Below are 257826 nucleotides of genomic sequence, written 5' to 3'. Positions count from 1 at the left end.
TAAAAAAAATGTAGGATGAGTATAATTTATTATTTTTAGCGAGCAATATTTAAAAATATAAATTAAAAATATGTTATTAAATTATTAAAATAAAAAAATTATATTAATAATTAAAATACTAATAAAAAATAATAAATTCTACTTGTATTTGTATTTTTTATAATTATATTATTGTAGCAACAGGAAAAGAAATAATAATGAATTGTATTGCTATTGAAATTATGTGTTGTCATACTTTTACTTCTAATAATGAGTTTGTAGTTTAAATAACTAAAATTTTAATTCAACTTTTAAAATTTTTTATATTATAATCATAAATAAGGTTAATTGATTTTAAAAATTTATATTAAATATAATAATTTTATGATTTAAATTATGTTATAATTTTATATATTTAATACATTTTTTAATTTTATGTAAAATTCTAATTTTCACAATTTAGTACCAATACTCAATTCAAGAAAAAAAAGATATAATTTTGTTAATATAATCACTAGAAGTATATACTTTCTTGTTATTAAATTTTTGAAAAAAATTCTTAAAAGAAATACTTACGAATTATTTTTTTTAAGTTAGAAATGAAATTTAAATATGAAATCTCTAGATAAAAAAAATATATCAATTGAGTTATAACTTGTTAACACTTACAAATTAAAACTTGATAACGTATAGTTAGCCTTTTTCAACAACTAATATATCTTGTGCCTGTTAAATTCGAGTAATACTAGTAATAATAAAAAACAATAGCTAAAGTTATTTTATTTAGTATTATATTTATAATTTTATGATGAGTTTGGAAAACTCTTGTTTAAATTTTGATGATGAACAAACATTATTAAATATTTAATTACAAAATTATTAATTTGATCTTAATTCATATTTGCTTAATTAATAATTTTGATTGTGCAGATTTTGTGTTGGGCCGAAAATGAAATTCTGGTTTAAGCCCAATTAGCCTTGCTACATACTTCTCATGCTATGAAGCTGAATTATTAATTGGGCCAGAATAAATATTATTGATGCAAGCCCAAGTGAATGCTTTCTTATGTGCTCAATACTTGACCCAAACTTACCAGGAAAGCAAATGCTTTTAGTGGGCCAAAATTCAATAGCCCAATATTGATGAATGTTTCCATGCCTTATTCGAATCCACGAAGCAAATGAATTGCCTAAATGCTTCCAACGGATTCCACTTCATTATTTTGAAGGATTTCAAATTTAATTAATGCATTGGAAACATAAGAAAGAGAGAGAAGATTGATTTGATGGCCATTATGATGTACACGCTACTCAATTAAAGGGAAGTAAAAGCAACCCATTTTAATTAATTTATTCAAACACACTTTATTGCTTTTCTTCATCCTCTCTCTTCTCTCTCATCTCTTTTTTCCTCTCTTCGGTTAATACACAGAAAACAATGGCTTCCTTGAAATCAAAATGGAGCTACCGAAGCAAGGGAAGGACAAGCTACAATTCCATCACAATGATGGCAAGAAAACAAAAAGTATGTAGTGGCTGAGATAATCACCAAATATGGTAAGATTTGGTGAGGTAATCTCGGATCTTTCATACACAAAAAGAAGGAAGAAGATTCGGCCAGCAAGAAAGATCCTTGGAGGCATGGCTTGTCTTTGATTCTGCTCAACCACCACAGGGAGTAGCTAGAGTGGCGAAGTGATGGTTGAAGGCAGAGATTGAAGCAGAAGAAGTCATCATCATCATGAAGCATCAAGGGCCAGAAATCCATCTTGGAGAGGAAGCCAAGGATGGAGCGCTCGGATTGGTGAAGAGTGATGACCAAGGAAGGACTAGAGGTATTTGCATGTTGGTTCTTGCATTAGTTACCTCTTCTCTCTGTGTGGCCGAACCGGTTTTTGTTGAAGGAAAAGAAGCTGAGCTCGGGTTTGTGTTTCAACTGTGAAGGCTTCACTTCTCTATAAAAGAGGTGAACAGTCATGGTTTGATGCAAGGAGTAAGATTTGAGAGTGCAAGGCACAGAGTTCTCAGAGCTACCTAAGCTAGCAGTTCTCTTCTCCTTCAATGTTTTCTGTTTAGTATTTTTCTGTTTAATTTTGTCATGTCTTGAGTCTCATGGAAAAAGGCAAACAGTGAGGTTTGTATGAAAAAGCCATAGAGCGGAAAAAGGCAGAGAGTGCAAAATTAAAAGAAAAAGCCATAGATGTCTTAGAGTTCCTTTGTACATCTGTGTTGTGTTTCATGATTCTGTGGGAATCCCCTTGTAAGTTGGGTTAGCACTTTACAAGTTGTAATCTGGATGATTATAGTGAAATTCCATCATTATTGTGATGGAGACTGGATGTAGGCTGCACTGCACTTAGCAGCTGAACCAGGATATATCTGGGTGTTATCTTCTCTCTCTTCCTACTTCAATTCTGTTTTTACTGTTCTGATGAAAAATAAAAAATGTCTCGTGTTAAGTGACGAAACAAAATGAAAATGTCTCGTGACTAGGGACGAGATAAAACAGAAAAGTCTCCTCTAAAATCCAGCAAGTGTCAGCAAGCAGAAAAGGGGGCTAAGATTCAACCCCCCTTCTCTTAGCCACTGAAACCATCAATTGGTATCAGAGCTTGGTCTCAAAGAGATCAAGCTTTGCAGCTTGGAGTAAAGATCCTCATGGAAAAAAACAGTGGCACAAACGTGGTGTCTTACAATCTGGTTGAAGGTCAATCAAGCAATAGACCTCCTCTTTTCAATGGGAAAAACTATACCTATTGGAAGGAGAGGATGAAGATATTTGTACAAGCCGTGGATTACAGACTTTGGAAGATCATCTTGGAAGGTCCTAAATTTTCAACTACCACAAATGCTCAAGGAGTAACCTCTCTTAAACCAGAAGCAAGCTGGACCGAGGAAGATAGGAAGAAGGTGGAGTTAAATGCCAAGGCAACCAATCTGCTCAATTGTGCTATCAGCTTTGAGGAGTACCGACGAGTATCACGATGCACAACGGCAAAGGAAATCTGGGACAAGTTGCAAATCACTCATGAAGGAACTACTCTTGTAAAGAAAACTCGGACGGACATGTTAAACAGGGAATATGAGATGTTTGCAATGAAGGAAGGAGAGTCCATTGATGAACTATTTGAACGGTTCAATATCATCATTGTTGGCTTAGATGCTCTTGGAATCACACATTCAGAATCTGTGCTAGTGAGAAGAGTGTTGAGATGTCTCACAAAAGAGTGGGAAACAAAAGCTTTAATTATTTCTGAGAGTAGCAACTTAGATTCCATGACACTTGATGATTTGAGAGGAAATTTACTTGCTTTTGAAAACTCTTATTTAAAAAAGGATTCAAAAAAGAAAGGAATTGCCTTTTCTTCTGTAACTAACTCTTTGGATGATGAATCCAGTGATAACTCTTCTGAAAATGAGTTTGTGTTGTTTGCAAAAAAATTCAGGAAAATGGCAAAGCTCAAAGGCAAAGGCGGCAGCTCAAGGAGGATAAAGAAAGATCTTAGCAAAGTAACCTGTTTCAATTGCAAGGAAATGGGGCATTTCAAATCTGATAGTCCCAAGTTGAAGAAGGAAGAAAAGCCGAGAAAAGGAAAGAAGAAAGGACTAATGGCTTCATGGGAAGAGTTGGAAAATGACTCAGATGATGATGATGAAAAATCAGAAACCAAGTCCCAACAGTGCCTTATGGCAGATCATGTAAATCAGGTAGTCTTTCATAACCCTGACACTGAAGATCTTCATCTTATGATAGACCACCTTTCTGAAAAAATAAGATGCTTTCTGCTGGAAAATCAAGAACTTGAACAACAAATCACCATTCTTCAAGCTGAAAACAGTTTTCTAAAAGAAAAAGTAAGAGAGGCCGAAACTGCTTGTGATCTTATTGAAGAGAATAAGCAGTTAAGAGCCCAAGTTAGAAGTTGTGAAAGTGACCATTCAATCCTTGCATATGTGAATTGTTTTAAACAAAATGAAGAGTTGCTTAATGAGGTTAAAAGACTTAAAGAAGACTTAGCCAAGTTCACCCAAAGTTCTGAAAATTTGAATCAAATCTTGGCTAGTCAAAAACCTCTTTATGATAAAGCTGGGTTGGGTTTTTATAAATCTGAAAAATCACATTTTGAAAACATTGCTTCATCTTCAAATGATACAAAGTATCAAGACCCAACTTGCTTTAACAAAACAGCAACTCCAAGATTTTGTAGACTATGCAATCGAAATGGACACTTTCCTATTCAATGTTTCTTTGGTGAAAGAATGATTGGTGACAAAGTTTGTAAAGTTGTTTTTGATTACAATGGCTTAGGACATAGAAGATGGTTTAACGTTAAAGGATCCAAAAAGATTTGGATACCTAAGGTCTCTTAAGCATTGTTTTGTAGGTGTGCCTAGCATCCAAAAGAAAAGAGAACACGTGGTACATGGATAGCGGATGCTCTAGGCATATGACCGGAAAGACAGCCTTCTTCATAAAGCTTGATGAATATGATGGAGGATTTGTCACATTCGGTGATGATGCAAAAAGAAAAATAGTAGCTGTTGGGAAAGTGGGTAAAAATCTCTCATCTTGTATAAATGATGTCCTTCTTGTACATGGATTAAAACATAACTTGCTTAGTGTTAGTCAATTGTGTGATTTAGGTTTTGATGTTATCTTTTAGAAGTTTGTTTGCTTGGTTGTTTGTGAGAAAACTGGGGATATTTTATTTGAAGCTAAAAGATGCAACAATGTGTATGGATTAACTCTTGATGATTTAAAAGAACAAAATGTAACATGCTTTACATCTTTTGAATCTGAAAAATGGCTTTGGCATAGAAAGTTGGGTCATGCTAGCATATACCAAATTTTTAAGCTAGTCAAAAAGAATTTGATTAGAGGAATTCCAAATATCAAGTTTGACAAGGATCTTACTTGTGATGCATGTCAATTGGGCAAACAAGTAAAATCCTCTTTTAAATCAAAAGATGGAATCTCAACCAAGAGGCCATTAGAAATGTTGCATATTGATCTTTTTGGTCCTACTAGAACTCAAAGTTTGGAAGGTAAACACTATGGTCTTGTGGTGGTAGATGATTACTCTAGATTTGGTTGGGTACTTTTCCTTGCTCATAAGAATGATGCATTTTATGCCTTCTCCACCCTTTGTAAGAAAATTCAAAATGAAAAGGATTTGAAAATTGCCCATTTGAGAAGTGATCACGGAAGAGAATTTGAAAATCAAGATTTTGAAAAATTCTGTGATGACTTAGGGATTTCTCATAATTTTTCATGCCCTAGAACCCCCCAACAAAATGGGGTGGTTGAAAGAAGGAATCGAAGCCTTCAAGAAATGACTAGGGCTATGTTATGTGAGAATGAAATTTCCAAATTTTTATGGGCTGAAGCTGTGAACACAGCATGTTATATTTTGAATAGAACAATCATTAGAAAAGGGTTAAAGAAAACTCCTTATGAACTATGGAAAGGAACCCCTCCAAATCTTAAGTACTTTCATATTTTTGGATGTAAATGCTTTGTACTTAACAATAAAGAAAACCTTGGAAAATTTGATCCAAAATCATATGAAGGAATGTTTGTTGGATATTCCACCACAAGCAAGGCTTATAGAATTTATCTCAAAGAGCATAGGACCATAGAGGAATCCATACACGTTACTTTTTGTGATTCTAACTTAATTCCCAGTATTGTAAAGGATAATAATTCAGATTGTGGAGAGGATGGAACAAGTAAAGAAAATTCCAAAACTGTGGAAAATGAAGAATCTGTCAGCCCTGTTTTATCTCGTCAGATTGAAGGAGAAACTTTCATTTTGTCTCCTGAGCAGACACGAGAAACTGAAACAGTGAGACCATCAGAAGTTCATCAAAGCTCAACACCTGTCCGAAAGCCTAGAGAATGGAAGTCCATGAGGGGTTATCCTCATGATTTCATCATTGGTGATCCCTCTCAAGGTGTAACCACAAGATCCTCCACCAAAAGGAAAATCGAACCTAGCAATCTTGCTCTCTTGTCACAAATGGAGCCCAACAATGTCAAACAAGCTCTTGAAGACCCATCATGGGTCAAGGCCATGCAAGAGGAGCTTGCTCAATTTGACAAGAATAAGGTTTGGACTTTAGTACCTCATCCGGATGGTAAGAAGGTAACGGGTACTAAGTGGGTATTCAAAAATAAACTTGGTGAGGATGGACAAGTTGTTCGTAACAAGGCTAGATTAGTGGCCCAAGGTTACGATCAAGAAGAGGGAATAGATTTTGATGAGTCTTTTGCTCCGGTAGCTAGAATGGAAGCAATTAGGTTGCTTCTTGCCTATGCTGCCCATAAAGGTTTCAAAATGTTTCAAATGGATGTCAAATGTGCTTTCCTTAATGGCTTTATTGATAGAGAAGTGTATGTGGCTCAACCCCCCGGTTTTGAACATAAAGATTTTTCTAATCATGTGTTTAAACTATCAAAGGCTCTTTATGGCCTTAGACAAGCTCCAAGAGCTTAGTATGAAATGCTTAGTACCTTCTTGTTAGAAAATCATTTTCAAAGGGGAACCACCGACACTACTTTGTTCATTAAAGTTTCTAATGATGATATCCTTCTTGTTCAAGTTTATGTGGATGATATTGTGTTTGGATCGGCCAATGAAACCTTGTGTGAAGAGTTTGGAAAACTCATGACTAGTGAGTTTGAAATGAGTTTAATGGGAGAGCTAACTTTCTTTCTTGGCCTCCAAATTAAACAAACTCCTAGTGGTACATTTATTCACCAAGGCAAGTATGCAAAAGAATTGATAAAGAAATTTGGCTTAGAGAATTCCAAACCAATGGGAACACCAATGCATCCTAACACTAAACTTGAAAAGGATGATGATGGCCTAGATGTGGATGAGACACGGTATAGAGAAATGATTGGTTCACTAATGTATCTTACATCTTCTAGACCGGATATTGTTCAAAGTGTGGGTGTATGTTCAAGATTTCAATCTCACCCAAAAGAATCCCATTTAACGGCTGTTAAACGCATCATTAGGTACATTAAGGGAACATGTGATTATGGTTTATGGTATCCAAAATCTGATGATTTTTGTGCAGTAGGGTTTTGTGATGCAGATTATGCGGGAGATCGAGTGGATAGAAGGAGCACTTCGGGCATGTGTTGCTTCCTTGGAAGCTCACTCAACATGTGGTCAAGCAAGAAACAAGCCACAGTGGCTCTATCCACAGCTGAAGCTGAATATATATCCGCATCTGCTTGTTGTTCGCAATTAATTTGGTTAAAAACTCAATTGGAGGATTACAAATTAAAGATCAATAGCATACCCTTATTTTGTGATAACATGAGTGCAATAAAAATTTCAAAAAATCCTGTTTTGCACTCAAGAACAAAGCACATTGAAATTAAATATTATTTTATTAGAGAACATGTGCAAAAGGGTACTATTGATATTCAATTTGTAAAATCTGAAGAACAACTTGCTGATATTTTTACAAAACCCCTCTGTGAAGATAGATTCTGTTTGTTAAGGAAAAGTTTGGGAATGATTGATTTAAATCATGTTGAAAATTTGTGAATTTCTGATTCTGTCCAATTTTATCTCGTAGGAATGGACGAGATAAAAACAAGGCATGATGGAGGAGCTATGATTAAGGGGGAGGCTGCGCAGACTTAGTTTCTAATGGGCCCCACATAATCAAGTTTGACCTCTCATTGAATTTTTAATGGTTCCTCACTTTATGATGATCAAATCTTTTGAGTGTCATTTCAAATCTCATTGGAAGCAGTTATTGTCAAATCAAATCTTTCTCTCTCCATCTAATCCCTTGAAATTAGGTAACCACTTTTTCAAAACCCCTTGGTTAATAACCGCACCATTATGGTTATTAACTTCCCCATCATCTCTCTCCAATCCTCATTAATTGCACCACTAACCTCCTCTCTCCTCACTCTCGCTCGGCACTCCCACCCTTTCATATTCAACTTCCTCACTCTCCTACCATGAAAAAGAAAACGGCACAAAAGAGAAGTAACCGAACCCCCATTCCAAAAAATCCACCATTCTCATCACCTCAAACTCATACACATATCCATCTTCATTCTACCTCCTCTTCTACACCATCACCTCCTTCCAAAAGGGCCGACACCATGCGTCGCAAAGTCATTGCTCACAAATCATCCGGGAGAGGAAAGAACAAGGAGCCTAGTGTTCAAGAAGAAGAAGAGGAATCACATACTTCTCCACCTCCATCACCGCCGAAAAGACCAACCTCAACCACCAAAAGCTCTCAAAAAGGGCCGAAAAGCTTTGTTCTGCATGACACAAGGGAACCGGCAAATTTGGAGTCTCTCGACTTCAAGAACAAATTTCACAAAACTCACTCCCATTTTGATCCCTCCAGGTTTTACTCATGTGCCTTCTATGAATTTCATAAAGAGGTTTTGCTGAAACGCCCTCTCTGTCTTTCACATCTAGTAAATCTTGAGAAACTGGCAACCAAAGGGATCAACTTCTCTACCATGTTTGATGCTCTGAAATGGACTCCACTGCTTCACATTCAGAGACTTGTGTACCCGGGGCTGGTCCGGGAATTCTATGCAAATATGCGTTTGATTGATGGCTCAATCCACTCCTATGTCAAACGTGTTTACATGACTCTCAATCCTCAAACAATAGGCGCTGCTCTTGGATATGAAGAAGAAGGGCCAAAAGTTTACATGGTTGACAAGTGGGATGATCAGGTTGGCATTGCACAACAAACGGTCTTACAACACATCTGTGCAAATCTCTCTGGTTTGGATGGCCTAATTCCAACTCATCGAGCACTCGGTCCTGAGAACTCTCTGTTGCACCGTATCATCACTCACATTCTCACTCCACAAGGCGGTTCTCACCATAGAGTAACAGTTTCTGACTCTGTTATTTTATTTGCACTTCTTACTTCTTCCCAAATTTCATTTGCTTATGTTATGATACGTCATATGTAGGAAGCAGTGAAAAGTACCAAAAAGGCTAACCTTCCATATGGCATGTTTCTCACATGTATATTTGAGTATTTTAAGGTTGATTTGACTAATGAAACTGTTGAGAACAAGATTTCAATGATTAAAGGAGGAGGAATTTCGGGCAAAAAGGGTAAGAAATCTGTTCCCTCTGAACCATCTCTCAGTGATCTGGAGAGCCATCCTGAGCCCTCAAATGTTACTGCATCAATCCGAGAGGTTCTCAATGAGATGCGCAACATGTCAAAACTGATGTTCAAATCCCACAAGACTGCCAGAAAATTGAAACATGAACAGGAAAGGGCTTGGAAGAAATGTCATGATAGAGTTGGTTTCATGATAAAGACCTTTGATGAAGAAATGGGGACAGGAGATTTTGAAGTCGATTCCTGTTCAGAATTCAACCTTTCTGATGATTGATGGCTGTTGTTTACCTTTATTTGATATTGGCTTCATTAGGCTCAATCTATTTTTTGTATGAGCATGACTTGATACTTACTGCTCTGTGATACTTTGATACACTCTTGTTATTTTTTTGTTGTTGCTTTGATATTATGGTTATTTTGTGGTATTCTTCATATTCTGTGCAGGTGCCCTTTGATGACAAAAGGGAGAGAAAAGTTGAAAATTGAAATCTGAAAAACAGGGGATGAAAATTGAAATCTGAAAAACAGGGGATGAAATTTTCTGCTAAAAATTCATGATCACCCTTGTTAAAAGATATATTTTGATATATTTTGATGCTTGATGATAGCATTGAAACTGTTCTTGCCTCATTATAATTGATGCTACTGTTTTATAATGTTTTTGGCAATGAATGAATGACTGGTTGTTAATTAACCTTGATGAATATGCATGATTGTATTGAATATTCTGTTTCATCCTGATTAACATGCTTGATATTTTTGGCAGTTCCTCTAAATTGTATAAAGTATCAAAAACTGCCTTATTTTGCTCTAATATTTTCCTTCATGTTATTTTGCTCTGATATATTGAACAGGAAAATGTTTGGATTTTTTTTTTGAAGTTTGTAATTTATTGAGCAGTAAATCAGTTTATGATATCAAATGAGTTTTGATTATCAATTAAAACTGCTCATAGATCAAGCATTTAGCATCATAAAATTTGCTAAATAACATTGTTATTTGAAGCTTGATTAAATGTCACAGGTTTCGTGCTTTCCTTTGGTAAAATAGCATACATCAAGGGGGAGCCATGTGATAATTTGAAAGGGGGAGAAATTCAATCTTCAAGGGAGTACTCGTACTCTAAACTTTAATTTCTTTCCATTTCAATTTTAATAATGTTTGTCATCAAGGGGGAGATTGATGAGTTTGGAAAACTCTTGTTTAAATTTTGATGATGAACAAACATTATTAAATATTTAATTACAAAATTATTAATTTGATCTTAATTCATATTTGCTTAATTAATAATTTTGATTGTGCAGATTTTGTGTTGGGCCGAAAATGAAATTCTGGTTTAAGCCCAATTAGCCTTGCTACATACTTCTCATGCTATGAAGCTGAATTATTAATTGGGCCAGAATAAATATTATTGATGCAAGCCCAAGTGAATGCTTTCTTATGTGCTCAATACTTGACCCAAACTTACCAGGAAAGCAAATGCTTTTAGTGGGCCAAAATTCAATAGCCCAATATTGATGAATGTTTCCATGCCTTATTCGAATCCATGAAGCAAATGAATTGCCTAAATGCTTCCAACGGATTCCACTTCATTATTTTGAAGGATTTCAAATTTAATTAATGCATTGGAAACATAAGAAAGAGAGAGAAGATTGATTTGATGGCCATTATGATGCTACACGCTACTCAATCAAAGGGAAGTAAAAGCAACCCATTTTAATTAATTTATTCAAACACACTTTATTGCTTTTCTTCATCCTCTCTCTTCTCTCTCATCTCTTTCTTCCTCTCTTCGGTTAATACACAGGAAACAATGGCTTCCTTGAAATCAAAATGGAGCTACCGAAGCAAGGGAAGGACAAGCTACAAGTCCATCACAATGATGGCAAGAAAACAAAAAGTATGTAGTGGCTGAGATAATCACCAAATATGGTAAGATTTGGTGAGGTAATCTCGGATCTTTCATACACAAAAAGAAGGAAGAAGATTCGGCCAGCAAGAAAGATCCTTGGAGGCATGGCTTGTCTTTGATTCTGCTCAACCACCACAGGGAGTAGCTAGAGTGGCGAAGTGATGGTTGAAGGCAGAGATTGAAGCAGAAGAAGTCATCATCATCATGAAGCATCAAGGGCCAGAAATCCATCTTGGAGAGGAAGCCAAGGATGGAGCGCTCGGATTGGTGAAGAGTGATGACCAAGGAAGGACTAGAGGTATTTGCATGTTGGTTCTTGCATTAGTTACCTCTTCTCTCTGTGTGGCCGAACCGGTTTTTGTTGAAGGAAAAGAAGCTGAGCTCGGGTTTGTGTTTCAACTGTGAAGGCTTCACTTCTCTATAAAAGAGGTGAACAGTCATGGTTTGATGCAAGGAGTAAGATTTGAGAGTGCAAGGCACAGAGTTCTCAGAGCTACCTAAGCTAGCAGTTCTCTTCTCCTTCAATGTTTTCTGTTTAGTATTTTTCTGTTTAATTTTGTCATGTCTTGAGTCTCATGGAAAAAGGCAAACAGTGAGGTTTGTATGAAAAAGCCATAGAGCAGAAAAAGGCAGAGAGTGCAAAATTAAAAGAAAAAGCCTTAGATGTCTTAGAGTTCCTATGTACATCTGTGTTGTGTTTCATGATTCTGTGGGAATCCCCTTGTAAGTTGGGTTAGCACTTTACAAGTTGTAATCTGGATGATTATAGTGAAATTCCATCATTGTTGTGATGGAGACTGGATGTAGGCTGCACTGCACTTAGCAGCTGAACCAGGATATATCTGGGTGTTATCTTCTCTCTCTTCCTACTTCAATTCTGTTTTTACTGTTCTGATGAAAAATAAAAAATGTCTCGTGTCAAGTGACGAAACAAAATGAAAATGTCTCGTGACTAGGGACGAGATAAAACAGAAAAGTCTCCTCTAAAATCCAGCAAGTGTCAGCAAGCAGAAAAGGGGGCTAAGATTCAACCCCCCTTCTCTTAGCCACTAAAACCATCATTTTATATATATATAATACTTATAATTTTATATTTAAAATTATATAATTATAATGATAATTAATAAAATAATTTTAGACGATTTAAATTAATTTTTTTTCTCGTAAATGTTATTCTTAAATTAATAATAGATAATTTGAACTAAACTCTGGCAATAAATGGAGAAATTTGCATGCTCCTAAAGCATGCCATAATGACAAACTTTTATATATAACTAGTGTAAGTTTTCGTACGTAATAAATATTTTTATATTTAAAATAATTATATATTTCTTATATTTTTTAATAAACTTTTATATATTTATAATTTTTTAAGTTCTAATTATTGATGTTAGCATGTTGTAATAATTTATATATATTGATTGAGAATTATAATTTTTGTGATTTTACTAGATTAATATATGTGCAATGGGGCTAATTGTATTTGTTCAATTTTTTTAATAGGTGCTTTATATATGATTTGTTTAATTTTTTTAATTTTTTAATATATATATTTTAAGATTATTTTATAGCTAGTAATATTAAAGAAGACACACAAAGCAATAGTGTTGCTCTTAATAATATTGAGATTAAAATTTAGAGTAATACTAATCCATTTCATGTTAAATTTATAATAATCAGACATTAGTTTTTTTTTTTAGTTTCATATTATTTGGCATTATATGAATTTTATGTTTGCATTTTAATTTATGTATGAATTTTATTTTATTTTTTATCTTAATTTATATATGAATATATAAATTTTAAAGTGTTATTTAATTGTTATACGGCGAGTAAGGGTGGGAAACAGTAACGGATCCAGAAAATTTAGATAGTAGGGGCAAAATATATATAATATAATAATTTTTATAATAAAAATATTATTATGCTTATATAAAAAATTAGCTATCAAATTATCTACTATGAATTTGTGTATATATATATATATTATTTAATTTATTTTTAATATATATTTTATATTTTAAAATTTATTTTGTACAAATAATTATTTTTTATGTATACATAACATAATTGTTGATATAATTATATTTTGTTATTATAAATATGATTAATTTTCAGAATATCTAATTACAAATTAAAAAACTAAAATAGTAATTTAAATAATAATATATAATTTAAAATTTTATTTTTTTATATTTCATATTTTAAAAAAATTGAATAATTTTTTATTAACAATATAATTAAAATGTCTCATATATATATATATATATATATATATATATATATGTTGTTAAACAATTATTTAAAAATATTTAAAACTCACATTTCATACAATTAGCTCTGATATTAATGCTATTCAGTGTTGAAAAAATTTATTTAATTTGTGTAATCATTATAAAAAAATTAAAACTAATTTTAAAAGAAAAAACACCAATGGATAAATTCTTTCAAATTTATTTCTAAGAAAGAACACCAACCTAATTTAAATTTGAGAATTTATTATTATAATACAATCTAATATGAAGTTTTTCAATTGACTATCAAGTATCACAAGTTAAATAAAAAATTATTGTAGAGTCAAATTTAATAATTTAATGAGACAAATAATAATAATAATAATAATAATAATAATAATAATAATAATAATAATAATAATAATAATAATAATAAAATTATTATTATTATTATTATTATTATTATTATTATTATTATTATTATTATGTACTATTCAAAAAAATTTCAAATTGTAGTGGGAGTGCTTGCTCCACTGCAATATAAGTAGATCCGTCTTTGGTGGGGAGGGTACTCGCAGGAGAGGGTTAGGATACAACATTCTAATATCCACAAACATAGGTGGGGCAGATAGTTGAAAAGTTTAAAGACGGCGGGACAGGGTCAACTAGGAAAAAAATAAGCTCCATTGCCAATTCTATACGTAGTAGATTAGTTTTTGACATGTTCAGTTAGAAAATACTGTGGAAAAAAGTAGTAGTTATCTTTAAAGTAGAATAATTTCTCATTGATAGCAATGTTTAATTATGGAGATTTGTTTTTGTTGAAATTTACATGCGATAATTTTATTTGTTAGTATCAGATTCATTATTGAAATCAAAACAATATGATCAATATTGTTATCTGTTAAAATTTCACATTTTATGACATGATTTTTAAGTTTGCAAACTTATAAACTTATGGCATTACAAAAGCTATTAAGTTGATTAATATTCCTTGATAACATTACTGAAACACAATCGTTGAGTATTAGTTTGTGGGAAGAGAATCCAACAACAATTTTTGTTATTCAATATATAATTTATTCTATTGTAAAATGAATTATTATTTGTTGGATTGGTAAATATATATTTCTTATAATTTCTTACACTATTTTATTTGGTAATGTTTTCGTGCAGTACACAGAATAATTAATAAAAATATATAAAATTTTTATTAAAAAATTAAATAAAAATATATAATAATTATTACTATAAATATTTTATAAAGTTATAATTAAAATCATAGGTTAACGATTTTTAATTCTGAAAATATTAAAAATAATTAGTATTTGTTTTAACTAATTTGAGTTGGTTGAGTGGTAATCTCACTCGTCCACTTAAGAAAGTATTATGGTTTCGAATCTCGTCTTGTGTATGTAATAACTCATTGACTAGTGACATACCCTTAATAAATGAAACTTCAATACGTGGTGGATTAGTTCTCGGTAAGAAAAATACGATGAAAAAATAGTATTTGTCTTGAAAGTAGACCATTTCTCATTGATAACAATACTTGTGAAGAGTTGTCTTTGTTTAAATTTAAATGTGACAACTTTATTTGTTGGTATCATATTCACTCATAAAGTCAAAACAATATGATCAAAGTTGTTACCGGTTAATATTTCACATTTTATGACATAATTTTTAAGTTTTCAAACTTATATAGACTTATATCACTACAAAAATTATTAGATTGATTAAATATTCCTTAGGAATATTATCAAAATACTATCGAAGAATATTATTTTATATAAAAAGAAAGCTTAATAACTTTTTTAATATATAATTTATTCTATTGAAAAATAAATTATTATCCCTATATTGATAAATGCATTTTCTCCTTTTTTTATACCAATATATTTGATAATAATTACCATTAAAGAAAAATGAATGATTATACTATTTTAAAATTAATTTTAGTCAATAAGATAAAATTAAAAATAATTTTTTTATACAAATTTAAATTTGACTTTAGAATTAACAACTCATCATTTTTAATTTTAATAACAAAAACAAAATTAGTTAGCTACAAAAATTCGGTATTTAATCATTTCAATCATTTAAATTTTAATTTGCAAAAATTGAGTTAGAAATTAATTATAACTTAATAATTAATTATACACACATATATATATTAGTGCGTAAATAATAATATCTAATGTATAATTTATTTATTTTTTAATAGGATTAATGTATAATTTATTGAGGATTGATTTATTATCCAAATTTTTTTTAGAGAAAAACTTTAAACGGCGCTGACAATTACTTCAAAAGACAACGAGACCTTCAACAAAAAAAACCCTTTCCGGCCCTTGATCTTTAATTTTATGGGACCGATTAGCCTTTCTGTCAATATTTTTTATCATTGATACAGGGGCTAATCAGCCCCATAAAAATAAAAATTAGGAGCCGGAAAGAGTATTTTTTTTGTTGAGAGTCTCGTCGTCCATTCGAAATAATTGTAAAGGGTCGGATTGGGATTCACTCTTTTTTTAACATTATATAATGTGAAAGTAGTGATTTTATTTTTTTATAATTATTTAAAAAAATTCATAATTTTTTTAGTATGTAATTAATTTAATTAGTAACCTTTATTATTATTTTTCTACCAAAAAATTATATTTATACTATTTATATATTTTTATAATACTAATAAATAAATTGGTATTTTATACTATTATACTTATTGTCCTAAATAATAGCTTAAGTTGTATGTTAAATAATGTAAATTATATTTTGTATATTAAATTCATTAAATTAATCAATACTAAGAGGAGAAAAATTGTGTAATAAATCATATGTTATAAAAATTAGTTAATTTACACATAATTTTTTTTACCAAAGATAGGGAGACTCAAATCCACAACCTCTAAACGAGTATGAAGAGACTATGTCATTTGAGCTATAACTTATTGACGTTAATTTACACATAAATTAAATTTATTAAAAATAAAAAATAATTTATCATATATATAATAATCTTTAATATATATAGTGTCATGTATATATTAGGATGATATATTTTAATTATGTGAATTATTATTATTATTCACTTTTTTATTACGATAGTAAATAATATTTAAGACTAAAAAAGAAAAAAAATATAATTAGAATATTTTTAGTTTGATTAAAAAATCTCTTCTAAGCATATCCAACTTTTATATATACTAAATGTAATAATATTTAATAGTATATTATGTGTTATAGCAATGACTAAAAATATTAACTTAAGTGAGCAAAATTAACATAGGTCCATTGCTCGAATCCTAAATCCGAATTAAGTTTATTATCTTAAGACTCAATATAGATGAAGTTCTTGTGTCCCATCTCAAATCGGCTCAAATTGAATTTCTGTTGTTAGTTAGAGATGGTAATGGATATTCGTATGGGTTTGATAGACTTTCTTTCCCATCCTTTACTCATGTTTTAAAAAACATCACCCGTCCCCTCTTTATCTTCGTCGCAAGTCCCTATTTAATTATCCTCTTAGGGAATGCAGATATCCACAGTTATCTATAGATATTCTTTGATTTTTTTTTAAATTAACAAAGAAAATTCATAATATAATAATCATAAAATAATCAATTCAATATAATTCAACATAATTTATAACATATTTATTATGAAAAATAATATTTTTAAAATAAAAAATATGAGGAGTGTTAATAGAAAATGAGAACTTAAAGTTATATATAAGTAAATTAAAATGATGTATTTAATGTGATTTGCAAGAAAAAATTCTCGTTATTCAAGTATAATATACATTTTATTATTTTGTACGAAACAATATTAGTTTTAATTTATATATTATTATTATTAGGTATTAAAAATAAACCGTGTTTGTATTATTAGTATTTTTTTTGACATTTTTAACCTCTAACTGTGATTAAATCTAAAAGCTTTCTCACCTCGTTAGAAACAAATATAATCTAATAAATTTTGATCTGATAGTGTTATACATTGAGATAATCATAGTAGAATTAACTTTAACGAGTTAATGATACGGTGTTTAGTTATCATAGGAGTTTTTTACACAAAATTATCAATCAATTATATATGATTTCTGATGAAAATAATATATTCAACATGAATGTTGTTTATTAGGTAAAAAAAAAAAACCAAATTGAAAAAGAAAAATTTATTACAATGGTTATATTCATTTTAACAAATATTCTTTTATCCAATACTATAGAAAATACATTGGTCATCCTAATTACTATAATCTAACTTCCATCGGCAATGGCAATAGTAGAATGCTTAAATTGAGTCATTTCTAGATTATGGTATTCGTCAAACAAATAATCAATTAAATATTTATCCATATATTATATTTTGAGTGCGTTTATACATAAAAAAAAGAAAAGAAAAAAAGAAAAATTAAAATAGCAAGAGCAATAAAAATAATGATTCTTAGAGCAACTCTAATAGAATCAATTTTAGGTATCAAATTTGACCCATATAGTAAATGAACTGATTTAAAAATAAAATTTGCATTAGATATTATTTTTGAAATGATACTAATATCAGTAAGGAGATACTGGTATCACTTTAAAAAAAGAAGAGTGAAATGTTGCCACTTGTTTAAATTCATCCATTAAATAAATATTAATGATGTTACTAGAACGTTATTTTACTGTAACGTTATAACAAAGACTCAATTAAAATTTACTCAAATAAATTAGATGTACTTATTTATACTCTATATTTTATTATTTTATTTTTTATTATTTTATCAATTTAACGTAATTTTTTTTAATTACGTATAAAATTCTATTTTTTTTCAATCTATATATAATTATTAATTTTATAATATTATTTTAGTTAAATTTTCACCATTTAATTAAATTTATTTAAAATAACAAAAAATAATTTAAAATTTAAATTAAAATAAAACCAAGGATTAGAGTGACAAATTTTATATTAAGTTTCAAATCAAGTATTATGATATAACTTACAAATATTTATGTGGCATCTTGGGGATCTAAAATAAAATAAAATTAATACCAAGCATTAGATATGTTTTTATAAGTTTGTTTGACCATCTATATATAAAAGACCAAAAGATCATGATTATCTAACGAAATTAATTTGTGTTTATTACATTCAATTTGAATAAGAAAAAAAATTATTTTATTTTAGTTTGGTCCTTAATTCACATGATTTGAATTTGACTCAATACTCCAATAGATATGATTTGATTTGATATGATTATTAATTGAAAATATTTCAATTGTCTATTTTATTCATAGATTTATTATTTTAATGACTAATAAATTAATCAAATCAATTAACTAATATACATAATTAGTATAATTAATTTGATTTATTAAATTAAAAAATACTACCAGAATATAAAAAATAAATTAAAAAATATTACCAAAATAAATTGATATAAATTATAATAAATTATGTGATATTTAAATATTTAATCAAATAATTAGTTGATATAATTAATTTATCATAGTAAATTATATTTAATGAGTTAAAAAAATAAATCGCGAAAACGGGTCACATTAGCTCCATCATTAAGTGCAGAAACTCAATTTTTATATAATAGAATAAATAATAGATTAATAGCTAAAAGTTAGTAATAGTTTTTTTTTCTCTAATTTTAGTTGTAGAACGCATGTCTCTTTATAGCATAGTTGTGAGAATGGGAATCGGTCAGACTGTTAATTTATTAATTTACTGGTTTAACCTGTGGATCACTAGTTAAACTGGTGATTCAATTTCACTTAAATAAAAAATATAAAAAATAAAAAATTTAATATTAAAATTTGAATTAGTTAACTATAATAATATCTTAATTTAACAATAATCAAGTCTTAATTAGTTAGTACTACTATAATAATATCTTAATTTAACACAGAAGAGTAATAATTCATAAATTATATCTAAGGAATAATTCAACAATTCACAAACTAATTCACAACCAATCCAAAACTAATTCAACAATTCAAAACTAATTCAATATTTCAATTCAGCCACTGCCATATTTATTTCTAATCAGTTCATCAACCAATAAACAATAAAAATTACAGCAATAACATAAGAAAATTTAGCAATTTAACAAATTCAAAAATTTAGCAATTCATAAACTAATTCAAAATTAATTCAAAATCAATCCAAAACCAATTCAACTAATTTACCAATTCAAAACTAATTTAGCAATTCATAAACCAATCAACAATAACATTTACAGTAATAACAAGAAATTTCACAGGAAAAAAAACTAAAAAAACAAGTAAATGTTCACGACAGAGAGGATAGTGGAGCAAAAGAGCAGTGGAGCACACCACGAAGAGAGCTCATGGCAGAAAAGCAGTGGAGCACACCAATGAAGCAGACAGAAATAGAGATGCGAGCGAGATGCAGGCAGCCTGAGGCGGAGACGCGAGACGTGAGCGGAGGAGAGCTGGTGGCGATGGAGGTGCGAAGTGAGAAAAAGAGCAGAAAAGAGCAGAGCAGAGATTGGCGAGCAGCGACGGACGATGGCGCGACGACAAAGACGTACAGAGCCATAGAGACGCGACAACGCAAGGCAGGCAACTCACAAATGGAGGCGACGACGCAATGACAAAGACGCAGAGGAGTGACGGCATGAGGCAGAGATGCTGGCGATCATGAGTGTAAGAGAGAGAGAGAGAGTTCCTTAGCTGGAGGACAAGGATGCTTCACTTCGAGCTCGAGGAACTGGGTTCGGTTAGTTAGTTTTTTTTTTTTTTTCTTAAGGCATTAGAAACAACGCCGTTTTAGGAAGAGGGTAAAAAAAATCGAATCGACCAGTTATTTAAACTGCCAGTTCATCAGTTTTTACCAAAATTATAGTTCAGTTGGATCGGTTTTATATCCGGTTCATCGATTTTTCGGTTATAAGGGAGTTGAGTTTGGTTGTTTCGGGGGCTACATGCGAAATAAATGAACTCTTGGTCCTTAGTGGCATTATTAAAATCACTTTCGACATTAAAATACTACAATTAATTGTTAACATGAACCGTTGTCATTATGCAATCATTATTGAGTAGTTTAGGCAATTATTAACTAGCTGTACTATACTAATTTTTGAGACATTCTTACATCCATTCCATCTAGTAGTTTAGGCGGCCATTCAATTCTTTTAAGGAAAAGTCTAGGAGCCCAGCAGTTTTATTGAATTTTGACCAGCATGTAACCAGCAGAAAAAGGTGAACTATTAGATGAAATCTCATATCAATCTCACACCATCAAATCATCATTGATGGCTAGTTGATGGCTAACAATCACAAAAATTGCTGGCCCCCTAACATTGCTCTTCTTTTAAAGAAAAAGAGAAAAGAGAAAAAATAGCATACAGAAAATTAAAGAAGAAAAACATTTTTTATCAATAAAAATACAAATTCTCCTAATTTTCTTCGCGAAAATACAGAAATATTTACGCTTAAAAATATATTCTCTTTATTTTTTTACACTGTTCTCCAATTTTTGTCTTGCGACCTGCATGGAGTACCATTTACATATTTGAAAATTTCTCATAACAAAACAGAAAAAAATAAAAAAGGGAAAAGTAGTATACACAAGCCCCAGACCCCCATACCTCCTTGATTGATATACTTACCTTCCTCAACTTGTACATAAATTAAAAACAAAATAAAAAAAATTGTGTCTAGATGTGAGAGTATATAGAGAGGGGTTTGTCCCAGCAGAGAAAAGCCTCCGCTACCCATGCTAAGACCAAGATAACCATGATGATGGAGAGAGATATCATAGAAGACCACAACAATGTTGTTGAAGTTCTTATTGGCCTGCACTGATGCTCCACAATTTCAGTAACTTTGTTCTTTACCAAGGTGCAATTTGACAGCCTTTGCAAGTCTGGATATATGTCCAACAAGTCCTGAATGGATCTGCTATAGGCATGAGCCATGTTGTACGACGATTCTGTTATAAATCTTCCCTCTTTTCTGCATTCCTCTCTTGTCTTCTCTTTGTGGCATGTAAACTTTGCAAGTATCTATATGCCCAAATAAACTTTGTTCTATGAAATAGCTAGCACTATGTTGGTCCAATAAGGTATTTAACATGGTGGAAACTCAGGTTAAGTCGATTTCACGTAAAGTTGATACTTGAGAGCCATTAGATGATTTGACTGATTTGACTAAATTTTCATCTAACAACCCTCAAGTTTTAGTTTCACGTGAAGTCAACTGCACCTGAGTTTTCACCATTGAGCATAAAGATATGTGAATACTTACTTTTGATGTTTCGCCAATTGGGATGGCACCTTGGGAGCAGCTTTGTGGAATGTAGGTATAGTTTGGAGCTGCAGAGAAAGGGTCACAAATCTTGATTTCTCCCATTATTTCTTCACTTTGTTCACCTACTACTCCTAGCAGCCGATAAGCCACTGACATATTGGAATTCAACTGAGACAACAAAATAATATGAAAAACAAAACCATTGTATCATCAGAACCTATATAGTACTAAATTACTAATATATTCATTACTATGTAGCTGATGCAGAAGGAATCAACCAAATTTTCTACCTCAACTATGAAACTGTGGATGGTGTATCCTATTTCAGTAATCAATTTGCCGGAGAATGATGCATTAACGCAAGGCAACATGGAGCCAAGGCTACTGTTCTGTGGATTTTGTTCAAAATCCTCAAAGGCAGAGCATGCATCATCAGCAAAACTGCATTCACAGTTACAGAACAACATTGTGAATCTAGTAAAAAAAAAAGATGGTTCAGTTCAATCCCGCACGGTAACGAAAGGTATAACAATTTGTTATACTTACGTGTGAAGGAAAAAATCAAAACCCGTCAAGAACCAGCACAGGCTTGTCAAGATCCAAAAGCAGGAAATTACGCTGAAACAAATGCAAAATCAAATTATTTGTAGCACAAAATGCAGTATATAATAAACCTACAATCTAGTTAAATTAATATTGAAAATTCTACTATGTGTCTTAGTCTTACATTATAAATCCAGGGCGCGAATGCAGCAACAGCGGCAAAACTGAACCAAAAACCACAAAGTGAGAAAGAAAACCATTAATATTGATAAGAAGAGAATTAGCTATGAATGTGAAATCGACTATGCTACGTATACACTAAAATCAGCCACCAGTATATAATACATGTTTGGAATACAAATACATATTGAAAATAAACTAAACAACACATGTATTTATACACAAATATATTAATAGCTAATTTTAGTGGCTGATTTTGATATACGAATAGTATTTTTGGCGTAAAATAGTAACGCTTTGCTCACCAAGCGCTCCAACCAGAGTGGCTAAGTTGACGATCACAATAATCAAATGTGCTACATACCTAAGATACATACATTATACGAATGAAATTAAATGTATACAAATAAATAAGTGAATTCATGAGAAATAGTATGTAGTAGTTTTACCAAGTATGAGTGGCTTTGTGAAAGGATTGGCCAGTTGTATCGATAAAACGACGGATGACACGCGAATTGCTTCGGAGATCTTGAGTAGTGGAATTCAATCTATCACAAATCTCTGGATTGTATGGAATCAAAAGGAACTGCATTTGTTTCGTTGTCTTCATCACTCTGCCTATGGTCTCTAGAGCATCTTTGCCTATGCCAACCACAGTTTCTTTCAGTTTTTCTGTCCTCCGAAGGGTCTTCTGACTCACCACGAGGACCAAACTGGAAGCAACTCTGCAATGCAAATACATGCATATGTAACGAAGCTACTTATCCCAAAAGTTTAAGCTATTAGGCAGAGGTACATGAATTATTATATATCTTACATAGCGAGAGAGGTGAAGAATAGAAGTAAGAGGAAAACGTGGAGATAATAATGGTGCAAACATGGTGGTGAGCTTAAGCCACCTCTTAGGAACTTGTTGGCTAAGATGAAAATGGTGAAGGCTAGGCCACATAACAACCACACTCCGGCAAATGTATATCCATGGACTCCTGTAAATGCCGCAGACTGAAAAGGATCAGAAGAAGCAATAGCCCGTAAGAGAAAGTGTAGGGGCCAATACTTTCAGCACTTAACTAGTAAAAGAAAAGTGAGTAATTCTACACTATTAGATATAATTTCACACTGTTAAAAACATTAATAATGACTAATTGATGACTACAAATCACAAAACCTGCTGGTTACCAAGCACTCCTCATAGGCGTAATCAATATTTCAACGTATCACTTTGTTCAAATTGATTGAAATTGATTAAAGACTCACAGCGAGGTAATGTTTGTTTCGAACATCGAAACCTCCATGGTAACGTTTGAAGTGTCTTAAAGGATCGGGTCTGTTGAAGGTTCTTCCTTGAATAGGTGACGCCGACACTGAGCATTTATTTTGGAACAAGAAGGGATCAGAAATGAATGGCAAAAACAATATTGCAAGAAGCAAGAGGCGCTGGGTTGAGTTGAGCATGTTGAGCAAAGTGGAAGAGACAACATTATTTGCTGTCTCAAAATAATGTGAACTTTTTCAGTAAGGGGGATTTACGTTTGACTTACGGGGTAAGATAGGAATAGCTTGTGCCATGGTTTTGCGGATAATAATATTTGTATTATGTTCATGGAAGGATATCATATAAGTATTGTTAGAGATGGAGGTAACGAATCAGAAGCCGATATTCTTCGTTGTTTATTAGCATGCAAGGAATGTTAACTTTTATTAAATTTTAATGCCTCTATCTTAGCATCCATGTCTTTCTTTAATCTGTAGCTGTTTTCCCCCATCTTCCTTTTTCGAGTTTTTCTTCTCTTGCATTTCAAAGTTCAAAATTCCATTTCAGGTAGCATTGGTTTTCTTTTTTCTTTTTTTGGGGTAGGCTGAAAATGACTTTATAGAATATAATATAACAGTTCAACTTTTAATCACTATAGCCAATGTTTAAATTCAATATTATATATTAAGAAACAAGAAACGTTGCAGAATCATTATTTCTGTCTAAAATTACTTTTTTGGTCTAAAAAATATTAGTTAGAGTAAGTGAGTAACATAACAAAGTTTGGTTGGTCTAGTAGTTAGTTCATTAGTCTACTTAAATAAGTGTCGAAAGTATAAATCCCGCTTTATGTATGCAACAATCTATTAGCCAGCGAAAACACTTAAATGAAGTTCAGCATTAAGACGGATTAGTATTTCTTTTTCTAACTTCCGAGACATCCGATAATAAAACTGAAACATTTCTAAAAGGTCGAAGATATTATCCATGAAGAAAATAGAGTTGAGAATTGCTTATCCACCTTTGCCTCTTTGGTCATAATCAAACTCTTTTTCTTTGTGGGTCATAAATCAAGCACTTAATCTCTACATTGTTTTTTGTTTTTGGGTCATGTATAGCATCGAGGTTGTTACGTTTTTAGTTTTTGGTCTACTTGAGGGATACCTTGTTAACCAAAAAAGAAGATAAAGCCCGTTAGATCCACAACCCTTCTGCCGCATTGTTATTTAGGCCTTGTTTCCCTTCCTACAACCCATTTTGCATGCATAGATTTAATGCAACTTAGGCACTTAGCATTTGTGAAGCCCATACAGATGCTGAGATTGAGTCATAATTCATAGTGCATTCTTCACAGGGCACCACTGAACTCAGCCATAATAATGGTACAAGCTCCAACCAACTCAGCTAGCAAAATTTATATTGGTTGCGCTGTGGTGTAAAAATCATGTAATTAATTAATTAATATTATAAGATGTGGGCTCAAATAATACCATATACCTTTATATTATTATAACTTTTTATATATGACATAAATTCCATTTTTATTATATATATAAACAAAATGATATTCAAATACTCAACACTTTTTTAAAATTTAAATAGACTAATAAACTAATCATTATATTAACTTAAATTAATTAAAATGTTAATTAATTAATTTTTTGAAAGATTTAGAATCAATTAATATTTTTAAAAAAAAAATCAAATATCATTAAAATTTATTATTTTAATCATTAACCTAATTTTTCAATTTAATAATCGAATAATATACTCTTAATTTTTATTTTTATATATTAATAATTAACAATTAATAAAAAATAATAATTTTTACCGTCTTTAGTATTTTTTTTCTTTTCAAAAAGTTAAAAGGAGTATTCGTACAAAAAAAATGTTAACCGAGTGTTTGTTTTTCCTCTTAAAAAGTGGAGTAAATGCTATTTGTCTTATTATTAAATGATATGATAATAATATAATATAGATCGATGAGCTAAGCCTGGTGTTATTCTTTTGTGTGGCATAAACCTATATAAAAGAGTGTCATTTTCCAATGACAAATCTAACGTTGCCTATCTTTGATAGTTGGCACTTGGAACTGGGAAGCTCCCCTTTGGCCCACATCAACGTAAGTCCAAACGGCTTGTGTTATTTTCTTACCTATTTTTAATATATGTTTTATATTAATAATTTATTTAATAATTTAATTTTAATATATTATTAATATAAAATATTTTTTTATAAAAATTTTATTTATATACAAAACATCAACTATTATATATATAGTTTAGTTTATTTTTAATATATATTTTATATAAATTATTAATTTTTGTATATATATAATATAATATAATTGATAATAATATTGGTATATAATTATATTTAAGTGTACTTAAATATATTTACAAAAATATTTTTTATTTTTATCAAAATACAATCAGATGCAAAAGACTAGTATATTAAATTCAACAAATGTCAATCGAATACCGCATCTATTAGATATGTTGAATAGGTGAATGTTACAAATCAATGAATTTCCGTAATTGATAAATATTTAGTAAGAATAATTTTCAAAAGATAAACGTAAAAATTTAAGTGCAGTTAAATTTAGGTAAAGTTGATAAATAAAAATCGTTAAATAAAAATTTTGTTAAATTAATAAAAAAATTGAATGTCTCTCAATTATTAATTTCACTTGAAATTGGCTACAACTGAATTTTCACCAAAGATAAATCATTATATAACAAGTACTAAAAGTTGAGAAAATATATATTTTTTTATATTTAACCATTGTATAAGTTACAGTTGGCAATTGGCATGCCATGCCTACCACTACTAGCTTTCCTTTGATTGGTGATGATAACTTAAAAGATATTCATAAATCTGCTTGTCTGCTGGCGCCATCTGTCTTCACCTCACAGCAGCCAAGTGTATAACACGCTCTCCCTCACAAGACCAAAATCTCATTCTGCAGTTTCCAACTGTTCGGTATTCTCACGCGCCAACATTAGAGAGTGGGAAAGGACTCCACCTATTCCAGTCCATCCTTAGTTTGGCATCCGTGGCAACTCACCACAGGACTAAAAATAAAGCTCAGGAGCGACCCCGATCCCCTGCTTCGCCACCATTGCGAAGTTTCGTTCCCATAATGGGACCCGCCATATTCAACGAACCGGATTAATTAGATTGTCCATAACCGTTGGATCTTAGCAAAAGTCCAAAATTATTTTTTGGTTGTGTATGGTATGGTATGGTATGGTATGATATGAATGAATGCGATAATCAGTGGAGAGCGAGGGAAGAGAGAAGGGAAGAGGTTTTCTGTGAAAGAAAGGTGAATTTGGATACGAAGCCTCTAGGTCATTTTTTCCTGTATTCTTTTCCCTCTCTCTCTCTCTCTCTCGCATATTCTCTTTCTCTCTCTCCGTGTTGGAGAGGGAAATCGTAGATCTGGTTTTTCATTTTTGTTTGTATACTTTTGTGATCAGAATTGAGAAGCAGAAATCATAGCAATGGGGCTGTGGGAAGCTTTTCTCAATTGGCTACGCAGGTTGGTTACATAACTTCTCTTTTTCTTTTTCATTAGGAGCAGTTAGGTTACATGAAATTGCTTTGAGGAATTCTATATCGGTAATGCGACCAGGAATTTCTTGATTCTTGAACAATTGGATTGCCGTGCTCTCCTTGCATTTATATTATTTATTATTTACTTCTTTTGTTTGAAAGTGTTCAATTCAACTTAGTTATCGAGATTAGTTTTAAAGAGTCAATTTATTCGCATGTTATTGTTGCAATGTCTTTTGTTTTCAATAAACCTGTTTAAGTTGATTCATATTTTAGTATGATGCATCATCTAATTTGAACTCTGATAGTGGATCACTTTATCTGAAATGCTTGAGCTTACTATGTTATTATGAATATGATTGCAGCCTATTCTTCAAGCAGGAAATGGAGCTATCTCTGATAGGACTCCAGAATGCTGGAAAGACTTCCCTTGTAAATGTTGTTGCTGTAAGTATATTAATCATGTGATGGCAGTTGGCAATTTATCGTTCAATTGCAGCAAATTGACTAACAGAAATTCTCTACATTGTTTCTAGACTGGCGGATATAGTGAGGACATGATTCCCACTGTAAGTTCTGTTCATCAAATGCTTTTAATTGTTAATTTCTCCTCTAATTACTGGCTTTTTATCAAGTTTTCTTTCTATTAAGCTGAATAATATTCCAACCATTCTGTTCTTATCTGATTCCAGGTCGGATTCAATATGAGGAAGGTAACAAAAGGCAATGTTACAATAAAGCTATGGGATCTTGGAGGGCAACCTAGGTTCCGCAGCATGTGGGAACGTTACTGTCGTGCAGTTTCTGCTATTGTGTATGGAACATACTCCTTTCCAGTTACTACCTTATGACTTTGGAATATTCTGTGTATGTCGTGCAGTTTCTGTGTGTGTTCAGTTTCTGTCCCACGCACACACTTGATTGGTGCATAATGAATTCATACACTGATGCACATTTTATAGCCCATAATATATTTTGGATGTCGTGTTAGAGCTGAGGTCAAATCAAAGGCCCAATGTTTCTGCTCAACAAAGTGCATGTTGTTTGTTTTTATTGTAGAAGTTCGGTTACACCGGATTAGTCCTGTTTAATAATAGCTGGTAAATAAGTTATTTTTTTTTTCTACAGTTAACTAAACAAGCTTATTTTTAATCGTACAAAACCATAATCCCTTTAGATACCTGTTTAAAGAGTATTTCCCTGGTGTATTTTAATTGAAAAAGATTGTTGCCTGTTTCTGAAAAAAACAGCAAAATTTGTCTCTACAAGTTGAATTTGTTAGTAGTGCAATCATTATGTCGTAGATAATGGTTTCTAGTTAATAAATATGCTGGAGTTCTTGCAAAGAGGAACTGTGTACTTGTGTAAAGGAAAGAAAACTCTGGATATTCTCTCTTGAAATCTCCTGCAAACTTGATTACCCTGCAACACATATGTTGTGCGTTTCCATGTCCTAGAAATGTTAAAACTTGGTTATAGTTCAATGTAACTTTCATTGTATATATTTAATTTTGTGATGTTGCTGAGACCTCTTAGTTACTAGTGTAATTGGATCTTGTTATTCAAATTTCTCTGAATTGAAGGTTTTTGCTACTTTACAATTACATGTTGCTCTAAAATTGCAATCATTAGTTGACTTTGTAAACTTAGCTCCAATAATCTGATTTTTCCTGTAGTTATGTTGTTGATGCTGCTGATCCAGATAACCTTAGCATATCAAGAAGCGAACTTCATGATTTGCTGAGTAAGCCATCTTTGAATGGCATCCCTCTGTTGGTGTTGGGGAATAAGATCGACAAAGCAGGGGCTCTGTCTAAGCAAGCTTTGACTGATCAGATGTAAGTTATATGTCTCTTTTACTCTGTTTATTTTGAGGGTAGTAACGGTGTAATTTGTAAACAAATCCCTGGGTGTTTACATAGTTAAATTACTTGAGTATTAGATGTTCTTCAATTTTACATTCTTTTGCCTTTATATACTAGTTTGGTGCTGAAAAGTGTTCTCTGGTATGCAGGGATCTGAAGTCAATCACTGACAGAGAAGTTTGCTGCTTCATGATCTCATGCAAAAACTCGACGAACATTGATTCTGTTATTGATTGGCTTGTGAAGCATTCCAAGTCAAAGAGCTGAGAACCTTCTGAATTCTAATGTAATTTCTCGGTGACGCTCTCCGGTTCACTGGATGCATCTCATGTCTAACTTGGTTGCTGATTAATTTATTCTCCCCTTTTTGGTCTCAGTTGCTTTGTAATGTAATATTCTTGTCCTATAGGGAATTCAACCTGGTTGATATACATTTCAAGGGTTACTTTATGAGTAAATCATGTCATTGTTGATGTAGCTGTATCACTAAGTTCACAGAACTGCTTTTGCGAGTGAAATCAATGCATTTGAATTTGTAAATTAGATCAGATTATTTCTAATGAGTAGTATTGTAGCAACGCGGAGTCCTGTTATTCCCGAGTTCGTTAAACACGCATACACTCTGCTGTCATTTTGGCTTATTCCTACGATTCTAGTTGGAACATTTACTGGAAAGTTAGTGTTTGAGTTTTTGTTTGGTGTACATAAAAAAAAAGAAGGAAAAACAAAAGGAAAGGAAATGTGATTATTTGTTATTTTTTTCTCTTTTGTTTCTTATTGAAAAATTGATTGCTCGCATATTTTCAGACGTTAGAAAAAGCTAGGCGTTTTAGATTTTAGAATGTATAGCTTCAAAGCTATGGAGAAAAATGTATATTATTTTTTGACTCCAAATCCTATTTTTTCTTCACATATATGTTTTATTTATTCTCTGTGAAATGTAAATCCTAACATTTGATTATCATCATTTTTCCCCTAAAGTTAAGAGTGAGACTCGAATTTAAGACTTTTTAGGTGAGGATGGAAAAACTATGTCATTTGAATTATAGCTCGTTGTCAGTTTCATTTAATCTTAATTTTTCCTCCAGATATATACTTACATATTCTCTTCAAAACATAATTTTTTACTGTCATCGTTCAACACTGGTACATACTTCCAATGCTCTAATGGCAACACACCTCCATTAACTATGTACATTTTTTTTCCATATTTGATGATCATATTTTACTTTAAAATGATTTATAATAAAATTTCAAAAGTCAATTCTTTTATTTTTGTCAATAACTTGTTCACCCATCATAACGTATATATATATATGATAATCTACATATAATGTAACTAAATTTATCAATATAACAGAAATTATACATCATTATTTCGTTTTATTCGATACGTTTTGCGTTATAACATTTGTCATATACTCATTTATTTCATTTTAATTATATTATCATTAAAATAATTTTCTTTTTACATGTTTTCAATAACTTTTTCTTGTTCATCAAAATTCTCTAAAGAAAAAAATTAGTAAAATAAAAAAATAATAATCTAATCTCTTGAATTAAAATAATAAAATCACACATAATAAAATTATAAATTTAATAGTGGTTATCATTTTATTTTATCTCTTTATAATTTTCGTCACTTTAGAAGATCTTTTTTCAGACTTACATATATAGCTGGCTGAAATGGTGCACCATGCCCAACGATCTAACCAGCAAGTTGCATTCGCATTATCTACTTCCAAAAAAAAAAACAAGCTCTCTCAACATCATCATTAATTGATGTATAATTTTGACTAACCTAACAAATATGTGAACATAATAATCAAATGTAGCAACAACTTACAACAAGGATCCGCGTAAGTATGTCACTGGAATTATACTAGTAAAACTGTAAAACATGTATTCTTTCATTTACCATATGAAGATGTCAATCATGGCCTTACACAAACACTCAATAACTACCATTTTATCGCATTCCTCCCTCTGTACCTACCCTCATTAATCATTATCCAGGGAAAATAATAATTATAATAAACAATAAACTTGTGTACAGGAGGAATTAGATACATGCAGGAAGCTGTAACCATGATTTCAAGCCAATATACTGCTCATTTCAACCATGTCGGTGTTATCACCATCTGCATACATTGGCAAATATAAAATCTGGTTAGCTAAAAGGACTAACACAAGCCAATTTAATGGAGGCATCAGAACAACATGACACTAATTTGATCTTGTGACAACCCTTCATTAGCATTAATCAGCAAAACTTGTGTCTTTTTACAATAGAATGAGTTTGGCATGCAGTTACACGGTGAACAGTGTTGAGTATATCAATGAGACAAGTGAGGGTGTGTCGAGTTTCATTACAGAGTTGAAAAGAATTTTATCAAAGACTTAGACCCATGTTATTCTGCGGAAAAAAAGCAGCAGACTAGAGATTTGCTTATAGTCCAACAAAGTAATCAACAAACAACACAGTTGCTGACATCAATTATTGGAAAGAGAGATACCAGATATGAAGCGCTTTGCATTTTAGTGCTTTCATTGCTGCTTTTGCAAATACCCGCGCAGCCTCTGCTTCCGCTTCTGCGGCTTCTGCCTCCCTAGCTGCTGCCTCAGCCTCAGCAATGGCAACTTCAGCTTCTGCAACTGCTTTTGCAGCTGCAGCCGCTGCCTCTTGAGCTGTCACACCTTTCATTTTTGATAGCTCTGCATCAATTTGGGATTTTGAAAGGAGGCTGACATCAGTCTTCTCTGATTTGGGGGAATCTTTTGGCCTTCCTTCCAAAAGTAACAAGGAAGAGCCTCTTCTCTTCTCAGAGATTGTTGAATTTCCTGTAATTCTGTACTTATGCTTTACCTGTGATCATACTATATTCAGGATCTGATACAACAATTCTTTTCCCACAAAGTGGGGTTGGCTACATGGATCAAAATCCCATTGCATCCTACCATCAATCATATCTATAAAGACCTTAAAATTTAAGTACAATTTAATAGTTTCATCAATGAATTTTCTTCATCTTCCATTACCCTACCTACTGAGTTACCTTCCATTAGATCTAGTATCCTAATTGGAGCTTGGACAGGTCTTCTCATCACATGACTAAACCAACAATAAGTGCAACTTCAACTTTCTACTGTATTCATTTCTAATTATATCTTATTTTGTGTGATCACTCATTTATTGTAATATTCTCATCTCAACAATATTAATCATATTGTCTGGTTAGTTTTTACTGTCCAACATTCAGTCTCATACAATGTAGGCTCTGATCTATAAAGTAAAATTTTCCTTCGAGCTTTAATAGATACTTTAACAAAGGATGTCCAAGGTAGTCTATTCCAACTGATCAAGTATTAGATTTAATTACATGCCCATTATTCATCTTACAAAATATTGGTTTATTAGACAAGAAATATGAACTGAAATAGAATTTTCACTACGTAGCTCAACTGTCACAAGAGAATATGTCTCTGCTTGCATCTGTACATATAATGAATTAATTTCTCTGTGCAAATTATTCTTAGTTATTAATTGCATTAACAAAAAAACATGTTATTAGCATAACATGGCCAAATAAATGATCCAAGAATCATCCAGATTAATACTGCTTTATTTGTTATTACAAAGGTCTGCACAAGCAGGGATGCTGCTTCTTGGCCACCTTTGTTCCAATGCCAAGCTCAATGCACCTAGCTACTACATGAACTAAGAGTGAAGTTACCTTCATTAACTTGCCACTTGCTACCATATGCTTCAGTTTTGCTGATAGTAACTTTCTGAGGTTCGGAGGACATGAGTATTGATCCTGAGATGCGAAAATTTCCAGAATTACTTTTGAATGAAATGGTACAGACAAGAAAAAACAATAGATAGTATATTATGATTAGTTAACTAAACTTTGGGAACCATAAAGGTTATAGATTACCAAATTAACAGCTCGTTAAGGCTTAGCAATCAAATGTTTTAATGGAAAAGAAAAAGGTTGGGAGAAACTCAGCAGACAGGAATTTAGGAGCTGCAGGTAATTAACAACAATATATTATGGAACTATCAGAGAAGCATCACCAAACATGGAATTTTAGAAACTCATCACCAAAGCATATTGGTATGCGCGTACATATCTATTACATATTGATCATATATCATTTTATATAAAATGAATATATTTCAAGGGATATTATTTGATTGAAGTGGAATAAACGAGAATAAAAAATGGTATACTACTAGATGTAAACCAATTCATGAGAAAATAATTTGAAAAAGAAAGGTCTACTAAATCAGCAATTAGGTTAAATTTTTGGTGTTCAAGTTCACAAGCACTAACATTTTGAAGCCACATGTTTCTTGAAAAGTTTAGATTCTACAATGATAAATGGAAGTACAATTATACCTCTATGTAAGCAGCAATGGCAGCCCGGTCAGAACCTTTTGGCTCTTTTAACTTGATAATGGACTCTAGTATGAGAGTATCCAACCTGCCACTGTCAAAACGCATATTGCTGCTGTCATTAAAAAGTATATCACATTACATTATGTTTCAGCACTTTCAACATTTTAGCAAAATCACCACAAACATAATCAGTGGTTATCATCAGAATATAAGGATTAATCAGCTATGTCAAATTGCAATTGGAACATCTGACAATTAAATCATATAATTTATCATTGCCATGCTTAAATAAGAGATGACATAAAATTCAATATAGTAATGATGAATCAAAGTATTGGATACCCAGCTACATGAAAATAGTAGCAACTGCTTGCAACTTGGTCTTCTTTTTATCCATTTAAATTCTTAGTATACCAGCACATTACTTATGAAATTCTAGAAGTAATTAATCATCTGCAAGGGACCTTATTTTACAATTATAATATGTTTATCCATATGCAATTAAATAAACAAGATCAAATCCAAAGCAACCAAGCATCATCTTCTTTTAAGTGTAAATGCCAGAGAAATTTAATAAGAAGTTCTGTAACCTTGATATGTGTTCTTTTGAATTAGCAGATTGTGATGCTCCACCAGCAATTGCCAGAGGCTTATAATCAGCAACTTCATCCCGTTGAACTACAGTACTTATGGCCATGTGGTTACAGTCAATTTTGGGAATTGGTAGGTTCTTTTTTAGGGCAAGCTTTGCTTTCTGCCTGGATCCCCATATTGCTGTCACATTTATATTCCTCCATTTGTCCTGTTCACAGTTCAAAGCATTCATAAAAATACATCTGAGCATGCCTCAGATTAGACAATTTTAGCAAAGTAAATGACACTGAAATTATTTCTTATGATTCAATAGACTTATGGTCATTGACAAGTGCCTTTGTAACCTTTCAAATCAGATATAATAATAAGACTCCCTATTTAACACTTCCCACAACATGCTTGGCCCTTGACATAAAACTACATAATACCTTGAGATCTACATTTGATCGCATGCGCAGAATTGCACTAAACTCTGGGTCTGTAAGTATTGTGCGCCATTTTCCAGCCCCATGTTTGACTACTCCAGCTTTGAGCGCTGCTTCTTCTTCTGCAGTCCATTTCTGCTTAGGTGCACCCATTACAAGAACTCAACAGCACTTTCCGAAAAGTGTAATCTTTGATTTTAACTCTGAAGGAAGAAATCAAAATTGGGTGCAGCTGTTTTCAGCATGTCCATCCTCAAACAAGAAAAATCTGATAGTTATGGACCTACAAACAACGTTATAAGACAAGTAGTAAGCACATGATCCTTCAAATAACTCAATAGATTAGGCCTTTAAAATGGTAACATAAAACTACAAATATGGACACACAAATTGTTATAACTACATGCCAATTGATAACCTTGATGATAAACAATCAATTACAACTCATATTATCAGTGTGGAATTATCAGAAGAATACTGTATCATCTCAAATTGAAACCACATGATGCTATCTTCTCATTTCTAAAATTCATTATGCAGATAAATGTTCAATTTTGGCAGTTTGAATTAAAAAAAGCACAATGACAACGATGTATCAAGAAAAGAAAAAGAAGAACCACCATAAAAAAATGCTTTTCAGCTCAAACATGCATAAACACATAAATATGTGCACATTTAGTAAAATTTCAAGAAAAACAATATAAAAGAGGAAAATAATCAGTAAATCACCGATACGTAACTAGCATAAAGTTCACTGACCTTGCAAGAAAAATAGCATTAATTTTAACAGCTTTAATTGAGAAAAATTGGGACGAAATTGAAGGAAGAATCGGCGAACTAAGGTGCAACGCACGAGAGAATCACCGGGTGCTTGTGAGATTTGGGGAAAAAATCGAATGTTTTTACGTCCAAAGAATCGAATTTGACACCAAATGTTTCAAGACGAAGTTGAGAAGAACGAGATGTACCAGAAAAAAAAGAAATACCCTTTATATTTTGTGTGTTCTTTTCAGAGAGGGAAAAGAATAAACAAAAACCAGAACAAGAAAAAGACTTGGAGCTCAATATTTTTGGAATTGCTCAAATAGTCCTTTTCACTTTGTGAAATTCCATTATGGGATTGGAGTCCAATGCGAAAGCAGAACAAAAAAATACTGACAAATATTTATCGTATTAACTATTCAGAGTGATTTGAATTTTGAAAGTGAACCAAATTATACCTTATTTATATACCTTTTTTATATGAACAAATTAGAAATTATTTTTAAATATGTTAATTATTATGTATCCATTTAAGACAGGGTGATAATTCTTGATTCTTCAATGAATCAAAGAATGTTTAAAATAAATGGTCGAGTTTAAAACTTTTTTAGTATATAAAATAACTTTATAATAGTTATTATTTTTATATATTGTACAAGAAAATAGCTTCATAAATATTAGAAAATTAATAAACAAATAAATAAATACAAAATAAATATATTAAAAAATTATTTTCTTATATTTTTAATTTATAATATTAATATATTTCATAAGACACAAAATAAATAAATTCTTAAATATATTATTTTACATCTTTTTAAAAAAATCAGACATTATATTAATTAAATATTTTTTTATAATAAAATAATTAAAATTTTATGATATAACAATTAAATTATTTTCATAATAATATAATTCAATGAAATTTAGTTATTATTTATGATGTACGAGATAGGATATATATGTGTAATATAAAATATTTTTTTAAATAAATTATAACAATATTTTAATATTAAAAATATATGCTAAGTATAAGATTAAACACATTATCTTTGATGAAAATTTATTATTTTTTTATTAAGACACAATTAAACTTAAAATATATATATTAGACGAGTATAAATTAATATTGTGTCAAAAATATTATTTTTTTATTTTCTATTAAAATAGTATTAGACAAAAAGACATAAATTTTGAATGAATACCAATAAATGTCATACAAACACACAGCAAAATATTCATATTTTATAAATTACTATATTATAATAAAAATTCACTTGTATCATTATATACTTGTATTCATATAAAATTAATAATTAAAAATTATTAAATTATAATTTAATCAAATTTATTAAATTATCTAAAAATTCTTAACTATTCATAAATATCCACCCATGAGTCTTCACCCGATATTATTTATGAATTTGATTGAATTTTTAAAGTTCGATTAAATTAATAAATCATAGTGGTACAGAACCTGGTTTCGAGAAGCTTCCATTACCCCAGGCGGTGAACCAGGAAATACCCAAAATTGGAGGGTCCATTCTTCAAATATGAAGAAGTGGGAGGGCTAGAATACGTAAATTCACGCCAAACGGTAAATCCCACACGGGTGCGAATTTTGTGTTGATTTCGCAACTCTCTTTTTCGCAGAGAATCAAACAAAAATCGAAGTAACTGAGGAGACAGCACCGAAGAATGGCATACTCTGTGCAACGTGCGGCGAGCCATGGCTGTGGCCTACGCACCGTTTTGGGAGGCGCATTGCGTCCATTCTCCTCCGACGCGTTGGTGGAGAAGCCCAAACCAGGCGAGATCGGATTGGTTTCCGGTATTCCCGACGATCACCTTCGTCGTAGGGTATTCTTCTCTATTCCATTCTTAACCTAATCTTATTGGGTGCAATTATTCATGTACCACGCATAATCGCAGCTTTGGTAATTTTAGAATGAATACCCTCTTTCTTTTCTTTCTTCCCCCGTTTTATGCTATGCAGATTTAACCTAGAGATTCTTGGTTATCTCGTCAAGGTTCATAAGTGCCTTATTTCAGCTGTCATTGGATCACCGCATTGAATTGGAAGATTTTTTTACTGTGTTCGAACCATTGTAATTGATGGTGGTTGTCTATTAAATGATCCTAGGTTGAACAAAGATTTTAATTTTAGCTTGCGATATAGCGGCGTTTTCACTTGCATAGTATTAGCATGATAGTGTATTGGCTTTTAGCTTAATTTGCTTGAGGCCATATTTGTGAGGCGAATGTCGAACTTGAAAGTTTTAAAAATATGGAAACATCAATAGATATTCCTTCTCTCTCTGTTTCTTGCAAGCAACTGAAATTCAATTAGTCACATGCCTTATAGCTGTAATGTGGTGCAGGTTGTAATTTACTCTCCTGCTAGAACTGCTACTCAACAAGGATCTGGGAAGGTTGGAAGGTGGAAGATTAACTTTTTGTCAACCCAAAAGTGCGTTTTCTTTTTATCTCATTGCTTGTTCACTATTTATTATTTTTCAAAACCTGGGTCATATATTTATTTTTCTTCTTTAACTTTCCTTCGACATAGTCTGTCAGGTAGCAAGCCTGGATTTTGATTTCTGAATACTCATCAGATATATATCCTTCAAATATTTTCACAAATTTCTGATAAAGCTTATGTTGTCATTGGCATTTCCTTCCCCATGGCAATTTGCAAAGATGTTCATATGAAACGTATTTCAGTTCACTGATGTTGTTGGACATCCTTGAATAACACTAGTTATTGATTAACTTTAAGTTTGATGGATTACTACCAATCTTGCCATATGATGCTGAATATAAACCTTTCCAACTGATCTTATCACTTGATTAATCAATGGTCCTTTCCTAATTACTAATGATGTCTCATAGACCTGTCATTATCAATAATGTGTTTATAGGTGGGAGAATCCATTGATGGGCTGGACATCAACTGGAGACCCCTATGCCCATGTTGGCGATTCTGCCCTGTATTTTGATAATGAAGAATCAGCCAAGGAATTTGCTGAGAGACATGGCTGGGAGTATGTGGTATGTGTAAATGTACAATTTTTGGGTGACTTTCATATCTTTGGCTTCTGAGTTTTGCCTTCAGGGTGTTATTTGTTATGGTTTATACATGTGATTATCAAGATACGCTATCATATTGTGTATGAAATATTAATTCATAAATTCTTACTAATGCATTTTAATTTTTAAGTCAGAAGAACTAGTATGTAGTATCTCTTGTTTTTCAGATGATTGTAATTTTGTTATTTAATAGATGGCATACATTTACATAATTCCATTAGAATAAGATCTTTTGATATTTATGTTATTTCAAGAATTGTGTTACTAATCAGGTAAATCCACCTGTTTAATATTTGATGCATCAGTTATTCCTTGAGCTGTGCTCCTTTTTCCCCTTCAAAAGTAAGTGTAATTAACAAAAGCTATGTACTTGATGCAGGTCAAGAAGCCACACACACCATTGTTGAAGGTTTGAGCTTCTTTGACCATTTGTGTTTATGACTACCAATTTTAGTTCCTTTCACTACTTTTATTTGTGCTTGGTGTTTGTCACGTTGGTGGTTCCTGCTAATTTTACTATCTGATTATCATCAACTATTCTCCTTGGTTTTCTTCAACATACCAGCACTAGTAAATGAATGTGTTGGGTTGATGTGCGAAGAACTTCAAAATAGTCCTGTTAAGCGCAGTACCTTTTAGCCTTTTAGTGTTTACCAAAAGTGAGTTATAAATGATAATTTTTAAAAAATAACATATTTCCTAAGGCAAACAAGTTGATTTTCCTTACAAAAATTCGAAGAAAAAATGTAGAAAGAGGTGCTTCTTTTTTAGGAGAGGTCTTTCATTTATAATGTGGTAAAATTTATTGGAAAATGCATGTGCACTACATAAAACAGCTCTTTTAACGATCACTGGTGCTTGCAGGTTAAAGCATATGCAGACAATTTTAAGTGGAAAGGTCTACCCACCAAACCTGATTCGGAGCAGTAATTTATTGGCTCTTGTTCGTGCCTAGTCCTGTTACTATTTACGGGTTCTCTGTTAACGAGCTCCCATGTCAAGCAAGATGTTTTCTCTCTTGCGTATTTTCTTGGAAAAGAAATTTTAAACATGAATTCCTTATAAAAATAAATGACTGGTCTTCCATTACTCTAGCTTACCTCTCTGATTTGCCTCCCTCGATGCTGTAATGAACTAATGTCGGCAATCTGGAACTGATTGTTGTGTCATTCGTAGTGATCCCCATTAACTTCCTCTTGACATCATTTGATACTGGAACTGGAATACCATCCGCCATTGCTAGGGTTCACAGTCAATGTCTCCGAAATTCAAAGTTTACAAGTACACGTTATCAATCGTGCAGAAGGAGCGTATTCATCCATGCTTCTAGTTTTTATATATTTGCTCGTGATATTCATCAGTTAATCTTGGTAATCGAATTGCACTATCCTTTCAACTTTTGCCCAATTTTGTATTTAATTGAACCATTGGTCATGACATATGCATTGATTTAATTTCTTTATCCTAAGAGAAAACGTAGGACAATATATTTGGTCGAAGAATCAAAACATCTTCCAAATTGGATTGCGACCTTAGAAACGGTTTTACCCAATAACCGCATACGTTTACGTAAGCAAATCTAAACCACGCTGGAAGGCTGATAGTAATTGCGTTTAGTTGAATTCTGGCTTCTGGGTAATACGGGATTTAAGGCTAAATTAGGGTTATTGAATATAAATAATTAAATATTAAATACTAACAGTGAATATCAATGGAAAACTAAGGGATACATGGAGAAGACCTGTTACATATACTGAATTTCCATCTACCATACGATATAGATTATTACTAATTATTATTATCTAGTAAGTGCCTAACATCTTGCAGGAAAAGAAAGTGGGCTAATTTGCAGTAATTTTTCCTACAGTTATTCCGCTTGTATTTGGTAGAAGCTTCTTCATATAATACTTGGAATTGCGAGACAGATTGATCATTTTCCTTCGCCTTTCGGGAATAGCATCGATTGAACACTCTGAAAATCCACGCCTCACAAACCTGTCAGCAAGTTGGGAATACTGTTATTTAGAAAGGCTGCCATGAAAATAGTACAGCAATAAACCAAAACAACTACTATACACAATAATCAATTTAGGAACTCTATTGGAGAAGGTACTTACCAATCTGCCGTCCGAGTAGTAAGTAGGAAAAGCTTATTCAATCCAAGCGATGATGCTTTCTTCTCGATATAATCTGCATTGTATTTCATCATATAATCAAATACATAGTTCTTTTTTTAAGGAAAGAATTCAACACAACAAAGAAAAGAACTCAAACAACACGTACTCAACTCCTACTTTGCCATCAACGACCATCAACTAAGAACAGTTGCTCAAAAGCATCTTCTTAACACAAACGTTTAAAACTTGGTTATACTTAATAAAAATATTGTATCTGAAGGAGTTAATTACCTGTACCTATCAGTCTATCACTAATATTGATAATACAATCAATATGGAGTTTCCAGCCAAACATCAAATGTGAAATAATCATGAATATATATAATATATAGTCGTATTCCTAATTTAAGTTTATTATTATTATTATAATATCAAATATGATCTTTATATAGTGAATGGTCATCTATCAAGCTTCAAGCTAAATCATCAACCATAGAAGAAATAGCATACCAAGCACTTTGTCTCCTTGTCCTTGGCCTCGACAATCAGGAGATACTGCAATAGCTGCAACCTCGCCACACTTCTCCTCAAAGTAAGGAAAAAGTGCAGCACAAGCAATTATTTGACCTTCTCTTTCAACGACAACGAAGGAATCCAGCGCTTTTAGTAGCTAGAACCAGGAAATAGTAAAAATGAGGCTTTTATATAAAATTACTACTAGACCATGTAAACTATGATCACCACAAATGGCACAAGTGCAACTATGCAAACCTCTTCATCAGTCCGCTTCACTAATATGCCAGATGCCTCCAAAGGCTGAATGATTTGTTTTATTCCAGCAAGATCCGTTATCTGTGCCATCCGAGTGCCTTCGTATAGGTCACTGCAAATTGTAAATGACGGATAGGAAAATGAAAAACGTCTTTCAAGTAAAACATCACGAATAATCTGCCGCGCTGATGCAGATAGTATATTGCAACTGCAAGGAATGTAGGAAATTCCATGAATGTCAGAATTTGGCATTCATTGAATTTTGGGTTTAGACACAAATGAAAAGAAAATATACTTCAAACATGTAATGTTTTCCTAGTGGTATGGTCTGTAACTTACGAAACACAACAAGCAAGGTGCTCTAGAATTTACACTGATGAGGTCAATTTGTTAACTTGTTTTACTTAATCATTCAGTCTTTTTTTATAGCCAATGGTTGCATAAGATTGTGGACAGATGGAGTTCAAATCCAGCCCACATATTTACAGCCTTACTGCCTTGGACAACAAGAATCTCAACAAACCCTAAAACCCTATGCTGACCATGTTATTAGAAAAAGCCTCTATCTTACCGATTTGACCCTATGCAGACAGCAGTAAGAAATCAACTGGTATGCCAACTATTCTTGAACCATGGCTATAACAGTTGAAATATAACTCAAGGATATAATTGAATTTAAAAGCACCAAAACCGAAAGTCAATTTCTGCAACCAAATATTCTACAAAGTTCACAATCATAGCAAACTGTTTTCTGGAAAGAACAGCAAAAACTGCTTACCTAGCTACCATTGTTCCCATGCCATCTCTTTTAAACAATTCCAACAACAAAACTCCACCAATAGTGCCATCCAACAAGTGAACTCTTTGAACACCACCCTGAAAAATGGCAGACACTACTATAAGCAACATACTTCTGAAACATGTATCAGATGAGATTTGAAAGCATAGCCATTATTTCAACCAGAAACTTCTCAAAGAAATCCAAATTCCAGTTATTCTATCCACTATATGATAGAAATATTTGTAGATAAAAAGCTATACGGTTCTTCATGACAGTATGGTAGAAGAAACAGATGAAGACCATCTGTATGTTGGTCTTGTCGGGATTTTGAAACTGCTTTTGTTCTCACACATGCTCACGAATAACAATTGTAAAATCAATTATCTCGTAAAGATAATGACATTTTTTAGAGAATGTTTCAGAAATATGATGTTAACACCAAATTATGTCATTCAAGAGAAATTATACTTGGAAACAGTCCATTGTTAGAAATAGTCACTTAAGCCCATATATTGAGAAATTAGTCATTTGCAAATATTCAAAGGCTATATAGAGTGTAGATTTTAGGAGAGAGAGGGAGAGATAAACATTTGTGTCAAACAATGCTTGAAATAAACTAAAACATTCAGACCTTAGGTTACTCAAGATGTAATGTAATATAGACTTAAATAAGCACAACTACTGTGCTCAATATAGAAAGACAGAGGTGCATTATGGACTCACTCTGCAAACAAAAGCTGCAGCAGCCAATTCTGACAGGTAACCATTCATTCGACTAAGTCGCTCTTGACCTCCAATAGCAAAACCTTGCTCCCCAAACCCTAGACCATTTCCATTGTCAAAACCAACACCATTATGAAAGGTTGCATTATTCAACCCAGTAAAAGGTTTGCCATTGGTTGAAGATTGGGCTGTCCCATTAATATTGCTATGCTCGAAAGAGTTGAAACCTTCAACGTCAACAGCTTTCACATAGTTAGCAGCTATTTCACTTTGCTCTGCCCGTTTACGAATTAACATGTCTGCTTCTTGAACAGGCAAGAAACGAATTAGGCGTCCACTCTCATCGAGTATTGGACCATCTATAATGCATATTAGCTTGTCTGCTCCAATAGCCAAGGCACAAGCTGTTGCAACTTCGTAGGTGCTATAGACAATAAAAGAGAGAAAAAAAAGTTAATAAATATAAGCATTTGTCAGACTCTTAATTGAATAAAAGGGAAACATAATAAGTCCAGCAGCTCTAATATTCATACAAGAAAAAGAAGCAGGTGATTTACACATGGATTCTGTTACCCACTTCTCTTTATGTTTTCTTTCTCTGTAGGATGATCGGAACAAATCCAACAAAAAGAAAGAACACATTGGCACAGGTGGAAGTCCAAAAGAAATGGCATCACTAAAATCTATGTACTGGTACATAATCAATATTTTTTTCTTTCACAAATCTCAAGTAACGAGGTACTACCAATCAAACTATTTCACCAACTAATGAACTGAATGACAATATATCTTATTCTTTCTCCTAAGAAGCAGATTATTGCAAATTCTTTTAGTTCTATACTCTGATGAGCCCGTTTGTTCAGATCTATTCCTATGCCCAATTCTTAAAAGATAACCGTAAAAAAATGTTTTGCACAATATTGATAAAAGAAGTCTGGTTGAACGTATAAAATAAAGGCATAAAACATTGAGCATCAGTCTCTGCAACAAGTAAGCATAAAATAGCATAAGATTGATACTCAAAAAAACATGAAAAACCAGAAATTACCCAGAAAAAAAACTGTTATAAAGACGGCATATATATTAGCATGCAATTGTCAAAAGCCAGTTGAAGAAAGTAATCATCAGAAACTCTAAAGCATACTTGCAATTTAGTACTTCTCCAGAGCTGGAGTAGCCCAAGTTGCTTAAAATAACAACACAACCACCATCAAGCCTCTCACGCATTCGAGATGCATCTACCTTTTTAACTTCCCCGGTTGCCCCAAAATCAATTCCATTGACAACCCCTCTTCTCTGCCAAAAGGAATAAATACAAAAATAACAAGACTCTCCAACATAGTGATAACAGAAAGAGAGGATCAATTTCAAATGATCATTGCTACTTTGAAAAGTAAGCCACAAAATTCAAACCTTGGCTGCAAGAAAGTTACCACTGGCAACACTGACACCAACTTCGTGCCAACGACTATTGTCACCATGCCTGCGGATATTGCAGATGGCGGGTCCAGGTGAAAGCTTTGCTTCTAACAGCAGCCTTATTTTCCCAGCCGCCTCCATTGCAGCAGCTAGAGATTCATCATCAGTTATTCTATACCTACCAACGTACTTAGGCTCACTCCCTACAAACACAAGAAGATCAGTATTCAGTAGCCGTGGAACCATGCTCAAAATAACAACTTTTTTTTTTTACCTATTTTGCTTATTGAGGAAAAAACAAGAGAGGGTTTTGGCAAGTAACATATATTTTCACAATATCCCATGATTATTATGCGTGCATTTAGATAACATGTGCTTTAACCAAATAACTATATTGTGACTAACCTCTCTCATACAAAAGCTGATCAATTTGAGCATGGGTCCCTGGTACAAGAACAAACCGGATTCCAAGGTGATGAAGAAAAGCTATATCCTGCAAACAGACACACAATGTTTAAATGATGCCCAGCTTCAATTCATTGACCCAAACATGATGACAGCAAAAAAACAAACATCTCATGTGCATGAGTTAACACCACCAGAACACACACAGAAAAACTCATCGTGCCTTGATAACGGGATCCAGGAAAGGACTATCAACGATTTCGCCGGAAATAATGACAACAAATGTGCCACCGCGATATGCCCACAAGTAAGGCCATGCTTCCCGGAACCACCGCACGAATTGCTTGTCCTCCTCATAGTTGTAGCTCTCCTCCTCCGCACTCCCATTCACTCCTTCGTCTTTGAGCACACTGCATTTCGGTGAGATTGTTATTCCTCTCTCTCGGTTACCGGCCACCAAGGAGAGAGGATTTGTGAGGTTTGGGTGTGGGTGGGAAATGAAAGAGAAGTGGTGATAGAAAGAGCGTGTGTGTTTGGTAGGGTTTGGAAGGGATATGCAGCAGGTGGAGTTGTACAAGGAAGCCGCCATAGAAGAGATTCAAACACCAAATTGTACTTTGCAGTTGGTGAAACAGGTTGACAGCCACCGTTGGTTTGGAACACAACGGTGAACGAAGAAAGGGTTAATCTGTAATAATCATAGAAAACCGGGGATAAAAAAGGTATTTTAACCATTATAGTACTCATTCTCTCCGAATAATTTGTGTTTGACTTTTTTTGTAGTCCTCTTTCACGACTTATTGGGTTTTTTTAGCTTAAAAAAGTAGGAAGAAACTTGGTAAGAGACCAAGAGATTTTCTCTTATAAATAAAAATATTTAAACTCTTAAGAAATCTCAGAAATTAACAGATCACAATTTATCATCTTTTTCACTGTTTATTTTTTGTAGATTGATAAAAGAACACCAAGGTTTCTTCCTGTATTAAAAAAATTTAGCCCTTTTTCACTTTTTCTTTTAATGATAAAAAAATAACAAATGCTGTTTTTTTTTTTAATTTCTTCATTTTTTCTTGTAAAATTACAAGTTAGAAACACTCAAAATAAATCCAAATAGACCCTTGTTCCCTTCTACTACGAATTCTTGCAACTCACAATGTTTTGTGCGTCCCGCATACAGACAAATATTAATGAGAGCATGAAACTACGAGCGACACATGTTTCCCTGTCTCTCTCAATTAGTCAATTCTGATTTCTTCCCTCATCTTTATCATCACCGTGGAGCAAAGTTTAACGGCGTAAGCTGAGTCAGAAACAAAAAAGGCTGGCAAAGAAATTGGTTTTAATTTATGAAGATAAAATTTTGGTGTTTGCTGTGATCTCTAAAAATTATTGCTTAATTATTAAAAAAATTAAATAATTAATTTTAAATTTAAAAATATAAAAATGAAACATTTTAAAATATTTAAAAATTACTATAAAAAATAAATTAAGCACAATTGGCCTAAAATTTTATTAGAACTATGAAATCCAGCCATACACATAACACGAATGCTATAATACAAACACAAATACGCGACAATTTCGAAAACTCACGAAGCCAAAATTAGGATATGATATACGTAACATTTATAAAACCCACAAATACTGTTATAAAATGTGTGTTTTAAACAAAGAAAGAAACGTGGTAAACCTAAACTTAAAATATTAGTATAAGCATTATAATAAAGTATAAACTACTACAATTAAAAGTATGAAATAATATGACATGTATCAAATTAAGAAGAAATCATAAGCTGCGACTGTTACTATATGAGGAATTGATGATGAGGCCCATGGCTTCATCAATCATCAATTCAATACAAATGAATAATCCGAATACAGTCATTGCCCAGGTGGCATTACCAATGGCCTCCACAAAAAACAACCTTCCCCGGTTCCCCCTCCCTTCATCAAATCATTCCTTTTTTCCCATCAGGACTCCAGTAACCACCATAATGGTAAGATCAAACCAATCTTCTTATTTATTTATTTATTTTTATTGTTTATTTTTCTTAATGGTAGTGGAAAAGCATAAGGTTTTTCCAAACAAATTGGCTCTTCATTAATTTTTTTCCCTTAAAATATGTATTTTAGGAACTCAACTACTCACCTGCACAAACCATTTGGCATCTACTATGTTCCTATCGAAATATGCTCCGCAACTCCCAAGTCCCAATAGTCCCACGATTCTGGCTTCTACTTTCATATTTTTTTTTATTTTTTAAAAAAACACACACACAAAAATGGAGCTTGAAATTTCTGGGTTAAAATTTAAATTTGCGGAAGAAAGAAGAGAGTCCAGATATTCTAGAAATCCTGGAGAAATGAAAGAACAGAAATGAAAAACAGAGAGTGTAGTGTAGTGTGTACCTTGAGAATGGGGTCCAAGTATGGACTATCAACAATTTCTGCGGAAATGACAAGAACGAAGACGCTGTCCCTATGAACAGATATGTAAGGCTGTGCTTCACGGAGAACCTTCACGAACTGTTCGTCTCCTACTTCTTCTTCTTTCTCCTCTCTTCTTCTTCCCTCTCCACAACCGCACCCTCTCACAAACCACTCTGCCTTCTTTTTCCTCTTCTCCAGCATGTACCCCAACCCCAACCTGCTGCCCGTTGTTGAACCCGGATTCCAGAAGCGGTAGCACGTGGGGACACGTGACACTGATGACGACCATGTTTCCGGTGGCTGCCATAATCGAACAGAGATGGGTGGTTTGGAACTGCTAGCCGCAGCCATAGATATATGTATGTGTTAGGTGAATGGTTTATTTAACGGTGATTTTAGGAGCGATATGCATGTATATGTAATTTTATATATAAAACTGAGATTTGTAGCTACGAGGAGGCCTTTTATAGGACCAGGGATGCCGCCGGCAATTCACCACTTACGCGGCGAAACGCTACCATTCGATGTAGATGTTAATAATTGGTATTTATTGCCCTCACATATAAATACTATTACTAACAAATGGCAAGCTTTAAAAAAAATCAACCATCTATATAAAATATAAATATTTATATACAAAATTACAAATATATCATAATTAATTTTTTATATGAACATAGCAATTTTAAATCAATAATAAGAAGAACGAAGTTGTTCAATACATATATGATATAACATAAAAAATAAATAGAGCAACATAAATAAAAAATAAGAGGAAGTATAGAGAACTAATGGAGTATTTGTGTAATGTGTAGTTGTGTACAATGATGGTTTAGGAATGTTCGATTTAATAGAATATCAGATGTTTATTATCTCTAGTACTTAAATAGTTATTCTAGATAGTATTAGTGTATTGTGTTTGAGAAATTAGTAGTATTTTATCCTAAATGTTCATTTTTTAACTCATATTGGGACAAATAAATAGTTCATTGTACACATTGTACAAATACTTCATTGCCTCCCTAGCGAGATTCAAAAAATAAATATTCTTTTGTCATATAGTATTTTACCTTTTCTTTCTACAACAAAAATTAAAATTTATTAAAAATTAATGTATTTAGTCTATTTACTTTGTCTAAATACATTAATATTTTAATAAATTTAAAAATTAAAAAATAGTTAACAAAAAATATTAAACAGTGGTATAGAAATATTTATTTTGATAATTCATAAAAATTGAATTCATAAATATAAATACTACATAAATTGATCTAGGTTCAAAATTAATTGTAAAAAATTATATGTAATTATTTATATAAAATTAATAACTAAAAAATATTAGATAATAATTTAATTAAATATATTAAATTATTTAATAATATTTAATTATTAATTTTATATGATGATAATTACATATCAATTTCTATAAAAATTAATAGGGTATTGTTGTAATATTTTTTAATAACAGTATTCCCAACTTACTGACAGGTTTGTGAGGCGTGGATTTTCAGTGTGTTGAATCGATGCTATTCCCGAAAGGCGAAGGAAAATGATCAATCTGCCTCGCAATTTTAAGTATTATATGAAGAAGCTTCTACCAAATACAAGCGGAATAACTGTAGGAAAGATTACTTCAAATTAGCCCACTTTCTTTTCCTGCACTAACTAGATAATAATAATAGTAATAGTAATAATAACAGGTCTTCTCCATGTATCCCTTAGTTTTCCATTGATATTTACTGTTAGTATTTAATATTTATATTCGATAACCCTAATTTCTGCCATCCAGTCTCAATTTGGATAACCCTATGGCAAAATTGATGTTTTTTACGGGAGCACTGGCAGTGGTGGGCGCCACCAAAGTGCACCGTTTGTCCGTTTGTTGTATATTTGCGTGATTCTGTGTTGTACTTTTATCTTGTTTTGCTGTGTTGTCTGCATCCTAGACTCCTGGTAATGTCATAGGAACCCGTTCTTGAAATCACTACTTGGTAGTTGGTGGTGGTGGTGTCTTACCGTGGTTGGTGAGAAACTACAGAAGCAGGAACACAGTAAAAAAATGTAAACAACTAGAGGAGCCATATGATATTTTTTTGTTTTGGAATTAAAAAAGAAAAAGAGAAAAGGATAAATAGGTTTTTGACTTTTTAGTTACAAACATTTAAATTCTGAAAATTTAAAAATATATTTAACTTTATGACATTTTCAAAATCTGGACAAATCGACCATTCTATTCCCTTAGGTCTATCAAACCCAACAAAAAAATTGAACGATATACACATACACATGTAGAAAAGTTTTTAAAATAAGACAAATTAGACCTAAGAATCAATATGTCCAAATTTTGAGAAGGTCAATAACTAAAATGTATCTTCAAATTCTCAGAGATTTATATGTCCATGAGTCAAAAGATCAAAATTTTATTTGTCTTTCTCTCAAAGAAGAATTAACGTTTTGTTTTCATTTAAAAAATTGAAGATCGAAAAATATACTATTTATTTATATATATATTTAAAAATGAGTGTTATTTGAATACTTCAAACAATCTACGAGTAAAAAATTTAGATAAAAAGGTTATTTTTTAAAAACGTATATCACATCAAAATCTAAGAATAATAAAATAACTTTTTTGTAAAGAGGACTCACTCTCTTTGAGAAGGATATCACTAGAAGAAGCCAAACTACAATGTTTTTAACGAAAAAATGGTGTTATCCTTCTTCCATTTCTTTGCCTATTTGAAAAAGGATTCCACAAAAAGAGTCGTAGGCTAAGTTTGAGGCATGGTTAGCCACCCGTTGAAGTTAGAGACATGCTTCAGCACCATCGTGATATTTGTAGCATTATTGGAGCATAGGATTGGAATCAAACATAGAAATTGATAGGTGGGATCGTCAATGGAATCAGACGTGAAAATTGATAGGTGGGGAACGTCCACTCAACTTTCTCAAAATTAAGAGAGGACCACAGAAAAAAAAAAAAAATAGCTCAAGCTAAAGGGCACGACTGGTATATGATTATATTGATATGAAAGGAGGAACCTAAATGCTTAGGTTGTCACGGTCCTTGCAGTAACTAAAGATTCAAATAAGCAACTACCAAACAATCAGTACCACGCTCTAGTGCAATATCTCGATACATCATCGCATTGCTCTCCAACCGTAGATCCTAAAACTTGACGGAGACATAGCCAATAAACTAAGGCAATTATTTCATGTTCTCCACTATAGTATAGTCTCACATGATCACATCTAACAACTACAGTTTCTATTCTAGAACTGATGGTCTGGACTGAACTTGAGATTACTTCAGTTTTCAGTGTACTCTCTTGTTTTCAAAATAACTATTTTTTTTTTTTAATTTCAGTGATGACATCTACATGCAAATACAAATATGTTTAGCCAACCATGTCAAATTATTTAATAGTTTATAATATCATCATCACACGAAGATGTCACAATTGAAGTAGTCATCTTTTTTTATACATTAAAAGCTTAATGTATTTAGATGTAAAATAGATCTAGATACGTTAATTTTTTAAGTGTAAATACTATAAAAAATAGTCAAAACTACAATTATTTTAAAACTAAAGAAATATCATGTTACCAATATATCAGCTGGAACCATGTTTAAGATTCAGCAGTGCAATAACTGGAAGACAATAGTGTTTTTTTTTTAAATTACGTCAATGGAGATGTGCCCAAATAATGATTAGACTCAAGGCAATATACAACAATTAGGGGCTAAAATATCCACCAATAATGCAGTTATCTTATCAGTACTTCAAACAGAAAAAGAAAACTGTACAAAAGCTTAAAATATGGTACAAAATTGCACGTAATAATCCCAATATTTATAATGTGTTTTCAGAGCAATAGGCTAAGATTTGAAGAAAGGCGAGATGCAATGGAAAAAAAAAGAGAAACAAGATCGAGACAGATGCCGTTGGTAATTGCCTAATTGGTAGTGATTTTACGTAATATTTCATCTCGCTGTTCTAGTCTTTTCAGAGTTTTTGCCAAAGCCTTAGTGGAGTTCGAGAACTTGATGTGATAAAGATAGATATTGATCGAATGAGGACCCAGTAAAGCGAACGGCCGCGAGAGAACGAGATATATAGGTAACCTCCCTAGAAGCTTGAAAAGATTGAAAATAAAATATCAAATCAAGATTGAAGATTGAAAACTACCTACCTGGCCATTGGGTTTCTAATTTTTTATTAAAAAAAAAAGAAGGAAAATTACAGAACCAACAATAGAGCTCAAGAATCGCTACATAATTTTATCAACACGAGACTCCATAGAAAATCACAAGGAAAACAAACTCATAAATTTAGCACTGCTGTTGTGGTGACGTTAGTGCAAATAGTACTTCAACAACAATTAAACTCAAATAACCATCACCATAGTTACCAGACTAAGAAACGGTATAGTAAGACAAGTGTTAACACAAAATTGTAGAGACACAAATGCTTCGTCTATTGAAAATAAATGAATAGAGTGTTTTTTTTCTTCTGTTGTTGGGGTTTGGGCCTTTGGGGAAAGAGAGGGGGGGGGGGGGGGGGGGGTTTGGTTAACTCCTAAGATAGTAACAACAGTATAATGAACTGATGGATCATACAAATGAAACTACTACTGGGCACAAATATCTACAGCCTAGAAAATTAATTGTCATACAAATTTCACACCATTTAAATTCCTCTAATATCTAATCTACAACATTGCCCTTCTGTTTTCGCTTCTGTATAGTTGAATCAACAATTACATCTGACAATCACGTACCTTAGGTTATCTCACCTACTTCAAGCTACCATGAGTTTGTGAAGAGTCCATAATGAGGGAGTTCAAGACCAAAACTGCCACGTATGCTGCTCATCATTTCTGGAGTTGGGCGTTACAGTTATCCTATCTGCATTAGTGGACAGCCATTTACTGAAATCAGGAGATGAAACAAGTTCTTCTAAGGCTTTTTCAGTGGACTCCTTAGTGAACGCATCCCATTCTGCTGCTGAATATTTTCTTCTCTCAGGTGTGTTGTGTATGATGGATGGGAATGAATCCTCTGTTAGCTTCTTGGGTGGTGTTCTAGTGAAAACTGACAAGGAACAAACTTAGTGTGTTAAGCAAAACTTATTCAGTGCTTTCCTTTCTCCCCTAATCAATCAGGAGAACTAGATAAGGGGTGACATTTCCAATGCAAAGATAAGTATATTAAGATGAGCAAACCTCGTTCAGAAGATTTACAAGGTGACAGGGTGAAACTTTTTAGTGGAGGCTGAAGAAATGTAGAATCCTCTTTGCTTTGCATATTGTACGCATGTCCATCATTTGAATTATCAAAAGGTGATGAATCAGGATCCTGGGATCTCCTCCTGTTCTTTTTAGGTGATTTGAACATACTCCTGCAAAATTATTTCACAATAAGAATATACAGGACAAATAGTTTTCAGAAAACCCCTCATGACTACAAAGTGCCCACAGTTTAATAGCTTGAGGGTCAAAACTAGGAAATTGCAAATCATAAAAAATAATCCACATAATATGATTTACATTACGGTGGTCTCCTATTTATTGATGATATTGAAAAGTAGAACCCCAGTACTGAAAAAAATTACACAGTGGGATCCAGAGTTCATGAAAGTGGACTAACCTGCGCAAGCGACGAAGGAATCTAGATCTAAGCGCCCTCTTCATCACGTTGACCAGTGATCCACATAATAAGGCCAATGCTCCCAACAGAGGATCCATTGAACTCTGCATGCAACACAATCTTATCAAAGCTGTGATCATATGTATGATATGTGAAATAATGGGAAAGTAAGGATAAATGAAAGAAAAACCTGAAGGATCATAACAGCAGCCAAAATGCGAATGGCCCATACAACAAATTGAGCAGTGCTTATGTCCACAGATCCATCTTCAGTCAGGACAAGTTTGCGGACCACCCAGAACCCCAACCAGGCTCCAAGTATCGTGACAAAGGCAAGCAAAAATATTGCCAACTGCAGTTAAAATTTCATGAGTAAAGCATTCAGAGATCCTCGAAGACGTATGTAATTTCCATAGTAGATAAACAAAGCAGTCCATAGTACATTCTGTAGTAACCAGAAATGAAATGACAAATGACAATATAATAGATGATTTGTCAAATACACACAAGCGCACGCACACACATCTTGTGGAAACAATATAATCTGAGTTCCCAACACTGATCTTAGCATTCTTACATTTCTCACCCTCCTGCTCCCTACTCCTTCAGGACCTGTGATGTTACATATAGTATTTCCAAATTCCCATTTCTGATCTTTAACATTCTTACATTTCTCACCTACCTACTCCTTTCAGACCTGTGATGTCTTGCAATTTTAAGAGCCACCACATCTCCACCTACACATAGCAGCTCTCATTTTCACTACATTCAGACCATGTAGTGCACATCCTCATATGGACCTTGAACACAACAAACCTTGTTTTCTTTGTAATGCAGAAATCCAATACGCCAATTCATAGGACACTGCTGGATTAGATTGCAACAGGTTTGAAGATGGATTTTAACCAAATGCCAACTCTCCAACCAAACCAAAGCTTGGGACCAGCTAAGAGAAGTTAAAACTTCAATTCTTTGTTTCGAATATTAACCGAGAAAGTTGCAGAAACTTAGAAAGCTCATGTGTGTCATTTTTTGACAGGCTGTTGCTTCAAAGAGATCTGTCCTTTGATGGCCAATGGTTCAAATTAAATTTACAGTGGAAAGAAGTTAACCATAAAACTTAGAAAGCTCATGTGTGTCATTTTTTGACAGGCTGTTGCTTCAAAGAGATCTGTCCTTTGATGGCCAATGGTTCAAATTAATTTTACAGTGGAAAGAAGTTAACCATCACAATCATAATTCAGAAAACAAATGAATAGAGTGAAATACTCTAGAAAATACTAAAGCTAATTTGCAGAAAGCATAGATAACTTACATACAGGATTATACATGTCTTCATCAATTCCTAACTCTGTAAGCACTGCACGAATTAAGCCTGGCACATAGCGGAGGAGGAAGGTCCCAAAACCAATCTGAAAAATGATGGTTGGAATTATATGATCCACATTCATCAAAGATAATATGTGAAATGGAAGTGAATTGTATTGAGGTTACACTTACAGCAGATGAATATATAAATATACCAAGAGAACTCTTCCGACCAGTTGGAAGCAGTTTCATTCCCTGTCAATTAGAAGAGACAAATTCCATGCTAAGATCAACAAAGTATTAATTAGAGGAAACTGGATTTTAGTGTCAACATTTAGGTACCATGTTATACGCTCTAAGTTAGATATATCAGCTTTTATAATCTATGCTCTAGCATCATATTCAACAAAAATTCATCCCAAACTACCTGGACTGATTTAAACTATAAAATAAATTACAGCCCAATGAATTATGTGATACAATTCCAGCCATGAATAGTAACTGTTTTGCATTTTTGCCTTAATGACCAAGACCATCAAAGATATTGCAAGAAAAATTTGAATCAGACAAGATAAGCCATGAACAAGAGCTCACGTTTTCTTGAGAGGAAGAATTGATGAAATCTTGGTCAATTTCTCAACAAGAAGACTCATCCTAAACATCATATGAGAGTACAGTCAAACTATCTAAAGTTCTAAACATTGAGGAACAGTAATAAGTTACCTGGTAAAGAATCATAAGTATCACAAGAATGACCCCAACTGCCATTGCGCTGCTATAATAAAATGCTAACGATTTGCTTAAGAAGGATGCCAAGCTCATTAGAGTAATACCCAATATTAACAATACAACACGATATGCAAAAAATTCTGCAAGAGAGAGAGAGAGAGATAGAGAGAACAGCATTAGAGCCGGTTGACAGTGTTCTTAAGATGGATCAATAGCACAACAAGAAGCTATAACACATCAATTTGACAAACACAACTAAGACCATTTACCTTCTTCGACAGACACCTCAAAATTTTCCAGTGTTGAGCCAGCAGTCCTTATATCTAAGAGCTTGTGGTCAAAAGGAGACATTGATCGAACCCAAGAACCCTTGGTAACTTTTTCCCACTGGCCTTGTGAACACATTCCTACAGCAAGAGATGCATTCCTGAACAAGGCGCACAAAATTGCCCTAATAAATTAGATATACCATTTTACAAATCCTAGTTCAATTTAATACACGAAAATTGTGAGTTACAAAGGGAATAACATTGCATAATCAAATTGAGACTTGAGGTATAAGCCTAGTCCTAGAGAAAATGGTGTTCACCATGTTCACTCACCAAGACAACAAATCACTAGAACCAAACTCATTGATCAAATACATATTCATACCGTGCACAAAAAGATTCGTCAAAAGCAGATAGGCTACACAAATACACACCTATGGAAACAGATCTCTATGTTTGGAATGCGAACATTTGGATCTGCAGGCAACACCTTCACTTTCATGGAGTGCGCGAATTTACTCGGGTTTCTCAACCTTGACAGTCCGTGTATCCTAACTCTTTCGACAACCACAGTAACACCAGGCTTAGAACCAGGAGATTTCCCCACAGGAAAGCCACGTGATAGCTGCAGTGTCGAATTCTGGTTAAGACCTGCAAAAAGAATAAGCCAAATTTCAACCTCCATAAAGCACCAGATTTACATATCTGCATGTGATACTGTGATAGATAATTGATAAATCACACTTATCCACTAGAGCCAAGAAACTTATGTATAACTAAGCCAAACATCCCAACAATATGATATTCACTTGAAGAAACAATTTATACAAAGGAATGTCAACATAACTAACAGCACATCCACCACTACAAATGTTATAATAAGGACATTACTAAAGAAATTGACGGTATCTCTTTCTGCATCATGTAACAAGTAAGCACATAACCATGCTTATAGGTAGATACAACAATAACAGCAAATATAGTAAAACCCTATACTTGAAAATTTAAGAACGATGAGATAGGGATAAAGAATGCGTACATAAAGAATGTTCATCAGCCAATACCAGAACCGCAGAAGCCCAAAGACATAACAGAAGAAGAAGGAAAGCAAAAGGAGCAGCATGTTGAGCACGAGTACCCGCCATCGCTATGGCTGTGCTTGGAAATCCGAAAGAGGGAGAAGAGGCGCGCGTTCAAAATCCGCTAAAAGCTGAGGGTAATTCTGCAAAAACCAAAAATTTTGGGCCTCTACCAAGTGTCTTCAGTCCAATATCCATTTTTGTTGGGGCTGAAACCGGTCTAGCGAAACGCGGGCTGTAACTAACCCAAACGAAAGATGCTGAGAGGTTGAGACTAAGACTTAAATATATAATGTCCAAAAAAAAAAACTTAAATACAGGAGTTTAATTAAGTTTTTATATTATATTTGGTATAAAATATATAATACTGATTTATGTTTTAATATTCTGTTTAATTTAAGATAAATATAAAAATTAATAAAAATATTTATTAAAATATTTTAGTTATTAAAAAAATATTATTAAAATTTCAGTTTTTATTTGTATAAATTTTATTTCCTTGTGTTTTGAGGTATTGAAAAGACTAAAATTTTATGTTTTGAGACTAAAATTTTAGAATAATGCTACATGTACACCGAAATCAGCCACCAATATAAAATACATGTTAGAATACAAACAATATCTTAGATCCTCTACAATAAATTAAAAAAAGTTGATAAAGTAATAAAGTGAAGAATTAATCACCATTATTTTTATAATTTTTATAAAGTGCATGTCCTACTATCTTAATTTAAGAATGACCAACTCTACTACTTTGTCAATTTTTTTACTTTAGAGGATAATTTTTTTCAAAAGTAATTTGTATTTTAAAATTATTAATGTATATTCATATTTAAAAACTATTATTTATTATATTTATTTTAAATTTTAGAAGCAATTTTATTAAATATGATTATTATAACTTATACTTATTGAATATAACTTTTAATTTACATCAAATATAATTGTTACATTAAAAAAAAAACTAAAAACGATATACAAGTTTTAAAGGGAACAATAATACCAAATCCACCCATAGTCTATAACTTTTATTTTAGATCTATAATAATAATATGTTATTAACATTCATAGTTGACCACTATGTTAATGGCTCACTGGTTATATATCTTTTCTAATCTTAGTAAAATAAACCAAACATGTATTAGTGATTTTGATTACTTTGACCAAAATTACAAATATGTCCCTGTAGCCAATACATATATTTATCAACTTAAGATCTTGTCCGATTGCAATATTTATTATTCACATGCTTGTTTGGTTTTCTGTTTGGTAAGGAAAAGAAGATCGAAAATCAAATCACTTTCCTTAGCTGGAGGTCATATATATACCCGTCTTTTGAATCAGCAAAAGAAAGGCATGCATGTGTACATCGAAAGAACTAACATAAAACAGAACAAACATAGGTATAGAAAATGTTTCATCAAGCTTTTGATGGGAAAGACAAGAATGTCCTAAAAGCGGGGGATAAAGTGATTGCATCATTGACCCTCGATTCAAGCAAAAACAAATTAAAGCAAAACCATAGATACGTGCAAATTGAATTTGAGAATATGGTGCACAACGGAGCAAGCACTACCAGAAAATAAGTGTCGGATTGTGAACATTAGTGGAGGATTTTTAGTTTATTCTGACTCCAAAATCTTGATTGTCTGCTCTGTTGTAGATTCCGGAGTCAATGGCGACATTATTTTTCTCTTGGTGAGTTAATAAGCTATCATTTAAGATTGGAATGCAGACCAATGCATCATTATGATAATGTAGTAATATCAGTAAAAAATACATCCTGTGATATTAGCTAATACAACAGTCAGCATGTAATTTTTGCTTGGTCAACAAACACCATAATAAATCTTTGAAAACATAATGCTTTAAAATGCTTGCTTAGTTCAAGTGACTTGCTAATTGTTCCCAAAATTAAAGTAACGATATAGTATCCTAAAAGTTTTCTTAAACATTTTTTATACTAAAGGAAAAGAGCTTGTTAGAAGAACAAATTATTAGTACTTTAGTGGTGACAGAATGAATGAGAGGGGTAGGAACTAAGAAGAGAGAATAGGAAGGTTTAAGAGAGAGACTGCTCTCTAAATCTCAGCCAAACATACACCTCTATATTATTCTTGTTTTTCTGTAGTTTTTCTTTCATAATTCAATAAAATCAAAGGAGTGATGATTCTGATTCACCCCTTTTCTTTCTATTTGGTTCTATGTGTGTGAATTCTTTTTCTAGGTACTAGATGTTACATAGACATAGGACTTAATTTAGTGAATGTGAAGTAGTATGCTGGTATCTCCAAATTGCATGAATAATAATAAGGAGACTATTTGTACAATGGCTATTGAGTTATGAAATGAACATCCCCTATACTATTTAGAATAATCATCTGAGTACAAGGGATAATAAACATCTTCTCAAAAAATTAGTTTAATTTTTGGGTTCACCAAGGATCAAACTCTTGATCTTTCGGATCTAACGCTTTAATACCATGTCATGATACCATTCATCCCAAAAGCTTCAGCTGATGAGAAAATGTAACACTAATAATTGTTAGATAATGTATTAGGACCTGATATTTATTTATTTCTGTTTTATGCTTATGTGTATGATTCAGTTAATAGGGTCAAAGTCATTAGTGGCCTCAGAGGCAAGTTAATCTTTTTTGTTCAGCTAGTTTCTATTTTTAAGGAAGTGGAGTCCTATTCTTAAGGTAGTGGAGTGAGTGGTTAGTTTTTTTTCTTTCTGTTATTGTATTTAACAGTTTATTGAATAGTGTCAGAATGTAGTTTTGCTTCTTCAGTTCTCTAGTGTTCAACTCTCTCTCTCTCTTTTTCTCTGAACATACAACAGTTCGAGTGTGAGTTCTGCAAATTCATTGCAGGACAGTGAGTGAGAGTGTGTGAGGATTGAGTGAAACAACAACAAATTGGTATCAAGGGCCTTAAGTATCTTAAGGGCTGTGGTGATGGAAGCTTCATCAACAACTATTGGGCTAGCAGGCATTGCTCCTCCAATCCTTGATGGGAGCAATTATCATGTCTGGCAAGTGAGGATGAAAGCATTCCTTGAAGGAGCTGATCTGTGGGAGGCAGTGGAGGATGACTACGTGGTGCCTCCATTGGTTGCCAATCCAACTGCAAATCAATAAAAGCTCTACAAAGAACGTGTGACTAGAAAAGCCAAAGCAAGATCTAGTCTCTATGCTGCTGTTACTCCTATTATTTTTAATAGGATTATGAGTCTAGAATCTGCAAAAGATATTTGGGATTTTTTGAAGAAAGAATATGAGGGCAATAAGAAGATTAAAGGAATGAAAGCAATGAACCTTAAAAGGGAGCTAGAAAGAGTGCAGATGAAGGAAAATGAATCAATTCAAGAATTTGCTGATAAACTCCTAGACTTAACCAATAAATTGGCACTGTTGGGTACTGATCTTGGAGAGGAAAGACTTGTCGAGAAGCTCCTGTGTTCTGTACCTGAAAGATTTGAAGCTACTATAGCATCTCTTGAGAACACAAGAGAAATCTCAGAGATGCCATTTGCTGAAGCAGTTAGTGCTCTTCAAGCACAAGAACAAAGGAGGGTACTGAGGAGAGGAGATGAGCCAGTTGAAGGTGCAATGCAGGCTAGGGTGAAGCATGGAAGTGGTGAGAAGAAGAAGCAAGGCAAGCAGTTTGGTGCTCAACAGACCAGTTTTAGTTCAAGTGATGCACAAGTGAGGAAAGGGAGTGATGAAGCCTGCAAACACTGTGGAAAGAAAGGTCATCCTTTCTTTAGGTGTTGGAGAAGACCAAATGTAGTCTGCAGGAAGTGTGGAAAGATGGGGCACATAGAGAGAATCTGCAAAGAAAAGAGCTCTCAACAAGGAGAGGCTCAAGCAGCTGCAGGTGAAGTGGAGCAATTGTTTGTTGCTTCAGGCTTTGTGTCTCAAGTCTCACGTGATGGATGGCTGGTGGACAGTGGCTGTTCCAATCACATGTCAGGAAATGAGGCAATTTTCACTAATATTGATAGATCAGTCAATACTAGAGTGAGAATTGGGAATGGTGATCATCTAGAGGTTGAAGGAAGAGGCAATGTGTTACTTGAAGGCCTTGGAGAAGTGAAGCTGATGTCTGATGTCTACTATGTTCCCAAGATAGATCAGAATCTTCTGAGTGTGGGACAGTTAGTTGAGAAGGGCATGAAGATTGTGTTTGATAAGAATGAATGTGCTATTGCAGATGAGGAGGGCAAACTCTTGTTTAGGATCCCTATGCAGAACAAAACATTTGCATTCGATTCTGCAAGCAAAGAGAGCAAAGCTATGGCATGTGTGCAGGGTCAGGAGGAGTTGTGGCATAGAAGGTTGGGTCACTTTCACTATAAGGGATTGCAGTTTATGCAGAGGCATGGTTTAGTTGAAGACTTGCCTCAGTTGGGAAGTGAAGTGTCTGATTGTGAAGTATGTCTGCAAGGGAAGCTAGTAAGGAAGCCATTCCAGAAAACAAGATGGAGGGCCAAGGAGAAGCTTCAACTGGTTCACTCAGATGTTTGTGGGCCTATGCCTGAGGAGTCACTGAACAAAAGCAAGTACTTTGTGACCTTCATTGATGACTGCACAAGATTTTGCTGGGTCTACTTTCTCAAACAAAAGTCAGAAGTTGATGAAGTATTTCTGAGGTTCAAACAAGAGGTGGAGAATGAAGCAAATTGTAAAATAAAGACAGTGAGGAGTGATAATGGTGGTGAGTATACCTCAAAAAGGTTCAAAGCCATCTATGAGGACTCTGGCATAAAGCAGCAGTTTACAGTTCCTTACACTCCCCAACAAAATGGGGTGAGTGAAAGGAAAAATAGAAGCATTGTGGAGATGGAAAGATGTATGCTACAAGGCAAACAACTACCCAAGAGCTTCTGGGCAGAAGCAGTAAATACTGTTGTCTTCTTGTTGAATAGGTTACCAACCAAAGCTCTCAACAAGCAGACATCATTCGAGGCATGGCACGGGTACAAACCAAAGGTTAGTGGACTAAGAACATTTGGTTGTCTATGCTATTACTTGACTCCTTCAGTCAGTAGAGACAAGCTTGATCATAGAGGTGAGGCTGGTATCTTTGTAGGGTATAGTTCTCAGTCTAAAGCCTATAGAGTGTATTGTCCTGATGCACAAAAGATTACTGTGAGTAGAGATGTGATTTTTTGTGAAGATAAAAATTGGGAGAGGGCAATATTTGAAAAGAAAATGGCTGACAATATTGTAGTTGAAGCTAATGTGCAGAATGAGGATGAGTTAAATGAGGAAGCAGATCTACAGAATGAGTGTGAGCTGATTGAAGATGAATTGATTGATAGTTTGCCTATGCGAGGTACAAGACCACTGGCAGAGGTCTATGCCAGATGTAATGTGGCTCTCCTAGAACCAGGAACAGTTGAGGAAGCAAAAGAAAGTGTGGAGTGAGCCTCAGCTATGAAAGAAGAACTGAGCATGATCAACAAGAACAACACATGGCAACTTGTGTCTAAGCCTGATCACAAGAAGACTATAGGTGTCAAATGGGTTTTTAAGACAAAATTGAACCCAAATGACACTGTGAACAAGTATAAAGCCAGGTTGGTTGTGAAGGGATATGCTCAAGTGAGTGGGGTGGACTACTCTGAAACTTTTGCTCCGGTTGCTCGCATGGATACCATCAGATTGCTACTAGCTGTTGCTGCACAGAAAAGGTGGACCATCTATCAGCTGGATGTGAAATCAGCTTTCCTAAATGGTGACCTATCTGAGGACATCTATGTAGACCAACCAGAAGGATTTGTTGTTAAAGGCCATGAAGACAAAGTGTATAAGCTGAGGAAAGCCTTGTATGGGCTGAAACAAGCTCCCAGGGCTTGGTATAGCAAAATTGATTGTTATCTGCATCAGCTTGGGTTCCAGAAAAGTCTAAGTGAAGTCACTCTGTACTACAAATAGAGTGAGAGAGGCCTTGTGGTGGTGTCTATCTATGTCGATGATCTGCTTGTTACAGGAGAGAAGGAGAGTGAGATAGTGAAGCTGAAGGTAGGACTGATGAAGCAGTTTGAGATGACAGATTTGGGGAGAATGTCTTACTTTCTTGGCATGGAGATTCAGCAAAAAGAAGGTGAGATATTCATCTGTTAGAGAAAGTACATCAGAGAGGTCCTAAAGAGGTTTGAAATGGGAGAATGCAAGACAGTCACTACTCCTGTTAATCAGAAAGAGAAGTTAAGCAAGAGTAATGTGCAGGATTCTGAGCATGAGAATGAGTACAGAAGTCTAGTAGGCTGTCTAATGTATTTAACAGCTACTAGGCCTGACATTCAGTATGCAGTGAGTATTCTATCGAGGTTCCTTCATTGTGCAGCAAAGGAACATCTTACTGCAGCAAAAAAGGGTGTTGAGATATCTAAAGGGGACTCAAAGTTATGGTGTGAAATTCAAAGCAGTTCCTGAGATGAAGCTGGTTGGTTTTGTAGATAGTGACTGGGGTGGTTCGGTGGAAGACATGAAAAGCACAACGGGTTTCTGTTTTTCACTTGGATCAGGTTGTTTTTCCTGGAGCTCAAAGAAGCAGGAAGTTGTAGCACAGTCTACAGCTGAAGCTGAATTTGTGGCTGCAACTGCAGCTGCAAAGCATGCAGTATGGCTCAGGAAGTTACTCTGTGATTTGGGACTGCAAGAGAAAAGATCAACTGTGTTGTATGTGGACAATCAAGCTGCAATTGCAATTGCTCAGAATCCAGTCTTTCATGGCAAGACTAAACATTTCAAGCTGAGATTCTATTATCTGCGTGAAGCACAACAGGAGGAAGAGGTGGAGCTGAAGTATTGCAAGACAGATAATCAGATAGCTGATGTCTTCACCAAGCCTCTTGCTGTTAGTCGATTTAGTCAATTGATTCATGAAGTTGAAATGTGTCCAGGTCTCTAATCCAAGGAGGAGAAATGTTAGATAATGTATTAGGACCTGATATTTATTTTTTATGCTTATGTGTATGATTCAGTTAATAGGGTCAAAGTCATTAGTGGCCTCAGAGGCAAGTTAATCTTTTTTGTTCAGCTAGTTTCTATTTTTAAGGAAGTGGAGTCCTATTCTTAAGGTAGTGGAGTGAGTGGTTAGTTTTTTTTTTCTTTTTGTTATTGTATTTAACAGTTTATTGAATAGTGTCAGAATGTAGTTTTGCTTCTTCAGTTCTCTAGTGTTCAACTCTCTCTCTCTTTTTTTCTGAACATACAACAGTTCGAGTGTGAGTTTTGCAAATTCATTGCAGGACAGTAAGTGAGAGTGTGTGAGGATTGAGTGAAACAACAACAATAATTATATCTCTAATACTCCATTGGCTCCTCATACTTTCCCTAATAATAAAGGTTATACTAAACTGAAAAATTGCATGAATAATAAAGGTAATGCTAAACTGAAAAATAAGTTTTGGTGACGAGTGAAAAATTGTTATTTTTAGAATAGAAAAAATTAAACAATAAAAATTTATTATACATGTTCATTTTAAATTTAGTAAAAATCTTCGATCTTTATAAAATTCTACTCTTAAATAAATTCTTGAATAATAACAGTGATAGAAGAGATATATTTTTTTTACAGGACGAAAAAGACAAATTTAAGCGAAAGAAAAAGAGAAAAATAAAGATGCAAGTTAAATTAAACCAATAAAAATAATTAAATTAGCCTCTAAAGTAAAGATAGAAACAAAAGCTCTTGATTAAACCAAACCAATAGAAGTAATTCTTAATTTTTCTAAGTGGCAAAAATTTAAACTTGGACAAATTAATTCTTGATTTTTTTTAAAAGATAATAGAATTAGAAATTAATTTGTCTAAATTTTTAAGAAATAAAAGGATTTTTTATTTTTTATCTTATTAAAGATTAATGTTTTCTTTCTAAAATGTGATAGATTATTTACTAATTTTTCTTAATTAAAAACTAATATATCCGAAACAAAAACTGTTAAAAGACAAAATTACGCCAACAAACAAAAGACGTAAATACAACGAATGAAGATGAGGATAAGAGGGTTATTAATTATGATGAGCTCATGATTTCATTAGTATAGTTCTTCCAACAGCACACATACTATTACTGGAGAACATGGACAAGATGGAACAATGAAAAGTGAAAACACAATATATTTAGGTTTGCTGACTTGGTGCTACACTTCTACTTGCTTTTTTGTTCAAGTTCCAAATTCTGCAATGCTCTGTAAGGCTGGCCTCCATTGTTGACCCCCACCGCCACTTCCTTTCTTCTTCTTCTTGCTGCTGCTGCTGCTTCTCATTCCATGAACCTCTCCCCCCCGTTCCACCTGACACATAGTAACAACGCGTGCTTAAAACTGTGCACTACTACTCCCAGTGTTTTAGTATATATGAAAATTAGTTAGCACAGGCACGCACCTAATCTATTCAAACATACAAATGAAATATCACCCTTGAGATTCCAACTTGAATCATTAACCATCCATAATAGGATAAAAACTCACGTATAGTTGTTAAAGGTGAAAACTCATGTGCAGTCGACTTCATGTGAAGTTGATAATTGAGATCCGTTAGATAATTTGACTGATTTGACTATATTTTTATTTAACGGCTCTCAACTATCAACTTGAAGTCGACTGGATCTAAGTTTTCACCTTGTCTAAATTGATATCGTTAAATAATCATCTCATGATTTTTATTGTCAAAACGTGAGGTTTTTGTCCTATAAACTTTTAAACTTTACCGATGCAAACAGATCTCGGGAGAAAAAGGCATCTGATAGCCTCAAAATGGAAACGGACAGAGAAAGGAAGATCCATTTCCTTCTTTCTCCTTTGTCCCTCTGTTTTCCCTCTTGCGGTATCAAAACAGAAGACAATCAAATAGTGAAATACGTAAAAACAAAAAGCCATACGGCTCCCTATACACTCCCCAATCAATAATCAAACATTGCTTCATGGCAATAAAAACCGGCTTCATTATGTTTTTGTTATGTATGCATGTATGTGCACTATTCACCTTAGCAGTAGAAGGATTGGGATTAGAGAGATCTTTGTGCTTCATTTCAACCCCTAGAGCAGCTCTGTCCTTGAGCAGCTTGCCAAGTTTAACGGATTTCTTGGCAGCAAACTCCTTTAACACATCTGTAATCAAGAAAAGATTAAGCGGAATAATAGTAGTGAGTTATAGGTATAAGGTAGGTACCTTGAAAACTGATTAAGCGGTAAAGCTGGCCAATAAGCAACGTATCAGTGGGACGAAGAAGCTTGAAGTGGTTGGAAGAGTGAATGACATGCGCAACGTAGTGACCAGGGTTGGAGTCCATCACCTGGCGAGCACTAACAGACCAGTAAATCCTCTCGATCTTGTTCCCTGGATGCTGGATCACCACGGTGGCTGCTTCTGCCGCCTGGCAGTTTCCCATCCGATCCTAAATTCTTGTTATGAAAACTACCACCACAATGCAAGGCTTATAGCTATATCTATTTAGCTTATAGCGTCACGTTGTAATAACTCATAAGGTTTTGATTTGGATCATACGGAGGATTGAGATGATGACGCAATGTGAGGAGCGTATTTTGACATTGAATTTGGAAGGTGGAGATGGTGACGCAATGTGACGATGGAGAGAAAGAGATGTGGATTTGGCTTTTTGTTGTTTTTCTCTTAAATGAAAGCTAACTATTTATGTTCTAAGTTCACTGACGCACGCCAAGTGTGCTTCTACTTCCTCATGTATGAATTCAAGATGTATATGTGTGAGTCACAAACACCACAGTTAGTGGTAACCAATGAATATATACTATTGTTTGTGACTTGTGTGAGTGAATTAATAATAACTAATTTAGTAGTGGAACTCATAATAAGTGCGGTAATTGCTAGAGGACGCGGCAAGGGTGTATGAAATAAGATGACTGAGATGTTGGTAAATGTAATTGAATGTGTATGTTATGTAATCACAAAAGAATCGAGTATTGTTTATTGTTACAGTGTAATGTTCACGTACTCTCAGAGAAAGGACATGGAATCAATGAATGAATAGAAGGGACTAGAGAGAGTGGAAAGTGGAAACCATCTACTTTCAGGATAGATCTGCATAACTACCTGCTTTGCTGGATCTACACGCCTCTCAGAAAATAAAACCCCATGTGACTTGCTTTGAATTGGAAGTTGAAACACTCTAATTTACTCTCATATATGTATACATATATAATTTTTTTTTTTGAATATGAAAAAAGAATTACTAATTACTTTCTTTGGTTGAGGATTCTTAATTAGTAATTCAGTTGAATGTATGATGTATCACTTTAGCAGTATTCATGAATCATGCTTCCAGTTTTCATCAATAATCATAACAAATTACTTGCCTCAAATTAACCTAAGCCTCCAAGTGCATTAGCCATCATTTTCTCTATGCTTCCTACTAAATACCAATGAATGTGCTCATCACGAGGTGCAGAAAGTTATAATATGGTCCATGGCAGGGGAAGAGGTTTATACAATTTCCACCGTTGAATAAGAGTAGATTGGGCCTACATTATTTCCAGGTCTCCAAGACTGGAAATGATGGAGCTCTTGGTCGACCCAGGCTTCGTCAGGCAGTGTTCAATTAACTGATTTATTTATTTAAACTGGTTTGATGTAATTTCAGTTTAATTTGGAGTAAATTAATTTTTAAAAACACTCCTAATTATTATATTATGAAGCATATATAGTATATGTTACTGTCAAAAACATGTTTAGGTAGCTAGGTATATCGGACTCCTGTTAATGATTGCTAAATGCCATTTCCAATAAAACATGATGGAAAAGTATAAGTACCAGCAATTTTATTAAATTCTGACCAGCATGTAATAGTAAAAGAAAAGTGAATAATTTTATATTGTTTGATAAAATCTTACACTATTAAAAATATTATTGATAACTATTTGATGGCTACAAAACACAAAAATTACTACTTCTTAACACTTCTCAAACATGATAATATGTTAAGAACTGAAAATTAAGCTACCTCTTCAAGAGTAGTTAATACTAGTGAAACAAGTCCTTTAAAAGTAGGTAATTTTTTAAAATCGTACCTAAAAAATTTTATCAACAAAATTCGTTTAAAAAATTATAAATTAATTGTTAATGTAAATTATTTATGGAATCACAAAAGGATAAAAATAATTAATTTATAAATTTTAAAAGATTAATTTGGGAGTTTAATTTTGATACACTAAGAGTGTAAAGCGTTTTATACTATCGTACAATCACATCCGTTCTTTTGGATGATCATTTACGGATTAATGTGAAAAATTATTATTTTTACTGGTGTAACGTTACGTAATTAGATGTATGTGTAAAACTATTTTATAATTTATACTAACAGTGCATTAAAATTAATTTTTAATTTAATTGATAAATTTTTTCAGAAATAAATTTAAAAAAGGACTCATTCTTCAAGACTAATTCTATCATTAACCCATATAATATTACAAGTGTCAATAACGTTCTATAAATATTAAAAAAAGTAATAACTTTATAAATAATAATAATATACAATATATAATTCGAAATTAACCCTTATAATATTATAACTGTCAATGATATTCTATATAAGTTAGATCATGAAAATTTCGTAAAGACAACTAATTCAATTATTAAATAAGGAGGATATAACACCCTACCACCCAGAGCTTTACACCTAAGATGTAAAATAGAAGTGACGAGATGCTACGACCTCTAAAAGAAAAAAAAATATTTATATAATATAGCAAGGATATTTTTATCTAGAAGCCTTTTGAAGAAAAGTTATTGAACGAAATAAAAGTAGAACAACGCAACACTCACGATCGGATAAAAGTAGAAAGGTAGATAAGATTGAACGGAAATGATAATATATGTATAAGATCAGAGTTCCAAAATGCAATTAACAAGCTCTGGACTCGGCTTGCGAAGCAAAGACCGACCAGAGTATACATATACATATATATACACTCCAAAGTAACCCAAAACAGAAAACCAACAACCTGTTTCTCCAAGTCAACCTCTAAGAGGGACAAACATAAGATGCAAGGTGAAGAATCTATATACATATATAAATATAAATATAAATAAATTACAACTCTGAGTCCCAAGAGTTCTTCGCTTCCTTAGAATCTCCAGAATATACAGTGTGATACTTCTCAACCTGCATATGAAAAATAACAACACGTATGGAATGAGAATCAGAGGTTTTCAACATGGTAATGGAACCCACATACATAATATATAAGGTCTGGGAAAGCCAGAGACAATCCTAAAACTCCGACACTCAAATTATAAAACTTAAAGACTTAAGACAGAAACCATAAACAGAGGGTAGTTCTCTAAGGTTCTTAAACTTAACTAAACTCTAACCAAAATCCTTAATCCTTCACCTTCTTCTAGTCCTCCCAACTCCGGTGGAACCACACAAACAAAAAAATAAACAAAGGCAAACACAATTAGAGTGCAAGTAATGCAAGTAGCAAGTATAACAATTAGACATACTAATTCACATAGCCACTCCTAATTAATGCACAAAAAGGCAAATCAAACATATGCATATGATGCATGCCTGTCCTACGGCTGATGAGTCTCATCTGTCGGTTAAAAAATCAAACCTGACATGTCTGGTAGCTAACTCTAGACAGAACACCAAACACAGAGCAAGTGGGACAACGCCACAACCCTTGTATCTTACCCGCGTACCTGGAGCAAAGGACAACCTCACCACTGCCTCTTACTCAGACGGTGTTACAGTTCTTGACCCGGAGCAAGTGGCGACAGAATACAGTCCTTGCGTCTTACCTGAAGCCTTGAACCTTCCCAGAGCAAGTGGATAACACCACTGCATCTTACTCGACTTATTGACTCTTACCCGGAGCAAGTGGATAACACTACTGTATCTTACCCGGAGTCACATACAAAAACACATTTTCATTATCATTACAATTCATTCTTTCATCCATTCATTGAGTTAATCATTCTCAATTCATACCCGAAGCTTTGAATTCTTAACCGGAACAAGTGGATAACACCACTGCATCTTACCCAACAATCTCGCCTCTTACCCGAAGCAAGTTGATAACACCACTGCGTCTTACCCGGAGGCATATCACAATCAAATTCAAGTTTATTTTCATTATTATTCCAATTTAGTCATAATCATTAATTCATTAATTCATTTTCCATACATTCTCAACATCTCCACACTTTTTTAACATATACCCGAAGTGAGTGGTCATTATCACTGCCTCTTATCCGGGCACCTCTATCTCATTCAATTCATTTAAATTCAATTACCATTATACCTTAATGTCATAATCCTCATCAACCCATTTCTATCCCATTGAAATTCATTAATTATTATTATCTTCATAATTATATCAGTTCATTTAACACTTCTCAAGCTCAAAATTACCACTTCCCAATCATAATTCATTATCCCACAACTTGCTTCACTCTCAAGTTACTACCCCTTCTTAATTTCGTCTCATTACTAAGTATCCAACTAAGGTTTAGGGGTTAAAAGAATAAAAATAGAAGTTTTAGAAGTTCAAAATTAGGTTTTGAAACATAAAATCTACTTTGCTGAAAACAGGGGTCATGCGTACGCGTGGGTGAGTTTTTCCTTGCTCGCGTACGCAAGCCACCTTTCTCGTGTACGCAAGATGCCCAACCCGAAAGAGTTGGTCACGTCGCGTGTAGTGGTCGCGTACGCAAGATATACAGAGTGGCCAAAATGCTTAATGCTGCAAAATTTCAGTTTTGTACTCCGAACTTTCGACGCGCATAACTTTTTCGTTTTAAAACATTTTTCATCTGTTTCTCGAACAGCATGAACTTCACGGACCCAATTTTCATATGAAACAAATTTGAAAGAATTTGAGGATCCGAAAGTCAAATTATGACTCGCCGAAGTTCTACCAAAAAACTAGTTTTTCACAAAATCTTCCAAACCTCTATTTTCACAAAACATAAATCACTAACCATATCCTCTCAACAATACCCAGCACCAAAATATATCAAAATCATAGCAACACAGACCCACACCCTATCATAACTAATCATACCTCAATTTTACATAACCTCATACATAAATTCCTCAATTAACCAACAAGATCATTAATAATTCATCATCTATACATATTCATTATTATTAACTTATCAATCATCATTTATCCTTCTATTTCTATCATAAACAATAATCACCAACAAATACTCAATCTAAATCAATAATTTTCATCAAAGATACTAATCAATTGACATACTCATGCACTCACACCTATCATATGGTCACCTAACCTAAATTTTTACAAGATATTATATATTGAATACAAGAAACCAAAATCATACATTGGCCGATTTTCCGTTAATCTCGAAACACCTCAAGATTCCACCGTTAACAATTATCCACAGCCCCAAAGTTCACGCTAAATCTCTCAACTTTGTCAATTTGCCTCTAATACCACCAAATTGTTTCCAAGTACACATACAATTCAATCTAAATTTCATACAACAACACTAGAATTACTTAGGGTTCACAAATTCATTAATTTGACAAGAGTTAGGGTTAATTGTACTCCTAGGCTTTCTTTAAGATGGAATTCCTTTTCTAAAAAAGAGTTTATCCTCTTATCACAGACACTTTGTCATAAGAAGAGTGATAAAAATAATCTCATTATTTTTTTAGGGTAACCAATAAATCTCATTTATCGGACCTAATATCAATTCTATTGTTGTGCAATCTCTTAACACATAATAAGACATCTCCAAACTCTAATATTCTTGAGTTTCAGCTTATGCCTTTTTCATATCTCATATGGGTAAAAAATTGATTTAGTGAGAAATTTGTTAATTTAGCAACATTTCTAAAATATAGTCCAAATATTTAACAAACAATAATACTCAACTAAATCAAATTTTATGTTTCTCTAAACATGATGGAGTACATAGAGTACTAGTATTTATGCATTGAGAAAATCTCATTCTCTATTTAATAAAATGTCAATTAGATATTAGAGATTTTACTTTAAACTCTTATAATAAAAATACTTAATATCTTTATTATTCGTCAAACTAACCCTTAAGAGCAATTTTGATTCGCATCCTCATCCTCAGTACTTATATTGAGTTTTTCCAAGAAGATCACAAATTTTAATCATATTAAAGCCAATTATAAATTATTTGTAACAAAATAAATTTCCAAAAATGCTTGCAAGAACAATTCTCGCAAAAACCATTTTCCTAATGGCATTTCAACTTTTAAAGTTGCTTAATTCAAAATATATTACCCAATACTCCCACTAGTTTAAATAAAATCTTTGATAGTCATATTATCTTACTTTGGGCACCACATCTTCTCAAGATGTTCAATAATAAATAGTTGGGAGATGCCTTTCAAATTAGAACTTATGGCTGTCCAAACAACCCATGTAAAATAATATTACAAATATTTCAAAAGTTCTGATCATTTCAAAAATAATTTTATTGGAAGATATTATTTTAATAGAATTATCATCTCCATGATAATCCTTTCATACATGAGAACAATTCTCAAATGTCAATATATTACTTTCAAGTATGCCATACGAAATATGGACATATTTAAAAATTTAAAATATGAAAGTAAATCAAGAAATCTATATTTTCTGAAAAAAAAAAAGTTATTTAAAATCGTGAATGAGTACATTGGTTGTCAAGTTGTTACTCATACATATTCCAAATAAATATGATTAAATTGTATCACATACAATTATAATCTCAAATAATTATCTGGTTGTCAAACAATTATTTAACTGAATTATATTTTATACCCCTAGGTTGTCTAGGTTCAAGTATAAAATTAATTCTCCTTATACATTATCATATGCATAAATAAATTGTATCTTTGAATACAAGTCTCCTGGTGAAGGTTGCTCCTTGTAAATAAGAGATAAATTTTTTTTGACAAACTTCTTGTTAGAGAATTTCTACCAATATTCATGGATTAAATTTTATACACCCAGATTGTCTAGGTAAAAATATAAAATTAAATCCATAATACATCAAATGTATATACTGATTATTATCTTAAAAATAAAACTCCTATTTGTCAGGTCGCTCTTTATAATCAAGAATATTAGAAAAAATTAATTTCTAAAATTATAGTGTTCAAAACACATTAAGCAAATCAAAATTTGATTTTTAATATACTAACATTTATCTTTATAAAACTGTCAAATCAAATTTGAGATTCTCAATATATACACTTATATATAAAAATAATTATTTATATTCCTTTAAAGTGATGTTTCAAAGTCATGATAAGAAAATCAAATAAAATTCGATTAAAATTGTAACCATAAAAAATAATAATTTAATCATAATTAAATAATTAACATTGAAATAAACTAACTATTAATTTATTAGAAAATCATCTCAATCAAAATAACTACATCGCATGTTTAAAAAAAATGAATTAATCCTATTAATTCACAAATCTAAAAAAAATAGGAATAAAATTTAAATATAAAAAAGCCAAAGCTCTAATACCACTAAAGAATTACCATGTGTTCATAACACGCAGTGGAAGAAAAGAAAGTAATAATAAAGATCTATTTTGTGCTTAAATTTTATTCTAGAAATAATACATAGATCAGATCTAAATACCTTTAGACGCTTTAGTAAAAATCACTTTTTCCTTCGATAGTACGAAGGCGCTATACGTATCTATACCGAGACCAACCTTTGCTGTCAACACTTTGACCAATGGATATCTGATCTAAATTGAGAACCTCTTTGCAACGTTTTGCACACCATAAATTCTTCTCAAAAAATTAGGCTCATATACATTTATGTGTGTAGAGTTAAGGAATAAAACTCTTGTTATTCTCTCCTGTTATTCCTCTACTCTTTCTCTACTCTTGGCATACATATATATAGTATGAGATTTATTACTGATTTTAAATTTGAATCTCAATTCAAATTTAAATCATATCTTATTATTTTAAACTTGAATCTTTCAAATTTATCAATCATATCATAACTTAATTTGAAACAGAATCAGTTAGGATCTCATCCAAATTTAGGATTCAAATTTAGAAATAGAATAACTAATTATTCTCAAATCTCATTTAATATTCTCAATTATCATATTATTATTATATTCTTGGTGCTAGAAAAGAATATAATAATATTCCATTTGAATTAATATAATTATTTATTTGATCAAATCAAAATAATAATTAAATAATTCTACAACAAAGATTAGAACACTCGTTAGTGTGTGACCCCATAGGTTCAATACTAAGCGGGTAGTAAATTAGTTATACTAAATTTACCAATCACGGTTGGTGTCTACCAACACTCCTCAACGACCCGATAGTGTGAAGTAATATATTTTTACTAAGAATCTCAGAAGAACAAAGTATAATTCCTTCCATCTTTCCAGCTCTTGGTTAACCCTTAGAGTATGATTTAATTGTCAAACTCTAACGTATTACTATTATTATAATAAAATGTGAATGACCTAAGAAACTCATTTTTTCATTTATTCAATCCCCTTGACCAAGGTTTTATTCATCTGAGTCATTATAATTATAGAGCTCAAATTCTTTACCGAGAGTTGACGGATTCCTTAATGACTAATCATTAATTCTACAAGTATTTAAATCATACACAATATCCATTCAACTAGCACTCTAAGATATTAGGTGTCCGGAATCAAAGTATAATAAATATATTGTTAATTATTATGACAGTCGTAGGTCAAAGAAAACTCTATTACTATGTTCATCTTGAGAATATCCTATTGACAAATATACGGTAATTATAACCATTAAAAAATTTCAAAGTGAGTCAGTTCAATGGTCATATCTCTATATGCACCATCTATATATATATATATAATTTAATAAATGAGATCTATTAATCTTCATCCAATGAAGACCATTATATATATATATTGGTCTTTTCGGATTATTAATGTCTTTTTTAATAATCCTATGACCAAGAACAATTTATATTAAATTATAAAAGATTTATCTCTCAATATTATGATCACTATCGCAATGATAAATCTCTAAATTTAATCAAGAACCTTGTTATATTAATATTTTAATATAATAACAATAACAAATTATTTGACACATAATTGATTAGATTGTGGTTATACTACTTATTCCCAACAGAACATACATTAATTAAATAAAGGGCTGAACTACCTTGTCTTTATTCAAATAATTCAAATCCTGCTCTTCCCTACTGGCCACAAATATTATTTAAAATTTAAAATTTTTATTTTATTTTTTTCCTAAAGTTATAAGTGGAATTCAAACTCACAATATTTATACGAGTATAAAAAAATTATACTATTTGAGCTATTGTTCATGAGTAAATTTATCTTTTTTACTTCGATTTTGATATATTGGACTTTTTAATAATTTCTTCCACTGCTAAAGGGGCATTATTCATTTTTCAAATGATGTTATAGTTAGGGACGGATCCAGAAATATTATCATGGGGTCAATAACACATATAATATTAAAAATTATATAAAAAAATTATATAATATAAGATATACTACAAAAATATACCCATAAAAAATATATTTTAAAGTAAAAAATATATATTTGTACTATCGTATCATAAAATTCATCGATAATTTGTGTCAAATTTTTTAGCAATTTTTTTAAATGTAATTAAAAGACAATTAGCAAAAAATTCCTCTTTCATTTTGTTTCTGAGTTATTTTTCACAATATTCATAATTAAAAAAGATCTCTTAGTTATAACAGTTGAAACATAGAGAATTAATACCAAATGAATAAAAAAAGATGGTTAAAAAATTCACTTTATAAAATTTGAATATTTTTATTTAATTAAAAAATATTAGTAATAATATTTTTTCATATTTTTTAATATTATTACTTTTTAGATATTATAAATCATTAATATTTAAATTGGATTGAACTTTTATTTATATTAGACTAAATACTAAATAATTTTTATTAAATTATACATAATAATTATTGCTATCAATTTTTTTAAAAAAAGCTGGGGGGAGGGGGAGGGGGAGGTCTCCACTCGCCCCCTTATATCCGTCCCTGGTTATTGCGAAGCAATGGAGGAAATGGTTAAATTAGTCTATAAAAGATCATTCATTTTTTAAATTAATCTCTGAATTTTTTTTAATAAGAATCGTTCTTTAAAAATTTTAAATTAATTATGTTAGTCCTTCCGCTACTTTCTTTGTTAATTGTGTCAAAATTTGCTAATATGACACGTTAAGTGATACCACAATACATTCATAGAAGTCTCATTTGATTATTAACATAATAAATTTATAAAATTAAATCACATCAAAATCTAATTGAGAAAAAAAACTTGAGGTATTAGAATTCCTCAATTTGGAGTTGATTTGATCTAATTTCATAAGAAAATTATGTTAATAATCAATTAAGACTTCTAAGTGTGTGTTGTGATGTTACTTAACGTGCCACATCAACAAATTTTAACAACGTTAGCAGGCACAGGATTCGGTGGTCCAGGAACCTTTGGACCACTTAGTGGTCCAAGTAGAAAACATGTTTTTAGAGTTTTTTATCAATTGCTACGTAGTTCTTGAACTAATTTTAATTACAAATCAACCCCATATATTTTATTTAATTATAAAAATAGTTTTTTATTTTATAAATTATTATTTTATCAATTATCTATTATATTTATTAACAATCAAATACAAAAATAACAACCAATTATATCCTCCATTCATCCTAATAATTCCAATTGATTAAAAAATTAACTTTGATCTCGTTACGTTCGTCCATGGCTTCCAAATCGTGTTTCCTTGAAATTCAATCGATTGGTTTACACTATATCACAAAACAATCGATTGAAAGTTGTAAGGTAGAATGGTAAAAAGCTTATATCAATCGATTGTTTATACTTTCCAATCGAATGAATGCCTCAAAACAATCGATTGTTGTTGTTACTCAATCGATTGAATTCACGAAAACAACATGGATTTGTCAAATACAATCGATTGGAAAGTGATGACATTGAAGTTTTAGCCAAATTCAATCGATTGGTAATGTAATCCAATCGATTGGAAGGTGATGAAGTTGAATGTTTTGCCAATTTCAATCGATTGGTAATGGTACATAAAATTTATAAAACGTCAATGATATTTTCTTTTAAATTAATTTATAAAATTTTTTAGATTTGTGTCTTATGAAAAGTAAAAAAAAAAAAATTATAGTAGAGTAAAACTTAGCTGAAACCAAATAACATAGTGTAACACACATCTTTGATCAATATTAAAAAAAAAATTAGCCTAATTATATACATAAAATCCTAAAAAATTACAGTTCTATCTTTTTTAATTAAGTTAGCTTTAAAATACCAATAATGTTTTTTCATGTGCTGCTTTTAATCTAAAATCCTAGAAAAAAATTGATTTAAAATATTATAATGTTATTATATTGGCACAACACTTTATTTTTGTATGATAAATATAAATACATTTTTATATAAAGTATTTAAAGTATATAAAAATGTACTCCTATTATAAAAAAATATTTAAAAAGTCATTAAATTTTTATATGTTATTAAAATTTAATTTAATCAATTGGAATTATTAGGATGAATGGAGGATATAATTGGTTGTTATTTTTGTATTTGATTGTTAATAAATATAATAGATAATTGATAAAATAATAATTTATAAAATAAAAAACTATTTTTATAATTAAATAAAATATATGGAGTTGATTTGTAATTAAAATTAGTTCAAGGACTACGTAGCAATTAATAAAAAAACTCTAAAAACATGTTTTTTACTTGGACTACTAAGTGGTCCAAAGGTTCCTGGACCACCGAATCCTGTGCCCCGTTAGCAATAAAAATAACAGAAGGAGTAGCATGACTAATTTAAAATCTTTAAAAGATAAATTTAATTAATTTTTTTCAAAAATTAATTTAAAAAATAAATAATTTTTTAAAAACTAATTTAACCATTTATTTAATACCAATGTATTTTAGGTCATTTTTCAATTTTTTTAGAAATCTCTAATAAGAATTCCTTCTTATAGAAAAAAATATTAGGACTGTCAAACGGGCTAGCCCAACCTATTTAGGCTTGGTCCGTTAAGTCAGTGGGTTAAATGGGTTGGACCGTTTAAGCCTGTTTTATTCGCGGGCCACAATTTTTTAACTCGGACCGTTTATAATCAGCCAAATGGGCTAAACGGACCGACCCGTTTATCCTTTTATTTTATTTTTTGAAAAATATTTTGACAAAAAATATCACTTTTAGGTTAAAAATCTTAAAAAAAAAATTTATTGGATGGGTCAAATTTTTGGGTAGGATCAGAAAAAATATCGGCTAAAAGTATTACTTTGTTTTAAAAAAATGTAACAAAAAAATAAACGGGCAACCCGTTTAACCCGCGAGTTAGCCCGTTTAACCAGTCATTTTTATGGGTTAATCGGGCTCAACCCGTTTAGTCCAAAATTTAAATAGACTTAATTTTAGAAGTAAAGTCCATCCATTTAAATGGATAAACCGGTTAGTCCAATGAATTTGATCCATCTTAACGATTCTAAAAAATGGGGTCTATACTCTATACTTACTAGCTAGCCACCATGGAGGCAAAGGACAAGTGTACGAGAAAGCTTGGGGAAAAAATGTTTGAAAGCCACCAATTTATTTTGTAATTGAGTTTTCATATGATGTATATATGATACGCATATATACTAGAAATTTGGCGAGTTAAATCCTAAATGGTTGTTGAAATTTATGATTTGTATTGATTTAGTTTCTGACTTATCAATTGCACTTTATATTTTCCATGCTTTCACATGTGCCTTCCAAAACAGAATTATAGCTATGAGATTTTGCTTCAAAATAGGTGTTCTTTTCGTCACTGGCTTCTCTGAGTGTTCCTTCTACCAGAATATCTGAATGATGGTTGCCAAGTATTTCATCTAACCACATCACAGAAGCATCACGTGAGCGCTCTGATAAGGACTCAAAGTTTGAGTCACTTTCCTCCTTTGTGAAGATAAAAGAATCAATGTTTTTTCCATGGCCGAATGAAAAAAACTGCTCCTCCTCCTTCCACTGTATATCATCCTGGGAACTAGAACCATCCAATTCAACATTATCAGTAGCTTGGAAATGACAACCATCAACTTCAATGTTATGCATGTGTTCACCATCATAGCTAACTTCACTGGTATAGCTTCCCATATATATTTCTTCACCAAACCAGATAGTTGAGTGGTTTTCATCTGCGTCTTCAGCATTTGTTTCTTGGGGAGAGCTCCTTTTGTTATCTGCTTCAATTACAGCAGCAGTAAACCAGTCTTTGAAATCATCTTCAGGATTGATGTCACACTTGGGAAGATCATGATTTATAGTTTGAATAACACACTTGATGCCATCTTCTTCAGTCAGAGACTTCATGTCATCTCAATCTTCAAGGTCTTTCGCAGAGTAAATGTTTTCTCTGTCACCAGCTCCTTCCTTTATTTTAACATATATTTTAGTAAAGAAATCCATTGCGCTTTTGTGTGCCAAGGGAGTCATTATTGGGTTACGTTTATCAGCTTCATTATGTGCATGTTTCCATCCAGGATATTCTGCTCAATATCACTAATGTCTGTCTGACACTGCATCTTCAATCTTTGAGGGCTCAGACTTTCCAGCTTCATATTCTTCTGGGTTTTCAAAATACGCCTCTTTGCTGGCACAAAGCTCTTCAATGAAGACAAAGGAGTGTGATAATGACCATTGAGAGAGCAATACTTGTAGGGGCAAACTTCTGTGACTGGAGTTCCCTCATATTCATTATTTGTCCCATGATTCAGCATGAGGTATGTAGGAAACTTAGAGTCTTTCAAAGTTGAAGAACAAGTAGCTCTCACTGGTAGATTCATATTTGCATGCAAAATCACTGCAGTGGATTTGAAAGTAGTAGTCTTTGTCAATGATCTTGCCAAATTCAAATTAGATGATCGAGTCAAAGGCTTTTCTTGTTTTTTACAAGAAATAGAGCTAGCTCTTGAACATTTTTGTGGAAAATTCTTTTCAGTTGGAGTATTTCGAAGACTCACCGGAAAACTCTCCTTTCTTGCAACAGAACCGCTTGTGGGCTTCATGTAATTGGGAGAGCCATCTATTCTCACCAAAGGCTTATTATGCTTTTGCAGTGATGATGATGCTGCAGTTGGAGCATGAAGAGGCCGTTGTGCATTCCTTGGTTGATATAAGCTCCTCCTTGGAGTTGGAGCCTCAAAATCCAAAAGTTTAATTGACCTTGAGTTTTTGCTTTTCTTATTGATGTCACTCTTTCTGCTCTTACCATCTTGGTGTTGAGGAGAAGAGAAGCTCTTCTCAGATATGACATGATCAGCTTGAATACAAGCTTACCGAGAACCCTTCTTTGAACCATATTCAAACTCAAACTAGGATTTTGGAATAAAAACCAGTTTTCCTTTCTTTTACTTTGTGGATTTCAAGCACAAGAAGAAAATAAACCTTCTTGTGCTTTTTGTTTTCCCTCTGAGGAATTTCACATTGAAAAGGAAAAAGAGGAAGAGAGATTCTGTTCTCTTTGTTTATTTGCTTTATTTGCAGTGAGCTTTGTTGTTTGTTTTACTTAGTTGTTGTTTGATGGATAATGAAATTTGAATAAGGCTGACATAACTGTTTCATGCTGACTCTTACAAAGGGACTGTTTATGGACCCTTATTGCATGATCATCATTTTTCTGATTGGGAATTATTAGTATTTGTAACATGGGAAGTTTTCATTGGCTACTGGCTTGTTTCTTATATTTAAAGCATCACATTTTTGCTGATAATTCATATATGATACCCAACTCATCTGTCCATAAAATGACTAAATCACCCCTCAAATTGAAGCCTCTTCTAGGTTATCTGACAACCCCTTATTATTGATGGCAATAAATTTGTTTTAGGGCAATCCCTTTTATTCACGAAGTAGCCTCAACTATATTAAAATTAGCTACCAAAAATTGTGATTTATTTTATGTAAAAAAAATGCCATGTGTTAATTCTGGTTAAATTTGTTAGATCTTGTTTATTAACATGATTGGAAGATGTAAACTTGTAATAGTAGCAGCTAGAGATTTGATTTAGTGGTCAAAATGTGTTAGAAGTCATTTACTGATTTTAAACTATTTAAAATGTGAATATTATAATTGATAGAATCTATAAATTTTGATGAGGGGTAATAAAATTAGCTAGAAGGGTGGTAGAGTGTTAGATTATACGAACAAAAATAGATATTGGATAAGGGATTCTGAGGATTTAATAGAAGTATGGTTAAAGTAAAAAGACAAAAAAATTCGTTTTAGATAATTTTTTTTGCAAAATTTTGGGAGTGTAAGTATTTTTTTTTATGTCATACAGCCCCACCGCTGCATCTCGTGTATGAGGAGGTATCACGGTATGCCGTTAGACGATAGATCATGCCGTATGTCCAAATGGCTGGGCTGGCCCGTCTCGCGAGACTCAATGATCACTGGTTCAAGTTGGATGAGACGTTAGTCAGTGCATTTGTGGAGAGATGGTGTTCGGAGACTCATACCTTTTATCTGCCATTCGGTGAGTGCACGGTTACGTTACAGGATGTGGCCTACCAACTAGGGCTCCCGATCGATGGTCACTATGTCAGTGGATATTTGACGGACTTCGAGACGTACGTTGAAGGAGGACGGCCGGCGTAGGTGGTCGGCGAAATTGTGAACTATACTTTTTCACAACTCTCATAATCCCTGGTAATGGCTCCAAAAACTTGGTGCGCTCAATACCATGGCATTACACAACTTCGCACAACTAACCAGCAAGTGCACTGGGTCGTCCAAGTAATAAACCTTACGTGAGTAAGGGTCGATCCCACGGAGATTGTTAGTATTGAAGCAAGCTATGGTCATCTTGTAAATCTTAGTCAGGCAAACTCAAATGTATATGATGATGATGAACGAAAATAACATAAAAGATAAAGATAGTGATACTTATGTATATCATTGGTGTAAGAGCTTCAGACAAGTGTATGAAGATGCCTTCCCTTCCGTCTCTCTGCTTTCCTACAGCCTTCATCCAATCCTTCTTACTCCTTTCCATGGCAAGCTCGTGTAGGGTCTCACTGTTGTCAGCAGCTACCTCCCGTCCGCGCAGTGAAAGCTAATGCAAAGCACTCTGTCACAGTGCCGCCAATCACCGGTTTGGTTCCCTCCCCTACCGGAATAACTCTTTTGCATTGTCACCAACGCCCAGTAGGTTACAGGTTTGAAGCACGTCACAGTCATTCAATCATTGAATCCTACTCAGAATACCACAGACAAGGTTTAGACCTTCCGGATTCTCTTGAATGCCGCCATCAGGTCTTGCCTATACCACGAAGACTCTGATCTCACGGAATGGCTGGCTCGTTTGTCAGGCGAGCACTCGGTTGTCAGGCGATCAACCATGCATCGTGCAATCAGGAATCCAAGAGATATTCACTAAAGCCTCGAATGCTTGTAGAACAAGAATGGTTGTCAGTCACCTTGTTCATAGGTTGAAGAACGAGTGATATCTTAGATAAAGAACAAGCGGAGTTGAATAGAAGAACAATAGTAATTGCATTAATACTCGAGGTACAGCAGAGCTTCACACCCTTAATCTATGGTGTGTAGAAACTCCACCGTTGAAAATACATAAGCATAAGGTCCAGGCATGGCCGAATGGCCAGCCTCCCAAAGATCTAAGATAGCATAAAAGTGAAGATAGCTACCAAAGTCTGTCTAAAAAGCTCCTTAATACAATAGTAAAAGGTCCTACTTATAGAAAACTAGTACATAGATGAGTAAATGACATAAAAATCCACTTCCGGGCCCACTTGGTGTGTGCTTGGGCTGAGCAATCAAGGAAATTCGTGTAGAGACCTTTTCTGGAGTTAAACGCCAGCTCCCATGCCAGTTTGGGCGTTTAACTCCAACTTTTATTCCTGTTCCGGCGTTTAACGCTGGAATTCCTGAGGCCGGATTGCTTCGCGGGTTTGGGCCATCAAATCTTGGACAAAGTATGGACTATTATATATTGCTGGAAAGCCCTGGATGTCTACTTTCCAACGCCGTTGAGAGCGCGCCAATTGGGCTTCTGTAGCTCCAGAAAATCCACTTCGAGTGCAGGGAGGTCAGAATCCAACAGCATCTGCAGTCCTTTTTGGTCTCTGAATCAGATTTTTGCTCAGGTCCCTCAATTTCAGCCAGAAAATACCTGAAATCACAGAAAAACACACAAACTCATAGTAAAGTCCAGAAAAGTGAATTTTAAATGAAAACTAATAAAAATGTACTAAAATCTAACTAAAAGATATCAAAAACACACTAAAAACAATGCCAAAAAGTATACAAATTATTCGCTCATCACAACACCAAACTTAAATTGTTGCTTGTCCTCAAGCAACTGAAAATCAAATAAGATCAAAAGAAGAGAATATGCAATGAATTCCAAAAACATCTGTGAAGATCAGTATTAATTAGATGAGCGGGGCTTTTAACCTTCTGTCTCTGAACAGTTTTGGCATCTCAATCTATCCCTTGAAATTCAGAATGGTTGGCTTCTTTAGGAACTCAGAGTCCAGATAGTGTTAATGATTCTCCTAGTAAAGTATGATGATTCTTGAACATAGCTATTTATTGAGTCTTGGCTGTGGCCCAAAGCACTCTGTCTTCCAGTATTACCACCGGATACATACATGCCACAGACACATAATTGGGTGAACCTTTTCAGATTGTGACTCAGCTTTGCTAAAGTCCCCAATTAGAGGTGTCCAGGGTTCTTAAGCACACTCTTATTTGCCTTGGATCACAACTTTATTTCTTTTCTTTTTCTTTTTTTTCTTTCTTTTTTTTTCGATTTTTTTTTTCGGTTTTTTTTTTCTCTTTTTTTTTTTTTTTTTTTTTTGAATAGCTTTTTCTTGCTTCAAGAATCATTTTATTGATTTTTCAGATCCTCAGTAACATGTCTCCTTTTTCATCATTCTTTCAAGAGCCAACATTCATGAACCACAAATTCAAGATACATATGCACTGTTTACACATACATTCAGAGAACAAAAATATTGCCACCACATCAAAATAATTAAACTATTATAAAATTCAAAATTCATGCAATTCTTCCTTTTTCAATTAAGCACATTTTTATTCAAGAAAGGTGATGGATTCATAGGACATTCATAACTTTAAGGCATAGACACTAAGACACTAATGATCATAAGACACAAACATGGATAACATAAAGCATAAAATTCGAAAAACAAAGGAATAAAGAACAAGGAAATCAAGGAATGGGTCCACCTTAGTGATGGCGGCTCTTCCTTGCTTTTGAAGGTCCTATGGAGTGCTTGAGCTCCTCAATGTCTCTTCCTTGTCTTTGTTGCTCCTCCCTCATGATTCTTTGATCTTCTCTAATTTCATGGAGGAGAATGGAGTGTTCTTGATGCTCCACCCTTAGTTGTCCCATGTTGGAACTTAATTCTCCTAAGGAGGTGTTTAGTTGCTCCCAATAGTTTTGTGGAGGAAAGTTCATCCCTTGAGGAATCTCAGGGATTTCTTGATGAGAGGGGTCTCTTGTGTATTCCATCCTTTTCTTGGTGATGGGCTTGTCCTCATCAATGGGGATATCTCCTTCTATGTCAACTCCAACTGAATAACAGAGGTGACAAATGAGGTGAGGAAAGGCTAATCTTGCCACAGTGGAGGTCTTGTCTGCCACTTTATAGAGTTCTTGAGCTATAACCTCATGAACCTCTATTTCCTCTCCAATCATGATACTATGGATCATGATGGCCCGGTCTATGGTAACTTCGGACCGGTTGCTAGTGGGAATGATTGAGCGTTGTATGAACTCTAACCATCCTCTAGCCACGGGCTTGAGGTCATGCCTTCTCAATTGGACCGGCTTTCCTCTTGAATCTTGCTTCCATTGTGCGCCCTCTTCACATATGACTGTGAGGACTTGGTCCAACCTTTGATCAAAGTTGACCCTTCTAGTGAAAGGATGCTCATCTCCTTGCATCATAGGCAAGTTGAACGCCACCCTCACACTCTCCGGACTAAAATCCAAGTATTTCCCCCGAACCATAGTAAGATAATTCTTTGGATTCGGGTTCACACTTTGGTCATGGTTCTTTGTGATCCATGCATTGGCATAGAACTCTTGAACCATCAAGATTCCAACTTGTTGAATGGGGTTGGTGAGAACTTCCCAACCTCTTCTTTGGATCTCATGGCGGATCTCCGGATATTCACCCTTTTTGAGTAAAAAGGGGACTTCGGGGATCACCTTCTTCAAGGCCACAACTTCATAGAAGTGGTCTTGATGCACCTTTGAGAGGAATCTATCCATCTCCCATGACTCGGAGGTGGAAGCTTTTGCTTTCCCTTTCCTCTTTTTAGAGGTTTCTCCGGCCTTTGGTGCCATAATGGTTATGGAAAAACGAAAAAGCAACGCTTTTACCACACCAAACTTAAAATGTTTGCTCGTCCTCGAGCAAAAGAAGAAAGAAAGGAGTAGAAGAAGAAGAAATGAGGAAGAGGGGGAGGGTAGTGTGTTCGGCCAAAGGGGGAAGAAGTGGTCTTTAGGTTGTGTGAAAATGAAGGGTTGAAGAAGGGTATTTATAGGAGAGAGGGGGGTAAAGGTTCGGCCATTTGAGGGTGGGTTTGGGAGGTGAAGTGGTTTGAATTTGAAGGGTGAGGTTGGTGGGGTTTTATGAAGGATGGATGTGAGTGGTGAAGAGAAAGATGGGATTTGATAGGTGAGGGGTTTTTTTGGGGAAGAGGTATTGAGGTGATTGGTGAATGGGGGAAGAAGAGAGAGAGTGATGGTAGGGTCCTGTGGGGTCCACAGATCCTGTAGTGTCAAGGAAAAGTCATCCCTGCACCAAAAGTTGCTCAAAATCACGTTTTGAGGCATTTCTGGCGTTAAACGCCGGGCTGGTGCCCATTCCTGGCGTTTAACGCCAGGTTCTTGCCCTTTACTGGCGTTTAACGCCAGTCTGGTGCCCTTTTCTGGCGTTAAACGCCCAGAAAGGTGCCAGACTGGGCGTTAAACGCCCAACTGCTAGGCTGACTGGCGTTTGAACGCCAGCAGCATCTTCCTCCAGGGTGTGCTGTTTTTCTTCCTGTTTTTCATTTTGTTTTTGCTTTTTTCATTGTTTTTGTGACTTCTTATGATCATCAACCTACAAAAAAGATAAAATAACAAAAGAAAATAATTAATTATAAAACATTGGGTTGCCTCCCAACAAGCGCTTCTTTAGTGTCATTAGCTTGACAGAGGACTCCCATGGAGCCTCAGAAACACTCAGAACCTTGTTGAAACCTCCCAACACCAAACTTAGAGTTTGAATGTGGGGTTTCAACACCAAACTTAGAGTTTGGTTGTGGCCTCCCAACACCAAACTTAGAGTTTGACTGTGGGGGCTCTGTTTGGCTCTGTTTTGAGAGAAGCTCTTCATGCTTCCTCTCCATGATGATAGAGGGATATCCTTGGGCCTTAAACACCAAGGATTCTTCATTCACTTGAATGATCAACTCTCCTCTATCAACATCAATCACAGCCTTTGCTGTGGCTAGGAAGGGTCTGCCAAGGATGATGGATTCATCCATGCACTTCCCAGTCTCTAGGACTATGAAATCAGTAGGAATGTAATGGTTTTCAACCTTAACCAGAACATCCTCTACAAGTCCATGGGCTTGTTTTCTTGAGTTGTCTGCCATCTCTAGTGAGATCTTTGCAGCTTGCACCTCAAAGATCCCTAATTTCTCCATTACAGAGAGGGGCATGAGGTTTACACTTGACCCTAAGTCAGTCACACAAGGCCTTCTTGAAGGTCATGGTGCCTATGGTACAAGGTATAGAAAACTTCCCAGGATCCTGCCTCTTTTGAGGCAGTTTCTGCCTAGACAGGTCATCCAGTTCTTTGGTGAGCAAGGGAGGTTCATCTTCCCAAGTCTCATTTCCAAATAACTTGTCATTTAGCTTCATGATTGCTCCAAGGTATTTAGCAACTTGCTCTTCAGTGACATACTCATCCTCTTCAGAGGAAGAATACTCATCAGAGCTCATGAAAGGCAGTAGTAAGTCTAAGGGAATCTCTATGGTCTCAGTCTGAGCCTCAGATTCCCAAGGTTCCTCATTGGGGAACTCATTAGAGGCCAGTGGACGTCCAGTGAGGCCTTCCTCAGTGGCGTTCACTGCCTCTTCTTCCTCCCAGAATTCGGCCATGTTTATGGCTTTGCACTCTCCTTTTGGATTTTCTTCAGTGTTACTTGGGAGAGTGCTTGGAGGAAGTTCAGTAATTTTCTTGCTCAGCTGACCCACTTGTCCTTCCAAATTCCTAATGGAAGATCTAGTTTCAGTCATGAAACTTTGAGTGGTTTTGATCAGATCAGAGACCATGGTTGCTAAGTCAGAATTATTCTGCTTAGAGCTCTCTGTCTGTTGCTGAGAAGATGATGGAAAAGGCTTGCCATTGTTAAACCTGTTTCTTCCACCATTGTTATTGAAACCTTGTTGAGGTCTCTCGTGATTCTTCCATGAAAGATTTGGGTGATTTCTCCATGAAGAATTATAGGTGTTACCATAGGGTTCTCCTAGGTAATTTACCTCTTCCATGGAAGGGTTCTCAGGATCATAAGCTTCTTCCTCAGATGAAGCTTCCTTAGTACTGTTTGGTGCATTTTGCATTCCAGACAGACTTTGAGAAATCAAATTGACTTGTTGAGTCAATATTTTATTCTGAGCCAGAATGGCATTCAGAGCATCAATCTCAAGAACTCCTTTCTTCTGGCTAGTCCCATTGTTCACAGGATTTCTTTCAGAAGTGTACATGAATTGGTTATTTGCAACCATTTCAATCAGTTCTTGAGCTTCTGCAGGCGTCTTCTTTAGATGAAGAGATCCTCCTGCAGAGCTATCCAAGGACATCTTAGATAGTTCAGAGAGACCATCATAGAAAATACCTATGATGCTCCATTCAGAAAGCATGTCAGATGGACATCTTCTGATTAATTGTTTGTATCTTTCCCAAGCTTCATAGAGGGATTCTCCATCCTTCTGTCTGAAGGTTTGGACTTCCACTCTAAGCTTACTCCATCTTTGTGGTGGAAAGAACTTTGCCAAGAAGGCATTGACTAGCTTTTCCCAAGAGTCCAGGCTTTCTTTAGGTTGAGAATCCAACCATATTCTAGCTCTGTCTCTTACAGCAAAAGGGAATAGCATCAGTCTATAGACTTCAGGGTCAACCCCATTAGTCTTGACTGTGTCACAGATTTGCAAGAATTCAGCTAAAAACTGATGAGGATCTTCCATTGGAAGTCCATGGAACTTGCAATTCTGTTGCATTAGAGAAACTAATTGAGGCTTAAGCTCAAAGTTGTTTGCTCCAATGGCAGGGATAGAGATGCTTCTCCCATAAAAATCAGGAGTAGGTGCAGTAAAGTCACCCAGCACCTTCCTTGCATTGTTTGCATTGTTGTTGTTTTCTGCTGCCATGTTTTCTTCCTTGAAGAATTCGGTCAGGTCCTCTAAAGAGAGTTGTGCTTTGGCTTCTCTTAGCTTTCTCTTCAAAGTCCTTTCAGGTTCAGGATCAGCTTCAACAAGAATGCCTTTGTCCTTGCTCCTGCTCATATGAAAGAGAAGGGAACAAGAAAATGTGGAATCCTCTATGTCACAGTATAGAGATTCCTTTAAGTGTCAGAGGAAAAGAGAAATAGAAAGAAGAAGGAGAAGATGAATTCGAACTTTAATTAGATAAGGTTCGAATTGTGCATTTAGAAGGAGTGGTACTCCATAAATAGAAGGATGTGAGAAGGAGGGAAGTTTATTTTCGAAAATCAAGTGAAAAATTTTGAAATTATTTTGAAAAACATTAATTAATTTTCGAAAATAAAAGTGGAAAAGAAATTAAGTGATTTTTGAAAAAGAATTTGAAATTAGAAATTAAGAAGATTTGATTGAAAGTTATTTTGAAAAAGATGTGGTTAAGAAGATATGTCAAAAAAATGTGATTGAGAAGATATGATTTGAAAACTATTTGAAAAGATATGATTTTAAAAACAATTTGAAAAGATATGATTTTAAAAATGAATGACTTGCCTAACAAGAAAAGATATGATTTGAAACATTCAAACCTTTCTCAACAGAAAAGGTAACAATCTTGTGATGTTCAATCAAATCATTAATTGTTAGTAAGTATCTTTTAAAAAGGAAAGAAATTGATTTTGAAAACATTTGATTGAAAAGATTTGATTTGAAAAAGATTTGATTTTGAAAAATTTGAAAAAAAATTGATTTGAAAACAAAATCTTCCCCCTAGCACCATCCTGGCGTTAAACGCCCAGAATGGTATACATTCTGGCGTTTAACGCCCAAAATGCTACCTTTTTGGGCGTTAAACGCCCAACCAGGTGCCCTGGCTGGCGTTTAAACGCCAGTCTGCCTTCTTCACTGGGCATTTTTGAATGCTCAGCTTTTTCTGTATAATTCCTCTGCAGTATGTTCTGAATCTTCAATTCTTTGTATCATTGACTTGAAAAGACACAAATTAAAAATATTTTTGGATTTTTAATAATCAAAATGCAACAAGAATCAAATAACAATGCATGCAAGACACCAAACTTAGCAGTTTGTGTACTACTGACACTAACAATATGAGAATGCATATGAGACACAAAAAAAAAAATACTTCAAGTCAATAGAATTCAAAGATTAGAACACAAAATATATGCATGGATTCGAAAAATATAACAAAGACATGCATTTGACACCAAACTTAAGATGAGACTCTAGACTCAAACAAGAAATATTTTTGGATTTTTATGGTTTTGTAATTTTTTTTGTGATTTTCGAAAATTTAAGTGAAAACATCAAAATTCTTAATGAGAATTCTAGGAATCAGTGCAATGCTAGTCTAAGACTCCGGTCCAGGAATTAGACATGGCTTCACAGCCAGCCAAGCTTTCAAAGAAAGCTTCGGTCCAAAACACTAGACATGACCAAAGGTCAGCCAAATCTTAGCAGATCACTGCTCCAACAGCAAGATTGATACGAAATCAACAAGCTCTTGTGGTGATAAGTTGAAACCTCGGTCCAATCAGATTAGACATGGCTTCTCAGCCAGCCAGATTTCAACAAATCATCATGAAACTCTAGAATTCACCTTTAAGAATTTCGAAAAAAAAAATACCTAATCTAAGCAACAAGATGAACCGTCAGTTGTCCAGCCTAAACAATCCCGGGCAATAACACCAAAAATTTGATGTTGTTGCCGGATCTTGGCTCTGATGTTACCAAAAGCTTGCTCAAAACATGAACAATCCCCGGCAACGGCGCCAAAAACTTGGTCGGCGAAATTGTGAACTATACTTTTTCACAACTCTCATAATCCCTGGTAATGGCTCCAAAAACTTGGTGCGCTCAATACCATGGCATTACACAACTTCGCACAACTAACCAGCAAGTGCACTGGGTCGTCCAAGTAATAAACCTTACGTGAGTAAGGGTCGATCCCACGGAGATTGTTAGTATTGAAGCAAGCTATGGTCATCTTGTAAATCTTAGTCAGGCAAACTCAAATGTATATGATGATGATGAACGAAAATAACATAAAAGATAAAGATAGTGATACTTATGTATATCATTGGTGTAAGAGCTTCAGACAAGTGTATGAAGATGCCTTCCCTTCCGTCTCTCTGCTTTCCTACAGCCTTCATCCAATCCTTCTTACTCCTTTCCATGGCAAGCTCGTGTAGGGTCTCACTGTTGTCAGCAGCTACCTCCCGTCCGCGCAGTGAAAGCTAATGCAAAGCACTCTGTCACAGTGCCGCCAATCACCGGTTTGGTTCCCTCCCCTACCGGAATAACTCTTTTGCATTGTCACCAACGCCCAGTAGGTTACAGGTTTGAAGCACGTCACAGTCATTCAATCATTGAATCCTACTCAGAATACCACAGACAAGGTTTAGACCTTCCGGATTCTCTTGAATGCCGCCATCAGGTCTTGCCTATACCACGAAGACTCTGATCTCACGGAATGGCTGGCTCGTTTGTCAGGCGAGCACTCGGTTGTCAGGCGATCAACCATGCATCGTGCAATCAGGAATCCAAGAGATATTCACTAAAGCCTCGAATGCTTGTAGAACAAGAATGGTTGTCAGTCACCTTGTTCATAGGTTGAAGAACGAGTGATATCTTAGATAAAGAACAAGCGGAGTTGAATAGAAGAACAATAGTAATTGCATTAATACTCGAGGTACAGCAGAGCTTCACACCCTTAATCTATGGTGTGTAGAAACTCCACCGTTGAAAATACATAAGCATAAGGTCCAGGCATGGCCGAATGGCCAGCCTCCCAAAGATCTAAGATAGCATAAAAGTGAAGATAGCTACCAAAGTCTGTCTAAAAAGCTCCTTAATACAATAGTAAAAGGTCCTACTTATAGAAAACTAGTACATAGATGAGTAAATGACATAAAAATCCACTTCCGGGCCCACTTGGTGTGTGCTTGGGCTGAGCAATCAAGGAAATTCGTGTAGAGACCTTTTCTGGAGTTAAACGCCAGCTCCCATGCCAGTTTGGGCGTTTAACTCCAACTTTTATTCCTGTTCCGGCGTTTAACGCTGGAATTCCTGAGGCCGGATTGCTTCGCGGGTTTGGGCCATCAAATCTTGGACAAAGTATGGACTATTATATATTGCTGGAAAGCCCTGGATGTCTACTTTCCAACGCCGTTGAGAGCGCGCCAATTGGGCTTCTGTAGCTCCAGAAAATCCACTTCGAGTGCAGGGAGGTCAGAATCCAACAGCATCTGCAGTCCTTTTTGGTCTCTGAATCAGATTTTTGCTCAGGTCCCTCAATTTCAGCCAGAAAATACCTGAAATCACAGAAAAACACACAAACTCATAGTAAAGTCCAGAAAAGTGAATTTTAAATGAAAACTAATAAAAATGTACTAAAATCTAACTAAAAGATATCAAAAACACACTAAAAACAATGCCAAAAAGTATACAAATTATCCGCTCATCAGTAGGCGTGGTTTCAGGAGTTGTTGGGTGTGATGCCTCCACCTGACTGCATCGACAAGTTCACTATGAAGTGCACTTGGATACAGCAGACCTTCAGTCACCTTCCAGAGGGGCATACAAGGAGACAGTCCAGAGGTACGTCAAAGCATACATTATGATGCTACTATTGACTCAGTTCTTCCGCGACAAGTCTGGTACTCGTATGCATATCAAGCGGCTTCCGTCCGTGGAGAGGTGATAAATCCATATTTCATGGTTTATCTTGTGCTCAATTGAGTGGTTTTTATCAACTCTTTACCCCACTTATTCATACTATTTGCATGGTTTTACATTTGCCTTCCTAATTATGTGCTTTGATTGAAAACATGTTTCTTTGGACTTATATTTGCTTATTATTAATCCTCTCTTATTACCATTAGATGCCTTGATATGTGTGTTAAGTGTTTTCAAGAGGTTAGAGGACATGGGTAGTTATAGTTGAGGATCTGCCGCTTTGTCTTGGTTATACAGGTGCCTATGCCGTGTAGCCAACAAGAATGTGGCTAAGTTGGCAGGACCTCTACAGCTCCTCCAATCATGGATCTTCTGAAGGTTTTCAGATTTTAGTCCCGACGGATTTGATTCCTTTCACTGGCTGTTGGCCTCGAGGTATGCAATTGATTATTAAATTTTTTTCTGTGTTGACACATTATATTTATATTTTTGTTAGTTGTTAACAACGTTTATTGGGTGGCGGGTGGTCAGGTTATCAGCCGATGTCTAGCGAGAAGGGACCTCGTGTTGGGCATTGCAGACTGCGGATAGATTTACTTCGTCCTCGTGATGTGAGTACTAAACGGTTAATTGTTTTTTTGTTGACGTATATTGTGAGTTTACTGTACATTAAGCGTTATGTTGGATGTTGTTGCCTTTTCAGTTCGTTTAGATGCCGTATAGCTCTCCGGATGTCTTGCAGGTAGTGCATCTGGAGATATTAGAGCCACGGCACACTGTGTGTTGGAGGTCCACGACGGCCTTGATATACTTTGCTGTGATCGAGTGACATCAGGTGGATCGGGTTCTACCTCAGCTTGGAGGAGTTTATCATCGGTTGCATCCTGCACTGAACATCGATGTTTTGATGTCGAAGGACGGTCGGGGGGGTGATCGGTGGTTTCTCTTTACGTTACAGAGCTAGCACATTTATTTGGGATCGTAGGGTAGACCACGTCTTACGATTTGATGTTATTCTTGATCCAGATCCTTCTCATGAGTACTTAGATTGGTGGTATCAGCATGGGTGGAGATTCCTGTTGCCTAAGTTATGCCTTGGAGACCCCAGAGGTATGTCATTTTAGTACTTAGATTGGTACCCTTAATGTATGTTATTTTAGTCTGGTTACCCCGTGTTGTATGTCATTTTAGTTTTGTTATTGTTTTGTATGTTATTTAAGTTTGGAGCTCTGTGTTGTATGGTATTTAAGAAGGGTACTCACACTATTTCTTATTTTAATCTATGACTGGTACTCATGTTGTGTGTTAATTTAGTTATCATTTTGTATGTTATATAAGTTCGAAGCTTTATATGTTATTGAGATTTAGGAATCATGTTATTTAAGGAGGCACAGCACACGACAAATAACATCAACCAATAACGCGTTAAACATTGTACCAACATACAAAATTATAAGAGAGAGAACAATAAAGACAATAAATGAAAATACCATACAATCTAAATACATAGCATCACAATAAATGGAAATAATACTAAACAAGCCCAAAACTAACTCTAAAACCATAACGTCACACTAAATGGAACATAACACTATATGAAAACAACACTAAACATTAGTGCCTGACGTAGAACCGTGAAACACCTAGAAGCTTTCAAATTCGCCTCAATATCCTTCATCAGATGCTGACTAAATCGATGCCCCATTCCCAATTGCATCTCTGCCTCTCTTCCTTTGCACACAAAAAGCTTCGCCAATCATCTGTAGGTGGACTTCACCACTAAACACACGGAAGGTTCCTTACATCCTTTAGGATCGAGTTAACACACTCGGAGATGTTCGTCGTCATATACCCGAACCTCCGTCCTTCATCACGATGCTGAGTCCACTGTGCATAGTTAATCCGATTGGCCCAGTCACACATGGCTGGATCCTCAGAGCGGAGGATGTCAAACCAGTAGTCGAACTCTACCTCGGTCTTCGCATAAGCAGCATTGACTAGAAATCTCCTAGCATCCTTGCCCTTAAAACTGAGGGCAAATTTCGCTGCAACATGCCGGATACAAAATGCCCTATATGCATTAGGCAGAAGCCAACCTCCATCAGGAGCCTCTAGTGCAGCCTTGATTCCGTTATGCCTATCTGATATAACAAGAATGCCTGGTTGAGGCGTGACATGCTGTCGAAGATGCGATAAGAAGAATAACAATGACGCTGCATTCTTACCCTCCACAAGTGCAAATGCGACAAGAATGATGTTAGAGTTCTCGTCTTGCGCAATAGCAACTAGCAGTGTTCCACTGTACTTCTCGTACAGGTGGGTCCCGTCTATGCTAACCAGGGACTTGCAAGGTCTGAATGCCTCGATACACGGTGGGAAAGTCCAAAAAAATTGGTGGAAATATGCTTGCTCCTCACTCACTTGGCCACCCAGTTGCACTGGACTCGTCCTCAACACTGCAACACTTTCCGACATCGTGATTTGCACCCCTAGAACCCATCACGGCAACTCATTATACGACTCCTCCCAGTCATCGTAAATCTGAGTCACAGCCTTCTGCTTAGTCATCCAAACCCTCTTGTAAGTCGGTCTGAAACCAAAATGGGACTCTATTGCATTCTGAAGTACGTTGATTGACATGGCAGCATCGATCCTAATCATAGGGAGTATGAATGTCGAGATCACATGGTAATCGAGCCTCGTGTGATCACTAGATATGGAAGTGGCCAGACAGGTATACGGTTCATTGCACCGTTTTACCTCCTAAATACCTCTGCGCTGTCGAAGACTAATACGAATCAACCATGTGCACCCGTTGCCGAAATACTTACACTTTTCATGGTACTTGCGGTAATCGGATTGCATCACTTTATACTCAACCCCACGTCGGATGCTGTACGTCTTCACACTCAATAGGATCTCGTCTTTATCCAGAAACTGCTGACCTACTTGAAACTCAGCTAGTCCTCAGGTATCCTGTGTGTCTCTGTCCCCGAATTCGGCAGGCACGGCCAGATCCCTCTGCTGTCTCATGGCATCCAAGTCCAAAGCTGAAAAGAGCGGGGGGTACTGCGGCGTCCCTCAACTGCCTGCTACTCCCCCACCATCTAGAGTATTTCTCTCATCCTCATCCTGAAATACATCTTCAACACCATCCGGGGCTCCACCCTGTCGGGGATCTAGGACCACATCATCAATGCCGACCACTGCAAATGCAGCATCAACTACCAGCACAGTATCAACTCGTTCTGTGTCACGAGTACGATCCAGGTCAACAGCGAAGGACAGGGAGACCACCAAACACGCATTAAGCTCAATCACGGGCAAAGATAAAGAGGCACCAATAGGCCTCGAACTCGACCCAGCGGCCATGGCTGAATGCAGAGGAATCCGGTTAGAACTTCCTGAGCTAAAGACCACATCCACAAGCTTGGCCAACAGCTCAGGGGTCCTCACCTCTAGAAATTGCTAACGACAGTGGAACAATGATGATTGGATTTTTTGACGGTTTAGAATTCACAAATGAATTCTCGTTGCAAGTATAGTTTCTAAACCAACAATAATCCTTTCATACAAAAGATTGTTTGTCACAAGTAACAAACCCCTAAAATTAATAACCGAAGTATTCAAACCTCGGGTCGTTCTCCCTAGGAATTACAATAAAATGTCTTGTTATTGGTTATGAGTTATTTTTGGGGTTTTGATAAGAGGCATGAAAGATAAATGGCAAGAAAGTAAACTAATGGCTAAAAAGGTCTTGGCAAGGGTTGGTGGTCAAGGATCTCTATCCTAATCACTAACCACAATATGAGAATTGGCAAGGATTAATCTCATTAAATCATCCTCTAACTAGTAGTAAAGAAAAGTCAAATGAGCTATATCAATCCTACTCCATAAGTCCTAACTCTCCACTAATTCAATTAGTGAGAACTAGAGTCAATGGATCCCAATCATCAATTACTTGGACATTAGTAACTCAAGAGTTCCTAAGTTACCTTTCCAAGCCAAGAACATAAAACTTTACTCTAAAATCCAACCAAGCATTTCATCAAACACTTGGAAGGCACAAAAGGAAAACATAGTAAATCAACAACAAGAACAAAATCTAACAATAATTATTGAAAGGAATTAACAACAACAATCAAAAGAAACACATTTATTATGAATTACCTTGATTGAATTGAAAAAGAGTAGAAGAAACAAAAGTAGATCTACAACAAAACACAAGAACAACATAAAGGAAATTGCAACAAAAGAATGGAAGAAAGATGAATGTGACTACAAGGAATTGAGAGATAGAAGTAGAAGAAAGCCAAGATTAAAACCTAGATCTAAGAACTAAACCTAATCCTAATCCTAATCCTAATCCTAGAGAGAAGTGAGAGCTTCTCTCTCTAGAAACTACTTCTAGAACTAAACTAAAACTAATTGGTAACTAACTTGTGTTTTCCTCTTCACTCCTTGGGTTAAATAGCATCAGAAATGAGTTGGATTGGTAACTAACTTGCGTGTGCGTACTATGCGTGTACCCGTCACCATACGTGTAGCAACTATGACAAATCTTATATCGTTTCGAAGCCCCGGGTGTTAGCTTTCCAACTCAACTAGAACCACATCATTTGGACCTCTGTAGCTCAAGTTATGGTCATTTAAGTGCGAAGAGGTCGGCTTGACAGCTTTTGCGTTTCCTTTATTTCTTCATGAGTTCTCCATTTCTACATGCTTTTCCTTCATTCCCTTGGTTCAATCCTTGCCTCATAAATCTGAAATCACTTAGCAAACATATCAAGGCATCTAATAGAATCAAGGAGAATTAAATTTAGCTATTTTAAGACCTAAAAAGCATGTTTTCACTCTTAAGCACAATTAAGGGAGAAGTTATAAAACCATGCTATTTCATTGAATAAATGTGGGTAAAAGGTGATAAAATCCCCTAAAAGCAATACAAGATAAACCCTACAAATGGGGTTTATCAAACAACACTTCCAAATCTTCATCACTGCTTATGACGAACGAATCATACTTTACATCATCCCGCAAAATCGAGATCAGAATTCTGTAGAATAACTTTTCCACCCGTTTCACGCCTTGTAGACACAGATTTCGGATTATATTATCCTTAGACTCGGAGAAACTCGTCGAAACTCTAATAAAAATAATAAGCGGATCCTTATCCGTTAACTTAATTCTGGAACGCGTTTTTTCTTGATCGACCCTCTAAGTGTACCAAAACCAAAAAACTCTCATCACTAGCCATTGTAAGGGTCACTATGATAGAGAATTTATATTTCACAACTATTTATACACATTTTCTCCCTTCTAAATTGAATTACCCTGCCTACATTTAAATATGTTGCTGAAACAATAGCAAATTTGCTTAACTAATTTGAATTATGTGTTTTGATCTCCAACAAGGTAAATCGAAATAGTCTAATTCGATTTACTTAGAATCAAACCACCCATGCATAAATCTGACTAGCCTGTTTGATTTACTTGATTCAGGTGTAAATCGAAATTGTCTAATTCGATTTACATATGGCCTAGTAATTCTACTTAGCTTAATTCAATTTACTAGTATAAATTGCAAATCAAATTACTCTAATTCGATTTATATAAATAAGGCCTTTGGGTGATCCATGTATCATTTTTTGTTTTGGGTGATATTAGTAATATTTGCCTCCCTTTGGTTTATTCAAATATTTTGCCCTAATATTGATGTCAAATTTTAGTTTGATCTCTAACGTTTTAAATATCTTATTCCATTCTCAAAACATTTTAAATAGATTTAATACTATTTTATAATTAAATTTAATATAAATAATTAATATATTTAAGAATTAATATATATATATAATATTTTTATTAATTATCAAATTTAATAAAAAAATATTTAATTTATTTAAAAAATTTTAAAACTAAAATAAAACATTTAAAACATTAATAGAAAATTAAAATTTTGCTCAAACTTTTAGATTAAAATATGAATAATTATTCAAATCAATTTCTCACAATTTTAAGAGAAGATATTTTAGTTCCAAGAAAAATTAATACACAGATCAATTCTTATGGTTTTATTCCGACAGATAAATCAGTCCCCAGTTTATTTTTTGACAGAGTAATTATTCAAATCAATCCCAAGTATTTTAAAAGCGGATATTTTAGTTCTCAAGAAAAATTAATACACAAATCAATTCCCAACATTTTTTTTTGTGAGACATAACAGTTTTCCGTCCATTTTATTTTTACTATATATCAATTTTTATTATTATTAACTTAGCTTTGTGCATGTGAACAATGACATTAGCATATTAATACACTCATTTTATTAGAAACAAGTAAGGTGAATAATGATGCTTTGAAATCCAAATTAAAACATTTTCTTTTAATAGAAACATATTTTTTAAAATAGAACATCTTTTGATTATATTAAATACAAAAATATCAAATAGTTTCAATCTTAAATTTTTTATAGAGTAATCTCTAATAATTTTATTGAACATTATTATTATTATTATTGATTGATTATATATATATATATATATATATATATATATATATATATATATATATATATGTTTTTTCGATTTTTAGCAAATTGATGGTGGTTTGATATCTAATGGTCTGGGAGCGAAACCTACTCCTTTATGCGAGTACCAGTTTTTCAAAGTGCATCAAAAACCTTTTGATCGGACATAAACTTAAGGAAATCTAAAAATAATAAATAAAGACTTTGAAAATAAATCGATTGAATTTGAAATGATTTGCATTGAATTTAAACAAAGCACTAAAATGCCTTTGATTAGATCAAAGAACTTTGAATTTGAAAAATAAAAGTACTGGGAATGTAAATTGGACGAGAATGTTAAATGTTACTTGAAAGATAAATTTGCAAGAAAAATAAAGTTTGTAGAAAAATATAAATGAAAAGTAAAACAAAAGGAAGGAACTCTATAGAAATTTGACTCGAAGAAGGCTCAGAAATTCATTGGGATGTAAGTATACGTGAGAAATTTCTGAAGTACAGTTCCAACTCTTGTGTCTTCGAGCCTTCTCCTATTTATAGCCATCTCCAGCCAATCAAGTTAAAATGTAACCTCCCACGTTGATGATAACATGTGTAATTGTTCCCGTTTCTCTTGCTTTATAATATAATGTCCAAAAAGCAATCTTTGAATCTTGAGGTCTTCAATTTATTTCATCGATCAACTTACCGACTGTTCATACCCTGCGCCAAGATGTACGATCCGGGCTGATTGAAGACAAGTCGACCGACCTGCTTAGACTAGGATTACTCGACCTCTTTATAAAAGAGGTCGGCCAAACCGCTACAGAGGCCCAAGAAGGCCCAGACAAAGGAACACGACCTAAATCTAAAGGCAGCCAAAGTCTAGAAAGATAAGGGCGGTTCCCTTTAAAGATAAGATCACTCAAATATAAGATAAGATAACTATCTTATCTCAAAGGAAGATCACTCCATACCATTATAAATACACTGGAGCACCCAGGTATAACTCATACTCTGATTCTACTAAAAACCTGCTTAATACCCTTGTAACGTAAGCATCGGAGTCCCTTGCAGGTACCCCCACCCTCCGGTGACGAAGGATCAGCAGCACCACTATGTCCAACAAGTCGGACACGGCGGCTCCAGCCACCATCATCAAGCCGGACACAACAGCTCTGACTAGCACAGAAGATCTCATCCGAAGATCGACCTATAGTTTCAGGTAGGGGTGGCAAGCGGGGAAGCCCGCCCCGCCCCGCCAAAAGCCCGCCCTTTGGCGGGCTGGCCCACCCAACCCCGCCTAGTGAGGCGGCCTCAGAATCCTAGCCCACACCGCCTAACGTCGGGCTGGTGGGCTGGCGGGCTAAGCCTGCCAAATAACCTCTTTTTTTTACTTTTAACTATTAAATAATATATATAAAGGCATAAAAATTTTTTTCCTATTTTTTACTTTTAACTATTATAATTTCTAAAAATATAAACAAATTATAATTTTTATATTCACAAACATTAAAGTCTTTGTAATTATAAATATCTAATAAATATAATTATAAACCAAGTTTTCATCTAAAACATAATTATAAATATTGTTCCCAAAGCAAAATTAACATAATCCAAAATATAATTATAAATATTGTCTCTAAAACAAAATAAATATAATCCAAAATACTCAATTTTCATCTTCATTCTCTTGTAAGTTGGGTTGGGGGAAGTTGAATTTTGGTAAAAAAATTGTAAAAATACCCCTTGCTAAAAAAATTCTAAGCCCAGCGGGGAAGCCCGCCCCGCCCCGCCAAAGCCCGCAGTTTAAGCGGTGCGGATTAGGCGGGCTTTTACTATTTGGCGGTCCCAATTTTCCAGTCCAGCCCGCCTTTTTTGGCGGGTTACGCGGGCCGGTCCGGCGGGTTTAGGCCCATTTGCCACCCCTAGTTTCAGGTAACTCTCGGAACATTGGCACCGTTGCAGGAGAACCTGGAAGTCATCCCACCATCATGGCGGACAACCTTGACAACGACCATGAATCTGATCTAGAGAACAGAACACTGCATAAGAACGCGGACACTACACCAAAGGATACTCCTCAACCAAACAAAGATAAGAGTCCACCAAATGCAAAAATCCTGGAGGCACTTCAAGTTCAACAAGATTGTCTCAAACAACTTAAAAAAGAGGCTGAGCATCAACGAGAAGCCGAAAAGGACCTTAGAAGGGAAGCTAGGCGACATAAAGAGTTAGAAGACAAACTCTTCAAGCTTGAAGCCGACCTAAAAACCAAGACTATTCGATCCAGTCATGAAGATAACTCCCGCAAAGATCAAGACCCATTCACCAAAGAGATTATGAAAGCCAAGGTACCAAAGGACTTCAAAGCGCCTGATATGACCTCGTACGACAGCACATCAGATCCAAGTCATCATCTCAGTAAGTTCAGAAGCAGAATGTATCTCACCGATGCCTCAGATGCAATTCGGTGTAAAGCCTTTTCGACTACCTTAACAAAAACGGCAATTAAATGGTTCGACAATCTGCCCCCCAAGGTCCATCACAAGCTTCGACGACTTAGCTAGAAAGTTTCTTGCCAGATTCTCCATCCAGAAGGACAAAATCAAGCATGTCCCAAGCCTATTAGGGATCAAGTAAGGAGATCGGAAAAGTCTTCGCAACTACATTGAAAGATTCAATAAAGCATGCCTGGACATACAAAGCCTGCCAACTGAAGCAGCCGTTATGGGTCTTATCAATGGCCTACGAAAAGGACCTTTTAGTCATTCTATACCAAATAAACATCCCACATCTCTGAATGAAGTGCAAGAACAAGCAGAAAAGTACATCAACATGGAGAAAAATTTTCGACTAAGAGAAACCTCAAAATTTGGATCTTCTTACTCTTCCTGAGATAAAGATAAAGATTCTAAGAAAAAAGATCAGCATGGAAAAAATATTAAAAAATACCACAATTACACCCCTCTTCTGGTATCTCTTGTGGAAGTTTACCGAGAAGTATGCCACACTGAGAAGATTCCACCACCTCGGCCAATTAAAAGCTAAAAATGAGGCAGAAATCAGACAGAATATTGTGAATACCATCGAATCTATGGACATCCCACCAACGAGTGCTTCAAATTGAAGAATGTCATAGAAAAATTGGTAAGAGAAGGGAGATTAGATCGGTACTTAGCAGGCAAGACAGATGAGCCCAGAAAAAGAAGAAGGGACGACGAGGTCGGACGAACTGAACGACCACCTCGCACTCCGGAGAGACATGTCCACATGATACATGGAGGATTTGCGGGAGGTGGAATCTCTAAATCATCCCGCAAAAGACACCTCAAAGAAGTATGTCACATCGAGAGAGGAGAAGAAACACCCGACCTCCCCACTATTGCTTTCACTAGAGAAGACGCGGCTGGCATCATCTCGGGACACGATGATCCCATGGTCATGACTATCTTATTGGCCAACGCTAACCTCCATCGTACACTGGTGGACCAAGAAAGCTCGGCTGATATCTTGTTTAAAATAGCTTTCGACAAGCTCGGTCTAGAGGAAAGAGAGCTCAGAGCATATCTGAACAGCTTATTCAAATTAGGATACACTCCAATCCAACCGCTTGGATACATCTCGCTACACACAACCTTTGGAAAAGGAAACCGGTCAAGGACACTCAACATCGACTACATCGTGGTCGACGTAAGCTCAGCCTACAATGCCTTAATAGGTCGGACAACGCTAAATCAGCTCGGGGTAGTAGTCTCGACTCCATATCTATGCATGAAGTTCCCAACTACAGAAGGGATCGCTACGATAAAAGGAGACCAGAAGACGGCGCGCCGCTGTTACAACGAAAGTCTGAACCTCACAGGTAAAAGAGAAGAAGTCCACACCATCGAACTCGGGAGAATTCAAGGTCGGGATGAACTTCGTCCACAACCAGAAGGTGAGATAGTAAAAGTCCAGATCGGAGATGTCCCAGATAAAACAACCATTATTGGCACAATTCTAAAGGGAGATGTAAAGGAGTCCCTCATACAATTCTTAAAAGATAATGTCGACCTCTTCGCATGAAAGGCCACAGACATGTCGGACATAGACCCCAAGCTAATGTGTCACAAACTGGCAGTATATCCAAGATCTTGGCCAGTACAGCAAAGGCGTAGAAAGCTCAGACCGGAAAGATCCCAAGATGTGGAAGAACAGGTACAAGCTCTACTAGAGATAGGATTCATAAGAGAAGTCAAGTACCCACTATGGCTAGCCAACGTCGTCTTGGTAAAAAAATCAAATAGGAAGTGGTGGATGTGCACTGATCACACAGACCTCAACAAAGCTTGCCTAAAAGATCCTTATCCACTCCCAAGTATCGACTCTCTAGTGGATGCCTCCTCCGGATACAAGTACCTCTCATTCATGGACGCTTATTCAGGATATAATCAAATTCTGATGTATCCACCTGATCAGAAAAAACCTCATTCCTTACCCCGAAGGCAAATTATTGCTATGTCGTTATGTCATTCGGACTTAAAAATGCAGGAGCCACTTATCAAAGATTAATGAATAAAGTCTTCGCATACCATATCGGGAAACTCATGGAGGTATATGTGGACGACATGTTAGTAAAAACACAAAGCGAGGAGTCATTACTAACCGACCTCGCCCAAGTGTTCAATACCATAAGAAAGCATGGCATGCGACTTAACCCTGCAAAATGCACCTTCGCAGTAGAAGCTGGCAAATTCTTGGGTTTCATGCTCACACAAAGGGGAATCAAAACAAACCCAGACAAGTGTCGGTCCATACTCGACATAAAAAGCCCGACCTGTGTCAAAGAAGTGCAACAGCTCAACGGGCGACTGGCAGCCTTGTCCAGATTTCTACCCGGAGCAGCCATAAGATCTCTCCCCTTCTACGCCACACTAAGGAAGGGGAAGAAGTTCGAATGGACACCAGAGTGCGAGCAAGCTCTCCAGGATTTCAAAAGATTCCTGGGACAACCACCCATTCTTACCCGACCACGGGAAGGAGAAGCACTCATATTATACCTTGCAGTAGGAAGTCGAGCAGTAGCCTCAACACTAGTCAAAGAGAACGAAAGTGGACAACAATCTATATACTTCACCAGCAAAGCACTACAAGGGTCTGAGCTGAACTATCAAAAGATAGAGAAGTTCGCATACGCTCTCGTATTAACTTCTCGACGACTTCGCCTATATTTCCGGGTTCACACCATCAAAGTTCGGACTAACCAGCCCATAAAAGGCATTTTGCATAAAACAGATTTGGCAGGAAGAATCCTACAGTGGGCAGTCGAGTTGTCCAAATTTGACCTCCAATATGAAGCTCGGACATCCATAAAATCACAGTATCTGGCCAACTTCATTGCAGAGTACACTGACACCCCGAAAATTCCTATAAATTGGAATCTCTATGTGGATGGCTCTTCAAATAAAACCGGGAGTGGAGCAGGAGTGATAATAGAAAGTAATCAAGGAATCCAAATCGAACTCTCCCTGAAATTTGAGTTCCTTGCTTCTAATAATCAGGCTGAGTATGAGGCGCTACTGGCTGGTTTAAAGCTGGCTAAAGAGGTCGAAGCCCAAAAACTTGTCATCTTCAGCGATTCACAAGTCGTCACCTTGCAAATAGCAGGGACCTACCTAGCCAAAGATCCTGCCATGAAAAAGTACCTGGACAAAATCAGGGAACAACTCGGACAATTCCGGGAACATGAGATCTGACACATACCTCGGGAACAGAATGCTCGAGCTGATGCACTCTCAAATCTAGCCAGCACCAAGGCAGAGGGCAATAATAAAAGCCTCATCCATGAAATACTGCAGAACCCGTCAATCTTAGAAGACGAAAATGTCCTAGCCATATCGAGTCAGGATCAAGGATGGATGACTCCCATAATCAGCTACCTCAAATCAGAGATACTCCCTATAGATAAGAAGGAAGCAAAGAGGTTAAAGCGGGAGGCACATTATTACACTATCATAAACAACATCCTATACAAGAGAGGGATTTCAACACCTCTACTAAAATGTGTACCAACCTCTAACACAAAAGAGGTCTTGGAAGAGATACACAGTGGCACATGTGGCAACCGTCTCGGAGCACAAGCTCTTGCCAAGAAAGTACTTCGAGCCGAATTCTTTTAGCTGACTTTGCAAAAAGAAGCCACCGAGTTCATCAAGACATGTCCACCATGTCAGAAATATGCCAACTTCCACATCACCCCACCAGAGGAACTCATCAGCGTAACATCACCTTGGCCATTTGCAAAGTGGGGACTCGACCTCCTCAGGCCCTTCCCCCAAGGATTGGGACAGATCAAGTTCCTCATGGTAGGGGTTGATTATTTCACAAAATGGATTGAAACAGAACCCCTAGCCAATGCTACTGGCCAAAGAAGTCAGAAATTCTTATATAGGAACATTGTCACAAGGTTTGGGGTCCCTTACTCCATCACCACAGACAATGGCACTCAATTCACAGACGCAGATTTTAGAAAGTTGGTAGCCGACTTGAAAATAAAGCACCAATTCACATCTGTAAAACACCTACAGGCTAATGGACAAGCAGAAGCTGCCAATAAAGTCTTACTAGCCGGGTTAAAATGGAGGCTACATGACACAAAAGGAGCTTGGGTTGAGGAGCTCCCACAAGTCCTATGGGCATATCGGACAACTCCACATTCCACCACAAAGGAATCACCTTTCCGATTGGCTTATGGAATGGAGGCAATGATACTGGTAGAAGTCGAAGAAGGGACAACTCCCAACTTCAAAGGAAAGAGCTCAACCTACTCCCAGAAGTCCAAGAAAGAGCTCGGATTAGGGAAGAAGCGTTAAAACATCGCATGACCTTAAGGTACAATCGAAAGGTAGTGCAACGAAGTTTCACCAACAATGACCTCATCCTAATCCGAAATGATATCAGAGCAAGTCTACCCGGAGAGGGAAAGCTAGCAGCTAATTGGAAAGGGCCCTACCGAGTTACAGAGGTATTGGGAAAAGGCTACTACAAAGTGTCCGAACTCGAGGGGCGAGAGCTACCGAGATCATGGCACGCCTGTAACCTAAGAAGGTATTTATAGCCATCTCCAGCCAATCAAGTTAAAATGTAACTCTCACGTTGATGATAACATGTGTAACTGTTTCTGCTTCTCTTGCTTTATAATTTAACGTCCAAAAAGTAATCTTCGAATTTTGAAGTCTTCAATTTATTTCCTCGATCAATTTACCGACCAACCATAATAATCAAATTTCGACTCAATATCAAAAATACCTTCTCGATATAAGCTTTCCTCTGAGAATACATACTCACTGGCTCTTGAATAACTCCTTTTTTCGAAATAAATTATTTTCGACTAACAATATATATATATATATATATATATATATATATATATATATATAAAAGTGATTATATTTTTATAAAAGTGATTCAATGATATCCTATTATCAATTATACTAACAAATCAGATTATATTTTTCAATTATTTTCACTTGGATGTATTCATTCTCAATTAGGTCTCACTTAGATGTGTTCGATTTTAATATTATACCCACTATTTGTGTTTAGATTCAATTATATCCCCTAGAAAAGTGAATCATGTAAATGTTGTAGAAATTAGTTTCAACTTTTGATGAGCTATTTTTTGGAGTGGATCATCAATTATATCTTAAACATTTGTATTCTAACTTGAAGAAGAGATTTTTACAACTCAAACTAAAGTGTTCATGATGTGTAATTGACGACAGGACAACATTGAATCACTTTTATAAACGTTAGGGATACAAATAGAACGATTTAAACGTTAAAGATACAAATAAGATTTACCCCAAACGTTGGGGACAAAAACGATACTTTACTATATATATATATATATTATAAATAAATACATACATAAGAATTTAATAAATAAATTTATCATTATTTTTATTCAAAAATACAAAAAATTATGGGACAATATTATTATATGATTAATAATAATAATTTATTTTTTATGCAAAATTGTTATGTTTGATAAAAAAATGTTAAAAATTGATTTGTGTATTAATTTTTTGAGAGACTAAAATGTTTATTTTTTAAATTCTTGAAAACTTATCTGAAAAATTATTCTATCAAAAAATAAACTAAAAATTCTATCAAAATAAAATCTTAAAAATACTTTTGTATATCAATTATTTTAAAACTAAAATATCTACTTTTAAAATATTAGAGACTTTAAATAATTACTTTTGAAATATTATTTTACCCGTGAAAAGTAATATAAGTTCCCCACGGCAGGGGCGTTGTTTGATGTCGATGGCAGAGGCTAGAAGCGTAGCCTCCAAAATCGTGCGTCCATAGGGACTGCTGATTGCACCACAACAATACAAACAAACCACAATTGAAATACCCGCGAAGCCAAGGCAAAAGGGAAATTGGGTAGTTGGCATCTCCGCATCTCATCCAAGAATCTTCTTTTGTTAACGTCAAAATATCCCCGGCCCCCTTTCTTCTCAATTCTTCTCATTCGTCCTCGCCTTCCCCTTCTTAATAATCTCGTCGGTCTGCCTTCCCTCTTAAGTCCTAATGATTTCATTATATAATTCGTTCTTTCATTTCACTAACGGTTGCGTGCTTGTTTTAATTGACAGGTAATTGTTTTAATTGTGAGGGCAAGGGGATCACGGGTATGGGTGGTGAAGACGAAGCGGTTGAGTCGGTTAGCGGTGGTTGTTCACGGGCAGGGAAAAGGAGGAGGCTATGGAAGAAGATGAAGTCCCAGCTGGTGGAGTACCACGCTCTACCTGGTTACTTGAGGGACAACGAGTACATCCTCCGCCATTACCGCCCCGAATGGCCTATGAAGCAGGTCCTTCTCAGCATCTTCACCATCCACAATGAAACTCTCAATGTTTGGACGTAAGCACCCTCTTATGTTCTTCTTTCAATATATATATATATATATATAATTCTGATCAAAGAATGAATGATGAGCATATCATAAAGCGTGAGTAATTTTGGCTATGTTAGGGTTTGCATTCTCACTTTTCTGAACAAAACATGCATCTGGCTCTGACTTATTTGCCCTGCTCTGTTTCTATTTAGGCATCTGATTGGGTTTTTCATATTTCTGGCATTGACCATATACACTGCCATGAAAGTTCCAAAGGTTGTAGATCTTAATACACTGCAGCATTTTCCCGACCTGCACAAATTACAATCAGAGCTTCTCACTTGCCTCCCTTCCATGCCTGATTTTCACAAGATCAGGGACGAGTTAAGGACTACGTTGCCCTCAATGGATATGCTTCCGTCAATCTCAAGTTGGCATGTAAAAGAACTTCTGTATAATTGTTTGCCGGAAAGATTTTCCAGTGCCAATCATACCGATTCTTGTGTTCTGGTGATTGCTTTACAACTTATTGCTGTTTCATTCTCCTTTATTTTATTTTCTTTTTCAGAGTACAACAACATTTTAGCTGGTTCTATCATTATATGTGGGTTATTTACTTATTGTCATCGTTCCCTTACTTGCGGATAAAAATAAAATCTTCTTTTAAGACATCGACTCGAAGATTGACCACTAATTGATGCACTGGAAATCAAAATATAGGATATGATGTGAGATGTATACCTGTAGTAATATGTTGATTACATTGTAGATCAATTTTCGATAAACGAAAATCAATGAATATATTAAATATCTTGGAGTTAGACTTTATAGATGGAAACTATGGCAGTTTGTGTATAACTTCCTGCCAAGAGCCTTAGTATTCCTTCTGCAATAAATATTTCGTATGATTCTCAATCAAAAGGTTTTGTTGTAGCTTTTAATTTTTGCTTTTGCTGCTAATAATGATTGACTAACATTTTGGATGCCAATATAACATGTTTCTTTGCTGATTATGTGCAGCATAGTGTAAAGGAGGACCTGGCAAACATCATAGCACCACTGATGATTAGACCAATTACAAGGTGGCCTTTTTTCGCATTTTTAGGAGGGGCAATGTTTTGCCTGCTAGCTAGCAGTGTCTGCCATCTACTCTCTTGCCACTCCGAGCGCATATCTTACATTATGCTCAGGCTCGACTATGCTGGCATTGCAGCCCTGATATCTACCTCATTCTATCCCCCAGTATATTACTCGTTTATGTGTTATCCATTCTTCTGCAACCTTTACTTGGGATTCATTACCATATTGGGAATCGCCACTATCTTGGTTTCTCTCCTTCCAGTCTTTCAAAGTCCAGAATTCCGCACCATCCGGGCATCCCTCTTCTTTGGGATGGGTTTGTCTGGTGCAGGACCTATACTGCACAAGCTGTATTTGTTCTGGGGGGAGCCTGAGGTATTCCATACAACAGGTTATGAGCTTCTGATGGGTGCTTTCTATGGCATTGGAGCACTAATCTATGCCACCAGGATTCCGGAACGGTGGATGCCTGGGAAATTTGACATTGCTGGACACAGTCACCAGTTGTTTCATATATTCGTCGTGGCTGGGGCGTATACTCATTATCGTGCTGGATTGGTTTATCTCAGGTGGCGTGACCTTAGGGGTTGCTGATTTTGTGAACCATAAAGGGATCAGTCATTGATTGCTCATTTTGTTGTATAATCTGCAGCTGTATGCTAATTTTACATCTCGAGCTGGTCTAAATTTGTGATTCCAGTTTGGGATGTGTATGCATCACTTAGTACACAGGACATATGTATAGATTTAGAATCCTCATGCAATTAAGCAATAAAAATTTCATGTGTATCGTACATGATTGGAAACAAATTCTTTGTCTAATAACCAAAGCACTAGCTATATGCCTTTGCTCTTAATGCAACGTAAATACTGACTACTGAGTAAGACTGTAAGAGTGTCAAAAGGTGAAAAAAATTCTTAATAGATTTTATAGACTTTCAGCCTCTAATTCTACCAAAGGAAAACTCGATTTTCTTGATTTCTTTACATGTTACCAAATTAACAAACCAAAATTGAAATATGGTCAATCAAAAGACAAAATAGATTAGACGAATTATGCTTGCATAGATTTCTTTAAAAGGGTTTTGTTTAGTTATCACTCCTGAAGTCAGAAGGAAAGAATTAAAATAGATCCAAAGTAAATAGGATTTTTTTTTTTCATTTCTTTAAACCATATATATCCTTCTATCAAAGTTTCAATATTTGAGGACATGGCTGGTATTTTTCCTGTTAGGACTCTTGTAATTGATACTTAACATATTGTTTAGATTGAAAGAATTTGAAGGAAAAGAAAATGGGAGAAAAGAAAATAGATGAAAAAGTAAATTTTTTGTTGTTTGGATGAGAAGAGAAAATAGGGAGGAAAGAAAAAAATGGTGTGGAGCCTACTAAATTATTTTCTTTCTTCAAATGAGATGAAAATAAAAAGAAATGTAGCACATATGAATAAAATTACACATTTATCTCTTATCATTAATAAATTATAATTTATATATAATATAGATAAAGGTATTAATATAATTTTCTTTCTTCTCACTAATCCGCCGCGGTACTTTGTCGCTGGCCAATGGGTTGCTGCATGCACAAGGTGGGATTCGAACCCCCGACACTTGCTTAAACGGACTAGTGAGCTAACCACTAGACCAACCCAACTTGGTTCCAATCCTAGGTTACATACACCATATTTCATATCTAGTTTGCTGAAGTATATTTGGGTCTTATGCTTGGTCCATGTTCAAAGATGAATCCCTATTGGGCTGGGCATTATTGGCCCACTATGAAGCATAGTAGACCAATAGGCATGGTGGTTGGATGGAGTGCTCATGGTCCCAATGGACTGATACAAGGTCCACTGCTAGCTTGGTATCTCCTGCTCCATTATTGCGTGGTCCAATGCGTTGTATTTGTAGTTTTGTACCTCCATCTTATGTTATTGTTACTTATTACTTATCACTTTATGACTCATGTGACTTATATCTATTATTTTCTTTTTCACGTACTTAAAATTATTAATGTGAAAAAATAAATCACTAGAATTCCCACAAAAGATGAATAAATTTGACCACATCAGGCGGGTTCTAAATTCTAATGTAATGTTAAAATATTGTGTTCAATAGTAATAAACATGCATTTAAAAAAAAAAAGAAGATATATCCAAAGTTCCGAACACACCTGAAATTTGGAGAAATTCAGAGCATAAAAACCAGGTAGATACAAAAATAAGGCAATAAACTCCGTATAAGCAATAAACATAGCATCTTAAAAATATTTTTACAAGACTAATTGAAATAAGAAACAGCCATATTAGGGTACATATATATGCATTAAAATATGTGTCGCTTCTTTTATTTTTATTTTAGGAGCGAAATCAACGTTTTCTTTATTTTAAAATTAATTTTGATGTTCTCTTAATATAACTTTTTATTCAGTTGGTTTATATTATAGTTGGATCTCTAGATTTTTTTTATATATTTTTCCTAAAAAAACATAATATAATAATATATAATTAATTCACCGTATAAATTTTCTTCTACAAAGCATAATTAGTTTGTCCCTTCTTTTTATCAGTTTATGGGGTCGTCGAAAGTGCAAAGAGAACCCTTTTGGGGTCCTTTAATTGATGCATAATTGAAGGTAATTTTGCGGCAATTGCATACAAGACAAGAACCATTTATTCATTTTGGTCAACCTAGAGAACGTTACACGTCAAAGTTATGGTCCTCGTATAACAGACCACGTAGCTTCATTTGGTTCCAAAATTAGGGAATGGGAAAGGAAAAATGAAAATGCAACGAACAGTGTCCCTCTTGTTGCGGGCAAAAGCGTCACTATCACTGATTTTGGATCTCACTAAAGTAAGCGGCAAGAATGAGACGTATTATGAAATTAAGCCTAAGGTAGTGCACGACCAACAAAAAAAAAAGAAGCCTAAGGTAGTGAATTTTACTTAGTAGTTTTTTTTTTTATTTTTAACCAAAGATAAGAGTTTTGAACTCACAACTTCTTAATTGAGTATGAAGAGATTATGCCATTTGAGTTATTACCAGGGACGGATCCAGAAATGATATTATGGGGGGCCAAAAACACATATAATATTAAAAATTATGTAAAAAAATTATATAATATAAGATAAATATACCGATAGAGAATATATTTTAAAGTAAAAAAATATGTGTATACTTTTTATTAACGAAGTGGTCGAATCTTCGTATTATAAAATTCACCAATAATAGAATTTGTGTCAAATTTTTCAGTAATTTTCTTTTCAATATAACTAAAAGACAATTGGCAAGAAATTCATCTTTTATTTTATTTCTAAGTTATTTTTCAAAATATTCATAGTTGAAAAATATCTCTTAATTGTAGCAGTTGAAACAGAGAAAATTAATACCAAATGAATAAAAAAAGACGGCCACAAAAAGAAAAAAAATTCACTTTATGAGATTTGAAAATTTTTATTTAATTAAAAAATATTAGTAATAATATCTTTTTTAGATTTCTTTAATATTGTTACTTACTTTGTAGATATTAAAAATTATTAATATTTAAATTAGACTAAACTTTTATTTATACTAGACAAAATAATAAATAATTTTTAAAAAAATTAAATTATACATAATAACTTATTACTATTAAAAAAAGTTGGGGGTCGAGGCCGAGGCCGCCTTATGTAGTATACACATATTTTTTTAATTAAATATTATGTAGTATACATAATACACTTATTACTATTTTTTACTCATCGGCAATTTTACTTAGTAGTTAGTAACACACACAATGCATGGCATACTTCACTTTAGGTAAGGATTTAATTTGTTGGTAACATCTATGTCCATTTGATACATCCAAAGATCCGGATAATGAATATTTTCACATAGTGATGATTTTTCCAAATAATTAAAATGCTCCTTTAACTTTTTAACACTTTTTGGGCACTGCCTTAATAAAAGTGATTGGTGCCTTGTAAAAAAGTTAACGCTTAAAAGCCGGAGGCATCTAACCATAATAATTGAGGCCATCCATTCACTGGTGGGATCTCATGTGTAACATTATTAATATTATTATACATTTGTGATTTCGTCGTCTCACATTACGTTCACCTCTTTGGTATTTAAGCAATCCATGACGCACTTTTCTTGGTGTGAATGACGATGAACAGCATCAAAATTCACAGTGACATATTGACATTAAAGATTAAAAAAAAAAAGAAGAAGAAATAGAGTGACCTTATCCATCACTTAATTAAATCTCTGTGGTAAATTAATAATTATTAATTCATGTTTACATCTGTATTTTATACCAAATAAACCTCTTTTATTTACCTACACCAATTATTTTTCCACGTTGGAATTAATATGGATCTGTGTGTGGCAAATATTTATTGCTGATCGATACTTCTCTTTACTGGATTTGACAGACACGTGTATAATTATACGGTGATTTCTAGTGAAATATCTATTGAATATTGATATCTGGACTAAAAAACGAAGTATTCCCATCCAGAAAGGATAAAATAAATGAATTTGTACTAGAATATATTAATTTAGAAAGGAAAAACAAGTGTAAACTGAAGTCTATAGTGGGACATAGGCAAGCTAGTTTAGATGAATCAACTTTATGAAAAGTTAGGACCGAGTCCAAAAATTATTGTTTACTCTCATTTTTTTCCCCCGATGACTAATAATGCTTTATTCCTTGTGTTACTTTACAGGCAATCATATAATAAAAATATATAGAGTGAAAATATTTTCAGATGACATATCTATATACTGACTTTCTTGCTAGATCTTACACCTCTTCATTCATGCAAGCCTGTGAAATCTTTTTTATTTCAAGTTGAAGAAATTCGCAGGAGAACGAAAGTGTTAATTTAGGTACAATAGTAAAGATTTAATAGCGAGACAAAGCTTGCAAATTCGAAAGGGACGTGAGGGATTAAAGTTTTGGCGGGGCCAACGAGTGTGGGTCGCATGCAACGTGGCCATAGTAGAATAATTAACGATATAGTCCGATCAAATATATTATGAAATTATTCGTAAAATTTTGATATTATGTCATGAAATTACTTATCCTAAAAATTTAAGTTGATAGAATAAGATAACATTAATGTTTATATCTCTAACAAAATCTAACGTGAACGGAAGTAAATGCAGGAACCAAACAACGCGCAACTCCTTTCGTAGTTTCATTTTGTATACGACAATGCGCTAATAGCCTCTTGCTTGGAGCTACCTTGAGTACCTTCCTACAATGCTCCATCAAACTAAATTACCTACTAATAGTTACTCACATATTTAGTTTATCATTCCAGAATTCCCTTCTCTCTAGTGCATATCACTCGTGCCAGTTTATGGGATAAACTTTATCATATATTATAAGGACAGAATCAATTACTTAAACTAAAAAGATAAAAGAATATTATACTTTGTTACTTTACAGATAATTGATAATAAAATATTCAAAGTAAAGAAATTAGTGGGTCATAATTAATTCATAAATAGTACTAAATGTGGTTTATCTCTTGTTGCAATACAAGTATAGTATTTCCTAATATAGACGTTATTTTTAGAGAAAAATCATGTATTAAATAATTAAATTTATTAATATTTAAATAAAAAATACAGAATAATTATGTGATATAATTTAAATATAATAACATTGATTAGAAAAGAATCAATTGTCCATAATAAGATTTAATATATTATTTTATTAAGAAAAAAATCAATCATACCATATAAATTGAAAATATAATGAATTACATATTTTATTTATAAAAAAAACCAATTATGGAAGTAACTAATAAAATATAATGGGATATTGATATTGGATATAAAGAATTTAATAAGTAGATTTGAAAAGAAAAATTAAAAGGGGAATGCTAGGGGGACAATGAGTTTGGTGAACAATATGAACAACCACCAATCAAATAAAAACACACTATACTTTTAAATTAATTCTCTAAATTTTAATATTAAAATACCATCCGTACACTAGTAAAATGAACATCCAATATATCTATTGTTTACATTGTTTAATATTTTCATTGTTCACCTATACTTTTCCAAATTAAAAACATGTGATATATTTTAGTGCAAATATTTGAATCAGTTATCTCTACTACAGATGTATTTAAAAGAAAAATCAATCACAATATATAATATATAATTGAGAAATTGAAATGTAACAAATTTCTCTTTTTTTAGAAGAAAATATGAACTAAAGGCATAAATGATATACAATAAAAATCAATATATATATATATATATATATAAACTTTGGGACATATAATATTTTGATACAAATTTTTTAATCAATTCTTTCATAATAACTAATTTAAATAAAGAATCAATTGTCTAATACAATTTAAAAATTAGAATGTAATAAATTAGAGATTTTATTTATAAAAAAAATTAATTAAAGAACATATTCTAAATATAGTTTGAATAAATCAATCATAAATATAAATATTTAAATTATAAACTTGAGTAAAAAATTTAATGACGAGTGCACTATCGCACGAGTATTTGAATTATTTTTCTCCTTTATATATATATCTATTTAAATGAAAAACCAGTCATAAAATAAAAGTAAAAATACAAGAATGTAATTAATTAAAAATTTTAATTATAAAAAAATTAATTAAGGGATACAGCCAATATATAATAAAAATCAAATTTTTGATATAAATATTTGAATAGAAAGAATAAATCTAAAATTTTGTGATATGACATATTTTGATTCATGTTTTTAAATTAGTTTTCTTTTATATATCCTATTAAAGGAAGAGTTAGTCTTCATTCTTGAGATTATAATAGAAAAAAAAATGTAATAAATTAGGTTTTAATTTACTTTTTTTATAGAAATAAATAATTAAGAGAAATAATTAAGATATAATATAATTATATGGATAAAATTATGTGTGAAACATGATGATGTGATACATTATGATGTGTATTTAATTTTTAAAATGATTAATTTTAAAATAAATATTGATGGATGAATATGGATAAAATAAAAGAAATTGAGGGTGAAACAGTGCTACGAAAATTTGAGTAAAGAAAAAGGAAAAATTTTAAATGGCAAAGAAAAAACAAAAATAAAAAAGTCAATATAAATGAGATCAATTAACAATTATTTTAGAAGTTGATAGTACTTGAGAAGAAAGGAGAAAAAAGGATATATAAAATAATTAAAAAATTAACTGTAATATTTAAAATTAATTTTTCACGTTGTTAAAATATTAATTATGTAATATATAGGTTAAGGATGTGAGTGAATAATAATATAGGTATTTATCTTATTTAATTTACAATACCCCTATTTTAATCATTTTATTTATGATTATATCGTTGCATTGTAACATGTTAAGTTTTATTTATCATGTATGAATATATAATATAAATTTGTATATTTTTAATAGTTATTGTTAGAGAATAATCTAAAAAGTGTATTATTCAGTGTGGTTAAAGGTACAATATACAAGAGGTATTTATAGGTGTTAAATAAATTAGAGTAATAAAGGCATAGAATCCTATAATTAATATACAGATATACTATATAAATATAGACAATACTAATTGATCCTAATTGATACTAATAATTTTCTAACAATTATTAAAAAATATCTATAAAAATATAATATAAAATAATAAAATATGAGTATTAGGAGGCGTAATTCATCCTCTTAATACTTAAATGAGTAAGAATTTAAATATATATATATATATATTATTTTTTTTAAATATTCAAAAATAAAAATACAAAACTTTATTTATTTATAAATAAGAAGAATGATTTAGGACTCTTAATTATTTTTATATAAATTAAATAAATTAGTAAATAATAAACTTAAAAAATACTAACAAAAATATAAATTAAATCAAACTTTCGTATATCGCAAAAATGTATACACTAGCTTAGTCCTACATTCCTAATTGTAAAACAAATTTATTAGCATATCATAACGTCGTTTTGAGTTTAATTTCCCCTTAATTTTAGAAAAAAAAAAAAAAGTAGAGGCATTATGCAGCTGTGCTGTTTATAGTACCTCCTCTTTATTTCAAAATTCTGATTCAATTTTAGTAAATATGAATTAAAGTTTGATAATAAGTTAAGAATTAGAATAAATAAATTTTTAAAAATTCTATGTATACACCAAAAATCAGCTATTAAAATTAAATTATAATATAAAATATATGTTAAAATATAAAATACACATTAAAAATAAATTAAATAATACATATATTTATATATAAATACATTGTAGTTGATTTTGGTATATTTATAATGTTTAGATTTATATTTTGCTAGTGGTTCTTGTTTGTACCGTGGAATGCATAAATAAATCAGAAATTATTTTTGTTGAGTTGAAAATTATAAAATTCAATTTGAATTTGTTTTAAGAAAAATGAAATGATTTAATTTAAAAAATATATATAAAAAAGAAAAAGTCTAGGTGCCAGTAACTTTATTAAATTATGGGTTAGTATGTAACCTGTAAAAGAAAAATGAGTAATTTTATACCATTGGATAAAATCTCATACCATTAAAAATATTGTTGATGACTACTTAATAGCTATAAATCACAAAAATTATTGCCCTAACACTCCTTTATAAAAAATTGCATTCTTCTGTTTGGACGCCAGCTTTCCAAAATTCCACCCTTACTATTAGAACAGGATTACGTTTCCAAATATCCGATAGTATGCAAACAAGGTTGCGAAAACCAGACCGGTCATCGAATTGGTCGAATGATTAGTTTAATGGTTCAATGGTTCAACCGAAATTGACTGTGGTTGAATCGGTTTAATTAAATATAAAGTAAAATTATAACAAATTTAATACATAATTTTAAAAATTTAAATTCAATCATTTCTAAACTAATAAAATTCAAAATTTAACAATTTCACAAAATAAATTATTCATAATTTATCATTAAAAGTTACTACCAGTTCACAAAATTAAAACATTCTGTCTATGAAATCACCTAAATTGCAAGAAGTTTGAGCATTCCACTCATTTAGGTGTTTTCACGACAAAAATAACATCAAGCACAAGCATGAAGAGCTACCATGAGCAATGGATAAACATGAGTTTCATAACTTAAACAAGCATCAAAAGACAACCCAAAGTGCATTATTCTTGAACAATTTGCCTAAACACAGAGTGTTTCAAACTATATGGTAACTACAACATATAATTCAAACTCAAAGCATCATAGAGGCATTTAATCGAACACCTAGCACGCGATGTACAAATTCAGCATAAACAAACAAACTTTAGCTGCAATGCTTACCCATTCAACAACTTCCACACTTGATACAGCCAAACACAAAAATAAATAGAAGTAACCAAGCTTATATAAGCAAGCAAAGCATTAGCCAATCGAGAAATTTCCAATTCTCAAAACTTGCAACAAACCTAGAATCTACAAACTGAACTACCTTATTCCAACAACCTAGAATCCACTAACGGAAATAAAAAATCCAACTAAACTAATGTAGAACAAACTATAGAATTAAAGCTAAACAAAACAGCAAGAAAAAACAGAGCAAAAACCTGAAGTACTAGTCAAAGATGGAAATGAAGAAGGGAGGAAATAGTTGTTGTCGTACTATGATGCTGCCACGACCAGAGACGGCAATGAGAGGTCGCCGCACACCAAGAAACTCAACGAAAAGTGGATGGAACAGAGGCTCAGCTTCGACTCAGAGATAGAAAGTCGCAGATTGAGAAAATTGAACCTACATCAATAGAGTAGAATTGAAAAAATTGAACCTACATCAACATAGCAGAATCGAAAAATTGAACCTACATCAAATGCTTTTAAAATAACAGAATAATTAATCATATAATTAACGATATAAAAACAACTAAAAAACAAAACAAGATGTCAAGAGAAGAACTCTACATCTGAAGAACGTCAACCAACTTCAAATCTGCCCTAAATTCTTTAATGAATAAAAAATTAAAAATTTAATTGAAGAACAGACGAACAAAAGAACAGAAACAAAAGGGCAGAGCACAGAAGAAGAACAGAAGAACAAAAACAAAAACTCAAAAAGATTGAAGAACAGAAGAACTCAGTAGTCACTAGTCAGTACTCACCGGCGGTGAGGAGGAAGGTGAGCAACGGCGACGATAGAGGAGGCGACACCGGCGAACACAGAGAAGGCGAGCTCGGCGATGACAAGGACGCGGCCTTCAAACCCGTCGTTGCAGAACGTGGTGGCTGCGGGATGCAGTGGCGGCGGGCTACGGTGGCTGGCTGCTCGATTGGTTGCTTGTTGTGGCTTCTATGGTTCCAGCGAAAGAGAGGAGAGATGAGTTTGTGAAGAGTGAAGATTGAGGAGTGAAGATGGGTTAACGGGGAAGATTTAGGACTTCGTTCGTTTAGCTTTTGTCTTTTTTAAACAAAACGAGGCCGTTTAGAGGGGGTTATTTCCGAACCGAAAACTCTTTAAAAACTGGACGGTTCTTTCGGTTTACCGGTTAATTACCAATTCGACCAATTTTTTACCGATTTTTTGTCAGATGATTTCTGACTTACCCAGGCCGACTAGGATTTAGGATTTGGTTAATCTGATTGAACCGGCTGGTCCGGTTCGATTTCCAGAACCATGTATGCAAATCAAGGGAGAAATAAGAATATAGAATAGAATATTAGTTACGGGTTGATAAACAAATTAAGTAGCGTAGGCGATTGCAAAAGTTGCTCCTTGGCAAGGCTTGTATAAAAATCTCCAAAGTGGCCTTGTGAATCTCAATAGCACGCAGTCCTCTGTTCTACTCGTCCATGGTCTCCATCACTAGATCGAAACAAAATCCCACTTCCACTTATATATAATAGCTAAGTTAGTTGTACAATATGTGTATACGAAAAACAGTTAGAATAATAAATTAATAATAATAGCGGGCCAAAAATTTAAACTGGATTATTTAAGAAGTCAATAGGAGAAAAGAAAGAAAGAATCCATCTCGCGAATAATTAAATGCAGCACAAATAAAGAAGAAATCAAAATTTTTAATAGAATAAGAAGACCCAAAGAACGGTGTTGTTCAATAGGGCCATGCCGTTGATGGCGCACCCCTGTGTCTGATATAAACAACACTGCGCATTTACGATAGCCTCTCAAGACTCCATTGAAGCGTTTCACTTACTCCTCTAGCCTAGCCATATATAAATAAAACGAAGCAGAATCTCAACCATTTTTGGAGGGGTCCTGACTCCTCTCTGATCTATGCTAATAACCAACACAAAAACACCACTTTCACCGCAAACAATGGTATCATCCGACCCCTCTTACCACACCGTTCCCACCATGGCAAAATCATCTACTCACTTTCATAGAAGTAAAACCTCCATCTTCCTCTCCGATGGTTGCCTCTTCCTCGGTGGAGCATTCTCCGCCCTCCTCATCGTCGGGGTTTTCTTCTCCTTCACAACTCCCATCCCCAGCAACATCCCCACTTTAGGCTCCGTCACCACAAAGTTCACCGCCGCACCCGCCGCCGCTTGCGAAACCTCCTCCTCTGGTCCTGACCTCCGGTTCGATCCTCCCGATAGAACCTTCTATGACGATCCAGAAATGGGGTACACCATGGAGAAGAAGGTTCATAACTGGGACAAGAAGCGCGAGGAATGGCTAAAGCATCACCCATCGTTCGCCGCGGGAGCAAAGGAGAGGATCATGATGGTGACGGGTTCTCAGCCTAAACCGTGCAAGAACCCCATCGGTGATCACCTTCTCCTCCGATTCTTCAAAAACAAAGTTGATTACTGTAGGCTCCACGGGTACGACATATACTACAACAACGCGCTGCTCCACCCTAAGATGTTCGGTTATTGGGCCAAGTACCCCGTGGTGAAGGCTGCGATGCTGGCCCACCCGGAGGCCGAGTGGATCTACTGGGTCGACTCAGACGCGTTGTTCACCGACATGGACTTCAAGCTCCCCCTGGAGCGCTACAAGGACCACAACCTCGTGGTTCACGGTTGGCCCCGCCTCATCCACGAGAAGCGCAGCTGGACGGGCCTCAATGCCGGCGTCTTCCTCATCCGCAACTGCCAGTGGTCGTTGGACTTCATGGATGTGTGGGCCAGCATGGGCCCACAGACCCCGAATTACGAGAAATGGGGGAAGACGTTACGGTCAACGTTCAAGGATAAGTTCTTTCCGGAGTCAGACGATCAGACGGGCCTGGCTTACCTGATCGCCATAGAGAAGGACAAGTGGGCGGACAAGATTTATTTGGAGAGTGAGTACTTCTTCGAAGGGTATTGGGAGGAGCTTGTGACGACGTTTGAGAACGTTAGTAAGAAATATGATGAGGTGGAGAGAGAGGTGAGGGAGTTGAGGAGGAAGCACGCGGAGAAGGTGAGTGAGAGGTACAGTGAGTTGAGAGAGAAGTTTGTTAGGGGTGGCGATGAGGTTGTTGGGCGGTTGAAGAGGCCGTTTATTACACACTTCACGGGATGTCAGCCTTGTAGTGGGGACCACAATCACATGTACTCTGCCGATGCTTGCTGGAACGGGATGCTCAGGGCGCTCAATTTCGCCGATAATCAAGTCCTCAGACCTCACGGTTACATGCACCCCGATCTAGGAGATAACGGAGTTACTCCCATTCCTTCTGATTATCCCCCACCATGAGCCTCCCCTGCCCCACTCAGGTATAATTTTAATCATTAATCATTAATTTAATATTGTTGCCCAATCTCAACACATATTCTCTATGTTGTTATTGGTTTTTCAATTAGCAACAGTTGAATAGTATGCTAGGAAAGTGTTTATTACTTATTAGGGATCTTTTCTGTCGTGTTGCGATCACCTGAGTAATTAACAACAAAAGGGATTTTGGTATAAGTATTAGTTTATTAGGCCTGCTGTCTCTAATTTTTAGTTTTGAGGCATCGAACAGGTGCGCATTAGTGGGGGATAATATGTTCTTCCCGGATCCCTAGGGGAGCGTAATGTTGGTGGCTGACTTGTCTCTTATTCCCTGCTAAATCTGTCTTTTTGACTTGTTTTCGACAAACCAAACTTAATCTATGGTCTTTACGCATGCTTTGAAAATGACTGAATTGCTTTTCAGACTTGCTAGTTGCTACCTGGGAAAATGAGGCTTCTCCGAAGAATTCTTACTACAAGACACATACTAGTTAAACCTATTTGATTTACATAATTTATTGTTTAATATATTAGCAAGGTAAAATTATTATTTTTGTTTTGAATTAAATCTTTTAGATTATGAATATTTTTTATGTAATTATTAAACTTTTATTTAAAGCGAAACAATAACTTCTTATTATTGATATGTCAAACAATAAATGACATTTGAACCACCTGATTTGTTCATAAAATAACTAAGAAATTCTCTCTCTCCCCGTGCTTTCACACCGTTCTAAAAATTAACTATTTTTTAGAAAATGAATCTTCTAATTTTTTTTTTATTATCTAGTAAAGTTTAATCTCTTATCTTATACTCTTTAAATAGAATTAAGAGAAAACATGTAAAAAAAATATTAAATAATGAGAAATTATACTTTACTAAACAATTGAAAAAAAATATGAACAGATATACTATTTACTTTTTATTATGTAAATGTCATATTTTACCCTAGAACATAAAATTTAATTTTGATATACAATAAAAATTTCATAATCATCCAGTCAAATTTATGAGTTTAGATAATTTTTTAATGTGAAAATATATGATTAGTCTTTTGTATAAAGTTACGTTATATTGAAAGTGTATAAAATTAAATTCAAAACATAAACATAAATTAGGAAATTATGTAAAACAGTTTTTCATGTAAACATAATATAAAATGGTTAAATGAATTTAATCAAACATTTTTCCCGCTATGTTGAATTAAAAACATTAAATGTTTTTATTTAGGTGTTACTAGTGTTTCTTTATCTGATAAAATGACATAATCCAAGAATTTTTTCTCTCTCTAAAAAGTAACATTTTTCAAAATGATAGGAAATTTAATTATTTCCTTATCAGAATTTCCTTACCTAGAGGTTAAAGTTTGTTATTAGGAGTATTTTAGATACATATGCGTGGGTATTCTGCAATCTGTACTATATGAATTTTAGTAGTAAGTAGTAACAATATAATATCACTCAAATGAAAGCTATTTGACTTAACAATAAATTTACTTGCTCTTATGTTACTAGCAAAAAACAATAGTGAAAAGTATAGGAGAAATGTTTGTGCACGCAGACAAGACATCCCTGTTATATATCTTCATTCAGACAATCTAGTAAAATGATATCTTATTTAATATTTATCTCAGTACAAGGGTAAGGTGCGCAGGAGTTGTATTCTATTGTCGCTCAACCACCATGATCTTTAAATGATTGGAATCAACGTGAATGTAGCTACCAAGCATTTTTATTATTTCTTGTAGTATTAGCTAACACCTCATTGAAAAATAAAGATGGCATTAACTAATTAGAAGTTCGTACGTATGGGCAGCTAACCTGTTAGAAGATATTTAAAAAAAAAGCAACATAAACGTTTCAAGGAGTCAAAATTTAATGATGAAGCATATTGTGAAAACTATTTAATAAGAAAAATGATACTAATCTAAGTATTGTCCTGTGTGCTGTCAACTCACTAGCCATGGTTGGCTTCTTGTTTGTTTGGGAAGCATTTGTTGTAGATCTCAAAATGTCTTATTATGGACATGCAGGCAAAGGACCCATCAAGTTTGGAGAAAGCTGATCGTGGCCCATCAATTAATATGGGTATATGAAGCACATGCCTACGTTCAGAGCTTTTCATGGATAGTATTTTTCACCTAAGTTGTGGGTCATAGATGATCAAATTCAAAAGTGAGACATATCGATACACCCCATAGTTACAAATCTACAATCTTACAAGTTACAACACATATATTGGCCATTCCATTTGCCCTTTGCTTGTTTTTACTTCTTTTCCTTTACTCTGCTAGCTAGCTCCTAGCTGGAAAGTTCAGATTTAATAGGATGTTAAGCTCTATGATGTTCATATCTGATGTATCCTAAGTCAACATTGCTCAATAAAAAGTGTTGATGAATAGCTAGTGCCTAGTATGACTAATAGTTAAATAGCAAAAAAAAAAAAAAACCCGGGGGGGGGGGGGGGGGGGAGGGGGAGAGGAATCACCCGTCACCACTACCAGTCTACCACATTACCAAATTAACTGGAGGGCAATCGCAATTCACAGCTAAAAGATTAACGGTATCAACGGAAGCAATACCCAAATTTTAACCGATCAAATGTCAATAATTATCAATAAGAAAGCGCAATCAGCCACGACCCACCTAAAATACTAAAAAAAAAACACTCAGATCAATGATAACACGAGTGAGTTTCTTTTTTTTTTTTTTTTGTGTGTTTAGACTTACACAGTTACACATTGGACTCCTTAACAAAAGGAGCAGAATTGGAAGTTTGAGGCATAACTTTGGGCAGCTTTTTGGCCATCCTTCTCTTCCTGGTTCTATTGGAGGTGGAGGGAGCCGCTCCATCACCTAAACCATGTTGCGCCATCACGGAAGAAACACATGAATGCAGCCACTAATATTATTAGTCTTACATCAACAAATGAATAATAAAATTACCAGGGTCGTGGAGTGGAGAAGGTTCCGTTGATGCATTTGATCGAACAGGTGGTGCATCGTGCATAGCTTGATGTGTATAAGGAGGCAAGAGGGGGCCAATTAAGTTGCCTCGACGAATTGCATCTTCCTTGAGCTTCTTCTTGCGAATCTTCTTCCGTTGAGCCCTCGTTAGCTTCACCGTCCCGGAATCGTGTTCTTCGTCGCCGCTCGTGGAAGCATTGTCGTAATCATCCGAACTCCCTAGATTTTCAGTGCCATCCCAAAATGTTAATTGATTTCAATTTCCCCGCCTTCTACTTGTTGCGAGTGTCAAAGGAGGTTACTATTCAGTAGTAATTTGTTACCAGAAATAGCATGAGAAGGCGGGCGTTGTGTGAGAGCATCAAGGGGTTTGAGATCTTGTTGAATCTGCATTGTGGCAACGACACTTGAACACTCAAATTGAGAGTAAGAAAGAAGAGAGTAGAAGAATAGAGATGTAAATACCGGTTGATGAGATGATTCGGGTTCGGGTTCGGGTTCGGGTTCCGGCGAGGAGGGATACAGAATGTTAACGATGGCTTCATTAAACCTGCGCTTTCTCTCTTCCGGCTTCATACGCTTACCCTTTTGTCCCTTTTGTCCTTTTCACTGAAACCATACCCAGCTCAGTAAGATCCTTCAATTAAAGCAAATAGGTAATGGTTTTTTTTTTTGGTAGATAATAGGTAATGGTTTTTATTTTGGTCAACTAGATTTTTTTTGGGCTGGGCCAGCATTAGGGTGCTCTATTATACTCGTTTTGTGTTATATTCAATTTACAGAATGCAAAATTTTCACTCATTTTCTCGTAAGTCCAAAAGAAAACATATTTTTCATATCCTTGTTTCTCGTTGTGCGTTTATAAAAATTAAAAAGTAGCACAATTGCATTAATAACAATTTTATGATTTCTCTTATCTATTTGGACAAGGCGTTTGCAATTTTTCATTCAAGAGGATATTAATATGATAACATGATAACAGTTCCAACCATTTATATTTAAGTAGACTTTACCATCATTTTATGATAACAATACCTAAATACAAGTTGTTAGACTAGGATACTAAATAATATTGTTATTTAGACAACTAAAAGTCTAAAACAACTAACAACTACGGGTGTGTTTGGTAACCACGTTTGAAGGAAAAAAGCACGTTAGAGCTTCATGAAAGCTTCACTTTTTTGTTTGGCTAATTTTCTTCTCTACAAACGCAGAAGTACTTTTGTTCCTAAACCCACGTTTACAAGAAGCAATAATTTTTAGCTTCTCCGTTGCACTAACGTGCTTTTAGCTAATACCTTCAATATTTATTTTTCTTTTACTAACTTTATCCTTTATACATATTATTGCATTATTTATATAATTCTTATTATTTCTCTCTATATGAATTCTTTTTTATTATTTTTTATTAATTTTTTTATTTGACATTATATATTTTTATAGTTATAATTTTTGTGTATTATATTTATTATTATCTTTTTATAATAGAATTTATTAATCCCATTAGATAATAATAATAGTTAAAAATTATAATATACTAAAAAAGAGTACTAAGAGTATTAAAAATATACTATATAAAAAATATATAAGAAAAAAATATAAAAAGAAATTAAACATGTATAAAAAAATAATATTATAATTTAATGTCATGTCTTTTTAAGTAATTATGTATCTAAAAGTGATTTTAACTAATATTATCCAAACAAAATTTATTTTATCAAAATCAATTTTGGTAAAGAGTTGCCAAACATAAATCATGTTGACACAAACTTACTTCTATCCAAAATTAATTCTATAAAATCACTTTTATTCAAACTCTAATTTGACCAACCACAATCCAAACACACACTACAACAACAATGTGATTTTTATTTTATTTTATTTTTACAATCTTGTTATATATTGTCAGTAAAATAATTGCTTTTAACTGTCTAGAATCTAAATAGTAATTCCCTAACATAAAGTCCAAGATTTTTTCCCCTTTTACTATCCAATTGCGACATGCCCATAGAGGAAAGAAATGCATAGTGGCATTGAAATTTGAGCTACAGTTAGGCTTTTATAGGCCAGCATTAAAGGCTATCATAATGCAAAGGGAAGGCCACCCTCAATATGTTTGGCAATTGAATTGTGATGGGACATTAGCGTATGGCCATCTCATTTGGCCTTGCTGCTCTTAAAAGGTCACAATAACCTCATTAGTTATTACTGAGAAATATAAGAATCTGGAGATTATCTGATCTCAGATACCTGTTTAAGATACAATAGTATTTTTAAAGAGCAATGCTATGGATCAGTAATTTTGGTATTTTGTAATCATCAATTGGTCATTAACAATTTTTTTAATGGTGAGAAATCACTCACTTTTCTTTTAATGGTTAAATGCTGACCAGAAAACATAAAAGTTACTGGTTTCCTAGACTTTTTCATTTTTAAATGCTTGCTTTATAAGTTTAATCTGCACGTAATTTTTATTAATGAATTTCAGTTTTTTCGATTAAAAAAAAACACTGTAGTTAATGGTATAATCATTATCAGCTACTGCTATGAAGAGCCATACCAACTTTTCTGCCCGAAATAACTATCCCCCATCTCTTTCCCCACGCAATTGACACCGTCGCCATACACACTCTCACACACAGACACAAAATAATATTCTTCTCGTATGATCCATGCCCGCCATTTTTTCACTTGGTTACTTTTCTTGTTTCCCTTTTTGTGTTTGTTTTTTAAAACAAAATAAACAACACATAAAAACAGAAATATAAGATTTTGTGTTCTTATATTTTTTTAGTGATAAATTATAACAAATTATAAAAATTATATTTATTTTTTTATTTAAAAAATTTGAGATAAAAAATATAATAATAAAAAAATATAATTATTAAAAATTAATAAAAATAATAAAAAATAAGTTGTATTTTTTATTAGTGTTTTCGTGTCTTTCCTATTAAAATTGATATAAAATATACTAATTTAGTATTTTTGGACATATTGTTTCTATTCATGTCTCCTCTGTCAAACACCATTTTCGGGACAAATAAAGCAAGTATTGCTCAATCACATTTGCATAACATTTCTGTATTTAGAAAATTTGAGATGTCTTTTACAAGTCCTTACTAGCCTTCATCACAGAACCCTTGGCTCAAGCTAAGTGTTGCCATAGCCCATAATGGCTAAAGAGAAAAAAGAACACGAACTTGAAGAATTTCACAAATTGAAAGAACAAGAAAAAATAAAAGTCTAAAACAACCCTTTTCTCGGTCTTGCTTGGACGGCATACGCATAGCTTCTTCTCCGAGGAGAAATAAGATGCGTGACATTGATATCGTCATCATCATCATATCCAAACTCACACGGCTTGTCCTCATCGATCCTTGCAATCGGAGGCGGTTTCCGGCTAGTATTTCCATGGCTGCTGGTCCTAGCGGGGAGAAGTTTGATGGTGGTGGTTGATGATCCAGCGGTGAAGGATGTTCTGGGGAGAGTGGGAGTTGGGAAACCCATGGTGGTGTCGATGACATAGCAGGTAGTGATGGCTTGAACGTAGAGGTCCCTGGGCTTCCTCAAGAGCCTCATGAGTGACTCCATGTACCTCCTCATCAACTTGCTTCCTTTCTTGTTTGTCATGTTAAGCTTCGATGGTTGAGCACCTTATCGCAATTCACGGACCCCTTTTTATATACATACATCTTAGCTACCCCATTCTTATATATATGTTGTTCAATGCTTATAGCTAACCAACCTAGCTAGGATATGCAAGAGGACAAACCTTACTACGTACAGGACAGTTTTATTTATTTATTATATATTGTTAGATTCATTTTCTTCTTTTATCCTTTTGATTGTACTGTTAGTAGTTAAAATATCGATTTAATTCTTAAATTTTTTTTATATTACAATTTTAAATAAATAAATCAATTTTACAAAATTTGTATTACCTATGACGATTTTATAATTTAAATTTTGTTAAAATTTTAAGTTTTACATATTTAATTTACTTTTTTTATTTTACATAAAATTTCAATTTTTTCGAATTTGCTTTTAATATTAATATCTATTTGAGCATGCAAATTAAATAACATTAACCTAATCAATTCGCTTATATTTTTACTTTAGTTAGAGAATTAATTTTTTTTGTTTAATTTCAACAAATAATATTTTTAAATTTTAAATTTTATATCACGATCCTAAATTTTAGACCCTAAAAAAATAAGATAAAAAAAGAATTCGTTACTATATATATATATATTCTTTTTTTTTTAACAAAGATAGGAAGACTCAAATCAGCAACTTTTAAATGAGTATAAAGACACTATGTTATTTGAGCTATAACGCATTGGCTAATTCCTTACTATATTAACTAATTAGAAGTTAATTATATATATATTTTCATAAATGGACAACGGTTAGTATATTTAACTTAATTTAGATAATTAGTATATTGATGCACATATATTTGTGGTTTGAAATAAGGATTTACACTTATATCAATGCTAAAATGGGGTAGGTAGACATAAATAAGTGAACAAAAGTAGTCATTTTATCACACAAGTTAGGTTGTATCCCACACTAAGTTGTGTAAATGTACAAAGTAAACTATATATACGTTCATTCTTTACATCAAATATGTTGACAAAAGCAGAGACAGGTTTAATTTGTTGGAGGGTGGACTGCGCGGAAGTGATAGCAGGCATACCTCTAAGGACTTCTCATAAATTACAATTTAAACAAGACATAAACTAAATCCACAATCTTCAAATGCGCTATAAATCGCGCAAATATAATATATAATACTAGAATATTTTAGAACAAGATTCGAAATGGCCGTGGACGGCAGCTGATCAAGGATAGAAAAACCAGTGTTATGTCTATCCATATGCCGCTTAATGTTTAATTGCTTTATTACTGAGTAAACTAGCAAGGAGCATAATCCATGTGCTAGATGCTACTTTTATTTTTTTGGTGTTTTCTTTGGGTCTTTTTTTTGGGTGTGTTTTGTGATAGACTGATGGATGATGTTTTATTGTTTGGCATTGTATTGGGCTAAATATCTCTCTTTCTCTTAGCCCAATTTGAATGAAATTTAGTAATGCTTTGAAGAGAGTCTACGATTGAATTTTTAGAGGATTGGGCCCAAATTATGTATGTGAATCATTTTCTGGGTTAAAAAAGAAACTGGCAAAAGAAATCTTCACCCCAATAACCAAAAAAAAAAAAGTTTTTAATGTTAGGCACTACATACTAAAAAATATAGTACTGTTAGGGAGTCAATGGTGTAAGTATATAATGTGTATAATAGACTATTAAGTTACAAAATGAACATCATCCATACTAATGAGAATAACCATCCGAGTAGTTACAAAATGAACATCATTCATACTATCTAGAATAACCATCCGAATACTAGGGATAATAAACAACCATCCAAGTAGTTACAAAATAAACTTCATCCATACTATCCAGAATAACAATCCGAGTACTAGGGATAATAAACATCTCAAGTCACGAAACCATTCATCCCAAAACCATCCGAGTACTATGGATAATAGACATTTCAAGTCATACCACTCATCCCAAACATTTAAACTAATTTTGGGTTCACCAAAAATCGAACTCTTGACTTTTCAAATCTAGAGTTCTAATACCATGTCATGATACTACTCATCCCAAAAGCTTCAATTGATGAAAAAATATAACACTAATGATTATATGTTTAATATTCCCTAAACTTTCATTGTACACATTGTTCACTTAAATCGTTGGTTCCTATGCTTTCTCTAAAAAATAAGAATGAGCGGTATGAGTTAGTAGGACACTATGTAATTAGTTTCTTGTCAAAATAAACAGGAATTACATGCAGTTTGGTTGTTGAAATCTCATAAGAAAAAGTTTATATTATTAAGCATTTGATTAGTTGATTAATGATTATGAATGATGTAGACGGAACACTGGACTGTCTGTGGACTGTGATAAACGCCAAATACTTGTTCAGTCAGTATGCCTAACTCATACACCTAAATTCTTCTTTCTCCCATTCTTTTTTCTATAGAATAAAATAAAAATAAAAATCTGAAAGGAAAGACGTTTTCCTATTAGCCCTCGCAGTTAATATAACAAACCAGTAAGACACCGAATGCTATTGGAATTAACCATAATATACTAATAATTAATGAATTAAAAACACTACGAATACGTGCATTATTGGGGGTGCACCATAGCAGGGTAAAAGAAATTATTCATGGTACAAAGCAATTAGCTAAGGTCTTCGTATGAGTGAGTATTGTATTGTAATGTAATTGTTAATCTCTCCAAAGTCTGAAGATTGATTATTATTATTATTATTATTTGTATAGTATAGGAGTTATGAGAGAGTGGCTAAGTGGATCATGTGACATGCTACAATTTAAAAATTATTATTGTGGTCGATCATGTGACTCCCACAGTATCTCAAAGTTGAATGAATCCCTCGATAGTAGATTTGGTCCATTTATATGACCACCCATTTTTTAAAATTAAAATTGCACTCCACACACCACCAAGGCTTTCCTCTCCTCTAGATCGAAGATGAATCAAAATTATTAATAAATTAATATTAAAAAATTGTTTGTCCTTCCAAGTCCCAACCCGTAGCTACAGTAAAGAATTGAATCCAACCTCCCTATAAAGATCCATCCAGTCTGGACACATAGCATTTCCATCGGTGCTATCCATTCAATTTCCATTAAGAAAATGGATACAATCTGTTACGTAATATCAATACTGCTAGCTGCTTTACCCATCAGACCAAACCTTATAGGGAACACCCAACCCCAACCAATTTCTAATTATCTAATTACTCTCCACCTACTTTACATATGTTTCTTGCCACTTCCCATCAAAATAAACTTCAATTACATTTTCAGAACATAAATTAGGTGAAAACAACTTCATTAAACTATCAATCTTTGTCATTTGAATATCACTCTTATGAAAAAAAAAAAGCATTAATTTTATGGCTGTATTTCTATTCTTTATATGTTAATAGTATTAATATGTTATCCCATTCCCACGTGACCTGGGTAACCGTTGTTTTCTAAATCATAAATTAATTAACTTCGCAATATTAATGTATACTAGTACTTAATTATTTGATTTCCACCTAAAAAAAATTGTCTTCAATGTTTTACACACTACTTTCTATTTATATTTTGACAGAATACTAATTTTCATTGACTCGTTTACAAATTACAATAGTTAATATTAGCATCATAATTAACAACGAATACGATACTAATAACATAATAGAGAATTAATTTTTTTTTTAAAGAAAAAAAAAGAGAAGGGAAACAGGAGGGAAAAGTTGTGGAGGTCAAAATGTGGTCTTCCTGAATCGTGCATAATATGGGTGGTAAGTATAGTGATGAAAAAAGAAAGCAGAATTAAGGAATATTTAATATGCAAAGCGTACAAGGTTAGCCATAAAAAACAGTGACATAGGGTTGAGAAGGGGACAGTGTTTTGGCAGAGTCACGTGTCAGTGTCCAATTGGGTCGGAGAGAAGGCAAAGGTGGAGAGAGAGTGGACTGAAACTGAAGACTGTGCCATTCCCATTCGCATTAGGATTAGCATTGGCAAAAGCGGTCAAAGCAAAGACCGGATAAGCAAACCGATGCGTACAGTCAAAGCAAAAAACTGTCACGGTCCAATGCTTCGCTGGCATTTTACCCAAATTGCATAAAAGGCAACCTCTTTTGGTGGGACCCACCCTCCCCCCTTTCCTTTCGTTTTTTATATTTCTCAATTCTTGTTTAGTTTTTTTTTTTTTTTTTTTGGGGAGACCGCAGCTTGTCGTTTTATTTATCAGAGTTAAGGTATTGCCATTGAACTTGAACACTAGAAATTAAGAAAACTACCCGTCCTCATTTTCTTTTTCTTTTTTCGTTCGCATGGTGGGTTCCACCTTTTAGTTTATGTAATATGGGACCCACTGTGGGACCGCACCAGTTATTCATTCGTCCCGTGGGGTTTTCCCTGAACTTTTGTGAAACTCCTCTGCCTTTCTTAATGCTTCGTGTGGGATAAACCGATAAACCATTTCTTTATTTATGCCTTCAAAGACCAATCTACCCTTTTTAAGTCTTACCAGATCATGAGGAAATAGTGAAATACTCTATAACAAAGGCATCATCTGATGGAGCTTTCTAAGATGGTAAAAGTGGAAAAAGCATATTTGGGTGCTTAAGCCTTAAAGGACCAAGTAATGGAATTAGAGATATATATAATACTATTAGTTAAGTAAATATAGTTAAATTTTTTATTATTTTTAATATATTTAAAATGAAAAAGATTACAACCTTTTTTTATTTTAAATTAATATAATAAGAATTCTACTATGAAACTAATAGAGTATTTATATAATGTGTACAATGAACTATTTATTTGAGTTAAATTTAAAATTAAAAATAAAAAATAAATATTTAATTTAATTATTATTTAATTTTAATTATAAAAATATTTTTATTATACACATTGTAGAATAAACTGTTTATTCGAGTTAAATTTAAAATTTAAAATAAATAATAATTAATTAATTAAATTATTATTTAATTTTAATTACAAAAATATCTTTATTATACAAATTGTACATCAATTATATTACTTCTCGGTACTTTTTCATATAGTAATTAAGGACAAATAATTACATATATGTTGATCACAATTTAATGTTAGTCCTTCCAAAATTAATAAAAAACTATATTAGCCACACCTGCATTTTTAATATAAAATTAGTTTCATTTTTCGTACTTTGCACAAGAATTTAAATTATAATCGTAAATAAATATTATTTAATGTATAAATATGAATTAATTTATTTTAAAATGATTGATAATATATATTTTTAGTATGTAAATAATAATATTTGATGTATAATTTACTAAACGTTGATTTATTATTTTTTTTGTGAAATTATTGCATGAAAAAATAGTAACTTATTTTTTATTAATTAAAAATTATTCATATTTTTTATTTTGTAATTAACTTAGTTGATAATTTTTATTATTGTTTTTCTACCAAAAAATATCAGCTTATATTATTTATATATTTTTTAAGACTAGTAAATAAAAGAATATTGGTATTATTATGTTTATTGATCCGTCACCTTATAACTCAGTCTTTATTATGCATTATGAGTTATAACTCGGTGTTAACTATCATTCATTCTTTTGTTTGTAACTGACACCTTCATTACCGACTTAATGACCATCATTTCTATCTTAATGACCAAACGGTCATAACATCAATTCTATTCATCAATTTTATGCCTATAAAAAGAACCTTCTATATCTAATCTCAACAATACATTCTATATTCATAGAATTATTATAAACTCAACATAACACATGATAACTTTCATTTCATGTCTTACATTCTATATTCATAGAATTATTATATACCTCTTAAACACTTACTGACTTGAGCGTCGGAGTGTCTTTTGCAGGTACCCACCCCCTTGTTCTCTCCTTGCCGACGTATAACTCATCCCGACGAGAAGCTTGAAGACATTCATCGACGGACGATCTATATCTACTTTTCCGATCATTATCTGTCATCTCTCTATCTTTCAATTCATCTCTGATTTATCTATTTGCCGATCTGTATCTGTTTTGCCGATCTATATTTGTTTTGCCGATTTATATCTGTCATCTCACTAATTTTTCAATTCATCTCTGGTTTATCTATTTGCCGATCTATATCTGTTTTGCCGATTTATATCTATTTTTCCGATGTATATCTACTTTTTCGATCATTATCTGTCATCTCTATATTTTTCAAATCATCTGATATATTTATTTGCCGATCTATATCTGCTTTTCCGATCAATATCTGTCATCTTTATTTTTCAATTAATCTATGGTATATCTATTTGCCGATCTATATCTATTTTTTCGATCTATATCTGTTTTTCCGATCAATATCTGTCATCTTTATTTTTCAATTCATCTCTAGTATATCTGTTTTACCGATCTATATCTGTTTTTTCGATCTATATCTATTTTCTGATCTATATCTGTCATCTTTATTTTTTAATTTATATCAGTCATCTCTATTTGCCGATTTATATCAGTCATCTCTATTTTTCAATTTATATATCAGTCATCTCTATTTGCCGATCTATATCTATTGTCTGATTTATATCAATCATCTTTATTTGCCAATTTATATCAAAAATCTCTATTTGCCGATCTATAACAGTCATCATTATTATACGATTTATATCAGTCATATCTATTTTTCGATTTATATCAATCATCTCTATATTCCGATTTATATCTGTTATCCCTATTTGCCAACTTATATCTGTTATATCTATTGTCCAATTTATATCAATTATCTCTAATTGCCGATTTATATTAAAAATCTCTATTTGCCGATCTATAATAGTCACTCTATTATCCGATTTATATCGGTCATCTCTATTTTCCGATTTATATCAATCATCTCTATTTTCCGATTTATATCTGTTATCCCTATTTGCTCATTTATATCTGTTATATCTATTTGTCGATCTATATATGTTTTTCTAATATATATCTGTCATCTCTGTTTTTCAACTTATATCTGTTATCTCTATTTTTTAATTCTATATCTGTCGTCTCTATTTTTCAATTTGTATCTGATATATCTATTTCCCGATCTATATCTGTTATCTCTATTTTTCTGATCTATATGTCATCTCTATTTTTCGATTTATATCCGTTATCCCTATTTGCCGATCTATATCTGTTATTTGATTTTCTGATCTATATGTCATTTCTACTTTCCGATTTATATATGTTATCTGTATTTGCCGATCTTTATCAACTATCTCTAGTGGCCAATTTATATCTGATATCTCTATTTGCCAATTTATATCTGATCTCTCTATTTGCCGATCTATATCTGATTTTCCGATCTACATCTCTTATATCTATTTGCCAATTTATATCTGATCTCTCTATTTGCCGATCTATATCTGATTTTCCGATCTACATTTGTTATATCTATTTGCCGATCTATTTATGTCATCTCTACTTTTCGATTTATAGCTGTTATCTCTATTTGCCGATCTTTATAAGTTATCTATAGTTGTCAATTTATATCTGATATCTCTATTTACCAAATTATATCTGATATCTCTATTTGCCGATCTAAATCTGATTTTTCGATCTATATCTGTTATATCTATTTGCCGATCTAAATCTGTCATCTCTATTTGTCGATTTATATCTGTTATCTCTATTTGCCAATCTATATCTGTTATATCTATTTTTCGATCCATATCTATCATCTCTATTTGCAGATCTGTTATCTCTAATTGTCGATCAACATCTGTTATCTCTATTTTACGATCTATATCTGTCATTTCTATTTGTCGACCTATATCTGTCATCTCTATTTGTCGACCTATATCTGTTATCCCTATTCGCTGACCTATATCTGTTTTTCTATTTTCAAATCTATATCTATTATCTTTATTTTCAGATTTATATCAATAATTATCTGAGCTATATCAATCATTATCATTTCTATATCAATCATTATCACTTTTTGTCAAATCTATATCAACTATCATCAGATCTATATCAACTATCTTCCGAACTATGACTATCAACGATCTTCAATCAATTATCCATTCGCGATAAATCTTCAATTCAAAGTCGCATCGTTTACACATGCGCAATCAAACACAATCTTCAATCAATTATCCATTCGCGACAATTCTTCAATTCAAAGTCGCATCGTTTACACATGCGCAATCAAACTCAGTCTTCAATTCCGAACTATGACTATAAACAGTCAACAAACTCAATCACATATCATACATGTACAAACACTTATCCATTCGCGACAACTCTTCAATTCAAAGTCGCATCGTTTACACATGTGAAATCAAACTCAATCAAATCACCAAACAACGGTGAACTAACTCAACATTCTCACCCAACCAATTCACTTTTATCAAAATCGTCTCAGCAACTATTCAAATTAACTACTCGGTTCCATGAAAAAACCTAACCGTTGCATCTATTAAATCAACGGTTCAAAATTTCATTGGAAAAATCAAAGGCACAATCAATGACAAGACTACTACACTTTTCAATACACGTTAACTTCAAATTACGTCTGAAAATTCAAATTATTCATTATTTTAATAAAGTAAGTTGATCTGGGGGCTCCATACCTATAACTCAAATCGCCGAGTTATAACTTAAAAAAAAAAAAAAGCTCAACCTGCTTTATCAAAATATAGCCAGGCTAAGCTTGGGGGCTATGATACGGCCGTTACAAATCCGATGTTATAATTCAGCATTATATACAATAACTCGGCATTATGCACCATAACTCGACACTTTACGTTATAACTCGGCGTTATACGTTACAATCAGACATTATCACTTGTTAAAACCTATTAATTGCTCTTCAATTCAGATGATCAATAGAAACGTAACCGACCTATTTTATCTCACCTATAAAGGTATGATATTTTATCTTCAAAGGATACATTGAATTCTCAATACTGACTTAATCTTCGGAGTGCCTTTGCAGGTACACTCCCCCTTGTTCCTTGCTCACGCTCTGCGCAATTGGACATCTCCTTGGAAAAAAGCTCGGACTTCCAGAAAAGCTCAAAGGTTGGCACCGAAGATAACAACTCGGCGTCGACTCCCAGGGACCGAGCTCTCCCTTCAGGTATCCATACAAGAACAATTGGCGCCGTCTGTGGGGACGAGTAAAATAATTCCCGCTCCCCTTAGGTTCATAAAACTTGATTTACATTCAAATTTTTGAACCAATCTCAACAATCTTGTTTAAGATTTTTAATACCTCTTATCAAATTTTAATCTATCGTAACTTTTTATAAAGTATTTACTTTATACATTCAAATTGCTTCATTTTTACGTATCATAATATTCCACATCTCATAATCGATTAATGAACCAATCCGAGAATAAACTCGGCTTTCAATCAATCCGAAACGAACTCGGTTTTCAATCAATCCGAGCACAAATTCACTTATCAAATTTGCTTATTTTTTTCAAAGTTTTCTATTTACACAAGTAAAATTATATATTTTATTCAACATACTTTTACATTTATATTTTGAGTAACTAATATTTATTGATTTATTAGTTATATTCAAACCTCAATATATGTTCTATACAATAATGATATATAACAACCATGTCAATTGTATATAACTGTTACACTATTCATTTTATACTATTAAATTTTATGTTACTATTTGTTTAATGTAGAAAATTAAACAGGCAATTTACTATTATTACACGAGGAATATCCCTCGTCATACTGTAACTGCTAGAAACATGATACTAAATGTATAATTCATTAATAACTGTTATCTTACTGCTTTATTATCAAATTAAAGCATGTCCTACAAAACAAAATTCAGATATTCACATTTGGCATGTATGACATTCATATATGTCGTCTTCTTTTCTATAATTATCAACTTTAAGGTATATTTTTTTTTACTTTGAACTATTTTACTTTTACAATATATATTACTCAATATATGTTACGACCTTATACCTATTCATTTTCTCAATTTATGTTATTCATGTCAGACCTTCACTGTAAATTGTAAATATTCAATAAATAATTGCTTTGAGAGAGAAATTTATCAATAAGTTGTTGTGGGTCGGAAAAATTCCCAAGACAATTAACCATTATATCCTCGGATCATACAATCGATTCCGGCAATGGATATCTATCTCTGAACTTTTCAGTTCATATACAATCAAATGCTAAAATTGTTCTTAAGCGGAAAAGTATCCCCCACACAACTATCTTGATTGAACGACTCTTATCACTCAATTATTTTTTGAATAAGTGCCAACATAATAACCCGACTAAGCTTGGGGGCTCACCATATCATTATTCACTCATCTTTTAATCGAGTTATAACTCATTTTATTTTCTAAGCTTAGCCTGGATCATATGATCGGCGGACAAAGCTTGGGGGCTGTGATCCATCACCTTATAACTCAGTCTTTATTATGCATTATGAGTTATAACTCGGTGTTAACTATCATTCATTCTTTTGTTTGTAACTGACACCTTCATTACCAACTTAATGACCATCATTTCTATCTTAATGACCAAACGGTCATAACATCAATTCTATTCATCAATTTTATGCCTATAAAAAGAACCTTCTATATCTAATCTCAACAATACATTCTATATTCATAGAATTATTATAAACTCAACATAACACATGATAAATTTCATTTCATGTCTTACATTCTATATTCATAGAATTATTATATACCTCTTAAACACTTACTGACTTGAGCGTCGGAGTGTCTTTTGCAGGTACCCACCCCCTTGTTCTCTCCTTGCCGACGTATAACTCATCCCGACGAGAAGCTTGAAGACATTCATCGGCGGACGAGCTATACACCGGCCAAACTCAGCAAGAACATTTATTATTCTAGATAATTAGGTAATTTACATAAATAAATAGTTTGGAGTTCCAAATTACACAAATATTATAAACTAATTTTGATTACACATCTCATTTTGAATAGTTTTATATAAATCGAATTAATTTGACTCGATTTAGTATACTCAGTATTAAATTGACATAGCTTGTTTCGACTTATTGTCGGAGAAGTGTGTAACACACTTAATAGAATTAAGCTAATTCAATTTACTATTTATATACAGTAAATCCAATTAGCCTGATTCAATTTACTATTTATACAAATTATTGACATTTATTATTTTTAAGTTATTTCACTCGTTTTTTGGTCAACTTTGATAGATAGTGTCGAAACGAGTTTATGTCAAAATCTCAAGTATCAAGAAACAGATACAACTCCTCTAAAAAATAGTGAATTTGATCCGAAATTTATTTGATTATAGTGTCAAAACAATTTTATATCGACATTACTAGTGAGAGAATTATGAAAAACCATAAAAAAAATAAATAATTAAATAAAGAGAAAAATAAAAGTGTGAAATATTAATCAAAGCAAAATAATAACAAAAAATTAAAGAAAGTAAAGAAAAGTGAGTCAAACAAACAAAAGCAAAGCAAACAAGAAATTTGACTTTTAACACTCATATGCACTTGCACTCCTTGTTCTTCCTGCGTCACGAAGATTAGGAATTCTATGAGTTTATGTGATGATCTAATGTTTTTGATTGAAGTCTCAAAACTCTTATAAGTTTCTACTATTTATAGGCCATGAACTTGCTCTGGAGCATGTTGTCCACTATTTTACTTCTTTTTTCTCAGCCATGATTTTGCCTTGACTATGAAAAATGTTGATCTCTAAAATTTGACACCCACATTTTTCTTGGTCTTCAAGTCCCACGTCTCTTCAACAACTTGCTCTTCAAATTTCGCTCCCATGTTCTCCTCTTCAGTTTGAAGGTCGAGTAGCAAGTATTAATGTTCAAGGACGGCTACTAACTACCTTTTGACGTCGACGTTGGTTGTCCCTCTTTTTTCGACTTCAACTTGCCTATTTTCGCTTTTTGTAGTTAAAACACCTTGTCAAAACATTTCATTTTTGTACTAACATAGGTTTTACTGCTTATATAGATTATTGACATTTGTCATTTTTAAGTTAATCTTCAATTCTTCATTAATTTTAAAATATAAATGTCAATAAAAAAATTTTCTATTTGGATTCAAATAAAACATAAAAATTTTTTTAAATAAAGATAGAAATTCAACTTTTATGTTTTAGTTTAAATTCTAAAAAATCTATATTTTTTGAAAAATTAATATTTGAATTTTACTGTAAAAACTAAAATTTTCATAAATTTTATTTTAAGAGACTAAAAATTTTTCAACATTAATTTTAAAAGGACTAAATTGACGGGATTAATTTAGATTGTATTAGAAATTATAAATTTTATATATAAAAAAAATCAAATAACCTTATACTAAAATTTTAAAATACTAAATTAACTTTTTTGAAAATTAATCTTAAATGACTAAAATACGCTTTTATATTAAAATTTGTTTAATATATACTTAAAATTGTAAATTTCAATTTTAAAAAGACTAAATAAAATACTCATATAATTAATGTTTAAGAGAATAAAACAATTTTTAAAGGTTAATTTGAAAAAAAATATTAAAATACCATCATAAAATTAATCTATAATGTTTGATTGTATTAGAATTAGAAAATTTAAATATAATTTTAAAAAGACTAAAATATTCTTGTAGTTCATATTTAAGAGTATTAAAATATCCTTTAGTATGAAAAATATTAAATTATCTTTATAGGATTAATTAAAATTGTTTGATTATATTAGAAATGAAAAAAATTAATATTTAAAAGAGTAAAATAATTTTATTAGAATTTATCTTAAATTTATTATATTTGAAGTTGTAAATTTTAATTTTTAATAAGAGTAAAATATCTCTATAATTAATTTGCATACTCATATTTTTCAATTGAATTATAAAAAAAAATATTAGTCTATAATAAGACTTTTTTTTTTAAATTGATAAAAATAGTTGAAATTCAGTAACACATACAAATAAAAATTATCATTGATTGGAGCACACAAAAAGCTCAAAAACTCGTATTTTTTAGAGATCCCCAATATTATCTCCAATTTCATTACTTACTTTGGTGTTTTAAGCACTCAAATATACTTTTATCATCTTAAAAAGCTCCATGATATAATAATATAATATACACTTAAGTTATTATTATGAAATCGATTGAAGCTTGGTTTTCTTGAAATCAACATTTTTAAAAATAAAAGATAAAAAAATTGAATGCATTGCAGGACATGCATGTAAATGTAACGCTCCCCAACTACTGTACCTTGTGTAAATTTACCCAGCAGTAAGTTTTTAATACACATATGCATACCTGTGTGTACCATAAATATAATTGGTCAATAATGAATATTTTTCACTAAAAGCATTGAAAATGTTCATTCATAGCATACACACATCTAGATACAACCACTATCCATTGAGTGCAATCAACTGACATGAATGGATGAAAGAAAGGGCTTGGAAATGTATAATAGCTACACGTACCATACCGCTGATTCTTACAACTCTCAAATTAAAATACGAAACACAAGAAAACAACAAAGGAAAATGACTTTTCCAGGGTGTGCGACTCAAAAATCAAAATAGAATAGAAGTTCATGATCCATGAACATTGAAAAGGGATATTATTGTAATTCTATAAATACTATATACTATTAATATTAAGTACTCCATAGTCCATACTGGTTAGGGTATTAGCGTAATTATGTAATTCAAAAGACCTCCTTCGTGTGAATCGTAGACTGTCATTATTATTGTAAAGTATTGGAGTAATTGATTTTAATAAACAAAGTAAAAGTGGGAGTTTACGACGACAGATTGAAGACTGCACGTGTGGTGCGCAGGCCGAAAGGCTGATTGACCGGCTACTGCCCGCACTCTTCCGGTCACCGTATTTTAACCCTTCAATTAATTAATTAATTAATTAATTTCACCCGTGAGGTGAGACTAATTGCTTTGATGGAAACGCCTCCCAGAAAAAAGAAACAAGAGAGGCGTTAGTGTATAGAGAGGAGCGTGGGGAATGGCTTTTCTGCTCTAGTTCCCAGTCCCCGATTTTGTGGCAGTGGTACGGTTCTTTGATTTATCATTTCAAGCTCTTTATTTTTTTAAACCTAAGCTCACTAATCCTTAATATTAATAATAATCGTTGTGAGCAGTGGCCTCATCTCATGATTTGGTGATCTGGGGTCTTCTCAATTATTTTTTTTTCCCTTCTCTCTCAACTGTTTGTCTGGCATCGATTTACTACTTGATAGTAGTAGTGGTTGTAGGGTAGTGGCCTGCACTCCACTGTTTCCTCTTTGATTGGTCTAAGATTAGATTCTTTTTATCTTTTTATTTTTTTTCGCTCTTTTAATTGTTGTTTTGGCAGAGTGTTTTAGGTGATTTAACCCTCCTAGTCCCTTTTTGAAGAGCTTGAGCATGAAGTGAAAGAAGATGATATTTTTTGACCACATATCAGATAAAGCCAACAAGACCACCCTAGAGAATTTCTGTAGACAATAATAAAGCAAAGTTTGAAGAGGGAAAAAAAATGCCCCTCTGGAGGAGTAGACTAGTTCGTCCTCTCTTCTTCTTTTTCACCCCCTTTTTCACATGTGTGTACTCAGATGTAGTGTCCTTTGAAGAGTGCTTGTCATTGCAGTCATTTTGAGAGCCTTCGAGGGTTTTTCTTTCTCCCTTGTCATTCTAGTTCTGTTCTTTGTTGGTTTGTTCCGGTGAAAGAAGAAGAGAGAGAGGGTTTCAAAAATGCCGATGTTTCAGCCTTCCAAGAGGGACATGGTAGGTGGGTACGAGGGTGGAGGGGACGGGCAGATTCTAGATCTGGACACTGCCGTGAAGGACGGTGTGTTGGGGGGAGGCGTTGGCGTTGGCGTTGGCGTTGTGGGAGGCATGGCATGCGAGAAATTGGATCTGGGGAAGATGATTGAGGAGCTGGACTTGTCGGAGGTACCAAGCGTGTTCATATGCCCAATCTCTCTGGAAGCAATGCAAGACCCCGTGACACTCTGCACCGGCCAAACTTACGAGCGCTCCAACATCCTCAAATGGTTCAACCTGGGTCACTTGACCTGCCCCACTACGATGCAGGAGCTTTGGGATGATTCCGTTACCCCCAACACCACCCTCTACCGCCTCATATACACTTGGTTCTCTCAGAAGTACCTTCTCATGAAGAAGAGGTCGGAGGATGTTCAGGGTAGGGCTTCCGAGCTTCTTGACACGCTCAAGAAGGTCAAGGGTCAGGCTCGCGTCATGGCTCTCAAGGAGCTTCACCAGGTTGTTGCTGCTCACGCCACTGCCCGCAAGACGCTTCTCGATGAAGGTGGTGTCTCTGTAATGTCTTCTTTGCTTGGACCTTTTACTTCCCATGCTGTTGGCTCTGAGGTTATTGGTATTCTTGTTTGCTTGACTCTTGATTCCGATTCCAAGAAGAATCTTATGCAGCCTGCCAAGGTTTCTTTGATGGTGGATATCCTCAACGAGGGCTCTATTGAGACCAAGATTAATTGTACTAGGTTGATTGAGTCATTGATTGACGACAAGGATCTTAGGTCCGAGCTTATCTCCAGCCATAGCTTGTTGGTTGGCTTGATGAGGCTTGTAAAGGATAAGAGGCACACCAATGGAATCTGCCCTGGCTTGAGCCTTTTAAGAGCAATTTGCTCCCACAAAGACATTCGGCATTTGCTTGTAAGCATCGGTGCTGTTTCGCAATTGGTTGAATTGTTGTCTGCTTTGGAGCCTGATTGTTTGGAATTGGCACTTTCTATTTTGGATTCCTTGGCATCTATACCCGAAGGCAGGCTCGCTTTGAAGAATTGTTCTAATACCATACCAATCATGGTCAAATTGTTGATGAGGATCTCGGAGAATTGCACGCAGTATGCGTTGTCCATCTTGTGGTCTGTCTGCAAGCTTGCACCGGAGGAGTGCTCGTCCGTTGCCGTGGATGCAGGGCTTGCTGCCAAACTCCTCCTTGTGATTCAGAGTGGTTGCAATCCTCTATTGAAACAACAGTCTGCTGAGCTTTTGAAGCTGTGCAGTTTGAATTATTCGGATACAATCTTCATTTCCAAGTGCAAGCTTACAAGAACCATCCTATAATTGAGGACTTGGCTGGCTTTGTAAATTCATGGGGTGGCAAAGACAAAGTGAAGAAAGATCAGCAGCTTGTGTTCAGAGAAAGCAAAGTCTCTAATAAACCCCAACACATGGACCATGGGTTTGAGGTGCGAGTCTCTCCTGTATATACCCGTTAGTATTTTGATTCCAACAATTTATTTGGTGAATGAAAGAGAATGAATCATAATGTGGACATTGGCAAAACCCTTGCTTGGGTTGGGTGAGTGATTAAGTTTGCTTGCACTGCGGGTTTGTTTTTGGCCAGTGTTTATTCCAATAAAAGCCCCAATCAAGAAGAGACTGGGAAATTCTTTATAAATACCGCTATGGGGGTAACATGGATGTAGAAGTGAAAGTGAAAGTGATGTGGTTGTTGGATAAAGATACTTGTTAGGACTTAGGAGAGTGATGATGATCACATAGAGATGAATGATGGAGCTTGCAATTTCAATTGTAATTGTTGAGGAGTTGCTTTGCTCCATGCCTTACTTTTCCTTGTATCTTCTTCCTCTTTTTTAGAGGCCTCCAATTTTCCATTAAAAAAAAAAAGGAATACTGGGAATTTTGCTTTTGATCTCAAAAACATGTGTAGAGAGCGACTGGAGAGCCTTCTATGACTGTCAAATTTTTATGTGTACAATGGGAAACAATCATTTCTTTCATTTTTCATTCATTTACTATCCTGCAGCAACTTGTTCAAAATGCAAAATTGTGGTATTTGGTTCGATCCAATTAAATTCTTTGATATCAATTGTTAGTAGTTTTCCTTTTTGCTGCTGCTGAAATGACCTATGAGGAGGGAGGGAACAGAGTGAAAGAAGGAGATAGATGGCAGGTGTGTGTGTGTGTGTGTACCTTTCAGCAGATGTGGTTGAGTTCACAGTATTTATGGATGAGTAGACGGTCCAGGTGGGTGTAATACTTTTTTCCTCTTATCCTTTTGTGGTAGAATTTGAGGACAAGACCTCTTATGTTTACTACTCACTGAAATCACTGGCTGAATTGCAAAACAAAGAAAAGCAAAGCCAATAATAGCTTTCACTGAATAGGAACGTTGAATTGCACTTTGCCCTCATCAATACATTCATTCAATTAGAGAACACCCATGCCTATGTAACTGTTCATCCCGATAGGTCTACTATAGGAGCATGTGTGAAAGTTACGTTCAGATTTTTATTTTTTTTCCCCGCTTCCATCATCAACTTTAAACCACAAAAAATAATGGGAAAAGAAAAAGAAAGCTGAATAGGAAGTTTTGTTGTAGACCTTACTCCAAGATTAGTGAAAGTGACAATTGAGTTCCTTTTGGATCAGTATGTTACTTTCTGAGATGTGTTACTATTTGTATATGCAAAACTGACATGTTTGCATGTACTCAATTCAATCAAGAGGTGGAAAATAAGAATTAGGTATTAAGAGTTGGGGTCATATTAAAATGTAAGTGGATGAAAACACATTTTTGAAAGTGTTCTAGAAGGCTACAAAAGATTAATAGTTTAGATTCTGCTTATAAGTTGGGATTGAGCAACCTCCCAATACGTTGCTTGCCTTACGGTTATGGATTAAGATACCTTCAAGTTTGATTTCAACACATTTTAATCCCTTCTACATATAAACATTTGCTGAAAAATGAAAAGAGAAGGTGACTAAAGAGTAAAGACATGAATTTTAGTAAAGGGGGTTGAAGGCATCATTTTCTGTTTTTTGTTTTTCGTTGCCTTTACGACATGCCACACATTTTTTCTTGACCGTCTGTGTCTACAATTACCAAAATCTTGATAATGTCAATGGAGTGGGGCCTGTTTGCTCAATGATTTCATCGTTGAATGAGAGCACATTCATAAGATCAAGAGCACATAGATTTCTGGATCCCCTAACGTGCGCATCATGATTATAATCAATCTCCCAAATTCTTTGAACAAAACCATCCACGAATATTGCTTTACTTTTCCATCTAATTCGAGATTTTTAGAGCATTTTTAGAGTTTGTTTGGGTGAACTTCTAAGAAAAGATTTTTTTTGAGTTATATTTTTTTAAAAGATCTTATGAAAAAATAAAAGTAATTTTATGTTTGAATATCTCGTGTAAAAAGATCTTTTTATCTATCAATTATGTTTGAGTATAATAATATAAAAGTACTTTTTTGTTTATTTATTACATAAAAAATATCTTTTTTTTTAAGGAAAAAAGATCTTTTAAAAAAAGATGTAAATTACAGCTTTTCAAAAAAGATATATTTTTAATTTTTTTAGTGCTTTTACTTTTACTATTAGAAATTTGCCAAACACGTTAAAAAATAAAAAAAGACATTTTTCATTAAAAAAAGATCTTTTTTAACAAAATAATGACACCCAAACAAACATTTGATAGAGTGTTTTTAGAATATTATTTTTGATATTTTTAAAAAGTGAATTGATTTAGAATTAAAATTTGTATTAGAATTAATTAATTAAATAGAATTGATATCATCTTATAGATACAGTACTATTTTAATGAAAAACTAATAAAAATTTATTACTCATATAATTATATTGATAAATAATTAAAAATAATATAAAATTTTAATTAAATTAAGATTAAACATTGAAAGAATAAATTTTATTTTTAATTTTAAATAATTATTTATAATTTATAATCCTACAAATATTTATGTGTCTTATTATATGATCTATAAAAAAAAAAACTAACATTGCAAATGCTCTTTAAGTTTATTTTCAATGAATATGATCGTTGATTTTTTATATTTATCCACACCATGGTTAGACATTTGACCCTTAGCATTTAAACGGAGAAATTTGGGAACATAAACAGAATAGTTTTGAAAGAATTACTTGTGACTAAATGAACTATCAAGAAATTAACATTAATAATAATAGAGCAAATGAGCCTTGTCCTATTAAGAAAGTTTGACCACACCGTAACAGTATAAATGTATATTTGTATTAATAAATACATACGAGATACGACCCAATAATAAACCTAAAAGCTGACCCAATAATATCCCCAACTCCTCATTGCAAGAAGTAGCAGGCCCAAGATCACAATTAGAAACTGAAAAACAAATTCTACTGCTGAAATGTTAGGTTCCATTCTTATTTTTTTTATTAATAAATCAGACTAAAAAAAATCTGATTTCCAAATTAAATTTTTATATTTTATAAATATGTCAAATATAAAAAGTATTTTTTTTTATAATTAATAATTTTTCTAAAAGATAAAATTATAAAAAAATAATTTATATAAAAATTATTTTAAATTAAAAAATTGAATTCTATTTTATTAATATATTATAGTCATTTTAAATAATAAAATTATATTTTAAATAAAAATATTTTTTTTTAAAAATGAATTCTTTTTTTATATTAATAATTTTTAAACAAGCTAAAAAAACAAGTTCATTCTTATTAAAATAAAAATCAACTTAGGTTAATCAAGTAATTAGTTTATTAGTCTGTTTAAGTAAGTATTGAATATTTGAATTTCGTTTTGTGCATATAATAACCTAATGATAAGGACAAACTCTTAATCGAAGCCCCATTCCATAAAGAGGTCCTTAGTCCATCGAGTTAAAAAAAACGGTAGAAAACCAAAAAAAAAAAAAAGAAAATCCAACAAAACTCCCAAAGCTGGAGGAAGGTTTGATATAAAATTATAAATATATTACAGTTAATTATAAATCAACACGAAGTATAATGCCTAGCACAAGTGATAATTGTTGAAATTGTTATGTCGTGTGTGCAGCAGAATTCATTGTCAATGTTAGACAAAACTAGAGTTTAGTAGTTAACTCCCGACAAAATATCTTCCATAATTGATGCTATATTCCATGGTGGCTTACTGAAAAAGTTTAGTCCTTTTTTTTTTGGTTCATAACACACTCTCAACCATTCACACACACAATATATAGCTCTTTAATCACCCCACTTGGGGTTGAAACCTGGTGTGACATTTTTAGAGACAAACAACTTTGTCATTAGAACATGGCCACAACCACAGTTTAGTCCTTAAATAACTATATATGATCAATCTAAAATATCATCCGAAACGAGAAATATATTGGCTTACATTTTGTTCGTCATAGAATACTTAGATTATGGACACCCCTACTCAAGATTTTGTCACGTGCGTTCAGTTCTAACTCGTGAAATTAGATTCTGTTGTCCAAAAAAAAAAAAAAAAAAAAAAAACGTGTGAGGACTTATGTTGTAATTTAATTGATTGCATTGACTAGGAAAATTTCTCCATGTGTAGGTTGAATTCCATGTTCTTTGTTATGTTGACGTTGAATGGTTTGTTATCCTGTGATTTTTTTAGTAGATTTTAGGTTTAATTATTCGGTTGGTTTCTATAATTTTAATAAATATTTAATTAAATTTTTTATATATTTTTTTAATTGAATTCTTATACTGCTTTTAATTTTATAATTACTTTTTTTTTATATTAAAAATATTAAAATTAACATAATATTTTTACTAAAATATATGCGGTCAAAGATTTAATTAAGTTTTTAATTATAAATACTTTTTATTTGTAAAAAAAATATTCAGTTAATTCTAATATTTTTTACACTAGGAAGGACTTAATTACAAAATTAAAACAGTGTAAAAACCCAATTAAAAAAAAGTACAGGAACCTAATTAAAAATTTGGTAAAATTATAGGGATTAACAAAATAATTAAACATAAATTTTAATATTCCTATATTTATAGTAACTATTGTGGTTATGCAATATTATTAATTTTTTTTACATTTTAATAATAATTTTTAGTAATATTTTTAAATAATAAAAAGTATTATTTTAATTTTAGTAATATTTTTAAAAATAAGAAAAGTATAGGTAGACAATAAAAATATTAAACAATGTGAATAATAAATGTATCGGATGTTCATTTTACTAGATGTGTGGATGGTTATTCTAATATTAAGATTTAGGTGGGTAATTTGAATGTGTAGTGTGTTTTTATTTGATTGGTGATTGTTTATGTTATTCAAGAAAGTCATTGGTTACCTAACATTGGAAAAGTATAGGTAGATAATGAAAATACTAAACAATATGAACAATGAATACATCGGTTGTTCAATTCACTAGGTATGCGCATGGTTATCCTAATATTAAAATTTAGGTGGGTAATTTAGGATGTAGTTTGTTTTAACTTTATTGGACCAATTTTAGAGTCTATTATTCATATTGTTTACAAAAGTCATTGTCTACTTACCAAAGTTCTTTAAGATTTTATTGGAGATTTGTTAGAATTTATAACATTTAAATTTAAAACTTTGAATTTTAATTCTAGTTAATTTGTTTTTGTAGATTTATATTTAAATTAAAAAAAACAGTAAATCTATTTCCATGTGTTTGTTTTATTACCTAATCGTATTAACAAATTAAAATAAAGGGAAAAGGTTTTGATCAAAATGACCCGATATCATTTGAATTATGCAACTTTGTATTAAAACTTGTAAAAGTATCATCAATTATTATGAAGGACATAATGGTGGTAGAATACAAAATGATTAACGGGTGTATGTAATTCAATTCATAATTATTAAGCTTAATACAATGTGCTAGCATGCACAATCATGATATAAGTTGTGCATTGAGCAAGAACAATTTGCAGTGCCAACTTGTTTTGCTATGCATAGAGGCTGAAAAGAGCCATAATCCTGAAACCGTGAAAAGGATCGTTTATGAAGAAACTCAATAACAAAAGAATCCAGCATTTGAATGGTAACGTGCTGCATGACCACCACGTGTGCAATGTTCCCTTGGCACGCCAAGTTCCACCTACGGCTAAATTCATGATCAAGAGGCCTCTCAAACACAACAATGTTGCTATGCTCATTTAACATTGCACCAATTCCAGCATCACTTAGTCGATTGTGCAAGTAACGTGCATTGGCTATGCAATTTTCCACTTCGTTTTGAATCCCTATTGAGCCTTTCTTTTTGATTGCATACCAAAGGAAGATTGGAGCATGTCCACATCGACTACCTGTGATTGTTGCATCCCTTGAACCAATGATTTCAATATCCCTTGATGACGCATTCATGTATTCTGAACGCGTTATTACAACCCCACAGGGAATTGGACATCCCAAGAATTTATGCCCCGAAACACTCACACTTCCAATGGGTTTCTTGAAACTTATTATCTTTGGTGCCTGTGGAATAACAACTTAATTTTTATAAAAGAGTTTTAAATCATAATTAACTGGGGGTAAATGAATTACACCAAATTTAGTGAGTAGCATATGAATTGTATGATTTATGTACAATTCATATGGTTTAACCATGTAACAAGCATGGAAAACGAAAATACAAATATCCACACATGTGTGGATATTACATGTACATGTAACATGTAAGCTTAAGATTTTTACTTAATTAATGAAGTTGATGTAAATAAGTGTGACTCACTGCTTTGAGAAAAGGGAGCATGATTCCAAATAGAGCTGCATCACAATGAATGTAGAATCTATCACGACGGAAACCACTTTCTTCAAGTGTTTTTATTACAAGATCGATGTCATCAACAGCTCCTTTCATCGTTGTACCTATATACATATAACAAAAACTCTTTACAGAAATAGGTGTATAAATTTATTGATTTCATAATATATCAAAGATGAGAGCAAATAATCAAGTTGGGTTGATCTAGTTGTTAGCTCACTAGCCTGTTTAAGCAAATGTTGAGAGTAGATTTGTGATAAAGTCTTTAGCCTGTTAGGTTAGGAAATACCTTATGAAAAAAAAAAGGGGATGAGAGCAAGCAAAACCTATGTTAAGATTGATGATGGCTGGCCTGTCCTTGTGATGAAGTAATGTAGCTTTTAGATCAGCACAGTCAATCTCACCGGAGATAAGAGTTTTAATTACAACACATTGCATTCGATATATTCTTGCAATTTTAAATATTGAATAATGTGAATCTTCTGAAGTATATAGAACCCCATCAGGAAATTGTTCTCTCCTAGATAGATCAATGTGCTGTTAGGATACGCCTTTTTATTTTAATAATAATAATAATAATAATAAGAAACTGACCCTACTAAAATGGCGTGAAGATTGGCCTCAGTTCCACCAGTAGTGACGTATCCCCAATACTTATTCTTTTGTATGTCCCACAAATTAGCGAACCAATCAAGAACACTAACTTCAAATGATGTTGAATTTAGACGGAAGCTGCTCCCAACAAATGGATCACCTGCATTGTTTAGGTGAAATTGTAGCAATGGTGTCAATGCATCGTAGTCGAAATTCTGATTCGTGGGGTACCCTGCACAAGTATACAAACCAAAGACATTATTAATAAGAGAAAGTATAAACTCCTTGCCAAAAGTAGCAGTTACAATAGTAACTATTTTTTCTTTATTGATATGTAATTAAGAATTAAAATCAAAATTAAAGGTTACCCAAGTTGCGAAAGTTGAAGTGATTTAGAGTGTGGACATAGTGATTAATGACAGCACTCAAATTTGTTTGTGGCTCCCCGGTGCAGTAATGGGAGATAGCGAGGTTCATGTGGCACCCATTATTGTTATTGTGTTGTTTTTCCTCTTCTGGTGTAGTCAATGCCATTGGCACCTTCTTTCCCTTGATTCTTCAAGTCTCTGTGTTTGGTAGAGGCGAAGAATAGTGGCCAGACTAACATACACTATTTATAATAAAATGCTATGTTATGTGTTTACGTAAATATGATTAAATTTGTTTATATTATTAGCGTATAATAAAATATCAAATTGAAGATGGAAAGAAATTAAAGATGTTGAACAAAGTATATTTACTCTTTAAGTTATAACTGATATATATATATATTAGGCTCTGCCTAACAAGAACAAAGTCAAAGTCAGCTGCCGGAGGCTAAAGCCAATTAGTTAGAGCATTACTAACATACGTGCGGTATGGGTTTGATTTGGAACTTCAACTGCTCTGATTTCTGATTGGGTAGTGTATATGTTCATTCAATTCTAAATATTTTAGGAGGTTTTTTCATTTTGTTATTTTAGAGGAGACAAATTGAAGAGCTTATTATATATAAGGTGTAAATTGGAATAATATTTGTAGTGCATATATAAAGAAAGTGAAATCAAATATTCAAATTTGCATGATTAAACATTAGGTGAATGGTCAATTCATGGTCAATTCATTAAGTGTGTAGATGATTATCTTAATGTTATGATTTAGGAGATAATTTGAGAGTGAAATATTTTTTTATTTTATTGGATCAATTTTAAAATTTATTATTCACATTATTCATAAAAATTATTATTTACTTAACAAAACTCAATTGATATTTAACCACACCATGGTTAGACATTTGACCCTTAATATTTAAACGGAGAAATTTGGGAACATAAACAGAATAGTACTATCAGGAAATTAACATCAATAATAATAGAGCAAATGAGCCTTGTCCTAGTAAGAAAGTTTGACCACCGTAATAGTATAATTGTATTAATAAATACATACGACTCAATAATAAACCTAAAAGCTGACCCAATAATATCCCCAACTCCTCATTGCAAGAAGTAGCAGGCCCAAGATTACAATTAGAAACTGGAAAAAAATTCTACTGCTGAAATGTTATGTTTTATTCTTATTTTTTTTATTAGTAAATCAGACTAAAAAAAAAATCTGACTTCCAAATTGTTCCGTGCGTATGATACTGAGGTATGGTAACTCTTTCTGCTGATGATTGTGTTCGAGCAGAAGAGTTATACGTCGGCCTGGTTGGAACATCGCGGCAGGAGCACCTGCAAAAAGTACTCCAACGCTCAAGTTAGAATATGATTTAAGAGAAGTAATGATAATAAAATTGTTTTACTTCGGAGTTACTTGTTTGTTTATATAGACGTTTTAGATTGTTTATTTGGAGTTTGTTTTGGGATTCTCCGTGTCTGCCGAGGTTAGTTTCAGTGATAGCGTTTGACTTGGTGAGTGCAGATCTGAGCTTTGCATAGCTCGTTCGGATTCTGTGGGTTGTTATTATTTGATTCCGTTTGTGCCAAGGTATAGGTTACGTATCATAGCCCCAAGCTTGCCTTGTGTTTGTAAGAAAACAAAGGCGAGCTGTTAGTTTTCTCATATACCTCGGCTATGGATATGTTGTAGGAGACGCACTTTCTCCCCGAGCTTGCCTTGGTTTTCCTGGGAGAGAGAAAGTCACGCATTTAATTGATGCTTTATTTCCCGTGCCCGGTGAATTGATTGATGTGAAGCGTGGCTCAAATTTTGGTAACATCTTAGCCATTAGATATTTGTGTATTGATTGAACGGTTAGGATTGGAACAGTTATTAAAAAGTGAAACCGTTCCATTTTCCCAGGTTTTATTACGTTGCTTTGTCTTAGGTGAGCCCCATGTTTGCATGTTGAATAGAACTTTCACTTTACTTCATCTGTCTTCAGAGAAAATGAGTAGCAAAGGTTGGTTGTGAAGAATTCTGGTCCCCCCCTCTCCTCTGTTTGCTTTTTTTTTGTTTATTTTTCAAAAACATGGAAAAGGCTAAGGTTGTTGTTACAGAGGATGATCCTTGTAGCTGGGTGAGTGAGCAGGAGAAATGTTGTGTGTCTCGGTTTAGTGACGTCGAGTCAGTGAAGGTTTTGGGGTCCAATGTGTAGGTCAGGGATGGTCGTGATATAAGGATAGAAATTTTACCTTGTGGGGAGAATGACCGTGTGTGTGAGAGGGTTGATGGTTGGTCTTACTTTTACCTTTATTCTTGCTTATTGACTGAATTGGGTGTCCGGCTCCCATTTACTGATTTTGAGTGTGGGATTTTGTTTTGGTCGAATTGTGCTCCATCTCAGTTACACCCCAACTCGTGGGGTTTTGACCCGAACCTTCGAAATTTTGATGGATATCTTGGAGCATCCTCCATCCCTTAGGGTTTTCTTTTCCTTTTTTCAAACCAAGCGGGGTTAGGCGTGGTTTGTGGATGACTTTAGTAGCCATCCTCGTCGTTCTATTTTTTCTCTGTATGTCTTCTTATAAAGATTTTAAGACCATGTTCGTGAAAATTATAAGTGTTGAGGAGGAGTTTCCGTTTTACTTGAATGAGTTTTTAGAAGAAAGGTTTTCTGTTTCTTGGTCCCCTGAGCCTACCCAGGTGCTTGATGTTGATGATAGGGTATCCGATGATAATATTGTCTTGGAGTTTTTGTTAGAGATGTTGGAATCTTAGGGACTGTTTTCTGTTGCGGAGTTGTTAAAGTGGGATTCGGATAAAGAAGCCGTTTTGGATTACATAGGTAATTCGTTTTGGTAATGATTTTTGATATGGTGGTATAGTCGTTCCTGACATTTGTTTTTTTTGTGCATCTTTTCAACTGAAAAGGCTCCCACCATTACTACTGCTGGGCTGAAATCATTTTTTAGTCAAAGAAAAAAGAATGAGAAAGAGTGGTCGACTACTAATGTAGATAAGGAGGATGGTACTGCTGCCGTACAGTCCGAGGTGAATCCTTGCCCAAAAAGAAAGAGGGGAAAGACTTGTGGGACAGCTGCTGAGGTTGTTGAAGTTAAGGGGGAAGATTCTCATAATCTGGCGATCGTGGAATCCGCCTATGAGTCTCAAAAGAGGCTTCATGGGTATTGTGATGACGATCGCATAAAATGTCTGTTGTCGAGGCTTTTCCCTTTCACAACTCTTGCCGATGAGTTGTGTCGTTTTCCTGAGGACATGAAGATGATTGATGAAGTTGGGCGAGCCGGGACTAGTCGTTTCCTCCAGGTATTTTTGTTTATACATTTGTTTTCTCACTTATTTTTTTGGGTGTGTACTGATTAGTTTCTTTTTCAGGTGATCGGTGCTCGGATTGTTGCCATAGGTAGGGCTCAGGAGCTTGTTATTGAAACTGAGAAGAAAGAGTCACTTAATGTTGCTGAGCTGTCCTCTGCTGTTTAGGAGAAGAAGAAAGTGATTATTGAGCTTTCATACTCTCTTAAACAGAAGGAGACCGAGCTTATCGAGGAGAAATGGCTTTAGTCGTCAGTTGCCGAGAAGTCTAAAACCTTGAAGTCTAAGAACAGCCAGCTAGCAGCTCAGGTGAAGGAGCTGGAAAATGAAGTTTACGAGGCTTTCGCTAAAGGTTTTGATCGGGCTGCCTCTCAGGTTCGAGTTTTGTTTCCTGAGGTTGATGTCGTTAAGCTTGATTCTACAAAGATTATTGTTGATGGGGAGTTGATTGATAATGAGGCTGAGAAACAGAGTGACAGCTCAAGCATTAGAGACAAGATAGAATAAAATTGTTAGTTTATTATTTTGTTTGAAATTTGACGTCGATGCATTTTGTTGAACATTGCCGAGGTTTATGGTGTTTGTTTGTTTTGACTTTGCCGAGTATGAAGCTCGGTTTACTTTTGGATTATATATTGTGGTTTGATCTAGTTTGCATAAATGACATAGAAGTTATTATAGTACAATGTTTAGTGAGTTGATACTAGAATTGATTGAATTAATTATGTCATTTACACAATAGAATGTGGCGTCCAGCCTCGTTAAAACCCTTTGAGTAAAATCCTATTATTCTGGGATAAAATCTCAAATGGGAAAAAGAGTACCTTCATCTGCTCTGATACATATTATGATTGTATTTCCTCAGGGAGGATACATTCCAGTTTCCTGGGATTAGGTCCCCTACAAGTGTTTTCAGTTGGTATGCTCCTTTGGCGAACTTTGCAAATTCGGAATGGGCCTTCCCAATTTGCTGCTAACTTCCCACGAGCTTGAGGTTCCCTGGCTTCCTCTGCCTTTTGAAGAACGAGTTCTCCATGTTCAAATGTTCGGGAGACTACCTTTTTATCATGTCGCCTTTGTATGAGTTGCTTCATTGCTTGTTGCCTTAATGCTACCATGTCTCTTTCTTCTTCTATGAGATCTAAGTCGGTTGCCCTTGTGTTGGTATTTTTGTCTTGATTATATAGTCCGGCTCTCAGAGTTGGTGTGTCGATCTCTACCGGTATGAGTGCTTCTGCTCCGTATACCAGTTTGAAGGGGGTTTTCCCTGTTGCTGACTGGATTGTTGTGTTGTAGCTCCATAGGATTTCAAGAATAAGGTCAGCCCATTCGCCTTTGACATCGTCCAACTTCTTTCTTAAAACCTGCAAAATAACTCGATTAGCTGATTCCACCTGCCCATTCGTTTGTGGGTGTTTGACCGAACTGAAATGATGTTTTATGATAAAGTTTTGTAAGAAAGAGGTGAGGTTATGGTCTATGAATTGTTTTCCATTATTGGAGATTGTTTCTCTTGGTATACCATAGCGGCATATGATATTTTTCCAAAGGAAAGACCTCACCTTTTCGGCTGTTATTCGTGCGAGGGGTTGCGCTTCAATCCATTTTGAAAAGTATTCTATTGATACCAAAAGAAATTTTACCTGCCCTGGCGCTTTCAGGAAGGGTCCGAGAATATCTAGTCCCCATATGTTGAAAGGCCAGCTTACCTCTAGAATGTGCAACTTCTCAGCTGGTGTTGTTGAGATCGTGGCGTGCTTTTGGCAATTGTCACATGTTTTGACTTTGGCCATGCAATCTCTCTTCATTGTTGGCCAATAATACCCTGTTCTTAGGATCTTAGCAGCTAAGGCGCGGCCTCCGACATGGTTTCCACATACCCCCTTCGTGTGTTTCCTCCATTACTATTTCGGCATCGTCTTTGTTGATACATCTGAGAAGTGGTTGTGAGAATCCTCGCCTGTATAAGTTGCCTCCGACTATTGTGTAAAAGCTTGCTCTTCTTCGAAAGAGTTGTGGATTTCGTTCCTCTCTTGGAATAATTCCTGTGTTGATATAGTCAAAGAAAGGTGTCCTCCAGTCTCTTACCTGTGTAATACTCAATACATAATTTAGCTCAAAACTCGATTTTTCAAGTGTTAATTGCGAAAGTGTTGGTGTGTGTGTTGTTGGTCTAGTGGTGGCTAGTTTAGATAACACATAAGCCCTTATATTCTGTTCTCTGTTAATGTGTATGATTTCGAATTTATCAAGTTTTGAAATGAGATCCTTTGCTATGAGCCAATATTTCTCTAACAAAGGATCTTTTACCTGGAACTCTCCCTTAACTTGTTGTACTACTAGGAGTGAATCACAGTAGACTGTGAGTTGGTGTATTTGTAAGTTTTGAGCGAGCTTTAGTCCGGCAAGCAGGGCTTCATATTCTGCTTGGTTGTTACTTGTTGTAAAGGTAAATTGTACTGATTGTTCGGCTATGATCTTGTCTCCTTCTTTTAATATTACCCCTGCTCCACTTCCTTCTCGGTTTGATGCACCATCCACATGTAATTTCCAGCATTGTTTGATATGTTGTTCCTGGGTTTTCATTTCCGAGATAAAGTCAGCCAGCACTTGTGACTTTAGAGCCTTTCTTGGTTGGTATTTTATATCAAACTCGGTAAGTTTGACGGACCATTTAGTCAGGCATCCTGCAATCTCGGGCTTTGTTAATATTTGCCTCAACGGTTGATCCGTTCTTACCACTATTGTGTGACTTTGGAAGTAATGATGTAGCCTTCTTGCTGTGGTGACTAGTGCTAATGGTAGTTGCTCTATCCTCGGGTACTATGTCTCTGTTGGCTGTAGCACTTTGCTGGCCAAGTATACCGGGCTCTGCGTCTTTCCTGTTTCAGCAACCAAAACAGAACTTGTAGCATAGTTAGAAATTGAAAGGTATAAATATAATGGTTTATCGGCTTCTGGTTTCTTGAGAATTGGTGGTGATGACAAGATTATTTTGAGCTTGGTAAAGGATTGTTCGCAATCTTCTGTGCATTTGAACTTTTTGTTCTTAGAGATGGTTTGAAAGAAATGATATGATCGGTTTGCTATTGTTGGCAGGAAGCATGATAGCGCGGCCACCCTTCCAGCGAGCTATTGTACTTCTTTTATTATTTTTGGGTTTGCCATATTGAGGATACCTTCACATTTTTCCGGGTTTGATTAAATGTTGATTTAATTTTTCCGGGTTTGTACTTCTGGATTATGCCTCATGTTATATGCTCGGATTTGCTTAAAAATTTCCTGTATGTCGTCGCAGTGTGAGCCTTGTAATGAGGTCTTTGCCACCATGTCGTCTACATAGATCTCCATGTTCCGATCTATTTGTTGGTGGAAGCCTTTGTCCATTAATCTTTGATGTGTTGAACTTGCATTCTTTAGGCCAAATGGTAGTACCTTATAACAAAAAATTTCATGTTCTGTTATGAAAGCTGTTTTGCTTTGGTCCTCTGGATGCATAAGGATCTGGTTGTAGCCAGAGTATGCATCCATGAAGCTTAAGCTTTTATACCCCGAAGCATTGTCTACCAGTTTATCAATACAAGGCAATGGATAAGCATCATTTGGACATGCCTTATTAAGATTTGTAAAGTCGATGCACATGCGCCATTTACCTGAGTTCTTTCTTATCATTAACACATTTAAGAGCCATGTGGTGAAGCAGATCTCTTTGAAGAAGTTGGCATTGAGGAGCTTCTTAGTCTTTTCAAGAGCTGCTTTCACCTTTTCTGCCCCGAGGTTCCTTTTCTTTTGGGCAACAGGTCAAATTGTTTTGTCAATAGAAAGTTTATGGCAGATGACACTTGGGTCTATTCCCGGCATGTACGCTGGTGTCCAGGCGAATAGGTCGGCGTTGTCCTGTAGCACCTTTATCAGCTTTGATCGTTCCTCTCCTTCGAGAGCTCGTCCGATATATGTGAATTGGTCTGCCTTTGTGGTCAGGGGAACTTTCTGGAGGTCATCTAATGGTTGAGGTCTTTCCTGGAAATCTTTCCTGGGGTCGAGTTTGGTTAGAGATAGCACCTCAGATGTGCTATGGATTGCTTTCACTTCTTACCGAGGCTTTTGTGTTGTGTTGGCCTTTTTCATGCTTGCATTGTAAAATTGCCGAGCTTGTTGGCGATCTGAGTGTACTATTGCTATCTTGTCCTCCTGGACCTGAAACTTGACACACAAATGTAAAGTAGACACTACTACTCTAAAGTTGTTCTGGGCAGGTCTTCCGAGGATAATATTATAAGGACTGGGGCAGCCGACTATGACATATTGAACATCAATAATTTTTAATAATGGGGTGTTCCCATTGTTGTCTTTAACCATATATGTCCTTTTATTGAGACCCTCTCTCCAGAGAACCCAACTAGTTCTCCAGATGAAGTTTGCATAGCTTTTTTAGATAGTTTCTTTTTTTGAAAAGTTGAATAAAATAGTACATAAGCACTACTACCTGGGTCTAAAAGGACCTTTCTTACCAGCAATTCTCCTATTTGGATGGAAATTACTACTGGATCGTCGAGGTTTGGGCCTGGTGAAGCTAGGTCAGATTGATTGAAGGTTATCTCTGGTTCTACTGTATCCTATTTTGTCGGAGGTATTGTTCCTTCAATTGCTAGCATTTCTCGGTAGCTTCGTTTTCGGGCCGAGCTTGATTCGCCTCCTCCTGCATATCCTCCTGATATCCAGTTTATTATTCCTCTTGGTGGATTTGGGACTGTCCATTTCCCTTTTTCCTTTTTTGTTGGACACTCGTCTTGATCTTGTTTGATTTTTCTGTTTCTTCGCCCTTCAACATACTTGTCCAGAAGTCCCTGTCGAGCTAATCTTTCTAGCAAGTCCTTGGATATTACACATTCATCCGTTGTGTATCCATACTTTTGGTGGAACGCACAGTGCTTGCTCCTGTCTACAAATCGCTGGTCTTGATAACTTCCTGATCGGGTAGGAGGTTTTACTATCTTGGTGTTGAGAATCTCATTGATTATGTTCTCCCTCTTTGTATTGAATCTAGTGTAGGTATTGAATTTTGGCGTGAGCTTGAAAGGTTTCTTTGGTTCCTTGTTGCCTGATGATTTGAAAGTCTTCTCCTCTTCTCTCCTGGTTGTTTGTTTGTCTATTTTCTGAACTTCACGAGGTTTTTCGATCTCCATTTAACCTGCAGCCCTTTCTCAGAATTCTTCTAGAGACTTTGGTTTGGTTACTGCGATCATTTCTCAGAACTTGCCTGGTCTGAGGCTGGTTTTAAGGGTGTGTAGGTGGACTGCGGGGTCTAAGTTTGGAATATCCATAGTTGCTTCAGCGAACCAAGTCATGTAGTCTTTTAGGCTTTCATGTTGTCCTTGTCTAATTGTGCCGAGGTAATCTGATCCGTGTACATGTATTCTTGATGCGGCAAAGTAATCAATGAAAGATCTCGCTAGCTCTTCAAAAGAAGAAATTGAACCTGCAGACAACTTAGAAAACCAGAGTAACGCAGCATCATCAAGATAAGTGGGAAAAGCTTGGCAAAGTATAGGCTCATTGTTAGATCCGTAAAAAACATCATGGATTAGAATTTCTTAATGTAAGCGCGAGAATCACCAAACCCCTTGTATGGTTCCAGGGAAGCAGGCAGCACAAAGTTCTTTGGTATTTGAAAATTGGTGATCTCTTCTGAGAAGGGGTTGTCCAACGTCAGCTTCTCCTTGGGCGGGGTGATGCTTAGGGGGTTCGTATTTCCTTGAGTTGGATTTTTGGAGTTTCTTTCTTCGTTTTTCCCCAGCTTTGTTGGCGGATGATAGCTCGGCTATTTTCCGAACTTCCACCTAAAGTTTGGCAATTTGAGCCAGGAGTTCTGCTTGTGTGGGTTGCTGGACCCCGTTATCGGCCATCTTCGGGATTAACGATCCTGAAAAAGAAAGGTGTAAAAGCAAAAAATCTTAAAACAGAGAGTTAAACTCAATGGGGTCTTTAAACTTCGGGCCCCATGGTGGGCGTGCCAAATGTTCTGTGCGTATGATGCCGAGGTATGGTAACTCCTTCTACTAATGACTGTGTTCGGGCGGAAGAGTTGTACGTCAGCCTGGTTGGAACATCACGGCGGGAGCACCTACAAAAAGCACTTTGACGCTCAAGTTAGGATATGACTTAAGAGAAGTAATGATAATAAGATCAGAATGAGTTGTATGACTTGTTTTACTCCGGAGTTACTTGTTTGTTTATATAGACGTTTTAGGTTGTTTATTTGGAGTTTGTTTCGGGATTCTCCGTTGATGATTATCAGTGTCTTAGAGAAGGGGGGTTGAATCTTAGCCCCTTTTTGCTTAGTAACACTTGCTGCCTTTTAGAGCTATTTGAGGAGATATTTCTTGTTTTTGTCTCGTGCCTAGTCAGGAGACTTTTTCTTTTTGTCTCGTAACCAGCCAAGAGATATTTTTCAATTTTGTCTCCTTCGAATAGAAACTGATATGGAGTAGAAGAGAGAAAGAGAATCACACCAAGAAGTATCCTGGTTCAGCTGCTAAGTGCAATGCAGCCTACATCCAGTCTCCATTACGACAATGATGGAATTTCACTATAATCATCTTGATTACAAATACCAATTCTCCCTAGGAACTATCCTTCCTTTCTGGGACAAGTCCAGAATCTAACCTTAATTCTGAACTTGACTTGGTCACCTACTAAGCTTTCAACTGCTAAGTGCTAACCCAACTTGCAAGGGAATTTTCTCATAATCATGAAATACAACACAGATACACAAAGGACCTCTAAGGACATCTATGACTTTTTCTTTTAATTTTGTATATTCTGCCTTTTTCCGCTCTATGGCTTTTTCATACAAATTTCACTGTTTGCCTTTTTCCATGAGACTCAAGACAGACAGAACTAAACAGAAAAATACAACATGAAACATATTGAAGGAGAAGAACTTCTGTTAGCTTGGGTAGCTATGAGAACTCTGTGCTTTCACTCTTTTCTCCTTGCTTCAAGCCTTGGCTGTTCACCCTTATTATAGAAGGGGAAGCATCCAAGGTTGAAACGGTTGAACTGAGCCAACTTTTTCTTCTTCAACAAAATCCAGCATGCAATTACCTCTTCCTCATCCCTTCTCACCAAGCTTCATCAATCCGGGCCTTCCATCTTGACTTGCTCTCTAAGAAGGATTCTTGACCCTTGATGAGTCCTTGATGCTTGACAGCTCCATTTGCTCTATCTTCCGCTTCTTCCTCCACGTAGCTACAGTAGCTACCTTCTGTGGTGGTTGATCAGAGAGTAAAGACGAGCCATACCCAAGTGATCTGCTTCTCTGACCGAAACAGATCTTCCACCATTTTTAGGCATGATGAGCTTGAGACTTCTTCATCACATCTTACCATTTGTGAAAAAAAATCTCAGCCACACCATATTGTAGATCTTCTTTTTACTAAGGACATAATCACCTTAGCCCTTTTCTTGCTTTTAGCTTCACTGCTACAGTGTCTCATCTCTGATAACTTGCTTCTTCTTCTTCTCTGTGACATGACCGAAACAGATGAGAGAAGAGAGAGAATGCTTTCAAAGAAAATAAAGAAGAAAATTAAAATCAATTACACTCAATTAAAACCCACTTCCATCTTTCATGCTTTGTAATGTGTGGAAATTAAATGCCATCAAATCAATTACATTTTCTCTCTCATGTTACCAATGTCTGCATTAACTTCATTTAATCAAATTTTGAATTCCATCAAATGAAGGGTGTGGTAGCCGTGGAAGTATGCAGCCTTTGCTTCTCCTCTTTTTCAATTTTGGACCAAGTTTCGTTGGTCTTGCACCAAAGAAACAATTGGGCTTGCTTCTCAATTTTTTTGGCCCAGCTATCATAACAATAATTCAGCCAATTATATTTAAACATTTTGTACAAGGCTGAAAATTATCTTCATATTGGGCTTGTCATTTTCGATCCAAAACAAAATCTGCACAACAAAATTATTAATCAACAAATATGAATTAAAATTTAACTTAATAATTTTGTAATTAATTATTTTTAATAATGTTTGATCATCATCAAATTAATTTTATTTATAATTAATAAAATATAAAAAATATTTTTATTTATGATTAATAAACTTTTTTTTGTAAAGGATAAAATTATAAAAAAACAAAATTTAATTCATATAAAAGTTCTTTTAAATTAAAGAATTAAATTCTATTTTATTAATATATTATAGTCATTTTAAATAATGAAATTGTGTTTTAAATAAAAATGAAAATTTTTAAAGAAAATATAACTTTTTTCTCATATTAAATAGTTTTTAAACAAGCTAAAAAAACAAGTTGATTCATGTTAAAATAAAAATCAACTTAGGTTAATCTAGTGACTAGCTTATTAATTTGTTTAATTAAATATTAAAGATTCGAATTTTATTTTGTGTATATAATAACCTAATGATAAGGACAAACTCTTAAAGAGAGCTCCATTCTATAACAAATTAGTCTTTAGTCGGTCGAATTAAAAAAATATAGTAAAAATCCAAAAAAAATCCAACAGAAACTCCCAAAGCTGGAGGAGGGCTTGATATAAATATATTACAGTTAATTATATATCAACACGAAGTATAATGCCTACCACAAGTGATAATTGTTGAAATTGTTATGTCGTGTGTGCAGCAGAATTCATTGTTAATGTCGACTAAATTTCCATTTTAATTTTTGACATTTATGCGATTAGTTATTTTAGTCTTTAAAATCTAAAATTATTTATACTCGTTCTTCATATTTAAGTTTGGGCACCAATGTAATCTTTCGACTATTTTGGACGATGATAAGACAAATAAAGTGCTAAGATGAGTTGTATTTGTATTCAATTTAGTCTCCCATTGTTAAAACTTTGTCATTATAACTCAGATAAATAATAAGATAATTAGGGTATCAAGAATTAAATTGGATATAAATACAACCCTTGCCACATCAACTAGTCGTCACAGCGTCTAAAGTGACAGAAAGGATGTCATCTCAGCACTCCATTTGTCTAATCATCACCGGAAAGAGTCGAGAAATCATATTGGTGCCAAAACTTGAATATGAAAGACGAGTATAAGTAATTTTGAATTTCGGAGACTAAAATGAATAATCGCGTAAATCTCAGAGACCAAAACGGAGATTTAGTCGTCAATATTAGACAAAACTAGAGATTAGTAGTTAACTCCCGACAAAATATCTTCCATAATTGACGCTATATTCCATGGTGGCTTACTGAAAAAGTTTAGTCCTTTTTTTTTTTTTTGGTTCATAACACACTCTCAACCATTCACACACCCAATATATAGCTCTTTAATCACTCCACTTGGGGTTGAAACCTGGTGTGACATTTTTAGAGACAAACAACTTTATCATTAAAACATGGCCACAACCACAGTTTAGTCCTTAAATAACTATATATGATCAATCTAAAATATCATCCAAAACGAGAAATATATTGGCTTAAATTTTGAGCTCAAATTGAAATTAGATTCTGTTGTCCCAAAAAAAAAAAAAAAAACCGTGTGAGGACTTCCATGTTTTAATGTAATTGATTGCATTGACTAGGAAAATTTCTCCATGTGTAGGTTGAATTCCATGTTCTTTGTTATGTTTACGTTGAATGGTTTTGTTATCTTCTGATTTTTTTAATAGATTTTAATATGTCTATATTTATGGTAATTATTGTGGTTATGCAATATTATTAAAATTAATTTTTTTATATTTTAATAATATTTTTTAAAAATTATTGGTAAATAATAAAAAGATATTATTTTAATGTTGGTAATATTTTTTTAATATTATAATTGCTGTAATCACCGCCGTAGCATAAACATATTAAAATACTAGATAATTGAATTTCCATTGCTAACAATAGACTAACCATTGGGATGCGATCGATTGAGAAATGGAGCAGGTTTAATTGAGGAACGATGCCAAAAAAAAAAAAAAAATACAAGTGTCAAGTGGAACAAAGCTGCTAGATGGATTATTCGGGGAACACACGAATTTGTCAATTGATTTAGTTTCACCGTGATTTCGATTCACCTTTAAGTTGTGCTGTATCCATTGATTCCATTCAAGCAAAATATTGAGAAATTTAACAAAAGCATTTTACTTTTACTTTCTTTTTTTGTCAACAACTTTTGTAACAGAAAATACAGATTTCTTGATATTATAGTGTAGTGAAATTACTTAATCTAAAAGTTGAAACTAATAAAGAGATGCATATGAATAGTTAAATTTTTAATAAGTTTTTTAAATTATCTTGTACTCATTTTGTTTTTTAGAATTACAAGAACTAAATTTTAGATTTTATAATCATAACAATTTTAATACTCTTTCATAAAACCATTTAACCAAAAGATGAAGTTGAAAGGAGACACATGGATGGAAGACCAGTATAGAAGTACTTTTGACTCATGCTAAAAACATGATTAAAAATCAAACATCGAAGAGATCAAAAGGATTAAGAGATGAAAAGAAAATCGCACTTTGATTCATTCTGGCAAGTAATGATACTAAGGGATGGCTATTTAATTTTTCTCTTTACAATATTACTCATTATTAATAATAATATTCGTGGCTTGCTATGATGATTTTCAAGATGAATTGCATATTGTTGGTGGCACCGGCACCTTTAATATTAATGCACACTAATAATATAGTATACAGCAGTAGTAACAAAGTAGCCATTACAATTACAGAGGTGTTTGTGTTGACAGATGCTAACTGCTAAGTTTTATGTCGGTCCTTATGGCTTATTACACATGCATTGCATTACAATATTATTCAGCATAGAGTTTTTTGTTGTCTTTACGTACATATGATTAAATTTGTTTATATTATTAGCGTATAATAAAATATCAAATTGAAGATGGGAAGAAATTAAAGTTGTTGAACAAAAAGAGAGAGTCAAAGCAGGATGACTCGCCCTTTGAATAATATTTGTCTTAACAAATTCACTGTTGGGAAAAGGAAGGCATTTGATGTGAGGCATCTTAATAATTAATAGTAAGTATATTTACTCATTAAGTTATAACTGATATATATATATTAGGCTCTGCCTAACAAGGACAAAGTCAAAGTCAAAGTCAGCCGCCGGAGGCCAAAGCCAAGTAGTCAGCGCATTACTAACAGCATACGTGCGGTATGGGTTTGATTTGGAACTTCAATTTCTCTGATTTCTGATTGGGTACTGTATATGTTCATTCAATTCTAAATATTTTAGGAGGTGTTTTCATTTTGTTATTTTAGAGGAGAAAAGTTGAAGAGCTTATTATATATAAGGTGTAAAATGGAATAATTTTTGTAGTGCATATATATAGAGAAAGTGAGATCAGATTTGCATGAGCGTTAGAGTATGTATTAAAGCAAATAATTAATATTGAGTAATGCTAGGGAACCAAAAGTATATCAGCCAAAACCTAGTTAAATGTGTTTGTGTTGGGACTTAAAAGCACAATGCACATTCAGCATCATCCAAAAATATTCAGGAAAAATTATATTTATCCTCACCAAAAATCCTATTTCCTTTTTACCGTTTTACCACACAGAATTTAAAAATTATCTACACCTGCGCCACGCCTCCGGAACCATCGCGCAACCCTCTTCTCTCTCTTTTTCGGACACCGCGACGCCGCTCTCAGCGGCTCTGGCCATCGAGACTCCACTGAAGCTACCTAAGCGCAACCCTCTTCCCTCACTTCTTCAGCCGCTTCGACGTCGCACCTAGCCTCCCCGACCATTGCGCCTCCAAAATCGGAACAAGAGCAACGCTGCTCTGTTGTTGCATGTGGGTTTTTTCCGGCGCTGTCGAAGCTTCCTGGTGCAGCTGCGCTGTCCGTCGGTGGACCTCCACTTCTCCAGCCTTGAATTTTCATGTTCGTCTTGCTAATTGGTAAGTATGGTAGATGTTCCCTTTGACTTCTTATGCATGTTTTGAAAAGAAAATTGGACAGTGTTTTGTTGTAGTGGTTTGTTTGAGTTCTAATTCGATGGATGTTCTTTTTTAGTTGTACAGATCAGGTAACACAATTTTGGAATATCACTGGTCCTTGACAAATATAGCAGCTGCATGTGTTTTCTGTTTTTGGAGTGTTGCAAAATCTTGAATACAAGTAAGTATGTTTATTGATTGCTAATTAAATTTGGGTGGATTCTAATTAAACTCTCAAAAAGGGAAGATAGGAAAATAAAAAAGTAAAGCAGCAAGGGTCATGGTATGATGAAGTAATGGATTACTAGTGTTGAAATAAAAATTGTCCATATATCCTCCTATAACATGTCATTTCTGAAGTGGCACAGTGCACAGCATTCCCAAAACAATAATGAAAGTATAGCATTACTTCAATTAGAAATAGAATGTTGTTGATGTTTTGCTCGGATGTTGTTTTTTGATAGAGATTGGATGTTTCTTTTATCAGGGTTGGATATTGTAATTGTAGTTATTAGAGGCTAGATGTTTCTGTTCTGCTCTATGGTTTAGATACTAGGAAAGGTGTTCATATGAGATGTTCTTTGATATTGCTAAATTACAAGACATTTTTGTTGAATAATTTTGGATATTTGAGTGTATAATTTGTTAATATTTATTAGAGTGTATAATGTTAGATATTTGAGTGAATGATTTGTTAATAAAAAAATACCCTGCTTCTGCTTCTGTTGAAAAAAGAGAAAAAGGGGACGAATTAACATTAATTTGGTATTTTTGACTTCTTAAAACCTATCTATGCAGTGTAATTTTCTGGTTCTCATTCTTTTACGGGGTCACAAATTGACTTGAGTTTTCTTTGGGAGAAAAATAAAAAGCAGCTCCCAACTGGTTCATTATGTATATGCCATCCATCTCTACGTGTCAACAGGAATAAGAAACTACAATGCAACTTTCTTGACGCAACTGTAACATTGATTTAAAAGGTTAGCATGCTGAAAATATAGTTTGAAATTAAATGTGGGGTTGGTTGTTGAAACAGAATAAAATGATTTTAAATTTGATTTTACATTAGAAATAATTAATGAAATGAGATCAATTTTATTATAAATAAAGTATTTTTTCTTTAATTCAGATTTTGACAAGTTCTTGGTTTTTTTATTATATTTTCTTCTAATTTGTCATAAGATGGTGATGTTATATTGCATCATGTTTCGATTATCAAAGGGATGAAAAAAGAGTTTCTTTCTCTCCATCTCTATATGTTTATGAAAATCATTTATTTTTTGAAATGACTGTAATTTGACTGTAATTTTCTAGCTTAATATGGTATTTTTTGGCTTAAACTAGTTTCGTGTGAACCTGATAAATCTTGTTTTGCTGCAGGTTTATCATTTCATGTTGCTGATTTTCTCAAGTTGGTGGTGACAATCAATCGTAAACCTCTGAGTGGATGGTTCTGGATATGTTTTGTGTTTTATCATGTTTAAGGCATTTGAACTTGTTAGTACTTCGTTGATGAGTAAGTGGCTCATGTTTTGTTAGATACTCGTCAGCAGGTTTCATATATTAGTTATTTCAGAATTCTCAAGCAATAATTTTCCAAGTTAGTGATAAGCCATTCATTGCATATTGATAATATTGAGTGAACTCTGATCTGTGTATATAATTCTTTTGGTCATGTCTATGCTTAAGTGGCACTTCTGTCCATTAACTAGCGTGGTGTTAACTAAAAGGAGGTGTTCTTTAATTTTTTTTATCATTGTTTTCTAGTGCTGGAATTGTGAAGTTGCTGGAAATTAAAGCATTGCACAGCCTCCGGTCGTGATCAGGCTATAGTAGGTAAGATTTTAAGTGGATGGTGTCTCTGGTAGGCACGCGGATGTTTCTTCTCATTGTAAAGTGGATGGTTTTGTATATGATTTCTTTGTTTCATGTGTTACGTATTAGCGACTGCATGCACTTCATTGAGATATCAATACGTTTTGTAAAATCCTATGATGATAAATCTAGAAATGATATTTGAACTTTAGAAAAGTGTACAATCATCACTCTACTTTTTTCCTTCTGTCATTATATGGTCTAATACCATTTGAGGATTCATAAAGCACTCACTAATAGAGTTATACTATATTGAAAGCATGTGTCGAATTGATGTATCCTATCCTAAGAAAGTAAACGAAGAGTAAAATTAAAGCATATTCTCATAAAAACCTTGCCAAGGCATAAATACTACCAAAAAGAGCACATGTTCTTTCTTAATCAATAATACAAAATTAACACAGTGAAAGGTCTAATTTCGCTTTGAAAAACATCTAATTAGCATGAACTAGAAACATCGACATAGCACATTCGAACTTTGTGTCCGTCGTCCAACTCATCCTTTCTAGTCATAACGACATCGGTAATTTCGTCGACCTTCAATTAAAGAAACTGGAAAAAACCATTGTCAAGTTAAGAACATTTCTTACTATATAATGAACGAGTCCAATAAAAACCATCTAAAAAAAATGCGAAACAAATCTGGGAGTCAAGCATACTTTAATGATGGCAATTCTAATGATTCAAACATGTTGGGTAAGTATTTAGTAACAATTTTTAAGCATACTTTGCTCAGTTCAATATATAACTGTGCCAGAATTTTTCAAATAAATATACTTTTTGAACTAAAAACATCTAATTAGCATGAATAACAATGCTTCAAATAACACATTGTTACAAAATTTCTAACAACCAAGAAGAAGCTTATGCAACATACCTTCCACCCTTCTTGCTCTTGAATGTCTAATTCACCCACACTGAATTGTTCATCGCCTTGTGTTGGATTGATCAATGTACTAATCGATCCTCCTTCAGGGGGTGAAAACGCCATGAAAAATGGCTCTCTTCTAGAAGTGTTGCAACGTAGCCTTGTCTTGATTGTTTAACTGGATGAGGTTGGCGCCGCTGATATAACCAATACCGAACTATGCACCGTAACCACTGCAATAGAATGAATAAACGAAAGCGTATACTTCACTTGGGAATGGAGCGACGCTTAGATGGTCCGACGAAGAAGGTCGGCGTCGTCAATAATATCTAGAGAGAACCATGCATTGTGCCACCAAAGGAAGGTATGCAAGTTTAAATCGGACTTGACCAAAGGAAAGAGGAAGTTTGAATTGGACTTGATTTTCTACTCCGTGATCTTAGGAGTAGTTTTTGAAACATATTAGTCAAGGGATAATTTTAATTAGCATGACAATTAATAACAATATTGAAAATTAAATAAAATTAAATTAATTAAAATTAATATGATTTTATTTATTTTTTGGTTAGTCACTTTTGGTTCTATATACTTTTTCATTAATATTTATTCATAAAACTATATTGTTTGAAAAATAATTGGTCTTATTATGATGTTAACTACTATTTTCTTGCGTCTGCTGTAATATGAACAAGACTAAGCAGCGAAGGTAGAATTTGATTCACAGAGAGGCGGTGAATGTAATCCCCAAGTGTCAGATCATTAGTGATTTGATTCATGGATAATTTATTTTAAAAAATGTGTCGACCAAATATTCATCTCCCGATCTCTAACAGTTAGCACAGTTCAGAGTTGAGACAACTAACAATAGGAGCAACTTATTTTTTTTTAATAAATCAAATAAAAAAGGAAAGGAGCAGGCAAACTTGAAATAGACTTTGTTACAATGGAATGGAGAAAGGACTTCATTAAAGACATATGTTCGTAAAAGTCGTGCGTCCATTGTTCATGCAATTGAATTTGGTCAAATTAAGATATCATTTGACATTTAGTGCGCAAATTAAAGTAGTAATTATTAAAACGGGCTTGTTGGTGATGGAAGTCCCCTTCGAGTGTGACAAGAAACCCGAGGCGGCTGGCTATTTCCAAAATTGGTCATGCTAGAAACTAATTTTTATTTTCTATAACATTAATTTTTACTATCTTTCAAATATTATTATTTCAAAATTAACACAGTATATCAAATAAATATTAACTTCATAAATTATACTAAGATCAAATTAATAAGTAAGATGTCAATGCTTATGAGATGACTCAAAATAAACTGTTTCTGTATAAATAAGTTGCAATAAGACAAATTAGAGGGATATTTTATTACATAAGAGAATAAAAAGAATACTGATAATCTTATCTTGTATTTTGACCAGAAAGAGAAAATGGTTTTGCATTATGTCATTTGTTACACATGCATGAATATACTATTCCGCCGACGGTATGTAGACAAAAACCACGGACGTCATACATCACATAATATGATATGATATATGCTTCTTCTAGCTAGTTGTCTATGTCCCACTCACTCATGCCGTTGGCTTTTATTGACAATCACATACATCATACATTACATACATACATGCACGTTTTCATTATTCATTTATTCTCTCAACTATTACTTAATTATATTTCTTTCTTCACACAACAATCTATAAATACTTAAATTCAGCACATACACTACTCCTAATTACATCTACTAGCCAGATCTTAACTATTATTTTAATCTTACACAGAAGGAATTAAGAACCATGGAAGCTTATTCCAACAACTCTTATTATTCTTCGTCCAATTCTATTCATCAAGTGATGAGGAAGGCGCAAACAAAGCCCAAGAAGGCTCCCGTGGCACCACCACCACCAACGCCCGTCAAAGTATATAACGTTCACCCCATGAACTTCCGAGATCTCGTTCAGGAGCTCACCGGTGCACCTGAGTTCAAGCCTCAGTCCCATCCCCATCCCCATCATCATCATCAAAATCGATTGTTGTCGTCATCATCAGCCATAGACATTAATGTTGCATCAGCACCCACTACTGCAAACTGGTATATGGGCGGTGGGGGCGATATGAAAAACTGGAATTCATAAGCTTGCTTAATTAATCTCTTACCAACATATATACATACATATATATCATATGTATCAACACTCTGTTTCTGATTGTCATTCAGATCTAACAGGGTATGTGTGTGTATATATACCAAAACCAAGAATTTATTTCCGGCCAGGCTCCTGTACCACTGGCACTTATATTATCATCATTGTTTCCCCTTTATATCAGCTGATTTTAATATGAAGTAATAAGAAATTAAATTTTTTTGAATATCTATTCTTTGGTTCTTTCTTTTTATAATGTTAGATTTGTACACTTTTGTATAAGATATAACCTGTACCTTGTACCTGACGAGGGTGAGGATCAAAAACCCGTTGACTTGTTGAGACCAGCCGATGGATCTTGCGAGCTCTTGGAACAGTGTAGAGTGGTACCTGACACTCCGATGCTCAAAGTCTCAAACCAAAAAGTTAGAAAAATAGCGATTAAATATTAGAGTCTGGAGTGAATTTAATCATACCTTGTAAGGGGTGGTCGGATTCCCTCTTATAGGATTGTTTATCTTATCATATTTGAAAGATGATAAGTGCTTTTGAATTTTAAAAGTAAGGTTAGGATTGTGGAGGATTTCTTGGAGTGAACAGGTCAACCTAGACCAATACGACATAATGAGAGCTAGAGAGAGCGCGCGAGAGAGGGTGAAAAACATTGGGAGAGATAGAACTAAGCACTTGAGTAGAGATTCTAGGGTTTGGAATCGAAAAGAGTACTATCGGTTGGAAAACGAGTCGTTATCTATTTTTGTAGAACATCTTTTTGCAGATATATTGAAGAAGGAGTTGTATCAATTATTCAACTGGACTGGACACATAAATGATATCTACTTATAACGAAAAAAATGGAAAAACATACATCTTTGCGTTCATCCGGTATACAACAAAGGGTGGAGTTATGAAGACTATTACGAAAATGAATAGAATGAGGTTACGAGGTAAGGTTGTTTCGATAGGAAAAACTCGGTATTGACGTACGAATGAAGTGACGTATATTAAAAGACACCATAAGGCAGCTGGCGTCCAGAATACGGTTAAGGTCCAACCTCAACATGAGAATAAGGTCCAACCTCAACTTGAGGGTAACCAAAGGGTTCCAAGGAGAATTGTGAAAGAGTTGAGGAAAGAAGTAAAAAAGGGAGACCCCATGGCAATAGGTGGACGAAGAAGATGAAAGTACCTGTGGCAAAAGAGAATCTGGTCGGGCTACAGAGTAGTCTAATAAGCGGTACGACCAAAGCTATTGACTATAAGTCCCTGAAGGCCATGATTAGCAAGAATTTACCGCGAGTCGTGGAAGTACGAGAACTAGGAGCATACAAAGCGCTCCTGACTTTTGATATTATATTAAGTGCTGAAGAAGCCTACACGTTTAAAACGAACAATATCTTGAAGTTTTTCATAGCGTATGGAGATGAGCTGAGGAGGAGCATAGTGAAACTCGAAGGATATGGCTGGAGTGCTTTGGTGTTCCTCTGCATACGTGGTCAGGGGAGACGTTCAAGCTGATAGGAAGTCAATGGGGAGAGGTTGTTGGGTGTGATGAAGCCACGAAATCATGCCTCTCCTTTAGTGTATGACAGGTACAGATTGACAATTGTATTATGGATAGTATCAACGAGTGGATTCACATCACAGTTGGTACTAGTGGATTTGACGTCCTAGTTAAAGAGGTTGGACACGAGAGTTATGGAATGCAATGTAAGTTTGAGGACGTTAATAAATCTGAACCCCCAAAAGCGTGAGATTTTGGGTACAAGCAGTTTGAGCTCGATAGCGCTAGCGGCAAACAAAGATCCGGTGGTTGATGGGGTGATGGCAATGCCAAGGGAGAAAGAAGCTGACAAGGGTAGATTGATAATTCCTGAGAATATTTTGAATGAATGGAGTTATTGCAATTTAATTGACTTTAAAATTTCAAGAGTAAAAGAGGATGCTGTTATAAAGGGAATCGTTGATTTCAAGGGATATCATAATTTGGTTATTGATGCTGAATCTGAAAAAACGGTGTGTTGGGATTATGGTTTTAATGGGATGAATAAGGGTTGCTGTTGGAGGAAAATATATGACTAAAACGGTCTTAAGTGTTGGCCCAATAAGCAAATGGTTGGCACATGTGAAAAAGGAAGGACAATGGGCTGCTCCTCATCTACCGCCGGCCTATTTCACGTTGACGAGGCAACGGAAGCCTTGTTCATGCGTTCGGGTCGGGTTGGGCTCCATCCGAATGGGTTCCCTCCTTCTTCTAGGTTGTGCGCTGCTGCAGAGGTGAACCTGGATGCTGGTGGCGCGTCTGGACCACAAGGCAAGGGCGACCTTCGAGCTGACAAGCAAAAACGCTGTTGGGTTGAGCACGGCGTTGTAGGTGCAGCTGTAGGTGTTGAGGCAGGGAACCGCGGGGCTGTTATGGAATCAATGGGCCGCCTCCAAACGCCCTCAGTAAACTCTTCGCAGACGATGTCAGGTTCGGTTCCTCCAAGATAGTTGGGCTCGAAGGAGACATCAAGGAGATGGAGTCAGCGCTGGAGAATGAGATTGTAGGCAGCAAGGATGGGATCTGTGAAGACGGTGACAAAGTACTAGAAGACGGTGTGACTCTGTCTGGTGCAAGGCTAGATGAGGGCAGTGGCGATAATGGGGCAGGTGTGGATATTGGCTCTGGGCAACAGGGGCTCAGTGGTGGAAAGGCTCTGGAAAGAGAAGAGCATATGATCGAAAATCAAAGGGCATGGAGTTTCTACACCTCATAGATTAAGGTGAGGAGCTCTGCTATTCCTCATGAATTAATGCAAGTACTATTGTTTTTCCTTTAATTCACGCCTACTTCTTCTCTAAGATATATTCTTGTACTTAATTCAATTAAGTCAGACTGAAGGGGTGACCCGTGACAATCACCCACTATCTTCAGTACTCGTTTAGCCAAGATCCGCGTGCCTGACAACCACAAAGCAGTCTACATGATGTTCAACGTAGTCATTGGATGCCAGCCGGAGTATATTCTCTTGGGTCTCTGATCCGCAATTCGTATCGTCTCTCCTGACAATAGAGCATCCGAATCTAAGATTAGAACCTTTGTGGTATAGGCTAGAATCAATAGGCAGCATTCTTGATATCCGAAAAGTCTAAACCTTGTCTATGATATTCCGAGTAGGATCTGGGAAGGGATGACTATGAAGAGTTTCAAACTCACGACTGTTGGGCGCAGTGACAGTGTGCAAAAGGATCAAGGGATCCTATTCCGACATAAGTGAGAACCGACAGATGATTAGCCATGCGGTAGCTGTGCCTGGTATTTTTCATCCGAGACGAAAAATGTGACAGTTGATTAGCCGTACAGAAACCGTAGAGGACCATTTTCATTGAGAGGATCATACAGCTTGCCATGGAAGGGAGCACGCATGATTGGATGAAAACAATAGGAAAGCAAAGGTTCAGGAGCAACGAAGCATCTCCAAAGGCTTATCTGAAATTCCCACCAATGAATTACATAAGTATCTTTATTTTATTTTATGTTTTATTTATCTTTTAATTATCAAAACCTCATAACCATTTGAATCCGCCTGACTGAAATTTACAGGATGCCCATAGTTTTCTTCAAGCCATCAATCTCCATGGGATCGACCCTTACTCACGTAAGATATTACTTGGACGACCCAGTCCACTTGCTGGTTAGTTGTGCGGAGTTGTGAAAAGTGTGATCACAATTTCGTGCACCACATGCAAAGAATATGGATAAGAACACTAGGTACTTCCATAATTTGGCATCAGCAAGAAGAAGGAACAATAGACTTGATGCTCTGGTAATTAACGGAAGGTTGATAAAAAATCAAGCTCGGATCAAGATTGCTATCAGAGATTTTTATAAATATTTGTATCACCAGGAGAGATCTTCGGTTGCGGGTTTTAGGAACGGTCTGGTAAATCGGATTGATAAAGAAGATTCGATAGCTCTGGAGAGAATACCAACAATGGAGGAGATTAGAGAAGCTGTTTGAGATTGTAAATCATCCAAGGCTCCAGGAAGTGATGGGTATAACATGAATTTCATGAAGAAGTGCTGGGATGAGATTGGCACAAAGTTCATGACAGTTGTTCTGGATTTTTTTCGATCGTCAAGACTATCTTTTGATTCCAATATTACTTGGGTGGCCCTTGCACTGAAGTTCACCGGAGCCAAGGAGATCAAGGACCTTTGGCCGATCAGCATGGTAGGTTGTGTTTACAAGGTAATCTCCAAAGTGATGGTTAGGAGGATGAGATCGGCCATGCCAGGTCTAGTTGGGGAGACTCATAGCGCATTTGTGAAGGGTCGGAAAATACATGATGGGGCTCTTATTGCATGCGAAACAGTACACTGGTTAAAGATGAGAAAGAAGAAAGCGACAATAATTAAATTAGACTTTCAGAAGGCTTATGACCGGGTGAAACGGAGTTTTGTGGATATTGTCCTACAGAAGATGGGCTTTAGTTGGAGATGGAGAGCATGGGTGAAGGAGTGTGTTGGTATAACGTCGATGTCGATCCTGATAAATGGCTCACCATCTAAACCTTTTAAGATGGAGAGGGGATTGAGACAAGGTGATCCTCTATCTCCATTTTTGTTTGTTCTGGTTGTAGATGTCCTGCATAGGATGATATGGGAGGTAGTCAGGAACAAACATATTTTGTCGCTACTGGTTGGAAAAAGGACAATATAGAGTTATCACACCTACAGTTTGCAGATGACATTATTTTGTTCTGTCCACCAGAGGAGGAGACCATCAGAAACTATGCCAGGTTGCTAAGGTGCTTTGAGATGATGTTAGGGTTATCTATTAACTTTGATAAATCAAGTTTAATCCCAATCAACTGCGAACAGTAGTGAACTCACAACATGTACAACTTATTAGGATGCAATGAGGACAGCCTTCCAGTCAGATATCTTGGCATTTCTTTAGGAGTGAACCCAAGATTGGTAAGGACTTGGAAACCGATAATTGATAAGGTTGAGGAGAAGTTCAGCTTGTGGAAGGCAAAAGTGCTCAATAAAGCGGGTAAGTGGTGGATGATAAATGTCGGTTAAGAATTTTAACAAAATAAATCTCGTTACAAGCATAGTCCAAACTAACGAATTATCCTTCAATCAAAGTTTAACTTGTTTGTCACAAGTACAAACCCAATAAAAATCGAGAGTATTTAAACCTCGCGTCGTTTCTCAAGGAATTGCAGGGAAGTGTGCATATTATTGGTTATGGGATTATATATTTTTGGGTTTTGAATTTGATAAACAAGAAAATAAAGCTAACAACTAAGAAATTATTAAAGTTAAAAGCTACTCAAGGCAAGGATTAAGAGTCAAGGTATCCTATTTTAGACTATTGACCACAACATGGTGATTACAAAGAGTTAATTCTACTTAGTTGGCCTCTAACATCGGAGGATTAAGTCAAGTGGATATAGTTGGTCCTAGAACCACTAACAACCCTAAATTGCCAATGAAACTGGACATCAATGATCTCAAGGTTCCAAAATCCTCAATCACTAGCCAAGAGTACCAAAATTTACTCTAAAATCTAACCAAACATTTTATCAAACACTTGGAAGGCATAAAAGGAAAGAATATTAAAATGACAAGAAATATAAATTCTACAACTACCAATTGCAAGAAAACAATAATAACAACTAAATTAAACAAGAAGAAACATAAAACATGAATTGCATTAAAGAAAATTAAAACTAACAAGAGTCATGAACATAAAGGAACAAAATAAAGGGAATAGCAAATTAAACTAAGAGAAATAAAGGAAATAGCAAATAAAGAGTAAAGATGCAAGAACAATAAATTACAAAAAAATAAAAAATAAAAACAAGAATTAAAGCATAAATCTAAGAGAAATTTAACCTAATCTACCATAATTCTAGAGAGAAGAGAGAGCTTCTCTCTCTAGAATATGACCTAAAGCATATTCCTACTCTACTTCTAATTGCTCTCCTTTTATTCTCTCTTGAATTCTGCATCATATAGCTTTAGAAATGAGTTGGATTGGGCTTCAGCAACCCTAGAAATCGCCCCCAGCGTTTTTCATTAATGAGGTCATGTGCTGCTTGTCACGCGTATGCGTGGGTCACGTATATGCGTCACCTGACAGATTTCCTCCCATGCATATGCGTGGGCCATGTATACGCGTTTCCTGGAAGATTTTTTCCCCACGTATACGCATGGGCCACATATACGCGTCGCATGACAGATTTATGCAAATCCTAGTTTCTTCACGAATTCTCTACTTTGCATGCTTTTCTTCCATTTCTTTCAAGCCATTCTTGCCTTCAAAATCTTAAATCACTCAAACACAAGGCATCGAATGGGAGAAAAGTGAATTAAATTTAGCAAATTAAAGGGCCTAAAAAGCATGTTTTTACTCTTAAGTACAAATTAGGGAAAATTTACAAAACCATGTTATTTTAGTGAATAAATATGAGAAAAGTTGATAAAATCCACCAAATTCAATACAAGATAAACCATAATATTGTGGTTTATCAGTAAGCTTGATCTTATTAAATATGTATTAAATAGCTTGCCGGTGTACTACTTGAGCCTGTATAAGATGCCGAAGGTAGTGGCAGCAAAGTTGATATCGCTGCAGAGGAGGTTACTGTGGAGCAAGGAGGAAGGTAAAAATGGGTTGGCACTAGTTAAGTGGAAAGTGGTTCAAGCCCCCAAAAAGGAGGGTGGGTTGGGGGTAGGTGATGCTGTAATTAGAAATACTGCACTTCTATTCAAGTGGTGGTGGCAGTTTTCAAGAGAAGAGTGCCCATTGTGGAAGAAGGTCGTGTTCTCTTGCTATGACTTGAACCCAAATATGATGTTATCGGCTCAGACATTACCTACTAAAGGGGGTCCATGGAAGGATATCTGTCAGCTATAGATTAGGGATAGTAATGTGAGAGATAAAATGATTGCAGGGTTATCTATGTAGGTGGGTGACGGAAAGAGGACTCGATTCTGGGAGGATGTTTGGCTACAAAGTGGTTCGTTAAAGATGATTTTTCCGAGGCTTTTCTCTGTTTAAACCAAAAAGGATCTGTCATAGGGGATTGTGGGTTTTGGGATGGGCTAGAATGGATCTGGAACTTCCAGTGGAAGCGAGAGTTATACCAATGTGAGATGGAATTAGTGGATCAATTGCATGAGACTCTGAGGCCTATTAAGCTAGCATATGATAAGTAAGACAGAGTTATTTGGAAGTTCGACAAGGAAGGTATATTTTCAATTAACTCTTTTGTGCAGGTGATGTAGTCAGAAACCCTCCCGGAGGAAATGACCAATTACAACTTTACCAGAACCATTTGGAAAGGTTTGGTTCCACCACGAGTGGAATTATTTATTTGGTTTATTTCGATAGGAAGAGTAAATACAAAAGAAAGACTGCATAGGTTGGTCATTATTAGTCATGGTGATAACATATGCGTTTTGTGTAAAAAAGACATTGAACATATTCACCACTTGTTTTAGGGCTATGAGTTTACTTGGAATGTGTGGTGTCAATGGCTATCTGACTTTGGAAGATTGTGGTCTATTTCGGGTTCACTAAAAGAACACTTTGAGAGTTGGACAGGTGTTGCTAACAAGAAGGGAGAGCGCAACAAGTGGCTCATATGGTTTTTTTTTCGGTTATTTGGAACGTGTGGCTATAGAGGAACGGACAGATTTTCAACAAAAAAAGGGGTGCAAAGGAGGTGTTCCAAAAATCTGTAATTAGTTATAGAGAGTGGAGTAGTTTGATGAATATATAATCAACCAATAATTATTAATTAATGAATTCATATAGGTGTTTTGTCGATTTTTAGTAAATTGAAGGTGGTTTCTAATCGTCTGGGAATGAAATTTATTCTTTTTTACGAGTACTAGTTTTCTCAAAGTGCATCAAAGACCTTTTAGTTGAACAAAATCAATAAGAAAGTCTGAAAACAATAAATAAAAACTTTAAAAATAAATTGCTTAAATCGTAAAAGGATTGTATTGAATTTAAATAGGACAATAAAATGCTTTCGATTAATTCAAAAAACTTTGGATACGAAAATAAAAGAACTGAAAATGTAAATTGAACAAAAATTTTAAATGTTACTTGAAAGATAAATTTGGAATAAAAGTAAAATTTTGCAGAAAAGTATAAATAAAACATAAAACAAGTGGAAGGAACCCTACAGAAATTTGAGTCGAAGCAGACCTAGAAATTTGTTGGGATGTGAGTGTGCGTGAGTGATTTCTGGAGCAAATTTTCAACCACTGTACCTTCGAACCTTCTTCTATTTATAAAAATTCATAACCAATCAAATTAAAGTGTAACTCCCATATTAATTAATCCATAGGTAACCGTTCCTGCCTTTTACTGGACAGAAAGTAATGTTGATAGAAACAACTCTCGAACCTTTGGTCCTTCGATTCAGCATCTCGATCAGCTTGCTATCCAATCATAACAAATTCCTACTCGAACTTCCTTGCCATCCCTTCTAATGTTATCTTTCCTTCACAAACGCACACTTATTGGTTCTTCGAATCCTCTTATTTTTTAAATAAATTATTTTCGATCAACAAATTGTCCCCTAGGATTAATGTGTTATCCTTAATATCATCTTGAGAAAAACACTTAATCCTAATATGCTCTCATCATAAAGCATTAATTAATCATAAATGAAAATTTACTCTCCTTCATTTACTCACACCCATTTGACACGTTTTTCATTATCTTTTTAACTTCTCTCTCCACCAATTCATCTTCCCTAAGAAATTACTCCAATTTCAAATTTTTGAACTTCCTCATACGAAATGGCAAAAAGTAACTTTTACTTATTGAAAGAGAATTTCTTACCATCACTTCACCTTCTACACTTCTATCCTCAAAACTTCATCTCCTCTTTTCCTCCGAATTCTCTGCACCACCCGTTTGTTACTATACTTCACCATCACCAACCTTTCACTTTCATACATCAATGGCTTCTTCTTTAACTCACGATGCTCCCACTGCCCGAGACAAGGGCAAAGGTCTTGTGGCTCAAGCTCAAGAACCACCAACTCTACAGGTACTCAACCAAATCAATGATGATATCATTGAAGACCCCCATCCTCAACCTGATGATCAAAGGATTCTCATCTCATTCACCATTGACGATGAGACAAGCTATTTTATTGGCCCCATCCAAACCCTAGAGAGTGCCAATAAACGGCTTAATTTCTTCCCTAACACTGAAGGTGAAGATTTTCTCATCAAACAATACCTTCTCGTTACTCCTTTTATCGAACACAAGAAATCCTTTAGGAATAACCCATTACTCCTCGAGGGACTGACATTCGAGCCTGGCACAAGCATCTCAAATCGGTAAAAAGTAACACTTGGAGGGCCCTTGGCATTCATGACCTCCTCCGACTTTTTCATTTCTCTCCTACTACCCACCATTGAATGATTAGAGCAGCTATGAGCTTTTAGAACAAAACAACCAACAATTTTCATCTCCCCTATGAGATGGTGGGACCTTCTTTACTCGATGTGGCTACCATCATTGGACTTCCAATAAATTTTCCAGAATTAACTTTCAATATACAACCGAATCAAAACATTGCTGGGGCATAGAAATGATCCTGTGACTGGCGAAGAAAATGTTGCTTTCTTGTATTATTGGTTAAATGCAATTGTTTTATGCTCAAGCAGTGTCCAAATGCAGAAATTGTTTCTCTCTGGCTACCGTTTTGCATGAAGGCCACAGATTTAATTTGCCCAAATTGGTTTTGGGGCACTTGTTTGATGAACTTGGCCACCTGGTTGACTGTCTCCGAACTAATTCATCGATTAATGTGGGAGGCCCCTTTTGGCTCCTCGAACTTTGGTTAAGTGTTGTGTTCGAGAAGTACATGCAACAGGATGGAGACAGAGCTTCAGAAAAATAACACATCAAAGAATTTCGATTGGCCCCTGCTCAACCCAATTTTGAGAATGCCAATTCGATCGAAGATTTATTCTGGATGTCTTCTCTCTCTTCCACTACTTCTGCAAAAGTTTCAATAATAATGACTTGAACTTTACTCCTTTCTTGTGTCAAAACCGTGGTTTCTAATGGCTCGAACGCCTTCTCTTTTCTTTTGATGACAAAGAGAATGAAATTGCCAACAAAACTTGGGCAAATTTCCTTGCCATTCTGGTAATTCCAATTGGATTACCTCAATACAAAAAAGAACAATTCATGACAATTCTTTATGCTCCTCATTATATTGTTAGACAACTGGGTTTCTCTCAAGCCATTCTTATTCCCATTCCTGGAAATGACCATGCCCTTTGTCATATCGAGTTTACCTTGAAAAAAGACATTGATTATTGCCTTTCAACCAACCAACAACACAGCAATAACTATACTCATCTTCTTTATGAGCGTAGTTCATATATTACCAAATCTTTTGCCGAATGGTGGACTGGGTATTATTCTCAATTCAATCGCACCTTCAACCAAATCAAAAGCTCATCGATAAAAATTGTCCCTGCTGCCGAAAGCTCCCCAAAAAGGAATTTGAAAAGAAAAATCAAAGCTGCAGCACAACAAAAACAACCAAAAAAAATCCAAAAGGTTTCCACGAAAGTCTCTAAAAAGGTAAACCTTCAATCAAACATTTCTACATCTCTTTTACCATACTTGTTCAAGCATTCCTTATTTTTTAAATTTTTAATTATTGTCAGATTCACTCGTCAAGTGAGAACTCTTCTGATGATAGTGAGACTCAAACAAACATATTTGCTTCTTCGAATGAGTCAGATTCAGAGGATTCCTCAAATAGCTGCCACATTCCTTAATCTCATTCGAAGTAAATCTATTCATGTATGCTTTTATTGCTTTCATATTTCTCACATAAACATTAATTATTTATCTCATAAACACCTTAAAATTTCAAGCTAAAAAGGTCGCTCAATCTGTTTCCTCTTCTTCTTTCATCCCCAAATCGAAGAATCAAGATAACCAACTAAGACCAGAGCCACAAGGATCTCACTCTTCTGCTCAAACTGTGATCTCAACCGAGCCTATACAAATCATCCTTCCATCTATGACTGAAGTACCACCCTTAGTCGATTTAACTCAAGAACACCTTCAATTTTCATAAGGACCAACCATTGAGAATCTTCCTTCTCCAGTTAATACTGATGCACTCCTTAAATCACCTATTGCACAAGCCCTTGATTCACCCATTCAAGAAATTGAAGACGTTAGTTTACCCAAAAAATACTAACCCAGAAAAGACCATTGAACTTGCTTCTTCATATGACCCTGAGCCATCAATTGAAATTCCTGATGTCACTTTTAAACCCTCTGATTCTGATCTGGTTAAACTTATGGTTGTTCTCACAAAGATTGCTCAAGAGGATGAAGTTCCTATCTCGAACTCAGCCATTGATGACCATTCCACATCTAGTCTTTCCACTAAGCTTAGCCAACATGATTTTCAACAATTAACCACCATTTTGAGGCTCCTGACATATCCCCTCACTGAATGGACCAGTCAGCCAAACTTGAATTCTCTTCTATCTGAGATTCTGAGCTCTTCTTTCGAATTCCAAGTCATTCCTCAATTTTCTTCCCTAATGAAAAGGTTTATAAAGGTCTCGAACAGTTGCATCATCATTCAAGATAAGTTGCAAGAGACCAAAGATAAAGTGGTCAAATTCAGAACCGAATCGGAAAAGATTGAAACACCTCGTCTGTCAATGAAGCAATCACGTAAGGAGTATGATTTGAGAATTACTCAAGCTATTAGTGCTCAAGCCTATTTCAACAAACGAGAAGAGGAACTTGAGACAGAACTAGCCCGTAATGGACAAGAGCTAGACAGAATTCGAAAAAGAAAAACTGCATTGGCTGAACCCTTGGCTGCGGTGCAACACAAGCAACAGAAAATCTTCAAGGAGTTTTGCATAGAAAAAACAAGACAAGAAGAAATCAATAAACAATTCAACAAGGCTCGGAATGAGGAGACTGAACAAGTCGAAGCATATTCTTCCCTAGATAGTGAGGGGGTGCAACTTTATTCTGAGCTTCAAGAACTTTTGGCACCTTATACTCCACTGATTTAAGAATCTTAATATGTATAACTTTTGTTTCTTTGTTTTATGCATATACTTCTAGTATTGATCTCCCAATCATCAATACTGTTTCAAATATTTTCCGTTTATTGACTTGATCACGTTCCCTGAATCAATATTCTTAATTTGATACGCATTCCCAGAATACAAGTCAATCACCTGAAAAGGTCCTTCCTAATTATGGGACCATTTACCAAGAAATTTTGATTTTTTTTTCAATTGGCAATATAACTTTCAATACCCATTCCCCTATACTAAAATACTTCTCTTTTACTCGACGATTATAAATTCGAGCAATGCTATCTTTCTGCAAAATCATATTCTCAAGTGCTAGAATACGTTCTAAGTTCAAGTCATTCAACTCATCATACATTGTATTCCAATAATCTTCAACTGACAAGTCATTTTACTTCATTACTCTTAAGGTATTAAGATTAATTTCCAATGGCAACACTGCATCGTGATCATATGCCAACTTATAAGGAGAAGTGCATGTTGCATCTCTTGGTGAATTTTGATAAGCCCATAATACTTGACTCAAAGTCTCATGCTAAGTTCGAGGCTTACAACCAATTTGCTTCTTAATCAAATTGATCAATATTTTATTTGCTGCCTCGACTTGTCCATTAGTTTGTGCATAATAGGGAGTCGAAGTAACCATATTATTATTTTTCAAAGCTGCAAAATTCTTAATACATTGACCAGTAAACATAGTTCCCTGGTCAGTACTGAGAGTTTGGGGTATTGCAAATCGATGAATTATATACTCCTCAATGAAATCTATAATTTCATTTTGCCCAACCTCTATTAAAGGAACAGCCTTGACCCATTCCGTAAAATAGTCAATTGCCACTAAAATAAACTTATGATTTTTCGATGACGGTGGGTATATTATTCCAATTAAATCCAAAGCCCAACCTCGAATAGACCATGGTTTAATAACCGAATGTAACTCGGAGGCTGGGATCTGTTGTATCACCCCATGTCGTTGACATTCCTGATATGCTTTCACATAATCGATGCAATCTTAAATCATAGAAGGCTAATAAACTTGGTTTCGTCGGAGTACCCACTTCATTTTCATTCCATCCAGATGGGCACCACAAATACCTCTATGAACTTCTCCCAAAGTAATATCTTTGTCCGATTGACTTAAACATCTAGAAAGTTCTCCATCAATACCCTTTCTGTACAACTCATCGCCCATCAACACAAAATTCATTACTTTGAACTTTACTTTCCTATCAATTTGAATATTAGGATCTTTTATATACTCAGCAATGGGTTTTCTCCAACCATCATCATCTCATTCATCTTAAGTCAAAGCCTCTCTTTCATTAATAGGGACTAAAATTTGACGAACCCCTGCTAATTTTTCCAACGTTCCAAAGAATACTTTGTATCTCGATGCAATTTGGGATAACTCATTAGCAATTTTATTTTGAACCCTTGGAATATGAACCAATGAAACTTTTCGAAAGAATGCCAATAACTCCCATGCTATCGAAAGATACTTTTGTAATTTTTTATTATTATACTTGAATTCTTTTGATAACTGCTTCAAGACCAGCTGGGAATCTCCAAATATCTGAATATTTAAAGCCCTTTACTGACCAAAATTTTGAGATCTAATACTAAAGCCTCATGTTCAGCCACATTATTTGAACAAGGGTACTTTAATTTGAAGAGAAACTCCGAGGGAACACCTTTTGGTGAAATAATTAAAATTCCTACTCCAGCACCATTTTTATGTTTTGAGCCATCCAAATATAACTTCCAAGAGTCAACAAGTACATCAATTATGTTTTTCCCTGGACATTGGGATTATTCAAATGAAATTCGCAATGACTTGTCCCTTCACAACCTTAGCTGGAATGTATTGCAAGTCAAATTCTATCAAAGTCAACATCCATTTTCCTAATCGACCTCTCAATATAGGATAGGATAACATGTATTTGACTAAGTCGGTATGTGCAATCACATGCACAGTTTTTGCAACCATATAACACTTTAAAATTTCATACAGATATAATAAAGAGATAGACACAATTTTTCAACAGGTGAATATCTTATTTTGATATCAGTTAACACCCTATTAAGGTAATAAATGACTCGCTCATGTCCTTTCTCATCATCTTGAGCCAACTTGCATCTAATGATATCCATTGATGCTGCAATATATAATTTTAATGGCTCGTAAGGACGAACAGATAAGCTTTAATCGAATCAAAAGCTTCTTGCTGTTCGTCTGTCCATGTAAACTTTTCATCATTTTTTAGTTTTATTAAGGGTGAAAATATCCGAGTTCGACCTGAGAGGTTTGATATAAACCTTCTAAGATAATTAACCTTTTCAAGAAAATATTGCACTTCCTTTTTCGACTTAGGAGGAGGTAACTCTAAGATTGTATTATCTTTATTTTTATCAATAGCAATTCTCTTCTTACGAACCACGAATTTTAGAAAATTCCATACAGACACACCAAATGCACACTTTAAAGGGTTCAGTTTTAATCCCATTCTTTGCATTGTGTTAAACGCCAGAGTCAAATGATCGAGATGTTGATTCATAGAACTTGATTTAACCATAACATCATCGATATAAACCTCTATAATTTTTCCCATGAACTCATGGAAAATAGCATTCATGGCATGTTGATATGTAGCGCCAGCATTCTTTAGACCGAATGGCATAATCACCCATTCATATGTGCCTAATGCTCCAGGCCATTGAAAAGCAGTTTTGGACACATCATCTTTTGCAATAAAAATCTGGTTATACCCTGAATAACCGTCCATAAAACTTAGGATTTCGTTACCTGCAGCAGAATCAATTAACATGTCTGCTGTAGGCATAAAATATTCATCCTTCGAAGTACCATTATTTAAATCTCGAAAGTCTATGCATACTCTCAATTTTCCATTCTTCTTCGTTATGGAAATAATATTCGAAACCCATTCCACATAACATGCAGTTCGAATAAATTTTGCTTTAATCAAACGCTCAATCTCTTCTTTAATCTTTTGATTTATTTCAGGAACAAATCATCGAGACGATTGCTTCACTGGTCGAGCAAATGGTTTTAATGCTAATCGATGTTCCACAAGAGAACGATCGAGACCAGGCATCTCATGATAATCCCAAGTAAAATAGTCTTTAAATTCATGTAAAAGATTAAGTAAGTCGGTCCGACATGGTTCCACGAGATTCTTACATATGTAAGTGATTCGACCATCATTATCAGATTCCAAATTAACTTCTTCTAAAGAATCTTGTGACTCAAAACCTTTTTTAACTTCATCATCTTTTACTGAATATTTTTCGAAACCCAAAGGCTCCAAATCGCAAATGCAATCAAAAGACAAATCAACAGATTCATTAGAATTGAAACATGCTTTATTATCAATCGTTTCCACAATCGAAGTTTTCTCGATACAATGTACCTCTGCTATATCGACATCGGTTTGATTGATAACATTATCAAATTTAGGAAAGCAAAAAGAACCTAAACCATGACTAAATTTGATCAAAGCAATCGAATCTTTACTACAAATTGAAAAAGATGAAACTACATCCCTAAATTACTCAACTTCATCAGAAGAATCACTTTTATTTTCAACAAAAGAAAAACTACTTAAATAATTTCTTGAAATTACTAGGTAATTCGAGAGTCTTGTTCATCAGCTATGTAAGGACGTATTCAAATCACCTCTTACGCTGAGCAGTCCCAATCTGTTGGAGGAACGTCAAGTCTTGGATGACGAAGCTTCACATTTAGGCCTTCTGAAGTCAGAAAATAACCTTTACAGTTGTATGAAATGAACACCCTTTCGACATTCAAAGGCTTTAATTTAGGACTATATACCTTGAAATCGACATGCAGTTGTTCGACACACAGATTCGAATCAGCTTTAACCACTTCAGGCTTCCCTTTGTCTGTCCATAAAAGGACACTCTAATGCATATTGGATGGTATTGCCCCGATTCCATGGATCCAGTCACGTCCCAACAAAGCGTTATAGCTAGCCTTCGATGACACTACCATAAAGACAGTGTTTCGATCAGAAGACCCACTTTCACCCCAAGGGTAACCAAACCTTTTGCAGGGGTAGAAACTCCACTATAATCGGTCACGAAAATATTAGTGGGAATCAAATCATCAGGATGCTTGCCTACCTTCATCAGCATTCTCTCCGGCAACAAACTAATCGCTGCTCCTCCATCGACGAAGACTTTGTTGTCTTGAATTCCACTCATCACTGATGTGACATGCAGAGGACGAAGATGAAATTTTTGTTTCTCAGAAGGTCTCTGGAAATAAGTCGGTTCATCCTCATACCGAAGGAATGAAAAAGCACCCTCATCATCCATATCATAGTCTTCATTGGGGTTCCCCTCATATTCTCCCAAGTACTCAGTCGGAATTATCGAAATGGTACTCACCAATTTATCATCACCCTATTCGAAAAACTCCTCGTCCAAGTCAGTTTCTTTCTCCTTAACAGCTTCTTGAATAACTACCACTGCTTTACCTTTATCAAGTTTAGCAGGAGATGGAATCTCCTTCGAATATCTCTCCCCATCAACAGGAAAAACAACTCTCGAATGCACAGAAGGAGTTGCCCCCCTTGACTTTATTACCTTGGGACGGCCTCGATAACTGGCGTCCGTTTCTTCTTCTTCCCCTCTGATTCTCTCTGGCACGGCCACGGAAATAAGAGTACTGACTTCAAGTAAGACCTCGATGGCCCCATTGTGGATTTCGTCTATAACGGGCATTCCTGTTTTAGAATTTCTGACAATTACAAATTCACTGTACACCTAAAATTTGAAAACAACTTAAAAGCACAACAATATTTCTTTAAGGACCTCCAAAACTAAATTCTTATTTACAGAGAATTATAATAATTAATAAATTTGTAATAAAATTATAGTAGAAGTTATTTTTTGCTAATAACTAAAATGACTATTCTACGTGTATACTAAAATTAGTTACTAAAATTAATTATTAATATAAAATATATATTAAAATATAAATATAATTAAAAATAAATTAAACCAAACATATATATTTGTGCTAACGAATTATAGTTCAAATAGCATAACCTCCTTATACTCACTTAGAGACCAACAAACTATAACTCAAATGACATAATTTTTTTATATTCGTCTAAAAATTACAAATTTAAATTTTATTTTTATTTAAAAAATAACACGTATATTTATACACAAATATATCGAAAATTCTTCGTAATTGGCATCACATTTCGAATACCAAGCCAAGTTGCTAGCCTTAAGCGTATCACCAATTTTATATACATGTCCTATGAAATATTTATTTTCAATCTAACAATGTTTTTTTTTTCTTTAGTATTTTTTACATGAATAGCAAAAAGGTAAAAAAAATTGAAAAAGTTATTACTGTATTAGTGATAAAAAATTTTCTCCACTTTTTTATATGTTTATTTAAAAATATTTAAAAAAAATTGGATTAAATACATGAAATTTGAATCCTTTGAAATTTGAATTTTATTTTAGAGAATAAAGTGTGATCTTCTACTTTTGAATAGTTTTTCTTTTATATTTATTTTTAGTCTCACCTATAAAATTAATGATAAAAAATTACATTTTACTCTCTAAAGTAAAATTTAAACTTTAGAGGATCCAAATTCAAATGCATGAGTCAATTTTCGTTGCAAAAATAATAATTTTGTCAAACTAAAATCATATATTAAGAGTCAAAATGTGGACTATTTTATTGGAGATCAATGTATAAAAAATTGAAAATTATAGCTGAATGGTTAGATGATTGAAAATTATTATGTTTGTTCTTCGTAGTTTAGTAGAGGGCGAAACGACGCCGCATAAGAGACAAAGGGTATTATCTGGTTAAGAGGTTAGAGGTCCTCATCAGTAATGTAGTGATGAACTCATCGATCATCATGGATGAAACTTGAAACTTGAAACCTGGTTGGAGAGAGAGAGAGAGATTGGAATCAACCATGTCCTGGTTCGCAAGGACTATTGCTAACTCACTCAGACTCGACGACGAAGACGAACAACAACACCATAACCCTCCTAATGCCAATGAGCCCCATCCTCCCAACACCAAACCCGATTCAGATTCGGCTATACCCGATCCACGCTCACCCTCATCCCCGTCCCCTGCATCCACCCCTCGCGGCGTCAAAGAGGACCTCTCCGAGCTCACTAAATCCATTTCCCGCCAGTTATGGGGTGTCGCCTCCTTCCTCGCTCCCCCTCCCCCTCCCCCTCCCGCCGACCACGCTCTCGCCGCCCATCCCGCAGGCAACCTCGATTCGGATGCACCGCCGAGAGGGCAAGAAGAAGAAGAAGAAGAAGAAGAAGAAGAAGACCTCATTGCTGGAATCCGAAGCGATTTTGCGGAGATCAGCGGGAGGTTCAGGAGTGGGATCTCCAAGCTTTCCGAGAACAAGGCGGTGTCGGAATTGACGAAGATGGCGTCGAATTTCCTTCAGATTCGACCCGAAGAAGATGATTACGATCTCGAAGGTGTGGTTGGAATAACCGAGGACGTTGTGCTCTTTGCCAGAGACGTTGCGATGCATCCCGAGACTTGGTTGGATTTCCCTCTACCTCATGTTGCCGATTCCGATGGTATATTCAATTTTCTTTTCCCTGTTATCAGAATTAATAAGTAGGTAATTTCTGTCTTTCTTATCATCGCCAATTTCTTTTCCTGAATGTTACTTCTTTTTTTGGATTCAGAGCAATCAAAAGCACAAAATGCAGTTTTTCCAGGTCATGGTTACAGGAATATCTGAATCTTAATTAATTATTTGTTATTCGAAATTTAGATGTGATTAAAAATTTAATTTACTACTTTGCTCACAAATTTCATAGAGACTAATCCTTTTTAACATCAACACATTATGAACTTAGCGACTGTATGCTTTTATTGATTTATTTCTCTTACATGTTAACAACTCTGTCGAGCTTGAACTTGAAGCTTGGTAATCTGTACAGTAATGTTTACTTTTCCCATTCCATGAAAATCAATATTTTCATTATCACCATTTTTTTGTTTGTTTCTAGTCGAAATGTTTAGCAGCTAAAACTGTTTAGAATTCGCTTTGTTCATCTTAAGAACCTTCTTTTGGATAAGAAGAGTTATGGAGGAAGAATACACAAGCATTAGGATGTCACGTGTGTATTCTGCCTCTTTATCTTCAAAATTTTATTTCAATGCAGATTTTGATTTGTCTGATGTGCAACAAGAACACGCTCTAGCTGTTGAAAGTCTAGCTCCAAGCTTAGCTGCTCTTAGAATGGAACTTTGTCCGGCATATATGAGCGATGCTTGCTTTTGGATGATTTATTTTGTACTCTTGCACCCTAGACTCAACAAAAGTGATGCCGATCTTCTATCAACCCCACAAGTGAGTGAAATGCTAATTGGAAGTGATCGTTCTTGCCTTGATGTATTTGTTTGGCTTATTTCAGAAATTTCATGGCCTAACCATTGTTGGTGCCTTGTATAACCAAGATTATGTTATTTACTTTATTGTCTAAATACTTTAACCACATGCAACTAATTCATAAAATAGAGACATATGCTTTTAACTTGAAATTCATGTAATGTGTGCAGATAGTGGAAGCTAGAGCAATGTTAGCCCATACATTGGAGAAAAGAAGCACAGAAAATGAAGAACATGATTTATCTGCGAAAGGTGATTTTCCTACAAAAGAGGGAGACCAAGATCTCCTTGTGCCAACCAGTGTCCCACTAGAATCAGTTCCTCTTCAAGTTAAAGCTGCTGTGGTTGAAGCAGCCCCATCTGTGGATATGTCTGATTTTGAGATGGAGAAACATCCTGTAACTCAGACTACTGATGTGTCTATGATTAAAGAAGCACCCGTAAATCTGACTGCAGAACAATCATCATCTATTTCAGCAAATAGATTTTTGGATGAAGCATATGATGAGGATGATGCTGATGACTGGTTGAAAGAGGATAGTTCTGAAATGGTTGGTGGAAGTGGAACTTCTGGGCCTGCTGGTAATGAAGAGGACGTGTCATTCAGTGATCTTGAGGAGGAGGATGTTGCTTCAAGTTATAAAAAAACTGGATCAGGGTCTGACTCTTCAACAAAAGACTCTCGAGATTGGGTGCAGTTAAGCAGACAGGCTGGTTCTGAGCATTCAAGTGCTCGAAATTCCGAAACCAAGGATTCTAGTGATTGGCTGAATGTTGATGACATTGACGTAATATGACAATGCCTCAGAAACTGGCCTAGATGTAAGTGTTTTTACTATATTCCCCTTTTATTTTGTGAATATGTGCATAGTGTCTGTACTTTATGATTAAACACTGGAAACCATATATGTGTACATAAAGCCTGTATCCACCAGGCATTATGTTATGTGTGGTTATAACTGCACCACACATGAACAAAATCTGATTTCATATTGGAATTCCTGTTTCAAAGTTGTTTGTGAATACTTTAAACTGGCTGAACTTGTATTTGAACGATCTTATGAAGCCAGGTAAGAAAATATCAGTAGCGGCTGCAATAAATATTTGCTTTAATAGGGTATCAGGAGAACTTCCCTCTAAAATGTTTGGAATATAGTGACCAAGACATATAAGCAAATTAAGCATGACTAGAACTTTTATTTTAGTAATAATTAGGTGTTATACAATCCAAATAATCCAGCATCTTCCCGTAGGAGGAGGTTGATTACCTGATCCTTATTCCGCTTGGTTTTATCAATAGCAAAATTTTCAAGTACATGGTGCATATTTCATAGTCTTGGTGAGGTTTTTTGGTCTAGACCTTCCAAGGTTCCCATTTGATCTAGATATTGCTCCTATGATATCGCATAAACTTTGATGTATATACATGAAATTTGATTTTCTCAGAGTATGAATCCTACTAATGAAATTCATAAAAGTAGCTTCTTTACTGATATATTTGTTCTTGAAATTGTTTTACGCTGGACTCTTGGTTTGTTTCTATAATCTAATAATCATAATAAAAAAAATAGAAATGTAGCTGATATGTGAGAAGTGGCGTTAGTAGTTGTAGATGTACAACAAACACCCTCATTGATTCTATTAACATTGCCGAATTGGCTTTTGTGGGCGTTATCGCGTCACAAAAGGGGTTCAATATTGTTTTGTACCGACTCCAGTTAATGACAAATAATCTGAAAGACATGGAAACAAAATTTAATATGTTCATGGGACAGATAAACTGTTGTTACCTGTGTTAAGTGTTGCATAAACTTTAACTAGTTGGTTTTGTAGTTCTCTAGCGGCCTAAGATATGCACGATAATTGTGCAGCTTCACATTAATCCTGAGATCTCAATAGGATACCCCCCCCCCCCTCTCTTTTTCAACATTTATGCGGCATTTTGTCATGCTTCCCCTTTCTCTGCTGCTCTAGCACATACAATTAAAGTACTAGCGTTTGGTTTGAGGTATTGGGACGGAAACTAGAAGACTGAAATTCAATATTATGTTTGTTGGCTCAGAGACTGAAAATCAGTCTCTGATTTCAAAATTTCTGTATTTCAGTATTTCCAAAAAGTGGGACACAAGGGACTGAAATTTTTGGAAACGGAAACTAAAACTTTAATAACATTTTATACCTAAAATATTTCATTTTAATTAATTAATTCTAACTTTACCCTTTGTGCAAATTAAATTAGAGCTTTATTCTTATTTCAGTTTCTGTCTCCCACTTTATACCAAGCATAATACTGAGACTTATTTCCGTCTGTCTCTTAGTCTCAGTCTCTCTTCCAAACTAAGTTCCCATTTTAACCACATTTGAAGAGTCTATTTTCTAAAGCAGTAGAAAACGAAACAGGGGGCTTGTTTGTTCTATTTATTCATTAACCAGTACCCAAACAAAATGCTCGTGGAAAGTATTGTTAGAGCTACATTCATTCTTAGTCTGCATCATATGCTACATGGACTTCTTGCGAATTGGAAGGTTGATGAAAGCCTGAAAAAGACTTCAATTCCAAGTTAGGATTGGTGCTCTACATGTAACCTGTTTAGCTGTCCAAGATAGTCTTGGCACTTCATTCCCCATTAGATAAAGTTTAAAACATGGGATTCCACTTTTGCTTCTGAAGTTTTTATAAATGCCAGTGTATTATATTACCCTTTGCACACATTAGATAGCGGGTACGCCAAAATCAATAGAGTCTATACGCAAATCGAATTCAACCATTCCTGCCTGTCATTTTTCAATGCCAAATTGACCCACTCGAGTCCTGATCAAGGAGGAAATAGTTGAATACATCACACGTCAATAGTTCAAAACCAAGGGTAGGTTGCTTTGGTGTCTTGATAGCATGAAGGAGGCTGGATGCATGGATCATTGGTGTGTAGAGGTAGAAGCGAGAGGATTGGTTCGGCAAGGTGTTTGATACTTTAATAATATTAATCCTTTTAATTATACGGTAAGGTAATTCAATGTTTGGCAGTTGGTGTACTTTTTGTCTAATTTTTATGTATTGGTAGAATTTTCACACTATCAACCAATGAAAATTTAAAAAGCTTGTCAATTTATGGTAACTAATTACCTACAAAATGCATAATTTCTTTTTCCTTTTTTACTTTCTGTGGACTAAAAATTGGTGTATATATTAGCTTTAGTAGGAATGATACTTAAATAGAGTACTACTAAGAGTGTTTGGTTTCACTTACTAGATATAACTAAATGTAGTGGTTTTCTACATGTAAATGATCAAAATAGGTACTTCAAAATTTATATGGTTGATAAAAATTATTATGAAAGATACAAATATAAATAAATATTCAAAATATTTGACGTGTCATATATATAAAATAAAATTTTGAAATATTTAAACATGTGACATATATATTCACAAAAAAATTTAAAAATCATATTTGATTTATTTTTTGTAAATATGATTAGAAAAAAAAATATTAGTCAGCATAATTTATTATTCTTAGTCAGTATTTAGCCATTAGTGTATTTTTATAAATCGATACTAAAAAAAATACTCAAATACACTCGTAGAATGTGTGCTAGCTAAAATTACTCGTCAATATAAATAAAAATTATTGGCCACATTGAACTTTTCTCCTAGAAAAATAAACTTTTGTTTTGATTTTTATCATATACCTTCTAAATTCTTATTTAAATATTTTTACCAAACTTCATATCAAATGTATTAGTTGTTTGTCAAATACAAAAATTATTTACCATTTATTAAAAAAAGGTACTGTCTGATTATTTTCATCACATTTTAAATGTTTGTTTGTTATCCTGCTCTTAAGAGATTGTCGTGATTTATCCTTTTTATTATAAAAACTTTATATATGCATCCAATCACATAATATCACATACATCATAGCATAAATAATTATTTAAAAAAATAAATATGACAAATGTAATTGTATAACTGTATAAAATATTTTATAATATCAAAATTAAACTCTTATTTTATTTGATGTTCTGGACTTCTAGTTTATATTTTTGTTAATATGCACACACAATTAGTTTTAGCGAAGAGCATAATTTATGTTTTTGGGTTTGCTATTAACTTCTTAAAAAGCATAGTTTATTTTTAGTGTCCTTCAAGACGTTGATTTTCCCTTGATCAGAATAGAGTATTTGCTTTAACCTCATTTTATTCACAACTAACATATGAATGAGATCTTTAAGCAACTAATGTAGGCAAGTCAGTCTATGAATCTCATTTACGGTGGAAAATCTATGTACAGCGACAATGGAAAGGGAAGTTAGTAGTTAGAGGAATCTAAAATCGAAACGACGCCTAAGAATTCTAATGGAGCTTATTTACACGACGACACAGAGAGCTCCCGGGTGGTAGCTTCTCAGTTCTCAGGATCTAATGGAGCCAAAACTACCTGAAAGGCGTTCTATCTGAGACCATAGCATGTTCCCAATAGAAACTATTGGCTTGGCCACCAAATTGTTGGTGGTTTCGTCCATAGCCAACAAGGAGGAGGATGATGATTTAGGAACCCTATAAGGCGACTTGTGATCAGTAAATACGGTTCCGCCACACTCTTGTCTCACCAGCTCCGCTATATTTGGGTTCACCTGTTGACCAGAACAGTCCGTCACAAAGAATGATCCCACCGCATTGTCCCCTTGTGTTCCAATCTCAACCCTTGATACCGATAGTCCATTCTCACGGAACACCCTTGTCACGTTCGACAGTAGACCCGTCCTATTCTTGGTGCGAATATCTACCCTTAATCCCTGCATACATACCGTACCGCGTTAGCTAGTGATGGCGAACAAATGATATTATATGCAGATTCATGCATGCACTTTAAATAAAAATACACCTTAATGGTGGGTGGAATGAGACGTACATGGGAGACTCTGCGTTCTATGGCAGCGATTAAGCATAAGATGAGCTTTTGTCTCTCGGATTCTTCGTCCAGACAAGCACCAGCAACGGCGTGCTTTATAAAGTACTCCTGCTCGGCCATGGAACTCTTGGACCTGATGGCGGCGTGGAACACCACATAGTGCAAGTCAGTTAAGACGCAGACGGTATCAAAGAGTAGTTTAGGACGGTCCCTGCTCCTCACGTTGACCACCCAGTACCCTTTGTCCTTGCATCTACTAACGGACACGTGGGTCCCATCACACCCCTTCTTGTGCTCCCCGCTACTCTCCCCGTGACACGCACGGCAGCTCTCATAGTCCCTGTCCGCGTACATCAGCTGGTGGAGCCGCCGTTCTGTGTGGGTGCGCCCCACCGCCAAGTTTCTCAGCCTCACGCTTTTCCTCTCTCCGATATCGCCGTGGGCCTCCACCACGTTCTGAAGCTGCTCTTGAACGTGGCCCAGCCGTATTGGGTCCTTGATGGGCCCTGCTTTTAGAGCGTCTTCTACGTAGATGATGCACGCCGCTCTGTCATTGTGGGTCCAGGCCATTCCCGAGGTCACCGTACAGCCCAACTCCGCTAGCACCGCAGCTATTTCAGATAGTAGGCCGGGCCGGTCCAGCCCAGTCATCTCCAGGGCCGTGTTTTGGAGTGAGTGGGGCCCATCGCAACCATATGGTTCTGACGTAGTTTCATCATCTTCATCACTCGAGATATTTCCTTTTCTTCTAGTGGTACATAGTTTCTGTAAGTTGAATATATTTGCTTAGTTATACTTATACTTATACACTTATATGTTCGTGTTAATTTTGTTTTATGGTTTTATAAGATAGAAATAGGTACTGATTTGGATTATACTTGAAGTGATGACATGATAGGACAGTGGGAACAAAGATAGAAAGATGATGACCTGCTGAATGTGGAGCATGAGGGTTTCGTCCGTGAGCTTCTTGCCAGCTTGATCGGTCACGTGGAACACTGCATTGTATCATTATAATAATTGGGTTCATTCACTAGTTAAAATAATAATAATAAAAAAGGAGCAGACCACAACACATGGATGAGAACAGGGTCATTATATTGCAGTTTAGAGACGATAGTAGTTATGGGGTTAAGGGTGTACATGACTCATGCATATGTCATACGGTAACAACAACAACAACAAACAAAGCGATTTATCAATTATCTACTTATCTCCAGAGAAAATTATTATTTAAAAATGTGTAAGTGATCATCACACAGGGACAGGTAAACCAATTTTAAGTAGACACAAACTAAAAAGAGACAAGTCAGTATTTTGTTATTTAAAAGATTTCTGTGTTCGAATAATATATATTCCTATCCCTCTTTAATTACAGTGTTGGTTCAATCATAAATGGGAAAGAAAATGGGAGTGCAGAGAGAGACACATACCATCCATAAACCATCCACCATCAGAGGAAATGTATGATCTAGAAATAATAAGATCAAGATCTGTCAACACCTGGACCATCTCCAATAATATCCCGTGCTTGTTTGCACTATCGACCTGTCAAGGGAACCACAATATTTACAAATTTGAATTTGATTTATTTATCTATATAAAGGTTAAACATTTTTTTAAATCTCGTGATATATGATACTATTGCCTGGTCCTTAATTTCTGGTGTCCTGGATCAATTGACCTCACTCGTTTGTGCTTTTAGAAAACATAAATACATATTTTATATTGTTGGTTGATTGTTTTAAAAAAAATGAAGCAGAAAATAAGTAATTTATCTTCGAATATTTTTAAAAAGACAAATATACACATTTAAAAATATAAACTATAACAAATAATATCAAAATTAAAATTTTAATTAAAATTTTATACTAATAAACAGATATATAATAAAAATAATTATACCCTTTATTTTCTAAAAATACCATTTTATGTAAAATAACTTCTTATTCATAACTATAATTGCAATTTTATAATAAAAATATTTATATCTAAAATAATTATATAATATATCTAAATACAAAATATTTTTTATTTCTATTTTAAAATACTTCTCTGATCTCAACCGTACAATAATTGTACAAAGAAATGAGGCTTATTTCAGCTCGGAAGTCTGCTTTATTTGCCTCTGATTCCCAAATCAGTGGCTCTCGATTGCCTAATAATGTCATTTTCATAGAATACAAATCTAATTTGGTTTTTATTTGTTAGGAGTGAAGCTGGGATTTATTTGTCTTTAAATATAATTTATACTAAAATGAGATGACACCAAAAAAGAAATAGATAAGAAAGTAAATTGTTTCACGAATAGGTCTCAAATAAAGCTGAAGACCACTAATGTACTCCTAACTTGTCACGGCCAAAAAGGTAAACACAATTATTAGGCACGATAATAATATCCATTGCGCTTTAATTGGTTGCAAGTGGTATATAAGTGTGACAACTCAAGCTCTGGATCGTGATGCATCACATATGATAAAGTATTACACTTAAGCTAAAAGTGGGGTGAATTCAGGAATTTCTACACAAACACAATGGATATCTGTCTAATTGCTGATGCATAGCATAATCCTAAAATTTATCGTGTGATTTATTAAATATTAATACCATAATGTACTGCAAGACTAGGGTTGGTTCAAAATCAGTGGGTAATCAAGCATAGTTAGAAAGTCAAGTTCACATTAAATGAATAAGCTATGATTTTAAAGTATTAAACATATTCAAGTGGATATGAAAAATGGAGCTAACCTTCACTACGGTGCATTCTCGGCAAGAATCGTTGTCTATGCAGACCCTATACACACAGAATAACAGAAACCGTTAAAATATCTTTACAATGGACCGTACCATCCGATCGAAACAAAAATCAGAAGCAGGCGAATAAAAGAAGAGAAAATCAAAGAGCGAATGATGTAGTACCTGGGAGGATGTATTCTCTCAATGAGCGATTCAATTTCCCGATCCATGTGTGGATGGTAAAATATATCCATTGTCTATGACTAAGAACAAATCAGATAAGCTTCAATGAATTGGAGTTTGACGGCGGCGGCGGCTGCAGGGTGATAACCCGAGCTACTGCGTCTTCGTCGATCTGTACAATATGCTGTATGAGTAGTTTAGAAGCATTCAAAACGGCATCGCAATTGAAAAAACGCGTACTTATATAATAATTGAAAAAGGCAGAAAGACGCGCGATATTGGAGCGCCGTCAATCTTGTTTTCTAAGCGATAACACCGAAGCAATTAACCAAAAAATTCGAAAAACCGTTGGAAACCTGAAAGGATTTTGGAACCTCTGAGAAATTTCGTAGTAACGAATTGTTTGTTAAAAAATGACCGGAAGTTGTTATGGAAATTCAAATTGAAAATACGGTTTCTCCGGTCGCATTGGAGGATTCAAAAAAAGGGGCGGCATTATGGGTTGAAGCTTCCAACTAATTGATCAAGCAATTTCCCTTTTCCAACAAAAAAAAAGAAAAGAAAAGAAACTAGGTAAAATAAACGAGATTTGAATAGCGCCTAGTGAATTGAAGAAAAACATGGGAGGATAGGATATGTGACGTAGGGCGGTTATGAATTACCTGTGGAAAAAGATGCAGCAGAAGTGAAATTCATGTAGTGGAGGTTTTCCGCTATGTGAAAGAAAGAAAGAAAGAAAGAAAGAAAGAAGGCAGGGATACAAAGAAGGAGGCAATTCTTGATTTCTATGTTTGGCAGCGTGATCCCTGTTCACTCAACAATTCCAAGTGTTTGTCTATATATATAGATGTTGAAGCTTGACAAATATGTACATACCCGCTAATGTTGGGAACAAAAAGGAGTGCACCTCCTTGGTAACAGAGTAGTTAGAAGCCAGTATATATTTTAATGATTAGGATTTACTTATAAGATAGGAGAGTGAGGCTGCTGAGCCTGAATGGCGCACCACATCATCCAAGTTTCCAGAACTGAGTCTCCAAAATTAGGAAAATGATTAGAACGTGTATCCACGGGGTTAATCCAGTAAGGCAAGGTAGACGTGTGGTAGTGCCACGTAGCCGTTCCTTGTGTTATAGGTGTCAGCCCCGGTGTTCTGCACATGTGGTCAAACTCGGAAATTAAGTCGCGGTGGCTGGGTCTCGTCTCCCTCACTCCCCTGAAAGCGACTGCCACGTGTTTCTTTCAAGAGCATGCGGTTGGGAAATCAGTTTTGGGATCACACCACGCCGTGTTTTTAGCATTCAGTTCTCTACTTGGCCGCAATTCCCTTTCACACGAGTGTCACTCAACCTTTGGAGGCTGGATGCCCTTTCTTTATTGCCCTTGACTCATTACTACGAGCATTTTTGGTTGAGAGTTTATAATTTGATGTTTAATTTATTTTATATGATAAATTTTTTTTAAGATAATAGTGTTATTCATTTAATAAAAAACTAAATATAATATTCAAAAGTTAAATAAAAAAATAGAATTTTTTTAAATATTTATAAACAATAAAATTATTAAAAAATAACATAAAAAATAAATAGAAAAAATAATTTTAGGATATTATACACGCATAAAATAAAATAAATAGTTTTTAGTTCAACTTAAGTGATGTTAATATTTTTTAGAGGTTTTGAATACTCGCTGACACATTTTTTCGAGGCTTTTGGAGCAGAGGAGCGGCGTCCACGAAATGGGGGCATTAGTGGCTGGCGCCAGCACATACCAAGGAGGCATCGACATCCTTATTGTTATAGTATTCTATTTTAGTATATTATAATTTTTTTATTATTATAATAAAAATTAATATTTATTTATAAAATTAAAAATAATATATAAAAATAAACAATTTTATAAATATTTTTTATAATAAAAATTAATATTTATTTATTAAAATAAAATAATATATAAAATAACATATTTTAATTTTTTTTTATGGAAAAGTATAGGGTATTAATATATTATCTGTCAATTTTTGCTAACTCTTATTTATATTTGTGTTTCATGGAAGTGTGTTCGTAGATGTGTCTAATAATTAATATATTTTAAATACATATATAAAGAGACACATCCAGAAAATATATCTATAAAGACACTTCTATTAAACACAGTTATAAAAAAAACATTTTTATTAGACACATCCATAAACACACTTCCATGAAACACAATTATAAATAAGAGTTGGCAGAAGTTGGCAGATATGCTGTTGGACTGTTGGTAACGTAGTAGAACCGTTTTTTTAAGTACTCTTAATGATCTTATTTTTATTATTATTTTAGGCTCTAATTTTTTTTATTATTTATAATTAATTTTTATTTAATTTATCAATTTTAATAGGAATAATAATATATTATAAAAAATTAGAATAATAAACAATGCACACAAATTAGAATAATTATTTTAATACTCTCAGTGTTTTTTATTTAAAAAAAATTATGGAAAAAATTAATAATAACTAGTTACAAACCTAAACGTACTGAACGTAGAAGTTATAATTTCTTATTTCAAGAGTTCAAGTGAACTGGCTTTTGAGATACAGAACAACATTCAAAATACTTCAACACACTTTTATCATCTTCAACGTATTTATCAAACACACCCTTAAACTCACTTTATGGAACAAATGTGCCGCAATATAAAATTCATCCAACCGATTGAGATTCTCCTCCACGTTAACCCAATTCCACGAGGTGCCCAATTCGCGGACGGTGCCGGTAAGATGGGCCAATTCGTTGCCGCTACCCCTGAGTTGGACCAACTCGTGTGTGCCACTTGATCCATTTTGTGCTTGCCAGGTGCGCCATGGGGGACCTGTATGATTCCTGCTGCTGTCAACTCCATTTCCTGGACGTCGGATTTGTAATAGAGTGAAACTCCACTTCACGTGCGTCATTATGAATTGGCCATGCGTATTCTTGGAAGAGTTTTGCCTAGTGCGCATTTTGGTAGTTAATGTTTTTTCTTTATTTATTTATATAAAAAAGTCTGATGTTATCTTGTTGTACTATTTTTTTTTCTTTCCTATTTTTGGTCAACTATGCATAGTGCACTATCTATATATATATATTTTTTTGGTATTATACGGGCTGACGCCCAAGAAAAGAGAAACCTACGTACAAACTAAATGGGGTAAGGTAGTTCCTTTTTCATTATCTCTGAGAATACATAGAATCTCAGGAGGAGGTAAGTCCCAAAAAACATAGTCAATTTCTGAGTTCATACTCAATCTAGCCAGGTAATCAGTACTTCTATTTCCTTCTCTATAAATCTGTACAAAAACTATATTCCACTCTCTTCTCCTCAGTTCATTCACTTTTCTGATTATGTGGTTAGGGTGTCTCCCCAACTCCTTCCTCCCATTCAAGAGACTCACCACTACCGCAGAATCAATCTCAGCAATAATTCTACGAAAACCCATAGTCTAAGCCAAACTCAAATCCTTGTATACACCCCAAAACTCTGTATCAAACGCTGATCCTCCCCCAATTTTGTAAGTGAAACCCGCAATCCATCTTCCTTCTTCCGTCCGCAGGAGGCCGCCACACTCACTTGCTGGAGGAGTTCTCACCGCCAACCCGTCTGTGTTCAACTTGACCCACCCATGGGGGGTGGGTTCCAGCAGATGTTCCTCTTCATTTTTGCTCCTTGCTTCCCCACTTGATAAGCTCTTTCCAAAGCCTCATGTATTTTCTTAATCTGTTTGATGATCTCATTGTGTGGTTGAGGTGTTCTTTGATATTGATGATTGTTTAATTCCTTATTCCTCCAGTGCCATAATCTCCGGCATGTAGTAATGAAAATGGGTAAGGGCCATTATCTGCATATTGAGTGCACTATCTATATGATTTGCATATTGCACATTTTTTTTTTCCTTTTTTTTTTGGTATGGGTAAGGGCCAGAAAAACTTAGTTCAAATACATAAGAGAGGAGGGAATCTCTTTGTTTTGTAAGTTCATAAAGTGATATTATGAGCTATAAAATGGCTTAATGAGTCTACCAGCATTGAGACCCAATTACAGAATTGAGCTACAACAAAGATACGAAAGTATAGACTGATTGTTGGTCCCAGGGCTGGGGCTGTCTGGTCCAATAAAAAAATCTTTCCAGAGAAAAAAAAAGAAAGTGCAGATATTTTCGAACCTGAACCTCATATAAATAGAGAGTTTCATACCATACGGGCCTTCTAATAGAGGTTAGTAGAATACGATAATAATCTAAATATTTTAATTAAAGACTAAAAAAAAATTTTACTTGGGAGCAATAGGTGATAATAATTTTTCAAATAATAATAAAAATTTAATTTTTATATACTTATATAAATAAACATATTTCAAAAAAAAAAATTAAATTATCTAAAATTTGAATTTTACTTTAGAAAATAAAGTATAATATCTCATTATTGATTTTATAGGTGGAACCAAAAATAAATATAAAAGAAAATTATTAAAGAGTAGAAGATCACATTTTATTCTCTAAAGTGAAATTCAAATTTTAGATGATTTAAATCCTCCAAAAAATTAGTTTACATGGTGTGATCTTTTGATGAGAGCCACAAGCAAGATCCTTGGTGGCAACCTCATGTTCAATTTTCCTTCTCCAACCTACAATACATGGTATGTCCATTAAACCAAATAATTTTCATTGCTTATTATTTTTTCCAAAAATGGAGAATTTCACGCTCAGAGCACATAGCTCAACCTGCTTCCTTCCACTTCCACACACACCAAACTCAACTAATAGAACGTCTCATTATCTTCTGCGTTTTCAATTCTACCTCTCATCTTCAAGCCCCACTCTCAGGCTTAGGCTCTGGCTCAAACCTAGGCCCAGAGTAGCAGTAGCATCATCATCATCATAAGGTTCTCAATGGCCTTCGAGTTGACAACTTTAGACGACGACAACAAGAACAGAAAGCTCCTCTTGTTTCGGCTTCCGAGGATGTCTCCAAAATCGTTGGAATCTGACCACCTCAGAAGAATATTCCTCAGAGATTTAAGTTCATCGGCACCACTTCCCTCGCCTTTGTTATCTGTAACATGGATAAGGTTTTTATTCTACTTTTACCAAAGTTAGATACTTGATCATAGTTCATATTGATAGGTGTAGTTGTTTTCCTTTATTTTCTTATCAAGTAGCTGAATTTTGTAATTGCTTACATGAACATGTCATAGTTAATAATCTTTGATAAAAAAAAAAAAAAAACCCTTTCTAAGAGTTGCATCCATGAAAAGCATTTGTTTTTGGTGCGGCTAGGTGAACTTGAGCGTTGCCATAATTCCAATGTTGCATCAATTTGGGTGGAACTAATCCATGGCTGGGTTGGTTCAGTCCTCATTCTTCTGGGGTTATGCATTGAGGATACTTTTATTTGAGGCATGATCAAATCGAGATATCTAAAATGTTCTTTGTATCCTATTATATTCTTAATTAAATCATTTTTTAATAATTCTTTGATCCATTGTTGACAATTAGCTCTATCTGTACCTGATTTTTTTTATGAGAATTGGCTGAGTAAATCAAATGTTGAAGCTTTATAGAAATGAATAATGATCGTACAATTATCTCATTTACAATTGACACTAAAGATTTTAGTTTGGATTTTGGGATTATGAAGTTTCCTTGTTATATTTTTAGAAAAATTCTTGAGTTTGGAGTACTGGTATGGTCAATGGCTACAGCTTTTGTTCCTCTTGTTGTTGGATATATGTCTGGCTTACTATTGTCAAGGATTTTGGTCAGTAATTTTCTCTATTCTTTTTTATATTTTGTACTTATTAATACATACTTTATGATATACTATCCATGTAGTTGTTTTTACTTAGTGGGATAAGACTTAATTGTTGTTGCTGATTTGTCACAATGCATCTAATTTCTTAATGTCAATTATGTGCATAAATCTTTGATTTGTCTTACATAGTTTCATGGCTTTGTCATATTTATCTTTACACTAAAGTGTATTTAGTGTATGTACATGTATAGTAACGTCTATTTTAATTACATCTTAATTTTTATTCAACACTCTTACCAACTGTCTTAACTCTTAAACAGTTCCATTCCATTGTATATTCAGATTGAAATTGGTGAAAGTGTTTTTATTACTTATAAATTGAAGTTAGAATCCGCATTAAAACTTTATGCATTGACTCAATAATTTTCAACCATCTAAGAGTTCACCTATAATTTTCAATTTTTTATACATTAATCTTGAATAAGATAACCTACATTTTTATTCTTAATATATGATTTTAGTTTGACAAAATCATTATTTTTGCAACGAAAATTGACTCGTGCATTTAATCTGTTTTTTTTTACAATATTTCTAAATAAGCATATAAAAAGGTGGAGAAAATTTTGTTCACCGGTACCTTTTTCAGTTTTTTATCTTTTTTTTTATTTATGTAAAAAATTCTAAAAAAAAAACAAACATTGTTAGATTAAAATTAAATATTTTATATGACATGTATATAAAATTGGTGATGTTTTAACGAATAGCAACTTGGTTTGGTTTTCGAAATGTAATAGTCAAAGAAATCATGAAGACTTATCGATATAATATACTTAACAAAAATACTAAATACACACATACATGAAAATACAACTTATGTACTTTAAAGTTATAAGTAATTATATTTACAGTCTGTTTAAAAAATAGTAGAAGCTATTTTTTTTGAATTATGAAAAGTTATCATAAACGTGTTTGGCATCATTTAAAAAAAGTTTTTAATTTTTCGAAAAATTAATTAATAACTTTTTAAAGAAAATAAAATATATGACTTTTCCTTTTTGATAAGTTATTCTATCACCTCTATAAAAATATTGTCTGTTTCTACTGAAAATATTAGTCCTCCATCACTATTTTTACGCAAGATTTTATCTGCTAGAAGTACTGGCCTTTTACTATCATTTTCACGCTTCCATCTGCTAAAAGTATTGGTCATCTATCACCATTTAAACGTAATCATTCATCTGCTTAAATTATTGACCCTCCACCACCGTTTTAAAAGAATGTTCCATTTGAACTACCTACTACATGTATTCTTTCCATATTTTTTTAATTTTTTTCACATGTGATTTTATTTTTATATAGCTTGCTATTATTTTTATAATTAGTTATAACAAGTCTTAACCTCAATAAAGGAGGAGGCTAATAAGAATAAAAAAAAACAACGAAATATACATTGACACACATTTTATATTTATTTTTTATTTTCACCTACTATATCATACACAATAAAACAGCAAACATTAACTACTAAACAATAATTTCTTTGGCATTGCCATCAAAATTATTGTGAATTAAAATTTTGTTACTGTTCACCACACACAAAAATACCATTATAGGTGAAGGTGAAATAGAGGAACCAATTTCTAATGATATTATGTGGCAAGAACTAATAGTCTAAAAAATAAAATTAATAAGAGAGCAAATAAAAAATCAATTGCCTAGACGATTGTAATTTTAGTGATTAGGTTATCTAAAATTAATATTTAATATTAAAAAATATTCGTTATCAACGTTATTTTAATTTCTATCTTTTTTGTGTAAAAAAAATTATATTTTGAGTTATTTATCCAAACACTACAATTTTAAAATAAGTACTTCTATAATAAAAAATTCAAATACAAAATAACTTATTTATAAGCTGTTATTAATAAAAGTTCTTATACTTTAACCTTTTCTTCCAAAAGAACTTATTTAAGCTCTTTTATTATAATTTTTTAATGGTTATAATTCTCTGTAAATAAAAGTTTTAAGATTAAAGGAAGAAGTTGAAATTGTTTGACAAGTATTCTCAACATCTTATTATTTGATCAAATCGATTCACCGAGAAAAACCTTCTTTTTCAACTTTTTCTTTCAATTTTTTTTTTCTTTTTACTTTTGTTGTAACATTTAACTTTAGATTTCTATGAAATTAATATATTTATTTATTTTTTAATATTTTTTTTAATTTTTCTATTAATATTATTTTTAGCTTGAGAACCCACAATATGTGATAGTCAGCATTATTAAAAAAATATTAAATATCGTTAGATTTTTTATTAAAAAAATTAAACAAGATCTGATAGTAATTATTTATCTTTGGAAAGAATTAATCGGTATAAACTTTACCGATAAATATTTATAGTTAAATTCTGCGATGGATTACCTGTTGAAAAAATCATTTAGTTATTAATGAATATTTCTGACGATAATATTAGCATTACAATCTATTATTTTTATACTGTTACTATAAGATTATTCCCTTAATAAAACCAACTGTAATATTAATTTTCAGGTTAAAAAAATTATAAAATAAATGATTAATTTTTAATTTTTTATTTAATTTATTTTTTATATAATTAATGATCAATTTATTAATAATAAAAATTTATTATTTAAAATAAATTAAAAATCAAATAAATCAAATAAATACAATAAAACTAAATATTAATCTCTATAAATCCAATCATCCTTTAACAACCATTTGCTGATATAAAACAGATGAACGATATAACAAATGTGTAAAGTGTTGACGAGTCCACAAAGTTCAATGACTAAGCCCAAGCCCAAGCCCATAAAACATGTAGCTCAAGAAGAAAAAAAATTCTAATGGTTGGTGTGAGGTTGAAGCGATAGTATTTGCAGTGGGGTTAACGCAGCAGAAATGAAAAGGACGGATAGGGTTATCACTTCCACGAAAGAGAAAAAAACAAAATTGTAGCTGCAACAGGAAACGGAATGGGAGTTTCTTAACCTCATGATCTTATCCCTCTGACCTTTATCCCTTCTTTCCACAGATATTGAGCTGTAAGGTGTTATCGGTAATTTGGAGGGTTAATGGAACTGCAAGTGTTGGAGAAGGGTTTTGATTATGCCCGTAAGAGGAAGAAGTGGGTTTTCATCCTAGGGGCCGTCGGCTTCGCCAGTTACGGCGCTTACAGGCTTTATCACGCGCCCATCGTAGCGCGTAAGAGGATGAGAGTCTCCAAGCTTCTTGGTGCGCTGATTTCCGTTGCGGAAGCCGTTTCCGAATCAGCAGAAACCGTTGGAGTCGTCTCTGGAGACCTCAAGGACTTCTTGCAATCCGATTCCAACGAACTTCCCAACAGCTTGAAGCAGATTTCCAAAATAGCACGCTCTCAGCACTTTGCTGATTCTCTCGCCACCGCCACTAGCTCTGTCACCGAGGGAGTTTTGCGAGGCTATAGAACCGTAAACCCCTCCAACGCTGACCAAACCGGTTCTGCTTCGCCTCTTGCTGACCAGGTGCTCAACAAAATGTTAACGCCATCAGGGTCGGGTTTTGCCTCTGTGGTTGTTGGAAGCTTTGCTAGGAACCTCGTACTTGGTTTCTATTCAGGCGGTGCAGGGTTGAATTCGAGAAATGAAAATGGTATTTCAGGTGCTGATGGATCATCCTCTAATGGTGTCCAAGTTTCGAACTGGGTCGATGTGGTTTGTGATGAAAAGTGTGCGGAGCTCATTGGGAATTGCGTTCAGATTTTTGTGAGTACAGCTGTTGCTGTTTATCTTGACAAGACCATGCATATCAACACCTATGATGATTTTTTCTCTGGGTTAACCAACCCAAACCATGAGACTAAAGTGAAGAACATGCTGGTGACTGTTTGTAATAATGCCATGGAGACTCTGATCAAAACATCGCACCAGGTGTTGAGAAACCCAAATCCTAGTTTCGGAGAAGATACAAGTGTTACTCCTTCAAGAATTGAGGCATTAGGTGTAGAGACATCATTTGTTGAATCCAAACCGGAGAGTGATTCTGATGATGAGAATGAGAATGAGAGTAGCTGGATCAGCAGGGTCTCATCCACTTTGGCAGTTCCAAGCAATAGGAAGCTTGTTCTTGATGTCACGGGGACGGTGACATTTGAGACTGTTAGATCGGTGATGGAGTTTCTGTTACAGACATTTGTTGAATCCATCAAAACATGTGTTGATGTTGTTCGCGAGGCAATGCTTGAGATTGTAAGATATGCTGCATCCAAATCCTCCGTTATTGTGACAACATGTCTCTCGTTGTGCCTGCACATAATACAACCGGTGGCACTTGGCCTTTGATACTTGCTTATACATGATTCAAGTCTTGAACTAGCAAAACTTTTATCATAGTTTACTATCTTTATAGTTTATAGTATACCATACATGGATAAGTTGTGTAAATGAATTTGTATTAAAGGAATTATTGTGAAAATATACATGAATCTTCCTTCCTGCCTTCATGAGAACATTCACTTCAAGGTACGAACTTGTAGAAAACTTGAAATTCATTGGTATGAGGTGTAATCATTTTCAGATCTATTCCTCATTAGAATGTTCTTGTAAAAAGTAAAAAGTATTACTGTATATAATGTTGATCCCATCATTTCTATTGATTGGGTGTCCTATTTATAGGAATGGATCCTCTCAATTTTAACAATTAAGAGTATAAAATATAATTTTTTATTTTTTATTATTCTCTCTCACATTTATTTTTAGTCCCACTTATAAAATTAATTATAAGAGATCATATTTTAATCTTTCAATTATTAGAAAAAAATTGAAAAGATCCATTTTTCTTATTTATTGCCCAAGCTTCATTCCAACGGATGGACAATTGGCCAGTTAAGAATTCGAAAGTAAAGTGCAAATTGCAAATTGAGGATGTGCATAACTATATTATTGAAAAAATTTCAAGTATTGGTGAGCTATTAATCTCAACTATATATATTTTTTTATAAGAGAGTCACTTAGATAAAGATGTTAAAAATATCTTTTTTTTAAGATATTTTTTAAAAATTAAAATTTAATACATATAATTAATTAAATTATATTTTTTTTATTAAAATTAGATTGGATAAATCAGTTTAGCAAAAAAATCAATAAATTAAATTTTAAATCGGTATAAATTAATATTTTTTATAAAAAATTATTACAATATTCCTATTATAAACACAACTAAAATATCTCTATATATATATATATATATATATATATATATATATATATATATATATATATATATATTAATTTTAAAAACTTTAAATTTTAACCCTATAATCATAGAGAAGAAAAGGGTTAGAATTTAGAATTCTCAAAATTAATATATATAATAAGAATATTTTAGTAATTTTATATAATAGGGGTATTGTAATAATTTTTTTATTAAAAATAATATTAATTTGGGATAAGTATTGTTTTGGTCCTCAACGTTGAGGGTCCGAATCGAAACCGTCCCCATCATAATTTTCGATTTAGAATCATCCTTAACGTTTTTTTCGTATTAAAATCGTCCTTTTAATTTTTTTTGGACAAAAATACCATCGCCACTACCAACACAATTACCTCCTCCACCAACACCAACACCACAACACCACCAACACCACCACTAACACCACCATCACCACCACCACCACCACCACCACCACAACCTCAACAACAACCACAACCACAACCACAACCACAACCACAACCACCACCACCACCAAACAGAAACAGAAACAACACCAAACAGAAACAGAAAGAACACCAAATAAAAGCAAGAAAGCAGAAGCGAGGCAGAGGCGGCGAGGTGGCGAAGCAGAGGCGGCGAGCAGAGATGGCGAGGCAGAGGCAAAGGCGGCGAGGCCCGGCAGTGGCTCGCGTCTCCTCTCTCCCTCGCGATATCCAACGGCGACGGGACCACCACGGCGACGACGGCTCCAAGCTTCGCCGCCGCCGTCCCCCTCCCCCCTTTTCCCTTCCCCCTCCTCCTCCCCCTCTCCCCTTCCCCCCACCCCGACCCCGACCCCGACCCCGACCCCGTGTCCTTTCCCCTCCCCCTCTCCCCTTCCCTCCACCCCCACCCCGCGTCCTTTCCCCCTTCCCCCTTCACCGCCGCCGTCTCCCTCCCCCCTTTCCCCTTCCCCCTCCCCCTCTGATCTCTCCTTCCCCCACCCCCACCCCCACCCCACGTTCTTTCCCCTTCCCCCACCCTGAACCCGCGTCCCCTTCATTTTCTTCCTCTTCTTCTCTGGCTTCTTCCACTTCCCCTCCTCTCTCTCTCTTCGACGCCGGCGCCGTCCCCCCTCCCCCTCCTTCTCCTTCCCCCTTTCCCTCCCCTCCCCCTTCGAATACCCTTTTCTCCCCTCCCACGCGTTTTCTTTTTTTTTTTAATTTTATAATTTTTATAAGAGTAATTTAGGAATAAATTAAAAAAATTTTATTAGAATTGACGATTTTAAATTTAAATACGACTTTAAAGATAATTTTAAATCAAAATATATACCAAGGATGGTTTCGACTCCGATCCTCAACGTGAGGGACCAAAACAATACTTATCCCTATTAATTTAGACAGATTTAAAATTTAATTCACAATTTTCCGGTCAAATTAATTTGTGTGATCTAATTTTGACAAAAATAACATAATTTAAGTGATTATATATGTTAAATTTTAATTATTAAAAAAAATGTTTTTTGCATCTTTATGAAAGCATCCTATTTTTATAATTGAGATTAATAACTAAAATTAATGAAATACCATAATTTCTAAAATACTTGAAAGTTTTTTTTTTTGTCAGTGGATTGGACAACCCCCAATTCTAGGTACCCCAATGAATTGGACAATCCCCAATCTTAGGTACACAACACACCCACACACTCCTCACATATTTATCACATTTTTTCTTCAATTGTATCCTCTAGGGTTTGAACCCTAGACCTTGAAAGTTGAAACACTTCCCATGCTCCAGAGTCCAGACATCACCTGTCAATCACTCCAAGGCAGCTATGCCTCCAAGTAAAAACAATGGCCCATTAAGATATGTTGGGCCGGTTGAATAGAATCTTTAATCAAAATCTATCAATCTATTTCATGTGATCACACCAAATTATACTATCACTAGGATCTATATCCGTACGGGACTATTTAACTCTTTTATTACAGAGCGAACTTTATTTTATTAAACTTATGTTAAATATTTAATATTATTGAAAAATAAAAATAAAAATCTGATTAAAATTTATTATGATACCTTAATAGTAATTTTATAATTTAATAAAAGATGTAGTAAAAAAAATTTATGTCAAATAAAAAAGAGAATTCAAACCTAGGGGATGGTAGCTGGTATTGGTAGGGTAGAAGAAAGACTTTAACATAGTAGCGTATAATTTGATGCCTGTAAGCGGCTAGTGGCTACAATATAGCTCAGGAATTATGCAATGATAACTCCAAATGACTATTCGCAGAAACGAAGGAATAATAATATGCAATTCATGGGCTTGGCCGCTTGGGCACATAATAACAACAAAATGCAACTCCAAAAATTTTCGCCTGTTTTTCAAAAATGCCTTACTTCTACTTCATAGGGGTACGCACCAATTTATAGAGCCATGCCATGTGAAATGTTTTCTTTTTTATTATTATTGTTATTTTCTACATCGCCAATACGATTAGTAATCTAGTATGCAGTTAGAGTCATTAATTTCTTTGAGGTTTTATGTTTCTCTATGAAGGGAAGTCAAATAGAAAGTTTTAAATGACAGGTGAAGTAATGGTAAGTTGAAGCTCAACTGTCAACCAATTTATCAAAACCCCGCAACTAGATACTGATCAAGTTACATTGAATACTGGAAGCAGCGCAGAGGACAGTAATAGCTTACATTAAATCTAAAGTTATGGTTACTTCTGCAAGTCAAAGCTCACGTACTTCCTCTTTGTCACTCATAAAAATTAAATCCATTTGCTATGTCCCTTAAATACATTCCGAGCAGTATCAATTTATTTCAAATGTCCTCTTATGTATAATAAATTAATAATAGAATTTTTAATTTGTTCCTAAAAATAATATATTCAAGTAACTTACTAGCTCTAACTAGCTAGTTAGTTTAGTTTGGCTTATTAGCATACAAGGAATGCTAAGAGGCCAGCAATTTTGGTATTTTGTAGCTATCAATTAGTCATTAATAGTGTTTTTAATTGTATGATATTACATCTAATGATGAGAGATCACTCACTTTTGTTTTTATGGTTAAGTGCTGGTCAAAAAATACAAAAGTTGCTGGCTCTTAGACTTTTCCTTAGCATATTGTTATGTACTTTGTTAGTTTAATAAATCACATTGACAGAAAAATAAAATAACAATTTAATAAATAATAAGGACCATTAGATTATGGAAGCTAGTTTGTTGTTGAAGATAGACCATGGTCCATAGATGTGGAATTGCCGGAAATGGAATCTATTATATATGAAAACAAACTCTGGCTAGTAGATGCTGATATCTGATGCCAAATTAAAGAAGAAAGAAAGCTAAGCAAATGATGAAGCTAACAAAGAAGGAGAGGTGAGGTGAGATGAGAGTTCAAGGGCGGTTATGATGTTTCTGGGTATAGATATAGTCGAGATGTGCGGTGAGTGTTCTTCTCATCAAGCATTCCTCTGCACCAACACTAAGGCCTTCACACTTGTCCTCTTCTACCTCAACATCATCCTACACATCATATAAATGGACATTAAACACAAATGCATATATAAATTCAATAATGATTTCAACAAATTAAACCTCATGATGATGGTGCGGTACTACTGTAGCCTCAGGTTGCATTCGTGAGGAGTAGGTGAGGGTGTAGCAGAGGAACAGAATCGTGAAGAACAACCCTGTGCTCATCTTGCTCGCCATGTATTTGTGCTACAACACAGAAAATAAAGTTAAATATGAGAGAATTTGTATGTGTGCGTGTTGAACAAGTGGAGGAGGGAAGGGAATTTATTTATAGAGATAAGGATGTGGTGGAAGGTCAAATAGCCTTTATTATTTAATTAATTTATTGCGGCTCGCCCTATTATTGTAATAAAATTCTAAATAAAAATGGATAAATGTTTATTCTCAATGTCATTTTTATAACACTCCTACGTTTCCAAAACAAGTTTCTCGGTTGAAAATGAAGGATGATTTGCAATTCAACAATGCTAGGAACCAACTCTATATAAGCCAAGAATTAGCCAACTGGTAAACCAGAGGCATCAGTGATTTTAACTGGATGTTGCTACTGATAGGTACACGGATGTTTTTTTTTCTTGTAAATTAGATGATTTTAAATATGATTTTTATGTTTCATGTGTTACGCATTAATAAAATATAATTAATTATATGGAACTAACTAATGAATGATCAAAGCATCTGTTCCGTAATTCTCTCCTAACACTAGCGTATCTTCCCTCATATTTTGAACGTGGTCAACAATAATTTAACAAATAAATTAAATTATAAATTAATAAAACTAATTATAATTAATTATGTTGTTTCATTCTTGGCTGATTATTAGTTGGTTCCATATACTTTTTCCTTTGCAATTTATATGTATCTTCGTAAAATTTCTGTCTATTTATTTTTTTGTTTGTATACCCACTCCTAGCATATAATTCGCAAGCATATCTATCCTTGATTGATTAAAATTACAATATGATCATCATCCAAGTGTTCACGTGCTTAAACAAACTAATCACGCTTAGAACCATAAACTTTCAATTCACAGGCGCCATTAATAACAACTACAAAAAATAATAACGTACGAAAGGTATCTCAAATGTCACAGGCGCCATTAATCAGCCTTTACCTCCCTGGATTGACTCTGCCACTCTGGTGTCTGCAATCTGCATGATGAGTTTGCTTCGATATATAAATACATGTAATTAGAAAATTAAAAAATTATAATTTCACTCCCATTTTTTTTAACGTGATGTCACTTCATACATAATATTTTTGCATTGTATGATCCGTTCCATGTAATTCAGAAATGCCAACTATAACCCGGAAAACTAGTCAAACAAACAATAAAGTCCTTAAAACTATGTTTGTTTAGAGGTATTATAGGATACTATTAAATTAATATATTTTAATCAAAAAAATTGCAAAAATATTAACAAAAAATATAATTTATTTTTTTAATTATTCTTGTTAAATTTTTATAATTATATTTTTTAAAATTTTTTATAATTTATTCTAATTTATCACTAAACAAAATATAAAAATACTAATCTTTGTATTTCTATATTTTGTGTCTTATTGTCAACGTCTTATACTCCCATCGTAATGATTGCAAATATCACATTATCAAATACATTTTAAAACGACCACATCATTACAGTATGATTTGTATAATGAAAAAATCATAATATAGCAAAGTACAAATCAAATTACAAAAAATATGTCATAAGTACTCTTACAAATTAAAAAAAACACTTTTTTTATATTGAATTATTTACTGACTTGAACGTTAAAATATCTTTTATTTTTCACGTTTGGTATCCTTTAAATTATGGAGTATACTTTATCAGCAAAAAAAGATAAAATTAAGCAATCTACTTTTTTATAGGGCCAGATATACATCAAAAGATCATCTCAAGTAAAAACAATATATATGTTTACGTGAATTTATAAAAAATGGCAATATTTTCTTAAAAATATATGTTACCAAAAATATACATTAAAACAAAGTAACAAAATAAGAACCGTTATAGTCTACTTCAACTCGTAAGGATAAAAAACTTACATATCTACGTATCCATTTAAGTCTTAAAGCAGTGACAACTTTAGGTCAAAAGTTTAATCTAGAAATCAAACGACGGTCAACATTACAAAAATTTCTTTTAGAAATATTGATCGACTATAAGATGAGTAATATATTATTTATTTGCATGTTGGTTGTCAATTATACTTAGTTCTTGGAAAATCTTTTCAGGCATGCGCACATAAGAGACATAGTTTAGATAAATGAGAAATTATAAATTATTTTAAATTCTCTCAGTGATTGTGATTTAAGACCGGATGGTATCTACTACACATATATACTATCTATATGTAGACAACTTAATAAGATTAGGAACATCAAAAGTTTATAAAATCTTAATAAATACTACTATATATCACTAAATACTTACCGTTTCTATACATCTTTCTTAGATATGTAATTTTAATATTTATTAGGTCTTATTACAGTAATTCAATTTTTGTATGTTATTAATTAAGTAATGTATGTAAAAGAGTTTTATATTAATAGCTAATCATATATATTAATTATCACCAAAATATAAGTGTTTAATTCTAGATCTTACACTAATAGCGCTATCTCAAACAAATTTGATTTGCTGTCTATAATTTATATACAAATAACATTAATAAGATACTATATGTTTAATTAATTGTTTATCAAATTAAAGATTGTAAATAAACATTCTTTCTTTTCCTTGCGTGTGAGAGAGAGGCAGAGAAGACCTCGTGACAAATCCACCCACCCATATTTTAACATTCCATCTTATTGATCACATATTCAACGAATAAGTAATAATATTATAAAAAGAATCGATAGGTATAGCCATTATATACATATAAATAAATAAAGAGAGAGACAGATGGAGAATAGAATTTTAAGAATAGAATTTTAATGTCTATTGTTGTCTATACTTGTTCTCTCATGCCAAAAGAACTTTGTTCGATTTTGTTGACCAAACAGCAGAAAGAAATTAGTTACATAGTATATATAGGTTTCTTGTGTGCTGCTTCTTTTTATGTATAACTTTGCAAGAAAATAGAGTCTAGTATATGCAATTTTGATAATACTCAAGTCATCAATATAAGTGTATTTTTTAGATATAAAGCTAAAGGAAATAATAAATATCTTATTCTAAAATTAAGATAAGTCTTTTATGACCAATTGATAATTCTATGATTATCGAAATATAATGTTAAAAAAATCGTTTTTGTCCAAATTATTAATTAATTACAACCAAATTATAATGCCAGTTGATATAGTAATATTTTCTTTTTCATTCTTTCACAAAAAAAAAATGTTGTATTCTCATATATTTAAGTTTTTAACTACAAGACAGTTTAATGAGTCAAAAAGGGAATTTTTTTTTTCGTTTTGGAATTTTTTTGTTAAAAAAAAGTTAAAACTTTCGGTAGGTAAAGAAAGCGTTGTGTCGGACAAAATATTCTTAAGCTCCTCATAATATTCAAACTGTGTTATGGGTCAAAATAAAACTTAACTGTCAACAAAATAATGAGTACAGAGTTTTTGTGTTGACTTCATATGCTAGAATGTTGTTACTGTTACTAAAGCATCAATGAATATTAACCAATTAAATTCTAAACTTTTTAAAAGGAATACTTGCTAAACAAAAATGTATACATCATTACATATATACTCAGCACTTATATTGATTCAGATTACAAGGATAGTAGTCAATAGTCATTTAATATTATTATTTGACCAATTACTTATTCCTACCTACACTGTAATTAGAAGTGTTAAATAGGTAAAAATATGTGGGATTGATATGTGTAACTTGTTGAAAAATGAATTGGGTTGAAAATTTGATACTATCAAACTTAAAAAATTTGTCTACTTTACATCGTCTAATTTGTAAGTTTTGGTAGGTTTTGGCAGAGCAAATTTTTTCGTAGAACCAATTTTTTTTGTTAGGGTAATTTTTTTTCTACGATGTTATTAATCTACGAGAGGATAAAAATAATAATTAAAGATGTTTTAAATTATATTTTAGATTATATTTTATGTTTGATTGATTATAAACTTAAAGATATTTAATTATATGTTTTAGATAATGTTTATTTTACTTTGAACAATGTTAGTTTTGTTATTTTATTTCAAAAATTTTGGTTTATAATTATAAAAATTTTAGTGTTTATGAATTTAGAAATTATAATTTTTTTTATATCTTTAAAAATTATAAATTTATTAAAATAATTATAAAATTATATATTATTTAATATTTAATATTTAATAATCTATCAAAAAAGATTTTGCAAGTTTGGCCTATGAAAAAAGACCACCTCACTAAGTAGGGTAAAATGGACCAGTACAAATTTTTGGCGGGACCGAACCGACTTTCTCGTTTGCCACCTCTAAGTGCAACATCAAATTATTTAATTAACCAGCTTGCTGGATACGATTATGGCGTATCAATGTTTGTGGTAGATAAATAGCCCAACGATGTACCTTGAAACTGAATAATTTGAAACCTGTAGCTTATCATAATGAATCTGGGACCATCCATACCAAACAGATTCCGTGAGCAATTTTGGAATTAAGTATTGCAATTCCATTTTGCAACTTCGTTTTAACTAAGGACTAAGAGGCTATCCACAATTTCTTTGTGGTTGTTGCATATGCCAAGCGGATTGGAAGAGTTAGCCATCATATACAGAGTCATAAATCTGATCATAATCAACCATGCTATTGCTATATATATACCAAAATAGACTCTGAAAATGAAAATAGGCATGCATATTTAGTTATTTACATCCCAAAGTGTAACATTTCTGACTTATTTGGCTACTCACAAATAAAATGTAAACAGAGTATTGACTAGCCCTGCAGTACTCTTAGTAGTTTATTTTCACTACACTCTACACTCAAACGTCTTTATCCCATCATTGATATATCATGAAAACAATTTTTAGTGATTAATTCTTTTGAAAAAAATATTTTCTATAAAGAATAAATTTCTCTAACGAAAGTATAAAACATTAGACACTCATCATTGTTTCGGAATTATATACTTTTAAATGTTTAAAAAGCTCAACTAACTGCTAACTGTGTTAGATTTCGTGATTAATGAAGCGAATATATGTAATACCAATGTCTCCTTCAAGTATTGGCACATATCTTTTTTATCGATTGCATTAATTAAAAATAAAGCCTAGCTACTGTGTATATATATATATATTTTAACATTGAAGAAGTAGATCATATCTTGAGTGCTAATGGTGGGTGAGAACAGCGAGAAAGCCTTTGATTCTTGGCCTTAGCTTCAAATTTCAAAGGCGATATGATGATTGGCAAGTACCAAAGGTAAGTGATTGAATTTGGGGGTCCATTATTTGAAAGAAATAAAAAGGCCGGCTTCTCAGCTTTCACAATCAGAATAGTCAGTGCTGAAGAGGCAAATCCGAAAGGAAATAGATAACAAAGTGTGTGTGGAAACTTGAAATCTTTAATGATTGGAATATATAAGTGGATACGAAAACTTTGCCATAGATATAGTCCAAAAACAGCACTATGACTTGCCGCTTTCTCCTTCTCGTGTGAACACAATTTCTAGCTAACTTCAAGTTTATGCTGCTGCTACCACGCGTGTTTTCAATGCGATTTAAATTGATTTTGATTAAAAAACTCATTCGATATAAAATATTAATTTGATTTGTTTGTAGTGCAGTTTTAAATTTGATGATTTTTTTAAAGAATTTGATTTAATTTCAAATTATTTAAATTGGATTGATTTCGTAATTCTGTAAATTAAAAAATAAAAAATATATATAATAATTTTTAATATTAAATTTTAAATAATAAATTTTAATAATATTTTAAAAAAATAACATAATAATGAAAATAAAATGGATTAATAATTTTCTTCTTTTTTGTAAGTTGTTCGTTTGTGGTCAATGTAAATCCAATGTGGTACGCCTGGTTGGCTGAAGAAGGGTTTTAAATATTTGATAGTGATTCGGAAAGATGCATCATAAGACCCACAACATTCTTTTTTGGTGAAGAAGACCCACAATTTTAATGTTTAATCCCATTTAAATTTGGGCCTGTATTCGTTCTCCCAAGTCCCTAACACTATACATGCTGAAGTTGTTCCAACTTAAGTGCACACTGTTAACCAAAAAAGAAAAAAAGTACGCCCTAAGTCTAGGGCTTATGAATCAATAATGAAATCATCAACAATGTTTTTTTCCCCTAGAGAAAATGCTAAGAATGTCATACCACTTTTTTAAAAAGGAAAAAAAAATGCTATTTGAAGTGACCGGTTTTGAAGGTCAGTTTAGGAGAAGTATCAAAAATTCAAAAGAATCCTGGTAGACATAATGAAATATTTGTACAATGTATATAATAGATTATATAAGTTACAAAATAAACATTATTTATAATATCTAAAATAATTCTTGACATTTTGAATTTAGAATTCTAATATGGTGATAAATAATTCCACCACATTCATTGGGATTTTATATTTTTCTCAATATAGTGTATAAGTATATATATCTCAAACACATATAAAATGAACACACACACGACTATTATTGGCCACTATCTGGATTGTATATACTATCTGTAATAAGATTATCTGCTTCATATAACTGCTCAAAGCACCTGATTAAGCGAAGCGATTATTGTATACATGTGTAGTATCTATTGTCCCAACTGTGTATACTTTACGTTCATTGATTGGCTTCACAAAATCCTTTGAAAAGTGTACAGTATTGCCAGCACTATTGAATATTGATGTTATTTAATTCAACAAAATTATTTATACGTATACAGATAAGATATATAGTGGATGGTTACGTTTTACAAACGTTTATATAGTGGACTGACCTTGACAACAAGAAATAAATGATACGCATTTCAAACGTTGATAATATAAAAAGTTTAAATATTATTTAATAATTATTACTTTATATTTTTAAATATTAAAATATTTAATTTAATTTTATGTATTTTAATTTTATTTATTTAGTTATTAGATTAAATTTTATGTTAGTAAATTTAATTTTTTTATTTTAACTTAATAAAAAATTATAAATATTTTTTAAATTATTATATATAACTAGTAGAGAGGTTCGAAGAGTGTTAAATTAGTATTTAAAGATAAGAGGAGTACTAAATTAACACTTAAAGATTAGACGAATGTCAAATTAATACTCTTTTAATTTATTTCTATGTTGATTATAATAGTCTAAAAGATATTTATCATTTTTTATTGGGTCAAAATGAAATAAAAAAAATCTAAGTCCATTAATATAAAGTTTAATCTAATAACTAAAAACAAAAATTTAAACACATGAAATTAAATTAAATATTTTAATATTTAAAAATATAAACTAATACTAATTAAATAATATTTAAATTTTTTATATTACGGATATTTAAAGTTTGTAACAGTAAAAGAGTAAAGGAGTAGCTAGTTAGTATAATTGGTGATCTAATTTTTTTTATAAAAATGTTATTTATACACTAAAATTAGCTACTAAAATCAGTTATCAATATATTTGTGTATAAATACATATGTAATTTAATTTATTTTTAATGTGTATTTATATTCTAACATGTATTTTATACTAGTGACTGATTTTGGTATACACGTAATATAACTTTTTTTTTAATATACGTTTGTTCTTCTTTAATAAGATTTATGTCTTTGGTTAATTTAACCTAGAAAGAAAAAGCATTGTGTAGTAAACTTTTTAAAGCTTAAACCAAAGAAATAAAGAAAAAGCTTAAAATAAAGGAAGCGGCAGTATTACTATTAAGTTGGCTTTACATTTTTGTTACTATCATCATCCATTGAATTAGTGTGTTTCCTTAGCTTTATCTTAATGAATCTACGTCTATGGAAACAGAGAGGCACCAATGAAGTGAGTAGAAATTGGAGTTTACGTGGAAATGCGTGTTAAACTTGAAATGAAGAGACAGGATCCCGCCCAGACGAGGGAGCTTTCAATTCAAGTAGGTGAGGCCCCTCCTTCACTTACTTACAAAAACGTATGTAACAATGCAAGCCTACATTCTTGACTCCAAATAAAGTTGAAGGATCAATGAGATCATTTAGAAGACACAAAAAGTTGAAGAAAGAATGACATCATTTAGAAAAGATGAATCGAGAGAAATCAAGACATTAATTCCCCCTTGTTAATACTACAAGAGAGGCTATAGTAAGGTGTCGGATTTGCCTATCAGCATCAAGTATATATCTATTATTAATAATAAAATATTAAGTGGTTCATATTTTTTTGCATGCTCCATCACTCTAGCTAAATTTTGGGATTTTCTTTTTATTATTTAATTGCATCTCAAGAAAAATATCTCAATGTTTAAGTTAAAGTAAATTCTAAAGTTTGTTTTGGACTTCTCTCAAAGCGGTTTAAAAAATTCTTATGTAGCCTCTCCTTCTTGTTGCAATTATTATACGGTCACTGCTTAAAAAGAATTGGAACGTATTATTTAATTACGTATCCAACGAAAATATAATTGTGCAGAAGTATTAGCTAAATTTGATCACATTCAATCTCTTTTATTTTTGGTTTATCATTTACTGTACTTTCGTTTCAGTTTTTTGCGAATTTTAAGGTTATCTTTCTATATGCTATTTCCTGCCTCATTGATAATTAAAAAAATATTTTATATTTAAATCAATACTAACAATTCTATAATTGTTGTTGCTAAAAATATTAATTTCTATGGTCTTTGGATAAAAATTAAGTAGAGCCTCATCCCAAACTGTTTTGCATTGCTAGAGACAAGAGTAGCCAATTGGCGAGCAATGTTAGGGCCAGTAATATTTGTGATTGGTAGCCATCAACTATAGCCATCAATGATCATTTGATGGTGTGAAATTAGTGTGAGATTTTATCCAATAATTCATCTTTCTCTGCTAGTTACATACTTGACAAAATGCAATAAAATTACTGATCCCTAGACTTTTTCGCCAATTGGCAGAAAGCAGTGGGGCCCAAGCAATCTGCATCAGCGCTTCAAAATTTCACGGCTCGTTGGTGCATGAGTACGCTAGCACCACTGCATTATTGTACGAGCGTTTGGATAATTCTCAAAATGAATTTAAGAAGAAAATATCTTGGACGAAATATCAAAACTAAGTACTAAGAATATGGCATAGTTTTATTGTTGGTTAATTTTGATTTTCTTAACTAAAAAATAAACAATTTAAAATATCAGTTAGGTCAACTGATTTTGTTATTTCTACTTCAACTATTTTGGATATAATAAAAGATTAAATCCAATCAAATTTCTTTTCACATGTTGTTTTTTTATTATTTAGTCATAATATTTCATTTAAAAGTATTTTTCATTTGGTGTCGTCCATGACAGTTTTGTTTTTAACGTGGCTAGGATGACTATGAACGGCGAAACAAAAGGAAGGAGACACGTAGCAGGTTGACTCGCATACGGGGATGTTTTTGAGCAGATTAGAAGAACAGTAAATGTGCTAGGGAAGGATGGTAATTGTTTATGTGGGTATTTAATTTAAAAGATTAATTAAATAATTATAAATATTTTTTCTTTTTCACATTATCTTAAGGTGATAAACCAATGATTAATTTATTATAAATGTAAATTTTATATGTTGTTATTCAATAAATTATTATATATATAAAATAATATTCGAAATTAATTTCAATACTTATATTTAAATAGATAAGTAAAATATTGACTTATTTACTTCATATCGTAGTATCTACTAGTAGTGTCATATTTTTCGTAGTATCAAAATTGGTCGAGCTTGAAGCCCTTTCTCATCGAAGTTCAAAGCAACACCTTACAATCTCTCTGAATCAGTTTTGACGTTTTTATTTCTTAGTTTTTTATTTGGTTGGGGCCGAATAAAATAGTATGGAATTGGTGCTGTGTCAGCTTTTTCTCATTGATGAAATGCTATGCTTGCTTCTTGCTTCTACTTTGCGTCCCCTTGTGTTCACATGCTTTGCTTAATCAACATCGATCTTCCATAGCTTCATCCATTGCTTTGCCATGGTCAATTAGCATACTTGTTACTTGTTAGACGCATTCACAATAAAAGAAAAAGTTGATGAGGCTTTATGCCTAATTAATCAGCAAATGGATTTATTTTAGAAAAACTTAACATACAGAGCTTTTAGAGTAAAAAGAATTAATATGTATGATTGGTTAATAGATAAAATTTATGAAAATGGAGATCATGGAATTCAATATGCTTTTCTTGGAGATCATGGATTATTTTTCTTTTTCGATAGTTGAGATCATGAATGATTGATTTATAAGAATATGCATGTGAGAAAACAGAAATTACCGGAGGCGTTTTTTAAACTAACAATCATGGAAAGAGAAATACATTTTTTTTTGTTTTGGAAAAACAAATTTATTTAGACACAGTGTTTTTTTTATTTCAATTTTTTTTTTTTTAAAAAAATACAATTTGTCATAAGCAAAATTACAGGGTAAAATTCTCTAAAAACGAATTTTCAGATCAATTTTATCTACATAAATAATAAAATTACACCATTTTTATTTAAATCATTTTACATACAGCAACATATTAAAAATTAGAGAAAATGTATATATTCTCTTCCCTTATAACTTTTAAAAAATTCCCTCTTTAATCCATTTTAAATTTTGTATTAACTAATATTAATTTTATCCATTTTTTAAAACAAAAATATTTGTTACAAAAATATTCTTTAGCAAAAATTTTATCTTTTTGTCATTAAATTTTGCTTACTAAAATACCCTTTAATAAATTATTTTTTTTAAGATACTCTTCAATAATTTTTTAATTATTAAATTGTGATTTTACCAAAATTTTTGTTAACAATTATTTTTATATTTTACTATTAATTTTTTTATATCAATATATATTATTTTAATATTAAATAAAAAAAATCTTACTACTATTAATATGTATAATAATTAATATTGATAAATAATTTATTTCGTAAAACTATTGAAATTATTAACACTTTATCAAAATTTAAAAACAAATCGAGATGGATAAATTCCAAATTTAAAAAATCAACATCTTATTCCTTCACATCCCTACAAAATAAGTTCTTTAATCTAAATAAAGAGCATTGTGCATAATAGAATATGTTTTCATGTTGGTGTATTGTCTCTTGTGCAAGCTGCAATCTCCAATACTCAACTCTTAAAACTTCTAAATACGTCATTGAGTTGTAAAATTTGAAGAATCATTTTTAAAAAGTTTATCTTTCCTAGTATTCTGCAACATCAAATAAATAGTGCATTTTAGTTTTTTGCTTTTACAAAAATTATTAATAAATATATATTTGTTGTAAAGTTAGATAAATTTAACCCTTTTTATTTGTTTGGCTTATAATTGTGACTTTACTTTGGCCTTTGTTGAAGTATGTTGTTGAGTTTGTTTTATTACTGAAGTATGTGATGCACTTGCTGAAACTTCCTGTAATTTGAAAAAGTAAAAATATACATATACATATATATATATATATATATATATATATATATATATATATATATATGACAACCTTTTCTATTGTGTCCTAAATCTGTACAATTAGAGCATCTAACTTTTGAAATTCTCCTTACATTTGATGGTGCATCTTCATCTTTTTTTTTTATCCTACTTTTTTTTGGCCTCCCTGAAAGTCTACGCAATAGTGGTAGAAACATATCTATATCATCCAAAGTATTTAGATCTGGTAAGAGGCTGTGTAGTCCAGAATAAGCTACAATGCACTTATCTTTATTGTCATATGCATCACAATAATTCTCAACTTTTCTCGTATGTAAATAATGGCTGCCGCACCATGTTTGCATGGCAACCCACTTATTTGCCATGCTTTACATTCACTTGTATGCAACGTTAAATTTATAGATAATCTTGTAAAACCATCATATACTTCATATCGATGTCCACCAGCAGGTTTTACTTTGCAATATCTTGTATTCTCAGTAGTTTTATTTATTTCAATTGCAATCTTTGGTCGAACATTATATGACCAAGATGCAATAGAAAAAAATTGTGTAAAATCTCATCAGAATTTTGACTCTTAGTCCATTCACTAATTTCAACACAGTTATGCTTCTTAAGTTGTCTATCCAAATATTAAACGACTCATACACATTATCTAAATATTGGTAGGCATAATTATCAAATATTTTCATCTTTTTCATTGTCTTTTAAAAAGAAACTCATTTGGAGCTTTGACAGCCATCCAAAAAGATCTTGTAAGATTGATAATGGATATTTTGTTTTGAAATTATTCAACAAATACTTACTACAATATCTATGCCATAAATTTGGAAAGTACTTAGAAACTGCACGTATCAATCCCTGATATTAAATAGAAACAAATTAAAATAAATTAATAATAATGAATAATATTATGTCAAAATAATACAAATTAAAATATATATCTTTTTATCTCTCACTTATTATTATGTAACAATAATTTCCTAGTGCATTATGTAAGTAATTTAAAAAAAAAATTCCATGAGTTTTTACACTCTGCTTCTGCTATAGCAAATGCTATAAAAAATAATTTATTATTTGCATCAAGAAAAACTGCAGATAATAATATTCTTTCATATGGACCTTTTAAATGACAATTATCTAAACCAAAAAATGGTCTACAATCATTTAAAAATCCTGATATACAAAGAGCTAGATACACAAAATTCTTTTAAAAAATATGATTTTCCTCTTCCAATGTTATTTGATTATAGTACTCCAATTTTACTATATTCCCCCTATTTTTTTTCTAATAACAGATTAGTAAACTTAACTATTTTCTTATAACTTAAAGCATGAGAACCTTTAACTTCTGTCCTTTTCTTTTTTTTTAGCCCTATATAATTTCCTTTTTTTTAGCCCTATATAATTGCTTAGGATGGGTTTCAACTCCAAAATTAATAATAAATTCATTAGACATGAGTTCATAGGTCATATTTGGATAAGTATTTAAAGATTGTTTTAACTTTTTAGCTATCCATTTAAAATTAGTATTTCTCTTTTCAAATTTTCTAATACAAGTATGTCTTAGCTTATAACTCTTGATCATAAAAGCAACACCATTTGGAGAAGGAGAAGCATAGATCTTTTAAAGACAACCTTCAGAAGCACAAATGACAGTCACCCTTACTTTCTCATTTTTTACGCTTATTATATAGAAATTCTCTTGAATTATGTAATCTCTCAATATATTCTTGAACTCATGTACGTCAACAAATATCATAAATTTTTTTAGACTAATCTTTTCATTATCTTAGACTAATCTTTTCATTATCTTCAACGTCAAATCTTTTCATTATCTCACATTCATCCTCTATGTTAACTTCTACTTCACTTTCTTTCTCTGAAGTGTAGTCATCCTCATTCCACTCCTCATCATCCAAATAATTTTCTCCACATTGATCCTTATTAACATCATATTCTTCATTACTATCAAAAAATAATTGTTCAATAGGGGTTCAGTTCCATCGTACTCATTGATGCTAGATATAGTTTTAATATTGGTAGACATTTCTACTAAAAAAAATTGGCATAATTAATAATGAATAACTATAATAGAAGCAAAGAAACGGTGAAAAAAAAAGCTATGCAAAAATAAGAAATTCAAAATGAAGGGTTTAGGGATATATCCAGGATTACCAATGATATGAATTTTATTTTGTAAATTAATTGAGTTTGAAAAAAGGATGTCAAACTTTATTACTTGAATGGATAGTAACGGCGATGATTATACAAAGTTATGCAGCAATGACAACACCTAAGTAACGATGGCAGAGACAAACAAAGAAAATTGGAGAGATTGAAAGAGAAATAACATACGAACAATAATATAGATAAATAAATAGTAGAGCAACTGCGAAGGAATTGGAATCCTAATTCAAAAATTGAGTTTAATTAATAAATAAATATAAAGGGATAGTATGATAAATTAGAATATTAATTTTATTGAATAAAATATTTAATTTTTTTAAATGGAATATTTTGTTAACTTTTTTAATCAAATGAATTAAATTGTATATTTTACAAATAGAGAGAAAGAGAATGTCATTTTAATATCTCTCATAGAAAAAAATAAAATTTTTCCTAAAAATTAAAGAATGCTGCTTTCAATCGTACAATTGATCTCTAATAAATTATTATTAGAAGAATATTTAATAAAATAAATCAATCCATTTAAGAATATTACTATATTAACAAATACATATCTTATCATTTTTCTTTTAAATCTTTTAATATTTCAATTTATTTGTTACAATTTTTAGGAATTTTAAATCTGTGCCCCTATCCAAACGATGAAAAGCCAACACAATGAACTAATAATAATAACAATAATTTAATGGACAAAGAATTATAATCATTTTGAAATCTTCTGACACAAATAAAAAAGAAATAAAAAAAGATGTGTGAAAAATAAAAATTCAAATAAAATTACCCCAATTTTTTTATATAAAGATATAAATATCGAAACATTATATCGACTTACATCGATCTTATTAAATTGTTGGATTGAATATGATTAAATGTGATATTTAAAGCGCAATCATCTAACATTACTCACTTGTGTTGCAATGTTATGTTTTTATACAAAGTAATAAACATAACATAATCTAGGCGTATAATGTCAAGTTGTCAACTGTGCTGTGTGCGTTCTTTTTTTTTTTATTTGATACTTATCTCTATTATATTTAATTAGGTTAAATTATACTGTTATTCTTTATACTTTTAGTGAAATTGTAAATTGATTTCTACGCTTGAAAAGTTTATAATTAAGTCTTTAAAAAGAATTAAAATTTACAATTTAGTCCCTACCATTTAAAAAGTATTTAATTTAATAGAATATTCTCTGCATATTCTCTATTTTAAACATGTGAGTTGCACATGTTTGACAATAGAAACCAATTTACAATTTTAGTGAAAGTATGGAACCAATTGAATAATTTAACCATTTGAAAATGACCAAAAACTCCCTAGATAATCTGAACCCACCCCATCCTTCCCCAACTCTCTCACTGTCACTTTCTCACTTTCCAAAATGGCACCCCAACTCCAGCGTTCTTTGTCTCTCACCTCGGCTCACCATCGCCGTGCCTCTCGTCTTCGTCACCGCGCCAGATTCATTGATAAATTGAGTTGCTATTTTTATGTTGATTTGTTGCTGTTTTTTTCTTCGACATTAAATTGTTCGCTTTGAGCATGTTTAAAATTGAAATTATTCTTTTTCATTTATCGGTGTTCAATATTGAGATTGGAAGAGAAGAAAAAGTCGTCGGATGAGAGAGGCGAGATGGAGGAAGGAGGCAAGACCCGACTCGTGAGCACAAATATGGTGGATCCGGCGCGGTGACGGTGAATCGAGGTGAGAAACAGAGAGCGTTGGGGTTGGGGTGTCGTTTTGGAAAGTGAAAAAGTGAGAGTGAGAGAGCTGGGGAGGGGCGGAGTGGGTTCATATAGTTTAGGGAGTTTTTGGTCATTTTCAAATGGTTAAATTACACGGTTGGTTCCCATACTTTCACTAAAATTACAAATTGGTCCCTATTGTCAAACATGTGCAGTTCACATGTTTAAAATAGAGAATATTCTAAGAATATTCTGTTACATCAAATACTTTTTAAATGATGGGGAATAAATTGTAAATTTTAATTCTCTTTAGGGACTCAATTATAAATTTTTAAAGTGTAGAGAAGAATTTATAATTTTACTAAAAGTATAGAAACCAATTATGTAATTTAACATTATATTTATTGTGTATGATAAAATGAAATAAACAAAATATTTTCGTATTTTCGTATAACCATTAAACCATATATTTTTGGGCAATTTACTTAAATAAATAAAGTGAAGGAAGAACTTACCACACATTTTTAAAAACGAAGCCACAAATGTATTTTTTAAAAAATCTATAGAGACTGCTACTGGCAGTAGCAGATTAGAGGAGAACATAAATCGCTACTGACAACCACGGTTTACATGCATTGGGAGGTGAACAAAAATCGCTATAGGCAACAGTGGTTTCTGTAGAAGGAGGTCTAAACATAAATCGATACAGGCAGTAGCGGTTTATGTGTAATGCAGCGCGAACGTAAACCGCTGGAAGCAGTAGCGGTTTACGTGTAATATATTGTATGCATATGGTGCTTGGCTATGTATATCCATCCAAGGCATTGAGGTAGTAGTGGAATGTCATTTTTCACAAATGGATGGTGAAGAGAGTTTTTTAACTCTAGTACATTGTTCTGGGAAAATTAAATAAAAAAAAAAGCAAAAGGCATGGGTAAAATTTACAAATAGAAAATAGTTTAGTCTTTTTATCCGGTCGTCGATTGGTAGAGATAAAAAATAGAGTTGGTGTGTGTGGGCTAAGGTGGGTAAAGAAATTGTTTTACAAGAATATTGAATAATTTATGTTGATAGTGAATTTTGTATTCCATGTTTATTTTGATATTATTTTTAAAGGTGAAAAAATATTTTATTTCATTAAAAAAATATAAAATATAAAATTCAAAATATATAAAAAAATTTTAAATTGTAAGAATAAAATAGAAACTGACGTTAGGGAGTAAAAATTGTAAAATAGCTTACATCTGTAAAAATCTATAAATTCTTACTTTACTTACAATTTTTACTTCCCAATGTCAATTTTTATTTTATTCTTACTCATATTTTTTTCGCATCCCAAAAAATATGTACTCCCTGTATTTTTGTATTGTGAAATTTGAGATTTTTTTATATTTTGAATTTTAAATTTTATATTTTCTTTTTAATAAAATAAAATATTTTTCCTTTAAAAATAATATCACAATAAACATGGAACAAAAAATTTATTATCAACGTAATTATTCAATATTCTTGTAAAGCAATTTTTTTATCCATCTTATCCCACACACTCCTAACTCTATTTTTTATCTCTGCCAATCGATGACTAGATAAAAAGACTAAGCGGTTTTCTATTCGTGTCTTTTGCTTTCCTTAATTTTTCCAAAGCAATGCACTAGAGTTAAAAAACTATCTTCACAATCCATTTGTGAAAAATGGCATTCCACTACTACCTCAATGCCTTGGATGGATATACGTAGCCAAGCACCATATGCATACAATACATTACACATAAACCACTACTTCTTCCAACGGTTTACATTCACACTGCATTACATATAAACCGCTACTGCCTGTAGCGGTTTATGCCCAGACCTCCTTCTACAGAAACCGCTGCTGCCTATAGTGGTTTCTGTTCACCTCCCAATGCACGTAAATCGTGGCTGCCAGTAGCAGTTTATGTTCTCATCTAATCTGCTATTGCCAGTAGCGGTTTCTATAGATTCATGAAAAAATACATTTGTGTTTTCGTTTTAAAAAATGTGCAATAAGGTAAATTCTTCCTTCACTTTATTTATTTAAGTAAATTCGTCTTTCATGCGAGTTTTGGACTTGGAAGCCATGCATACTCCAGAATTTTTGGAATGTTTGAATACAGGTACGTAATTGTCTATAGGTATACACGAAGGATTAGAATTTTATAATAATTTATATTGATCGATGTGAACAAATAATTACGTGACATGTGATAATATACGTAATTAGCATTTGTTTGTGTGTTTGTTTAGTTAATAACATTATTTGTAATTAGTTATTGTTGAAGTTAAATAATAATTAATGTTTATTATTTAGTATTTATTTATGTGCTTATACTTTTAATTAGTGTTTATTAATTATTTTAAGATTGATGTAATGTTGATTGATTTACTTTTAATTGCACTTATTAAATATTTGTGTATTAAATATTTATGTTATGGCTGTCGTCGTGGCATAAATTTCTGTTGTCGCAGATGGTGAATTTGCCGTGGGTATGGAATTCAGTTCTAGGGAAGCTGTTATTAGGGCGATGAAAGTTTATACAATCTGAAGAGGTGCAGACTACTGGGTGTATGAGTCGGAGCCGCTGACATTTTATGCCAAGTGTACGCAGTATGGGTCAGGTTGTGATTGGCTTATTAGCGTTATCATGATGAGCAGAAAGTATTGTAGGGTTATAAGGAGGTATAATAGTAGTCACACTTGCACCAGAGCAATCATTTCTCAGTATCATTCGAAGCTAGATTCGAACACAATTGCAGAAGTAGTAAAGCCGTTGGTTGAGGCTGATCCCTCGATAAAGGTGAAATCAGTTATTGCGGAAGTGCAGTCGAAGTTCAATTACACCGTCAGCTATCAGAAAGCATGGTTGGCTAAGGAAAAGTCAGTGAAAAAAATATTTGGAGGTTGGGAAGCATCGTACAAAGCTTTGCCTATATGGTTTGAGGCCATGTGTCATAAAGAGCCATCAGCAGTTGTCCATTTTGAGACTATGCCTGCATATCAAGGCGATGACTTGGTAATTGATATCTGGATATTGCATCGAGTCTTCTAGAGTTATTACCCCTGTATTAGAGCATTCATACATTATTAACCAGTTGTCCAAGTAAATGGGACTCACTTGTACAGAAAGTATAAGGGTTATCTGTTAGTTGCAGTTTCACAGGATGGAAACAACATATCGTCCCAATTGCATTTGCTATTGAGGAAGGAGAGACTTCTGATGCGTGACACTTTTTTCTGAGTAATCTGCAACAGCATGTAGTGACTTGGGATGGTGTGGGATTGATCTCTGACTGACACGAATCCATCAATGTAATTGTGGTCCGTAGTAACAGAGCTTGGTCACCTCCCAGAGCTTTCCACATGTTTTGCATCAGGCGTATAGAGTCAATTTTTGAGGAAGTTCAAGGCACCGTACCTACAAAAACTTGTCGTTAATATAGGTAACCTTGTTGTAATTTGAGGTTCATTATTAACAGGATATTGTTAATGGTTTTTTTTGTAATTTGTCCTTTCTTATTGCGCAGGATATTCGAGGAAGGTCCGCGAGTACGAGTTGTGTTACCAACATTTACGAGAACAGGGCGAGGCTTACACAAACTGGCTAAATCGAATCTCCCACGAACAGTATGTATTGGCATTCGACGGTGGTTACCGATGGAGTCATATGACGGCGAACCTCGTAGAATGCATCAACTCGGTCTTGAAGGGTGCACGCAATCTCCTCATCACTGCACTTGTCAAAGCAACTTTCTACATACTCAACGACTTGTTCACTTGTAAAAGAGCCGAGGCAGAGGCTCGGTTTACTGTCGGCCATGTTTTTTATGAACTTGTGACCTCCAAGTTGCATGCAAATCAACTTGCATTAGGAAACATCCAGGTGAATTGCTACGACAGGCAGAATGAGGTCTTTGAAGTGCGTGAGATGCCAAGTAGAGTGGAGTATGCCGTCAACCTCCGTCGACAACGATGTGATTGTGGTGAGTTCCAGGTGGACCGAATTCCTTGTCGACATGTGTTTGCATGTTGTGTAAAACAACGACTAGATTGGCAAGTTTATGTTCATAAGGTGTATAAGATGGACCAACTTCGATAGGTTTACGGAGCCAGGTTTAGGCAACTGGAAAATCCTACTACATGGGCTGCTTACAATGGGCCTCGATTCGTACAGAATCCGTACCTGTGACAAGTTACCAAATGTCGTCCAAGGATGACGCGCTTCTTGAACGAGATGGACACGCAAATGTTACGTCGTCCTAGGCGATGTAGGCAATGTGGGGCTGAGGGACACAGCCGTAGTAGATTCCATCAGACAGGTGGTGCAAGTGCCGGCAATAATGCTCAGTAGATTTATTGTATTTCGTGTTAAATCCAAGTAGTTTATGATATTTGCAACTCTATATAACTTATCCAAGCTATAAAGTATGTTATTTGAAACATTGTAACTGATATCAAACTACTATATGCAATGTTCAATAGAAAAGTACTTCATGATACATAGAAAAGTGTTCAACTACATAGAAAAGTATTCAACTACATAGAAAAGTACTTCATGATACACAGTAATAATACTAACTACACAAAAGCTACTTTCTCCTTGCCCACTTTATGTCGTCCACGAGATCATTGCCTTTCTTGGAGATCCTTTTGAACATGGATGGCGTGTATCGCTTAGCGCTACGACGTGATGGATCAACCCTAAGATTGTGGCCTTTCCCTGTTTCAGCTGGAGTTCGTGCCTCACCTGTGTACAACTTAATTAGTTGACTGAACAAGTTTATAATATAATCAAATCAACACAAATCAATTGTTCCAGCAAGTATAAGAAATAAGCAAATCAACTATATATGAATATAGTATAATCAAATGACCCAGCAAGTATATAATATAAGCAAATCAACCATATATGAATATAATATAATCAATTGGCTAAAGATTAAAGCAATAATAGGACATGCACCATCATCATCACCAGAAGCATCATTACTAGATTCTTCATCTTTGTCCATATCTTCATCTTCATCCTCATCGTCATCCTCGTCATATGGGGTATCAACTAGATACTCATCCATCTCTAGCTCACCTGTCATATCATTTTCTTCAATTAGACCCATTGAAACACGATGAGGGTTTTGACTATTAAGGATTATTCTACCACCGTCACTCCTACTAGAGTCACCAGATACCAACCCTCCAATACTACCCGAGGAAGTTCGGTTTGGATGCATCGCGTCCAAGGAATACTTACCAGCCATGATATCAGGCGGATAGCCATACTGTGATTGGCCTGCTTCTGCAGCCATGAACCCAAGTAACTGGCTAAAAGATGCTCCATCTCCTGAGTTAAGCTGTGGAGTACCCCAATACTGCTGATGTAGAGGATATGATGTGGTAAACTGTATTTGAGGTACATATGAGTTTGAGCATTGCAGTTGTTCTTGTGTAAGTGGAGGTGGAGGTGGAGGTAGAGGTGGCGGTGACTGTGGCTCTTGTTCTTCATTGTCATCATTCATGACTTGATTACCCTCATCATTCTCTTGACCCACACGATCCGACAAGTTCAAGTGGTTGCCATATCTTGCACGGTACCAGTGCATGTAAATATCCAAATGATGTTGTGGAGGCATGGGAAGCTCAGTAAGAATGTGGTTATACCTGTTTGTCCACTGCATCACCCAAAACGAATGAGTCGTGGCCGTGGCCCAGTCAAGATTCTTAGGACCAGTCAGGACCATTCCGTGTGCCTTTTTTAGATTCCGTTCCTGATTAGGAACTCCCTGAACGAAACCAAACTGTCTCCTAAACCTATCGGTTGCATGCCACTCAATGATTTCAAAAGACACTAACGGCACCGTAGCACTCCACACAACCGAGTGCATGTAGATATCTGCAGGAATTATATCTAGATCAATGCGATCAACAGCATAAGCAAGCCACACAAACTGCAGAAAATAAAGGAAACAGATTATTACAACCCAGATAACATTAACACTAAATCCGAATCAAATACTTATTTAATAACTACACACCTGGCCTTCCTGGAGATCATCCAAGGCTTTCCTAAAATGCTCAAGTGTAAGATACCTAAAGCGCCGGTCTCCATGCTCCCAGTTACGCCACCTAATATGACTTAATTCATTAACACAATTCGTTTCTACATATGAATATAGGATGTAACTGTAAGATAATGTTACCTGTTTGCAAGCGGAAAACTGCGGGGTTCTCGAGGAACCGGTGCTAGATATGGGAGACGCATCCAAGCCCAGGTTAGTAGAAGTGTTAGCGGACCATCGATTTCTTTGCAGTCAAAACGAGATGCCCTGCATAATGACCTGTACAGGTGTGCCAGGCATGCAGATCCCCAACTATACTGTCCGATACTGCCAAAATTACGAAGCAAAGGCAGGAACTTCCAGTGCACAGATGCCCCAGACTTGTCACTAAACAAGACTGTACCAAATAATAACATAATGTGGCACTTCACGTACCTCTGCATGCTGGTTTCATCAACCAACTGTAATCTTTCTTTTAGATCTCGAAACCAGGTCAGTTTTATGCAGCTTGCTCTACAGTCCGACTTCCTCGGTGCAACCCCAAATTGCTGCAAACACTCTGCCTCTAAGGCTTCAAAATTACTCATAGTCATCCCTGTGACTGGAAGACCATCTGTTGGAAGACCAAGGATAACAGCAACATCTTCCAGTGTCACAGCACATTCACCAACAGGAAGGTGAAAGGTATGTGTATCTGGGTGCCACCTTTCGACTAGTGCATTTACCAGTGCTTTCTGACATTGAACTACTCCAATTTGGGAAACATGCAAGAAACCAGTAAACCGTAAATGCTCCTCAACCCTATCATTGTACCGATTTGGAGGGAGTAGGTGATCACATGTCAGATACCGTAAACTCTACAAAAACATATCAGATTATTAGTCAAATCATTAACAATGACTAATTTACTACTAAAAGATAATAACTATCTATGATATATAATTTAAATAATTTCCACAATTAACTAAACAAGACATAATAATTCAAATCGCAAAGCTACGATATATAATTTCACTAAATCCAATTCAAACAAAAAACTAATTATTGAAAAATAATATTGATACATATTATATAATTATAAAAAAATAAATGAGTCTATAATTATTATTAACTAAAAATATAATTAATTTAAGAATGAATGAGTTTATAACTAAAATTAAACTAAATTAAATAGAAGTAAATTATTTGCTGATATATATTATTTCGCATATATATTAATAACAAGTTTAACAGTCTGGTGGTTGTGAGTATCATTTTTCTCCTTGAAGAAGGACCGGTTTCGAATCAAGTTCACCGATTTTTCGATCGAACTAGCCGATCCGGTCCAATTTTAACAACAATACCTAAACCAACATATTTATTTCAATTAAAAATCAAACAACAAACAAAAATTTATTACAAAAAATTCCCCAAACCATTTACAAAAATTATTCAACTTAAACGTAATACTTAATTATAATTTCTAAAATTATTACAAAAAATTCTAAACATATATTATTTTTATTAATCCATCAGATTACATCAATTTAAATATTATCATTAATTAAAAAGTTCACTAATCAACTATAACTGTACATATACACATATATAGACTCAACAATAAATTCATAAGTTCTAACGATAATCACAATTTTAACCTATATGTTCCTAAATTCACTTTCTAACAATAATAACATTAACTCTATAATATATAATATTTACTTTATTTAAATATATGTGCCTAAATTTCTAACAATAATAATAATAAATCTGAAATATAAAAAAAATTAAAAATTAAACTTACATAATCAGGATGGCTGAGATAATGTATAATATGAAGTTCAGGACGATCAACATCTTTATATTTTTGTTTCTTTGGCATTATAAATTTTTTCTTCAAGCTTGCATGAAGAACAATGGAGTTTTGGAGGCTGAGGAAGAAGAGAGAAAAGAAATTGCTGGTGGGGTTCTTGAAAGAGACTCGGAGAAAGTGAGTATAGTCCAGAAAACATGTTGGTATAAAGGGGCACCGTCCTAGAGAGGCAACGAAAGTGCGCCACGTGGCTGAGACATCACAAATCGGATGGTCCGAATTACTCTTCCTAATCGAACCGTCCAAATTCCTTCTTCCAATTCTCTCAGTCCGATTTCAACTCTCCTAACACCACATATAAATAAAGTATCTATATTTTCCATAACAAGACAACACACTAAATTCTTCTCCATATTATTCTTGATTAACAAAATACCATTTAAAAATCTCCAAATCAGCATCACATACAATGAATGCCCCATAGTTAAACCATGCTTGTTCTTAGTTTAATTTTTTTATCTACCCCTCTACTTTCAAACCTAAAAGTAACACCTAAAGAATAATAGAATGACGTGAACTTTTGTCTGACGTTTTTATTTTATATGGATTTAACCTTGAGTAATTCACGTTGAAAAAAATAAATAAAATTTAAAATTACGCAAAAATTTTAAATTATAATTGATTTCACATTTTATTCTAAATACCTTTATATAAATTAAATTAAGTTGATTCGATTTATATTTATATAAATAAAAATTAATATAAAGCATAATTATTTTATATAACAGTTGAAATTAAATTCAGGACAAATCATAGTGCCATCAAGGCTCCTATATTTTATTAGAGTTTTTACCTAAAGAGAGTACTTGTGTCGTAACTGTCAACATAAATTTATTTTCTCTTTTATTTTCTCATAATTGATTACAATCTGTTCACCTTATTAGTGTTAGAATATAATTAGAATTATTTAGTATATCTAAATATTTATTATAAAATATTATGTTTTTATTATTACGATTCTCTTAGCACTTATAAATATCTTTTTATATTGTATCATTTTAGACAATTTGAATAGACAATTTGAATACACTCAATAATACACGAATCCTATTTTCAGTTTAGTCTCTTGTTTCTAACATGGTATCAGAGCCATGGTATCCTCTGTGAAGAGGATAGGTTGTTTTCCTTGTGGTGAAATCACCATAGTTTTTGCACTTTTTCTCTCATTTTTCTTTTCCTTTTGTCACTCCTTTGATGCTTTTTCACCTCACCGATTAGCCTATTTTTTCTGTCTTGTATTTTTTTCGAGTCGTATGATCAAACACCATTGTCATCCGCTGCTTACTTATTCTCATGAAGAAATCATATAGTTTTCGCTCTCTTTCGGCAGTTCCGTCTGCATTCTCTCGTGGCAGTTTTGTCTGCGTTCTCTCGTGGCAGTCTCGTGGCAGTTCCGTTTGTGTTCTCTCGTGGCAGTTCCGTCTATATTTTCTCGTGACAATTCCGTCTGTGTTCTCTCGTGGCAGCTTTGTCTGCGTTTCGTCTATGTTTCCTTGTGGCAGTTCCATCTACCTTTCTTTGTGGCAGTTCCGTCTGCACTTCCTTCAAACAAGCGGCAATTTCGTCTGTGCTTCCTTCAGACAAGTGACAGTTCTGTCTACGCTTCCTTTATACTAGTGGTAGTTCCATCTGCGCTTCCTTCCGGTAGTTCCGTATGCACCCGTTTTATTAGTTTATGCAGTTTTTTTCTCTTTATTTCGTTGTTTTAAATAAGTTTCAAACTCAAGTTGTCACTTGAGTTTGAGGGGGAATATTAGAATATAATTAGGATCAATTAGAATTATTTAATATATTTGAATATTTATTATTAGAATATTATGTTTTTATTATTACGATTCTCTTAGCACTTATATATACCCTTCTATATTGTATCATTTAAGACAACTGGAATAGACAACTTGAATACACTCGATAATACACAAATCCTTTTTTTAGTTTAGTCTCTTGTTTCTAACAATCAGCAATCATGTCTATCCTATTTGTTTTTCGTTGACTAGAGAGGAATAACAATGCAAAAGAACTCACAAGGACCCAAGAAAGAGAAGGGAGTGATTCAATTGGAGGAGGAAGACATGATTTAATAGCCTAATTGGTAAGCTTTTTTCTCACAAAGGGTTCTCCACTGGTACTATGGAGGGGGCTTTAAAAGCTATTTGGGGAACCCAAAGGGTTTTAGAGTAGTGAATTTAGGATAAAATCAGTTTCCATTTTATTTTTGATAAAGAGTGGGATGTGTTGAGAATAGAAAGAGGTTCTTTATGGCTGTTTAATAACTTTGCTCTACACGTTTAGGCTGTTCAGCGATGGAGGACGAGGGTTAGAATAGAGGAGCAGCTCCTTACAAAAATTTCAGTGTGGACACAATTTTGGAGACTTTCAAAAACCTTTAAAACATTGGAAGTGGCACAAAAACTGGGAGGCATTATAGGAGAGGTGTTGGAAGTAGGGGTTCTTCAATGTTAAAGGACGTGAATCAAGAATTATCAAGGCGAGAGTAGAGGTTGATGAAAATAATCTGGATCGGGATATCTTGAAAGTTACAGAGCCAGATAAAATTTCTCTAGATGTAATTATTAGATATGAGGGGCTTGGAATGGTATGCACCTATTGTGCCAAAATAGGCCATGACCATAAAACCTGCCCAATTTTCATGGCTGATTTAAAAGAAAGTAGATTGCGAGAGAATAAGGTGGGAGAGCAGGTGCAGGCTAATCAAATAGGAGAGAGGGTGAAAACAAGGAGGGAGAGTGGTCTGAATAGGGGTAGAAGAACTAATGGGGAGCAGCAATTAAGAAGGAAGAAGCCTTTACCAGAATGCCTAGTTGAAAGTTTCTCAAGTTTGATAGAAAGGAACTGTTGAGGAATCACGATAATAGAAATACAAACTCGACTAAGATGCAGGCAGACAAAGAGAATCATAGTGCTCAGGGAGATGAGATTCAGATCTGGTCAAGCAGGGTAGATGCTAAGAACAAAGAAAATTTGGGTTGTGGGATAAAAGAGAACCGTCCAATGAATGATATGAAGATGGCAAGTTTGAGTAAATTTAAAAGACTAAAAAAATTACTGTAACAAATTAGGAGAGCTATGACAACATTATTGGGGTGAAAAGAAGGGTTGATGAGGAGGAGCTGGAAGGGAATGTTGATAGGAAATACGCTGCTGACTTTAATGTGAACATGGAGATGGTGGAGGGTACCAACTGTTCAGTGGCATCTAAGGCATCATGAGAATTCTGACGTGGAACTGTTGGCCTTTTAAGAGACTTCTGACAGTTTGCAACCTAAAAGAGATGTGCAAATTCCACTCTCCTGAGGTTATTTTTTTCAGTGAAACAAAAAACTAACTTCTCAATGTAGGGATGAAAGTTAGATCATGTGGATTCAGCATTTTCACTATCGTAGACACAGCTGGATTGGCAGGTGGTATGATTTTAGCATGGAAATATTTCATGGAGGTGACGATAAAATATTTCATGGAAATATTTCATGGAGGTGATTTTAGCATGGCTCTGATCATACACTGCTTTTACTAGACACAGATCCACCAAAATGGACTAGTAAGAGAAGATTTAAATTTCAAGAGAGGTGGTGTAGGGATGATGAAGTTCGGAGGATCGTCTTGGAAGCTTGAGGTATGGCAGTTGAAGGCTCTCCCATGTTCCTATTGGCCCAAAAGCTCAAACATTATCGCCATCAACTAGTAGGCCGGCAACAACGGAGCAAATCAAAATCTACAAAGGAAATCGAGTCTCTAAATAAGCAATTGGAAGATAGAAGGGTAGCAGGGATATTCGAAGGAGAGGATATTGTTGTTTTGGAGAAGAAATCGGAGGAAGAAGACCAAAAGGAAGAGAGATACTGGAGAAAAAAATCTAGATGCCTATGGCTCAAGGAAGGGATTAAAATACGAGATTCTTTCACCAAAAGTTTCAAACCAGAAATCGAAAAACCAAAATCTGGAGACTAGTTGGAGACAATGGTGAGGTTGCTTAAGAGCCGGTCACAATGAAGAAAACCAAGAGAGCTGTCTTTAGCATCTGTCCTTAGAGTGCCCCAGGAGACGATTGATTCACTGCAAAATTCTTTCAAATTTATTAGGATATTGTGGGAAGTGATATTTTCAAGGCTATTTGCAGTTTTTTTAGGGGTGGGAGAATACTCAAAGGTTTCAACCACACTCAAATATGCTTGATTTCGAAGGTATCAGACACGAGCTACATAACTCAAGTTAGACCTATTAGTCTCTCTTCAATTTTGTAAGATTATTTCCAAAGTAATAGTGCATCGGCTCCAACTAATTATGAATGAGATAATTATTTTGAATCAAAGTGTTTTCTTGAATGGGGAAGCTCATATCTGATAACATCCTCATTGTTATGAGTGCATGCACAGCTTGAAAACAAAGAAAACAGGGTTGGAGTGTGAAATGACCCTCAAGTTAGACATGAACAAGACCTACGATAGAGTTGAATGGAAGTTTATGGTTTATTACAGATAAGATGGGATTTGACACCAGATGGATATCCTGGATAAAAAAATTAGTAACTACTGCTTCTTGCTCTGTGCTTGTGGAGGAACAACCGTATGGTTTCTTTAAAACAATAAGGGGTATATCTGCTAAGGAGACCCTTTGTTACCATACATTTTCCTATTTTGTGCGAAAGAATTTTCTTTCTTACTATACAAAGCAGAGCAAAATAGGACAATTCAAGGCATTTAGATACATTGAAGGTGTCTAGCTGTCAACCACTTACTTTTTACGGATGACTCCATTCTTTTTTGTAAGACTACTCAAGAAGTGGACCTAATATTTTGGGCTTGCTAAATGACTACAAGAGTATTAGCGGTCAAAAAATAAATCTTAATAAATCGTCAATTTTCTTCAACCAAAATATCCTTCCTTCTTTCAGACACCAACTAGCTGGAAGTCTCAACATTAGTCATATTAAGGCTTAGGATAAATACATAGGACTACAATCTATCATGCATAGATAAAAAAAAAATGTCACTTTTGGGACGACTAATGATAAAATTCAGAAAAATGTACAAGCTTTAAAACGGAACCTCCTGTCAGCTGGTGGGAGATATGTTTTAATTAAAACGGTGGGTGAAGCGATATCAGTGTATACTCTATCATACTTTAAGCTTTCAAACTCTCTATTGAATGATATTCACAAAATTCTAACGCAATTTTGGTAGGGGGAGCGAGGTGAAGAACGAAGGATGTCATGGATTAGTTGGGAAAAGATGACAAAGCCCAAAAAAGAGAGTGAACTTGGTTTCAAAAATTTGAAAATACAAAATTTGGCATTATTAACCAAGCAATTCTAGAAGCTGGCAACTAAACCAAATTTATTACTCACACAGCTTCTTAAGTTTAACAACATTTATATAATTACGATAGCCATTATAAAAAAAATTGAGTAATTTGATTTATTATATGAAATTCCATGTATTTTATTAATCATGGATACACAAGCAAACATACAAAGAGACAACTGATTCTGAAAATTGGACCGAACTAATAGGTTGAATCGAAACCGGTAAAAAAAACGGTTCGATCCTCTCTCTTAAACCGTCAATTTTAAAAATGCTAGAAAACTGTCGAACCGATCGATTGGATCGGACCGAAAATCGGCCGGTTCTTAATGATTATCTAAAAAAATTTTCAAACCCAACTCCCCTTCCAACTCCTTAAGGTGTGTTTTGTCACCATGTTTGAAGGGAAAAAGCACGTTAGAGCTTCTTGAAAGCTTCAATTTTTTGTTTGGTTAATTTTCTTCTCTACAAACACAAAAGTAATTTTGTTCATAAAACCACTGCACGTTTACAAAAAGCAATAATTTCTAGCTTCTCCGTTGCACTAATGTGCTTTTAGCCACTACTTTCAACATTTATTTTTCTTTTACTAACTTTATTCTTTATACATGTTATTGCATTATTTATAAAATTCTTATTATTTCTCTCTATATGAACTCTTTTTTTATTTTTTATTATTTATATTTTTTATTAATTTTTTTTATTTGACATTATATATTTTTATAGTTATAATTTTTGTGTATTATATTTACTATTATCTTTTTATAATAGAATTTATTGATCCCATTAGCTAAAATAAATTAAACAAAAAAATTAATCATAAATAATAATAATAGTTAAAAATTATAACGTACTAAAAAAGAGTACTAAAAGTATTAAAAAAATATATAAAAAACAAATAAGAAAAAGTATAAAAAAAATTAAACATGTATAAAAAAAATAACATTATAATTTAATATAATGTTCTTTTAAGTAATTATCAATCTAAAAGTGATTTTAACTAATATTATCCAAACAATATTTATTTTATCAAAATCAATTTTGGTAAAGAGTTGCCAAACATAAATCATGTTAACACAAACTTACTTCTACCCAAAATTAATTTTATAAAATCACTTTTATTCAAACTCCAGTTTGACAAACCACAATCCAAACACACACTTAGTGAATCAAGCAGCCCTAGCTTCTTCGAGAATTCAAAACCCAAACAAAAAACCTAGCCTCTTCAACGGATTTGTCGCCGCCGTCCGTCGTTGTAGGCACCTCCGCAACCTCTTCCTTTTCCCTGTCCCAAACCCAACCCTTAGCTCACGTCGTCGTCGCGTCGTCTTTTAGCTTCGCTGTTCAAGGCTTCGAGTTCGAGCTGCTCGCCGTGGTGTTGTCGTCTTGTCTTCGTCGTCTCGCCGTTGTTGTCTTGCTCTCAGTCGAAGGTTAGTGACCCTGTTTAGTGATTTCTTTTTATGTTCTGTTGAGTCTATGTTAAGACTTGAATGTCTGATAATTAGTTATTTCTGAATTTGAAATTAAGTAAATCATTGATTTTGTGTTGTTGAAATGAATTTGTTATGCTGCTGGCCTGCTGCTGCCATTTTTTAATTTTTGAGTATGATGTTTCTGAATTTTTGAGCATAATATTTCTGAATTTTTAAGTATGATATTTGCTGTTGGAATTAAGTCTGTTGTTTCACTGCCTGATGGGATAGTAAGATATGATCTAAAATTATAACAGTACAAGTTTCTAGTTCTAATGACTATTAACTAAGTATGCATGCCTCAATAATAGTGAACCTTTAATTTCTTTAATCTATCAAGGAGTTCACTAGGAACTAAATCAATGAAGTTATTATTCTCCAAGTTTCTGCTAAAATAAAAATATAGCTACGACAATCTTTTTCTCTTTTATAACTAATTAAATTGTACTTATCATCTAAATAGGGGATTAACTTATAAAAATTTTAGTGATTGTAGCTGAATCAGAAAAATAAGGTATAGATTCACTTAAGCTATTATTTGATTAATCACTATTATGTCAACTTGAAAGTAATTGTGTGCAAAGTTTGAATGTCGCTAATTTCACATTACAAAGTTTGAACTTGTGATTTTAATTTACTGATTATTAATTTTGAATGTATTGTGATTATTGTTTAGTGATGTGTTGCTGAGTTATTGTGTTTGTTTTATCGTTTTGTGATTTAATTTTTATTCCGATTATGACTGTCTTGGTGATTTATTAATTTCAGTTATGGGTAATAGTATGAATCAAGAAACATTCGCTGATAATAATACATCTGTAGCTAGATAATAATTTGGCTGCTAATATTTTCAGTTCGAACGATACGACTAATCTTAATGTAGGGGAAGATGAATAACTGGTAATAGTTGTAACAGAAGCAATTAAAAATGTATAATTTATTTATTCAAGCTTTAATTTTTAGGATTAGTTCATGATTTAGTTATGATTAAATTAAAAATGTATGATTTTTTTAGCCAAGGGAATACAATTTCAAGTTTTTTGCACAAAATAAAAAATAAACAAAATAAAATTAAAGTCTTTCTCTTAGTTGTTGTGTTTTTATTTCTTATTATTTGTTCTGAATTTTGGTTATAATTTGATCTATTTGAAGACAGAGAAACAACTTTCAATTTAACAAGCTATCATTACTTTCGACCATAAATAAAGAAGGAAAAGTATCTTAGATAAGTTTTCTAACAGTATTCGGTTATTTGTCATCGAACTTAAAAATTTTAGACTATAATTTTTTAGAGTATTTTATTTATAATTATGTTTTAGAGTATATATTTATAATTTATTTATTATTTTATTATAAAACGAATTTTTTATTAGATCATAATTAAATTAATTAGACCAATAAACTAATAAATTTATGATTTGAGCAGTTCCCATCCGATTTTCACAACTTTTCAAGACAACTACAATTGTAATCCAAAGATTTTCAGCTCCCCCACTTGATGCCTTGACGGATGGCGTGATCATTAACCAAATCCATCCACTTGCCTTTAATTAAATGACTTTATGTGAAATCATATCATTATTGGATGGAATTCAACATTAAAATATACTTAAAAAGTTTGTTAATTGCACGCCACTCATCCTTAATTAGTGCTAACATTAGCTTTAATTTGCTTTCACCATTGATATAACGAATCAATGAAGAACCAGTTTTGTGCAGTGTTGCACACTGTAGCATAGGATCATGCATGTAGGCATATATCCATGCAACACCTGTTAGCTTTAGAATGGCCAAGAAAGTGAGGTGGCTCCACCTCAGCAATCATCCCACCAAAGCACCATCCCCATCACATGGATCCCATTTAATATTTTATGGGTAAATATTCAATCCGTGTCCTCTTTAATTTCACAAAAGATCAAGTAAAACTATGAGGTTTCTTTTTTAATCTATAACGATGTATTTTTTATAAATAATAAAAGCTTTCTAATTCTTCAACACGGTGAAAAATAATTATTTGAATTAGCGTTGTTATATTTATAATTTGTTGCATAGTGATTTGAGAAGGACTGGATGGGTAATTTTTACCTTCGTCACTAAGCTTAAAATCCAATCCCTTTCAGGGCCCCACGGAAGACGTCACCTAACTCCAAAAAAAATGAAAGTGACACTCCAACCCCACCATAGTGCCGCCTGACTCAAAAGCTATTACCATGCAGCAGTACAAATACGGTTTTATGACGAAAATGCCCCTCGTATACGTAGTTAATTACATGCCTCAAAAAACCATAAATATGCGTCTTCTACGCAGCTATTCTTCCCTTTTCTCCCTCTTTCCTCCTTCTCTTTAGTTTTAGAAGCAGCCATGCTCTCTGCTATCTCTGCCTCCGACGCTTTGCTCGGAAACCCCTTTGCCTCATCAGCGTTCGACGGCGGTTTTCCGCCGTGGGACTGCACTGACTTTTTCTTTGCCGCCATTAACACTTCGAGCTCCGGTTCAGATGATCCCAACGAAAACAATGCAAAAGAAAAACCCGGTTCGGAGGCCGTTATGGACGAGCGGAAACGTCGGAGAAAGATATCGAACCGGGAATCGGCCAGGAGGTCACGGATGCGGAAGCAGAGACACCTAGAGAACCTGCGGAACCAGTTGAAGGCGTCTAGAGTGGAAAACCGGGAACTGAACAACCGGTTGCAATTGATGGTTCATCATTTTAACCGCGTGCGAACCGAAAACGATTGGTTACGGTCTGAGAGAACCCTGTTACGCCAGAAACTGTCGTACATGACTCAAATTTTGTTATTCCAACAACTTCGACAACAACCCTTCTCTTCCTCTGCATGGCCATGCAATAATGTCACGCCGCAATAACCCCTAGCTAGCTTTATCACGATAATTAGCTACCACGCCTTAATTAATGATCATAATATTGGCTCCGTTAATTAAACATATTTTAATTAAGCTAAGTTTAATAACTTGTCTTAATTTGCCTGCGTAAATTATAAAAAAGTAGCTAAAAGGAGGTGATTCATGTACGGTACTATGGTGGGTGGTTGTTTCCGGTGCTTTTTTTTTCCTGAAACGGGAAGGGTTTTGGAAAAATATTGTTCTCATTTCTCTAAATTTTCCTTCTTTTTTTTCGCCTTCTTTTGTTCCGAAAACCCGAAGGGTTATAAAATTATTATGTAAAATATTATCATTATTAATAATTAGTGCTTCTGCATGCAGCTGGTTTGTATATTTCTTTTTCTGGTTTGCTTTGTTGCTAAAATATTAACTAGTAATAATCTTGTAATTCATCATGCAACCAAAAACGTAAGGCTGCAATGCTGCGGATATATACCACGGTAATAACTTTCCTAGAGAGTATATTTAAAAGGTGAGTTCTTTGGTGGCATGGTTTTGGATGGCTAAGAATACCTATGTGTTGACTGGCAAATAACTTTGCAACATATGGCATGTATGGCAATCCGTAGAATAGTGTACTAAAGGAAGAGTGTGGTAAACGACAAACATTAATTGCAATGGCAAATATGAAAATTGGCTTCCAGAAAAGGAGTTTTATTGAGGTGGGCTATTTGAGGGGATTGAAAAATAAAAATGTCTGGAACTAAAAAAAGGCTGACCAATAATAGGAAAAAGTGGTATTAAATAATTAAAAGAATGCAGCAAATCACTGATAAGTTATAAATCCTTAAATGAAATTGAGTATCGTAATAAATTACTTTTTAATTTATTAGATTAGGAGATACTTTAAATAATAATAATAATAATAATAAATAAAACGATATAATAAATAATTGTATTTAACTATTTGTAATATTTTGTTAAGTTAATGCAATTTGTAACAAATAATAAATTAAATCATATTTGTTATAAAAAAAATCTATCTATATATTTTGTTTTTTTTAACTTCAATAAAAAACACAATTTATTCCATTGATTATTTCAGGTGGGATCGATGGAGGCATGGAATCACACATAAACCAATACTAAAAAACTAGAAATTTATATAAATGAATATCATTTTATTCTAACTTTATGTTATCGACTATAAATAGGTATCTTAATTTATATAGAGTATTTTATTCAAATATTGTTATTATAAAATAAAATATTTATATTATTAATATTATATAAAATAAAAAATAGTTTAATTTATTTTACAATGATATTTATTTTAGAATTATTTTGAATTATAAAATATTTTAATATTTTTATTATTTGTATAATAAATTATAAGTATTATTTATCTTTTAATTTATTTAAATTATAACTATGTATGAATGAAGTATATATTTTGTAAATAAATGAAAAATTAATATTTATGTGCGTTTAAGAATATATTCAACATTTTTTTTACTTATTATTCTAGGTAAATGTACTTTTCAATTAAATTATATTTATTTTTATTTTAAAAATCTTTATTACACTTTTTATTTTTATTTTTATCTTATTTGTTAAGTAAACATTTTATAAAATTTAAACTGAAAATTGTATTAAATATTGTTTTTTGATATGAATTTGTTGATTAACAGTATAATTGGTAATTCAATGTCAAATAATATATAGAGTAAAGTATCGTTTTTGTCCCCAACGTTTGGGGTAAATTCTATTTGTGTCCCTAACGTTTAAATTGTCCTATTTGTATCCCTAACGTTTGTAAAAGTGATTCAATGTTATCCGACCGTCAATTACACATCATGAATGCTTCGGTTTAAGTTTTAAAAATCTCTTCTTAAAGTTAGAATACAAATGTCTGGGATAGAGTCGATGATCCACTCCCTAAAAATAGTTCATCAAAAGTTGAAACTAATTCCTACAACATTTACATAATTCATTTTTCTAAGGACATAATTGAATCTAAACACAAATAGTAGGTATAATATTAAAATCCAACACATTCAAGTGAGACCTAATTGAGAATGAATACATCCAAGTGAGAATAATTAAAAAATACAATTTAATTTGTTAGTATAATTGACAGTAGAATAACATTAAATCACTTTTATAAATGTTAGGGATACAAATAGGACGATTTAAACATTAGAGACACAAATAAGACTTACTCCAAACGTTGAAAACAAAAACGATACTTTACTCTAATATATACATAGAACTTAGATTGTAAGAAAGATCATGGAATATTTAGAATTATTTTGAATTTTACAATATTTAGATGTAATTATTTATTTATAGTTATTTTTTATTATTTTTATTTTTATCCCATTTGGTATCTAAATTTGTTATGAAATTAAAATATTTAATATTAAAAATTTAAATCTGATGCAAAATCACGTAAATTTTGTAAATTGAGAAAAGCTTCACCAACTCTGACATAGCAAATTTACTATATTCTCCTTTGTCACTATTGACGTTAGACAAAAGATTACCCTTTTCAAAGACTTCAGCAGATCTTGTTCTCACCATCAACTATATATCTCCTTCCACATGTCAACTTTTCCTCCAAACACATTATTTAGCCATCTTAGTCACCAAACACTTTCATCCACCAGAGACGTCACCTATTTAAAAACATAAAATAGTAACATTATTTTTCTAATTTTATTTTTTTATTTAAATTGATAAGAAAAAGTATAAGGTACTAATATATTATCTGTCAATTTATTATCAATAATAATTAATTATTATATTTTAAATACATATATAAAGAGACACATCCAAAAAATATATATATAAAGATACTTTGATTAAACACAGTCATAAAAAAGACATTTTTATTAAACACATCTACAAAAACACTTTTATTAAATATAATTATAAATAAAAATCGATAAAAATTAACAGAAATATTATTAGTAACATAACAGAATTAAACTGATAATAGCTAACTTTTATATATACTTAAATGTATTGGTCTCGTATCATTTCTCTAAAACTAAACCGAAAATTTCAGAATTTTACAATTATTATAATATGATAATACATAACACACATAGTAATTTAAAATTATTTATTTTCATATACGTCGACAACAAATCATATATCAATAATCCGGCCGCATAGTGCCCTATGGGTGTGTAGGACTTACAATCAAATAATTAAATTTTAAATGACAAATTATGTCTTTTACTTTAATTATCATCTTTTATATGCATGTCGTTGATTACTTTATTAGGTGGCAAATAGTAGATGCCAACATTGCTAGTCAAGCAACGGTCAATCAAACATTTATTTAATGCCAAAATGCTTTCTATTCTCCTGTTAACTTTACCATAAAATTAAATTAAAGTAAATGTGCATGGCTCTGTATGATTGAAACAATGGGTCTTTTAATATACTATAGTAATTCAATAGAAAGTGAAGACTATAATTAAAAAAAAAATAGAAAAAGAAACAAGAGAAACTAATAATCTAATAAAATAAGGATGTACATACCTATACTGTTCATAGAAAAGGAATACGATTCCTTAATGGAACCAAGTACAAATTTAATTAATCTCTCTTTTTCTTTAAGAGGTGAACTGGCTTTTGATTTAGAGCAATTAAGAATGTAAGATAGGGAGTGGGGACAATTTTTTTTGGGTCGGAGTCGGGACTTTTTTTTTTTATTAAATGGATTGAACAGCCTCTAATCGTAAACATTACATCTATGTATTACACACTTACATATACTATATAGGAATACACACAAATAGTTTAATATTCTTCCACGAAGATTTAAATTCGGTGCAGTTCAATAGGAAGCAAACAAAATTACCATCTAATCCAGGCCTCAACTGTCGGGACTTTTAAACTGATAGATTACTCCCCCCCCCTCCCCCGGTTCCTTTGTTCTTTTCTACATTAGTCCATGCAGCTTTAGCCCTTGTTCTATATTTTTGGTCGGAAGGCCTTATACTAGTTTTTGGTCGGAAGGCCTTGTGTTGTTTTTGTTAGTTTCCCACCTCGTTCCGAGTCTAGTAGGACAATAACTGATCCACGAGTTTTATTTAAAAATTTTGTCATTAGTTAATAAATTATTACATTTATTTAAGCGGATTTATAAGTTAACTACTAGATCAACTCACTTGGTTGAAAAATAGAAATACATAAAATTGGAATCTTTAAGGATAAAGACTAAAATTTTTATAACATTTATTTTCAAAAATACTCTCATTTAACTTTTAAATTTTAAATCTACCATTGAATTTTTATATTTATTTTAATCTAAATATGATATTAATAATCAGTCTAGTACATTTTATATCAATTACAGTATAAAAACTTAATTCAATTTCTGTGTCTTAATTTATGTTTCTTAATTTCAGTCTGCCTTTTAAATGCAATATTAATATATGTGAAATTACTTTTAAAATTTTATTTCTTAAATTTTTGTTTATATTTTATTTTTTGTTTTTTATTTTCTAATAATCTATATGTAAAATATGAGTTGTATAGTAGAAGTTGTTAAAATATTTTAAATTAACATCCATAATTTTATATGTATAATATCTATAATTTCAAAGACATAATATCTACAATTAATGAATTAGTGTTAATTTATTATTTATTATTTTATTTTGTAGGTTAAAAACTAATAATTTTAGACGTTTTTAATAAATAAAGACTAATTAAATATAAGATTTTTTTATTTTTTATAAAATATATTGAGGTGATTTGAGATTTTTTTTAAGATTAAAAGTATTAAAATTTAAAATTTTTTATTTGAAAATTTTTTTATAAAACTATAAATGTAATAATAATAAAAGAGTATTTTTTAGATTTAATTCACATTAAATTTAGAATTAATTTTTAATGTAATTGACTTTTAAGAATAATTCACACTATCTTATAAGTACAAATGTTATTAATAATGTATTTTTATTTATTATTTATAATATTTTGGCTACTTAACATTACTCATTTAATAAATAAATAAAGGGGAATGCTAGGGGGACAATGACTTTATTGAACAATATGAACAACCACCAATCAAATAAAAACACACTACACCTCCAAATTAACCTTCTAAATTTTAATATTAAAATAACCATCCATACACTAGTAAAATGAACATCCGATATATCTATTATTTACATTGTTTAATATTTTCATTGTTCACCTATACTTTTCCATAATATAGGGTGATGGATGATATTGCTCCCCTTCAGTATCGTTTAAGTGAAAGTAGCACTCTGCTGCTGCAGCATTATTAGCATGTAGGGATGATGGTACATGCATGCCTACATCTATTGCCATACATTGGATACTTGGAGCTAAAACAAGGGCGAAAAGGGAAAGCTATTCATCAGCCATGAAATTGTTTCCCACTCTTGACCTTGACCCTGACAATGACTTGCCCATGCCATAGGTACTAAAGAGAAGAGATTAATGGGCTGAAACAGACATAGCTAGATCAAATGCCATTGGCTTCAATGCAAATTGTCTCACTCTCAGTCTCACAAAGAGGAATTCCACAAGGACATTTTTCTACCATGCTTACACAAACACAATACTATTTTTAATGAGAAACGCAGAAATTAAATATGGTAATATGACTTGTTGACTTATATATGATACTGTTACGTACGAATATGTAGTGAGTGGTTCTCAGATTTTCTTATGAAGTAGATCCACGGCAATGACAATTGATAAAGCTGAAAAATAAAGTGTAAATAATTAATTATCATATATGTAATATTCATGTTGGTGGCCAAAAGTGCAGTAAAAACTAAAAAGTGACATGATGATGAGGACATTATCCATCACTATCACGCTACACACATCTAACAACAACTCTTAAGATAGCTTATATTAATGAAGCTTGTTGTGAAAAGATATTCCAAGATGGAATGAATTAACGAAAAAGAGCATAATGAAAGAAAAGCTCTTGTATCTAGCCAGGGGAAGGGGACCCTGTAAAGCTAGCATGCATATAGAATTAAGAAGGGTTTAGAAAGGAAATTAATAAGAATGATGCAGTAGGAGGTGGCTCACATCACATGGGCTTGCATATCCAAGGAAGCATAGTAGTTAATGTGTGAGGTGTGTGATGGCCACATTATATTAAACCTCATGGCAGGGTTTTGAAGCGAGTGCCAGTGAGATCATCAAATTTTGGATGTGGTAATTGCACAAATTTGGTAATCATAAGTGCAAGTCAACAAGGAATTTAAAGAGCACATTGCTGAGTTAGCTAGACCTCCTAAAGGTGTTGTCACAGTCCATAGACGGTAGAGTTATAGCTCCACATATTTCATTTTAAGATTAAGAATTGAGATTAGATAGTAAATTGGTGATGTAGAGAAGAAAAAGGGGATGGTCAAATATGAGAAGAGCAAGGTATGGTGGTGATGCCCTACAAATTTGAGGCAAAATGGTAACTGGGGTCTCTACTGCTTGATGAGTGGATGTGGTCATCATTGCTACAATCAAAAAGAGGCTCTCTTTTTTTCTCTTTGCACTGCCAAATTGAAACGCCCTTACCCGATCTCTTTTATTATCAGACCCAATCATGCCACCCTAGAATTCCTGTCTCCACGAACTTGCATCAACACTCAATCATTCATTCATTTTATCAAACGGGATCTAACTTCCATTTTTCAAGCTTTCTTAGACCAACTACTGTTCTGTTTATCAGAAAAGAAACAACGTAATTGGCTTTGGGTTCTCTTCCCTTCACATTGTTTTGGTTTTGGATATATAATCAAATTAAATATCACATGTGTAATTGTAGCTAGCTTAGCCAACCCTGTACTTTTCTGTCAGTAGTATTGAATTGTTGATATTAAAACGCACGTAACATTCATATATATAAAGACAATGTTTGTTAATGGCCCTTGTTTTAATATAATATATACTTGATCAGGATGGCACGCATATATAAAAGGAATTACCATATAGAGAAGTATGTTTAATTTCTTAAGGGCCCCTCGTTTAACCATTCCTAGAATAGGACAATTACCTCGTCAAAATGCATATGAAAATAACCTATATATTAATGGTACAATTACTAGTGCAGGGAGTCCAACTATCTCTATTGATGAGGATAAATTCTTATAGCGGTGACGAAGAGTATTAGGGATCAACAACTTTTGTAATTTGTAGTAATCAAATAGTTATCAATGATGTTTTTAATAGTGTGAAATTTTATTCAATGGTATAAAATTATTTACTTTTTTTTTGCTGATTACATGTTGGTCAAAATTTAATAAAATTGTTGGTCCTTAGACTTTTTATATGGATGACCCACGCACAGTGTGAATATTAATTATACTAATTAAAGAGGTGACACAGATTAAAGAAACAAAATAAACGCAAGAGGAAAAGGAAAAGCTTGCATTGGTATAATTATGATTATGAGGATGGACTAATTAAAAAGTAGCGTTTGTTGATTACCCACTTAAGCCTAGTGTAGTTTCCCTGTTGAGGTCGTCACACTTTTTGTCATAATGCAATTATTAATAAGTACAACCAGGGCCTTCACAAAAAGGACGTGTTAGTTCGCCTCAATAATTTAGAATTCATCGTTCATCAAGTTATTATCACAAACAAAAAGTTATTTATGCTACTTCCAGTTCTAGGTGCTAGAATCATGGGCATGGCTAAGACAATAATTAATCATGGATATCTATCTAAATTTAACGAATTGGATCAGGTTCAATAAAAATTAATCACCCGCACGCTTCGACCTCAATCATTGTGTTAATATATATATATGAGACACCATTATGACAATGTATAGTTAGTAGCTACATGAATGAGTTTCAGGCCACTGTCCAAAATAACGATCAAAACTAACCACCTTATATAATAATAATAATAATGAAATGTATATTTCATGGCAAACAATAGGAAGTAATATGTGGGAATGACGAGTTAAATAATAAAAAGAAAGTGAGGTTGAATTTGCATTAACGTGTAACAAGTTGGTAGGTAAAAACATGGCATTTGGAAGTGAAGGGAGCGTAGAATAAAGCAAAAGAGGATGTCTTTCTCAGGCACAGATCCCAATGGAATGAAGGAAGGGAAGTATTGCTTGCTGGATCACATTCATTCCTTTTGTTTTGTTTAAAGGAATTTGCTTTGTTTCCTTTACAAATGTTCCCATTTATACACATTATTATTCCACATACACAATTAACAAAACAACTTCTTCCTCAATATCATGAATCATGCCTCAACTCAAATCATGAAGACCCTCCTAGATGCTGACACCATTGTTAACTTGAACAATCAAAATAATATACTAGGTGTTCCTTCACACCCTTCTTCTTCTGCTGCTGTAGAAGCAGTTCTACCACCAAGCTTTTGCTGTTACTATGGAGTTGAAGGTGAAAATGTTGGATGGTATCCACCACTCCCTGTCTTGCCCCTTAAATCCGATGGCTCTCTCTTTGACATAGAAGCTCTCAGCAGAACAAAACAACAAGGTTTTCTCTTAACTCTTACTTAACTTGTTTTCTTCTTCTTTCAGCTCAACTGCACTAACTATTAAACTTCTTTGCTAACTTTTTCCGTTTCTCTTCATAGCACCAAAACTGGAGGATTTCTTTGGTGGGCAAAGCCAAGAATGCAACAACGCCAGAGAAGCACTGCCTCTGAGCTATAACATGTTTCACAATCCAAATTATCTAAATCATGTACAAGAGAATATCAACTTGCTTCATGATGTTAACCAGCAACACTCATATTATTCTTCTGCATCAAGAAACAACAACAACCATCATCAGGTGATGCTACAAGGATACAATATGGTTAAGGAGGAAGTGCCTGGTATCCACCATGCAATGGAGGCAAAGCTGGTTGTTCCTTTGGACGATAATAGAGGTGAATCGCTGTCCATTGGATCGGTGGCGTTCGGGGATTTACAGTCACTGAGGTTGTCCATGAGTCCAAGCTCCCAATCAAGTTGTGTCACAACCTCACAACAAGCATCACATGCTGTCATGAGCACTACAAAGAAGAGGGTGCATGATGAAATGGTGGAGCAGAACCAGAAGCAAATTGCTCATAGAAAATCCATTGATACCTTTGGCCAGAGAACATCTCAATATAGAGGTGTTACAAGGTTGGTGCTTTTGTTGCTGTTAGAAAGACTAGTGTTTGAACAATATTAGGTTCAATAATTGCTTTCTTATTAATAAATCTTTGTTAAATTATTTAGGCATAGGTGGACTGGTAGATATGAAGCTCATCTATGGGACAATAGTTGCAAGAAAGAGGGTCAGAGTAGGAAAGGAAGGCAAGGTATGAAACAACAAAGGAAACAATCTATCATTGGAAAAATCTTCACCTTTTTTAGTCATATCTCATTATTCTTTATTCTGTTTCCTTTCCATTTATACGCTTTGCTTCCTGGCTGATGATTACTCCACTCAAATATACCATGGATCTCAGTTTATCTAGGTAAGGTTATCAGATCCTCTTCTGCTAGGATCTTCTATTATTATTACTTTCTCTTATATATGCATGTCATAATATGCTGATAACAAAAGAGGAAAAATTAAGGCTTATGGACAAGTGATTCCAAAATTTATATATCTCACAGGGGGTTATGATATGGAAGAAAAAGCAGCGAGAGCTTATGATTTGGCTGCACTCAAGTATTGGGGACCCTCCACTCATACAAACTTCCCAGTAATAATGATTGATTGCTTTTTCATTTCTCTATCTCTTGTGTATCTATCAAAAAGTCACAGGCTTAAACTGATATCCAAATCATCATCTTATGACAGTTGGAAAATTATCAAAATGAGCTTGTGCAAATGAAGAACATGACTAGGCAGGAATATGTTGCTCATTTACGAAGGTAATCATTGCTAATAATGCATTTTTTTAAGGTAACAGCCAAATAAATTACAATGAAATTTGTCCAATCAGAAAAAGCAGCGGATTCTCAAGAGGGGCTTCAATCTACAGAGGAGTAACAAGGTTGGTAGTCTCATATCTTGAAAACAAACTCCTCTTTTTCTTAATTGTGTTCCTCCTCTGATGTTTTTCTCTTTTGATAGCAGACACCATCAGCATGGAAGGTGGCAAGCCCGAATTGGAAGAGTGGCTGGAAACAAAGATCTATATCTTGGGACATTCAGTGAGTTCTTTAACTCATTTCACTTAATTAGCTGCATAATTATTTTCTAATTATGTTTACTCTTGAGAGTAGAGTATTGCATGTGTACCATGCTTCCAATAATAATAGCAGCAATGGTTCAAATATTTGAATAGAGATGACCACATTCACAATATCAATATATATGCTTTATGACTTAAGAAAGCTAGTCTTTGATGAAACTCTTCTTTTCAGAGACTGTAAGGCTGATGCAAAAACCACTTTAATATTGTACAGCACTGTCAGTTCAGAAACACAGCTTTTGTTTTATTAAAGTTGTTATACTTGAGAAAGATAAAGTGTATAAACAACCATAGCTTCAATTTATCTTTTGTTTTTTGTTTCTGTAATTAATAAAAGCTAACAATAAATGAATGAAACTTTAGGTACCCAAGAGGAAGCTGCTGAAGCATACGACATTGCTGCTATAAAATTCCGAGGAGTTAATGCAGTAACTAACTTTGAAATAATCAGATACGATGTGGAAAAAATTATGGCAAGCAATGACCTTCTTAGCATAGAACAAGCTAGGAGAAAAAGAGAGGTCATTGTTAATAATAACCATAAACCATCTACATATGATGAAGAATCGATTCTAATGCACAAGAGCTGCAAAAACCCTCAGATCATGATGATTAATCATCCACCAACAATGGCATTAGAGGAGGAATCAAGTAGTAAGATTGGAACACATATTTCAAATGAAGACAAGACAAGTTTGCCAATTCTCTATGGAAGACCTTCAACAACAGCAGCCTCTACTAGATTACTGGCTACCATTCCAACCGGTTGGGACCAACCACCATCACATCTGAGACCTAATAAGCTTTCCTTGCCTCAGATGCCAGTTTTTGCTGCATGGACAGACGCATAATCTTATACATATGATGAGTCATGTTATTTACTTCACACTAACGAAACTTAGCTTAATGGTGGTAACTAAGAAAAGATTATGCCTTATAATGGGTTCATACCAAAATTACAAGTGGAGAGGTTAGTGTTGGCATGCGCAAGAAATAGGAATTTTCCATAAGTTAGATGTTGAAAAAATATTTCCAATTTATTTGTGCTTTTTAGTTTTTTTTTTCTCTCTTGAAAAAATTGGCAAGCTGTTTTATGCATGCATGTACACAAAAATGTTTGAGTCACACTCAAATGCATTAGGTTATAAAAAAAATGATCTTCTTTCACTTCTTATAACATGGTTGTTATTTTGTATTAAAAAATAGTAGATATTAAAAAAAATATACATAAAAGTTGTACATATAATATTATTATAACATTACGCCGTTAATCCATTTATGCGCGTCATTAATTAAATGATGAGGTATTTGGTTACTTTAAGAGAGTTATGGTTACTCCCGCTGTTTATCCGTTGAATTTTTTCAGTTTGACATTCTGAGCACTGGTGAAGATTTTTTTTTTCGTATGCGAAGATGTATCGCCTAATTCTTCAACCAAAACCCGTGATACAAAGGAACAAGAAGGCAATCAAAGGGTTATGATTGTAAGGACAAACTTATCAACGTAGTGTCCCAGGGGAGGGTTATATCATAATTATTGTGTTACCCAACAAAAAGGATAGAGGGAAAAAACCATGATTATTATTAGTCTCAAAATTGAAAATAGTATCATATTTGATAACCAAAAATTAAAACTAAAATTTTAGGGATATAAAATTTCAATTTTTTGAGATTAAATTTTCTAGCAACGAAAATTAAAATTTTATTAATATTTTTTTAAAATATTTTTATTTAATTTTTAAAATTTTAATTTTATCTTATTTTAAAAATAAATTAAATTTTTTTGGAAAAGTCTACGGGGCCAGCAGTTTTATTGAATATTGGCCAGCATGTAACCAGCAGAAGAAGGTGAGCCATTGGATAAAATTTCACACCAATCTCACACCATCAAATCATCATTAATGGCTAACAATCACAAAAATTGCTGGCCCCCTAGCATTGCTCAATTTTTTTTATATTTATTTTAAATCAAACAAAATACTTAAATATGATTCAGTTTTATATTGGTGAGCGTGGAAGCAAGTACCCCATTGAAATTTTATAGAGTTACATGTAATATATGGAATAACAATTTATTTATCCATTCAATAAATAAATTTGACTCCACTTTAATTTTTTTTAATCTATTTCCGTTTTTATAATGTATAGAGAA

General features: G+C 33.6%; 20 protein-coding genes, 1 long non-coding RNA gene and 1 other non-coding gene across 41 annotated transcripts; 12 read left to right on the top strand and 10 right to left on the bottom strand.

The window, feature by feature from the left end:
* Window positions 1-20944: 20944 nt before the first annotated feature.
* LOC130980348 (uncharacterized) lies at window positions 20945-23714 on the bottom strand. The gene is made up of 9 exons (XM_057904039.1): window positions 23517-23714; window positions 23077-23261; window positions 22709-22984; window positions 22565-22623; window positions 22264-22303; window positions 22083-22154; window positions 21827-21977; window positions 21534-21704; window positions 20945-21292 (listed from the first exon to the last, which is right to left on the bottom strand). The coding sequence occupies exons 1-9, from the start codon at window positions 23712-23714 to the stop codon at window positions 20945-20947; spliced, it is 1500 nt and encodes a 499-aa protein (XP_057760022.1).
* Window positions 23715-26624: 2910 nt separating this feature from the next.
* LOC130982656 (ADP-ribosylation factor-like protein 8a) lies at window positions 26625-29480 on the top strand. Of its 3 annotated transcripts, none has more exons than XM_057906701.1 (7): window positions 26625-26842; window positions 26997-27058; window positions 27438-27519; window positions 27609-27641; window positions 27765-27886; window positions 28749-28910; window positions 29087-29480. In XM_057906701.1, the coding sequence occupies exons 2-7, from the start codon at window positions 27021-27023 to the stop codon at window positions 29202-29204; spliced, it is 555 nt and encodes a 184-aa protein (XP_057762684.1). In that variant the 5' UTR covers window positions 26625-26842; window positions 26997-27020; the 3' UTR covers window positions 29205-29480. The 3 variants fall into 3 exon arrangements, with proteins under 3 accessions (XP_057762684.1, XP_057762683.1, XP_057762686.1); XM_057906700.1 differs by having other exon boundaries at window positions 26629-26867; XM_057906703.1 differs by having other exon boundaries at window positions 26811-26880.
* Window positions 29481-30675: 1195 nt separating this feature from the next.
* On the bottom strand, window positions 30676-35381 carry LOC130979002 (telomere repeat-binding factor 2-like). Of its 3 annotated transcripts, none has more exons than XM_057902339.1 (7): window positions 35119-35381; window positions 34363-34642; window positions 33931-34142; window positions 33341-33452; window positions 32672-32755; window positions 31454-31803; window positions 30676-31078 (listed from the first exon to the last, which is right to left on the bottom strand). In XM_057902339.1, coding segments are annotated over exons 2-7 (909 nt in total). In that variant the 5' UTR covers window positions 34513-34642; window positions 35119-35381; the 3' UTR covers window positions 30676-31077. The 3 variants fall into 3 exon arrangements, with proteins under 3 accessions (XP_057758322.1, XP_057758323.1, XP_057758324.1); XM_057902340.1 differs by having other exon boundaries at window positions 30680-31078; window positions 33341-33449; window positions 35119-35380; XM_057902341.1 differs by having other exon boundaries at window positions 30681-31078; window positions 33341-33431; window positions 35119-35380.
* A 1266-nt stretch (window positions 35382-36647) lies between these two features.
* Window positions 36648-39380, top strand: LOC130982233 (NADH dehydrogenase [ubiquinone] iron-sulfur protein 4, mitochondrial). Its single transcript, XM_057906136.1, has 5 exons — window positions 36648-36981; window positions 37503-37591; window positions 38043-38172; window positions 38591-38620; window positions 39076-39380. Exons 1-5 carry the CDS (start codon window positions 36820-36822, stop codon window positions 39139-39141), a joined length of 477 nt encoding a protein of 158 aa, XP_057762119.1. The 5' UTR covers window positions 36648-36819; the 3' UTR covers window positions 39142-39380.
* A 463-nt stretch (window positions 39381-39843) lies between these two features.
* LOC130982231 (probable amino-acid acetyltransferase NAGS2, chloroplastic) lies at window positions 39844-47372 on the bottom strand. Of its 4 annotated transcripts, none has more exons than XM_057906131.1 (10): window positions 46837-47372; window positions 44428-44515; window positions 44017-44225; window positions 43748-43899; window positions 42604-43027; window positions 41878-41975; window positions 41100-41307; window positions 40839-40998; window positions 40329-40401; window positions 39844-40206 (listed from the first exon to the last, which is right to left on the bottom strand). In XM_057906131.1, exons 1-10 carry the CDS (start codon window positions 47206-47208, stop codon window positions 40053-40055), a joined length of 1938 nt encoding a protein of 645 aa, XP_057762114.1. In that variant the 5' UTR covers window positions 47209-47372; the 3' UTR covers window positions 39844-40052. The 4 variants fall into 4 exon arrangements, with proteins under 4 accessions (XP_057762114.1, XP_057762116.1, XP_057762115.1 ...); XM_057906133.1 differs by having other exon boundaries at window positions 39845-40206; window positions 41100-41211; window positions 46837-47370; XM_057906132.1 differs by lacking the exon at window positions 46837-47372 and adding an exon at window positions 44651-45145 and having other exon boundaries at window positions 39845-40206.
* A 3805-nt stretch (window positions 47373-51177) lies between these two features.
* Window positions 51178-56026, bottom strand: LOC130982232 (uncharacterized). The gene is made up of 10 exons (XM_057906135.1): window positions 55850-56026; window positions 55245-55461; window positions 54811-54968; window positions 54536-54681; window positions 54005-54067; window positions 53824-53916; window positions 52695-52856; window positions 52505-52608; window positions 52081-52256; window positions 51178-51949 (listed from the first exon to the last, which is right to left on the bottom strand). The coding sequence occupies exons 1-10, from the start codon at window positions 55953-55955 to the stop codon at window positions 51699-51701; spliced, it is 1476 nt and encodes a 491-aa protein (XP_057762118.1). The 5' UTR covers window positions 55956-56026; the 3' UTR covers window positions 51178-51698.
* Window positions 56027-63899: 7873 nt separating this feature from the next.
* LOC130982234 (uncharacterized) lies at window positions 63900-65569 on the bottom strand. Its single transcript, XM_057906137.1, has 3 exons — window positions 65078-65569; window positions 64892-65016; window positions 63900-64200 (listed from the first exon to the last, which is right to left on the bottom strand). The coding sequence occupies exons 1-3, from the start codon at window positions 65295-65297 to the stop codon at window positions 64072-64074; spliced, it is 474 nt and encodes a 157-aa protein (XP_057762120.1). The 5' UTR covers window positions 65298-65569; the 3' UTR covers window positions 63900-64071.
* Window positions 65570-86920: 21351 nt separating this feature from the next.
* Window positions 86921-87024, top strand: LOC130983975 (small nucleolar RNA R71). The gene has a single exon (XR_009087939.1). It is a non-coding gene; the product is annotated as a small nucleolar RNA R71 (small nucleolar RNA).
* A 5928-nt stretch (window positions 87025-92952) lies between these two features.
* LOC130980346 (uncharacterized) lies at window positions 92953-93648 on the bottom strand. Its single transcript, XM_057904038.1, has one exon. The coding sequence runs from the start codon at window positions 93646-93648 to the stop codon at window positions 92953-92955; it is 696 nt and encodes a 231-aa protein (XP_057760021.1).
* A 12392-nt stretch (window positions 93649-106040) lies between these two features.
* Window positions 106041-108455, top strand: LOC130982239 (heptahelical transmembrane protein 4-like). 4 transcript variants are annotated; one of them, XM_057906144.1, is made up of 4 exons: window positions 106041-106230; window positions 106324-106591; window positions 106778-107075; window positions 107586-108455. In XM_057906144.1, exons 2-4 carry the CDS (start codon window positions 106362-106364, stop codon window positions 108237-108239), a joined length of 1182 nt encoding a protein of 393 aa, XP_057762127.1. In that variant the 5' UTR covers window positions 106041-106230; window positions 106324-106361; the 3' UTR covers window positions 108240-108455. The 4 variants fall into 4 exon arrangements, with proteins under 4 accessions (XP_057762127.1, XP_057762126.1, XP_057762128.1 ...); XM_057906143.1 differs by having other exon boundaries at window positions 106054-106234; XM_057906146.1 differs by lacking the exon at window positions 106041-106230 and having other exon boundaries at window positions 106433-106591; window positions 106778-106841; window positions 106943-107075.
* Window positions 108456-118685: 10230 nt separating this feature from the next.
* On the top strand, window positions 118686-122572 carry LOC130979240 (galactomannan galactosyltransferase 1-like). Of its 2 annotated transcripts, none has more exons than XM_057902624.1 (2): window positions 118686-120318; window positions 122350-122572. In XM_057902624.1, exon 1 carries the CDS (start codon window positions 118886-118888, stop codon window positions 120296-120298), a length of 1413 nt encoding a protein of 470 aa, XP_057758607.1. In that variant the 5' UTR covers window positions 118686-118885; the 3' UTR covers window positions 120299-120318; window positions 122350-122572. The 2 variants fall into 2 exon arrangements, with proteins under 2 accessions (XP_057758607.1, XP_057758608.1); XM_057902625.1 differs by lacking the exon at window positions 122350-122572 and adding an exon at window positions 120741-120941.
* Window positions 122421-123893, bottom strand: LOC130979241 (uncharacterized). Of its 3 annotated transcripts, XM_057902627.1 has the most exons (5): window positions 123749-123893; window positions 123607-123670; window positions 123263-123502; window positions 123047-123172; window positions 122421-122621 (listed from the first exon to the last, which is right to left on the bottom strand). In XM_057902627.1, exons 1-4 carry the CDS (start codon window positions 123857-123859, stop codon window positions 123051-123053), a joined length of 537 nt encoding a protein of 178 aa, XP_057758610.1. In that variant the 5' UTR covers window positions 123860-123893; the 3' UTR covers window positions 122421-122621; window positions 123047-123050. The 3 variants fall into 3 exon arrangements, with proteins under 3 accessions (XP_057758610.1, XP_057758611.1, XP_057758609.1); XM_057902628.1 differs by lacking the exon at window positions 122421-122621 and having other exon boundaries at window positions 122914-123172; window positions 123607-123689; XM_057902626.1 differs by lacking the exon at window positions 122421-122621 and having other exon boundaries at window positions 122914-123172.
* A 16947-nt stretch (window positions 123894-140840) lies between these two features.
* Window positions 140841-144013, top strand: LOC130983057 (U-box domain-containing protein 30-like). 2 transcript variants are annotated; one of them, XM_057907229.1, is made up of 2 exons: window positions 140841-140931; window positions 141238-144013. In XM_057907229.1, exon 2 carries the CDS (start codon window positions 141615-141617, stop codon window positions 142971-142973), a length of 1359 nt encoding a protein of 452 aa, XP_057763212.1. In that variant the 5' UTR covers window positions 140841-140931; window positions 141238-141614; the 3' UTR covers window positions 142974-144013. The 2 variants fall into 2 exon arrangements, with proteins under 2 accessions (XP_057763212.1, XP_057763213.1); XM_057907230.1 differs by lacking the exon at window positions 140841-140931 and adding an exon at window positions 141030-141137.
* A 4429-nt stretch (window positions 144014-148442) lies between these two features.
* LOC130979630 (serine decarboxylase 1-like) lies at window positions 148443-150753 on the bottom strand. The gene is made up of 5 exons (XM_057903107.1): window positions 150406-150753; window positions 150038-150269; window positions 149770-149963; window positions 149411-149547; window positions 148443-149154 (listed from the first exon to the last, which is right to left on the bottom strand). Exons 1-5 carry the CDS (start codon window positions 150569-150571, stop codon window positions 148558-148560), a joined length of 1326 nt encoding a protein of 441 aa, XP_057759090.1. The 5' UTR covers window positions 150572-150753; the 3' UTR covers window positions 148443-148557.
* A 14227-nt stretch (window positions 150754-164980) lies between these two features.
* Window positions 164981-167711, top strand: LOC130979938 (uncharacterized). 3 transcript variants are annotated; one of them, XR_009086805.1, is made up of 5 exons: window positions 164981-165641; window positions 165757-165861; window positions 166479-166660; window positions 167061-167196; window positions 167448-167711. It is a non-coding gene; the product is annotated as an uncharacterized LOC130979938 (long non-coding RNA). The 3 variants fall into 3 exon arrangements; XR_009086806.1 differs by having other exon boundaries at window positions 165765-165861; window positions 167061-167711; XR_009086804.1 differs by having other exon boundaries at window positions 167061-167711.
* Window positions 167712-188534: 20823 nt separating this feature from the next.
* Window positions 188535-191148, top strand: LOC130981682 (uncharacterized). The gene is made up of 3 exons (XM_057905321.1): window positions 188535-189316; window positions 189911-190098; window positions 190308-191148. The coding sequence occupies exons 1-3, from the start codon at window positions 188680-188682 to the stop codon at window positions 190932-190934; spliced, it is 1452 nt and encodes a 483-aa protein (XP_057761304.1). The 5' UTR covers window positions 188535-188679; the 3' UTR covers window positions 190935-191148.
* A 2991-nt stretch (window positions 191149-194139) lies between these two features.
* Window positions 194140-199071, bottom strand: LOC130980274 (ACT domain-containing protein ACR1). 4 transcript variants are annotated; one of them, XM_057903955.1, is made up of 7 exons: window positions 198632-199071; window positions 197970-198505; window positions 197799-197844; window positions 196484-196598; window positions 195981-196048; window positions 195024-195815; window positions 194140-194934 (listed from the first exon to the last, which is right to left on the bottom strand). In XM_057903955.1, the coding sequence occupies exons 2-7, from the start codon at window positions 198038-198040 to the stop codon at window positions 194551-194553; spliced, it is 1476 nt and encodes a 491-aa protein (XP_057759938.1). In that variant the 5' UTR covers window positions 198041-198505; window positions 198632-199071; the 3' UTR covers window positions 194140-194550. The 4 variants fall into 4 exon arrangements, with proteins under 4 accessions (XP_057759938.1, XP_057759936.1, XP_057759937.1 ...); XM_057903953.1 differs by having other exon boundaries at window positions 197970-198153; XM_057903954.1 differs by having other exon boundaries at window positions 197970-198141.
* A 7537-nt stretch (window positions 199072-206608) lies between these two features.
* On the top strand, window positions 206609-208469 carry LOC130982564 (protein PHLOEM PROTEIN 2-LIKE A10-like). The gene has a single exon (XM_057906601.1). It carries the CDS (start codon window positions 206836-206838, stop codon window positions 208078-208080), a length of 1245 nt encoding a protein of 414 aa, XP_057762584.1. The 5' UTR covers window positions 206609-206835; the 3' UTR covers window positions 208081-208469.
* A 3652-nt stretch (window positions 208470-212121) lies between these two features.
* On the bottom strand, window positions 212122-212749 carry LOC130982764 (phytosulfokines 3-like). The gene is made up of 2 exons (XM_057906846.1): window positions 212540-212749; window positions 212122-212467 (listed from the first exon to the last, which is right to left on the bottom strand). Exons 1-2 carry the CDS (start codon window positions 212654-212656, stop codon window positions 212339-212341), a joined length of 246 nt encoding a protein of 81 aa, XP_057762829.1. The 5' UTR covers window positions 212657-212749; the 3' UTR covers window positions 212122-212338.
* A 32183-nt stretch (window positions 212750-244932) lies between these two features.
* Window positions 244933-245788, top strand: LOC130982713 (basic leucine zipper 43-like). The gene has a single exon (XM_057906785.1). The coding sequence runs from the start codon at window positions 244962-244964 to the stop codon at window positions 245466-245468; it is 507 nt and encodes a 168-aa protein (XP_057762768.1). The 5' UTR covers window positions 244933-244961; the 3' UTR covers window positions 245469-245788.
* Window positions 245789-253550: 7762 nt separating this feature from the next.
* On the top strand, window positions 253551-255028 carry LOC130980345 (AP2-like ethylene-responsive transcription factor ANT). Its single transcript, XM_057904037.1, has 4 exons — window positions 253551-253972; window positions 254073-254610; window positions 254707-254789; window positions 254940-255028. Exons 1-4 carry the CDS (start codon window positions 253708-253710, stop codon window positions 255026-255028), a joined length of 975 nt encoding a protein of 324 aa, XP_057760020.1. The 5' UTR covers window positions 253551-253707.
* A 57-nt stretch (window positions 255029-255085) lies between these two features.
* Window positions 255086-256777, top strand: LOC130982319 (AP2-like ethylene-responsive transcription factor ANT). Its single transcript, XM_057906283.1, has 5 exons — window positions 255086-255179; window positions 255278-255351; window positions 255423-255473; window positions 255557-255633; window positions 256038-256777. Exons 1-5 carry the CDS (start codon window positions 255102-255104, stop codon window positions 256523-256525), a joined length of 768 nt encoding a protein of 255 aa, XP_057762266.1. The 5' UTR covers window positions 255086-255101; the 3' UTR covers window positions 256526-256777.
* Window positions 256778-257826: the final 1049 nt, after the last annotated feature.

Source organism: Arachis stenosperma, chromosome 5 (genome assembly GCF_014773155.1).
Source record: "Arachis stenosperma cultivar V10309 chromosome 5, arast.V10309.gnm1.PFL2, whole genome shotgun sequence".
NCBI lineage: Eukaryota > Viridiplantae > Streptophyta > Magnoliopsida > Fabales > Fabaceae > Arachis > Arachis stenosperma.
The sequence above is the reverse complement of the archived record's forward strand: the minus strand, read 5'-3'. Positions and strand labels throughout refer to the sequence as shown.

Coding starts and splice junctions, on each gene's coding strand:
- LOC130979002 (XM_057902339.1), bottom strand. CDS start 34,512: ATGGGTGCACCTAAGCAGAAATGGACTGCAGAAGAAGAAGCAGCGCTC. Junction 34,143..34,362: donor GATCAAATGTAGATCTCAAG/GTATTATGTAGT, acceptor AACTGTGAACAG/GACAAATGGAGGAATATAAA. Junction 32,756..33,340: donor CCATTGCTGCTTACATAGAG/GTATAATTGTAC, acceptor TTCGCATCTCAG/GATCAATACTCATGTCCTCC.
- LOC130982564 (XM_057906601.1), top strand. CDS start 206,836: ATGGAACTGCAAGTGTTGGAGAAGGGTTTTGATTATGCCCGTAAGAGG.
- LOC130982656 (XM_057906701.1), top strand. CDS start 27,021: ATGGGGCTGTGGGAAGCTTTTCTCAATTGGCTACGCAG. Junction 27,887..28,748: donor CGTGCAGTTTCTGCTATTGT/GTATGGAACATA, acceptor TTTTTCCTGTAG/TTATGTTGTTGATGCTGCTG. Junction 28,911..29,086: donor CAAGCTTTGACTGATCAGAT/GTAAGTTATATG, acceptor TCTGGTATGCAG/GGATCTGAAGTCAATCACTG.
- LOC130982713 (XM_057906785.1), top strand. CDS start 244,962: ATGCTCTCTGCTATCTCTGCCTCCGACGCTTTGCTCGGAAACCCCTTT.
- LOC130982764 (XM_057906846.1), bottom strand. CDS start 212,656: ATGGCGAGCAAGATGAGCACAGGGTTGTTCTTCACGATTCTGTTCCTC. Junction 212,468..212,539: donor TACCGCACCATCATCATGAG/GTTTAATTTGTT, acceptor TATGATGTGTAG/GATGATGTTGAGGTAGAAGA.
- LOC130979630 (XM_057903107.1), bottom strand. CDS start 150,571: ATGGCATTGACTACACCAGAAGAGGAAAAACAACACAATAACAATAAT. Junction 149,964..150,037: donor CTTCACGCCATTTTAGTAGG/GTCAGTTTCTTA, acceptor TGATCTATCTAG/GAGAGAACAATTTCCTGATG. Junction 149,155..149,410: donor TGCTCCCTTTTCTCAAAGCA/GTGAGTCACACT, acceptor GTTATTCCACAG/GCACCAAAGATAATAAGTTT.
- LOC130982232 (XM_057906135.1), bottom strand. CDS start 55,955: ATGGCGGGTACTCGTGCTCAACATGCTGCTCCTTTTGCTTTCCTTCTT. Junction 54,682..54,810: donor TGAGGTGTCTGTCGAAGAAG/GTAAATGGTCTT, acceptor TCTCTCTTGCAG/AATTTTTTGCATATCGTGTT. Junction 54,068..54,535: donor TACTTATGATTCTTTACCAG/GTAACTTATTAC, acceptor TCTAATTGACAG/GGAATGAAACTGCTTCCAAC.
- LOC130982231 (XM_057906131.1), bottom strand. CDS start 47,208: ATGGCTGCGGCTAGCAGTTCCAAACCACCCATCTCTGTTCGATTATGG. Junction 44,516..46,836: donor ACTTGGACCCCATTCTCAAG/GTACACACTACA, acceptor GTCTGTTTGCAG/GATATAGCTTTTCTTCATCA. Junction 41,308..41,877: donor ATGGGAACAATGGTAGCTAG/GTAAGCAGTTTT, acceptor CATTCCTTGCAG/TTGCAATATACTATCTGCAT.
- LOC130979241 (XM_057902627.1), bottom strand. CDS start 123,859: ATGAAGCCGGAAGAGAGAAAGCGCAGGTTTAATGAAGCCATCGTTAAC. Junction 123,671..123,748: donor CCGAATCATCTCATCAACCG/GTATTTACATCT, acceptor GCCACAATGCAG/ATTCAACAAGATCTCAAACC. Junction 123,503..123,606: donor GCCTTCTCATGCTATTTCTG/GTAACAAATTAC, acceptor CTGAAAATCTAG/GGAGTTCGGATGATTACGAC.
- LOC130982239 (XM_057906144.1), top strand. CDS start 106,362: ATGGGTGGTGAAGACGAAGCGGTTGAGTCGGTTAGCGGTGGTTGTTCA. Junction 106,592..106,777: donor GAAACTCTCAATGTTTGGAC/GTAAGCACCCTC, acceptor GTTTCTATTTAG/GCATCTGATTGGGTTTTTCA. Junction 107,076..107,585: donor ATACCGATTCTTGTGTTCTG/GTGATTGCTTTA, acceptor GATTATGTGCAG/CATAGTGTAAAGGAGGACCT.
- LOC130982234 (XM_057906137.1), bottom strand. CDS start 65,297: ATGGGAAACTGCCAGGCGGCAGAAGCAGCCACCGTGGTGATCCAGCAT. Junction 65,017..65,077: donor CCGCTTAATCAGTTTTCAAG/GTACCTACCTTA, acceptor TCTTGATTACAG/ATGTGTTAAAGGAGTTTGCT. Junction 64,201..64,891: donor CCAATCCTTCTACTGCTAAG/GTGAATAGTGCA, acceptor ACTATGTGTCAG/GTGGAACGGGGGGGAGAGGT.
- LOC130980274 (XM_057903955.1), bottom strand. CDS start 198,040: ATGGATATATTTTACCATCCACACATGGATCGGGAAATTGAATCGCTC. Junction 196,049..196,483: donor TGGTGGATGGTTTATGGATG/GTATGTGTCTCT, acceptor GATACAATGCAG/TGTTCCACGTGACCGATCAA. Junction 195,816..195,980: donor TCATGCTCCACATTCAGCAG/GTCATCATCTTT, acceptor TTCAACTTACAG/AAACTATGTACCACTAGAAG.
- LOC130980348 (XM_057904039.1), bottom strand. CDS start 23,714: ATGCTCAACTCAACCCAGCGCCTCTTGCTTCTTGCAATATTGTTTTTG. Junction 21,705..21,826: donor TCCACAGTTTCATAGTTGAG/GTAGAAAATTTG, acceptor TTGTTGTCTCAG/TTGAATTCCAATATGTCAGT. Junction 21,293..21,533: donor CAATTGGCGAAACATCAAAA/GTAAGTATTCAC, acceptor TTGGGCATATAG/ATACTTGCAAAGTTTACATG.
- LOC130982319 (XM_057906283.1), top strand. CDS start 255,102: ATGGAAGAAAAAGCAGCGAGAGCTTATGATTTGGCTGCACTCAAGTAT. Junction 255,352..255,422: donor TATGTTGCTCATTTACGAAG/GTAATCATTGCT, acceptor TTGTCCAATCAG/AAAAAGCAGCGGATTCTCAA. Junction 255,634..256,037: donor TCTATATCTTGGGACATTCA/GTGAGTTCTTTA, acceptor ATGAAACTTTAG/GTACCCAAGAGGAAGCTGCT.
- LOC130980346 (XM_057904038.1), bottom strand. CDS start 93,648: ATGTCGGAAAGTGTTGCAGTGTTGAGGACGAGTCCAGTGCAACTGGGT.
- LOC130983057 (XM_057907229.1), top strand. CDS start 141,615: ATGCCGATGTTTCAGCCTTCCAAGAGGGACATGGTAGGTGGGTACGAG.
- LOC130982233 (XM_057906136.1), top strand. CDS start 36,820: ATGGCATACTCTGTGCAACGTGCGGCGAGCCATGGCTGTGGCCTACGC. Junction 36,982..37,502: donor ACGATCACCTTCGTCGTAGG/GTATTCTTCTCT, acceptor AATGTGGTGCAG/GTTGTAATTTACTCTCCTGC. Junction 37,592..38,042: donor AACTTTTTGTCAACCCAAAA/GTGCGTTTTCTT, acceptor ATGTGTTTATAG/GTGGGAGAATCCATTGATGG.
- LOC130979240 (XM_057902624.1), top strand. CDS start 118,886: ATGCTAATAACCAACACAAAAACACCACTTTCACCGCAAACAATGGTA.
- LOC130980345 (XM_057904037.1), top strand. CDS start 253,708: ATGAATCATGCCTCAACTCAAATCATGAAGACCCTCCTAGATGCTGAC. Junction 253,973..254,072: donor CAGCAGAACAAAACAACAAG/GTTTTCTCTTAA, acceptor TTCTCTTCATAG/CACCAAAACTGGAGGATTTC. Junction 254,790..254,939: donor GAGTAGGAAAGGAAGGCAAG/GTATGAAACAAC, acceptor CATGGATCTCAG/TTTATCTAGGTAAGGTTATC.
- LOC130981682 (XM_057905321.1), top strand. CDS start 188,680: ATGTCCTGGTTCGCAAGGACTATTGCTAACTCACTCAGACTCGACGAC. Junction 189,317..189,910: donor TCATGTTGCCGATTCCGATG/GTATATTCAATT, acceptor ATTTCAATGCAG/ATTTTGATTTGTCTGATGTG. Junction 190,099..190,307: donor ATCTTCTATCAACCCCACAA/GTGAGTGAAATG, acceptor TAATGTGTGCAG/ATAGTGGAAGCTAGAGCAAT.